Source organism: Zootoca vivipara, chromosome 5 (assembly GCF_965207765.1).
Source record: "Zootoca vivipara chromosome 5, rZooViv2.hap1.1, whole genome shotgun sequence".
In the NCBI taxonomy this organism is placed as follows: Eukaryota; Metazoa; Chordata; class Lepidosauria; order Squamata; family Lacertidae; genus Zootoca; species Zootoca vivipara.
The window spans coordinates 105001-338126 of record NC_142588.1 but is presented as its reverse complement, the minus strand read 5'-3'; the positions used below and the strand labels follow the sequence as shown (position 1 = coordinate 338126).

Here is a 233126-nt window from a genome sequence, read left to right as displayed (position 1 = left end):
CATGCCCAACCTCAGTGCCACACAGATCTCCAGGTAGCCCATATCAGAAGCACTCTGCTGAGAGAGATGGTAGCTGTAACTTGGTGCCATATATTGGGGCAGGATCCGAGTGGAAAGGCAGACCCGAGCACATATTCTGCATGCAGAAGTTCTTAGCTGCCAGCCACAGCATTGCCACATTAAAGGATCTCAAGTAACAAGCTGTAGATAGACCTTTGCCTGAGATCAAGGAGAGCTGCTGCCAGACCACATAAAAAACACACTCATCGATAGATAAATTAGTGGGCATAAGAACTGCTGGATCAGAGAATGTATCCAGAATGAACTATGGATCAGAGTCGGAAGGGACCACGGGGGTCATCTAGTCCAACCCCCTGAAGTGCAAGAATCTTTTCCCCAATGTGCAGCTCAGATGTTTTTGGTCCAGCATACAAGAGCTAAGCCCTAAACGGCCTCGGTCCAGTATACCTGAAGGAGCGTCTCCACCCCCATCGTTCTGCCCGGACACTGAGGTCCAGCGCCGAGGGTCTTCTGGCGGTTCCCTCGCTACGAGAAGCCAAGTTACAGGGAACCAGGCAGAGGGCCTTCTCGGTAGTGGCACCCACCCTGTGGAATGCCCTCCCACCAGAGGTCAAAGAGAACAACAATTACCAGACCTTTAGAAGGCATCTCAAGGCAGCCCTGTTTAGGGAAGCTTTTAATGTTTGATTTCTGTATTTTAATGTTTTGTTGGAAGCCACCCAGAGTGGCTGGGGGAACCCGGCCGGATGGGCGGGGTATTAATAAATTATTATTATTATTATTATTATTATTATTATTATTATTATTATTATTATGGCCCATCGGAAGCTCTAGATTCAGCTCCCTGTGTGCTTGGTAAGAGGAGCAAATTTTGGGGGGGGGGTGTGTGTGGTAATTTTGAATTTATTTGTATGCTGCCCTTGAAATCCATTTGTGGATGAAGGGTGATTTATAAATGTTTAAAATAAATAATTAAAATTGAGCCAGTAATGCATACATCTCAAATGCAGCAAGTTAGGTAAGGGTCAGTTCACAGATTATACAGAGTAACTAGGCCCGAGGCTGAGTACTTGTATAAGCACCAGCTTCCATCCCTAGTAATTAAGCTGTCCCTGGTAGCAAGGCTGAGAAAGGCATCTGAGAGAGAGAGAGAGAGAGAGAGAGAGAGAGAGAGAGAGAGAGAGAGAGAGAGAGAGAGAGGTGTCAAACCACTGCATTAGGAGAACTGAAATGACCTCCCTGGGATGCAATCCTGAGCAGTGTGTTTGGAGGTCCTGGGCTGCCCAGAGGACAAGACATGGTCCAAAGGAAAGCAGAGCAATGCGTTCGGCACAATTTGCTGGAAGGAGAAATACCAGGCGCCATGCAGTTGTCTTAGGGACTCTACTGTGGATTTGTGTGGGGTTTAATCCTTAGCCATTTCTACTCCCACAAAGCTGCAGAGGTTTAGGATCAGAGTTTTTCCTTCTTCTCGATGGGCTACCCTCCCAGGCTGATGAGCTCACTGAGGGTTTGAGACCCATCGACTCAGCCTTTAGTGAGTCACAAACCCTAAACTCTTCTCCCCCCCCCCTGTATTTGTTTATTTTATAGCACTAACAAGAAACTTCATGCTTAACAGGGCAAGATAAGCAAGCAAGTCAGACTGATTGTTGGAGTTCGTTTCAGAGAAGGCCACAAAAACATATCCTAAATTAGAAAGTTGCAGGCATGTATTTCATAAAATGTAAAGGAGCTGTACAAGCTTATGCCATCACCTCCGATCATCTGCTTTCTTTCTTTCTCCCTCCCCTAACTACGCAGAGCGCCCCAAAGCCAAAATCTCCCTTGGCTTAAGTACAGTATAGAAGACAAATTTATTCAAGGGCTTTGTAATTGTCTCTCAAAGTTAAGAACTCGTTGGGATTTCCTTTTCCAGCTCCTAAATCACAGTCATATGTCTTTATAAATTGGATCGGCTTCTTGACATCTTACTAAGAATGGAGTTTCTTGAAATTTGTGTGATAGTCTCGCCAGAGTTATCTCCAAAGAGAGTCAGAGCTGTGGAAACATTTAGCAAAGCTAGCAACTGGAGCAGTCAGTAACTCACTTCACATGTTCCGTGTCCCCATTTGTCATCTACTTTGAAAACAATGAAGGGGAAAGGGTCTACTCATGTTAAAGACTTGCTGCAGAAACTTGATGAAGCAATAGTGTATTTATTTATTTCCAAGCCCCTGAAAAGAAGACCCAGCTCTTCAGGAATTATTTTCCTTAGCAACAAAAGCTATATTCAGGATCTCCATTCAGGGAAGGGGGAAGGAGGTCACAAGTTTATGAGTTTAGAGCATCGGTAGGCAACCTAAGGCCCGGGGGCCGGATGCAGCCCAATCGCCTTCTCAATCCAGCCTGGGAATCAGCGTGTTTTTACATGAGTAGAATGTGTGCTTTTCTTTAAAATGCATATCTGATTTATTTGTGGGGCGTAGGAATTCTTTCTTTCTTTTTTGGAAAGTATAGTCTGCCCCCCCCCACAAGGTCTGAGGGACAGTGGACCGGTGCCCTGCTGAAAAAGTTTGCTGACCCCTGGTTTAGAGACCCCCTGTCAGACCCCCTGTCAGTACCCCAAGTCTCTGTGGCCAACTCATGGCTTCTACACAACAATGAATTATTATTAGAAACCAGTTAAGTGGGTCTATGTACTACAGTAGTTATGACCTTCATTTGGTTTGCACAAGCCATGCAGCCTCAATTTCTTTGTCAATAAAAAGGGGGAGAAGGCAAGACATCGTCTGCCCAAGCACTAAGCGAATGACGGATCCTCCTTCCTCTGGCAAGTGAATGAAGTGAGGATTTCAAGTTTTCCTGTACTTGTGACCTGAATGATGGAAATAATCAATCAATATTTTCAGCCAACTGAAGATCTTCTGGCAATGCTCAGTTTGGTATCATCCACGCTTACCTTTTACCTCGCACTTTACAGGCTCAGGTCCATGCTTTCTGGGTCTGGGTCTGAGCACTTTCTCCAGAAAAACCTGCTCTTTAATGCTGAATTGGAACAAACAGCAATTTGGGTTTTTCATGGGTTGTTTAGAGTGATAAATAACAGGTTTTTGTGAAGAAAGTGAGGGCTCTGACACAGGTTGGAAAAGTGTGGACCTGTGCCCACCGGGGGAGGGGGGAATTAGTGTGGATGAGTCTTACAAGTTCACCCAATGCAGTCAGAAATGAGCACCGATGGAGCTTTGCTGACATCTCTCTAATCTGGTTAGGGACGTGAACCAGGTTTCCCCAACCAATTGAAACATCCCAACCTTTGCCAGCTCACTATTGCTTGCTGATAAAAAAAAAAGTTTATCATTATTCTATACTGTGTGTATAATGGCTCAACAAGATGCCTGCATTTTTTGGCTCTCCTTGGGGGTGCAGCCACCTGGACTGTTGTTCTGAGCTCCTGTGCTTCAGAATTCACAACCATGCTATTGGTCAGGGAAGAAGTGCTAGAGATCTATTGGGATGGGGGATTTGTTTATTTATTAATTTCATAGAATTTGTACGCTGCTTGATTGTAAAAAGAAACTCTCTCAAAGCAGTTTACAAAAAAAGAAGAATTAACAACAGTAATTTAAGACTTTTGAAAAGTTTAAATAACACTACACTAAAAGCAGATTAAAACAACTGATTAGACAACTGATTAGACAACTGGGCCAAAGCAAACAAGATGAATTTTAACAAGGAGAAATGTAAGGTACTACACTTGGGCAAAAAAAAATGAAAGGCACAAATACAGGATGGGAGACACCTGGCTTGAGAGCAGTACATGTGAAAAGGATCTAGGAGTCCTGGTAGACCACAAACTTGACATGAGTCAGCAGTGTGATGCAGCAGCTAAAAAAGCCAATGCAATTCTGGGCTGCATCAATAGGAGTATAGCATCTAGATCAAGGGAAGTAATAGTGCCACTGTATTCTGCTCTGGTCAGACCTCACCTGGAGTACTGTGTCCAGTTCTGGGCACCACAGTTCAAGAAGGATACTGACAAGCTGGAACGTGTCCAGAGGAGGGCTACCAAAATGGTCAAAGGCCTGGAAACGATGCCTTATGAGGAACGGCTTAGGGAGCTGGGTATGTTTAGCCTGGAGAAGAGAAGGTTAAGGGGTGATATGATAGCCATGTTCAAATATATCAAAGGATGTCATATGGAGGAGGGAGAAAGATTGTTTTCTGCTGCTCCAGAGAAGCGGACACGGAGCAATGGATCCAAACTACAAGAAAGAAGATTCCACCTAAACATTAGGAAGAACTTCCTGACAGTAAGAGCTGTTCGACAGTGGAATTTGCTACCAAGGAGTGTGGTGGAGTCTCCTTCTTTGGAGGTCTTTAAGCAGAGGCTTGACAGCCATATGTCAAGAATGCTTTGATGGTGTTTCCTGCTTGGCAGGGGGTTGGACTGGATGACCCTTGTGGTCTCTTCCAACTCTATGATTCTATGATAAAACCCGCACCAGCAAACCACATTATGGCTTGTTTTCCCTTGTAAATGTCAGAGTATGTTTGCCATGGTGTTTTGAAAACTCTGAGGGCAGAACATGTGAAATGACTTACAGTAACTTGTCCCACCCAAGGTCAACAACAATTTGAAATCATTGGTATTTAATTATTTGGAACTTAAAGTAAGACTTTAATTTCCCTTTGAAAAAAGAGTAAGCACCCCCCTCAGTTTCTATAAAACCACATGAAAGGGGGAGAATATGGGTGGGGAGGAACGCCCCCCACTAAGATTAAAAACTGCAACTGGGATGACAGTCATGGAATTATTTTGGCCATGTTCTGAAAAGGAAATCTCGTAAGAACCTAAGAATGGCCTGGCTGGATCCGACCAACAGCCATATAATCCACTCATCTGCTTCCACGGTGGGAAGCCCAAGGATGCTGGTTATTCACACAACTTTGCCTGAAGCCATCAGCCCTCCTCTGCCACAGGGAAAAAACATTCATGTGTTGCCTCCAGGATTTACAACCTTCTCGTTGTTCTTTTTTTATAATAATTTTTATTAATTTTATAAACAAAAAAATAACAAAAACATACAAAAATAACAGAGAAGTAAGAAAAGAAAAAAGACCAAAAAAAGGGATCCAAATATAAATCCACATTTCTTTAACATTGTATATAGGGACCTCCTCGTGTTCCATCCATCTGTGCTTCATTTCATTTTTATCTTTAGCAATTTCTTATACATTTTTATATAAATTTCATATTGTTTCAAACCTTTCATCCCTCCAACTACTTCACATATTCTCTAAATCTACAGCTTCTATAGAATTCTAAATCTAATCTTAATATACAATTTTAGCATATTTTTTCAAATATATTTTTAAACCTTTCCAATCTTCTCCAGTCGCATCTTCTCCCCGGTCACGGATTCTCCCGGTCATCTCAGCCATCTCCATATACTCCCATCATCTTCATTTGCCATTCGTCGACTGTTGGTAGTTCATGAGACTTCCAGTTCTTGGCTAGTAGTACTCTTGCCGCTGTTGTGGCATACATAAAGAAATTTACATTTCTCTTAAAGTTTGCTTGGGGAGAGGATTTGGGTACCAAGGTTGAAGAGCAGGACCAGGACCGTTTGTGGTGTAGTCCTGCTTTGAAAACCATTGCGATTCCTCCATTGACAGGCCACCCGCCAGTCAAAATTCAAGAGGCCTTCCTTGCTGTAACCACTGATTGGCGGTTATAGCAAGCTGCTTTCAGTCCATCCGCAGACATGAATTGGATTCAAAGCACAGCAGCAGGTGGGCATCTGAATCCACAAGGCCAAGCAGGGCTCCCTGACGGTGCTGACACAGAACCTCCTTGGCTACGCTAAGGAATTCCCAGAGGGAAACTCGGCAGGGCTTGCAGGGTCCTGCCTGCCAACGAATTCAAATTAAGCTCCAAATTGCGTTTGTTGTCGCTCTTAATTAAATTTATTAGTCACTTTCTTGCCATGGCAACTCAAAGCAACTTACCGTTTCTTTAACAAAATGAAAAACACATTAAAACAAGCGTCCCACCCGGGCGAAAAGACCATAGGTAGTTAAAAGCCCAAGGCCATATGAAAAAGGTCTGTTTTTGCCTGGCACCTGAAGATATGTAAGGATGGTCAGCCAGGCGGGCCTCCCTGGGGAGAACATTCCATGGATGGGGAGCCACCACTGAAAAGGTCTTGTTCCCCAGGCCTCCCGTGGAAGGAGCACATGAAGGAGGGCCTCAGATGGTGATCACAGTAAATTCATATGCAAATCCTTAAGGTAATGGGGTCCTGAGCCATGCAAGAATGTAGAATATAATAATTTATTATTTATACCCCGCCCATCTGGCTGGGTTTCCCCAGCCACTCTGGGCGGCTTACAACAGAAAAAATGAAATAAAACAATTAAACATTAAAAGCCTCCCTAAACAGGGCTGCCTTCAGATGTCTTCTAAAAATCTGGTAGCTGTTTTTCTCTTTGACATCTGATGGGAGGGCGTTCCACAGGACAGGCGCCACCACCGAGAAGGCCCTCTGCCTGGCTCCTTGCAACTTGGCTTCTCGCAACGAGGGAACCGTCAGAAGACCAGCACTTTTAATTGGGCCTGGAAACAAATTCATAGCCACTGCAGGTGGGCCATAGGTACAGGCACCTACCCATTGGTGGACAAGCAGCATGTGCCGGATCACCGACACACACACTGTTTTTGGTGCTGAAAGGGGGTGGGGAGGGAGCAGAACAGGGCAGAATGGACTTGCGCACGTCCCGTTTATGCGCATGGCTGCTGGGAACGGAACCCCCGTGTAAGCAGGAATTCCCCTGTATATGAACCCGTGTCACGGTCCGGTCGGCGGGCGTCAGGACCAGAGGCAAGATGGAGGTGCAGAAGCAGGAACAGGTGCAGGGCTGAGGGTCCAGTAGCAGGCAGTCGCAGGGTCAAGGAGCAAGGCAGAGATGAAGGTCCAAGGAGCAAGAAGCAAGGCGAAAGCTCAAGGAACGAGAAGCAAGGCGAAGACTCAAGGAACAAGAAGCAAGGCGAAGGTCCAAGGGTCGAGGAGCAAGACGAAGGCAAAGCAAGGGTCCAAGGGTCGAGGATCCAGGCGTCGGCAAGGCAAGGGTCCAAGGAACAAGGAGCAAGGCGAAGGCTCAAGGAACAAGAAGCAAGGCAAAGGTCCAAGGGTCGAGGATTCAGGCGTCGGCAAGGCAAGGGTCCACGGAGCAAGAATCAAGATGTCAGCAAGGCAAGGTTCCACGGAGCAAGAATCAAGACGTCAGCAAGGCAAGGGTCCAAGGAGCAAGAATCAAGATGTCGGCAAGGCAAGGGTCCACGGAGCAAGGATCAAGACGTCGGCAAGGCAAGGGTCCACGGAGCAAGGATCAAGACGTCGGCAAGGCAAGGGTCCACGGAGCAAGGATCAAGACGTCGGCAAGGCAAGGGTCCACGGAGCAAGGATCAAGAGGCCAGATGCAACCAGGCAGGGAAAGCGTTGCTGTGGCAAAGAGCTGAAGGGAAATGCTGAGCTTTTATCCCTCCCAGCTCCTGCCACCAGGTGCAGTGAGATCTCAAGTGGCCTCACCTGAGAGACTACTCCTTGCCTCTCCAGCACAAGCTGAGGTCTCCACCTGTGTGGCCACGCCTTGCTTCTCCAGCACAAGCTGAAGCATGCCCCAGTCCTGCAAAGCACTACAGGCCTGACTCCTGCCCATACTCCTGACAACCCGCTTTGGAAATACATAGAGAAGATCGAGTCCTGCTTCCAAGGGGGCGTGCATTGTTTGCAAATGCAAATAATGCGATCGACCTCAGTGGAAACAAATGCCCCATTTCAAATGGGAAAGAATGTGTAAATTATTTAATTAAGCGAATGTTTATACTTGCTTTTCTATTACAAACAATAAAACATGGCCTACCGTAAAATAATGCAATATAGAATACAGACAATAAAATTACGTGATGAAATTACGTAATCAACAATCTGAATAAATCATAGAATGATGATCCCCGAGACCCACTGAGATCCCCTCTTGATGGTACCTCTTACGTATTTGATTCAAAGGGTGAGGACATGAAGAGAGGCATTCTTGGAGGCCACGCTCGATTATTAAATAAGGCCCTGTCTGGGTACACTCACCAAAGTGCATCTTTCAGGAATCTTTTAAATTACTGCCAGTCTGGGTTGCCTTTCAGTACTCAGCTTAAATTAGCAAAGTGCAGACATTACAATAAGGTTTTAACTGAACAAACCAGTCAAAAACTGTTGTTGTTGTTGTTGTTGGTGGTCTCTATCCATGTTTTCTTGTTCCTTTCCCCAGTCCCCCAAGGCTGGGGTTGGGAAATCTGACTCTAAATAAACAAGCAATTGTCACGCCTTCGTCCACATGTTTCAAGGCCGCTTACTCTAGAGTAATCTTTCGGGCTTTCTGGACTTTTAATCTACACCTTTTGTTGTAGTGGGGGGAGGGCAGAATCACAAATGCAAATGCTTTCCATTTCTTGACTGTGGTGATTAAAAATGACAATGCCTAGAAAATATTGTCAATTTTCTTTCCAGGGAATAGACTGAATAATTTACCAGTCAATGCACTTGAAGAATATCAGTTTTGGAAGTTTTCCACTTTACTTAAACATGGAATACTTTCAGAGTTAATAGGAGACACTTTCACAGAAAAGAAAAATGATAAGGCATGATTGGTTCAGACAAGGGAGAATCCCTCTCCCCAGATACCATGAATAACAATTTAAAGGCATTTAGTTGAAGGCAGCTAATGATTTCAAATTATAACAGAATTGCTGCAGTGTTTTATAGATCAACATGGAAATAAAATCCCTCCATATTTGCCATCCGGTATGTTTTTCTTTCTTTCTCTCCACCGTCAGCAAAATAAAATAAAGTAAGTAAAAACAGAGTTTTAAATCATGCCTGAACATGCTGCTAAATTTGATGCATCTCCAGAGAAAAGTGGGTAAATAAATACACCATTTTCTATCATCTCAGAGTATTTAACACTAACCTAACTCTCCAATAACTAGCAGAATATTATAGTCTTAATTCTCATTTTCTGGTTAGTTTAAGCCTCTCTAGGGAACCGTATTGGCTGCTTGTAGTCTCCCCCCTCCCCTTGAATCAGCAGTATCAGGAAAGACTTATTATGTTACTAAAACATATAATGTTAATTTTTTTAAAAAAAAGTAAAAAAGGACAAAATCTAGAAACTAGGAAGGGATGGAAAAGGGAAGTAGCATAAAAAGAAAAGCATATATAAAGACAGAGGGAGCTAAGCCGTTTTCAATAGGGGCAGTCTGAAATAACCATGGTTTCTTCTTTGAGTCGTGAGAATAGCTATTTTCTTGTTTAAAAGCTTAAAGAGCTATTAAGATGGGCAAATCACTGGTAAAACAGCTGGAAATGTAAATAGCAATTTAAACAGTCCATTGCCCCTCAATCCAAATGTGGAATGCGCGGATCTACTTCAAAAAAGTCCCTCTGGTTTTATTATATTGTCAATGGTAAGAGGATTGAGTTGGGTACCCTTTTCTCAGTGGACTTGAATGGAGACGGTGTGCTTTATTTAGCAAATCCACAATTTTTATTTTTTCTTTGCAAGTGAGCAGACGGATCTCTAATTTCCACGCCATTCTCCCCTAGAGACCCTCCTTCAATCGCGCCATTCTTTCATTATGTGGAACTAATGAAGTGCTCTGCAGCCTTTAGCTCTCCAAAGAATCCATTGCTCCAGGAATATAGTACTTAAATAAAACATGTTTCGTTGGCCGACTTCAAAACAATATTCTTATAAAGGAAAAGGAAAGGGAGAGAAGGGACGAGGTGCAGAAGAGGCCCAAAATCATTGGATGCAAATGAATGGATCTTAGTGGATGCTATATAGAAATACACTTTTTTAAAAAAGATAAAACAGCTCTCTCTTGTGGCCCTTTTCCAGACTCAAAATAAGCACAGAGTCTCAAAAATATCAATTTTGCAAAACATATTGGCTCCCGATTATTTACGTCAATAAGCCACAAGTTAAAGGACTGCAGGTGAAGATCAAATGGCCGTTTATTTAGTGGTTTGCCGGAAAGCTTTTTAAAGGTATATTAACAATAATAGCTGGCACTTCATATAATGCCTTTTATCTTTCATACAAATGCTTTCTTTTATTTCACAAGTGACCATATTATTCATGGTTGCACGAAGGCCCCCTCTTGCCCACTTTCCCATCGATAGATCTCCCTAGTAATACAGAACTACTTGTTCCTACTTATCACTCCAGACCTGATGGGAAATTGCGTCACTAGTTTTTGGTTTTTAACAAATTCTGAACACCTGATGGAAGATGTTTGTCAACCTCTAAACCCCTCCCATTTTTTCTCGTTCACTCCAAGAAGCAATCAGCTCTCTTCCCATCCTCAATCTGAAATGTACTTTTAGTGTATTTTCCTTTCTTCCTATTCCTGCATTATCCTGCTCAATTTTAAATAATCGTTTCACATGATGAGTTCTTACATAAGACAAGCTCCAATGGTGGGAATCAAGCTCTAAACTTGGATCAGGCTAGGAATTGGGATTGGGGCTGGGGGTTGTAAATCTTTCAATTTTAATTAGCCATCATCTTCTCTTATGTTGCTTATCTTTCTTTATTTGGTGCTCAGTTCTAATTTGCAGCAGATTGCATCTTGGCTTTAGCAAGTGAAATAATGCTATCATCTTGATTACTGTAGTGCTGGCAACAAGATGTCACTTGGCTCCATCTCAGTAAAAAAAATAGAACAAACTGTAATGTCTGTCTTTGTGAAACAACTGGTATTTTTGGAAACTGTTGTAACTGTGTTATTTTCAGCTAAATAATTTTTAGAGCATACCCTTTCTTTTTCTAAAAATCCCTGCTATTCTGCCAAATCTGCTTCTTTGGAGAAAAAAAAGTATATAAATACCTCTACACAGATGAAAGACAAATGATGTTTTAAGGGGTGTCATCACTGAATTTTCAAGATCTTCTTTTGCTGGAGATATAGCAGCACAAACCTAATTAGCCACTGCTGTACCATGATAGACGCATATGTTTTGAACAATGTCAAAGCAACAAAGGCCTTGGAATTGGGAAGGCTGGTTCAACCTATATATATACTGTATATATATATAGCCTAGGTCACTTGTCATAATCTGTATTTTGAACACTCAATGACTCAGTCTAACATCTTGTTGTTTGAATTGTGTTGCTGGATTTTACAGAAACTACCTTCATGGTACAGGGTAAATTAGTAGGAAAGATGGAGGGCACAAGGAGAAGGGGACGACACAGGACAAGATGGTTGGACAGTGTTCTCAAAGCTACCAACATGAGTCTGACCAAACTGCGGGAGGCATGGAAGACAGGAGGGCCTGGCGTGCTCTGGTCCATGGGGTCATGAAGAGTCGGACACGATTAAACAACTAAACAACAACAATAGTCCTTTTACTACAACAAAGGCTATCCTGATTTCAGAACCAGTTGCAAAAAGAAAACCATATACATAAGATCCCACCATGGCTTGGTAAAGTGTGTGATGGATGTGTATACTATACATGTATTGGAAATGGTCAGGATTTAGACTTGCCTCGGAAAGAAATGGATACTCTTAGCCATATTCTTGGCCCTGCCTATAGAATTATAACTAACATTTAACTGATAGAAAGTAAACACTTCAAAATATGAATTTATTCACATCTAAGAACAGGCTGGCCGCTTCTTTAGAACACAAACCGGTAAGTCACGGGATACAAACCAGCAAGCACAGGCTCCATTGCAAGTAGTCCCATTGCAAAGCTCTGATTCTGGTTGATGTGTTTTGTGTAGGAGGCTTCCCACTGTTTCATACCCATGACTTTGCCTTCATCTACTGCAGCTGGAGAGTCAACACCTCCTGCAGTTAAGACACTTGCCAGCCCAACACTGGTCTAACCTCCAAAGGAAGTAAATAGGCAATTGTGAGGATTATATGCAAAATTATCTATTCTCAGTTCTCTCGTTTGGTCATGCTAGAGTGTGCCCTTATCAGCTTACTTCATCAACATCTGGAGGGGACAGTGTGCCCTAGCAGGGACACATAGAGACCTCTCCAAAAAAGGATGGAGCAGAGCTGGTGACTCCTCTCCATCCACATTAGGATGGTGTCAGATAAGTATGTCCAATGACAATAGGAGTAGGGCAAATCCATTGACATGACAAATGGGGTAACAACAATAACCATTTATTATTTATACCCCACCCATCTGGCTGGGTTTCCCCAGCCACTCTGGGCGGCTTCCAACGAAGGTTAAAAAATACATTAAAACATCAGTCATTAAAAACTTCCCTAAAGAGAGCTCAGTGAGAGAGGGTCTGCTTTTCATCTCCAGATAGGACCGGGAGATACTCCCTGCCTGACACCCTGGAGAGACACTGCCAGTCAGTATAGACGATGCTGAGCTAGATGGACCAATGGACCGATTTAAAACGGTCATGAGGACTAGAATCTTACTTCAATTTTTAAAGGAAAGGACCGTGCCTCAGCAGCAGAGCACCCACTTCATATTCAGGTTTCAGGTTCAGTCCTCAGCATCTTCAGGTAGGGATGGCAACTGTCCCCTGCCTGTAGTTTCCAAATCACATCCAAAGGTAGCTCCACATAGCATGCACTGCAGTAGTCCAAGTGGGAGATAACCAGAACATGGACCACTCTGCAAGACAGGGCGCAGGGAGGTAGGGTCTCTGCAAGACAGGGCGCAGGGAGGTAGGTAGACAGCTGCCCTGGACACAGAACTGACCTGTGCCTCCATGACTCCCAGGCTGTGCACCTGGTCCTTGAGATGCGCAGTTACCCCTACAGGACTGGGGAGTCCTCCACACCTGTGTCCCCAAGAAACAGTAATTCTGTAGTAAGGACAGCTGCCATATTTTCTCCAGAAAAGGGGGAAGAGGATCCACATTAGCCAGAGCACAGTGGGATGCTCTGCCAGGGAGGCACACTGAGTGTTCAACTGCTGCTGCCCACCCATCTTGCCCAACTCCTAAGGGGTACAGCTCCTATCCAGCGAAGCCCATAATACCTTAGGAGAGAGATTGGGGAGGCCGTTTAGTTCTCCTTTCCCTCAATATTTGATAGTATCAACCCATTGCTGGAGTTAAATGGACCTCTCTGAAGGACATGCTGGAAATAAAAATTGGATGTGGCTGCAAAACCGTTTTGGCCTAACAGGAAAAATAGATGCTCGTCGCATATGTATTCCAAAAACATACTCTCATTAAAAAAGTTATTGGTGTACATTGGCCTCTACCACATTAATATAAGTTCATCATTAGGCAATGCAGTGCTATTTTCCTCGAAAAAGGGGTGCCGGAACTCACCGTGAATGCCTCTTGTTCTCTCATAATGGCTGGAACTAAGTTCCGGTGACTTCCGGCTGAAAAAGAGCCCCGAGGCAAATTATTAATGTAGCATTATTCTTAGGAGAACTCTTTGTGGCAGAGAAAAGATGGCTGTCACGTTGGTCAATGGGGGCAGATATCTTCCACCCCTTAAAATAAATAAAAAAGAGCCTGGAATTGATCACACTTTTCCAAAATTACAGAAGGAACACTTCCAGAAAGAGGCACCACATAAAGAAACAAAAAACACTAATCTCATCTACCATCCAACATAAAGTTATTCAGATTATTCCTACTCCCAAGTGATTGATTCAGATTTGGCTGGTGCATTTACTGAACAACCCAAAAGTAAGCGCACACAGAAAGAGTGTCTAAGTTGGGCCAAAGCCAAGATCCTACTAGTGTCTGTGTGTGCAGGGGCATTACTTTTCAAACAGCAAGGAGTGAATTCAAGCATTCACTCATATGGATGAAAGTAAAGGGAAATATAATTGGTCCAGAGCCAAATCTGCTTCCTGGACTTAGTGACCTCAGTGACTGATAATCAGAGCTGCTTCTCATGTCTATAACCCACAAACACCTCTGCATTGCTCCACTCTCCTTCTGTTTCTTGATCATACAATACCGTTACGGTAGAACATTATTCTACTTCAGTAGAATCGTAGAGTTGGAAGAGATTACGAGGATCATCTACTAGTCCAACCACCTGCAATGCAGGAATCTTTTGCACAACCTGGGGCTCAAACCCACGACCCTGAGATTAAGAGCCCCATGCTCTACCAATTATGAATTTAACTCTTAGATTGTAATATCTATCATGTTTATTAGCTGGTTTTCATACACAAACGAGTGCCCCAAAGCAACATAAAGCATAGAAGACATCAAAACCCCATAGGAAAGAATCCTCCTCACCACACTGAGAAGAGAGCCCACACACGCAAAAAACAAATCCAGTTGTTAAACTTGAGAGCCATAGCTGAGTAGTAGAACCAATGTTTTTGCAACCACAAAGTTCCAAGTTCAATGCCTGGAACCTCCAGTTTAATAGTCCGGTAGGAGGTTTCTTCTTCTTCTTTGGCGATCACTTGTAGCCGAGTAAGATTGTCTTCCAACAAATTAAGTTGTTGGAATTTGTGGAAATGGCTCAATTAACAGATAATTTAAAGGGAAAATCTAAACAGTCATTTACGGAAAAGTGGGAAAAATTCAGAAAACGATAATAACGACGGAATCTTCATGGCAGTCTTGGAATGATTGGTTTATAACAAAGAATTAGACAAATTGGTATGAACGGCTTTATTATGTACAAAAGAAATAACAAGAATATGATGAGGAATGTTAGTACATGAGTAACTCAAAGGAGACACACGGCAGAAGGTGACGGGAAGTCAACAGTATTGATGTAATTAGTTATATATGAGATGGATTGATGTTATGGTTTGTTTTTACTTTTCTTTAATTTCTTCGTATAGTAAGAGGCAAGAACTTGTTAAATTAACAACGTATAACGGTTTTGGATAGTAACCGTGATGGAATAATTGTACAATATCATTACCTTTCAATAAAGAAATGCTTATGGGGGAAAAAAAGATTGTCTTCCATGAACATGGTTTTAACAATGGGTCCATAAGTGACTGTGGAGGCCAATTGTGGATCCACACCTCCTTCCACAGCGGGGACATTGGTTTCCAGGCGAGAGTTGATCACGGTGTGGATTTGCCAAATGTGCCTTTCTCTTAGCACTTTTCTCCCTTGCATGTTTCTTCAAAGCCCATGACACCTTTGGTAAAGGCTGTTCTCCAATTGGAGCGCTCGCAGTTGTCCCAGTGTTTCCCAGTTTTCAGTGTTTATACTACTTTTTAAAGATTTGCCTTGAGACAGTCTTTAAACCTCTTTTGTTGACCGCCAGCATTACGCTTTCCATTTTTAAGTTCGGAATAGAGTAGTTGCTTTGGAAGATGATCATTAGGCATCTACACAACATGACCAGTCCAACGAAGTTGATGTTGAAGTATCATTGCTTCAACACTGGTGATCTTTGCTTCTTCCAGTACACTGAAATTAGTTCGCCTGTCTTCCCAAGTGATGTGTAAAAATTTTTGGAGACACCGTTGATGGAATCTTTTGAGCAGTTGGAGATGGCGTTTATAAGTGGTCCATGTTTCACAAGCATATAGTAAGGTTGGTAGTACAATAGCATTTTGGTTTCCCTGTGAATGTCCCAGTCCTCAAACACTCTGCACTTCAATCGGGAGAAAGCTGCACTCGCAGAGCTCAGGTGATGCTGGATTTCAGCATCAATGTTGGCCCTTGTGGAAAGGTAACTGCCTAGGTAGGAGAAGTGATCAACATTTTCCAACATTACACCACTGAGTTGGATTTGTGGCACTGCAGAAGGGTTATTTTGTACTTGTTGGTGCAGCACTTTGGTTTTTTGGATGCTGAGTGATGGCACAAGCTTTTCGTAAGGTTCTGTAAAGATATTTAGGATGGTTTGGAGGTCATCCTCTGAGCGTGCGCACACTACGTTGTCATCAGCATACTAAAGCTCTATGATGGAAGTTACGGTAACCTTACTTTTTGCTTTCAGCCTGTTCAGATTGAAAAGCTATCCATCTGTTCGATATATGATTTCTATTCCGGTGGGGATTTTCCCGTCGACAATGGCAATGAAAATAATGAATAGAGTTGGGGCAATAATATAACCCTGTTTAACATCTGATCCCACTGTGAATGGTTCACTTTGAGAGCCATTGTTATCTGCGATTGTTGCTGTCATATTATCATGGAGGAGCTGAATGATGTTTACAAATTTATCTGGGCAGCCAATTTTCAGAAAGACAGTCCATAGGGCATTACGATTTACAGTGTCGAAAGTCTTAGTCAGGTCAATAAACGCCATATACAGGGGTTGGTTTTGCTCTCTGCATTTTTCTTGAAGCTGTCGAGCGGTGAAAATCATGTCCACTGTCCCCCTAGGCGGCCAAAAACCATTTTGGGATTGAGGAAGGTAGCAGGCAGTAGCGATAGGAAAGACGAGTACAGAAGACTTTGAACTATATTTCAGCATCTTAGCTCTTTCCGTGATCATAGCTGACAGGCACCAATGGTATCATATGGTATCTTAGCTCTTTCCGTGATCATAGCTGACAGGCATCAATGCTGATTATGATCCAGTATTAATGTATCTCATAATTTTTGTGTGTTTTTCTTTTTAAAATACTTTTTTTTTGTTTTTACACATATTTTCCAGCATATCATCCTTTTAAACATCATTTCAAAATTGTTGGCTATCACAGCCTAATCCTTCCTTCAACCTCAACGGATGGTTTTCTAAAATCCTTTCTAATTATGCATTTTGTTACTACACTTATTGCTATAAATTCAAATCTTAATACCTATTCTTAATTCTTTCCACAATAATTTATATATTACAAAACGTATTTCAACCCTACAAGCGATGTCAATTGGTTACAGTTGCTTTCCAAATACGTCGAAAGCTTCTTCCATTCCTTTAGGAAAGTCTGCTGGTTCTGAATTTTCCCGGTTAATCTCGCCATCTCAGCATAGCTCATCGATTTCTCTTGCCACTCTTCTTTAGTTGTCATTTCTTCTTGCTTCCATCTTCGGGCTAAAAATATCCTTGCTGCTGTTATCACATATAAAAACTTTTTAAAAATCATTCATATGAATTTCTGTACCCACAATACCCAATAGAAGGGCTTCTGGTTTTTTAACAAATGTATATTTCATTTTTTTCAATTCATTTTAAATCATTTCCCAGAAGTCCTTCACTTTCTTACCTTCCCACCACATATGGTAAAAAGTACCCTCCTTTTCTTTACATTCCCAACATTTGTTATCTGTTTTGTCGATTTTAGCTAACTTCGCTGGTGTGGAGGGATATTAAGTGGGCTGGAACCTGGGAGATCAGGGTTCAAATCACCAATCAGTCATGAAGTTCATTGTGTGGCCTCGCACCAGTTGCTTTCCCTCAGTATAATCTATCTCACGGTGGGGTTTTTTAAGGATAACATATGGAAAGGGAGACCCATGAATGCCACCTCCAGGGAGATCCCTAGAGGAGAATTAAAATGGATATAAATTACATACCGATAAATAATAATAATAACAATAATAATAATAAGTGGTCTATCTCTAGCCCGACTTCCCCCTGATTTTGAATCAGGGAATGTGTGTGTAGGTTTGAAATAATTGGGAAATAGGGGGGACCTAAAAATCAACCCAGGTGGCGCTGTGGGTTAAACCACAGAGTCTAGGGCTTGCTGATCAGAAGGTCGGCGGTTCGAATCCCTGCAACGGGGTGAGCTCCCGTTGCTCGGTCCCTGCTCCTGCCCACCTAGCAGTTCGAAAGCACGTCAAAGTGCAAGTAGATAAATAGGAACCGCTATAGCGGGAAGGTAAATGGCGTTTCCGTGTGCTGCTCTGGTTCGCTAGAAGCAGCTTTGTCATGCTGGCCACATGACCTGGAAGCTGTCTGCGGACAAAACGCCGGCTCCCTCGGCCTATAGAGCGAGATGAGCGCCGCAACCCCAGAGTCGGACACGACTGGACCTGATGGTCAGGGGCCCCTTTACCCTTTACCTTTTAAAAATCAAAGGAAAAATGGATCTTGTACACAATCAAGATATTCAGGCCTACAAATATTGGACTTTACATGTAGGTCTTTGCAAATTCAAAGAAACATAGGTGGGACCTCTACAACATAGGAATAGTTGGGGATTGGCTAAGGGCAGTGGGGCAGGCGGCTGATTGGCCAGAAAACAGGAGAATTCCTCCAGTACGCTCTAAGTTCAAACAGAAGTATAAAATGGGTATAGGGCAGAAAAGAGTGAAGGGTAGGGGGTGCTAAAAAAAAAAAAAAGACTTGAGGTGCTATCGGGCAGGTCCGTGCCTCAGCAGCAATGCCCTCACTGACCACAGTCTACATGATTCCCTAATTCTAGAAGGAGGTGGCCAGCATTTTTCTTGCTTCCCGAGGTGGTGGAGCATTACAGTTTTGTCACTTTTAAAAAAAGAACAACATCCACTAAAATTAGCATATCAGAAGCAGTTCTGTTACTAGACCTCCGCTTAGTTATCCGCCTCCTCTTTCATTTATTTCAAGGCCCTTAACATGTAGGGATGAACCTACATGTATTCTGTGGCAAAAGGATAACATCTTAAGGCCTGCATTCCCACCCACCCACCCCCCAAAAAACCCTGCAATGTGAGTGTGGGCATAGCCATATCATTGCAAATGATTTTGCATCTTTGTGTTATGGATCTAGCTCAGGCATCCCCAAACTGCGGCCCTCCAGATGTTTTGGCCTACAACTCCCATGATCCCTAGCTAACAGGACCAGTGGTCAGGGATGATGGGAATTGTAGTCCCAAAACATCTGGAGGGCCGAAGTTTGGGGGTGCCTGATCTAGCTCTTTGAGACTGTACAAATCTGCTTCTCAACCCTTTAACTGGTTGCTGCAATGTTGGAACTGACATCCTGCAGCAGTTAGGCTATTCCCGGGCAGCTTTTCTTAAGTGGTGCCTAGATTTAGTTTCCAGCTCTGAATCCCCATTATTTTTCTTTAGTGTGAAAATTGTGCATTCCTCCAGGTTGCTTTCTTTAAAAGACCAATAATGAGAGGGAAAAGCAAATGCCTGCCAAAAAAAGAGAGATTCGTGCCCTCTTCTTTTCTGTTTTAAAATTTCTCATCACAGTGGTTACTTGAGTTGAAATGCAAAGTGTAAGTGCTATTTTTTATATTAAAAATCCAAGCAGTTGAAACCAAGAAAGGGGACATAGAAAATAGTCTCAAAAAAGACTAGTTAGTGTTCTCTCCAGTCCCATGCAATTCCTAACATTGTAACACTGTCAGCCTGGTCCTAAACCTGTCTTTAAAACTGTAATTTGAATCCATTGGTTCAGGTTCTCACCTTTGGAGCAGCAGAAAACAAGCTTGCTCCATCTTCCATGTGCCAGTCCTTCAGATATGTGAATATGGGTCTCATATCTCTTCTCAGTCTCCTCTTTTCCAGGCTAAACATACCCAGCTCCTTCAACCATTCCTCATAAGGCTTTCCAGACCCTTGATCATCTTGGTCGCCCTCCTCAGCACCCATTCCAGCTTATCAACATCCTTCCTAATTTTTGGTGCCCAGAACTTGACACAGGACTCCAGGTGTGGTCTGACCAAGGCAGAATAGAGTGGGAATATCTATATCTATATCTATATCTATATCTATCTATATCTATCTATCTATGTTAAAAGGGCATGTGGATGCGTTTCCACTTTTCACCAAAACTGCTTGACCGATTGAGGTGAAATTTTGACACAACACCACATGCGAATGTCCGAAGGCTATAGGACAGTTTGCCAAGACAGATGTCACACCTCTGCCAGGGGAAAAAAAAACCCCAAAACCCCTGTTACAGAACACACCACCCAGCCAAAAGTGCATGCTGGGAAAAGAACCAGGTTGCAAACCAGCGCCCTCTAGTGGTGGCTACACTGGTACTACACCTATAGAACCTTCCCTCTCAACAGCACCTCACCTGCTGTTTACATACTAGGCTGAAGCCTTTACAGACTAGGCCAAATGGAGGTACTGACTCGCCTGGGTGGGGGTTGGCGGGGCAGGGGATGGGATAGATCAAGACATGGTGGGACCATTCACAGGGATGAGCCAGGGGGTGGGGGAAGAGGGGACATGATACGTCATGGGTCAGGACAGGGTGGGGGGAATCACAGGGATTAGCCACAGCAATGCATGGCAGGGCCAGCTAGTTACTTATATAACTTCCCTTGATCTGGACACTAGATCTGCAGCCTAGAAGGGCATTAGCTTTTTTTCTTTTTTGCTGCTGCGTCGCACTGTTGACTCATGTTAAGCTTGTAGTCTACTAAGACCTATACTGTACTTTTGTTGATCCAACCTGGGGCTGCATTATTGCTGCAACACACACACCAAGGGTCACACTCCATATATAGCAGCTTCATAGTGATGCAGCAGCTGGCCAGTCATTCCTCTATTAGGCAATTTTCTGGCAACTCCTTCCTTGCAACATTGGCTTTCCGTCACCATTATGCTCTGCTTGTACATTTGTAAATAAAGCAAGCTTTTTAAAAGCTCTGTGTCTCCGGTGCTTTTTCATTCAAAGAAACCAAACTCAGGATTTGCTTATGACCATAGCTGTCAACTTCCAGATTGGAAAATAAGGGATCAGCATCAGCGCGGCACCGGAAGTCGCTTCTGGGCATGTCCAGACATGTGCAGAAGTGATTTCCGGTTCTGGCTCTGATTTCCGGTGCCCAGACATGGGCAGAGCGGCACCGGAAATCGGTTCTGCGCATGTCCAGACATGCGCAGAAGCAACTTCCGGTGCTGGGCTGCCTGTGTCCGCTTATCTGGCCACCAGAAATCACTTCTGTGCATGCCCGGGCAAGCGCAGAGGCGATTTCCGGCAGCACTCGGCAAGTGAGCGAGCAGCCAGCCGGGAGCTGGGGCATTTGTTTTCTGAAAGGTTGTTTTCTGCTGCTCCAGAGAAGCGGACACGGAGCAATGGATTCAAGCTACAAGAAAGAAGATTCCACCTAAACATTAGGAAGAAGTTCCTGACAGTTAGAGCTGTTCGACAGTGGAATTTGCTGCCAAGAAGTGTGGTGGAGTCTCCTTCTTTGGAGGTCTTTAAGCAGAGGCTTGACAGCCATCTGTCAAGAATGCTTTGATGGTGTTTCCTGCTTGGCAGGGGGTTGGACTGGATGGCCCTTGTGGTCTCTTCCAACTCTATGATTCTATGATTTACGGGGTTGACAGCTATGGCTGATGACTCCACTCTTCAGCCAAAAAGGCTCACCTAAGATCAATAACCACAAGGCAAGTGCATGCCTGCAGGCTTACAACCTAAAAGGCACGACACAAAAGGAAAAAGAGGTGAGGAGGGAAGAACAAACTCAGGCACAAGTTCTTAAAGTTGTAAAGTTTTTGAACTTGAATGGAAAGAGCTGGGGGAGGGGAAGAGCCAAATGCAGCCGGTTTATCAGCAGAGCTGATGCAGTGACCCTACATATGGGATCTCCCGTTAGGGAAAAAGAAACTCCAGCAGCTTTTGAGGGGCTCCCAGTGTCGGAAGGTCATGGCAGTTTGGCTGGGATAGTCAGTCTCAGGCTTGAAAGGTATTGTGTTGGAGACCCTCGGTAGTAAGGGAGAGGGCAAGGAGTGATGGAGGGCAAAGGAGGAACCCCAAAATCATGGCAGCAAGAAAAAGAGGGGAGAGGAACTCTTCCATGGTGGCTGTTCACTTCCCCACACTCCTTCCCAAAAGACACATGTCCAACTTTAGGAGTCTGATATTTGGGAAATTATAGGGTAGTTAACGTTAGAAAGCTAGTGGGAGGTACTTAGTCGTTTCTTGACAATTGCTATATTCAGCTCTTTCAAATATGTTGTTGTTGTTTAGTCGTTTAGTCGTGTCCGACTCTTCGTGACCCCATGGACCATAGCACGCCAGGCACTCCTGTCTTCCATTGCCTCCCGCAGTTTGGTCAAACTCATGTTCGTAGCTTCGAGAACACTGTCCAACCATCTTGTCCTCTGTCGTCCCCTTCTCCTAGTGCCCTCCATCTTTCCCAACATCAGGGTCTTTTCCAAGGATTCTTCTCTTCTCATGAGGTGGCCAAAGTATTGGAGCCTGAGCTTCACGATCTGTCCTTCCAGGGAGCACTCAGAGCTGATTTCCTTCAGAATGGATAGGTTTGATCTTCTTGCAGTCCATGGGACTCTCAAGAGTCTCCTCCAGCACCATAATTCAAAAGCATCAATTCTTCGGCGATCAGCCTTCTTTATGGTCCAGCTCTCACTTCCATACATCACTACTGGGAAAACCATAGCTTTAACTATACGGACCTTTGTAAACAAGTTCATGTCTCTGCTTTTTAAGATGCTGTCTAGGTTTGTCATTGCTTTTCTCCCAAGAAGCAGGCGTCATCTGCATATCTGAGGTTGTTGATATTTCTTCCGGTAATCTTAATTCCGGTTTGGGATTCATCCAGTCCAGCCTTTCACATGATGAATTCTGCATATAAGTTAAATAAGCAGGGAGACAATATACAACCTTGTCGTACTCCTTTCCCAATTTTGAACCAATCAGTTGTTCCATATCCAGTTCTAACTGTAGCTTCAAAAATATACCTCTCTTCAAAGCCTCAGGATTGTGAAGTTATTATCAGTTGGCGTTGTGGCTGCTCAGGCGCAGCATGCCTTCTTACTTCCCTGCTTTGGTTCCTGGTGGCTTAAGAAAAAGACTATGGCAAAGTTAAATTGCTCTAAAATATTGGGGGCAGATTTTTGTTGAGCCGTCACAGACTGGTGTGTATATAATGTCTGTTATGTGTTTGCGGGAGTAGGTTGTATACCTGAGCCTCCTTCTAATCCCTGGATCCAGCACGGATCCTCAATTCCTGGAACAGCCAGGCTAGCTTCTTGGTGAGGTAATGGCCCTCCAGGTATGGGCCATTAAGGAAACAAAGGAAGTGGCTCTGTGCCAGGTAGTAGTCTAATTCGCTGGTAGTTAGAAAGACAAAGGCCAAAGTTGGGAATGTGTGTACGAGCTAGAAGCTGTCATGCTCCAGGTTGCAGGCTGAGCAGCTGGGAGAGACAGAGTCATGCCTGATTTCTGTTGGAATCCAAGGCTGGGGCTATGGGAGAAACAGACTCTTATGGGGTGTTAAATCTAGGAACCTCTCCGCCATAGGGTCAGGTTGTTGTTGTTGTTTAGTCGTTTAGTCGTGTCCGACTCTTCGTGACCCCATGGACCAGAGCACGCCAGGCACTCCTGTCTTCCACTGCCTCCCGCAGTTTGGTCAAACTCATGTTCGTAGCTTCGAGAACACTGTCCAACCATCTTGTCCTCTGTCGTCCCCTTCTCCTAGTGCCCTCCATCTTTCCCAACATCAAGGTCTTTTCCAAGGATTCTTCTCTTCTCATGAGGTGACCAAAGTATTGGAGCCTCAGCTTCACGATCTGTCCTTCCAGTGAGCACTCAGGGCTGATTTCCTTCAGAATGGATCGGTTTGATCTTCTTGCAGTCCATGGGACTCTCAAGAGTCTCCTCCAGCACCATAATTCAAATTATATATGTGTAAAAGCACCATAATTCAAATTATATATGTGTAATTCAAATTATATATGTGTAAAATGTCCCTCTTTTAGAAGGAAACACGAGCCCTGCGTAAGCACCCTGGAATCTCGCATCACTCAGAGATTGGGGTGGCGTGCAGCACTTCCGATCTTATGTCTACTTCACTGGTTACCTATTTGTTTCTGGGCTCAATCTAAAGTGCTGGTACTGACCTATAAAGCCCTCAAAGGCCTCTTGCTCCTATACAGAACCACCCAGATTCTGAGATCAGCTTCAGATAGTGACATTGCAAGGTTTCCAGTGGATAAGCACAAGGAATGGGACGTTTTCAGTGGTGGCGGCACAGCGTTCGGATACTCTTCCATCTGCATTTGGCCCCCTCTCTAAATTGGCTTCAGATGGCAATTTAAAATCTATTCATTTTGGCAGGCTTTTAACAAATGATTACTTTTGCCACTGCCTCATTTCTTTAACTGCTTGTTACACATTGTTATTTGAATGGTTTGCTTTTAATGTGATTGGTTGTTTTTAATAGGAGGATTTTCGTATCCAGAATGCTTGCCATAGCTGTCTGTTAAATGGTAGTTCAGCATGTCCCATCTTTTAAAGAATGAAATTTCTGCTTAAAATGTATTGAAGTTCACTAGATGGAGCTCTAAGGTACCAGGTAAGCTTCCCCAGGGACATTTGCAGAGAGAAAGCTCAGCAAGAAAAACTCACAACTTCTTCATGCCTTTCTGCACAAATGTACAGGAGAGCAGAGAAAAGGAAAGCCTTAAAGAAATAACAAGATCCAGAGAGAGGTGCAGACATTTGAGAAGTCCTTTCCTTGTGCCTTCTCCGTTTGTAAACCTGAGGGCAGCGGCTCTCTTAACACTGATTTTTATAAGACACTCTGAGAGCCTTTGGGGCTAAAGGGGGCAGTATAAAATGGCATATGGAAACAAACAAATAAACTGAATGAACACAATAGATGAAGAATAAGAATTCAAAACTAATTCCTAATAATAATAATAACAACAACAATAATAATAAATTTAAAATTATATATCACAGATTGGATTTCTATATTTTTATAATTAAGAATTAACAAGGACTTTAAAAATACCAGATCATTTCCTCTTCTTCTGAAATGTCCATATGTCGGAGCTGCTATTGCACCATGTATAATGTGTTGGAATGGAATTTAACTCTTTTATCTGCAATTAGTGTTTGACATGTTATAATTTATTTTGTCTCTTTTCTCACTCCTAACTGTTTCAGATGGAAATCTACTACTGTAGGATGTATTTTGCATAAAGGAACTAATATAAAAAGCAGGTTGATGAATCTTCTATCTATGGCTTCTTAATTCAATACTCAATACTAAGCTTTTAGAAACACTGGTTATATAGTTATACGGAAGAAAGCTTGGCAGCGCAGGAGCTTGCCTTCCTACGCTTCTCATAACATATAAGAAAAACGAACTAAAGAAAGCCTTTAAGGAAGGAACAGGATTCTTTTTCTACTGTTGGGAAATTCACACGTAGCCCACTTTGACATGATTATTATCTGCACTTAACAAGAAGCAACCCTCTGAATCTCTGTTGTTGTTTTTTTAAAGAGCTATTTTATCAATAGTTGAGTAATCTAGCGAATTCGATATGTCCTTGCTAAAATCATCATCATCAACAACAACAACGTTGTCACTTGACATTGCAGGAAATTAAAATACCCAAGAAAAGGGAGGGGAGTCCTTTTAGCTCTGTTCAAACGTTATGGAAATCTAGTGGCTGGTATTAATGGTAATGACCTGAAGGGAGTGGAAAAGGCAGAACTAAGGGTTAGATGAGCCTGAAGGGAAAGGGGGGGGGGGAAAGGCGTATACAAAAAGTTTTCTTTTAGTCTGTGCCCAAGAAAGGGGGGGGGAATCCCTCTTAGTGGTTGTCAAGGAGATCTGCTGTTGGGTTTGCTGGACTGTGGGGCTTCAAAGATTCCTGCCTTTAGCTTGAGGGGAGCAATTTCTTTGCAAATCAGGCAGTCAAACCCTTGAAGAGAACAGAAGGCTGAGCAGCTCTGAAAATGTTGAAGGCTTGCAATCCCAGGCACATTTCCTAGGAAGGGAGTCCCAGTGACCACAGCAAACACGCCTAGGCCAGGCTATAAGGCTCACTGAAATATGTCAGCTGTGCACCTGAGGAGGGAAGGGGGAAACAGATGGGGGGTCAAACTTTTCACCTTGGGAAGCAAGAAAAATAATAACGGCAGTTGCTGGAGATGGCAGTCACTCTCTGCCTACACAAGGGACCTTTAAGGCTGTGCACCTAAGCCAGCTTCCAAGTTCGGTTAGGGTGGTGGCACAGCCAAGTGTCCACAGCCACCCAGAGATTATGACCTTGAAACATTGTCACCAAGTCCCACCTGATTTACAGAAGCCGTCCCAGTTTCTGATTTGATCCCGGAATGTCCCGCTTTTCTTTAGGATGTCCCCGTTTTCATTGGAGAAACGTTGGGAGTGTGTGCATGTTTTTCTTTCTGCCTTTATTGGCATTCTGGTACTGCTTCTGCCACTGCTAACAACAACAACAACTTTATTGCTCCAGCCACTCTGGGTGGCTATTATTATTTATTAAATTTGTTAGTTGATTTCTCTTGCCTGAGGCAACCCAAAGCAAGTTACAACCAACTAGGTGATCTCTGCACCAAGGACACATGGCAGTTATCAGGCGGCTGTGCAAAAGGCATGGGGGGCGGGGGGCGGAGAGCAGGTCTAGCTGACCAGTTGGCAAACCCCATTCATGCACATTATTCTAATGCAACCTCTGCAAACAGAGGTAAGGGAGGCAACCACTCTTACCCTCTGACTTGCAGGTCAAGGGGCAAAAATGAAGAGCAGGGTCTGCCAGTTAAGGGAGTTTTCTTGGGAAGGAGAGCATGAGTGTTAACTGCTGACACTAATAATTTTAATGGGTGGTTTGCATTTTATTTTTTAAAATATTTATTAAAGATTTCTTGAATTACAAAGGTGTGTGCTGTGTCACTCCTAGTTTAACATGTATCATTTTTGCAAATCAGTTTCATTTTGCATTTTAAAGAGAAAAAGGGGTAGGGAAACTTCGTTTTCATTTCCCTTCTTGTTTGTATACCGCCTTTCTGTATCGCTGTGGCGCAAGGAGGTTGACAAACGGAAGCAGCAACAGAATGATCGACAAAGACGCCGCACCCGATAACAACCCGACCCCAGACGAACAAGTCACAACCAACACGTGACTTCACTTCACACGAGCAACTCCCATCGAATAAAGCAGCATCGAACAGAGCAATAAGCGCGCGACAGAAATAACTCCCGAGACACCAGCAGATAACGCTGAAGCAGAAATCCGCTCGCAGAAATGGCAACGAATATAACCCATTAAAAATAACAGCAACATCGCAATGCATTAGGGAAAGGAAAAAACATGTTCCAAAAGAGCCAACTGAGCAACAAGGTCACCTAACTTTTCATCAGGGCGTTATCAGAAAAAACATTTTCCTCTCCAGGCTTTCAGTGGGGGGGGGGAAGGGGTGCCAAAAAAAGAAGAAGGTCGCAGGACCCCCTTGGGATGCTAAGCCTGGCCTCTCGCCTCTCTGCCCTCCCAGGCGCTGCGCGGAGTTGGATATCCTGAGCCGGCGCCCCTCCCCTTCCCCCCCCCCGCGCGCTGCCCCCTCCCGGAGCCGGCCGGGCGATTGGCCTCGCTGCCCGTCCGTCCCGCCCACCGCGCGGTCCCCCCGCGAATCAGCGGGGGGCTGTGGGCGCGTCCGTCCCTGCGGCTGCGAGTCGGCCAGCAGCGCCTGGGCAAAGGCGCGCCGGGTCGCATCCTTGCCATGGGGACTGTTGGCTTGGCGTGGCACTTGTGCTTGGCGCTCGCCTTCCTGCACCCGCCGCGCAGGTTCGCCGCCGGCAACGGGGTCCCAGGTAAGGGCGGACAGACAGAGGATCCTTCTTCTCCTTCTTCTCCTCCTCCTCCCCTCCCTCTCTCCTTCCCCTCTTTCTCGCTCTCCTTCGGCGCACCGAGTCCTTTCGGAGGGGCTCAGGTTGGAGGTGGGGAGAGAGGCGGCGGCGGCGGCGGCGGAGGGAAAGCGGCTTCTCCAAGAGGGAGAAGTTGCATTTGGGGTTTTTTTTTTGCTTTCGGTGGCGGACTTTTTAAAAAAAGCTTTGTTCCGCGCCTCTCAGACTCCCAGCTCCTCTTAAAAGTTGTTTTCCCCTGAAGTGGGGAAGATGCAAAGCGACCAGTTCGTGGTGTCCGGGGTCAACCTGTCTAGACAGAGAAGTGAGCCAGTTGCCATATAGCAGCAGCGCAAAAAAGGTTAATTATAGGATTGCTTAACTTCACCTTGGGTTTCCTCTCCCTTCCCAGCCAGTCTCCTGCTCCAGCCAAATTTTCACAGGATCCTTCTATTGTGGCTTAGAATATTGTGCCTGACCCTTCTTTGACTTGGGTTCTTTGTATGGGGTTCAATATAATGTGGCAAGTATTTTAAAGCTATAGGGTTTCTTCTCTGCCCCTCCGTAGATTTCCAAATAGCCTGAACCTGCAGCTGTAGGTGTTAACACACAAGAAAAATATATTCCTTCTCTCTCAGCAGAAATTTAGAGCGTTGTGGTGGTTCTGTTGATGTTTTGTGAGATTTTAACTGGAGATGTAATATGTGGGGACCAGCTGTCTCCATCCCTTGCCTTACAAGTCAAGGGTGCTCCTAGAACAGCAGTTTGCGAACTGTGTCTTGCTACTGCGCTGGGAGAAATGACTTAATTAAATAATTAAATGCTGCTGTGAGCATCCAGATACTCATGGAGGATGCTGTCCAGTGTCTCTCTGCATGATTCACTGCTCTGGCCTTGCCTCTTTTCAGCCAACTTCTGTGGGGGGTGGGTAGGTAGGTAGGTAGGTGATTCTGCCCCTCTGAATCATACAGGGAGCTGAGTATTCAATCGCTTCTGATCCAGAGAGATGCTGTAGAATTCCCTGACCTTGGAGGTGGCTCAGCCGGGATAGTGATCCTGCACACAGAAACGCACAGGAGTTTTACTTATTTTTTAAATGTTCTGCTGTCAGAAGTATCAGGAAGATTAAGGCAGACCTAGGAATCTCGTTGCATTAATCTTTCCCTGCAAGCCAACATTGTCCCTTAAAAATCGTGAGGGGTCAGGGATTAAAAATATAATGCCTAAGCAGCCTAGCAGGAGCTGTGCAGCAGAGGAAGTTTCCCCGTTGGATCTGCCCTTTCCATTTGACTCATTGGCATTCACACGCCTGACTCTCAGGCATCCTCGGTTTGCTGTGAAATGTCCCCTTTGGGCTCAACACAGTTTGAGTTTTTTGACGGCATTAGAAAGGAGCCCAGCTGTCACTTCTGTTGAGCTTGATGGGAGAGCGGCTTGCCCCTTTTAATGAGTCAAAAGTATGAACTTAGGCATTTGAAACAAAAGCGCCACCTCCTGCTTTATCCTCTGCCTGATTGAATACATAGTGGCATGTGTATGTGATCTGAACTGTGCCCTGAAAAATTTGCTGAAACCCCCAACTTTTAAAAAAAAACAAAAACCCACAGCTAGTTCTGAACTGCATGAGGAGTTGAAATAAATCAAAAGAAAGAAACCAATTAAGCCACTATTCTCTCTCTCTCTCTCTCTCTCTCTTTCAGTCGTGGAGAGCAAACTTCTTTCTCTTTCTGCGCTTTGTTAGAAGCAAGGTCCCTTCCGCGCTGGTGTGCATATCTGTGTTTTAAGAATTTTACTTCTTAGAAGGTTCGCCCGAAATAACAGTTCCTCTCTCTGCTTTTTATTCCTATCCCCTTGCAAAGTTCTCTGATGTGTGGTTGGCCACAATATCTGATTATTCCTGCTGCCTCTTAGCAGCCCCCTCCTCTGTGACTTTGAAGAATCCTCGTTTTATCGCTGGAGATGCCTGAGTGAGCATTTCTGAAACAATTAGCGTTAGGATTTCAAGCTAACAATCAAAGTCTTTTTCACTTTGGTGCACCTTTTCTTAGGATCTGTTAATCTAATTGGCATGAAACAAACTGCACATGGATGGTAGAGGAGTCTTTTTTTTTTTGCTCTCCCCGTGGGCCCCCCCCCCCGGCCACCTATATTATAAATTTAAAACTTCACATTTATTGGCTCATGATTTTGGGCAGTTAATTGTTAGCCATATCATTATTACTGGTGGAGGCTATGCAGCCAATAAGATAAAGAGCCCCAGATGGGCCTCTGGCATTAAATTATGAGGAAATCCATTTAAAGGCTCTTCTCGCTATAAGGCAGAGTTGCCTGATTGACATTTAGACAGTAATCAATAGCCTTGGGCCACTTTCTTCCGTGAGCGCCAAGGTCTCCCAAGGCCTGGTTCTCAACGACAAAGTTCTTCCAAAGGGACAGTTGATTCCCAGTGCCTCCCCCCTTATGCAGGGATTGCTGGTTCTCTTGACAATATCTCTCCGCGACCCCTTGCCTGAATTAATGCTGTAAAACAGCATGGATTGTGGATTGATGGCTTTCTGCTTACTCCTTTTTCTCTTTCCTCCATTAATTTTCTCAGCAGCAGCATCGGTACAGCATTTTGTATCCCTTAAAAAAAAAGTAGTTGGGGGACACACACATCCATTGTATACCGTTAGTTGTGGAAAATGTTCAGAAGGGCTGCTCACTTGAAAGGCGGTTGGCCCCTTCGGAAACAGGCTTTTACACCTGACCCTTTTAAGGCTACAATGCTATGCACACTTACTCCAGAGTAAGTTTCATGGATCTCCGTGGGGCCTGCTTCTGAGTACAGTAGTTGTATATCTGATTGGACTACATCCTACTGAGAGTAGACGGATTGAAATCAAGGAGCTCACATTAGTTTCGTTCCTTGCTTATTTGGTAGTACAGTGGTACCTCGGTTTATGAACACAATTGGTTCCGGAAGTCTGTTCATAAACTGAAGCGTTCATAAACTGAAGCGAACTTTCCCATTGAAAGTAATGGAAAGTGGATTAATCCGTTCCAGACAGTCCGCGGAGTACTTAAACTGAAGCGTTCATAAGCTGAAGCAAACTTTCCCATTGAAAGTAATGGAAAGTGGATTAATCCGTTCCAGACGGGTCCGCGGAGTACTTAAACGGAAATGTTCATAAACTGAAGCATGGGTGTAATTGGTTCCGGAAGTCTGTTCATAAACTGAAGCGTTCATAAACTGAAGCGAACTTTCCCATTGAAAGTAATGGAAAATGAATTAATCCGTTCCAGATGGGTCCGCGGCGTTCATAAACCGAAAATTCATAAACCGAGGTGTTCATAAACCGAGGTTCCACTGTATGAGCAATCATTGCATCTCTTCATAGAGGGCAGGCTATTCAACTGGATTAAACGTCACTTTGTGGCATGTTTCACAGGCTCATGCAATCACTCACAAACTATACAAAGTATCAGTGTGGTGATAATATGAACCATATAAACAACCAAAACCACACCACACTGGCTGGAAAATGTAACAAGGAATTTACTCAAAAGCTAATCTAAAAGGATGAACTCCTGGTCATTCAACCAAGCCAAATAATTAACAAAGCCATATATAGGCCAGAGTCATAGAATAAATGCACTGTGCAAAATAAATGTTTACGCAACTGAACCATTAAGCAATAGGCTAGATATTCAATAAAAAAAATTCCTTCAGTAGCACCTTAAAGACCAACTAAGTTTTTATTTTGGCATGAGCTTTCGTGTGCATGCACACTTCATCAGATATTCAACAAAGTCCTGATGCCAATCACTTGCCTGCAGTATTCACCTGTTAGAAAGGCTGGCCCTACCATTGGATAAGAGCAAGATGGCTGCTTCAGGTGACAGGTGCCCTAAGCTAGCCTATTGGTGCGATTTCTGCTTGCATCTATTTTAAAGGGACACAACCGCTAAAAGACGCTGCAGCCACATGTCTCGCTTGGTGGAGTTGCGTGCATTTTGTACTGCACTTGGTTATGCATTCTTCATTGCCAAAAATAATGCAAGAAGTGGCCCCCAGTTTCATGTGATGAATGTGGGTAGAGTTAGTGTGTTTCTAAGGCAGAAGCCTAGTTTGGATTTGGGTTTTCGTTCTCTTTTAGTGGAAGGCAACTAGTCAAATATTGCCCAACTATTTCATGGAAAGCCAGGTTATCTTTTAAAAAATCAGTTCACGAGGGCTAAGTTTTCTTTTGCCTAGCTCTCCCTTTCTAGATAGAGGCATTTGCATTTTTGTTTGTGGTGTATATATTGCAGCGGTGACATCTAAATAATTCTGGGTTTGCCTTTGGTGACGCTTGGGGCAAACTCAGTCGAACGGCTTTTCCAAGTGGAATCTCTCAAAAGTTTTTATGAAATCCCTTGTTTTTCCTTTTTGATACGTTCTGTCATGCAGATGCTGATGAATGCACAGAAGGGACAGACGACTGTCACATCGATGCAATTTGTCAAAACACGCCCAAGTCATACAAATGCATTTGCAAACCAGGTTATAAAGGAGAAGGAAAGCAATGTGAAGGTAAGGTTAGCTGCTCTCTTATTTATGTCAAACGTATCCCAACCCCAACCCCATTTTATTTACTCTGCTGGTGCTTCTGTAAATAGTGGAATTCCTGAAACAATTAATGCAGATTTACATCTGCTTATCCTCAGATTGTGGTGTTTATTAGAAAGAAGCTCCTGCTGCTTCTGTTAATTGTCCTGTATCTAAACTGCAGCATCCTACACTCTGAAGTTACTTCTGGGAAACCAAAGGTGGCTTTTGTTTAAAAGTAGTATGTGTATACTGAGACATGCACACACCAACGTTCCGCATGTATCATGTGGCTAATTTTCCTTGCCATATGCTTGCTTCCTTTTGAGGCTTAGTTGAACCTCTCAGAAATAGTGCCCAGCTAATGGTCTACTACTTCATTGATAGGCTTTTAATCTGTGAGATTAGAGAGGGGATATACACTGAAATAATGAGCGAATGTTTTGTGATACTTCTTCTTCTTTTTTGCACTCTACGAAATCGAGGGACAGAATGGGTGCATACTTCAGCTTCTTAAGAAACACACTTTATTTTCTTGAAGAAAAACAAATACCAGAGTCACTTTCTAGCTTTTATGGCTAGGGAGTTAGGCTAGCACCGTGCCTTCTACAGTTTCAGAACCAGAGAGGTGTCTGCCGTACTTCTTACCTCCCCCATGGCTAGCAGAACTACAACAGATTTGCAAAATAAAATATATTCTGCAGAGTTGCTTAACGTGTGTTATTTGTATGGTCACAACTTTATTTTTTTTTACTGCAGAATGCACACAGCTTTGCTGATAGAGTAGGATAAAGTAAAATAGTTTTGTTTTAATTAACTTCTAGGAAAGCTTTAATTAACACTAGGAAAACTAGTGTTAATATAATACTGACTACACTAGATTATCTTCTTGCTGTATTGAAAGCCAGTGCAGTAATGCTGTGTCTCACATCCGTTTAACTTGCTCATTCAGTTTTATGTGTTTGCCAATTTTATTTTATTTTTATTTAATTAAAAGGGGGGCAGATGTCCAGGGAAAGCGACTTTGGCAATCCCACCTGCTGTTGCACCCAATGTGCTTTGAATCATACACTGTTTTGGCTTTAGGTGCGATCCCTGGATCTTACCCCTACGTAAGTTGAGGGCTTTTTGCATAGGAGAATGCCCAACAGCAGTGTTGGCCATTTTCATTTTTCTGAAGCAAAGTCAAAACGACCCACTCTTGATCAGGACAAAAAGACATTCTATTTTTGGAAGAAGAAGAAAAGGCTCATTAAAATTAAAGGTGGGGATCAGAAAAATTGTGCTCTTAATAGAATTTACTTCTGGAAGCAATTGTTTTGCATTGCTTCACTGTCCTGCCTGTTTTCTCTGCCTCAGCCTGTTTTGTCTCCTTCCTAGGGCCCTCCATGCAGTGTGGAAAGTTGCAGGTGCTTCTTTTGCCTGCATAAGCAGCAGTGTACAAAATTGGAATAGGTGAGGGGTCCTCTAGAGCAGATCTTGGGTTGGATTCTGAGACACGTCTGCTATTTAAAAAATATATATGCAAGAGTTGGATTAAAGTATATCCTCAAAATTTCATCCTTGTGATCGTTAACTGAAACCAAGAGTAAGTGGGCTATTGGGATAAAACAGGCATATTTTGTCCTTGGTGAAAATATTAATCCACCATTTGTACTGCAAATCAGTAGTAAGTAGGTTTATTTGTTTAGACACAACAAAATTACGATTAAACAAATGACAAGTACACCTTCCTTTCTCAATTAGCTATACACTACGTTAGTTTCAAAATATTTCGCCCATACAGACACTACCACAAAAGAAGCCAGCTTTTTTATTATATTACCATCTAAATTACCAAGAAGCAATCAGGTGTCCTGATTTTACTAGTAGCTGTTTCAGTAATATCTGAACACATGAAAAAAAAAATAACCTTGACACCTGCTTACGACATGATAGATACTATTGATCAGATTTTTATCACCTTCTTATAAATAGGAACAGTAACACCGATGTCCCACTCTTATGGAATTTTTAGATAAGCAGGGAGAATCATGAGCCAGTGTAGATTCGAGCATGTCTGAACTGACATACGGTGTGGGTAGCAGGTGGAAAGTGTCAGATTCACACCTGGCCCTCTTTTCAGTAATATTGTTTAAGAAGCACAGGTGAAAAAATAATTTATTCTTAGCAGCTTGGAAATTCCTCATAAAATCCAAAAGTGGTAAGAAATTAGACAGCTGGAATATTCTAAGGGTGCCACCAGACTCGGTATTTTTCAAGAGGGATTCAACTTCACCAGAACTCTTAGGTTTGTACCAAAATGAATTAAAGCACTTTGTTGCCCTGGCAAAAGAAATCAATGTTTAAAAAAATCTACAGTTTTTTTGTGATTTGGAAAGCGATGAGGAGATGCATTGAAAAGTATGGAATGAACGGACAATGAATGGGAAGATGCGTAAACGTCCTGCAAGCAATTAAAGGCGATTGCTCATTGTCATATAACTGCCTCGTAAACAATTCAGGATGTATGCTCAGTGAAGACCAGGCAAAGTCTAACCACTGAATAAGCTTTGTGCAAGCAAACTAGGATGAACGCTGTATAAACAAGCCACCTGGAGAAGCCCTCCACTTGCTGCCCCGAGAGGCAGTTGGTATAGTTCAAGCTTCAGCTGGGGCATAACGGAATAGGCTTCCTTCAAGCTGATCTGGAGCAGGATGCTAATGGAGAATTTTGTCCTCTCCAAACATTGGTTTTAGAGAAATCAAAAATGTAAAGTGAAACGATCATGCATGTATCATGCAGGTTTGCTCAGGGAGCTTACATTGGCTGTGGTTTTCTGTTACTGTAAGTGTACACTCCGTACTGCAAAATGCATAGTCTTCCTAAGTATGTAGTTCAGGGGTCAGCAACCTAAGGCCCATGGACTGGAAGCGGCCCGTGGAGGTCGTTTGACTGGCCCACCAGCTGCCCCTGAACTGAGCTGCCCACTCGTGCACTGTGCTAAAGCGGTGCAGTGCGGGGACTCGCTTCTGCAGCGCCGAAAATCACATCTGCACATACACAGGCAGCAAAAATTGCAGGCGTGCGCGCGATCCGGCCCATGGAGGGATCTCCGCGGGACCGATCTGGCCCAGGCAACATAAACCTGGCTGACCCCTGATGTAGTTTCTATCCTGTAGATTACTTTACAGAGCAGCGGCACCAACTTGACCTCGAGTGGTCAGCTGCCTTCCCCCAGCCAAGCACCCCACCTCCCCAATGCCTGCTACCACTGCAGTAGTTTTTGGGGGGTGGCCCCCGATGGGTCTGCTGTCCTTGCCGTCGAAGGAAGTCGGCTCTGCTGACTCGTGTGATCCTGCTGGGCTGCTGCATGACAAGCCACATGGAGGGAGCGGGTGGGCAGGCAGGGAGGCAGGGGGTGGACCTGTACATGCTGTACCCCCTTTGCTCCTCCTGGAGACAGACTGGAAACAAAGGGTGGCACCTAGCTAAGGGGGAGGGCAGCAGAACGAGGGAGGGAGGCAGGAAGGAGGGTGGGCAAGGAAGAAAATATTGAAGGGGTCTCTGCCCCTCTACAGTTTGCCCCTATGTTACAGAGTACTCCTATGTTGCAGTGTATATTAAGGAAGACGTTTGTTCTAGTAAAGGTTTGGCTTAATTCTCGCTCCATCCTTGCCCCCCTCCCACCCCAAATGTAGGCTAAAAACAATTCTTTCTAGTTTTCAAAAACCGATTAAGCCTTGAAAATGAGACTGTGTATTATTTCCAAAACTCGTTTTAGTATCTCCTTTCAAAATTATGGCTATTTGTGGAAGAAAGAAGAATACATGGGATATTTTTCCTGTTGGATTCAGTGAATTACAATAACAAAAGAGCAAATCTGTACAATTCAGTTGTTTATACGTAGTTTATTGATGCTGCCAAGAGACTGCATGGCCTCTGGTCTTCATCCAATAGTTACAGAAGTCCAGAAAGATTTGTTTTGATTATTTGTAAGAAAGGAGAGCAGTGAGGTTTAACGGAGGGATGGGGACCCTTTGCCTGACGGTTTAGAAACCTGCAAAGGCAAAACACCTGCCCTTATTACATGTGCCCACAGCAAGGCTTAATGGGGGAGTGGGGAGAGTCTTCGTCCATCGGTTTAGCTGCCTGCTTGGCGAAGTGATAACTCCCTCATCTGCAGCAAGGTTTAATGGAGAGGTAGGGAGACCCCCCCCCCTCACCCAGCCTGCAAGGGGGAGAGGAGCTTAGCACCCCGCTTCATTGAATCTTGCTTCAGAGGTTTTCAGGTATGGAGTTGGATCAGCATATATTTTGGTAGATCCGTGAAGATTTCGGTCGAGCTGGCAATATTGGAAGAGATTGAGGGCACCAGCTGTCTTTCAGTTCCTCTGGAGGCCTTGTGTGGCCTTCAGCCTCCCCAGTTCATTCTGCCGAGCTGTTAGGAGCTGTCAGTCTGGGAGAATCTTTGACCTTATATGCTGCAGCTGCTATAAATTGAGAGAAGGCTGGCTGGAGAAGGAAGGATGAGGAACCTACAGGCTCTGAAGAAATAACTGGGACCTGCCCTGGGATATATTTCTGAATGGAGAGAGAACTAACAGTGCATCATCTTCAAAAAGACGATCAAAGGCAGACGAACTGCAGCTGCTGGAATTACTTTTTGGAGTTCCTTGCTGGCTAGGACAAGTGCAAGCCAAGGTCTGGGTCTGGCACTGCGGGGCAATGTTTTCAGTCGGCAACGGGGGAAGTGCTTAGCCTGCTTTCTTTCACCCCTGATCCCACAAAAACCCCAAACAATGATACCATATGGTTTCAGGTGTTTGCCTGTTTCCTCTTTGGGCTTAACAGTAGCCAGTAGTCTTGAAAGTCTGCACTGCATGACCTGTAGACCATAGTGCAAAATGGACCATCACCAGGTAAGTTGTGCGCTTAAGGGGCAAGATTAGCGAAAGCTGGTGGAGGACAGTGTTTGAGAGGTACCAGTTGTGGCAGCATGCGTTTGATGAGGCAGGAAGGAGAGATAACTTTTAGGATGATGCAGCCACACTTGCACCAATGTAAGTGAGAATGGGTTGGGCTTTACACTGGTGCAAGAGCCATTGGATTTTCCTGTTGGTTCTTTTCTTCCTCCTATGGGGAAACCGCCGCAGATAGAGGTGCAAAGAACGCTTTGTGTGTTTGTAAACCTGGTTATTGTTGGTGTTACAGTGGTACCTTGGTTTACAACCATAATCCATTCCAGAGGTCAGGTTGTTTACAAACCAAAACAGGTTACAACCCAAGGCACGCTTTCGCCAATAGGGCCTCCCCCCAATAAGGGTTATAATAAAGAAATGGGTTGTAATCCCCCAAAAAGGGACACACACTTCCGGGTTTGACGTGGTTGTAATCCAAAACGGTTGTAATCCAAAACAGTTGCAAACCAAGGTACCACTGTAGTTGTGATTATAGGCACATGTTGAGATGTGCACTGGGAATTCCCTATGGAGAGGGGAAGGAATATGTTTCTGATCTCTCGGCTTCAGAGAAGGAGCGCGTTGTGCTGGCTCCGAGTAGGCCATATGGTTTGACAGTAAGTTTTGCTGTTGTCATTTGAGTGGTGGTTATGATGAGAGTTTCAGCAGTTATTGTACAACCATATTTGGATTTCACCGAGTCTGAAAACCATGTAGACAAATTTAAAGAGGACAGCAGATGTTAGGGCTATCTGCTCTTTGGTATTTTCTCATTAGTAGCTTGTTAGGCATTCCCAGCCAATATTCTTCTTGGGGATGAAATCTTGTTACCTTTTGCATTTGACTGCTATGATGGTAATTTTTCACAATTTTGGTAAGGTGGACAGAACAGGCTGTGGGGGAGATAATGGACTTTGCCCCCTGGCCAGACTCCTGTTCTCCCACCCCTCACCACAGCTAGTTCTGTTTATTGAGTTTCCTACTGCTTCAATTCTGAATTCAATGTTTTTGGCAAATTTAGTGTTCAGCCGCACCAGAACCTAAATCGATAATCTTAAGATTTGTTCAAGATCTTTGTATCTTTATTTATAGGTGCTTCATAAATTACTATATCAGACTGTGTACGAGTTCCCTTCCCAAGCACCTTTTACACAGATTTATCTGCCTGTTGGCAAACACTAATATCAAGGGTGCCACACGACACTGCCTTGTAAATACGACACGTGGCTTTTCTTTGCTTGTAAATGCAGTTAGTGCATCTATAAATGTCTTTCCCCTCAGAGGCTGAAACTGTATTGAAATGTTTAGCACAATATAAGATCAGTCTATTAAAAAGATTAAAGACCTGAGGATTGCTTGCTTGAATAATTTTTTGGGGAACTTCATATTCTCCAAATCCACTGAAAATGTTTGATCAAGTGCCCTTGTACAACATTTTTGTGGTCATTATTTCTGTCTTGACAAGACATATTTTTTTTAATGTCTACTTCTCCGTGTTTAAGAATCTTGGAACTTCTGTTCTTTGGGAGCCTGCTACCCTCTCTCACAGAGAACAAAGGTAGAATATTTATGCAGTCTTGCTTACCCACCCACCTCACCCCAGTGTCTTCAAAGGAATGAATTCTACACTCTGGGAAAACCTATTTAAGGCAATAGCTACATGAGGCTGTGTCCCCAGCGTTGAGCAGTGGGCTGGCTGGCCACATCAAAAGATTCCTTGCATCTCAAAACTACCCATATTTTAGAAGTTGATTTCTGTTTAATGGTAGACCTGGCTGCAATCCATGCTTATTTAATGCATACCTTCATTTCTGTCCCAACATACCTTGGCTTACTCAAAATAAGAGGGCTCTGTGAGGATTTAAAGTAAGAGATTACCCTGCAGAAATCTTATGTATGAAATGGAATTTGCATGACTAATTTTAAACTTTCATGCGGGATGGCATTTAGCATCGGCTAGTGAATAGGTAAGAGAAGTTGAGCAAACTTGAACACATTCTATATCTGAAATCTTGATTTTTAATAGCCTTCCAGGGATTTTGTTGCACGTGTGTGTGAGATGTATCAGCTTTGTGTTAATTAGATGACTCCAACACGTTACAGAAGACAATTCAGAAATTTCAGCTAGTGAAGATGTACATAACACCAATCCTAGCCCAACTGCACTGGCTGCCAATCAGTTTTTGGGCCCAATTCAAAGAATTATACAGCTCAGAACTGCAATACCTCATGGACTGCCTCTCCACAACCAGGACGCTGCAACAATTATCTGAAGCCCTTCTTCATGTGCACCCTCCCTGAGAGGTCCGGAGGGGGGCAACATGAGAACAGAGCTTTTCTGCGGTGGCTCCCTGTTTGTGGAATGTTCTCCCCACCTTTGTTGCATATATTTAGGTGCCAGGCAAAAACATTTTGTATGTAGCTGGGTTCACACATGTCTGTAAGCCATTGTTTTGTTTTCAAATAATTTTTATTAAGGGTTTTCTTGGTTTACAAGGATATGTGCAGTGTCTCTCTTAGCATTTTTACATATCAGTTTCATTTGTTGAGACATTGGTGAGGAGAGGGGAAGGAAAGTAGATGGGGGAGGGTGGGGTGGGTGGGTGGGGGTTCTGTCAGCGTCGCTCGTGCAGGTTCTCTACTGTTCACTTGTTTTCTTTTGATGGTGAGAGATGTTGGGGTTGGTCTAGGATATGGTTGTTCCTTTGTGGTTGGCTGTGGTAGTCTTTGTTTTGTGTGTGAGTGGGGTGGGTGAGTGTTTTGGGTCAGGTTAACCATATTGATTCGTATGCTGTCATAGAATCATAGAATCAGAGTTGGAAGAGACCACAAGGGCCATCCAGTCCAACCCCCTGCCAAGCAGGAAACACCATCAAAGCATTCCTGACAGATGGCTGTCAAGCCTCTGCTTAAAGACCTCCAAAGAAGGAGACTCCACCACACTCCTTGGCAGCAAATTCCACTGCCGAACAGCTCTTACTGTCATAGAATCATAGAATCAGAGTTGATTCTATGGTGGATAGAGTTGATTCTATGGTGCTGTTGGTGGATTTTTGTCATTGTCTTGTTGGGCTGTGTATGTGATAAAGGGGAACCATACTGGGTCTGTAAGCCATTGTTAATGTGAACAAGGTTTATAAACCAATAGCAAACAATCTCTGTCAAATCAAAAAATAACTTTTGATTATGTTAAAGCATGTGCAGCCCAATCCTACTGTGAAGGCCAGATCTCCCATCTCCCCTCCCTGCTCTCTGCCCAAAGGCATCTTCCACCCAAAGGTCCTCATACGAACCCTCTAGGAAGCTCAGTGTTTTTGCATCATTCCACATAGAATGTCTGGGAGAGAAGGGTTTAAAAGTCTCTTCCAGAACTTCCTTTAAAAATCTCTTCCAGAACCTGTGCCATACATTTCAATCAGTGTGCATGTGGGAAAACTGATGCAGTCTGAATCTTATGTGATTGCAAACCCTTTGTTTCTTCTCTGTCCCCCTATGGGAGTCACCCTATAAAAATAGCGCAGGTTTTTTTTTTTTGGGGGGGGGACTTATTTGCAGATAAGTGTGCATAGGATTTCAGCATTAATTTGAAGAGAAATGATATTCTCAAGTGTGTTCCTGCAATCCTTTTGATGAAGGCAGCAATGCTCTGAAATACCAGTTGCTGGAAACCCCAGGAGGGGCGAGTGCTGCTCTAGCGCTCGAATCCTGCTTGCTGGTTTCCCATTGACATCTGGTTGGTCACTGTGGCTACAGGATTCTGGTCTAGATGGGCCATTGGCCGGACCTAGCAGGCTCTTCTTGCCTTCTTAAAATGTACGTGGAGGAGCAAGGAGAGAAGGTCACAAGGCAAGCTGGCAGGACTGGGCGAAGACTAAAATTGCGGCCAGGAGGATGGTTTACCAAACCACAGACGAAAATTGCATGGCAGTATTGATTTCTGCTTAATGCTGTATTTTAAGACACAGACACTTTAGAACCGTTTTGTAAGTTGTGGTTATACCTCCGAAAGCACAAAAGAATTCATTCGGCGTGCCATTCCAAGTAGGTACTTAAATGCCTTTAAGCCAGAACTTCTGTAAATGAATCATACTGTCTGACTGAGCAGGATTGTTCCATATGGCTTTCTGGTTTGTTTCCCATTTTCCATCTAAAAACTATGAAGATGCAAAATAGTATGACTGGCCCAAAGCTTCTTTTCTGCTGCCCATTGTGTTCTGTTGTGGATCCTGAGTGATGTTTAAAGGGTGCATATATAGGTGTATAACCTTCCTGGAGGGAGAATTTTCTCTCTGCAAAACAAGCCTTCAACAGATTTGCAGTAGTCCACCTTGTCCCCGTTTCCTGATGATGAATTGCTGAAATAAATACCCCAACATCTTTGCGGTTGCAACAGTGGCTGCAGGTTCTCAGGGCCGTCTTAAGCATATCTGGCACTATGGTGCAAAGATCCCTCCGTCCCCCCCCCCCAGTTTCCCAGAGTTGTCAACCTTTTTAGGGGGGAGGGACCACAAAGTTGTTGACCTTTTTTAGGAAAGGTTCCCCAGAGTTGTTGACCTGAACTTGGGAATTCTACAATGTTTCACTACAGGGAATGAGTCAAGAGTTCAGCTTGGTCTCCAGAAAAGAGCATGGATTGAGTCGCAGGGGCAGCAGCCAAAGCAGCTCTTTCTGCTCCTGGGTGGGGGGGAGGAGAGTCTTTGCAAACACTTTGGAGTTCCCTTCTGCCCACCAGGAAGCCGCCGCATTGAAAAGGGAGAGGCGGGGTCCTCGCCGGGAGCTTTGACAGGGAGCTGCTGGGAGAGGCTCCAGCTTCCCCGTCGAAACCGTTCCCTCCCGCGCTCCTGCCATGCACAGGAGGCTTGGGAGGTAACCTGTGTGGGAATGTTAGGGATGTGGATTAGGATATATTATTAGATAGATCCTATCCAAGCTTGTGTTAGCAAGCTTCCAATATCAGCAGAGTGACATTCATTCCCCTTTTGTGCGCAGCAAAACGTGAGCGTTAGGTTTGTTAGAACCTCTGCAACAATATTATACTTCCTGGCAAATCCCCCTTTTTCCTCTTAAAAGAAATACACGACACAATAGTATTAAAATAAGATAGAGTTTACTCACATGACATCCTGAGTTAACAGCATCATCTCAGAAAGGCAGGCTTACGTAGAAAAGTTACAAATATGTACATCTGGAGTCTTCTCAGTAAAGTGAGGCTCCATCTGGTCTCTCTCTTGGCAGCAGGCCAAGAGGGAGAACCATCCTAACTGTCGATTCTCTGGAGATGTGTTCCCATTGAAGGAGAAATGACTAAGAGAGAGAATGGCTGCTGGCTAAGGGCTTTTGCCTGCCAGCTAATCCATCTCATCTGCATATCTGGAGGAACAGGAACTGAACTTAGTCAGGTGTCCCTCCAGGTGAGTTCCTCTTAGTGGACACTCTAGGAACTGTTGTGACTTGTCTGCCCCAGTGTTCCATCCCACAACCTGCACGCCCAGGCATGCAGGGAAAGGGGAGGCTGCCGGCAAAGGGTAGCGCTGGGGCAGCGCTGGGGAGAGGGTAGGGCTGGGGCGCAATGTGCCACTAAGCTGTATGGGAAAGAAGGCTTGCAGGTTCTGCAACTTTTGGAATAATATTGCAATAGCTCTCGTTAGGCTTCCTATTGTAGTGGTGTCTTTTCTAAGAGAAGTTCTTTCAGTGACACATCACATGCTCTTCCTTTGTGATTTCAGCTGACGTATTTGATCTAAATTGGCTTTGCCCATCCTGGTGCCCTCAGGATGCTTTAGATTAGAGCAGGGGTCAGCAACCTTTTTCAGCCGTTGGCCGGTCCACCGTCCCTCAGACCATGTGGTGGGCCAGACTATATTTTGGGGGGAAATATGAACTAATTCCTGTGCCCCACAAATAACCCAGAGATGCATTTTAAATAAAAGGACACATTCTACTCATGTAAAAACACGCTGATTCCTGGACCGTCCGCAGGCTGGACTGAGAAGCTGATTGGGCCGCATCCAGTCCACAGGCCTTAGGTTGCCTACCCCTGGATTAGAGCATGCTGGTGGGGGCTAATGAGAGTTTCTTCAAAGGGCATCCAGTTGGGGAAGGCTGATTTGTTTGATGCCATGGATACAGTAGGAATTCTCACTTGGATGGAACCTTCATCTTGGGCTAAAAATATACTTTGCGTATTGATAAGCTTTTTTCTCTTGCTGGAAATTTTGTTTCTATCGAAATTTCCTAGACTTCCTTTAGATGTTATTATGTAGCTGGTTTGAGTTACTTCTTCCTGTATAAGGTCAGCAATTTTTAACTATGGACTGATGATGGACTTAGGACACCTTTTGACACAAGCTGCGCTTGTTGTTGTTGTGTTTCAGCGGCAGTGGGTACCAACTGGCTAGTGCCAATGACAACAATCCATGGAATTGCTTCTAATCTCTGGAATGGGAGATGAATGTGAATGTGCATAAATGACTTCACTTAAAAAAACACAGAAGCTCAGATAGCGCACCTGATCCTTGAAGTGAAAGGCAAGATTGAGGACTATTACACTCACAGATCCGATGTTTCAATGTGTGAATGTATGCACCCCCCATTGCAAACCTGGGTTCACGCTGCAGCTGGATCTGTCTGTTCAAGAATAGCACATGTGTTTTCAGCTATAATGACATAACCAGCTATATTTGCTTGTATGTATTGATGACCCCCATGCCTTGATGATGCATGTAAAATCTTAAATGGGGTGGGTTTTTGATGGTAGGATTCCTGGCATTTTTAGCCACTGGATCTAGGCCATTCTGCAGTCTGGGAACTTCCGCATTGTTTCGTTTCACACGCACACCCTCTAGGCTAAGAAACGGGTGTGTTTCTCTGTTTGGGTTCGGCACTGTTGGGCAGTTGCTGATGTCCCAAGCAACTCGGGGTGATCTATCAATTTGGGTGATATACTTTTTTTTAAAAAAATCCACAGGAACATCTGCCAGCATTTCTCTTAATACTGTACAGCAATTTTTGTATGCAGTTTTGACTAATATGCATATTTTTCAATGTTAAGCATTTGTGTATACAGTATAAGCATGTGGAATTATGGAACACAGATTTATTTATTTTTTACATTTAAGAGTGCTATATTTCTAGAACGTAAAAAAGCTAGGATTTCCTAAATTTCATTGCTTTGCCTTGACTTTTCTTGTAGTCCATCACTTTTTTTCATATTTTACGATCATCACATGGGAGAACCCTTGTCCAGTCTGTTTCTGGCTCAATGTGCTACTTGCCTCTGAAACTTCTTTTAATTTTCCACTGTGATACAGCAGAAAAGGCATGCTGCATTTCAGGTTAAATTCTAAGCTTGGCACTGAAAAGCAGCCTTTTCTCTCTTCAGAGTGTAGTAGAAACTATGAAAAGAAACATTTGGTTCTTTTGCAAATGCAGGCACCCACAGTACTGCTATTTTAAATGCCTGTTTAAAACACATCATTTGACCCAGGTTTTCCATGAGGGATGATCCAGTTATGTTGTTACATTGATCTGGCCTACTGGCTTGCAGTGCGCTTTGCATCTGTTTTATGAACGTGATTTCATGTTGTTCTCTGCCGTATGAAGTTTTTTGCTTAATGTTGGCAGCATAGTTCCTCCCCTTCACATTAATACATGAATGGTTTCCTTTGTTTTTATTAAGATCGGGGGGGGGGGGCACCTGTAAATGCAGTGTTTAAGAACCAGTGCAATAAAGTATACCAAATGTGGAATAGCTTTATCACTTCATAAAGCTAATGCCATTTTGCTTTGCTCTTAAGCTAATAATTTACATGAGGTAATAAAACTGCAGGTATAGATTTCAGGGGAGCAAGACCCAAGTACAATTAAGGGGCTGATAATAGGTCTCTTTTGTATGATTACATCAAATTGATGTTCTTTAGAACATCTAGTTTACAAATATGCTAGTCTTCAGTGAACATTAAACGCAACCCTGTTATTAACAGGGAAACAAAAACTTGTTTGAAACATGTGTCTTCTGTTCTGAATTAGTCCCTGACATATCCTCCCCTCCTATTATAGTACTGGAGGTGGGAGAGAACTTTAAGTGCCTCGACCCATTTAACCTTAATTGCTTTGTTTTTAATAGAGGCTTACTAACTAAAAGAACCAAATTATTGCTTGAATTAGGCTGTTCTAATCTTAATTAAAAGCTTTCCTTTATAATCGGAAACAGCCTACAATTTTTTTTAAAAAAAAACAAACAAACAACCAGTAAGCCTTTCTTAAATGGGTTGTTTGAAAGCTCAAATACCTTTTAGATAATAATTTAGTCTCCATACAGCTACTCATTACCGTAGATGTATTCCAGTTAATTAAAAATTTAAAAAGCCTTCTCTATGTGGTTTTGTCCTACTTTTCAGTCTATAGAATTGCTTGTTTATTTAGAGGGGCTGTGAGCAACAGATTCTGAAAATGGTTCGTAGTTTAGGCACTTAAAGGTTCCTCAATCACCACATGAAGCATTCAGCTCTGTGCTTAAAAAAAAATTGTCCAAGACTATTTGATTAGTTACAAATAAAATTTAATTAAAAATGAATGTGAATCTTGTGAATTCACAGGATTTCCATAGAAGTTTTTACCAAGAGATCTTTGCCTCAGCCCCAAATTCCAGGTTTTTTGAAAAGCAGACAAGATGTTTTTGTTTTCACAAGCTTTTCGATAGCCTCCAGATAATTTCTTTCATGTAATATTGCCTCTTGATTAGTTATTGATTTGGTAATATATTGGGCTTGTTTTGTATGAATCTGGTTTCCAGGGAATGTATTGGAATCTCTCTAACTGTGGTCAACCCTGTAAGGCAGGGCCAGTATTAACATCGCCATATTTCAGATGTGCAGTGTCTTGAGTGCGAAAGGAATGAGATAGTTGTCTTGGGTCGTCTCAGGTCCATAGCTGCCAAGTTATCCCTTTTTTTAAGGGATTTTCCCTTATGCTGAATAGGCTTCCTCGCGAGAAAAGGGAAAACTTGGCAGCTATGCTCAGGTCATTTAGGGCAGTAGTTCCAAAACTCCCCACCACCACCACCATTTGAAAACTGACGAGGGTCTTTGTGGACCACTTAAAAAAATAATTCTGCCTGTAGCAAGTGTAAATGAGTGTTCGAGATGCTGCATGATTTTTTATCATATTTTTGCTGCTTCTTTTATTTCTTATATATTTAGTGTATTGTGATTCGAATTCTCTAGAATTATAATGCAATAAATCATAATCCGTAAGAAATAAAAGAAGCAATGAAATACAATTAAAAAATCAAAATGAATGAATACAGGCAGCGACTGTTTTAGTATGTGTGTGACTGCACACTTGGGCATCACGCCAAATCCAGAAGTGACCTGAAAATGTCACAAACGTCACAAATGGGGCAGGGGTGGAATGGGGCGTTTGCAGGTTTTTTCAATTTTGTTGCAAATATACACAATTTCACTTAAATGCACGGTGCCTTGGAACAGTGTTTCCCAACCAGTGTGCCTCCAGATGTTTTGGGACTACAACTCCCATCATTCCTGACCACTGGTCTTGCTAGCTAGGGATGATGGGAGTTGTAGTCCCAAAACATCTGGAGGCACACTGGTTGGGAAACACTGCCTTAGAACATAACCCCCATGTAAATCAGGAGTTTCCTGTATGTAACGCAATGGATTGTTGCATCTCCCATCTTCAACCACAAATCTACAGCTATGCTGACCAGTGGTGGCCCATGGACCTCAGTTTGAGGACCCCTGACCTAGGGAAATCATGCCAAGGCTTAGCCTTCGCAGCGTAGCCACTTACAGTTCATTAGCATAACATGTTATAGTTATTTAAGAGACTAGGCTCAGTGTGTCTGCACTGGCTGGAGGGAACATAGAATACAAGCAAAAATCTCAACTTCATGCAGTGAACTCAGTGATCTTTACTTTGTTCTTTGGGGCGTAAAGGACCCCTGAAAGTTAATTCCAGTCGCAAACGACTGGGGTTGCAGCGCTCATCTCGCTTTACAGCAAACGTTTGTCTGCAGGCAGTTTTTCCGGGTCATGTGGCCAGCATGACTAAGCCGTTTCTGGTGAAACCAGAGCTGCGCACAGAAATGCCGTTTACCTTCCTGCCTATTTATCTACTTGCACTTTGACGTGCTGTCGAACCGCTAGGTTGGCAGGAGCTGGGACCGAGCAACGGGAGCTCACCCCGTCGCGGGGATTCAAACCGCCAACCTTCTGATCGGCAAGCCCTAGGCTCTGTGGTTTAGACCACAGCGCCACCCGCGTCCCTTCTTTTGGGCTTAATGCCACATAAAAGTATGTCTGGGTTATGTCAGTGTATTTTTGTGAGGGAGAAAGTTTTGGTCTTTAAAAACACTTCAGTAGCACCTTAAAGACCAACTAAGTTTTTATTTTGGTATGAGCTTTCGTGTGCATGCACACTTCTTCAGATACCACACTATCTGAAGAAGTGTGCATGCACACGAAAGCTCATACCAAAATAAAAACTTAGTTGGTCTTTAAGGTGCTACTGAAGGAATTTTTTTTTATTTTGCTTCGACTCAGACCAACACGGCTCCCTACCTGTATTTAAAAACACTGACATCTTTGAAATAAGCATGTAATGATCTGTTAAAGTTATCTATATATATAAAAATGTAAAAGGTCCATGTTTGTATGTCATGACCTTTCTCCAAAACCGCTTGACCAGTTGAGTTCAAATTTGGACACAACGTTCCAGTGCAACATGCGAGTGTTTGCATAAACTTAGATTACATAGATGTGACATCTGTCACAGGTAAAAACAAGAATTTGTGGGGGGGGATAGCTTGCCTCCAGTGGACGGCAAAGGAACAGACTCCCATTTCTGTAGTGCTGCCACAATCCACCCACCCACCCCCTCCGCCTACCTCACCAGACCGGCTCCTCCCCCCCCACCGACGCCACCTCCATAGCCAGGCCGGACCTGGAGATCCAGGCCGGACCTTCAGGCCCATGCCAGATCCCAAAACCACCTCAGCCGCCTCCAACGACAACACGAGAGGCAGGCAGGCCGAATCCTGCTGCTAAGGACGCCCAAGCCACCTCTACACCCAGGCCGGGGACTCCAGATCCAGACCGGGCCTTGAGAATCAGCCCGACCCTCCAGACCCAGGCCATGCCCCGAAGCCACCTCCGCCATGTGGAAAACGGGAGACCCTCCCAAAAATAACCTGCAGGTACCCCCCTGCAGATGGAGGTCAGACTATGCTGGCATGCTGTCATTCTGGTTTTTCCTAATTATGATGCATATGAACATGCATTTAGCTGCTCTCGCATGGGCATAGAACACTTCTGCACTTCTTCCATTCTTCCAATAAACCTCTATCCCAGGTATCTTAAACTTATTTAGACCCAAGCTTTTTGACCCAAGGATCCATTTGGGCTTTTCTTCAGCTGGAACTCACCGGAAATCAGTTCTGGCACCTCTCAGGTGGGCGCCATTGGTGTTTATGGTGAGTTCTGGAACCTCTTTTTCTAGAAAAATAGCACTGCATTTGGGGATCCATTTCATAATCATTTATCATATATTTGCATGGTGGTGGTGCTCCTGTTGCAACCCAGCTTGGATCAGGCCACAACCCATTAGTGGGTCCAGACCCACCAGCTGAAGACCACTGCTGTTTCTAGATGGCAAAGATTCATAGACTCATAGAATTGTAGAGTTGGAAGGGACCACAAGAGTCATCTAGTTCAACCCCCAGCAATGCAGGAATCTTTTTGCTGAACTTGGGGCTTGAACCCACAACCCTGAGATTAAGAGTCTCACACTTTATTGACTTGGGTCCAAGCTGAACCCACTTTAGGTAAAGGTAAAGGGACCCCTGACCATTAAGTCCAGTCGCAGATGACTCTGGGGTTATGGCGCTCATCTCACTTTACTGGCCGAAGGAGCCAGCATTGGTCTGCAGACAGTTTTTCTGGGTCATGTGGCCAGCATGACTAAGCCACTTCTGGCAAAACCAGAGCAGCGCACAGAAACGCTGTTTACCTTCCCGCCAGAGCAGTACCTATTTATCTACTTGCACCTTGAGGTGCTTTCGAACTGCTAGGTTGGCAGGAGCAGGGACCGAGCAATGGGAGTTCACCCCATTGCGGGGATTTGAACCATCAACCTTTTGATCGGCAAGCCCAAGAGGCTCAGTGGTTTAGACCACAGCACCACCCACACCCCACTTTAATGTGTTACAAATTGCAGCTATTCAGTAACAAGTATAAGCATTTCTGTGTACAGTATTTATTTTTAAAAGGAAACTGGTACAGTCTTTCCGAGAAGGCAGAGCAGAACATGCTTATTCCCGAATAAAGAAATACTGAGTACTTCACATAGGAAAAAGCTTTCAGCCATTACAGCGTGATAATGGGAGGTCAGGCACAATGTGCTTTGTTCTGTTGGATTATTTCATTTAATTTCATTTATTTCGTGAGAATGTAGTATGCCATTTCCTAGCGCTCAAAATAGCTTACATCAGAGAGAAACTTTAAGAATATTAAAATCAGAGTTATTATCAACAATAAAAACTAAGATAACAATTCTTCCAGTAGCACCTTAGTTTGTCATTGGTATGAGCTTTCGTGTGCATGCACACTTCGTCAGATACTTCTTCAGTTCATACACTTCAAAAGTTACCTAGCAAAATTCCTAAGTGGCCGATCCAGAAGCAGCTGGAAAAGACTGAGCTTCTAGGCAATTCTGAAACCAAATAAGGAGGAAGTGCAACTTGGTCCTTGTTGTGAGAGTACAGAGTGGCACCATTATTCAAGTGTCCCTCTTTTAATCTGTGAAATGCTGGAATTGAGGAAGTCCTTTAAAAACCCTCTGGCCTAGGAAGCTTGATAAGAGGCGATGCAACTGCATTAGAATATTACCGGTAAGTGTTCATTGCAAAAGCAATTGTGTATAATCCTCTATAGGAGTATGGTTTGTTTTTATTTTATGTTAGGATTTTTTAGGGGGTGTGGTGCATAAAGGCCTTCCCTTGCAAGAGAATATGAGATAGCTTTGCTCTAATGCTGATAATAGGAATACTGGCTAAGAAGAACAGCAGTAGTTTAATCCCCTCTGAAGCAGCAGTGCAAACAGTATAGAGACAAAGTACTTAGCTGCACAAGTTAATGACAGTGTAAACTACTGGTTTGGGAAGTCAAATGCAAATGAACATGGCAGTACAAAGAACATTGCCGAGTAAGGGGGGAAAGCTGTAGCTAGGAATGATGTACTGTACAGTTATTGGTGAACATTCATTTCCCTTTTGCAGCTCCTCTGTTGAATTCTACCCTACAGGGATGCAGGGGGAGAAGAATGTTTTGGTGCAACTACTAACCCATCCCTTCAAGCTTGGTCTATTTCAGGTTTTCTGTTGAATGAACATGAACATTGAAGCAGAGCTTTGCTGTTAGAAACACTGAAGCATGAAGCTCTGCTTGGAATTTGAGGTTACTTCAGTTTTTTTTTTTTGTAAGAAAATAAGTGTGTAAATCAGTATGGTCGAAGTAATGGATAGGAAAATTGGTTTTCAATCAGAAAAATCCAAGTTGGAAACGGAATTGTTAGATTCGAAAACTAAGAATCTTTCCAAGATGTATAAGTTACTGTTGGAGTGGCACACGAAAGATGAACAAGTGAAATCTGTGATGATTGACTGGGCGAAGGATGTGGGGCATAATATCATGTTGGAAGATTGGGAGAGGTTGTGGAAAAAGTCTATTAAGTTTACAGCATGTAATGTATTGAAAGAAAATGTGATGAAAATGATATATAGGTGGTATTTAACACACCCGTTAAATTAGCAAAAATTTATCATATACATGATAATAAATGCTGGAAATGTAAAGCAGTGGAGGGAACCTTTTACCATATGTGGTGGACTTGCCCCATAGTAAAAGACTTCTGGGAAAAGGTTTATAATGAGTTTTTTAAAAAGTGTTGAAAAACACATTTATTAAGAAACCAGAAGCTTTCTTATTGGGTATAGTCAGAAAAGAAATCTCCAAAGAAGATGTTACTTTCTTTTTGTATGTCACAACAGCAGCAAGAATATTGATAGCTAAGAAATGGAAAACACAAGAGGTACCAACTGTGGGAGAATGGCAAATGAAAATGATGGACTATATGGAACTGGCTGATCTGACTGGGAGACTATGGGACCAGGGAGAAGAGACGGTGGAAGAAGATTGGAAGAAGTTTAAAGTTTATTTAAAGAAATATATTAAAATTTGTTAGTTTGAATGGATTTGGAAGTGGATAGTTGCTGTAGAGTTAGAAAATAGTTTAAAAATTTATAAGGAAAGATAAAGTAAAATGATAAAAATAATGTAGCTAGGGATAGTATGTTTAAGAATATATATATTGTGAGTTAAAGGCATGATATAGAAATTGCTGAAGACAATTGAAAATGAACCGCAGAAAGGGAGGACTCGAGGAAGTCACCTTAAAATGTGAAGAAAAGCTTCAGATTGAGAAAGGTATAGATTTTGTATGAATGTTGTATGTGTGTTTTTCTTTTGTTGATGTTGATGTTGTCGTTTTTGTTTTGTTTTATTGTATTTCATTGTAAAATGAATTTTAAAAATTGGAGAGAGAAAAAGATAATTGTTTTCCGCAAAGCAAAGGCTAGCTCTAGATGAAGAAAGGGGAAGGAATAGCTTAATCCACCCCTTAACTGGAAATGCACGTTTGATTTCATGCATTTTTTCTTTGGCACCCAACTTGTGGACACTTCCTCCTCAGCAGCTGTCAATCTCTACTTCCTTCCTGCTTCTCCCACCAGGGTTTGGGCATATAATGTTGTTTGGTTTTTTGATGTTGTAAACTATGATTCTATGTACAGTAATACCTCGGGTTATGAACACGATCCGTTCCGGGTCGCAGTTCGTAACCCGAAAAGTTCATAACCCGAAAAAGTCCCGAACCGCCATTTTGCGCATGCGCAAAGCGCTAGTGCCGCTTCTGCGCGCACGCGGCGGAAATACTTCCGGGTTTGTGCAGTTCATAACCCGAGTTGTTCATAACCCGAGGTGTTTGTAACCCGAGGTACGACTGTACAGTGGTGCCTCGCTAGACGAATTTAATTCACTCCATGGGTCTATTCTTCTAACAGAAAATTCGTCTAGCGAATCCCATAGGAATGCATTGAATTTTTTGAATTATTTTTTTTTTGCCCATAGGAACGCATTAATTGAATTTCAATGCATTCCTATGGGAAACCGCGATTCGCTAGATGAATTTTTCGTAGAACGAATTCATCTAGCGAGGCAACCTCCACTAGAAAAATCCTTTCTTTAAGCGAAAATTTCGTCTTACAGGGCGTTCGTTAAGCGAGGCACCACTGTATATGGATTTTTAGGTGCTCTTTCTTTTTAAATGTTATAATGATTTTATGTTACTTTATTGTTGTAAGCCAGGGGGTTGCCAAAATGGGGCTGTGGGCGCATGTGTGCCCACAGAAACGTTTCCAGGGGCACACAGGGTCCCCTCCCCTTCCTCCACTAATGTTTGGCTTGAGAACCACATCCTATTGTAGCCAATGTAATAGGTTTCAATGTGCCCTGGTGTGTGTGGCTCCCACAACAGCCCTTCCATTTGCAAATCATGCACCTGTTGGCCCCCCAGAGTTGGCAGCCTCTGTTGTAAACCATCTCAAGGGCTTCTGCACTTAGAGACTGAGTTGATCTCCATGTTAGGTTAAAGGATTACCCACATTGTCCTTGATTGTACTCCCTTGCTTTCTCTAACCTAACTTCCGGTAACCTAAGTAGTAGTAGTAGTAGTAGTTGTTGTTGTTGTTGTTGAGTGTTTGTCATTAACTCCTGTGGGGAAAGTTTAAGTGTTGAGCTTGGAGTAAGACACAATCTGCCCTCCATAACTGATGCTGAATGGTCCAGCCCTCTTTTACCGATATCCCTCGGGATCTCCCTCAAAAATGACCTTTGCTCATCAACAGAGTTGGGCATCTTGTTTGATTTTTCTTATTGTATAAATTTATATCCTGTGTTTCAGGAAAATTTATATCCTGTGTTTCTGGAAAACATTTAATATTGGGGAGTTGGGCTTGGAATTTTTTATTTTTTATTTAGGTATAGGGAGGCAGTAGATCTTTTTTATCTTTTTTTCTATTTTTTTTCTATTCTTTTAGTTATTTTTCCTCTGTTCTTTTTTCTCTTTTTCTTTTTTATATAACTTTGTTTTGTAAGGGTTATGAGTACTGTATTATTCTTCCTTTTTGATATATTCCTTTTTATTATCTTTCTATAAATGTGTTTGGATTTTAGTGTTCAACATGTTAAAAATCTTCACTAGAATTGTTTTTTAAAAAGAAATTGTTTTCCTTTCTGTTTCTTACTCGTTTGCTGTTGATTTTAATTATCCATATATGTTTGCTCTTAACTGTTTTTATGCATAATTTTTATACCTCTTGTGTAAACTGTTTATTACAATCAAGTGGAATATAAATTTGGTCAGTGAATTAATTAAATATCTTGCTGGTCACACATGTGGGAAGAATGTGGAGAGAAAGCAGGAAAAGCAACCAATGTTCTGAGGCACCTTAAAAACTATGAAATTAACCGTCCCATAAGCTACCATGGCTTACCTGCTTCCTTAGTTTTGAAAAATTCAAATGCCATTTAGTCACGAATCTTTCTAAGGAATTTACGAAATAAAATTAGCAAAACTTTTAAAAGAATTGTGCATAGGATAATCATAAATAGAAAAAAATAAAACCAGTAAAATAATTAAAAATAGGTTTATTTGAGGCTGGTCTCCTCAGCTGGCAGCTGTGTTTGTAAACACAAACTCACACAAGGAAAGAATGGGCCAAAGGGCCTTGAAATGCACAGCTTGTGTTGCATTAAATAACCTTTCAGAACTACAGAAATAATAATAATAATAATCACAAAAATGAGTTCACAAAAGGTTAGTACACAAAGCAAAACAGTCCTTATTTAGAAATGTGCCTGGCCTTTCGACAGGGTCATGTTTACCTCCTAGGACATTTATGCCTCCTTTTCTAACACAACCTCTGCAAGAAGTAACTGGCTTTACTGTCCACTTCATAAGAAAGCCTGGCATGTTGGGGCTTACAGAGACCCCTCCTGTTCTGATGCAAACTGGATTAAATTGAAGTACAGTATAAAGCACAGCAATGTCTTCTTTTATTTCACCCCTGATGCAGTGCAACTTTTGTGCCGGTTCAGATTGCCCCAACACGGCTTGCTATACCAGCCTTCTCCAGTGGATCCCTAAGGAAGCTTCCAAAAGCAAGTCCCAACCATTTTTGGTGCCGTAAGATTCTGTTATGCCAGGCATGTCCAACAAGTCAATTGTGATCTACCGGTCAATTGTGGGGGTGTCTTTGATCAATCGCGGTATCAAGTCTTTGTGCTCCATTATTCTACCTTCCGCTAAAGAAAGCTTCCTTAGGCCTTTAAACTTTGGTCAATCCTCCCCTTAAAAAAAAAAAAAAGCTTAGCGCCACTCCTGGCATTGACAATGGGTAGATCACAGCCGGTCTTTTTATACTGTGAGTAAATCACAGTCTCTTGGTAGTTGGATGTGGGTGTTTTATGCTTTGCCTCTCTGTCTGGACCATTGATGGACAGTTTGTAAAATTCTGAGCAGTGACCATTTGCAAATGATGGCAACACAGTATCGCAGTGTTGCCATGCTAATTAGCAGAATCTTCTTCTTCTTCTTCTTCTTCTTCTTCTTCTTCTTCTTCTTCTTCTCTTCTTCTTCTTCTTCTTCTTCTTCTTCTTCTTCTTCTTCTTCTTCTTCTTCTTCTTCTTCTTCTTCTTCCTCCTCCTCCTCCTCCTCCTCCTCCTCCTCCTCCTCCTCCTCCTCCTTTTATCAAAGCAATTCAAGCCCTGGGAAGCTGTTGCACTTGTGCCTTTTCCGCTTGCCCTAATGAAGGCCAGGTTTCCCTTCTTCGACTCTCCCATTCCCATTGCTCACCCTTGACCTTGTCTATAGAAACAGTCCTTAGGCCTTTAAACTTTTTACAGTTTCCTCAGGCACTAGCATCTTGAAAGCATCACGACAACTGGAAGGCAATAAAAACAAAGGGGCATGTGGCGGGTCTCTAATTGATTTCTTTATAATAATAATGAAAAAAAATCATGTCTGTTGCAAGGCCACAGCGTTTAGAGGCATAATGCATTCATCTTAAGAAAGGCCATTTTTGATATATAGGCCTCTTTCTGTAGCACTGGAAGGAAGGGGAACCAATGGGTTTCTTTGTTCCATGGGAAATCAAATTAACCTTGATATCGAGCAAGTACCTTGTTTATGTCTGAGGGGGGAGGGAATTTGGCGTTTAATACATCAATAAATAAGAGGAAATGATAAACTCTCTTTGTCAAGTTGAGAGTGACTGCTTAGCCTGCCAGAATATACTGACTGCTATAGAGGTTCAGGAAATTTAAATATACTCAGGGATGCCTGTTTTTTTTATTGCCTGTACATATTTGGTTTATCTTTGTAGTTAAGGAAAAATCTGCTTAAAATCCTCAGTCAGGTAATTGATATGAGAGGCAGTAGAGTCTCTTCTGTAAGAAAATTAAGTTCTGGTCACCCCATCTCAACAAAGGATGATTATAGATCTGGGGAAAGTATTAAAAAACGGTCAACTCCATAATCCACAGTTGGACAATACCGTTAATTGTTTTCGAGGTCTCTAGAACTCTTAACTGGGAAGGTGTTACCCAGAGTAGGGAGTGAGGGGATGTGGGAAGGTACAAAAAAAATAGGCAGATTGCAACCTGAGCAAGTCTCTCCCAGGTGCCAGAGGTAACAGAGTTACACACCTAGGATTGCTGAATAAAGAAGCAATGGCTGCTCCTCATTTCTGGGAAATTAAAGGTCCCAAACTTTAAATGAAACACACACGTTTTGGGGTTAGGTAGAGAGCAGAAATGGAGAGAAATGGCAGTCTTTAATTTGGCAAAACCAGTCTTTAAAGCCACAAATGATCTTGCGATTCAAATACCCTTTGAAGTGTTTGGATTACCTTCATCCTGGGGGGAAAAGACCATTTAGGCTGCAATTCACAAGCTTTGGTGGGATTTGATGATCATTATTGGCTGTGCTGACTCTGACTGTCCCTGACCTTCCCGTCCTCAGGTCCTCTAGCACTCAGGAGAAGGAGAAAAGATGGGTTTCTTACTTTGTGTATTGTTACAGAAGGCCAGGAAATGTCCCGGTAATGTTTTTCCAACTTTGCTTGTATCACACGATGCAAATGCAAACACCTATGTCTTCACAAGTAGCAAAGGACATAATGTTCAAGCATCTCTGTGTTCTGAATTTATTTCTGAAATGTGGACATAAGACCTCAGTGATACTGATTTACGCTTGCAGAATTACGGCACTAAAAGTTGGCAAATGGAGAGGAGTCTTCTGTTATACAGCTTTGGCGCTAACACTTTATCCCAAATAGTGTTCTTATTAAATAGGGGTCAAGTTTTTAATGGTTTAATCATTTGATTAATTAACCAAAGGTTTAGCAGATAGATGGGAGCCTGGCTTGATCAGTGAGTGCAAATTTGAGGCCTCACTTGTTTTCTCACCAACCCCACTATCATTGTTTATTTTTTTTAGAATAAACACTGAAAACTCAAATTGTTAGTTGATTCTGCAAATATTCTTCCGTTACACCATAAATTAATTTCATCAGCAACTATGAAGAACAGATTATCCCCACCAGTAGATTTTAATAGACCTTAAAAAAAGAAAAAGAAATCAGGATGAGATCTTATGCCTTGTTTGTAAACTGAGGCTCTTGAGTTCTTTCATCATTCCATTGTTAAATGCCAGTAATTTTCATTTAACTCTGAAGCCAGAGAAATTTAACTTAAATAAAACCTTTCCAAAGAAATAGATCTAGTCTAGTGGCTCGATCTAAATACCATTATGTGGAAGTCCTTTCAGCATTTGCTGAACAGTTTACCAGGATTGTGCCCCAATACTGATGCTCCCCAAACAATACAGCTCTGTTATATCGTTTCTGGACTATTACTGTAACATCTGCTTGTTAAATGATGAATTATTACGCACTTCCAGTATCTCAAAAGCTATTGATGGTTTTTTGCCTGTACTGATGGTCCCATTGTACATATTGCTATTTAAATTTAACCCATTAATCATTGAATTAGTTTAAGCATCTCACTCGGTTAAAATTATGTCATTGGCTCTATGGTTGCAACATTCTCAGCAACTGCAGCATAATACATATATAAAAGAATGGAAAGTTGACAATTTGCAGAGTTTCTTCCCATTCCTGAAATACCCATGAACTGTGAGCAGGTAGAGGAAAGTCACACTTCACACAGTTACCCACTTCACAACTAAATATGAATGAACCACTTCCAAGCCAGGTATCGCTTTACATATAGATGTGTTTTATTTATGAAACATCTAGTGCTGAGAACATTGCAGTCAGTTAATGCACTCTTTTATTGTCAGAGGAGAGCCAAACATATGTTAGTTAACCGTCATATAGCTCAGTTTAGGAATACTTTGAAAACATTTAAATTGTACATTTAATTGCTTACATGGTTCTGAAGATTGTTGTATTGTAACAGCATAAAATATGAGCTGCAAAGTGCTTGTTTAAATCTCAAACATAAATGCATTGATTGCCTTAGGCAATCCCTTAGCCCTGACACCTAATTTGCAATTTGGGGATAATAATACTGACCTACTTTACATGGCTGTAATAAGACTTACAGAGTTAAACACACTATGTACATTTGAAATATGTAAATCATAGCCACAACGATCTTATTATGAGTAAATAAGCTGTTAGCTATAGTCTGTTAATTCCAAGTTGGCAAAGTTTAGCTGAAGAAATAAATGCATTGATTAAAACATTTTGATTTAATAAAAAGTGCTATAATTAGGCAGCAGATATTAAAAACAAATTTGTTTGCTTTTAATACACACAATCTCACACAAGGCAGAATGCCTCTTAGAAAATCGTATTCATTTTGACTCATGCATGCATTATCTTAAAGACAGAAAAATGTGCTTTCTCCCCTCGGAATCATTTTTTATTATGTATGCATAACAAATCAATCAGTTAAAATGATTTATCAACTAAAATGTATGGGACAGAATGATAGCCCTAATTATTATTGTTTTAAAGAAAACACAACATTCTGATGTGTTCTGAGATAAGCATTACAAAAATGTAGATTATGAATTGCCACATGTTGATAGAACATTTCCAAATCTTTAAGCAACCTCACTTTATTTCCTCTCCAATACTTCTTTACTGATACAACATGTAGTTCAAGTTGTGCTCTTTCAACATGATACGGGCGTCTCTATTCCCTTCAGATGTCTGAATAAATATTTCCATGTAGGCAACTACTGATGTATCAGCAATGAAAACATTACATTTTGAGCCATTTTAGTATCCAAACTGTGCTGTATATGATTTCCCCGAGTGCTACGTTTTGCAATTGGATAGCTGATTTAGATGAAAAGATGTTTTAAGATTTATGCAGGCAGACAGCTTCCTGATGGCTGTATTTCTACAGAGGTTCAAGAACATAAATTATTGAAAGTCAATTGCAATTTATGCTTCCCAAATTAGTTCCAGATCCAATTGTAAAAAAGGCATACTATGAAAGAAAAACATATATTCTGTCCAAATACAGCTCAGGTTTGAAGGTCTGTCATCAGGCAAGCTTAGATACAATTCTTAGGGTAGGGGTGTCTAGACTGTTGTTTAAAGTTATTGTTCCTTATTCTTATGTATGATTTCCTTGTAACCATAAAGCATCCTTTATGTGCATAAAGTTCAAAAACACATCAATTTATACTTCTCCAGCCCATATCTCTAAGCGGCATGGGATAATGGAATGACATGTTATAACGGCTGTATCTTGGTATGTTCCATTGTAGCCTTATTAGCTGATAAGGGTTCTTAAGTTGTGCCCAGGCAGGGTCAGAGACAGTCATCAAGACACCGGGGGGGGGGGGTTGAATCCAGAGAAAGAATTTAATTTCTTAAATTTAAGAGACTCTTGGTGATCAAGCTTCACGACAAGAGTAAAGAAACACAAATTTGCAAGCATTCTTATACACTTCTTGGGCTCCTTCCCCCTCCTCTGTAAATGTGCGCACACAAGGGGGTCACAAGTACATATAAGGAAGATCCGTGTCCGGTCCTGTGCATAAACACATGCTGACTCATGCTACCCCAGTAGCATCTTCCAGCAGCCTTGAGTAAGACTATGTGTCAAGCATAGCAGCTTCCAGCGTCAAGCTCATCCACTAATAAGTCCCTCTCTGTGTTCCAGACAAGGCCAGCTCTTAGCCTTGATAGCAAGCTGTCTCACTGTTACATTACACTTTGGCACACAGAGAGGCAAAGAGGAAAGCATTTTAAGCAAGACATCCCAGGGATATGGGGGGGGGGGGCTAAGCCATACAGTCAGAATTCATACAATGCAAACAATGCAAACTATAGGATCAGATCAGATCCAGCTCAATAATAGAATTAGCAATTCTCTCTCCACACCATCTTGATTCCCCTCTTACCCACCTAATTTCTTTTAGGAGTTTCGGCTTCTACAGTCAACATCTTCAGGGTTTTTTGTTCTGTTTTTTTGTTTGGAAATTATTTGCACAGTAATTTTTCAAAGAACATACAATGAAAATACAACTCTTCCCCCCACCCGCTCCATTTCCTGGGGCTCTGTATATTTCCTCTTGCTGCCCTTTGTGCTTAAAACTTCCACCCAAAGTACCTACTGTATGGGGTGCTCTTCCTTCGGAACCTTACTCAAAACCTGACTCTTCTATGACGCCTGTATCAAAACATAATAAATTCTCATCCTAATGAGTAAGGAAGCCAGGCAGGGCAACCCAAGTGGAATTGTGGAACCACCTCTGCATACAAAGCCCTGTTACTTGCCCGTTGGTTTTGCCGCATTGTTCCATGCTGAAACACCTGTTATGTCCACATTCGGCTCATCTCCATGGACTAGGAATGGGTTGGCTTACAACCCCAACAGATCTGTAGCCAGCTTTTCTCCGCCCCTGGCGGTGGCATTTACTGTGCTTCAGCAGCAGACCGTTGAGGTGGCAGATGCCTACAGACGGGAATGTTCACTGAATCCTAACCTACTTGACCATCAAGGATCATTGAGTTAGCTTGGCACCTTCTGTGTGTGTATATAACTGCATTTATTTATTTCCCACTTGCGTCTCCTTTCCCTTTGTTTTGTCATTTACCTACTGACATTTAGTTAAGGTCAGCCATCTTTCTTTATTTTTGGTTACTTTGTAAAGTCCCATGTTACTTGGCTGGTTCTAGAGGAAGAAAATAAAAAACAATGGCTGCATGACTTTTGCAAATAAATAGCTAAACACACACACACAGCCATCAAGGTACATTTTAGAAAACCTGAGGAGCTTGTTATCTAAAATGTAAACCATGGTTTTCAAGGAAGTGTTCCCGCTCTTTTTCAAGTACAGTGGAACCTCGGTTTATGAACACCTCGGATTACGAATTTTCGGTTTACGAATGCCACAGACCCATCTGGAACAGATTAATTCACTTTTCATTACTTTCAATGGGAAAGTTCGCTTCAGTTTATGAACAGACTTCTGGAACCAATTGTGTTCATAAACCAAGGTACCACTGTAGCCAAATGAAGATAGCATTTCTCATTAGATTTGCATTACAGGAATGACTTTATTGCACTCTTGTTATTGGAAATTATAATGTGAGAGGTAACCTAATATTGTAAATCATTTTATTTTCCCCTGCATAAAAGGATGCTAGGCATTCACTGCCCCCTCCCTCGTTTTTCTTTTTTCTAATCAGAATTGTGGGTTTTTCTCCTCTACTTTCAGACATTGATGAGTGTGAAAATGACTTCTACAATGGAGGCTGTGTACACGAATGCATCAACATTCCTGGCAACTACAGATGCACATGTTATGATGGGTTCATGTTGGCTCATGATGGACACAACTGCCTTGGTAAGTTTATTGTGAAAGCAAAATTGCTTGGTCAGCGCCTCACCTGTTCAACGGGATTCAGTATACAGTACAGACAAAACCAGCAATTATGTCGCTATAAGGCTGGGAAAGAGATCAAGATAATTTAATGGCTGACCTTCAGAGGAGACCCATTTACTGCATACTGAAACATCTTCCTCATCTTCTGAAGAAGTGTGCATGCACACGAAAGCTCATACCAAAATAAAAACTTAGTTGGTCTTTAAGGTGCTACTGAAGGAATTTTTTTATTTTACATCTTCCTCATGTCATTCTGCTTGCAAGGTACTTCACGCACAGAGGTGGTGACCTGCTTTATATGAATGGTATTTATTGAAATGGAATGTTTTGATAAAACAGAATATTACCGAATGGTAATTTAGAGTATTTTGGCAACTACTCCTGTTGGGCATGCCTGCTGTCTACCTTCTGTGGTATCTGCTTTTGTATAGTCCTGCAGAGAGCAGCTCATCGCTCCACTTAAAAGTCATGCAAATGTTTTAGCCATCAACAACCTTGATTGTGCAGTTGTTGGATAATATATGCAAAGGACAGCTATCTAGTTCTACCTGGAAATTGCCCTCCTCTTTCCCTGACTGCTAGATATTTTCTGTAATGATGCCTTCAATTACCAAAAGGTTTTGGTTTTTAAAATAGGATGGCACAGAACATTGGCTTGGATCCAAAAATATTTCTGTGCAACTCGAAGGTGCTTCCATTTGTCTGAGGGTGTGTATCTCTCGCTGATTCCTTCACACTCTGTCGCCAAAGATGTCAAACTGCACTCAGTGTGACTGGAGGCAAAGAAGGGATTTCTTGAGTAGATTTTGTATAATTCTTTTAGTTTTGCATTATCTGCTTTGTTTACATTTTAAGCAAATATTTGTTTAGAGGAACTGCAGAACTCATCCATGTCCAACTTATGATGGGAGCTTTTAAATTTCATTTATCATAGAAGCAAGTACAACTATTAAGCAAGTAGAACTGTTCTTTTAAAAAGTGTTAGAGTTTATGTCATTTCCCTGAAACATATAGAATTGTAAGCAAAAAGCGGGAAAAGGTGGTTCAGCAACCTTCAGTATTATCAAGTTGCTGTTTATTTAGGAGAGAGAAAAATCCTGTTCCTAGTCATTTTCCACGTGTTCAGTGATCTCAATCTTTGCAGGTTTTATCTACAATGGTAAAAGTAAAGAGTGATTTTCTACAGCTCCGTTGAAATGTGTGCATCTAATTATTAATGTTATGAATGGACGCATATATATTCTACAAAATGTTATCAGTGTCCTTAAAAGCCACATACATTGAAATATTAATGAACATGATTGAAAAGCTGATGAGCTCAATATTTTTTAATGTGGGTTTCAGTCAGATATATTAAATTTATTAGTCATGGTTAGAGATGTGTAAAAGCCACTTCCTGGGCTCATCCATACTTCTTTGGTTTCTTTCTCTTTGGTTTGCCTGTGTAGGAATCTCTATTTACCGTATCTTTGAAATGTTGCTGCCTAGAGACTGCAAACCTTAGTTGAACTATGAACACTACCTGAGGTCTGGGGAGAATATGCGCAATCCCAAAAGAATGTGCATAATATGGCTGAGAGCTTCACATTTCCCTTGGCCTCTTGGAAATTATTGGAGTTGAGCAGAGAATGTAGAAAATGTCGCTGAAATATTCACATGCCCCATGGCCTGTTGAAGAGTATGTATAGAAAACTATACAAAATTCCCTCTTTATGGACATTTTTATGAGGCCCGAAAAATATGCACAATGTATGGACAAGCACATAAACCGCTTAGCTCACATTACCTCCATATACATGGGCTGCAAGTGAAATTGACAACCTTCCCCACCCCAAGTCACCCCCTTTTTACCGTAGAGGGAAATTGAAAAGGAATTTAAATCCTATTGTCAGTTTCATTAAAGGATGGAGGAGCTTAGATTTCCTGGAGATCTTGGCCAACTGCTACTACGTTTCACTGCTACTATTTACAGTCTTTCCCTGGGAGTTAGATAAGAAATCATTGCCTGCTGTCTCAAAACTGGAGGAAAAGCTTCAGAAAAGCTTCCCCTGTTTGTTAGGTTGGAAACCATCTCATGACAATGTGGGCAGAGAAGGGACTATTGAGTCCATTGTGCTTGGACCTCCCAATTCTGTTCAGTTCTCCTTCATCCCAGTGCTGATTCTATCCCTGCAAACCCTCTTTGACTCGAAATATCTGCCTGCTTTCTTGTGAAAGCCAATGAAATGAAACAATAAATACCAGAATGCATATATTCTATACAGTGGTACCTCGGGTTACAGACGCTTTAGGTTACAGACACTTCAGGTTACAGACTCCGCTAACCCAGACATAGTACCTCGGGTTAAGAACTTTGCTTCAGGATGAGAACAGAAATTGCGTGGTGGCGGCGCAGCGGCAGTGGGAGGCCCCATTAGCTAAAGTGGTACCTCAGTGGTACCAACAGTTTCAGGTTAAGAATGGACCTCCAGAATGAATTAAGTTATTAACCCGAGGTACCACTGTACCTCTTTCTTTAAAAGAGTTCTGTTCACTATGCCCCCAGGTGATTCAAGACTTCACTTATTATTTTATTCCCTTACTAGCTGGCCCTGCCACGCGTTGCTGTGGGTTATTTGTGTGATTTCCCCTCCCCTGTGCCAATCCATGAGGTATCCCTGTGATTCCCCCACTCCTCCCCTCACCCCCGGCTTATCCCTGTGATTCCCCCCTCATCCCCCTCCCTCATCCATGTGAATCCCCCAACTCTGTCCTGATCCATGACCTATTATGCCCCTCTTCTCCCCACCCCCAGCTTATCCCTGTGATTTCCCCCTAACCCCCCTTACCCCTGTGATTTCCCTCCTCTCCTCCATCCAACCCCCCCCCCCGAGTTATCCCTGTGACCCGTTCATTTTGCACACAATCATTCCCCCAATGCGGGTGTTATGTAAAATTTTGCCCTGTCCCAACCCTGACTCCCCTACCCACGTGTGTTATGTGAAATAACATTTATTCTACCCAAAGGCACAGCCCTGTAAAAGGCCCATATTCAGTTGATTCTATGCTGCAGCCTATTCGGCCCCCCACCCCCCAGGCAGGCCCCTAAATCCACTCAGTCTAGTTCTGACCCATTACCTATCCCTGCCCCCTATTTGGCCCCCCCACCCCCGGCAGGCCCCTACCTCCACTTGGCAATGTTGGACCTTGTTGCTGCAAAAGGCCTGTTTTCAGTTGGTTTGGCCTTGTTGCTGCAAAAGGCCTGTTTTCAGTTGCTTGCTGTGGAATTTTGTGATGTCATTTGGTGGCGCGGCTTTCGAGGCAGCATCTATTGGATGCTGCTGGAGTCTTCAGAGCTTCTGCTGGTGATGTCTAATTTGGGTGCCACTTTTTGTGTTTAATCATTATTTTAGGTATGAAAGGTTTGCTTTTTTGAAAAAAAAAATATGCCAGATCCCTCACTGATGGGCATGGAACGTTGTAGCCAAATTTGTTACATTACACTTCAGCGGTTACGGAGAAAGGCTGTGACCTCTGCGGACACAATGCCTATATATATATCACAAATGTTACGTCTCACACTACTAAATTGCGATCCCACTCTCACAATTTTATTTCCCATACATTAAAATCTTCTTCTTTTTTCTTCTTCTTCTTTGGTGATCACTCGTAGCCGAGTAATAATAATAATAATGATGATAATAATAATAAAATTTTATTTATACCCCACCCTCCCATGCCAAGGTCGGGCTCAGAGCGGCTAACACCAAATATAAAACAACTAGTTAAAATACAACTCAACAACAAGACTAAATACATTAAAATTAAAATTATGGATTGTCTTCCATAAACACGGTTTTAACAATGAGTCCGTAAGTGACTGTGGAGGGCAATTCTGGATCCACACGTCCTTCCACAGTGAGGACATTGGTTTCCAGGCGGGAGCTGATCACGGTGTGGATTTGCCAAGCGTGCCTTCCTCTTAGCACGTTTCTCCCTTGCGTCCTGAGATTTGAGTGTCTTCAAAGCCCATGACACCTTTGGTAAAAGCTGTTCTCCAACTGGAGCACTCGCAGGCCAGTGTTTCCCAGTTGTCAGTGTTTAGGCTACATTTTTTTTAGATTTGCCTTCAGACAGTCTTTAAACCTCTTTTGTTGACCACCAGCATCACACTTTCCATTTTTAAGTTCGGAATAGAGTAGTTGCTTTGGAAGACGATCATCAGGCATCCGCACAACATGACCAGTCCAACGAAGTTGATGTTGAAGAATCATCGCTTCAACACTGGTGATCTTTGCTTTTTCCAGTACACTGATATTGGTTCGCCTGTCTTCCCAAGTGATATGTAAAACTTTTCGGAGACACCATTAAAATCATACGCACTTGAAAGCCACCAGATTGTTATATTCCCGGGATCGCTCTCTCAGAGGCTTTCCTCCATGGAGCCCAGATTGTCTTTCTAAGGTTTTGTCACAGTGGCCGGAGTGGACTACTTCAGAGTAACGACGCTACGCAGCTCTGCATTTTATTCTTTTATTGGTGCTGCGTATTTACAGTGCTCAAGTCATTGCTATTTACACGGAGCGATGTTGTCAGTCGGTTTCAGAACCTCCTAATGGCTTTTGGCGCGTCTTTCTCCAACACAAAAGCTTTGGCAGACCCATCCTCTTGCCCCTCCTCTTCCTGCGTAATTCTGGAGTTGGGGGGATGGGTCTTCCCCCCTTACTTGCCCCTTCCTGTCCCACCTGGGACCCTGGCTCCTCTACCTTGCCTGAGCCTCGGACACGACTTCCTGCTTCCCCACTGGAATCGGAACTCTCCCTGCTTTCCCCTTTGCTCGGGGACGGGCTTGAACTCAGGAGGGGAGGGACTTCGCGATATCCCCTGTCCCTCACATCCACCCCCCTCCCAAGCTCTCCTTCACCCCTCCCCAGGCCCCCCCCATGTGTCGGTGACGACTGGAAGCCTAAAAACTCGGTGCTCTCCGAGCCCGTTGGTGTGAACACCTCCCCCCAGTCCTGCGAGCCCCCCCCTTCCGCCTGGGAGGACGGGAATCCCAAAAAGTCCGTGGCGTCAGAGCTGGTGGGGGTAAAAATGTTTTGCCAAGCTGCTCCTTCCTCTGACTGGGTGGATCTTGGCGACACCCATACCTCATCCTCTGGTTCCTCAAACTCCGCTTCCCAGCGCCATGGTGAGCTGTTCTCCCGTGCCTCCTCCTCCTCCCCCTCCCTTTCCATGTGCCAGGGCTTGGGTCTGTGGGGAAAGAGGGCGTGAAATTCTTCCACCAAGAATTCCTCCTGTATCTGAGTGGCGGGAACCCATTCATTCTGGGACGGTGGAGCATCCTCCCATGCCATGAGGTACTCCAGGCCCCCCACCCCCCACCTTGAATCCAGGATGGCCGTGGCCTCATTGAGTTGCTCCCTGCTTTCCCTCTCCCCCCCTCCCTCGGGGGTTTGTTCGCTGTCTCTGAGCCTGCTGCTTTCCCTGTACGGCGACAGCAGCGATCTATGAAACACTGGATGCACCCTCATGTCCTCTGGCAGTGCCAGCCTGTATGCCACCGGGTTGACCTGTTGCGTGACCGTGAAGGGGCCCAGCCATTTGGGTGCCAGCTTTTTGCACCTCCCTCTGGTGGGAAGGCCCTCCGAGGACAACCACACCTTGTCCCCCACCCTGATGACCTCCCCTTGTCGCCTGTGGCGATCTGCCCCCTTTTTGTACGCTTCCTTGGCCCTCTCCAAGTGTTCTCTGAGCTGCTGGTGCACCGTCTCCAGTTCCTCTGCCCAATCCTCAGCCTGTGGGCCCTCCTCCTCCTCCTCCCTCTCCCTCTCTGGGAAAGATCTGAGGTCGCGCCCGTAATTGGCCTTAAAGGGCGACACCCCTGTGGAGACGTGCACTGCATTGTTGTAGGCAAATTCTGCTAGTGGCAAGCGATCCACCCAGTCCGTTTGCCGCTGGCTGACGTAGCATCTCAGGTACTGCTGCAGAATGGCGTTGACCCTCTCCGCTTGTCCGTTGGTCTGCGGGTGTCTAGCCGTCGACAAGCTGACCTCCACCTGCAGGAGGTTCATGAGCCGCCGCCAGAACCTGGAAACAAATTGGCGGCCACGATCCGAAATAACCCTTAAAGGTAATCCATGCAGTCTGAAAATGTGATCAACAAACAGTTTGGCTGTCTCTTCTGCCGAGACTGCCCTGGCACACGGTATAAAGTGACACATTTTGGACATGAGGTCCACCACCACCAACACTGCAGTCTTACCCCTGGACGAAGGCAGATCTGTGATGAAGTCCATGGACACCACTTCCCACGGCCTGTGTGGTGTGGCTAAGGGCTCCAGCAACCCTGGTGGCGCTGCTCTGACCACCTTCGCCCGCTGGCAGGTGGTACAGCCCCTTACATAGTCTCGAACATCTTCCCTCACCCCTGGCCACCAGAAGTGTCTCATGACTAGGTGAGTGGTCTTGTCCCTTCCAAAATGCCCCGCTGTAGGGTTGTCGTGCATCTGCTTGAGGACCGTACGTCGAAGCTGGGTGGTGGGTAGGTACAGCGCACCCTTGTAGAAAAGCAGCCCTCTGCGTTCTGCAAAGTCTTTTGCCTGCTCCCTCCCCCCTCTCAGTTCTCTGAAGATGCGGTTGGCAAATTCATCCGCTGCCGTCAGTGCTGTGAGTTCTGCCTCGCTCACCACTGCTGCTCCGCAGGACCATGCCGACGGGGGGAAAATGTGCCTTGGGGCTGGTGGCGCCTCCTCCTCCATGTACTCTGGCTTGCGGGAGAGGGCATCCGCCCTGACATTCTGCTCTCCTGGGATGTAGTGTATGGAGAAGTTGAAGTTCGAGAAGAACTCCGCCCACCGTATCTGCCGCTGGTTGAGCACCCTGGCAGTTCTCCAGAACTCCAGGTTCTTGTGGTCTGTGCACACCTGGATGGGGTGCTTGGCGCCCACCAGGAAGTGTCTCCAGTGCTGGAACGCCGCGTGGATCGCAAGAAGTTCCCGATCAAAAACTGTGTAGTTTCGCTCGGGCTGGGTCAACTTCCTGGAGAAGAAGGCACAGGGTCTCCACTCTCTGTTGGCGTCCAGTTGCAACAAAATGGCGCCCACAGCCTTATCAGAAGCATCTGTTTCAATGCGTAGGGGCGCGTCCTGAACCACGTGGAACAGGTTCTGGTCTGAGGCGAACACCCTCTTGAGGCTTTCGAACGCTGCTTGCGCCTCTGGTGTCCACCTGAACTTCTGCTTGCCTCTCAGGCAGTCAGTGATGGGAGCCGTAACTCGAGAGAAGTTCTTGATGAACTTCCTGTAGAAGTTGGCAAAGCCTAGTAGGCGTTGGGCATCTTTGCGCGTCCTGGGGCTGTGCCAGTCCAGGATGGTCTGCACCTTGTCCTTGTCCATTGCCAGCCCCTTGTCTGACAGCTTGTAGCCCAGGAAGTCCACCTCCTTGGTGTGAAACTTGCACTTCTCCAGCTTCACATACAGGTGGTTCTCCTTCAGGCGCTGTAACACCTCCCTGACGTCCTTCACGTGCTGCACTGGGTCGTTGGAGTAAATAAGGATGTCATCCAGAAAGACCAAGCATTTCCTGAAGAGTAGGGACCCCAGGACGTGGTGCATGAAGGCCTGGAAGCATGCTGAGCCCCCTTGCAACCCGAAGGGCATCACCAGATATTCAAAAGAGCCCAGAGGCGTGAACATCGTGGTTTTCCACTCATCGCCTTCCCGGATCCTGATCAAGTTGTACGCCCCCCTCAGGTCTAGCTTGGTGAAAATCTTGCCTCTGCGTGCCGCTGTCAGGAGATCATCCACTCTGGGCATGGGGAAAGCCACTGGCTCTGTCACCGAATTCAGCCGTCTAAAATCCACCACCAGACGGCGCTGTTGCGTGTCTTTCTTGTCCACCCAGAAGACCGGGCTGCCCCCTGCTGCCTTGCTTTCTCTGATGAACCCCCGCTTGAGGTTCTTGTCGATAAAAGCGCGCAGATCCTCCAGTTCCTGGTCTGACATGGCGTACAGCTTGGCTGGGGGTATAGTTGCCCCAGGCACCAGGTTGATCTGGCAGTCAAAAGGCCTGTGTGGGGGCAGGTGGTCGGACTCCGCTTCACTGAAGACCTCCTGCAGGTCCCAGTATGGTTTGGGTATCGCCTCACCCCCTTTGACGTGCATGGTGGCCACCGTGGCTATCGGAGGCCCCTCCCCTGGTTGGTGCTGCATGCAATGTTCCAGGCAAAAGTCCGATCCAAAAGTGATGCATCTCTGATGCCAACTTATGGAGGGGTCGTGGCGCGCCAGCCAGCTCATGCCCAAAACGATTGGGGGGTCTGAGATGGTGGTGACGTTGAATGCCAGTGTCTCTGAGTGCCTTCCAACCGTCATTCTCATGGGGGGGGTTTGATGAGTGATGGCCCCTCCCAGCAGCTCTCTGCCGTCAATGGTTGCCACGTGCAGAGGAAAATCCAGCTGCAGAAGCTGGATCTGGTGCTCTTCTGCAAAGTTTCTCGAGAAGAAGTTGGCTGAGGCACCACTGTCAATTAGGGCGAGGACCGTCAATGGATAGCCATTTGGGAGCGTGAGCGTCACTTCTAGAACCACTCCTGCTCTGGGAGGGGTGGGCTGGCTCTGCTCCTCTCTGTGCGGGTGGGTGGGCTGGGGCTGTTGTCTGCTGACTGTGCCTGGCTGCCGCCCCTTGTCTCCTGCAGCCAGGCTTTCCCGTTTCCCTGCTGTGGTGCTGCGTCAGTGGGGGAGGGCACAACCGTTCCCGCCTTTCCTTGCCACTCCCTGCGATGTGGGCAGTCTCTGACGAGATGCTGGGGGGAGTTGCAGAGAAAGCAATTCCCACCCCTTCCCTCCTTGCGTCTTGGCGCCGCTGGGGTTTGAAAAGCCCGCGCGCGCGCGCTATCAATCTGCATGGGTTCCTGGTCCTGACTGGCCCCAGGCGTGGCTTGAAAGGGTTGTTGAGGGAGTGGCTTCTCCTGCGACCGTGGGAACCAAGCCCGCTTTGCGCGCGTTGCTTGCTTGTCGCTCCATCTGGATTCCTGCCTCACCCCCACCGCCAGAGCCGCTTTGCTCAGTTGATCCATATTACTGGGCTTTGGACCTCTCGAGAGCTCATCCTTCACCTCCTCATGCAACCCCAAGTAAAACGCCGCTTGCATTGGGGCAGACTCCAGATCCCACCCCAATCTGTGCACCAGCATGGTGAATTTCGCCCAATACGCGCGAACTGTCATATTTCCTTGGCGTAAATTATGAAGTTCCTCCTTAGTCTGGTCCATATGACTATCGGACGAATACATCGTTTTCAAACCTTCTAGAAATAGTTTGACATTCTTCATGCAAGGATTCCTTGTTGCAATTAACGGTCTTAGCCACTCCCTGGCCGCCCCTGTAAGGTGCTCCACAATAAACGCTACTCTGTGCTCATCATCAGGGAACTCATCGTGGTGCAGCTCAAGAGCATACACAATCTCAGTCTCAAAGCCCTGAAACTCCTTCGGGTCTCCATTGAACTTGCTTACTAGGGTCCCGGCTCTCCTTCCTGGCAGCACTTGGACTTGGGGTGCCCCTCCCGCCTTGTTTTTCTCTGCATCCAGCTTGTTTTGGAGGTCTACCGCCACCGCCCTTAAATGCTGCTCTTTTTCCTGGAGCTCTCTCACCTGTTCCGCAAGTTGTAGCCGGTCGTCCTGGACCTTCTTAGTCTCCTCTTTAGCTGCCTTCAATTCTCCCTGCGCCTGCAGCGACAGCTGTTGCAGTTCTAGCTGGGCTTGCTCAGCGATCTGCCGCCACTTCTCCGCCTCTGACACGCTCATCCCGGCAACTCCAAAGTAGCCCAAAAATGATTAGGAGGTTGCTGTCACAGTGGCCGGAGTGGACTACTTCAGAGTAACGACGCTACGCAGCTCTGCATTTTATTCTTTTATTGGTGCTGCGTATTTACAGTGCTCAAGTCATTGCTATTTACACGGAGCGATGTTGTCAGTCGGTTTCAGAACCTCCTAATGGCTTTTGGCGCGTCTTTCTCCAACACAAAAGCTTTGGCAGACCCATCCTCTTGCCCCTCCTCTTCCTGCGTAATTCTGGAGTTGGGGGGATGGGTCTTCCCCCCTTACTTGCCCCTTCCTGTCCCACCTGGGACCCTGGCTCCTCTACCTTGCCTGAGCCTCGGACACGACTTCCTGCTTCCCCACTGGAATCGGAACTCTCCCTGCTTTCCCCTTTGCTCGGGGACGGGCTTGAACTCAGGAGGGGAGGGACTTCGCGATATCCCCTGTCCCTCACAGGTTTCTTTTACCACCACCTGCTGATGTAGGTAGTACCAGGACTGTCCTTCGTGGTATTACCCAGTTACCTTTATGCATTAGATTTGGAGTGAGACACAGATCATGAAACCACAGATCATGAAACATAAAACATTCATTTAGTTTGTGAACATGACAACTGGGACAAGCAGTAATTATAGAACTGTAAAACTGTAGAGTTGGAAGGGATTCTCAGGGTCATCTTGTTCAACCCCCTGCTATGCAGGAATCTCAACTAGATCATCCCTGACTGATGACCATCCAACCTCTGCTTAAAATCCTCCAAGGAAGGAAGGAGAGGCCACAATCTCTCAATGGAAATGCAGTATTATTCAGACAGTTCCCTCTCTGTGAGAAGTGAAGTTACAGGGATGCAGGCAAAGGGCCTTCTCAGTAGTGGTGCCCGGCCTGTGGAACGCCCTCCCATCAAATGTCAAGGAATATCTGACTTTTTGAAGACATCTGAAGGCAGCCCTGTATCTGGAAGTTTTTAATGTAACGTTTTATTATGCTTTTATGTTTTTTGGAAGCTGCCCAGAGTGGCTGGGGAAACCCAGTCAGATAGGGCGGGTATTATTATTATTATTATTATTATTATTATTATTATTATTAATTATATGTTTTTTAAAGATATGGATCTCCACATGCATGTGTTGGTGAGTCCCGGGTTTTGGAAAGATTGAAGACTGCTGTTTTAAACCATAGTTCATAAGACATTTGAAATGTTTTCTCCATTTTAAGAAGCGGAGTATGGGTTAGAGGAGATGAGATTGATGGGTCATTTACCCCCTCCTTTCCTATTTAAATATTTTTTCTTTGTACTCTAAATGAGCAAGCTTTCTTTCTGCCCTTTTTGGTTGAGATTCCTTGGCTACACATTTATATTGGAAGAGTTCCAAGTCTGTCCTTAGAGGAACTCAACTCATTTTCTATTTGACATTTTTATTGAGGAATTTCTGAAATATAACAAGAAATGACACAGTGGGGAATTTAAACTATGGTGAGATTCTCATCTGGTTAAATATAATTGCTCTCTGCATTGTAATCACTTGAAATTGCAGTAGTTCTTCATGAAGATTATTATTTTAAGTTCAGTTCAGTGGACACAAGATTAATATTTAGCCTCATGAAACACGGGTTTCTTTAAGACTTCATTTGAAACCAGTGGTGAAATTAACTTTCTGTTCCTGGGCATGAGGGAAATACTTTGTTTTCTTACAAGCTAGTAGCATGTTTGTCCAGATGTTCTCTTTTGTTTGATTTTCTTTTTCATTGACTTATTGATTAATTGATTTTCCCTCCTTCCTCTCACACTTTGGGGAGTGTGTGAATGTGTGTGTGTGTGTGTGTTTGCGTACGTGCATGCTGACATTTCCCATCATTCCTTTTCACTGGTGAGGTCAAATATCAGCTGAGCATTGGGGACTTCAGTGCAAAATATGTTAAGCCTTCTTATTTTACATGTAAATGGAAAGACTAAAAATGCCTTCATAAAATTAGCAAGATCCGTTGGAGTAGGAAAAAAAAAAGCTCTTCAATACTGGCTTCTCGGATTTATTTTCCGGGTGTAATCATTTGATGTAGGTTTAATTGATGTCCTTGGGCGGCACAAGCGAACATGTATAGGATTGGACTACATGGCTGCAGTCTTGTGCATATTTGTTAGGGAGGAAGCTCCATTGAATAACCATGCATAGGACCAGGGTATTATTTCCAAATCAGCAGTTCCTATCAGTCCTTAATATGATTTTTTTTTAATTCTCTGCTTATAAAGAGCAAGAGTATTCTGTTGCTGCATTGTTGCCACTGCAGTATAAGAATTGATTGATGCAAACGTTATCATTATTTATTCAGCACTATCGATGTGCATAGTGTGGTACAGCATGAAAAAGGCCAATGATCTTAGTCTAAAACAGTCTTTTCCAACCTGACACCACCCATATATTTTGGACCACAACTGCCATCATTCTTGGCTATTGGCCATGCTAACTAGGGATGATGGGAGTTCTGTTGGGAGCTGTAATGTTAAGACATCTGAAGACTGCCAGATTGGGGAAGGCTAATCTGCAGGAACCATAAGATTTGTGGGAGGTTTAGATTGCTAAGTATGCTGAAAACCATTGGTTTTAACAGGTAGGGTAGGATCCACTGTCTTGTCAGAGCCTGAGGAATTGCAACAGCAGCACTACGACCATACAAATATATGGTTAAACAAAAAAAAACTAAGAAACTTTAGTACAGTGGTACCTCGGGTTAAGAACTTAATTCGTTATGGAGGTTCGTTCTTAACCTGAAACTGTTCACCGCCACGCCGCTGCCATGCGCTTTCTGTTCTCATCCTGAAGCAAAGTTCTTAACCCGAGGTATTATTTCTGGGTTAGTGGAGTCTGTAACCTGAAGCGTCTGTAACACGAGGTACCACTGTATTCTTTTAGCAGCACATCAACTGCTGGCAACTTTGTCTTCATTATTGTAGTTTATGTGTACTTCACATCTGTACATGGGAAGGTTATTTGCTGCTTCAAAACCTTTCACAAAATAGGCTTTACCTGACCTCTGGCACTTTTAAAGTGAAGCCTTGCAATAATTTCCCAAACATCAATTGAGAGAAGATTTACAGTTTTGTAGGAAATCATTTCATAAACTACCAGATGTGAAATGTCAACAAGTTGTAGCATTAATTGATTTAACATTGCATAATCACTGCTGTGATTAAAGAGAGCAAAGCTTTTTTTTCCCTTCCATTTTGATTTTTTTTAGCTTTGTTTTTCGTCTTTCTTCGGACAGCTGTGTGCAACGTGTGGGTCATAAGAACCCCAAATGAATGTTTCTGTTGCTGGTGTTTGTTTGTCTTTTTATTATCCAACAGCTCAACTTGGGTCCCCCCCCCTGTGTTAAAACACGGAATGTTGTTAACAAAAACCAAACAACTTTGGGAAAGATTTGTGTGTTGTATAAACATAAAATATTTGTAAGAGGAAATGAAAAAAGAGGCCTCTTGCTTAATTCTCCTTCTGTACAATGCTTTGTTTCAGATTCATTAAACCTGATTGATGAGAATCCCACATTACAACCTAGGTGTGGGTGACTAGACTCATGGTTGCCTCAGCTGTAAAGCAGGTTTAAATTTCAAAATATGGACGACAAACATACCTAAACACTGATGTGTGCATCCCTGGACATTGGAGTGTGGTTGGGACTCCCAGGATAATGTTTGAGGAAGTTTGGAGGTGTGCCCTTGTCACTGACATTTTACCCTTTGGCCATGCTTCCCTGTTGATTTTATTTCAGAAAATGTCCGGGAGTGTTCCTGAAAGTCTGAAATACCCAATCTTTAAGCAAGTTATTAGCAAATGACATTTTGAGATGTTTGAGGGAATCCCAACAGTCATTAAACATCAGATACCGTGTTTCTCATAAAATAAGACACCGTCTTATATTTATTTTACTCAAGAAAATAAGCCTATGGCTTATTTTCGGGGGTGTCTTATTTTTAAAAAATTGCCTGCTCTTCCTGCTGCGGCTCGGCGCCTGGAACTGGCTGCTGCTGCGCTGCTGGGCGCTTTGTTGGCGCTTCACCAGGGCACGCTGCTGGGTCACGCCGAGTCGGGGTTCCAAGGGTGCGCACTGCGGCTCTTGCCGGGTCCCGCCGCCGGGTCGGGGCTCACCGCGGCGCGTGCTGAAGCTCTTGCCGCATCCCGCCGCCAGGTTGGAACTTGGCAAAGCGCGTGCTGCTGCCTTTGCCGGCTCCCGCTCCGTTGGGGCTGGGCAAAGCGCGCACTGCTGCCCTTGCTGGGTCCCGCTGGGTTGGGACTTTTGGCGCGGCGCAAGCTGTGGGTCGCGCAGGGTCCTGCTGGGTCAGGGCTCAGCACGGGGCATGATGCAGCTTCTGCCGGCTCCCGCTCCGTCTGAGCTCCACGTGGCGCATCCGCTTCCAGCAAGGACAGGCATCTTCCTTTTCCTGTTCCTTACAGAAGCGCCATCCGGACCTCCTCCCAGCACGGTATAGTACCAGTTCCCCAGCATGTCTTATTTTGGGGGGATGCCTTATATTTTTATTGCCTTGAGAAAATCATGCCATGGCTTATTTTATAGGCACGTCTTATTTTGTGAGAAACACGGTAGTGGTGGTGGGGGCTAGATAAGCGGTATGCTGCGCACCAGAAGCCTCTAAATCAGAGCATGGGGAGGCTGACCAATGGCCCTCCAAGTGTGGCTGGAGTCCAGCTCCCATCACCCTTGGTCATTGGCTATGCCAGCAAGAACTGGAGTCTAACAAGATCTGGAAAGCCACTGCTTCCCCATCCCTGCTCTCTCTGTTTGCTTAGATTAAAAATAAAACCGCAGGTTCACACCTCATCCCACTTTGTTAAAGGCTCCCATGCAGGCTGTGCCCTTGCGAGTGTGTTTCTCTTCCCAGTCTCGAGAGCCCACCCAGCTAGAAGCGGACGTCTAGCAGCCCATGCTGCCATCTGATTTCCCAAACTCTCTTCCTAACAGGACTTCCAAGAGTAGACAGGTGAACCAGCTGGGCCTCCTCAGGTGAGGCAAGACAATGTCAGCTGAATGGTCTCCGATTATAAACAGGAATGATTCCCCTGCTCCCTCCTGTTTCAGTGACTTCAAAAATAGTAGTCCTAATGGTGGCTTGATGAGATACCTTTTAATTAGATATTTCCTTAAGGCAATAACTAAAACCTGTCACACCCTGTCATAACTAAGTAAAGGAATGAGACGGAAGTAACTGAAACGGAGTTAAGCATTTTACCACCTACTCTAGAACCTGAAGCACAACAACGGATTTTTAACAAAATAAAAAAATTCATTCCAGTAGCATCTTAGAGATCAACTAAGTTTGTCATTGGTAAGAGGTTTCGTTCGTGTGCATGCAACTGAAATCTAAGGAAAGCTCTGCATTCACTATTGTGTTTCAGCCTGTCACATCTTTATATTTAGTTGAAGTAATAAGTTGCCTTCTACCTCAAAGATCAGGTGTTCTCTCTCAGAAGCAGTTCTAGTCCTCAGAGGAAGGAAGGAAGGAAGGAAGGAAGGAAGGAAGGAAGGAAGGAAGGGAGGGAGGGAGGGAGGGAGGGAGGGAGGGAGGGAGGGAGGGAGGGAGGGAGGGAGGAGTATTTAGGGAGCAGGAGACTTTCATTCACCTCCCAGCAGTGGTGTTGAGGGACTGAGCAAAATTGCTAGGGATATGTGGGCAAGCCATGGAGAACTTTAAGGATATGAACATGAATTAGGCTTTACAACTTTTAAAAGTAATCTTTTAAACTTGGCACTTGCTCAGAAAACCACCAGAAGTTCTAGAGGTCATTTGGGGACAATCGGCCATTATTAACTACTTTAAGCCTGTAAACAAGTCCTTCTCCACTGTTTGATACCACATTGTCTCATTTACTATTTTCTAAATAATATTACTCAGTTGAAACTAAAAGGAAATAAGTGGCTAATGTAAAATAAGGGCTTTATCCAGAAGTACTAGACCCAACACTGCAAGCGGTAGTTGTTCTAAAAGTCAAAATATTACCTTGCTGAAACAGAAGACAAATCTTGGCTTCCTTGCCTTGATCCAGAGAGTGGCCAAACATAAATAAAAACAGGTTTCTGTGTATGTAGCCTTGGCTGGGTGGGGAACTAGAAACCAAAACACCAACACATCTGGAGGGCACCAGTTTGGGGAAGCATGCTGCAGAGCAAGGGTGCAACTCAGAACATAAGCAGAGCCCTTCTGCATCAGGTGAAAGACCCATTCATTCTCCAAAGGGGCAAAACACATGCCTATAGAAAGCCGGCAAAGACCTGAGCGCAACAGTGCTGACCCCTCTAGTTTATATAATAATAATAATAATAATAATAATAATAATAATAATAATAATAATAATATATTTATACCCCGCCCATCTAGCCGGGTTCCCCCAGCCACTCTGGGCGGCTTCCAACAAAATATTAAAATACAGAAATCCATCAAACATTAAAAGCTTCCCTAAACAGGGCTGCCTCGAGATGCTTTCTAAAGGTCTGATTAATCAACTTGATTAAGTTTTATTTAACTTTTTATTTTTATGGTTGAGTTGTGGCAAACATTGTTATAAGAAGTTGGATGTAATTCAAGTGGATGCTAGGCAGACAGACTGAACAGCTTTTACAGTCTGCAAAATGGCAGAAACAAGGTTTTTCATTCCTTAGGGCGGTGTCAATATCTGTAAAAAGATGCTTCCATTTATGTATTGATTTTTAAAGTGCTTCAGCAATACCTATGCCTTTTTAGCCAGTGTCTGAATGATCCAGAAAACAATTTGCTTCCTCAAATAGCCACACTAAGTGAACTTAAATTGCCTAAATTTGAAAGGCTTGGGGTTAGGACTGTGAAGAGAGATGAGTACCCAATTACATTATGGTGACGCTGACAGATAATTTCAGGCTAGTAAATTCAATGCACTTTACATTGGATAAGCAATTGGCTACAGTTTTTAACATACCATGGAATTTTGCTTTCCAAAGGATATTCCAGGTTGTGTAAGTGAAATACATCGTGCTGAGAGCAGCTCATGGATGGTCAAATCCACCCCAGGTTTAAGCATTGTTTGACAAAAAGAAGACACTTAATTAACACCTAGTTTAAAGGCCACCCCAATGAAGTTAATCAAAATCTAGAGGTCAGCATTGGGTTTGAGATTTAATTGGTTTTTAAAAAAATCATCTTAAAACACAGAAAAATTTAATTATCAGTTTAGGCTTTCCTCCTGTGTTAGGATTGTCCATGCATAGTTATGCATTTGTACTACAAACCTGGACTTTTTCAGTACTGTAAATGTGGCACTTTGGGGACAAGGAAGGGAATGTGTTAGTGGACAATGGCTCTTTGTGGTATCTTCTCCATCCTGCCATCCACTTACTGGCCAAACACAGAAGTCATGCAAATAGATTTTTAATAGAAGAGCCGGTATGGCTCTGGGGACATCATCTTCATGCCCAGCTTGTAAATACCAAGTTCTATCCCGTTTGCAGAGGGACCCAGGTGGTGCTGTGGGTTAAACCACTGAGCCTAGGGCTTGCTGATCAGAAGGTCAGCGGTTCGAATCCCTGTGACGGGGTGAGCTCCCGTTGCTCGGTCCCAGCTACTGCCAACCTAGCAGTTCAAAAGCACGTCAAAATGCAAGTAGATAAATAGGAACCGCTACAGCGGGAAGGTAAACGGCGTTTCCGTGTGCTGCTCTGGTTTGCCAGAAGTGGCTTTGTCATGCTGGCCACATGACCCGGAAGCTGTATGCCGGCTCCCTCGGCCAATAATGCAAGATGAGCGCGCAACCCCAGAGTCGGTCACGACTGGACCTAATGGTCAGGGGTCCCTTTACCTTTACCTATCCCGTTTGCAGTGCTGAAAGCACAGTGAAGGACTAGGTGGGATTGTGGTCTAATCCAATAACACATTTTTAATCTGTGAGACAAGTCATTGCTATTTCCATTTTACAGATTGTAGCAGCACTGTAGTTCTGAGTTAAAGCTGGAAGATGTCTGGGAGAAAGGGAAGGTCCTGAATTTCAAAAGAACAATTACTTTATGTATTACTTGAAGATGCCTATCAAATTTGTCCTCCTCAGGCCTTACCCACCAACCCTAAGTCTGTTTATCTTACAAAAGAATCTCTCAAACCTTCTGCTCAAGACCTGGTGAATTTTTGGTTCTCTAAGATCAGAAGATTAATCGGGGCTCCTCCCTAAGCAGCCGTGTTTTGATCTGATTCTACCTTTGTATTGAAGAACAACAACCAAAAAGGCTGCATGATTTCCCACTTGGGATGTAGTATGAAACTGTTGTTTGACAAACAACAATGTTTTGCATTATGACATGGAAGAGAAGGTTGGTTGGAGGCCCTTGGGCACAGCACTTGTTCTCACTCACTTTATCAAACCAAGGTTGTTATATCTGAATTGGGCAAGAATGATGATATGCTGGGTTCTGACTCTCGACATACTCTTTCTCCATGTGTGCTAACACCCCTTATCAAAATACCTTTCTTTAGATGTTGACGAATGTCTGGATAACAATGGTGGCTGCCAGCAGATCTGTGTCAATACTATGGGAAGCTATGAATGCCAGTGCAAAGAAGGCTTTTTCCTAAGCGATAACCAGCACACCTGTATTCACCGCTCCAATGGTAAGTTTCCAGTCAGTGATCCAGGCAACAGTTCCGCAAGTTATAATTCAGCCATGGTTGTACAGTGGAACCTCTGTTTATGAACACCTCGGTTTACGAATTTTCGGTTTACGAACGCCGCGGACCCATCTGGAACGGATTAATTGACTTTCCATTACTTTCAATTGGAAGGTTCGCTTCAGTTTATGAATGCTTCAGTTTAAGTACTCCGCGGACCGTATGGAACAGATTAATCCACTTTCCATTACTTTCTATGGGAAAGTTCGCTTCAGTTTATGAACAGACTTCCAGAACCAATTGTGTTCATAAACCGAGGTACCACTGTACATCATTCTTTTGGGATGTTATATGTTTGGTATCTTTCATGACATTTCCCTTTAAAAAATATTCTTAGGGACCTTTTTGCAGTAGTGAGGTGTCCACATTTATATACAGTACACATGCAGGGCCTGTCTAGGATGGTGCTGTGTTAAGAGGTGGATAGGTCTGTTTTCCACAAGAAAGTATAACAGAAACTGCCAACCTCTTTGTATGATCTGATCAAGTTGCCTTGTCATGAAAGTGAAGCTTTTTGCAATTAATTGCAGGAACCCAACTGAGAGAAAGGCATGCAAAATAGCATGTGGAGAACATATTGTCTGTGTGCTGTTAGTTTCTTACCCTATATCATAGCACCATGTTGATTTCTGACAATATATTGCGTTGATTTTATTTTACCACTCTTAAGAGAGAGAGAGAGTTTATCATACCACCATGGAAACTGGAGGGAAAAAGGAATATGTTGTGTTTAGTGTGTTGTTGGTGGAGTAGTTGTTTAGTTTCCTATCACAGGAGTTTCATGATGCCTTTAAGACAGATTAACTAGATACAATATGATTCTATGAAGATTTCAAATGTCTTAGGGACCTTAGGCCTTAGGCTATACTCCATAGCCCTTCCCTGTTGGTCTAGGCCAGCTTCACATCTGGCCTATCTAATGTCCATTGAAACTGTATGCTTGGCATTGAATTTGGATTGTAAGTATGACATCCAAGAGGCCCTTTCCCTATATTCTAATAGGATGACTCCACAGGGAGGGGAACTTGGCAGGGGTGGGGGGGGAGTTGACTGGTCAGTATGCAGAAAATTCTTAATTTAATAGCATCTAGCATTTCAGAGCATCTTTGGTATGGAGTTCTCCATGCATCGGATGTGAGCAGCATCTAAGCACAGAGAAATACATATGGGGAATCATGGTTCCCCGGCGCAGTTCCCCACACATTTGAAGGCAGCATCTCCCCTTCATGATTTAGCTGTGTGTTGTACCAAACATCAGTGGAATACCATGTAGAATGTGACACAGCTTCACTTATCTTCAGGATTAAACTGAAGATAAATGCATGAAATTACTATGCAAGAACTGGTTTATGTTATATAGGAAAACTGGATTTGTGGACCTAGTGGATGCAGAAAACATAGAAACATTTGAATGTGGGAGGTCCAGGTAACCAAGATTTCTTTCTGCCTGCAGGCCTTTGAAAGGTACCAATTAGCAAATAGCAAAATGATGGCTAGGAAATAATAAGGGCTGGTAAAACTGCATACAACTTGCCTTCAGAGAAAATATATGCTGAGTATAATAATAATTCAGAGTGAGGTCATGATTATGATAAAATGGGATGTTGACGATAAACACTATGACCGCTGTAAATTTCTGCTGGACTTGCAAATAGTGTAATTGTACATCATAAAAACTGGATTGGAGTATTCTGTTGATTGTACCCCTTATTATAGTTGCCAATCATCATACTGATTGACAACTTCCTGGTAAACAATCTCTCCAGTTTATATTTTGGGCACTGTATATTTACCTAAATGACATACAATTACGCTGTGAATATTTGAAAACTATTATAAAGAGTGGATGAGATCTGTGCTTTGGACTTCCTATTCATCAAACTGAGGTTTTATTATTTTTAATGACATTTAATAAACCCAGAGAAAGCTAAGTAGAAACATGGGTGACCAAAAGCCTAAGCGCTTATTTCTTGTCACCATTGCCAGCTGAATGGCCCTTCACCTGGCTCTGATACCTCCCAAGCCTTCTGCCATCTGCTCTAAGATTGCCTCCCTTCTCACCAGTGTCTCCACAGAGATTGGGATGCTGTTGAGCAGGCACCCCCAAACTGCGGCCCTCCAGATGTTTTGGCCTACAACTCCCATGATCCCTAGCTAACAGGACCAGTGGTCGGGGAAGATGGGAATTGTAGTCCAAAACATCTGGAGGGCCGAAGTTTGGGGATGCCTGCTGTTGAGGTTTGTGTGGACATGTTTTGTGGCCAAAGTCAATCTCCTATTCCAGTGGTTGACTTGGGTATCAACAGAGCAGTCATCAGTATCTTTCAGTAGATCCCTAAGAGCTTTCTGGAACTTAGCTGAATCTCTTGTTAATAACTGATCTGTCCTTACAGATAGACTGCAAAAATCTGGACCTTCTCTAGTTAATTATTTATCCCTGGGGAAAATACCAGAGCCCTACAATTTTTATGGCAGTCAGGAAGTCCTGGATTAGGACTCCAGTTAGGGAGGCTAGATAGGAAAAGAGTTGGTAGGGTAACAACTAGCTACTTTAATTGATTTCAAATCTCCAGGGTCTAATGAGCTGCACCCAATGATACTAAAGGAGGTTGCAGATATAAGATCTGAGCCACTGTATATTACATTTGATAATTCTTGGAGAACAGGTGAGGTCCCTGCAGACTGGAGAGCAAATGTTATCTCCATTTTCACAGATGTCTTCTGAAAGTGTATAGTTCTTTATCTCTTTGACATCTGATGAAAGGTTGTTCTACAGGGAGGGCGCCACTGCCAAGAAGGCCCTCTCCCTGCTTCCCTGTAACTTCACTTCTCTCCCGGGGGGGGGGGGAGGGTGCCGCCAGAAGACCCTTGGAGGTGGGACCTCAGTGTGTGGGCTGAACAAGAGGGGTGGAAATGCTCCTTCAGGTATTTTGGTCCGAGGCCATTTCAGGCTTTAGAGGTCAGCACCAACACTTGGAATTGTGCTCGGAAACATACTTAGAAACGGGGGGAAAGACCCAGGTAACTACTGACTGGTCAGGTTGACGTCAATACCAGGAACAGATAATTAAAGGGTCGGTCTATGAGCACTTGGATGCTGTGATTACTAAGACCCAGGATTAGTATCTCCAAAACAAGTCATGCTAGATGAAACAAATCTCATTTCTTTTTTCCGGGAAAGTTACAGTCTTAGTGGATCTGGGGAATGCTGTGGTTCTAGTGTATTTTGATTTCAGTAAGACTTTTGACGAAGGCCCTCATAATATTAACAATTGGAGAGCTAGGCTGGAACTAACAAAATGAATTTCAATAGGGTTCTACACTTAGGCAGGAAGAACCAGCTGCACAAATATAAGATGGTGGACACCTGGCTTGCCAGTAGTACATGTGAAAAGGATCTAGGGTTCTTAGTATACCACAGTCTTGACATGAGTCAACAGCGTGATGCAGCAGCAAAAAAGCTAATGCTATTCTAGGTTGCATCAGCAGGAGTAGAGTGTCCTAATCAAGGGACGTTATAGTCCCACTCTATTCTGCTTTAGTTAGACCACACCTGGAGTCCTATGTCCAGTTCTGAGCACCACAATTTAAGAAGGATATTGAAAAACTGGAACATATGTGGATGAACAAGGGTCTGGAAATCATCCTTATGAGGAACGGTTGAGAAGAGTGGGAAAGTTTAGGATGCTTTATTGAAGATTCCTGCTTTGCAGGGGGTTGGACTAGAACTCTACAGTTCTATAATTTTGTGATGTAGGTGTTTGTTCAAAGGAACCTCCCCCAACCTGGATTGGATTATAATTCCCACCCCATCCTAGCTGGGGCTGGTGGGAATTGTAGTTACATCTGGAGGGCACCAGACTGGGGAAGATTGATTTAAAATATTTATATAGTGTCTTCCAATATAAACATTCATATAAACATTTAAAACCACAAAATATAACTAAAACAATGTGATTTCTAATCCATGGGTTGCACAAAGTCCTCCAAGAGTCGGTTTCTAGAAGACTATGTCTGAGCTTACCTCAATATGCTTGGCTGGGGATAGTTTTTGGTACAGTACCAGAATATCTAGTCTATCTCTGGAATGTGGAGGATGGTACCTAATTTTATCTAATAAATTTGGGGGTTACTTATTTATCATGAATTGTTCACATTTTTGTCCTGAGTACTAGTAGGAAAATACCCAATAGAACAGGAAATAGTAGATTGGAGTCTTAATGAAAACCACTTGCTGAGTACTGTGATAAAATAATTATCACAATTTATTAAGGTGGACGATGAAGGATTCCTTCGTGGCTCTTATAGCTTCCTTAATTTTGGTTTTCACCATTGGTTGAGCCTTCTAGCTGAGCTGCTATATTGTTGCTTTTGATAACTCCAAAGGATTTTGGAGAGATTTGACCCTCTTGACTTGCCCTTTCAGCTTACTTGTTTTATCAGTCTCTTCATTTCCGAGGAACTTCTTTCCACTGTTGAAGTTTCTACTTTTGAAGTCAAATTGTTAATGGCACAAATGAGGACTCAGAGCAGGTCCCCTTTGTTAATAAAAATGATGTGGGTTTTTTTTAGACATTGAGTTTTTGAGCAAAGAGGAATAAATAAATGTAGAGCCCCAAGTGAATTAGGGCTAAAACACTTGGATATAGCAGACTGGTCTTCTAAACAACATGATAAACAGTTTCTGGATTTTTAAAAGTGGATTTGACATTCTACTTCTACAGGATATTAGGCAATCTGAAGCCATGGTGCTTAATTGCTTAAGGTGCCACATTCTGGCAGCCACTCTCTGTAGTAAGAGAGTCCCATGGAAGGCTTAGCATGTTTTATTTCAACAAATGTTAACACAATTATAACGCCTATGATTCCTTGTAAGCCTGCTAAAGCTGCTGTACTTACTGATCTGATGACACACTTTAAAACACACCCAAAGGACAACCCCCCAAGAAGCCTGGGAACTGTAGCTTGTTAAGGGTGTTGGCAATTGTGGGTCTGCAGTGGATTAACTACAGTTCCCAGAATTTGGGGAGGGAGCATGTAGTTTGAATATGCTTTAAAGGTCTGGGATGTATGCAGAGAATGTTTGCATGCCATGTCATTCTAAAAAAATCAATTGTAAACAATACTTGGACAATATTAGACACACAAAAAATGCAATCTTCATGTCCTGCGGCAGCCCTAATTTTTGCAGGAGGTTAAAATGCATGTATAGGAGTCAGTTTATATGCCCAGAACTACTGGATTTTGGAGTTTGATACCGGTACTTAGGTTGGTTGGAACATTTATTGGTTCCCCAAAGATTCCAAATGCAATTATGTGGGGCTGCATTTAGCTAAATGTGGAGAGATTTGCAAATAGCAAAGGGTACTGCTGATGGAGATATAGAGCATGAGGAATATACTCCCCCTCCCAATCTATATACATATACCAAATAATTTTTTTAAAAAAAATGGGATTAAGGGGTTTTCTCAGGACAGTTGAGAACACTTGCTCTGCAAGTGTGGGGGTGCAAAAATGGGGCCAAGGAGGGTCAGTTGGAGTGAGTGAGAAATGTCTCTACTTTCACCTGAGCAGTGTTGGAGGACATGAAAGGAAGGATCCCTGCTAAAGAATAAAAAAGCCACAGGAATAGATTTTATATCGCCATCATTTTTGAAATTTATTGTTAGCTTGGGGGCTCCTCTGCTGGCTGCATATACGTATTACGTATTCAACAGCATCGTAACTGAGACTCAGAATACAGTGAAACCTCGGTTTATGAACACCTCGGTTTACGAATTTTCGGTTTACGAACGCCGCGGACCCATCTGGAACGGATTAATTCACTTTCCATTACTTTCAATGGGAAAGTTCGCTTCAGTTTATGAATGCTTCAGTTTATGAACAGACTTCCGGAACCAATTACACCCATGCTTTGGGTTAAGTACGCTTCAGGTTGAGTACTCCTCGGACCCGTCTGGAACGGATTAATCCACTTTCCATTACTTTCAATGGGAAAGTTCGCTTCAGTTTATGAACGCTTCAGTTTAAGTACTCCGAGGACCGTCTGGAACAGATTAATCCACTTTCCATTACTTTCAGTGGGAAAGTTCGCTTCAGTTTATGAATGCTTCAGTTTATGAACAGACTTCCGGAACCAATTGTGTTCATAAACTAAGGTACCACTATACGGTGGGAATGAGGCCCCATATTTAAAAGGGTTCTAAAACTGATCCAGCAAACTTATCACCCAGACAGCTTGTTCTATGTAATTGGCAAGCTTTCTGCAGAAACAAACAAACAAACAAACAAAAACAACCTTCATAATAAGCTAATTGGCTGGTTAGAAGAGGCAGCCATTTCATCAGATGAACCTGCTGTGTTTAGCTAGAGTAGATTCACCATGAATTATTCTCTGGTTGTAAACCATTTGATTGACAAATAAGCAATAATTTCTTTAAAATAAGCAAATATGGGGTTGCTTTGTGTGCAGCATACATTGACTTAAGGACAGTTTTTGGTTTGGTTTTCCATATAAAACTTTGGAGGAAATTGCCCTCATCAACTATAGGCACCACTCCTTTTTCTAAGTAAAGGTTTACAGTGGTACCTCAGTTTACGAACTTAATCCGCTCCGGAAGTCCGTTCTTAAACTAAAGCCATTCTTAAACTGAGGTGCACTTTCCCTAATGAGGCCTCCCATCGGCGGTGCCCCTCCACCGTTCAGCTTCCGTTCTTAGACCAAGGTAAAGTTCGCTGACCGCAATACTACTTGCGGTTTTGTGGAGTTCGTAAACCGAATCATTCGTAAACAGGGCTGTTCTTAAACTGAGGTACCACTGTATGTAATAATAGCTACCTGAAGGTAAAATGTACCATAGAAGGCTATCGTTCAGACTCTGTGCCTTCCACTAAAGGGGCTAAAAGCAGGATTTCTTTGGGCTGCTGTCCTGTTCCATTTGTATATAAATGACATGGCTGAGTTTTTATCGTCTCCAATTAACCATGTCCCCAAGTTGGCTGCAAAAAGTATTTTTTTTAATCATTGGCTGCAGATGATGCTGTATTTCTATCCCAGACAAAATTTGGTTTGAAAAGATTGTGACAAAAGCAAGGTAATTGTGTTTCCGAAACAATACAGACTTCCAAAATGGTATTTTGATGGAACAGCTCACCAGACATATGAGAGTTCTTAAATGTTTGAGCATAGCTTTTCAATTCTTTACAAACATGGTCAGCTGAACAAGATGTGGTAGATAAACCTATAAGGAATATTAAAATTTAATGTGTATCTTTCCATAATTTCATACCTGCTGTGCTCGAAGTTTCTAAAGCCAAACCTTTAGCTCAACTATTTTGTGGAATTTTTTGGTTTGATGCCAGTTTAAGTCTACTGGAAGCTGTCCAGTCTAAATTCCTTAGACAAGTTTTCTCCATACCAGGATGTGTTATGAAGGCTACTCTTCAATTGGAAGCCTGTTTTCCCTTCATTTTCACACAAGTCTAGATCAGGAAATTTAACTATTGGCTCTGGTTGAATATAACCCTACAGGCTTGCTTTCTTTAGTTCTTGATCTGCACAAAAGACGTTGAATGAAAGCCATTAATTTAAGGTTATGCTTTCTTGACTTTTCACCACAACATTTACCTAGTTTAATCCTAGACATAGTTTCCTGGGAATAAGCTCTATTGAATTCAGTTGGGCTTGTTTCTTGATGGCATATGTTCGACCTTTCAAATCCATTGAGCTTTGACAAAAGGTGGCACACATCCTTTAGCTTTCGCGGTAACTGGAATTGCAAAGGGACTTGCAGAGTGTCACCACTTAAAACAGCTAGCTTGAAGCAGAGGCCCCCATCAAAAGAGAGAGATATCCAGCCTCTGCTTGGATCTTGCTGTTACAAACAGCAGTCAAACTTGAAGGCCTCGTCTTTACTTCATTCACTTGTCGGAGCAAGGGGAGTCCCTAAGTTACCATGATGCTGTAGCAGCTTGACATAATTGCTGCTGTTGTTGTTTAGTCGTTTAGTCGTGTCCGACTCTTCGTGACCCCATGGACCATAGCACACCAGGCACTCCTGTCTTGCACTGCCTCCCGCAGTTTGGTCAAACTCATGTTCGTAGCTTCGAGAACACTGTCCAACCATCTCGTCCTCTGTCGTCCCCTTCTCCTAGTGCCCTCCATCTTTCCCAGCATCAGGGTCTTTTCCAGGGAGTCTTCTCTTCTCATGAGGTGGCCAAAGTATTGGAGCCTCAGCTTCAGGATCTGTCCTTCCAGTGAGCACTCAGGGCTGATTTCCTTAAGAATGGATAGGTTTGATCTTCTTGCAGTCCATGGGACTCTCAAGAGTCTCCTCCAGCACCACAAATCATAATTCATAATTGCTGCTAGTATGGAAAAAGTCCCAAATCTGTGCTCAACCCTGTCCCCGCTCCTCTGTACCCCTGCACGTAAGAATTAACGCTTTTCTTTTGGATCTCTAAGCCTTTGGGGGTGTTGCAGCTTCTCCTACAAAATGAAAATATCCATTTGTGTGTAACAGAGATTCAGAATCATAGAATTGTAGAGTTGGAAGGGACCCTGGGGGGCATCTAGTCCAACCCCCTGCAACTCAGGAATCTCAACTAGATCATATATGACAGAGCAGTTACAGTAAATATGGGTACAAAAACAAATGTAAATCCAGAGGCCGTGCCCTGTAATAACTTAAAAGTAGGGTTATTATTGGGAAATAAGATCACTTGGAATTTCAGGAAGAGAATATTTTTCTTTTTTTAAAAAAACAACAACCCCCAAACCCTCAGAGTAGGTAGTCCCAGATGTTTAGAAATATCGTATTTTCCCCTTTATAATGGAGTGTGGTACGTATTAGCTTTTATTTTGGGATTTGGTACTTACCTGTTTGAGTTACAGAGTTCTAAGAATTGGGAGTCAATTTCCAAACTGTTTCCAGATGCTAGAAGGCAAATATCTAATCTTCATTGCCCCAAGTGTCTGAAATAACAAAACGTCTGAAATAACAAAAGCTGTAATAGGGCTTTGGCACCAGCATCTCTTAATAAACTCCCCACTAAATATCCCTGCAAACTAATAGGAAGAAGACTGTCAGGATTGAGGAAAGGAAAATCAACCCACCAAGTGATATTTTCCCCATTTCTGAAAGGTTCCTTGAAATCCTATAGCACTATAGCTAGGGAATAATAGAGTTGCTGGGGAGAATTTTGTTATTTTAAGGAGATTTTCAGTCCTTGGATTTACTGGTTTAAATTTACCGTGCCTAACCTACAGATTGAGTGTACTTGTTCAAAATGATTCCTAAATTCAGAGGTTGAATTTTGAAAAAAATAGTTTGATGCTTGGGAAGCTAGATTTAAAGATCATAGTCCAAAACTCAGCTGCCAGTGAGCCTGCCTTTTCATCCTGCTGGAAAAGCTTCTTGAAACATGCATTCAATTGTTTCTGAAAAATACACATCGTAGCACCTGTTGTACCTCAACAGTGATATTTTCTGCAGAACACAGGCAGCCACACTGGAAACCCTGACCCAAGATGGAGTGGGCTTCTGATATTTTAGGAATTGCAAGGAGCAACTTCACCGCAGAATGCAGCCCAAGGCAGCTTGACATTTCTAGGGCAGTTCATGAGTGGAAGGATCCTTGGGCCTGATCCTTGATCCTTCACAAAAGGTAAAGGTACCCCTGACAGTTAAGTCCAGTCGCAGACGACTCTGGGGTTGCGGCGCTCATCTCACTTTACTGGCTGAGGGAGCTGGCATTTGTCCGCAGACCGTTTTTCCATGTCATGTGGCCATCATGACTAAGCCGCTTCTGGCGAAACCAGAGCAGCGCGCGGAAACGCTGTTTGCCTTCAGGGTTACCTAATAAAACTGACGAGCGAAAGGAAATCCTTTTTCAAGAAGTGCATATTTAAATGCCACAGGATCTGGTCATTGTTATTACCTTAAATGGCTTTTTAAAACAGATAGTCAAATTCATGGGGGATGAGTCTGACAACAGCTATAAGCCCTGGGAACTAAATGGAGCCTCCATATTTAGAAGGAGCAGACATTTGAGACTCAGGTGCAGAGGCCAAGGAATGTGGCAGGCAATTTTTTCTTTTTAAATTCTAATTCACGTAAAGCGTTTTTCTTTAAATGAAAGGTAATATTAACATTTCCGGTAAACACATGCTCTGCCTCCTCCCCACGATTGAGGTGGCCTGGGGCCGCGTGACATCAGCATGCCACCATGGAACTTGGGGGGCGAGACCCTTTCATTGGAAAATTTGGGGGGCAGCCTCAAAGTGCAAAATGCAGTACAGTCATACCTCGGTTTAAGTACGCTTCGGTTTGAGTACTTTCAGTTTAAGTACTCTGGGGACCTGTCTGGAATGGATTAATCCACTTTCCATTACTTTCAGTGGGAAAGTTTGCTTCAGGTTAAGTACGCTTCAGGTTAAGTACAGACTTCTGGATCCAATTGTGTACTTAAACCGAGGTACCACTGTATATACAGTAATTAAATCAGTGTTGCAAATAAATTATACATTAAAATTATTACTGTGTCATATACAAATAGTTTATTTAATTAGGTTTCTTGGGAGAAAAGAACACCCGGGTTTAAAGCTGAATATTTTTCACCTGATGTTTGTCACCAGCTGGCTTCTAAATGCTGCTTTCCAAACTTTTATGTCCCTTCTTTCAAAATAACCATGAGCAGGCATTATACAGGAAATATTGATACTGTTCCAGTCTTAAGTGACTTGAGCATGAAGCCCCCTTCCCCTAGAATTTTACATATTTTCCCCTTGTTTGAAAACAGTTTTCCAGTGTATTTTCGCACCCATGCGTAGAGCTTTCTATTCTCGTCAGTGTTGCCAGTCAGTCTGTAGTTGAGCTGCAGACTGTTCAACTATTTTTATTTTAACACAGGTGTGGAGAGATATTTTTTTTATGACTTCCCTTCTCTCTCTCGCTGGCAAGCAGTCTGCCTGTCATGTTGCTGGTCACAGTTTTAAACAGCACTTCATTTCATAAGACACTTCTTAATATCTTTAGCATCATGAATTCCGACACATCTTTCTTCCAGCTCCTCCACAAGAAGTACTTTACAGTGAAATCTTGCAAAAGTACCATAATGTCCATATCATTCATCTACCTCCATTTTTAACTCTCTAAGGAGAAAAAAAAAGCCCCCAGTCATTTCTTCGAGATCCGTGGTTTTCAGACTTTCTACCTCCATATCAATCTTTCTTCCAACGAAATTCTCTGCAGAACCCTTGCATGTTGTAAAGGATTCTGGTCAGATTCTCTGGCAGACTTTAATTTCCTACACTCGCCATAGGCTTAGTAAATTGAGATCGTTCCCCAGAAGACACCCAACACTTCCCCAAGTTTGCACATTCTATTTTTTTTTAAAACATACTTTTTATTAATTTTACAGAATACAAAAAAAACAAAAAAAACGGTACATACATAAACACCTTTTCCACCTCCTTCCTACCCACTCACATGGGTCCTCCCCTGCCACAGAAGTATCCCATGTATGTGAACAGTCAGAGATGGTCCATTTTATGCTTGGATTTCTGTCCTCCTCCCCCTCCCCTGACCCCAAAGCCCCCCCCTGCCACCAGGGAGCTCCAGCAAACCAGGGCAGTACGTAGGAGGCCATCCATCCAACCATCTATTGTCATACCAAAAAAAAAAGAAAAATAGAAATAGGAAAAAAGAAAAAAAAAGAAAAGGCAAAAAAAGAGAAAAAAACAATACAAAACAGAAAAAATTTTCTTACATTCATGATTGTAAAGCCATATTTTGTGGGCTTCCCCTCCCACCCCTTCCCCGGTTTTCATCCCTTTTTTATCATCTGCAACAGTTTCTTACTTTAAAAAAAATACACCTTTGTATCTTATACAACTTATAAATCAATTGTTAACATTTTCATCTAATATTCAAATCACTGAAAAATCAAACTCCCATTTTATCTTCCCGTGCCTAATTTTTTCTCCCTCTATAAGCCTCCATATTTTCACATTTTCCAAAATCTATTCACTTTTAAAACTATAACTATTCTCAATTTAACCTTACATCCCCGATTACCAGCTCCACCCCCCCAATCCAGCAAATTCCATAATCAGCAGACCAGTTATAAACCTATTAATCCATCCATATAATCACAACATCACTTTCCCTTCACCCCACCCCCTGTTTACAGTCTTTTGCCATCCAGGCCACCATACAGGACCCCTGAATTTCTTCTCTTCTCTGCATATTTTTTCCTTCTTCCCTGTGGGCGTTCTGGAGTTCCAATAATACCAATCGTGCCCCCCTCAAAAGCGGGGCACTCCATCCAACTTTTTGTAGAGTAAAGTCATCATTTTTTTCGTGGTGTGCTTCATTTTGTGTTGAATCATCACAGTCCTCATCTTCATCTTTTCCTTCCAAATCACAGTCATCATCATTGTCATTCTCGCATTCATCTTTTTCAGTGTCAAAAGCTTCATCCCCTAAAAAATCATATTCTGCCATCACCATCTGAAATTTTTGCTGTAACTCTTGCCGTCGTGTCTCCTCTTGACATAGCTCTATTCTTGTTTCCCACATTAAGGTCAAAACAGACCGCTGGAACTCAGGGGAACACTTTTTTGTTGACATAATTCAATCCTGCCAAGGTCAAAACTTGTCACGTGGGGTGGAATATGATCACAGTTTATTTTCTCGACTCCATTTTAACAAGCTGGCTGCATTCTTCAAGTCTTATTAACAATAAAGTTCGAACTCACATTTCACAAACATTTAAACCAAAAAAAGAAGTTCCACAAAGTCCAGAAATACAAAGTGAAGTAAAAATTGACTCATAAATCCTGATCAACTCACTGGGTTGTCTGGGCTGCCGGTTCCCGAGGAAAAGAAAGATTTTTCTCAGTCTTTACCTCTTGCTGCAGGGCAGTCATAAACCACAGTCTCTCTCCCCTTTTCACCCTGCATCAAAGGGGAGATTCTCTTTGATGCCTTTGAGGGATCCTTTTGAATTGCAAATCTTCTGTTTATGGCTTCGGGTTTCTATTTACTGTCTCTTTTGTTGCCGTGGGGGGGGGTGGCTTCCTCTTTTCTCCCCTCTCTCCCAGATCCAAATTGTTTTATAATCCAAATCGTGAGGTTACTTACAGTCTTTTCCAATCGTTTTATTTTCGGAAGAATCCAGCGCTCTCCGCCTTCGGCTTGAAGCTTCTCCCTGCTAGAATAACGTTGCCGCTCAAAATGGCCCCCGCGACTTCTACCGTCCTCGCTCCGGAGCTCTTATTAGAGCTAACCGAAGAGTTGGGGAGTCCGGATTGGGGCTGTGCCGAGCAAATTGCCCCCGGGACGCCCTTCCCGAGGTTCTAAGGGGCGCAGCGTCGCTCTCGCTGCCCTCCCCACTCCTAGCAGGGACGGGCCGTCTCGGAGACGAGACGAAACCCCGCCGATCGGCGCTGGCGCTGAACCCGGAAGCCCCAAGTTAGCACATTCTAGAAGATGATCCACCAGGACCATTTCTGAGGAACCCCAGTGACCTTTCAGGGTGCCCTGTGATACCTAATCACAATTTAGAAGTCACCGTTCCATATTTTATTTAGTGAATTATCCCACTCAAGATTGGGGATTTCATTGGCAGGAGATGGAAGGGTCCATGTCTCATGTATCCTGATTTCCTTCAGCTGTAAGAGGTTCATCTTTGTTGACAAACTTTGATGAGAAGTTTAAAATATTTCCTGTGTACTGAATAACCTTTCAAGTAGAGTATTTGGGCTTAAATATCCAATATATTTTTGTCAGGTTTTCTGACAGAGTCTAAAACTCAAATTCTTCTAAACAATTTAAGTGTGATATGCCTCAAGCTACTATGTCCCAGAGTACACAAAAGTATAGTTTTATGCCTACACATTAAACCCACGAACTAATGTATTTTGACTCCTTGAATTTCCCCTATAGGCAGAGATATGTCAGATCATTTAACCAAATTAAGTGTGTTAGACAGAACTGGTGGCAAAACCCCAAAGTCAAATGGTTTTAATGCTACAATAATGGCATTTGCTTCAAAGCTAATTTCAAAATAATTTATGTGAAGACTGAGATATGTGAGTAAGTCTTAATATTACAAAATGTAGACCAGGGGTCAGCAACCTTTTTCAGCCATGGGCCGGTCCACCGTCCTTCAGACGATGTGGTGGACCGGACTATATTTGGGGTGGGTGGGTGAATGAATTCCTATGCCCCACAAAAAACCCAGAGATGCATTTTAAATAAAAGCACACATTCTACTCATGTAAAAACATGCTGATTTCCAGACCGTTCGCGGGCCGGATTGAGAAGGCGATTGGGCCACATCCGGCCCCCGGGCCTTAGTTTGCCTACCCCTGATGTAGACAGTCATCAGAAACTCCAAGTCAGGCCCAACCTAACTCTTATAAGGTAGGAGACCCCACCTCTGCTATTCTTCAAGGCATTAAATATGGGCAAGAACATATTATGAAATAATCAGCTATTATGTCCTACCATGATTCCACAAAATAAAATAATTTTTTTTCTTCCAGTAGCACCTTAGAGACCAGCTAAGTTTGTCATTGGTCAATGACAAACAGAAGGTGTCCAGACTTCTGTTTCAGTCTGTATCCGAAGAAGTGTGCATGCACACGAAAGCTCACACCAATGACAAACTTAGTCTCTAAGGTGCTACTGGAAGAAAAAAAAATTTTTTTTTGTTTTGTTTCGACTACGGCAGACCAACGGCTACCTACCTGTAACATGATTCCACAGTTACTGTATAATTTTTCAACATGCTGTGGGTGGTATTCCACGCTAATTCTACTCAGAGTTGAGCCATAGGAGTTTTAATGAACATGATTAACTTAGGTTTGTTAATTTCAGTGGCTCTGTTCTGAGCAGGACTTAGTTGAATACAGTCCTGTGTGTCCCTTTCTTATACAGGGCAGATTGGCCCTGGTGGTCAGAAGAAATTGGTATGATTTCTCTTTCCATTTTGACAACCATTTCTTCTTCACGGTAAGAAAAAGCAGGCATACCCCACTGGGCCAGTTATACCAGTGAGCAAACGAAGCATGGGTTTGGGGCCTCAACAGTTTTGAAGGTTAAGGGGTGATATGATAACCATGTTCAAATATATAAAAGGATGTCATATAGAGGAGGGAGAAAGGTTGTTTTCTGCTGCTCCAGAGAAGCGGACACGGAGCAACGGATTCAAACTACAAGAAAGAAAATTCCACCTAAACATTAGGAAGAACTTCCTGACAGTAAGAGCTGTTCGGCAGTGGAATTTGCTGCCAAGGAGTGTGGTGGAGTCTCCTTCTTTGGAGGTCTTTAAGCAGAGGCTAGACAGCCATCTGTCAGGAATGCTTTGATGGTGTTTCCTGCTTGGCAGGGGGTTGGACTGGATGGCCCTTGTGGTCTCTTCCAACTCTATGATTCTATGATTCTATGAAGGAAAACAAGGAAAACAGGTATGGGTCAAAGGCCCAGATAAAGGCACTTGAGGCAAGTATTATAGTAGGGAAGGTTACATTCCAAAGGTTGCAATTGAAGCACCAAAGAGCCAAAAGCCAAGGATGTCGACCACAATGGGCAGGTGAGCAGGCACCTGGGCTCCACAAGGTAAAAGGGCAGGCACCTGCTTTGGGTTCTTAGCTGCTCAGACTGCATAACCAAATTAAAGGCAGCTGCTATATTAGACCACCATGACCCCTAAAGGTAAAGGTAAAGGGACCCCTGACCATCAGGTCCAGTCGTGACCGACTCTGGAGTTGCAGCGCTCATCTCGCTCTATTGGCCAAGGGAGCCGGTGTATAGCTTCCAGGTCATGTGGCCAGCATGACAAAGCCGCTTCTGGCAATCCAGAGCAGCACATGGAAACGCCGTTTACCTTCCCGCTGTAGCGGTTCCTATTTATCTACTTGCACTTTGAGGTGCTTTCGAACTGCTAGGTTGGCAGGAGCTGGGACCAAGCAACGGGAGCTCACCCTGTCACAGGGATTTGAACCGCCAACCTTCTGATCAGCAAGCCCTAGGCTCTGTGGTTTAATCCACAGTGCCACCATGACCCCTACTGCCCCCTTAATTACTTAATCCAGCTGGGGTGCAGAGCTGCAGTACACCTTCCAACTTTTACAGGGTGGTGCTGTGAAGGATCAAGGTGCTGTGTGTTAAACCACTGTGCCGCTTGGGCTTGTCGATCGAAAGGTTGGCAGTTCGAATCCCCGCAACGGGGTGAGCTCCCATTGCTCGGTCCCAGCTCCTGCCAACCTAGAAGTTCGAAAGCACATCAAAGTGCAAGTAGATAAATAGGTACCACTCCGGTGGGAAGGTAAAGGCCGTTTCCTTGCACTACTCTGGTTTCGGTGTTCCGTTGCACCAGAAGCAGCTTAGGCATGCTGGCCACATGACCCAGAAAAACTATGGACAAACGCTGGCTCCCTCAGCCAGTAAAGTGAGTGCCGCAACCCCAGAGTTGTCCGTGACTGGATTTATCTGTCAGGGGTCCTTTACCTTTACCTTTACCTTTACCAGCATATATCCCTGAAATAAAATAAAAACTTATTGGGTGCATATTTTTTAATGAAACATCGAACATGGTGTACACTTTAAGAACAAATGCTTCATCTTTATATTTCATGTCTACTTTCTAGGGCTTCTAGTTCATTTTGCTTTAATGTTTGCTTCCTAATAGTTTGCACCTGGTAAAATCTCAGTATGTACAATACGATGTATTATAGGAGTGCTGTTCTGTAACTAAATTGAGAACTTGGCAGTTTTCCCATCCTTCAGGTAAAAAGGGGGCGTGGGATAATAATGGCTCTTCTTGATCCACCTCAGACTGTGAAGTATTAAACAAGCCATGACTAAGAAAACACATTTCCTCTCCTCTTCATTTCTTTGCGAGTGCTCATTTTTCTCAGAGGTCCACACGAGGAGAAAGGGAGTTACTCATTTGAACAGGCATTTGTTTGGAAGTTGAGACCAGGAAAAGCAACTAAAAGCCAAGGCTGGAAGCAATCATAAAAGTGCGTCCTGCAACTTAGCACTGAACAGCACATTGCACACAAATGGGGGTAACTAAACCCCACTGGGCATTTCTTGCTATGGGATTCTATCCCACTCTTCTGCCAGGAAGTTCTGGCCAACATACATGAGCCCATGCATGTTATCTTTTAAACAAACCCTGCAAGGTGAGTTAGGCTGAGAGAGAGAGATTGGTGCAAGTGGCTCTCTCTCATTCAACACTCTTTCCAGCTTTTTGCCTGGGCCCCTCCAGATGTTTTGAACTCCCACAGCCAAACAGACTGGGGCTGAAGGGAGCTGTAGTTCAAAACATCCGAAGGGCACCATGTTGAGAAAGGCTGCTCTAGCCTTTGCCCCACATAGGCTCTAACCACTATGCTGCATCTTCACACTGAGTCTTGTCTTATACCGGTACTATATTGAAAGCTGAACTTTTATTTAACTACTTGCGTAAAATATGTTTGTTCTTGCCCAGTCATCTTCCATAGCTGAGATTTAATTAAGATTTTGGAATTCCTTTACTTAACTGTGCGAAAACAAATACTTTCCCAGCTAATATATACAGTGGTACCTCGGGTTACAGACGCTTCAGGTTACAGACGCTTCAGGTTACAGACTCGGCTAACCCAGAAATAGTACCTCGGGTTCAGAACTTTGCTTCAGGATGAGAACAGAAATCGTGCTCCGGTGGTAGCAGGAGGCCCCATTAGCTAAAGTGGTACCTCAGGTTAAGAACAGTTTCAGGTTAAGAATGGACCTCCAGAACGAATTAAGTTCTTTACCCAAGGTACCACTGTATGTTCCTTGCTCTGCAAACCAGATGTTTTTACCCATACAGTGGAACCTCGGTTTATGAACACCTCGGTTTATGAATTTTCGGTTTATGAACGCCGCGGACCCATCTGGAATGGATTAATTCACTTTCCATTACTTTTAATGGGAAAGTTCGCTTCAGTTTATGAACGCTTCAGTTTATGAACAGACTTCCAGAACCAATTACACCCATGCTTCGGGTTAAGTACGCTTCAGGTTGAGTACTCCGCGGACCCGTCTGGAACGGATTAATCCACTTTCCATTACTTTCAATGGGAAAGTTCGCTTCAGTTTATGAACGCTTCAGTTTATGAACAGACTTCCGGAACCAATTACACCCATGTTTCAGTTTATGAACGCTTCAGTTTAAGTACTCTGCGGACCCGTCTGGAACGGATTAATCCACTTTCCATTACTTTCAATGGAAAAGTTCACTTCAGTTTATGAACGGTTACTCCGCGGACCGTCTGGAACGGATTAATCCACTTTCCATTACTTTCAATGGAAAAGTTCACTTCAGTTTATGAACGCTTCAGTTTATGAACAGACTTCCGGAACCAATTGTGTTCATAAACCGAGGTACCACTGTATATACTATAGGAGTGTTTTGGTACATGTCAGCTTTCCTTTATATTTGTTTGCTACTTTTAGACCTCTCCATTTAAAACATGCTCAAGGTGGCTTTCTGTGTGTGCATTTGTCACTACACTGAGGAAGGGAAAGGGGATCCCACTGAGGGGCATAGCCATGATTGGTACATACCAGGACAAGCGGACGAGGGGAAAGGGGAGGTTGGGGACCTAGGAGGTCTCCCAGGGACACCAGAGGACACCAAAGGGCCAGCTTCCACTTCCCAGGAACCAGGGCAAGTGGACGCATCACCAGAACCAGAGGTGCTGCCTCCGTCTCTGCGGACTCAGGTTAATACGCCATCTTCTGATCCAGAAGCCCTTCTCCATAATCCTTAATGCGTGAGAACTTTCTGTAGTTAGTCAGTGATGTGAGGAATGTTCAGTGATTTCTTTTCGTTTATTCTGCATATGTTCCAGGGTTCAGTTGTGGCATTGAAAAGAAACAGCTGAGCCAGGGAAGAGCCCTCGCGCAGATTTAATCCCGCCTATGGGAACACCCAAATTATTTTAATTCGTAGACATTCTTAGGAAAATTTCTTACATTAACACAAGTCCCTAGAGGTTCAAATAATCAGGAAATTCAAGATAACTGTGGTTCAGAAGTATTTGCTTCAATTTCTGTGTTCTGGATAGCGAGTGATAAACTTAACTTTTGACATAATATAACACAGGAGACTTGCAGTCTCCTCCACCTCTGCTTCCCTAACCCTTCCCATGAGCAGGGTCTACTTGTACAGCCGTGCAAGCTGGCAACATATTTGGGGGCTTATATGGGTGCAACCTAGGTAAAGGTGAGGGTAAAGGACCCTCGGACGGTTAAGTCCAGTCAAAGGCGACTATGGGGCCCGGCACTTATCACGCTTTTCAGGCCGAGGGAGACGGCGTTTGTTTTCAGACAGCTTTCCGGGTCACGTGACCAGCATGACTAAACTGCTTCTGGTGCAACGGGACACTGATGGAAGCCAGAGCGCACACAGAAACGCCGTTTACCTTCCCATTGCAGTGGTACCTATTTATCTACGTACTTGCACTGGTGTGCTTTCGAACTGCTAGGTTGGCAGAAGCTGGAGCAGAGCAACGGGAGCTCACCCCTTCACGGGGATTCGAACCACTGACCTTCCAATCAGCAAGCCTAAGAGACTCAGTGGTTTAGACCACAGTGCCACCTACTCCCCTGTGCAACCTAGATGCTGGGGCCATGATTGATGTTGGGAAAGTATAGTCCATTGTTGTTGTTGTTGTTGTTGTTTATTATACCCTGTCCATGTGGCTGGGGTGCCCCAGCCACTCTGCGCGGCTTCCAACATATATCAAAACATAATAAAACATCAAACAATAAAACTTCCCAATACAGGGCTGCCTTCAGATGCCTTCTGAAATTTGTATAGCTATTTATCTTCTTGACATCTGATGGGATCTGATTTAGTCATCCTTACAAAATGTCAGCATACCATGGGATTTTAGATGGCACTTTAAAAAAATTCCTTCCAGCAGCACCTTAGAGACCAACTAAGTTTGTCATGGGGTCACGAAGAGTCGGACTCGACTAAACAACTAAACAACAACAGGTTTGTCATTGGTATGAGCTTTCATGTGCATGCACACCTCTACAGATACACTCATCTAGTGCAAAACATCTTGTCGAGTGGTTTCCAATGCTTTTGCCATAAATCAACACGTGCCGATTTAGGTATGTGATAGTTCCGCTTCAGTCACAATAAATGGTTTCATCATTTCAGCCAGGCATCCCCAAACTTCGGCCCTCCAGATGTTTTGGACTACAATTCCCATCATCCCTGACCACTGGTCCTGTTAGCTAGGGATCATGGGAGTTGTAGGCCAAAACATCTACAGGAGGGCTGTAGTTTGGGGATGTCTGATTTCAGCAAAGATGTTGCTAATTGGATTTCTGTCTTTGAAAAGTTGGGTGCTACTGATTCCTTCATTCATTTGGCTGACAAGTTCCTCTGATCATCATGTATCTTGATGGTGTTTCCCATGCTTGGACACGTTAGCTTAGAAGTCTTTTGCTGGTTGGCTAGTAGACTTTGTAGCTGATAAGTTATTGCTGTGTCTCATCTATGCACTACGATCCTTCCGATAAGGATCTTGCATAAATAAACATTTTTTTGCTGTAAGATCCCAGAATTCTTTGCAGTAACTACGGTCCTAAGTGATACAGGGTAGCATTTGACATAAATTGGCATAAAAACCTTCTACAAACTCAGAAGCAAGTGAGTCATATATGTAGAGGGGGACATGATTGACTGGGAAGTCTATATCAGGAAGTAGCTATCCTGGAAATTCTTTAGATCAAGTGACCTCAGTAGTAGTTTTGAAGCCTAGGAAGGAGACTTCAAGGAGCAACGGACAACCTGTGAGTAGGAATCCTACTGAGAGCCTGGGGAGTTTTAGGGTCTGTGTAGACTACAGGTGAAGTATTGTGTTGAATTATACTTTTCAGAAGACCCTCAAAGAGCTTAGTGCAAAAAGATAGCTACAGTTTTTAAAGCTTTGTAGCTGTTTTCCAACTCACGTAATAAATGCTTAGGCACGGCATGTTTGGCTACCTTTATCTAAGCTCTTTCAACGAATATTTTTGAGCCTACAGAGGCATAACATACAGAGAGCACAATTTTCTAGAACTGAATTACATTATGAACCGCAGTGGAAGCAGTTTGAATGCACACTTGGTGCGCTCTGAAGTATTTGTTTTCAGAGGAGTGAAGGTGTCTTCAAATCACTTCCACAACTCTTAAAATGTTTCATCTGTGTTTATTTCTACATGATCTACATAAGATATGTAACAAATTTTCTTTATGGAATTTCTCCATATGACACAATCTCAGTACTGTATACAATCTCAGGAAGATTGAAGCTTGAGTGACAGGAGAAGATTCTGAAAGAAAAGTCTGCCACCTCCTGGCCAACAGAAAATGGAAAAACAGACAGAACATAAATGATTCCTAATTGATGGGGATTTAGTTCCACCCCTTTTTGAAAATCATATTTATTTCATAAAATTTATTCATCTCTTGATTGTAAAACAACAACAACAACAACCTCAAAGTGGTTTACAAAAAAGGTAAAACGATAAAATCAAGAAAAGTTTACAACTCTACTTAAAAACATACAAAAAATTACACTACTAAAACAGATTTAAATTGCCTCCACCTTCTAAGCATCTGGGTAGGCTTATCTAAACAAGAATGTTTTAGCAGGTGCCAGAAAAAGTGCAGCGAAGGTGTCTGCTCAATCTCAATAGGCAGGGAGTTCCAAAGTTCCACTACCAAACAGTTATCAGAAGGAAGATACACAGTTCAGTTTCAAAATCCCCACCATACTTGTTAGTGACTTAATCATTAACGCCACTGAAATATTAGTGATTAAGGTAATTAATTAATATAATTCATGTTACCTAAAGAAGGTTAAAAGTATTTGGAGACCTGATCTGATCATTACAAAAGTTTGAAAAAATAGGTGGAATACATGTATTGGGGGGGGGAGGCATTGGAAAAAGGCAGTGGTTAATGATAATTTCTTGCAGAAATTTGGCAAGAGTTGGAGTTTCATTGAACTGTCAATCAAATTTTACAAAAAACTGCTGTTCTTAGGCAATGGATGGCCTTGATAAGCCTTTGTTGTTCATAGGAACATGGCAATGTTAAAATGATGGAGTGCTTGAGGTTTATGAAAATGATGAAATCCTATGGATTTCACAGTTCACAGTTTATAAATGCACCTCTGGAACTAATACATGGATCAGAATGTAATTATTATTCAGATTCCACACTTAATCCATTTTTTGTGATAGAGTTCTTGGCTCGGATAATAATTTTTAAGCATACTGGGGTACATGGGTGCAGAGGCGTAGCGTGGGGGGCCATGGCCCTGGGTGCAATTTTGGCTCCTTCATCGGAGCCTTGGCTGTGGCGCTTGTGCCTGGTGCAGCTCCACTCCTGGGTCAGGCCTGACCCGGGGGAGGAGAGCAGGCGCACCTTGCGCCCAGATGCAGCAACTCTGCTGCTGGGTCGGGTCTGACCCAATGGCGGAGAGCAGCTCTCCTCGGCCGAGGCGAAGTGCACCTGGCCCCAGCCGCTTCACCTCTGCCTCCAGGTCAGGCCTGGAGGAGAGTGGGTGGCAGCTGTACCGCCCATCTCCCACCCTGAACTGGCATGCGGAGGGTGCCCTCTGCGCCCCAGCCCACTCGGGCATACTCTGCATGCCTGTCCCGAGCAGCGGGGGCATACGCTCTGTCACTGCATGTGCGAAGAAACATAATGCTGCCATAAATGAGTAAAATTCTCTCTTTTTGTCCTTAGGTTGGTTCACAAAAGAAATCCATTGCCCCATTCATCATGGATACTTTCTAGTCTTATTTAAATGCTGTTATGCCTGGCTAGGGGGGACCCAGGTGGCACTGTGGGTTAAACCACTGAGCCTAGGGCTTGCTGACCACAAGGTCGGCGGTTCGAATCCCTGTGACGGGGTGAGCTCCCATTGCTCGGTCCCTGCTCCTGCCAACCTAGCAGTTCGAAAGCACCTCAAAGTGCAAGTAGATAAATAGGAACCGCTACAGCGGGAAGGTAAACGGCATTTCCGTGTGCTGCTCTGGTTTGCCAGAAGCGGCTTTGTCATGCTGGCCACATGGCCTGGAAGCTGTACGCCGGCTCCCTCGGCCAATAATGCGAGATGAGCGCGCAACCCCAGAGTCGGTCACGACTGGACCTAATGGCCAGGGGTCCCTTTACCTTTTTATGCCTGGCTAGAACAGTTTGAATATTATTAACATCTTTTATGTACAGAATTAGGCACTTGAGAAATTATCTCTTTTGATTTATCCCCCTTTTGACTACATTTTGCATATTTATTTCCCCACATTAAGATAAACCACACCTGTCTGCAACCAGTCCTCTTTCCTTCAGGTATTTTCTGTTTCCAACTAAAGGCACTCATGGTTGGCTTTAAAAGAGGATTGGAAATATCCAGGTAGGATAAGCCCATCAGTGGCTCCTGGCCACAGTGGCTCTGCTCTGTCTCCATAGTCAGAGGTGGTAGTGCTTTTGAATCCCAGTTGCTGGGAGCCACAGGAGGAGAGAGTGCTCTTGCCCCCAGAGCCTACTTGTGGGTTTCCCATGGGGACATCTGGCTGGCCACCGTGAGAAGAGGATGCTGGACTACATGGGCCATTGGCCTGACCTGGCAGACTTTTCTTAGGTTCTCACGTTCTTTCTAATATGTGTTGAATTAGACTTTGGCTTTGATAGTTCTCACTCATGATTCAAAAATGTGCCACTGTGTTTTAAAGGAAGGGTAGGGTTTTTATCATAAAGTATTATTATTATTGTTTTTTTTAAAAAATATATTTTTATTAATTTTCCAATTAAAACCAATTATATCACATTCGTTATTTCAAATTATACACATATATATCAATCAAACCGAATATTATGCCAAATCATCTAAAAAAATTTTTTTTGGGTTCCCATGCTTCAAGAAATTGGGGATTCCTCGCAACCGTCCACTGCCGTCTTTTTTCTAAAGTTCAAATCGTCTCTCCAAGTTCATAATAATCCGAATCTTTCCCTTATAATCACATAGATGTTTTCCACTTTCAACCGATTGTTTCCCAGCTGCTGAGATAAATATCAAACAAGGTTTCACAAATGTTCTTTCTCCTGTGTGGGTTAATCAGTCCAGCCTCCCCATAAATCTTCTTGGTCTGGAGCTCCCTGTTGCGTCAACACGAAGCAGCGCCATCTTAAAAAAACTCAAAACACTTTCGTTTTCTCTCATAACCGGGTAGATTAACGATCTTTATAAAATTTACAGCTTTTCCAGGCAGAAGACCCAAACATCAAACCATAGACTCTTGGTAAATTAATGGATCTCCTTGCCCTATAGCTGAACTTAGCTTCAGGTCGCTGCTCCAATTCAAAGTGCGTCACAGCTCATAAATCCTCCGAACGCGTCCAGGACTCCTTCCGTCCAACTAGAGGGGGGCTTTTCTCGTTGGCAACTCCACATCTTTAAAAAATATGCTCAGTAACAACAGTTTATAAAGTTCAACTCACACAGTCTTTTGCTTCTCTTTCACTCCAAACAAACCAGGACATCGCGTCTGGGAAGGTACGAAGTAACTCATATGAAGAAAAATAAAAAAGGACTCACTTCCCTTATCGCTCCGTCCCCATCAATCCTTCTTTCAGATGAAATACAGCCTTTGACTCCTCTCCCTCAGCAGCATAAATTTCTCAGCAGTAAACAGCGCTTCTTCCCCTCCTTCTGAAGTATGTCCATAGATTTAAGCCTAATTATCTTCTTTAACCATGGAAATCCCCGCCATGCAGATTAGCGTCCGGGAGTCCTGGCCCTCGTAAGTGCTCAGCCCAAGCTCCCCCCACTCCAAAAACAGTCGGAGTGGGTCTGGGGGCATCGCGGGCCAGCGGCCCCTCTCCGTAACCCCCGGAGAGGGTAGGGGGTTGCCATTTACTCCCCTAGCAACCGCCAAATTCCTTACGAAGGTCAGAGAGATGGAAAACAGGTCCGCCATTCCTGCCGGCGGAAACCGGAACCATAAAGTATTATTATTATTGTAATGCGTGATAACACACATATTTAGGGCTGCCGTCCTGTCCTTGCTGGGTCCCAGCTTGCAGGGGACCTTCCAGATAATCTAGCCTACCATGGGCAAACATCAGCAACGTCCAAGCAGGGCCGGCTCTAGGTAGAGTCCCGGTGGTGCGGGGTGTTAGGGCGCCGGGCCGGTAGGCGGGGCGCTGCGCGGCGAAGCCATGCTGCGCGCTGCGAGGGCAGGGGCGCCGGAACGATCTCCGCCCCTCAGCGCCAGGGCGCCCGACCTGCTCGAGACTGCCCTGCATCCAAGACCACCCTAAGGTCCAATTCCAGGCAACTAGTGGTTCCAGCAAGTGCTCAGGAAAGAGGCAAATCAAGGGCCAGGTAATCAAGCAAGCAAGCTGAGACAAAAGACAAGTCAAGGGGCATCCAACTTTTAAGTGAGCAGAAGGCCAGAATTGCGTATAAGACACAGTAGCAAGGCATTAGAATAATAGAATCCTAGAGTTGGAAGAGACCACAAGGGCCATCCAGTCCAACCCCCCCGCCAAGCAGGAAACACCATCAAAACATTCTTGACATATGCCTGTCAAGCCTTTGCTTAAAGACCTCCGAAGAAGGAGACTCCACCACACTCCTTGGCAGCAAATTCCACTGTCGAACAGCTCTTACTGTCAGGAAGTTCTTCCTAATGTTTAGGTGGAATCTTCTTTCTTGTAGTTTGAATCCATTGCTCCGTGTCCGCTTCTCTGGAGCAGCAGAAAACAAACTTTCACCCACCTCTATATGACATCCTTTTATATATTTGAACATGGCTATCATATCACCCCTTAACCTTCTCTTCTCCAGGCTAAACTGTTCCTCATAAGGCATCGTTTCCAGGCCTTTGACCATTTTGGTTGCCCTCTTCTGGACACGTTCCAGCTTGTCTCTATCCTTCTTGAACTGTGGTGCCCAGAACTGGACACAGTACTCCAGGTGAGGTCTGACCAGAGCAGAACACAGTGGTACTATTACTTCCCTTGATCTAGACGCTATACTCCTATTGATGCAGCTCCTATTGATGCAGCCCAACATTGTTACAGCAGCTTTCCCAGCTTTGCATTTTAAGCCAGAGCTGTCAGAACCACACCTGGGCCCACCTGCAGCCTCTTAGGAGTTTCTTCAGAGACTCCTCCTTGTGAAGAGTGCCCTGCTCCCTCATTACTCCTTAGGAGTCCTCTTCCACAATGAAGGTCTCAGTTTGCCTCTTGAGGGGTTCTGTCACTTGGGGGTTGCTCGTCCTCTGCTTACCTCTCTGGATCCTTGCCAGTCTCCTCTTCAGCTGTTGTTCTCCGCTGTTTCTGGGGGCTCAAGATCACCCCTGACCAGATCCTCATTGGAAGAGGAATCATCTGGAAGGACAGGCATGTGCTGTTTGCAGGCAAGATGGAAGCATACAGTAAGTCCTAAGCTCTTCCTATGCATGAGTTGAGTTGGAAATATAACGAGTTTGATGACAGATTGAAAGACCTGTTTAATTGCAAATTCAGCATGAATCTAAGGGGAAGGTATTCAAGAATGATACTGTCTGCAGAGAAAACCCCTAAATTGCAGGTAGGATTAGTACAGGTCTATATGAACTGTCAGAGGTTAAAAGTGACATTGACAAGTCCTGAAGCAGCAACAAGGCTAGTTGGGCTGGGGGCAACTTAGGGCTACCTAACTTGAAAATTCTTGCCTAATGGAGTAAATGGGAGGGACAGTCCATAAATGCATGAGGATTTGACACAGATTAGAAAACAGACTTATTTGCTGATCTCTACTCATATATCGTTCCCATTCAGATTAAAAGACCTGACCAGCATAGTTTTTTTTCCAGGGTGTGGTGTTTTAAATGTCAAATGACCTTTCATTTGTTGCATTTATTACAAATACTGGCTCTAATAATGTCCTTGGTTCTCTGCCGGAAGCAAATTTTACCTTCGATTTCCAATTTATAGGTAATTTTAACTGAATATACATTATCTTTCGCCCTATAGTTTTGCTTTTTTACAGTTCTATCCTGGTACCATCCATGCCAGGTACCAGAATTTTGTACAATGGTGATAATGAAATTGTACAAAGGTGATATGTTGTGAATAGAGGGATAAATAAGTGTTTTCTGTAATAAGTGAATTAAACACAGACCACGGGGAGTCTTGATTTAGGAAGGCCTATTTATTTTACACTTTGGAAAGGCATAGAACTATCACTTATTATGTGATGAATATTTCACCACAGCAGCTGGCTCTGAGCAAAGTGATGCTATTTTCTTTTTATGCTGCTAAACCTTCCCAGTGAATCACTGTGCTGCAACTGGGAACCAAAGGACTAAAACCTCTGCTTGAAAAAAGGAGCAACATGGCCTGTAATCATTATCACAGCTGGGCATAGGTCAAATACTTATTCATTATTAAGCTAGGTAAAACAATGATCAAAAGCCTTCGGAATACCAGGAGCTGGGGGGAAATAGCAGTGGGCAGGGGGGCATAGAATATCTTTCCTGGTTCTTGTTGGAACCAGAATACTGGGCTATTTGGTCTGATGCAGCAGTTTTACTTTTGTTCTTTTGTGTTCCTTTTTGGTTTAGCAATGTCTCACTAGTGACTAGAAAGTTCATCTTCAGAGAGTCGTACCTCACACGAGTCTCCTTTTCTCTAAGGAATAGAAATTTACTGAACTGAATTTTTGTTCTGTCCATATTCCTTTAACCAGATTTCTAGTATTGTTGGAACACAAGGTGGAGGCCGTTGTCTTCTGCTTGCAGTGAATTGGCAAGCTTATAACATATAATTTTTTGGGTGCTATTGCAGATACCAAAGAGGTGTAACTCATTGAGGGCCATTTTGTATTAAGCTATCCCAGTTTGGGATTTCTGTCGCTCCTGGAATTTTCTAATATTCCTGAAGACCCTTCTTGAAAGTTTTCCTGTCAGAACTACTGTACCTTCCTGGCATACAGTTGCAGGGACGGATCTCAGTAATCTTTTGTAATATGGTGCCCTGTGCGAGAGTAAATATTTGGGCCCCCCAAATGGATCATCTCAATTGTGGGGCCCCTCAGCTGGGCACACTGCCCTAAATCTGGTGCTGGCAGCTATACCTACCAAAATGTTATTAAACATTCAGTTCTGAAGGCCTTTGAAACCAGCCCCTCCAAATTGGGAAAACTAGCGTGCTGCCATTGTTACGAAGAGATTCCAAATAAGGCCCCCAGTTTTGTTTTCATATGCAGAATTTTAGTCTACCATGGGATTACAATCATTCATCTATATGTGTGTACTTCTGGTGCTTCCTTTTCAGTTTCGACCCATGGGTTTATCAGCCCTATGCCAAACCACATTGTGGACCAAATGGGAAGCCTAAATAAAAAGGTAAAGGTAAAGGGACCCCTGACCATTAGGTCCAGTCATGACCGACTCTGGGGTTGCGCGCTCAACTCGCATTATTGGCCGAGGGAGCCAGCGTATAGCTTCCAGGTCATGTGGCCAGCATGATAAAGCCGTTTCTGGTGAACCAGAGCAGCACATGGAAACACCGTTTACCTTCCCGCTGTACCGTTTACCTTCCCGCTGTAGCGGTTCCTATTTATCTACTTGCATTTTGACGTGCTTTCGAACTTGGCAGGTTGGCAGGAGCAACGGGAGCTCACCCCGTCACAGGGATTCAAACCGCTGACCTTCTGATCAGCAAGCCCTAGGCTCAGTGGTTTAACCCACAGCGCCACCTGGTTGTGTTAGAAAAGGAGGCATAAATGTCCTAGGAGGTAAATATGACCCTGTCGAAAGGCCAGGCACATTTCTAAATAAGGACTGTTTTGCTTTGTGTACTAACCTTTTGTGAACTCATTTTTGTGGTTATTATTATTATTATTATTATTTCTGGTGAACCAGAGCAGCACATGGAAACACCGTTTACCTTCCCGCTGTAGCGGTTCCTATTTATCTACTTGCATTTTCTAAATGGGGAGACCTAAATTGGCCAGTGGGATGGAAAGAGTCTGCCTGCCTTCAGCTCTAGCCCAGATTGTATCCTAGAACTTAATGGCAGCCAGTGAGTGTGAAGGCATATCATGCTTTGTATTTCTTGATCACATCCGAGTGTGATGGAATCTTGGGAACGGCTTTTGTATTGATGAGGAATGCTAGAGTTGCTTCCACTTTTCTTTCATTTGAAAGTTTATTTCATCACAAACCCGCGCTCTTCCCCAAAGAGCTCAAATAAAGCATGGTGGGTAATTGGAAAATTGGCTCCTTAGTGAATTGCACTTTTTCTTGTTCCGCTGAAAGCAAATGAACACCCAGCCAGAAAAGTATTAGCACTTGCCAGCAGTTCGCCTACCACTTTCCTTTTCCTTTTTACAAAAGGTGAGAAAAGAAACACAGTTCAGTGACAGGAAGCAACATCAAATACATGTCAAAGTAAACAGTGAACATAATTAGAAATATAATATAAAACACATTTCCTTTTCTTCAAATACACTAGTTAATACTTTACAGAGTCCTGATTCTTTGTGGACTTTGTTAAAGAAAAGAAATCTCTTGGAGCAAATAACTTTCAGCTGGACAGGGAAGTCTAAATTTTCTCCTTCATTTTTCAAAGGTGTCGCTGCTGGAAGAATGGCAGGTATATCTAAAAAGTCTTATTGATTTATATACTGAAATCTTGGTTTAGGAGAGAGTGAAAATAGTAGTTATTTCTAGAAAATGGATTATTCAAATAAGTGAGCATCCTAATCAATTTAATTAAGAAACTGATTTAGGCCAATCAGGAGAACATATAGTACAGTACAACCCTGCAGGTGTGTACTTATTTACTTCCAAGTAAATGTATATAGGATTACAGCCTTAAAATAGTTTAAAAGCTTAATAGTTTAATTCAGCTTTAAGAGGTTTATGCGTAGCATTTCAGTCACCCTGAACTTTTTTTGGATGTGTCCAATATTCATAACTCACTTTGCTTAACATTACTGACACCCAATATATTATTATAACACTAGTGTATTTCAGCCCGTTCAATAAGTGGATGAGAGAGAGAGAGAGAGAGAGAGAGAGAAGTGAGCGGGGCTTCTCCGGGACGCGCTGCCTGCGTGAGCGAAGGGGAAAAGAATCAGCCGTGAGAGGGGCGAAGGGGAAAAGCAGCAGCCGTGAGAGGGGAAAGTTGCGGCTGCGTTCCCCTCCAGTGACTGCCTGAGGTGGTTTGCTGTGGCGGCGGGCGGGCGGTTTGTGTGTGTGTGTGCGAGAGAGAGAGAGAGAGAGAGAAAGAGAAAGAAAGAGAGAGAAGCGCACGGGTCTATCTCGCAGCCTCCTCCTCCTCGCACTGCTGCTTAGAAGCGAGTGGTTGGCGGCCACAGGTAGGTAAACGGTAGGCAGAGGGGTTGGGGCGGGGGGAGAGCGCGTGTGTGCGTTCCAAGTCTCTGGTCCAATCCCTGTGTCCGTGGGGCACATGCGCAGTAGCGCGGAAACGGGACACAGGGAATCTGGACGCAGAGACACAGGGACTTTATTATATAGGATTATCGGCTCTTAACATTATTACATTGGCTCCCAGTACGTTTCCGAGCACAATTCAAAGTGTTGGTACTGACCTTTAAAGCCCTAAACAGCCTCAGTCCAGTATACCTGAAGGAGAGTCTCCACCCCCATCGTCCAACCTGGACCCTGAGTCCAGCTCTGGGGGCCTTCTGGCAGTTCCCTCACTGCGAGATGTGAGGTTACAGGAAACCAGGCACAGGGCCTTCTTAGCAGTGGTGGAATGCTATGTGATTTTTAAAAGACACCTGAAGGCTTTAAGGGAATTTTTTAGTGTTTGATGTTATATTGTGTTTTTACTAGAGTGGCTGGGGCAGATGAGTGGCATGTAAATTAATCATCATCAACTTCAACATATATGCATCATTAGACCAAAGCGAGTAACAATCCTCTCCTTTTTTGTCATGTTCAGGTACAATGTATAGTCTTAATGGAATGACATAGGTGGTCTCAGATAAGATACGAGTTGACCGCACACCCTGTTATAAAACCACTATGTGTGATTTTTTATGGAATTTGCCACCATGGCTTGAAAGAAGACCAGAGCCCAGTGAGCATAAAGAATAAATTATTTCTTGCTCCCATAGAGGTCGGAGTTGAAAGTGTTGCCAGGCCAATGGAGGGAAGCTTCCACTCCAGCTGCCTGGATTGAAATTAGACTGGATAAATAGAGGAATACAGTTCCCAGGACTGCCAGCTCCTTAACCTTCACTATTGTCAATATTTGCTCAGGATTTTATGAACGTGACTTTTTCAATGTCTCCTATTGTATTACATTGCAAGCACGATACACTGTTCATGTTGAAATTGAGATACTGCTATCTTGAATTTGAGATTGTTGTTGTTTAGTCGTTTAGTCATGTCCGACTCTTCGTGACCCCATGGACCAGAGCACGCCAGGCACTCCTGTCTTCCACTGCCTCCCGCAGTTTGGTCAGACTCGTGTTCGTAGCTCGAGAACACTGTCCAACCATCTCATCTTCTGTCGTCCCCTTCTCCTTGTGCCCTCAATCTTTCCCAACACCAGGGTCTTTTCCAGGGAGTCTTCTCTTCTCATGAGGTGGCCAAAGTTTGGAGCCTCAGCTTCAGGCTCTGTCCTTCCAGTGAGCACTCAGGGTTGATTTCCTTAAGAATGGATAGGTTTGATCTTCTTGCAGTCCATGGGACTCTCAAGAGCAGGCATCCCCAAACTGCGGCCCTCCAGATGTTTTTGCCGACAACTCCCATGATCCCTAGCTAACAGGACCAATGGTCAGGGAAGATGGGAATTGTAGTCCAAAACATCTGGAGGGCCGAAGTTTGGGGGTGTCTGCTCAAGAGTCTCCTCCAGCACTATAGTTCAAAAGCATCAATTCCGGTGATCAGCCTTCTTTATGGTCCAGCTCTCACTTCCATACATCACTACTGGGAAAACCATAGCTTTCACTATACGGACCTTTGTTGGCAAGGTGATGTGTCTGCTTTGTAAGATGCTGTCTAGGTTTGTCATTGCTTTTCTCCCAAGAACCAGGCGTCTTTTAATTTCGTGACTGCTGTCACCATCTGCAGTGATCATGGAACCCAAGAAAGTAAAATCTCTCACTGCCTCCATTTCTTCCCCTTCTATTTGCCAGGAGGTGATGGGACCAGTGGCCATGGTCTTAGTTTTTTTTTGATGTTGAGCTTCAGACCATATTTTGCACTCTCCTCTTTCACCCTCATTAAAGGATTCTTTAATTCCTCCTCACTTTCTGCCATCAAGATTGTGTCATCAGCATATCTGAGGTTGATATTTCTTCCGGCAATCTTAATTCCGTTTTGGGATTCATCCAGTCCAGCCTTTCGCATGATGAATTCTGCATATAAGTTAAATAAGCAGGGAGACAATATACAGCCTTTCCCAATGTTGAACCAATCAGTTATTCCATATCCAGTTCTAACTGTAGCTTCTTGTCCCACATAGAGATTATTCAGGAGACAGATGAGGTGATCAGGCACTCCCATTTCTTTAAGAACTTGCCATAGTTTGCAGTGGTCGACACAGTCAAATGCTTTTGCGTAGTCAGTGAAGCAGAAGTAAATGAAATCGAGATACTGTGCCTTTTTATGCACAGTTTAGGTGTGCAATCAAATGTTGCAAAATAGGGCTTTCAAAAAATGAAGTTTTGTAATATTATTCAAAGCATTTCCTCCTTTCCCATTGGTGTCAGCATATAGTAAAAAGTAGCCGGGGCTTTCTTTTTAAAATAAGCTGCGAGGCCCTGGGGGACTCGCAACCCAACTTCAAAAACCCACATTCTTAAACCACTCCTTATGGCTGACTGGAAGCCCCTGGAGGTCTGAGCTAGTCTGTGGTCTTGGCAAGGCTTTCTCCTGGCCCACCAGGTCTGATGCAAGCACAGGTAGTTCAATGCATAAATAACTCTCATTTTAATGGAAAAGATTTATGTAGTCATAAAGAAAGCGTCTCCCACTAAGCTAGTCTAAGCTACCAGCACAAGCACAGTGACTCAGTGTTGGAGTCAGTTGGGTCTTTGGGAAAAAATATCCTGTCATGTAAACAATGGAGATATTCGGAATAATAATATCCTTCTTGTACTCTGTTTACCTAAATAGGTATTTAATGTCATTACTCTTATCAGCAACACTCATTTGGTTTCCTTGAAATTCCTCAGATATTTTGTACGAGAAGGAACTTCCAATTTCACTTCAAATGTTCCTTTTTTATTGAGGGGTTTTCACCCTGTTCTTCTATATGAGATAACAAAGGCTACCTAAAAAAAATTCATTGTTATAATGTAAACCTGAAAAATATACATCATATTATATATTTAATTACAAAGAAACTTTCTAGATTGGCTGCACAATGAAAATAGAACAGCAACAATAGAATAAAAGTTGCGTACAATCCCCACCCCACCCCCAAAGAAATAATAGAAACAAAAGCAGCAGATAACAGAGCAGCACTGTACAGTGGGGTGCCTCGCAAGACGAATTTAATTCGTTCTGTGAGTCAATTTGTTTTGTGAAAAATTCGTCTTGCGAATCCCCTAGGAATGCATTGAATTTTTTTAAATTATTTTTTGCCCATAGGAACGCATTAATTGAATTTCAATGCATTCCTATGGAAAACTGATTCGCTAAACGAATTTTTCACAAAACGAATTAGTCTTGCAAGGCAACCTCTGATCGCAAAAACCATTCGTCTAGCGAAAAATTCGTCTAGCAGGGCATTTGTCTAGCGAGGTACCACTGTAACTAGTTGCTAGAAATAAAACTCTCCAAGCTATATTCACCAGGTACCCTGGCTTTAAATTATGAAGGGCTTAAAATGTAAATGCATACTGAAACACATAAATACATCTGCAGTGAACACTTATCAACAAATCTATTTTAAATGATTTCATTCATTTGTTTTATTTTTATTTATTAAATTTGTATACCACCCTTCATCCATAGATCTCAGGGTGGTTCGTAACAGGAAAATGCAATATGAGAATACAAAATGCATGATAAAAACAAAAACAAAAATGCACACAAGTGCCTCCACACAACAACACCTTCTCTCCCCACCTCCTCCCACAAACACATTTAAAAGAGGTTAATTGGCAACCGTATGTCTGTTAAAACAAATGAGTCCTAATCATAGCTGCCAAGTTTTCCCTTTTCTCACGAGGAAGCCTATTCAGCATAAGGGAAAATCCCTTAAAATAAGGGATAACTTGGCAGCTATGGTCCTAATTGCCCTGAAAAAGATGGGCAGTGGTGGATCCTGCTGGATGTCCTGTGTCACGGCATTCCAGAGTCCAGGCACCACTAGGGGTAAGGCCATCACAAGGACTCCCCTCCAGGACACCTGGTGGAAATGGAGCCAGGCCCCTGAAGCTTAGCTTCATTTTTGGGCAGATTTGTATGGGAGAAGGAGCTTCTTAAGGTCTTTAGAAAAAAATCTAGTGAGTATTTTGGAACAGGTGAACAATTAAGTATTTGTTGAAACAATTTTGACCTCCCCTAGTATCAGTCAGGAAATGGGTCTCCTTCAGAAGCCCAGCATGAAGGCACGAGAGCACAAAGTGTGCTGGGACCTGAGGAATTCACCTATTTGATCACCATATTTGATCTTCGCGTTTTGAATATGAAGATCTGAAGGGGACTTCTGAATCTAAAGCAGAGCACACTTCATAGAATTGTAGAGTTGGAAGGCACCCAGAGAGTCCTCTGGTCCCACCCCCTGCAATGCAGGAATCTCAGCTCAAGCATCCATGGCAGATGGTCATCCAACCTCTGCTTAAAAACCACCAAGGAAGGAGAGTCCACCACCTCCCAAGGGAGTCCATTCCACTGTTGAACAGCTCTTACTGTCAGAAAGTTCTTCCTGATGTTTTAGTCAGACATATGCTTGCAGTTTGGGAGCCTGATAAAGCAGGGTTTCTGATATAAGGGAGGCTTCTAAGTGCAACTCAGTTAAACATCTTTAGAAACCGCCTTCAGACCTCCACACTCCACATGGAAAAGTAGGGGTGGAGTGGGGACTGTATGTGTATCCCTGCCACCTACCGTATTTTTCAGACCACAACACACACTTTCCCCCTCCTAAAACAGAAGGGGAAAAGTCACTGCGTGTTATGGAGCGAATGCCAGAGCCAGAGCCCTACAAGAGCCAGAACCCCGCAAGAGCCAGAGCCGCACACAGCAGGAAATCGTATAGCTGCCAAGTTCTCCCTTTTTAAAAGAGAAATTCCCTTATGCTGAATAGGCTTCCTCGCGAGAAAAGGGAAAACTTGGCAGCTATGAAACCGGCTCTCAGGCTGCTTCCGTGACAGCAAGCGAGGTGAGAGGAGAGACGGAAGCGAGCCCCTTCCGCCCCTCCTCCCAGCTTCCATCCTTCCTTCCTTTCCCCCTCTCTCTTTCTCTCTCTCTCTCACCCCTTCCTTCCCTTATTCCTCCCTGCCTCCCTCCCTCCCTCTCATCACCCCTTCCTTCCTTGTCTCTCTTTCTCTCTCTCACCCCCTCCTTCCCTCCCTCCCTCTTCCAACTTGAATAAAATATGGGGGGGCAGGTAAGCCCCACCTCACATACCGTATCAGCCTCTCCCCGCCTCCGCCACATTCAGGGAGAAGCGGGGGGCAGTGGAGGGATGCTGCTCATTCTTCCCCGCCAACCCCCGCTGCCTCCTTCGCTCCCCCTCCATCGCCCCCCCTCCCAGCCTTTTAGAGGAGGGAAACAAGGGAATTTTTTTTTCTTGTTTTCCTCCTCAAAAATCTAGGTGCGTGTTATGGTCTGAAAAAATATGGTAAATACTTTGTCCCCTCACACTTTCAGGCTGAACCCTGAGTAGGCATACTGTTTTCTAGCAAACAGGAGTGCAGCAGAAGTGGCAATCTCGTGTACTGTTTTTTGTAAAATTAAAGAGAATCCTAATGGTTACTACTGGGATGAATGAAACCTCTTTGTTTCCTGTCAAGGGATAGATTTTGTTTATTATTATTTTTTAAGAGAGACCTTACAGGCCATTAGTTCATTGCACAGGATTTCCTGTAATACCATTCCGTGTAAATATGATAATTCAGTCTGTGTTATTAACTAGCCAAGTACTTGTGTGTCAAAACCACCCTGTTAAATTAGCAGCTGTGCCAGAATGATTTGCTTTGACTTGAAACCTGCAGCCCTGAACAGGAGATACCCTACGCAGTTTGCTGCCACATTAATCCTATAAATAGTAAGTTTCATTTATAGACTATTAAAACATCTCGCATGACAGAGGGCACAATGTGGTTCTTTCTTCTGAAAAGCTAATGAGCTAAAAGCAAAAATTACATGAAGAAAAATCTTCTATTAGGAAGTGTTAATATAGATGCAAATCCTATGGATAGGTTGGGAGGGTCGGAGGGATTTGCTGTTATGACATTAAGCGCAGCCAAGTGCAGGCAATTGTGGGTTGTGAGGGAGGCAGAGGCCAGGCCTTTCAAATGCTCCTTGCTCTCTTGCTGCAGTGGAAGAAAGGGTGGGGTGCAATACTAGCCAGGGGTCTGGATCTCGACCTGCCCAATTTAGAGGAGTTACCTAAATTGTAAAATCAGATTGGTTGTACAATGGCCCAGATTAAGTATACATTCAGGTAATCGGTACCTTTGGCCATAATTCAGTTGTTGTTGTTGTTGTTGTTGTTGTTACTCTTACTATTATTGTTGTTTCATTTATATATTGGCTTTCTTCCTAATTGGTCCCAGAGCAGTAAGCAACGTAATAAAAAATACAGTAGTTGTACATACTAATTTAAAAGTATTTTAAGGAACAGTACAACTAACATAATAGCAGTATACAGTGGCACACTAATAGCACTTTTAAGGACCTGGGCAGAAATTGTAACACACAACCATGTTTTAGTAGACATTTGAAAATTAACTATATGGGGGATGAGCGGACTTTCAGGGAGGGAATTCCACAGATGGGGTGTTGCCACCCAGAAAGACACAGTACTATATGTTTTAATAGTTATTAGATAGATTGCTAGATTAAATTCTATCAATGTTTAATTGCTTTTTAATTATTTATTCTTGTATGTTTTTATGTTATCTGTAAGTGGTCTTGAGTGCCTGTCAGGGGAAAAGGTGGGGTATAAACCAACCAACAGTAATGATCTCAAGTCATCACATCATGGGCCATACATGAAGTGATTAGAATGTAGTTGTAAACAAGCGCCAAGATTTCTAATATTTTCAGCTCCATTCAAAACAAACATATACACATTACCATGCTATTTTCTTAGCAATTGTGATTTATCACATCAACCTCTTTTCCTTTGCGATTGGGTCTCCCAAGTGAATTTGCAGTTGGCAGTGGTCTCTCCATCAGTTTCAGCCCATACTTTAATTGCACAGCATCCTTCATTTTGAAGGACGTTCTTTGGTCAGGCTGTTCTCGGCATCACTCTGAAAAAGTGTGAATGCATGGGTGGGTTGGAGTCAGGTGTAGGTCATCAACAAAGCAATAACTCACCTGAGGACAGTGAAGTTAACTCTTTATTCAAGGAAACAATCGCCACTCTGGCCTAGTGGACTCAGCAACTCTTTCTAGGAGGTCTTGTCCCAATGATGCGGTTGCGAGGACTGAAGGTCCCTGCCTTCACACAGTGCCTACTAAGACTCCTTCCTACCCATGCAGTCTCATGCTGCATCTGTGCACAACCACCCTCTGCTCTGGCCATTTCATTTCTCTCCGTGTTCTAGGAGACCAGGGGGAGGGGAGGCTCCCTGGAATCGATTCTTCAGGAGCCTGTCTCCCCCTGCCTCTTGGCCACCCTCCCCTCCACCCTCTGCTTCATTCTCAGAGTCGGAGTCTGAACTGCTCTGCCACAGCCTCTTCCTGCTCACTAAACCCTGTCACTGACACTTCCTCTTCCCAGCCTGCTCCTTCTCCCTCTGACCACTCATCATTTTCTCACTACCAACCCCCTGGCTTAGAGCCTACTTCCTCTGGGAGTTCCCTAGGGGCGTCCCTTGGTTGTTGCCTCCCACCACTCATCTGGCATTTAGCCAGTTCATGACAGGATGTGCATGTGTGGCTGTGGATGTGTGTCCCCCGGAACAAAGCAAGGAGCTGTGAACGACTTATGCTAAATATCATGGAATATTTTCCAGCATTGAGAATAATGTCATGTGCTTACCTCCCACAGAGAATGCAGGAAACCCCATTGCTAGATATTTGCACTGACCCAAGTAAAAACTTCAAAACTTTATATGAAAAGTCAGGAATTGGAAAAAGTTGTAGGCAGTAATGACCTAACACCTGCAATTATATTCTCTAATTTCTGTCATTCTGTTTGAGTAAATATTTTTTGTTGTTTATTCTGAGGTTCCCTTTCATTAAAAGGCCAACTTCCCCACTGCTCTTTACAAAAATATTTAGAGACACGTACGGTAAGTGTATTCTGTGATTATTTCCTCTAGGGCTTCTAGGCAATGCTTCCTTGAACCACAATTGCTCTTGGTCGTATCGCAATGAATTGCCAAATTTCCACCCTTTTCATACTCTTTTCATACTCTTCATACTCTTCTTGGTTACAGAGTATGTAACCAAGTATGCTGTACCAGAGTATGTACAGAGTATGTTACAGTTTTTGTAAATTATCCTTAGCCACCCTGTTCAGATTTCAGTTCACACGCACCACTGGCTACAGTTTTTGAGTGTATAATTTTACAAACTCAGCTTCTTGATAAGACTTCCTTTAAATCCCATCTCAGTATCCGTTTCTCAGTGGTCTTCTCAAGATGGTTTAGTCCAGCCTTTCCCAACCATGTTTTCCTTCTCCCCCCCTGTCCCCCCTCTCTCTTCCTCCCTCCTGTGTAGCCGGGCTCTTCCATGCTGCCAGAGCCCTGGCCCTCTCTCCCCACTGCCTGACTGGTCTCCTCAGCGTCCTCGCTGCCATCGCTGCTTGGGGAGGAGCTGCTTCTGATGAGCGCGGGAGGTTCTCTATACTCTCTTCCCCTTACAATGGGCTTCCCCAGAGCGGCTGGGGAAACCCAGCCAGATGGGTGGGGTATAAATAATAAAGTAGTAGTAGTAGTAGTAGTAGTAGTAGTAGTAGTAGTAGTATCTCCTTGAATGCGTGGATCTGCTGCTCTTCTTGCATCATTTGGCCCTTGGTTGATCTGAACAAGGTTCTGAAAACAGCTACTCCAAAGAATTTCAGCCATTTTATAAAGGGTCATTGGGTCTGGGATATGCTTCCTGCCAAGTCTCATTGCGAGGGAAGTTACGTGCCATTCCAATTTTGCTGACTTCTGGCACCCAAAATGTTGGAACCTTAATCTTCGTTTTCTCGGCAGAACAAATAAGCACACATGTAAGGCTGGTTCTTCCAAATCAGTAAACGTAGACAGCCTAAAATAAGCACTCTGCTTTCTTCTTTGGCTGGACTAATATAATAATTGTTGAACAAAATTCCTGGCATAGTAGTATAAATATTTGTGGATATGGATTACCAGCAAATAGGATTTAAAAGTAAATGCATCCCTCTTTGGATACATTGCAGAATGTATTGCACTGCAGAAACTGAGGTTTAAGAGCCGCAGATCCAGTCTTACACCGAGTTTTTTCATGCACTGCACAGCAAGAAACTTGAATTTGAAACAGGAGTGTGTACACCAGGCATCCCCAAACTTCGGCCCTCCAGATGTTTTGGACTACAATTCCCATCTTCCCCGACCACTGGTCCTGTTAGCTAGGGATCATGGGAGTTGTAGGCCAAAACATCTGGAGGGCCGCAGTTTGGGGATGCCTGGTGTACACTCAGCAGGGTGGCACTTTAAGTCCACTTCACATTTTGAGGCATATACTTAATACACTTCAGTTGTGTATGCCTTTAAAAAGTAAATGGTGAATAGAGGTCCTTAGTCAGGAATTCTGAGGTTCACTACTATTTTATATATCATGCCATAAACAGAATTAACTTATTGGCGCTCATCGCTCCCACCCTAATCTGTCCCCTGCTGGGATATTATAATTTATTAGGGCTAGGGTAGTTCCATTTCCTCTCTCTTCCTACCCTCCTTTACCCTTTTCTTCAACTTCCACTCGATAACATGGTATTGTCCTTCAAATGGATGAACTCAGATGATCTATTCAAATTCTGGTTCATTTTCACTCTTTTTTTTTGTCCCCAAGGCAGAAAGGAAAATTATAAATAGAAAGCAATGGAGAAATCCCAAGATTTTAGCATAGCTGTAATTAGGAAGTAGCATGTCCTCTCCCAAGGGTGACTGCATGCTTTCGGCATTCACATATGTTCTTTTGGTAAACCTTATAACAGACATTTAAAACAGATTCAGCTGGACAGTAGGTGTTGCACACCAGTATTTCAGTTTAACTGTGCGTAATGTGTTTAGCGCTTGGAAACAGTAGTATTCTAATCTGGAAAACAATTTCAAATCCACCCTTGGATGTGACTTGATTGTAAGTATGAAGGAGTCAGATTAAATAGTCAGAAATAAAAATAACTGTGGTTTTCTTCTCTCTCACACCGACACCTGCTGTTTGCCCACCAGGTCCTTTCCAGCTTGTATAGGCCAGTGCAGTTGCCCTTTGCAAACTTTAGCACTGGGTTGCAAGATTACATAATCAATCCCAATAGTTGCTTGGGCAGGTAACATTTTGAGGGGTGAAGTTAAGCAATAAATCCCATTGTTGACAGGGTGTGTTGGGTCTGACGTTAGCCCTGCTGCTGTTCATATGGTGGAGGAGCTGGTATAATCTGGTAGAAAGATTTGGCCCCTGTTTATCTTTCCATGTGGAGCTTTCACAAACTCTTAAGTTAAACTGTGCTTGTTTGAGCTGGTGGATAGTAGAATAATAGCACATTGGCATTGCTTCACGTGCATTGTCTTGCTGCAATCTTTTTGACAACCCTGCAAAGTAGGTCAGTATTTTTATCACCTTTCTGCAGATAAAAGGGGCTGATGCTTACCTAACATCACCTTGTGAGTTTATGGCAGTTTTAAAGTCTGAAGCTTCCTGATGCTTAGCTCTGTTTCTTTGACACTATGCTCAATTAGATCAACTGACATATTTCCCATCGTATGCCCTTGCATATGTTGGACTATAAATCAGAATTGTAATTATATATCCCGAACCGAGCCACCCACCCGGCGAGTCCCTGCACACTGCGCTAAACCAGCATAGGGACTCGCTTCTGCGGTGCCAGAAATCGTGTCTGCGCATGCTCAGACACTGAGAATTGTGTCTGTGCAGATGCGGACGCCGGAAATCGCAGCTGCACACACTCATGCGCACGTACCCATGGAGGGATCTCCACTGGAGTGAACCGGCCCAGGCGAGGTAAACCTTGCCGACCCCTGTCTTAAAGAGTTCCTGCAATAAGCAATGTTACGATAAAGCACTAACTGTTCACTACCATAGTGAGATTTACTGGCTCGCCAAAAGGGTGGCCAAAATTTAATAATAATGAGTAATTAATTTGTGGTTAAGGCACCTGGTGTGTAAAGTCTGAAAAGGGGAAATCCCACGAAGGAATCAACATATGCAAGGATCTTTGCCATTTCATCCCTAACCTTGTGATTCCCAGAACATTTCAGTTCTAACTACTGTACTAAGTTTCTTTGAAATGTTCATGAAAATAACACAAGTGCAGTTGCGTGTCTTCTGTTGTAAATCTCTTTTCTTAATTTGTTCTGTATAAAATGCTCTTTTAAAAATCCCACATCTTCATTTAAACCAAAGATTTGTCCTTCCACAAGCATGGTGTACCTGCTTGTGCCGAGTTGTTACTGATTGTGCAACTAGCATCATGCCTTTGATATGAGTGTTTTATTTAAAGTGTCCTGGGTTTTAAAAAAAATGTAATTGGAGCAGATGTTGCTCTGGATTTTCTCTCTCTTTCAGGCACTCTGAAGTTTTACTTGGTTCCCCCCCCCCTTTTTTTTCTGCCTCCTGGACAGGTACATGAAAGGGAAATCCTTGTATAGTCAAATGTTTGTTTTACTGTCTAAGGCTGACAAAGGGCCCTTAGCCTGGGCTGATTTTCTTCTTGAAGAGCTGTAATTATTCATGGGAAGAGAGGGGAGGGAGCCTTTGTCACTAATAGGCTTCTGGGTGCTTCTTGAAATGGGCTTTTATTATTCCTTTCAACATACTTTTCTACTGAGGAGGTTAAAAAAGAAACCCTCCTTCTCTGCTGTTGAGCGATAAAAGGTAATTGTCCTTTCTTGAGAGCTCTGATGCTGCTTGGTTCCTTATGTGTTTTAAAGGAGGATGCCGGGGGGGGGGGGGCAGGGGGGAGAGATGTTCTCGGTGGAATTGCCATGACAACAGTCCTTTAGAAATAAACATTCTGGCATTGTTATTCCAGACACACAAATGTGAGGGGTGGGGGGAGAGCAGCTTTCTTTTAAGCACAAACAGATTGTGCCCCTTTAAAATGCACTTGTGAACTTTGCTTTTCTCAAGATTTACATACCGGTTTAGGGCAGAAAAGATTCCAGCATCTTTTACATTCTGTGTACCTCCCGTTATGATACTAAGTGAAGAAATTGTGGGGAGAGGGGTGGGGAGAGGCAGCTGTGGTTAAAAAAAGTCATAAACATATCCTTACCTAAAAGAACAACAAAACACACCTTGGTAGATATCTGAGAACTGACTACTGCAACCAGCAGTAAAACTAACAGTCATGAGGCAAAATGGACAGGACATCCAGACATCCAGTTATGCACAATTATTTGGGAGTAAGTTCAGCCGAACTCCGTATGACTTGCTTCTTGGCAAACATGCCCAGGTCTGGACATTAGCTTTCAGGAGCGCTACATAAAAAAAACCTCCAAATAGACTTAGGTTGCAAATTAAGCACCTGTGTCTATACTGCATGTACTGTACTTTCATCTCCCAGTGGTAGAGAATGTGATTTGCATGCAAAAGGTCCCAGGTCCAGTACAAGACAGCAAGGATTAGAAGCTGATCTGCTCTGTATAAATCAGTTTCCTGGGTTCCTAGCAAGGACTGACGGTACAGGATCCACCATTTTCAGCAATGTGGTTCCCACCCCCTTTTAGAGGTTTCTGAGGACTTGCAAACATTCTCATGTACTTACTAACATTGCCCTAAGTCACACTTATTCCTGTAGCCAAGTGGTCAGCAGGGCCGGCTCTAGGGGGTAGGCTGCGGGAAGAAACGGGGTGGGGCGGGGGCGCCGGAGCGATCCGCACACCACGGCGCCAGGGTGCCCGGCCCGCTTAAGACGGCCCTGGTGGTCAGCACACTTTGGGAGCACATTTTGAAATTTGAGAAAGTGCTGGTGGTGATGGTCACAAAATGAGCGCCACGGAAGGGTGTGGCATCACAAAATTAGAGAGACAGCCACTCCTGTTAATCTTACGTTTATCATAGGGAGTGAAGTGTGTCCTTCTGGTCCCAGTTATGGAGATCCGCACACACACCCCAACACCCTGATGCTTTGCTGTCTAATGACAGCAGAGAGCATTCCTCCATATGAAGAAAAATGTCCTGCGGAACACGAGTCACATTCCACACAAATCACCTAGAAGGTACCTGTACATTTTGCCGCATAGTGTTCTTTCTAGGAGGGCTAGAAACTTACTTTTTAAAATAAAGAAACAGGAAGAGTCTGGAGTACCTGCTCAGGGGCACCTCTAGACCTGGGCACCATGGCATCCATCTACGGGCACCTGGTTGGGGACTCCCTGATGTAGCCAAAACTAATTGGCTTTATAGCATTATGACATCACCCACACACTGACCCCTGATTAAGTGGGAATGTCCATGTAACTAATCCAAGAAGGAGGAGGAAGCAGCAGGTAAGAAAAACAATGGAGACAAACAGACCCAGAAAAAGATGAATATTTGGACAATATGAATATAAAATTCTGAAGGACAGAATTTTCATCTCACCAAACTGCTGAGCAGCAAAACACTGGGTGTTTTTCTTCTTCTTGGCATCTCGGGAACATAATTTGTTTCTCTGATGTCAGTGGCAAGATTCAGCAAATAAGATTCTTTCCTCATTTCCGGCATCTTACAGTTTAAACCCCCCAGGCTTAATTTTGCTCCAGTTATTCCATAAACAGTTCTCATTATAGGTGATTCACATCAGTCCCGTCTTCCTAGCACAACTAGGAATGGGAACATATACAGAATTGATGGACAGACTTCGAGAAGAAAAGGACAAGAGTGACTTTGAAAAAGAGTGGGAACCATTTATAATATATTTGCAGAAACAGAGGAAGACTATTGACTTGATGGCGGGATTTAAATAAGCACTCACATCCTTTTTAACAAAGAACATTTAAAATAACAAAGAAATGATATAGTGGACTTTTAAGAAACAGCAGTATGTAATAAGGGGGAAACCAAACCAGAAGTGGAAGCTGAGGAGGGAGGGAAGGGAAGAGGTGATGCAATATAAATGTTATTGATATGAGATGTATGTAATGATAGAAAAAGAAAAGTGAATAAAAATTTAATTAAAAAAAGGAATGGGAGCGTATAGGCTCTATATAGTACTGCACACCTGGTTATCTTTTATGTCCCACTGTCTAGTCTGATTTTGCATGTTTCAAGCAGTAACTTGTAAAAGCCGAAACGAGCTCCCCTCAGCACAAGGGGTATTTCTGCAATAAATGTGTATAGAATTTGTTGTCATCTGGATTGTTTTCAGAATTTGTGCATTTTCTTTTTCTTTCTCTTTCTCCAGAGGGTATGAACTGTATGAACAAAGACCACGGGTGCGCACATATCTGCCGAGAGACACCCAAAGGTGGGGTTGCCTGTGAATGTAGGCCTGGCTTTGAACTAGCCAAAAACCAGAAGGACTGCAAATGTAGGTAGATGCAGACTAAATCTTAACTACCCAACATGCCTTAATTGCTGCTGTTTTATAAAAAATTGAAAAATTCATTTCATTTCATTGACCTGTTGGTTTGGGTTTAAGTATTTCCTGCCCATCTTGTAATCAGAGGCAGCATGTACGGAATTATTCAATGCATTTAACAGGCTTGCTGTACGGCCACATGTTGATTCGATGGGTATCCATTTCTTAACTCTCTGGTGTTAAATAGAACTGATAAATATTGGAGGAAGTTGTTTGAGACTGCCATTTGAGGGTTCTTGTTTTTAGTAAAAATGAAGTAGGAATGGATGGACACTCTTAGGGAAATTCTGTGGATCAGTCTGTCTAATCACCCGGCTCCCCTTTGAATATTGGTGCAGGAGTTATGCAGACCCCATAAGAAATTTAGCTAAAAACATTTGGTTATCTGACCCTAGTTGACCCACTTTGCTACTTTTTTCAGTCACCAGGTTCCACAGTGCAGCCCAAAGGCTTTGCAAAGGTTTTGCATCCCCCCATGTATGCATATTGTATTCAAGTTTGGGTGGCATAACTGGAGCTGTGGTTGATAGACCCAACATGGAACTCACAGGCATATAGTGCAGAGTTTTCCAAACTGTGTGCTGTGACACGGTAGTTTGTTGGCTGCAGTGTGTAGGTGTGTCCCCATTCATTTTGTTATTACAGCTTATGTATATTTCCATGTTTCTTATAAGGGATTAGTTTAAACTCCAGTTTGCTAGTAAAACTGAATTACTGTGTCACCAACATGGAAATTTTGGAAAGCTCTGATATAGTGGATTGAATAGGGCAGGCATGTCAAACATGCGGCCCTCCAGATGTTTTGGCCTACAACTCCCATGATCCCTAGCTAGCAGGACCAGTGGTTGGGGAAGATGGGAATTGTAGTCCAAAATATCTGGAGGGCCGCATGTTTGACATGCCTGGAATAGGGTGAGCCCTGAGAAACATGCACCATGGTGTGATTTATTGCCCTGGAACTGGAGCATATATGTGATGGACATGAAGAATTTTTCTATCAGTTGACTGTATTAGGATTCCAGATCCTGTCCTTAGCAGGTCTGTTTCTTAAAGAGTTTTGAGGCGGGTAGGCAACACAAACATAGTTTCCCCCCACTGCAGTGATGAGAAAACCTGCAAAGAGTCTGGCATTTCTGCATTACTGTAGATCTAGAATCGTAGAATTGTAGAGTTGGAGGGACCCCAAAGGTCACCTAGTAGAACCCCCTGCAATGCAGGAAACTCAACTAGATCACACATAGCAGGTGGCCATCCAACCTCTACTTGAAAACCTCCAAGGAAAGAGACTCCACCACCTCTCTTGGGAGTCTGTTGTTCCACTGTTGAACAACTCTTACAGTCAGAAAGTTCTTCCTGATGTTTAGTTGGAATCTCCTTTCTTGTAGCTTAAATCCATTGGTTTGGGTCCTAGCCTCCAGAGCAGTAGAAAACAAGCTTGTTTCATCTTCCATGTGGCAGTCCTTTAAATATTTGAAGATGTCTACCATATCTCCTCTAAGTCTCCTCCAGGCTAAACATACCAAATTCCCTGAACTGTTCCTCATAAGGCTTGGTTTCCAGACCTGTGATCATCTTGGTTGCCCTCTTCTGTATACATTCCAGCTTGTCAATATCCTTCTTAAATTGTGGTACCCAGAACTTGACACAGGACTCCGGGTGTGGTCTGAACAAGGCAGAATAGATCAGCACTATTACTTCCCTTGATTGAGAAACTATACTTCTGATTCAGCCTATCATAGCCTCACCTTCCCCCCCCCCCCGCTGCATCACGGGGTTGACTCATGTTAAGCTTGTGCCCTCCTAAGTATCTAGTATATTCACATGTACTACTGGCAAGCCAGGTGTTCCCCATCTTATATTTGTGCATCTGGTTATTCCTGCCTACATGCAGAACCTTACATTTGTCCCTATTGGAATTCATGTTGTTAGTTTGGGCCCATTTCTGTCTTCTGTGACATTAGCTAACCTTGCCAGTTTGGTGTCGTCTGCAAATTTGCTGAGCATCTCACCAGTACCTTCATCCAAGTCGTTTATAAAGACGTTTAACAACAGTGGGCCCAGGACTGAACCCCGTGGCATCCCACTTGTCACTTTTTTTACAGGCCAACAAAGAACCATTAGTGAACATTCTGGGTTCAGTCAGTCAACCAGCTACAAATCCACCTAACAGTTAATCTCATCCAGCCCACATTTTACCAGCTTCTCTGCAAGAATATCATTGGGGCCTAGGTCAAAAGCCTTACTGAAATCAAGATACACTACGTCCACAGACTTCCCTTTATCCACCAAGACTTTATCGAAAAAAGAAATGAGATTTGTCTGGCATCACTTGTTTTGGAGAAACCCATGCTGAATCTTAGTAATCACAGCATCCTTTCCTAAGTTCTAGGACCTTACCTGGTATTGACGTCAAGCAGACCAGTTGGTAGTTACCTGGATCATCATCTTTCCCCCTTTTTGAAGATGGGGGAAACATTTGCCCGCCTCCAGTCTGCAAAGACCTCATCTGTTCTTCAATAATTCTCAAAGTGTATAAACAAAGCCTCTGATATTACATCTGCAAGCTCCTTTAGTACCCTTGGGTGCAGCTGACCCTTTGGGATTTGAATTCCTCTAAAGTAGCTAGGTGTTCCCTTACCACCTCTTCTCCTATCATGGGCTTCACTTCCCTCCTTGCATCATTTATTCTGTTATCCCTAGGTTGGGCACTGCTTTCCTTTTGGGTGAAGACAGAAGCAAAATAGGTGTTGAGGCATTTCCCCCCCCCCCCCCGTCTTCTGCACGCAAGGGACCTACTACTTGCTTGTTCTTCCTCTTGCTTCAAACATTACCAAAGAAACCTTTTTTATTTTTATTTTTAACCTCTCTTGTAAACCTAAGCTTTGGCCTGCCTGGCCTTCTCCTTGCAACTGTTGGCTACTCATGTATACTCTTCCTTTGCGATTTTGCCTTTCTTCTGTTTCTTCTACATGCAGCCACACCGGTTTCTTTAGGTTCTTCCCACTTCTCTTTCTTCTTGGGATTGTCCTCTTTTGTGCCTTCAATATAGGAGTTGGAGCGAATAGACTAATGCAAATGCATGAAGATGCCTTATAATGATGTACAAGTATGTGGCCTGGCAGATATACCGAGAGGTGGAGACTTGCCTAAGGCCATAGCCAGATAAGGATTTGAACCTTGGTTTCCCACAGCTAAATCCAATGGTCCAATATACAACAGGGGCCCAGTATTACCAACCTCTGCAGCCACTTGAGAATCTTTCAATGTGGAGTAAAGGTATTGTTGGGCTACCATGTGGCTGGACCCAACATTTGGCTGCCTCCTATGAATATAACAAGTGCAACACATTAGGTTTGTAAGCAGCTCCCGTTTGACTCCCCCTCCTCTGAATCTCTTGGGATGGAGGCACAGATAGGAGATCCAGTGGCTTGAGTTTTGGATATTATTCTGAACACCTGACTTCAAGTTCTCACTTACCGTAGCTGTAGTTAAGTAGATGGTCTCTGTGAAAATCATAATCTCTAAGCCTAATCTATTTCAAAAATGGGATAGCAGAGAGGGCAGCGGACACTGTCAAACCTTGATTTTAAATCAGGATTTGGGAAGCCTGTCCATTTTGAATTATCTTAGATTTAGGCCATCAAACCTCTGGTCAAAAATGGATCAGGACTGGGCCCTTAGAGGCCGCTGCTTCCTGACAAACCAAGTTCCTATGTTTCCCAGCATCTTGAAACACACGACGCATAGATGGCAAAGGTGTGGGGTTTGGGTCCGTGCTGTGGCCATCACTGGGAAAGGTGCTGCCCTAGCCAGCTCCTTCCATCTAATAAGCAGTGTGTGCACACCAAACCCTGAGAATATGTTACAGCACAATGGCCACATTTCACTGAATGCACATTCCTATGGAAGCTGACAAACCTAAAACAATATTGCTAATGTCCAAAAATGCACTGGTAACTACACATGATAGTTAGCATTCAGTAGTTTGTATCCAACCATAAGTAGATGGGGAAATAAGCATTTTCAGACACTCAAACCCATCAAAGATTGTCAACTGCCTCATGTACATGTTGCCCTTACTCCCTCTAACATCACTTAGGAAGTATGTGATGACAAATTTGGAGCCAAAATATTGCCACTGAGAAACAAGTGGGTATCAACATCCTTGGGAGACCTCAAGGTTTGCAGAAGTACAAAACATAAAAAGCCTAAGCAATAAAAATGTCTCAAAGCCATCCAGCAGCTAGAACCATAAACAGGAGCCCTCCTGTTCCAATGCTGAGCAGCATTTTGTTGAAGGTCCTACTTATTTGCCAAATTTTAGACATTCACAGCAAAAGCTAGATGGACTGATAGATTTTCAATAAACTGTATTCATATTGATAAAAGTAAGCAAAACAAACACATATGTTAACTGTGAATTTGAGTGCGGAAAGCCATGCATTATGTATAACAATTAAGGCTGTGATTTTTCTAAGCCATTTTAAGTGTCAGAAATGCTTTGTATATGGTGCTCAGTTTTCTACATCACATTTTCTGAGCAAACCTCACAAAATCCCTTTCAAATGGTATTATTTTCCCACCACCACAGACGTGTGTGGGTTTGAGGCAGAGAATAAAGACACCTAGGGAGTTCATGGCAAGATAAGATTTGAAGCAGCTTACACCTGAAAACTCTGCTTCGTCATTTTCTCCAGCTTATGTGTGTCATGGTAGCAAAGAGGCGTAGCGTACAAAGGCAGCACATTCTGTTGCCACAGGCCATGAATTCTGGCAAGCACAAGAAACTCTCCTCTCAGATCATCACTTTGGTGTTGCAGGAAAAGTTGTAAATGCACAACCTTTGCCCACTCAAATTTGCTAAATAACCATAGGTGGGGGCATCAAACCATAAAAAGAAGAGGTCTGGTAGTGGTAAAGTTAACTGCCTTAGTTAGTTAGTTAGTTAGTTAGTTAGTTAGTTAGTTAGTTAGTTAGTTAGTTGCAGTGGTGCCTCACAAGACAAATTTAATTTGTTCCGCGAGTCAATTCGTTTTGCGAAAAATTCGTCTTGCGAATCACGGTTTCCCATAGGAGTGCATTGAAATTTCTTTTTTTGCCCATAGGAACGCATTAATTAAATTTCAATGCATTCCTATGGGAAACCACGATTCGCAAGATGAATTTTTCGCAAAACGAATTCGTCTTGCGAGTCACCATCAGATCACAAGATGCATTCGTCTTGCGAAAAATTCGTCTTGCAGGGCATTCGTCTTGCGAGGTAAAACTGTAGTTAGTTAGTTAGTTAGTTAGTTAGTTAGTTAGTTAGTTAGTTAGTTAACACTGCCTCATTTGTTTTTAAAAGCTTTCATATTCTGGAGAACTAAAAATAGAAACAAATTTCAAATCGGCGCTATTTTTCTACTGTCCTCTAAAGCACTGGATTCTGAAGCTATAGGTTAGTCACTGCTGGAAAAGAGTGACGCCTTACCCAGGACGGGAAAATCTCTCTCCCCCTCCCCCGGTGCAGTACTGAAAATTATTAATGGAAATGAATAATGGAAAAGGATGATGGCCTTGGAGTAACAGTAGCCCAGTGCAGATGATCAGAGTGTCTAACAGGGGCGGGGGGTGGATCCCTCCCTGCACACATCCTTTCTGCATTCAGGGCCCTTTCTGCAAGGGACCTACATGCTTGTGTTCCAGACGTGCAGCCTGTAACCTGGAACATTAATGGGCATGGACCATATGTTCAGAATCTGCATGAGTTGGGGCTTTTGCACATAGAAACTTTGAACATGTGGAGGTTTGGCATGGCAAGGGATGGACTGGTGGGCACAGTCCTGATCTGCTTATTCCCACTTGTGCATGCAACACACTTTGACCATCTGCACAGGGCTACCGGCTGCTTAGAATGTCGCTGCTTACCGAGGGTAGGAGATTTTGGAAATAGCTATTTTGTTGTCATGTGTATTGCTTTTTTTTTTATTAAAAAAACACAACAACTTGAACTTATTTAATGTGCCTAGAACTCCTCAAAACTAATTGGTTTCACTGTTGTTTTATTCATACATATATATATACACACACATTTTTTGGGGAATAACTAGTAACCTGTAACTATGGAAATGGAGGCTGCCAACACACCTGTGATGACACAGATACGGGACCTGTGTGCGGTTGTCATCAAAAGTATGCCCTACACTCGGATGGCCGAACATGTATTGGTAAGTACCCTTCCTCTGAATTGTACAAATATGTGTGTGGAATTGAAAGACTGCTTAAAAGAGTGGGCCATAAACTCCTGATCTTATCTAATAAGTTTAAATTTGTAAAAGTGATAGAAGACAGCATTGGAAAGCTATAATACATTTGTTGGTTAAGGACTTATCACTTTTTAATAGCTTGATATGTGTGCATTTGTACACAAACCCATATATGTATATTCTTCTGTGGTATTTTGTATGCTACTGGGCGTTGGGAAAAAGCAGCTGCAATCTCTTACACTGGCTGTTCACATAGAGGAAAAAGGAACCAGAGGTATATCTGGACTGTTCTGCTATCCACAGTATTACATTTTGCTCCTTTTAAAAATTCAGGAGTGTAAATGATGCTCATTGTGATAGAAGTTTTTAGTAATGCTTTCACTGGTAGAAAGTGATAGCTAAAGTGATTCTTTTATGTTTAAAATACCTGTTCAAACATGCAATGACCTAGTCGTATTACAGCCATCTAACCAGAATTCATCACCTGAATCCATTTGTGTGGATGATTCCCCACGTCGAATTGAGACTTTTTTTCTAATCATATCTGCTCATTGGAAAAAATGGAGCAGAACCTGTTATTAATTAGATTCTTTTAAAAAAATCTGTTTTATGCACATTGAGCATGCAATTATTTCAGCCAGTTTGTAGTGTATTCATGGTAAAATTAATGCAATAGCTGCTGACTGTTCTGAACTCCATCCTGGAACCTGAGCACTAATGAATACAGCCAGGGCATCTGGGCAATGTGAGAAAGGGAGTTCAAACTTCAAAAAGAAGTGACTTGGTGAGGACCAGACACATGACAGATTGTGAATAGAGTGGAAGAAGAGCTAGAAATATATGGAAGGAATGTTTTTTGTCATGGTGTTGTCACTTGGACAATTTTGCACCACCATGGGAAGCAGAATATAGTCTTTTGAGATGTTCTTTTATACATGTTTTATTGTGCTTATAAGCACAGAATCAAAGAATTTACGTTTTAAATTTCTTTTTTTAAATATGGTGCATTTGTGGGGGAGAATTGCAATTGTTTCAATTCAATAAGAAGCTGCTTTAACACTTTCGCTAGATTTTACACCAAAATCTAGAAGCCCTTTAAATTTAAAAATTCATGGAACATAATTCTAGTCACAGTCACACTTTAACATCCCACTGATTTTAGTGGAGGCAATATGTGCTCAACTTTCTGACTGAAATCTGAGATTTACAGTTTTGGCACGATCATGCTGTATGGTGCTTAAGTTTTTGTGGGATGGGTTGTATTTTTCTGTTTTTTGTCTGTTTCAAAGCAGAGAAATATAACAATCTGAAGCATTCTCAAAGGGCATAATCCAACAAAAGGTAAGATCTCTAAGTGCTGTTAATTTCAGTGGGAGCATCAAGCATGGGTTTAAATAGCCCCTATTCAAAGTAAAAGATTTTGTCTTAATTGTGCCCATATAATTTAAAAGCATTTTTCTTTGGATGGATTTTGCCCATAAGTTACAATTAGTTGTGGCTGGATTTGATTTGGCATTTCCAGAATTATGTCAGATAAGTTGTAAAAGTATTTGTCTTTAATTGCAAGACTTAACCATTGTGAAAATTAGACAGCTCAAGAGAAATTCCTAGTAAAATCTGACTCTAAAACATTAAAGAAGCCCTATTCTCAGTGATCCACATCTAATTGTACAAAGTGAACCAAATTTAGATAAATATTTCCGAACAAATTCAGGACAAATATTTCCAATATAGCTTAATCAGCAGTCAATAATTTACTCTTTAAAGCCAAAATATTTATTCCTTAATTAAAGGTGTGTGAATGTCTGTGGTGAATCTAACATATATTGACATCTGTTGATAACGGTATAATTCCATCAATCTTATATGTGTATTGAAGTCTTTTGAGCTGATGAAATTAAATGTCTTTTTAACATGCTTTGATTATGGACACCCTAAAGTCTTGATCCTGGGAAGGAAACCATTCAGTCAGCCCTCAGTGCTAAGCCTATGCTCCTTACAATCAGCTCTCTGGATGAAAATAACAGATTTGTCTTAAAGATTTAGCCCCTTGTGCATTTATTAAATGCAGTCTAATTGTGATTACAATATAGCTGTTACAATATTCACTGCATGCATCTTATTCTTGGGTTTCTTCTATTCTTATTTTTGAAAGCACCATTAAAAGCTTAGAGAGCCATTATAGGGTTGGAAATCTCGGTACAGTTTTTATTGAGAGAAGTGATAATGCGTAGATCATGCTCTGATTTCAGGGCGATGCTTATTTGGTCTGGCATATAGAAAAACTGTTGAACTGTTGGAAACTGTACTTTCCCCCCTCCCTTTCTGCAAAGTTATTGTATAATATGACTTTATATTACATTTTCTGTTCCTGTAATTTAAGTCGCATATTGCTGCTTTTGTTGGGTCCTCCACCCTCCTCTTTCTTCTGAGTAGTCCTTTCTCTTAGATATTTTTTAAACTTTTGTTTTGTTTCCATTTTTTATTCCTGCTTTCTGGTGATGGTTCCTGATTGCCTGTCTTGTCTGATACCTGATGTTCATTAAATTATTGGAAAAAAATTAAATGAAAAATGAAAAAACCTCAAACCAAAGCCTCTATTGCAGCCTGATCCCATCTAGAACTTGGTTTCTTCTTAGAACAATATCTTGTTACCCAGCCATTTAGTGTTACCACAGATAAAACCTGCCAGCTGCCTCCACTACTTCTGATTCCTTCTCCTATCTACCTACAGTTTGCGGACTTCAGTGGTGTCTGTAACTTGGACATCCCTGCAAGTATGCAAATGTCTGCAATGGCACATAAGTACCCTTTCATCTAACCCGTTTTTTGTCTCTGTTTTCTTGACTTATCCTCTCATTTTATGTCTGCTGCATGTGAAAAGTCCCCACTTGTGTTTCGTATTTTTCTTTTTTAAATGCAATTCTCCATCCCATATAAATTATTTTAATCGCTTAGCCTCTGCTCCCTGTATTGCTTCCCCCCTCCCCCCCTTTGTATGAGACCTTTCATTCACCTCATCATCTGTTCCCATCCTTGCAAACAGATTGTTTAGGTATATTTCTAAGTATTGCATAACTTAGCTTCTCATAATGCTGGATAGGAGCTTTCCATATAAAGGACATCAGAACCTACCTGCCGGATGTCCTGTGCTAACAATGCCCCCCCCCGCCCCCCGCTTAACTGCATGCTTCTAAAAATTACTAGACTATTCTTGCGACATCTTTTTTCTAGCAGTGAATGTTTAGCTAGTCATGTTCCATAGACAAGCAGGCAACCAGCACTGCCCAACTTAATTGTTTTGTTTTGTTTTTATATTTGTGTTTGTTTATACAGGTTTTTTTAAAAAAATTGCATGCAGTTTTTGTTTTTGATACACTGTGTCAACATGCACAAAGCTGTCATGTTCCCATGCCCACCCATCACCGGATTCTTTTAGCTCTGTTCTGTGTTCAGTATCCTTGTTGCCAGCTGTGAAAAGCTGCCACCTACCTCTCTGCCTGCACCTCCTCCTTCGATTGTCTTTTCTCCTTTTCTTTTTTTAACAAATGTGTTGAACTTGGAACCTTATCATTTAAATTTCTTCATTAACACCGATCTGGGGCACCTTCTCTTTTGTGTTTGTGTTATGACTAGCGTGAGGCCAGCTTAATATGTGTTCGCTGGCTAATTACTTTGTTTTTCATAATCATTTTCTTCTGCCCCCCACCCCCTCCTCCACTCCCTCCTTCCCTCCAGCATACTTTTATTTATTTCTGGGATTTCAAATGGAATTAACTCTCTAAATGGGGTTTTAGTGCTTTCATGCTTCTTGGCTTTGGTTGCACCAGGCTAAGAAACTTTCTTCAGCAGTGGAAAATTGGGCTTTTCATTAACCAACTGCTCCATGTTTGTCCCTTACTTGTGTTTTAGAGAAGGATGAGGCTGCAATTGAGAGTTCTGAGTTCAATTCCACGTCAGTAGCTGATGTGGACAAGCGGGTGAAACGGCGGCTACTTATGGGTAACACTTTTCTTCCACTTCCTTTGATGTGCTCTCAACTTTTGTCTCTTGTGTGTATGGGGGTGTGGGGGTGTGTTTCGAGTATTTCTGTTTTTAATTTGCTCATCTGTTTGCTGAGGTCACAATTCGTTTTAGAATCCTGATCTTTCATCGAAAAGTTCATTTCCCATTTTAAATCTATTCTCTCTCCACCCAAACCCCCTCTAATTCTGTAGCTTTAATGCTGAAAAACTTTGGTGCAAAGAAGAGAATCTTTGCCACTAACCTTATTTACCTTTTGCAAATCTGATTTTCACATGTGGTTTTTGTGTTTCTTTGAGTACCAATCGACCCAACTGGGTCACGTAAGCTTCATCATTTAGCGTTGCCATTTATACCCTTGCTTGAAATAATTTGATGTCCTCAGGGTTTGGAATTGTTGGAAGTATTTTTCCCCTCCCCCATTATGGAGCCCTTGGGCACTTTTCTTTCAATTTTTTTTTTAAAACCACATACATTTAAAAAAGAGAAGATGCATTTGGCAGGGTTATTGATCATTTGAAACTGATACCTGTGTAGGCAAGTAGCTCTGTGCTACCTGCCAAGGTGCTGCTTCTTCCCAGGTGAAGCTGAATCAAAGGTTTTCATGCCTCTCCCTTGGCCAATCTCACATGGATGGAAACAGTGGTCCAGAGTAGGGTGAATGTGTTGCTGGCCTCGTGTTTCTTCGCTCCAAAACACACAATATCAGAAATGAACAGTTTTGTTATAATATAAACCCATTATGTTGCTATTTAATGAGGTGATTGGTTAATGAACACCTTCAAGAATTGATTGTTACTTATTGAATTTGTATTCTGCCTTTCAGTCAAAAGGCTCTCAATTGATGATTGCTCCTGCGATTCGTTGTACAAATAAAAAGGGATATTCCTCTTTGTGTGAATTTGTGTGAAAGTGTGAATTGTGTATACAATCTATATGTCATTTCAGCCTTTTCTAGGTTTAGCAAGAGGCTCACCACACTCTTGCTTCTGTCAAACATGTATTTGCAACTGAATCTGGATTGTTGATTGCAGCCACAGATTTTTTTTGCAGGGGGATTCTCTCCCCCCCCCCCGAAGTCTTACAACAGTGTGTTGCTGGTTTTAGTTACAATTTCACACATTTTCTGAGGAGCTCAACAAAAACTGTATTCTGCATTTCATTTCATTACTTTACCTGTAGCGTCATAATAAATAAATAAAATGTCCAGTAGCACCTTAAAGGTAAAGGGACCCCTGACCATTAGGTCCAGTCGTGACCCACTCTGGGGTTGCGGCACTTATCTCGCATTATTGGCTGAGGGAACTGGCGTACAGCTTCCGGGTCACGTGGCCAGCGTGACTAAGCCGCTTCTGGCGAACCAGAGCAGCACACGGAAACGCTGTTTACCTTCCCGCTGTAGCGGTTCCTATTTATCTACTTGCACTTTGACGTGCTTTCGAACTGCTAGGTGGGCAGGAGCTGGGACTGAACAATGGGAGCTCACCCCGTCGCAGGGATTCGAACCTTCTGATCAGGAAGCCCTAGGCTCTATGGTTTAACCCACAGCATCACCTGTCTCTAAGTACCCTTATACCCTTATAGTCTTAAAAGAGGCCCCGTGGAATGTGTACTCTGTATCCATGGGGCCTCTTTTAAAGGACTCACCCTGTATATAGTGGGAGGGTGGGGTGGGGTAACAACTTCTCTTTCAAGTCTATTTCTGAAATTCTTTTGTAATAAGACAGCTGCTTTGAGATCCTGTATTGAATGTCCTGGGAGACTGAAGAGAAGGAGAACTTCTTGAAAAAGAAGTTGCTGAATTACAACTTGTTACTAAACTGAAAACTATGGAGAGACCTGGTCTGAATAGAGATATTGGATTCTTGTCTCATTACATATGCTAAAGCTATTTTGGGTCATCTGCATACTATCTCTTGGTTTTTCCTGTAGGACTAATTGCAGTCGTTAACAGGTTTACCATGCCGATTGAGTCAATCACCCATCTCCTACTTCCCACCTGAGAAAAACCCCACCCTACCATCCCACTATATATAAGGGTCTGGTGACTTCTGTTTCAGTGTATCTGAAGAAGTGTGCATGCACACGAAAGATTATCCCTAGAAGAAAGTTAGTTGGTCTCTAAGGTGCTACTGGACAATTTTTTAATGTTTTTATTTATTTTGACTGCGTCAGATCAACACAGCTACCTACCTGGTTGTAGAGTCATAGAATTTGAAGCAGGCGAGGGTGACACAGAATTATTATTATTTGTATCTTCATCTTACAAACTTCAAGCATTTGAAGTTGATAGGAAAAGGTTAAAAAAAAAGCCTCCTTTCAGTTGTTTGGCAGCTACTGAATGGCCTTTCTGAATATTCTTTGTGAGACAGAGAAATAGTTGCAAGTAAATTGCAAGATTGCGAAATATTCCCCCCCCCATATATATATATATATTTAGAGCCAGTGTACACACACTTTACACAGAGTGAAATGGTAGAATTGTGAACTGTACCAGAATTCTATCACCTCATAATACATTGATTTCCTAACTATGGTTAGCAGTTGAAATACAAATGTCTGATTGCAAGTCCAGCAACCTAAATACATATCATCTGTCTGAAAGGTAGGCTGGTCCCTAGTTATGTGAAATATTTGATAAAACAGGTGTTTTCCCCTGTCTTAGCAGGACCATGCCCCTATTATTATTATTATTATTATTATTATTATTATTATTATTATTATTGCAAATTAAGCCTCTTACCAACATGATGAAATCCACTGATTCTTTCTACATAGATGTTTCATTTTAATAAGGATGAGGAATTTGTAGAAAGGCATACAGATGAAGAAATATTTACCGTATGTCTATTAATCATTCAAGGTGGGAGTTAAGCTGGCAACAAGCTTAGATGGTTAGGAATGCATAGCATATATCATCTTCAGAGGGGAGGGCTAGTGGCTTCAGTTTTTTAAGTTCTCAGTGCAAAAATTTCAATTCAATTAATGCTGAGGAATTGCGAAGAGGCAACAGAGGAGAGGATACGACATTTGTTCTAGACACTCATGTTCATTTATTTATTATTACAGGGTTCTCCTCTTCCCTGTTTCATCCTCACAACAAATAGATACAACAGTTGCCTTTTACAGTGTAATCCTATGAATGTTTATTTAAAAGTCCCGTTGCATTTAATGTAATTCGTGCCCTTGTAAATGTGTATATAGGATTGCAACCTTACGATGAACTCAGATCAAAACATCGCTTTATTAAAATGATAAATAAATAAGACTAAGAAACGGATTCCAATGCTTAACGCCTTTTCAGCATATCCCGTAATTATATGACTTCTGCACATGGGTTGACAATAAAAACTGCTGCAGATTTTGAATATCTTCCAGAAGGCAACCATTTTTAAAGGGACTTTAGAACTCTGTCCAAATAACAGGTTGTCTCCTGAGCCCCATAATGCTTTGAAATAAATGGCACAGTTGACACACACAATAATAGTGAATAATGCAATCCATAAAAATATGAATCAGGTCAGTAGCTCATTTAGCCCAGCATCTTCTTCTCACAGTGGCCAACCCAGGTGCCCATTCAAAACCTGCAAGCAAGACTCCAGAGCCCAACAGCGCTCTCCCTTCCTGCCTCTGTAGTTCAACTGTGTGCTGTGTGAAGAACTGTTTTCTCTTGCCTGTCCTGAATCCGCCCCACAATCAGCTTCCCTGGACATCTACAACATCCATTTTCATTGGTTGTTCATTTTCATTGGACATCCATCTTGATTTTCCCAGTCCGCTTTCTCCATGCTGTGCATAATTGGATACACGTCTTATTCGCATCTTCTTTAAATAAAAAGCCTTTACAGTACAGTGGTGCCTCGCTTAACGAATGCCCTGCTTAACGTAATTTCCGCTTAACGAAAGGTTTTTCGAGTGGAGATTGCCTCGCTAGACAAATTTGTTTTATGAAAAATTCATCTAGCGAATCGCGTTTTCCCATAGGAATGCATTGAAATTCAATTAATGCGTTCCTATGGGCAAAAAAACATTTAAAAAAATTCAATGCATTCCTATGGGATTTGCTAGATGAATTTTTTGTTATAAGAAAAGACCCGTGGAATGAATTAAATTCGTCTAGCGAGGCACCACTGTAGAGCTTTTCCACAGCTGCAACTACTGAAGTAGTTAGCCCAAAGAAACCTTAACAATCCTCCTTGCTATCTTTTTCAGAAGACTCTTTCTTACTATTTTAGGGACATTTTTAGGTGAATACCAGTTTATGACGAGGTAAATCTGAGGGCTTGCCTGCTTCTAAAAATGTGTGTAAGAGTGCATCACTACAGGTGACCAGGAATGACTTTTGTGGTTTTCATTACTCCACTCCTGGCCATGAAGAAAACCCATCCTTCCTTGTCCTGCCACATTGCTTTATCACTCCTCCCTGATCATTCATTAGGGAAGTAGATGGCAAATATATTTGCACAGTCCTAAAGCATTATTCATACTGATGGTGTCATTTCAAAGAGGTCAAGACAATGTTTTCCCCATACAGTGGTGCCTCGCTAGACGAATTTTATTAGTTCCACGGGTCTTTTCTTATAACGAAAAATTCGTCTAGCGAATCTCATAGGAATGCATTGAATTTTTTTTAATTTTTTTGCCAATAGGAACGCATTAATTGAATTTCAATGCATTCCTATGGGAAACCGCGATTTGCTAGACGAATTTTTCATAAAACGAATTTGTCTAGCGAGGCAACCTCTGCTCGAAAAATCCTTTTGTTAAGCAGAAATTTCATTAAGCAGGGCATTCGTTAAGCGAGGCACCACTGTATTTGGTTTTGTTCTTTTTTCTCTTGCAAATATAGTGAGTGGGAATTTTATTTATATATTGTTATTTTCTCCAAAACATACTTATATTAATAAACTTATATTTATTTTACAATAACTCACAAAGTAGCAAATATGTACATCTTTTGAAATACATGAACACTTGGAATAAAAATCTCATGCTTTATATTTAAATCTAAAGCCATGGGAGGAAAGGAACGAAGACAATCTGGTGTGAGATGCCCATGTAGCAGACGTTGCCCCCAGTTCTGGTCACCACACAGAGGCAGCTTAAAGTCCAGAATAGTTTACTGCTATAGAAGATAAGGCTTCAGTAAACAGCTCCAGACATTGATACAGTGGAACCTCGGTTTATGAACACCTCGGTTTACGAATTTTCAGTTTATGAACGCCGCGGACCCATCTGGAACGGATTAATTCACTTTCCATTACTTTCAGTGGGAAAGTTCGCTTCAGTTTATGAACAGACTTCCGGAACCAATTACACCCATGCTTCGGGTTAAGTACGCTTCAGGTTGAGTACTCCGCAGACCCGTCTGGAACGGATTAATCCACTTTCCATTACTTTCAATGGGAAAGTTCGCTTCAGTTTATGAACAGACTTCCGGAACCAATTGTGTTCATAAACCGAGGTACCACTGTATATACATGCAACTTGTAGACTTTGCAGATACAGATTTATGGATTTATGGACAACTTAAAATCAGGCTGCATTTTAAATTTTAATACTGTATTTTAATCTGTATTTTAATCAATTGCTTTTTATGTTTTATTGTAATTTTACTGGTGTGAGCCGCCCTGAGCCTGGTTTTGACTGGGGAGGGCGGAGTATAAATAAAAAGTTATTATTATTATAGATACAGATATATACAAGTACAGAGTATTTCTTACTCCAGCAATTCAAGACTTCAGATTACTTCTCAAAATTGGCCCCAACACTCGAAAGGCCCTGGACCCACTGAGCTGATATGTATTAATCGCTTATAATTATATAGATAGCACTGTGCTACTTTTGTAGCAACTGGCTTGGCTGACCATTCACCTGCTGGCTTATCTCATACATGTAGTGATTTACAATCATGGAGGAAATTAAACCCTTCCTCCATGTCCAGTTACGCCAACACTGGCACGTCTACTACACAACGACATTTGACACCAGGTAGATCAAATTCAAAAGAAGAACCAGGAGCACAGGAGTGTGTTCCCAATTCGCTTTGTGAGGGTAGCAGTATATTCGAAAATGGCGCCCATGACACTCACTCCGCTCACTCTCGGAGCTCTTAAAAAGAGCTTACCAGGGGGCAGAGGAGTCACTTTGGGTGGAGCCAAGCTCTCATGCCCCCAGAAAGCTCAATCTGTGTTTCTTCTGGGGGTCCGTGTTGCTCTCGCGGCTTGAGGATTCCTCACCGATCAGCGCTGGTGGTAGACCAGAAGTCCTGTTGTTGTTCTTTGGTCGTATAGTCATGTCCGGCTTTTCGTGACCCCATGGACCAGAGCATGCCAGGCACTCCTGTCTTCTTCTGCCTCCCGCAGTTTGGTCAAACTCATGTTGGTAGCTTTGAGAACACTGTCCAACCATCTCGTCCTCTGTTGTCCCGTCAGCTGGGGCCAGGTGACACCTGGCTTGAGAGCGGTACATGTGAAAAGGATCTAGGAGTCTTGGTAGACCACAAACTTGACATGAGTCAACAGTGTGATGCAGCAACTAAAAAAGCCAATGCAATTCTGGGCTGCATCAATAGGAGTATAGCATCTAAATAAAGAGAAGTAATAGTACCACTGTATTCTGCTCTGGTCAGACATCACCTGGAGTACTGTGTCCAGTTCTGGGCACCACAGTTCAGGAAGGATACTGAAAAGCTGGAACGTGCCCAGAGGTGGGCAACCAAAATAGTCAAAGGCCTGGAAATGATGCCTTATGAGGAACGGCTTAGGGAGCTGGGTATGTTTAGCCTGGAAAAGAGAAGGTTAAGGGGTGATGTGAAAGCCATGTTCAAATATATAAAAGGATGTCATATAGAGGAGGGAGAAAGGTTGTTTTCTGCCGCTCCAGAGAAGCGGACATGGAGCAATGGATTCAAACTACAAGAAAGAAGATTCCACCTAAACATTAGGAAGAACTTCCGGACAGTAAGAGCTGTTAGACAGTGGAATTTGCTGCCAAGGAGTGTGGTGGAGTCTCCTTCTTTGGAGGTCTTTAATCAGAGGCTCGACAGCCATATGTCAGGAATGCTTTGATGGTGTTTCCTGCTTGGCAGGGGGTTGGACTGGATGGCCCTTGTGGTCTCTTCCAACTCTATGATTCTATGATTCCTTGTGCCCTCAATCTTTCCCAACATCAGTGTCTTTTCCAGGGGGTCTTCTCTTCTCATGAGGTGGCCAAGAGCTGCCCTAAGTCAACATAACTACCCAAAGCAGCAGCACACCCTTGCCCCCGACCCCAGCTAGTGGTGAAGGGCAAGGGTCCGAAGGGCGTGTTGTTTAGTGCCAACTCACAAGCACCTTGTCAGCATCACCAGGCTGTGAAAACTGAAACACCAATAGCTTGGTGAGGCTTTCGAAGCCTCACTTCGGACTGTATCAGTCATGGCATCTAGCTTGCTATGAAGGCGTGCCCAATAAGCAACTCACAGAGGGTCCCTGGGGTTCCCTAGGCTTCATTGACCAATACAAGTGTCAGCACCCTATGGACTACCCTAAAGAGTTCTGCAAGGCCTCCCTTGTTGCTTTTGCCACCACAGTAGGAACAATTATGTCTTGTAGCCAATGTTCAGTCATCTTCACAGTGAGACTTCTACTGTCTGTGCTGTAGCCGTCACCTGGCCTGTTTCATCACATATAGCTCCCCATTATACCTGGGAGTGATCCAGTGTCAGAGAGGGTGCTCAGGAGTGATAATTTCTCCTGCCCTCTGCTTCTTCCATTTCCATAGGGAGATGAGGGCTTCAGCATCCACCTGTTCTAGCCACCGGAAATTCTCCAGGGTGTTCAGCAAACCATTGGAATCCATAAATCTATGGTCATTGGGAGAGTAGGGATGCAGGTGGCACTGTGGGTTAAACCACAGAGCCTAGGGCTTGCCAATCAGAAGGTTGGTGGTTCGAATCCCTGCCATGGAGTGAGCTCCCGTTGCTTGGTCCCTGCTCCTGCCCACCTAGCAGTTCGAAAGTGCAAGTAGATAAATAGGTACCGCTCCAGCTGGAAGGTAAACGGCGTTTCCATGTGCTGCTCTGGTTCACCACATGAAAGGAAGCTGTACACCGGCTCCCTCGGCCAATAAAGCGAGATGAGCGCTGCAACCCCAGAGTTAGTCATGACTGGACCTAATGGTCAGGGGTCCCTTTACCTTTACTATGGGAGAAGTTGGTACTGCTAGCCCAGGAAGTGTTCTGATCATGACGATGGAGTCACAGAAACCCCCTTATTTCCAGACCGTCAACTGGGGCAAAAAACAAATTGAGGATATGACCTGCCCTTTGGGTTGGCCTGGTAGTCACTTGAGACAGCTCCATGGTTGTCACAGAGGCCATGAAAACCTGAGCCAGACCAAACACAGCAGCTTCAGCGTGGACATCAAAAGCCCCCAGGACAATAATCCAGAGACCACCTCTACCAGCTCAGTCAACAAGGTGGTTGATAGACCAGTAGCACTTCCAGTCTTTCTCTTTAGCCTGACACCAGACACAGGCCCTCAGATGATGAGGTCTCCTGATGACCAGAATAGAAGATCTGAGGACTATGCACAGTCCTCAGTCTTGGGTCCCAACTCCCATCATCCCTAGCTAGCAGAACCAGTGGTCAGGAATGATGGGAATTGTAGTCCAATACTGCTGGGGACACATCTTGGAGAAACACTGGACTATGTCAACACACAGTTGACCTTCCAATCTTTGCAGATTCTGCCCTGAGTACATAGGCAAGCAAGGCTGGGTAAGGTTCACTCCTCCCAGCAAGCCCACTCAGGTATTGGTGATGAACACTAGGTCAGCTCCTTCATCCACTATCAAGTTGTGGATGAGCAAGATATTATTATGAACCAACTTGGCTTTCACTAACAGATCAGTCAAACTGGATGGTGTTATGGTTGTAGAGCAACCAGGAGCTTGATGCTGCAGGGTGAAAAAGAAGAGGGAACCATGTATAAGCATCTCTTATTATGGAATTCTCTCTCCCCCCCCCCAGGGCCATACCTACCTCAACCCATGATTGCTGGGATAGAAGAGACACCCCCATTTCTTCCCAACCCCACACTTCCCAGACACATAGCAATGATACAAATTCATTATCACACAGCCATCTATGAAGTACCAATATGTCTTTTACTAATGATAAGCCAAACTATGGGTTAGTTCCCAGTAGGAATAGAGGAAGAGCAGAGCGGCTATGGTTTTTCTTCCTCTATACCAGCATACACACATTCACATTCAAACCACAGTTCATCTTAACGGTGGTTTAAAGTGGTGTGTGAACGCGGCCAGTGGCTGATTTCTTTACATCACTCTGAATATTGAAGAAGGATTGCAACTCCTTTCAAATATTCATCCCTTAATTCTAAATGTGTGGAGATGGGGTGAAATAGTCAAACTTGGCATTTGTATGCTGCTTCAGAGCATTCAAAGGATTGCACAGTTTGAACGTTAGCAAAGGGAGAGGCAAGGGAGAGGTGGGGGAGGAAAGGTTGAGCAGTGGCAACAGCAGAATAAAATGCACTGAGGCATGTAACATGGCGCTACTTGAGCCTGGAGTTAGAAATGGGGGGGAGACATTTCAAAACTAATAATATTGGTGATTCATTTCACTCCAGTTAGGCAATAACTAAAGGTTCGAGGAAGGGGTTAGTTTTGAGGAGAGATTGGAAGAAAATGAGAGAGGGCAAAAAGTACAGATTCTTCCCTACTTGCCTTTTGAATTTAATGATGATAGGGGAGAAGCTCAAGTATCTCGAAGCCGATGTTCATGCTTTGGCCATTATAAAATGACAGCATTCTCTGATAAATGTGAATTTTCTTCCAAATTAAATAGGGCCTTGTTGTTAAAAGTTAAAATGTGTCGCTTGAGCTTAACATGTAGTTTGCCCACAAATATCGATGGTGCCAGACTTCTAAGAATGATAAAAGAAGAAATTTTGGCAGCTTCATTGCTATATGAACCTTTTGCCCAGTTTTGCTGGATGCTTTGTGGTTTTGTTCCATTATTGGTTCATGTCTGGTTTCAAACTGCCAAAGCAAGCATTCGGGAGGCTGCTTTTCACTGGTTTCTGAAAACCATAAAATCACCTCAAATTCTCATGGTTGTTAGATCAAAACCACAGAAGATGGATCCAGATTCAGCGTTTTCAAGCCCTACACATTTGGAAGACATTCCAGCTGGCTACTTCTGCAAAACTGAGACCTGGCTATAGCTTTCTCATAGCCTTGAGATTTCCCATAATGAACGCAAGAAGAGTCCTCCTGGATCAAGGTCAATGGCCCATCTACTCCAGCCTCCTGTTCTCCCAGACGCCTGTGGGGAGCCCACAAGTAGGACCTCTGTAGAACAACACTGTTCCTGCTTCTGATTGATAGGAACCAGTATTCAGAAGCAAACTGCCTCCTACAACCATTGTAGCTACCATAGTAGCCACTGACAGCCTTATCCCCCATGAGTTTGTCTAATCTTTTAAAGCCATCCTAGTTGATAGCTGTTTCGATCTGTGGTAGAGGCAAATTCCATAGTTTAACTAGGCACCGTGGAAATAAGTACTTTCTTCTGCCTGTCCTGATTGTTCCAACACTCAACTTTGTTAGAGGACTCTGGGTTCTAGTGTTATGCAAGAGGGGGGGGGAGAGACACTTGTTCCACACCTTGTGATAGAGGTGCACATCTTAGGCACCTCTGTCATGTACCCCCTTTTTATCTAAAGTAAAAATACGCCAAAGTTGTAACCCTTCCGTATAGAGGAACTGCTCCACCCCTTAATCATTTTGCTTGTGCTTTTCTAAACCCTTTCGAACTCTGCCCTTTTGGAGGTTCATTCAGCAGAACTCCTACTGTTCTCACGTCATAGATTGGTATAATAGCATGATGAAATTGGCAGTTCTATTTTCAATCCCATTCCTAACGATCCCAGACATAATTTGCCTTTTTTGCTGCTGGTACTGCTGCTGCTGCTGCTAGCACGTTCATGACGCTATCACTGCGGGTTCAGATCTCACTAGCATGTATGGGGAATTAAGAGTTTTTGGGCCCAGGTGTGCATAGCTTTACACTTGCTTACATTGATTTTCATTTGCTGTTTTACTGCCTGTTCTCTCAGTTTGGACCGATTCTCCTGGTATGCCTCATAATCCCTTTTTGTTTTAACCACTCTGAACAATTCAGTATCATCCGCGAACTTGGCTACCTCGCTGCTCACCCTTCACTCTAGATCCTAGCCAATGTTGTGCCCTTCAGATGCTATAGGATACAACTCCCACCTGTCCCTACCAGCATGGACAATGGTCAAGGGTTGTGGGAGTTGTAGTCCAACAACATCTGGAGAGCATTGCATACCTGCCAAATTGCTATCAGAGAAATAAGGGACCGGACCGGAAATAGCAGACCGGCAGTAGCGCTGCCGCCATTTTGGAACTGGGCGGAGCATGCTCAGAAGTGACTTTTGATGCTGCTTTGCCCAGTTCCAAAATGGCCGCTGTGCCAGAAGTCGCACTGCAGGCATTTTGGAACTGGGCAGAGCAGCATCAAAAGTCGCTTCTGAGCATGCTCCGACCAGTTCCAAAATGGCCGCTGCACCAGAATAAACCAGGGAAAAACAAAAAAAATTGGTTTTTTCAACTAGGAACAGCTGGAAAAATGGGGATTTCCCGGGGAAAACGGGAGACTTTGCAGCTATGGAGCACTGTGTTGACTACACCAACATTTATCATTAATGAACAATTTGTGTGTGGAACAACTCAGCCTCTCATCATTGTTTATCTTTTTATTATTTTTGTAAACCGCTTTGGGTGTTAATTTTATTTACAATCAACCGCTGTGTAAATTTTACAAAATAAAAACAAATATATATAAATGTATGCTTTTCCTGCAAATAGCCTCCGCAAAGGGCCTTACAGAATAGAATAGCCAAACTAGTATAGACACCCTATAAAACAGCCTCGTAAAAACAATTTGAAATACAATGCACAGTTGCAGTACATTAAGCAACATTAAAAACCCTCAGTAGAGACCAGCAAAGATAAAATGAAGAACAATCCCACTTTCAAAACTCCAGAACAGCACCAGCAATTAAAAGCAGATTGAAATAGATAAATATTTAAAGGCCATGTGAAAGGGACTAAAGAGGTGGCCTAAATCACACCCATGGGGGGGGGGGAGTTCTACAAAGTAGCCACAAGATTACTACTATTTTCTCATTTTGTATCTAGTTCCCAAATTAAAACCTGGATTTCAAATGCTTCTAAAGGTATGGAAGTCTTTGGGTTAGGAGCAGCTTGCACCACAGCATCTAAGTGCAGCATACCAACCAAACATTGCATTTTGCAAGGCTTTCAACAACTCTTGCCTTGTAGAGTCCGGCAAAGGCAGCAAGAGTTTCCCACACTTCATATTCCCCCCCCCCCACTCACCCACTCAGCTTTATTCCCTTTCCCATGCTTTCTTTTCAAGTCAAGGCTTTATTGACCTGCAACTGCGGACAGTATCTCTGATTTCTTCCCATATTGTCAGCATTTATTAAAGGCATAAATCCCTCTTCTTTAACACAAGAGGGACATTTTGTGAAATTGTTAAAATAAGAGGAGCTTCGTGGAGGCCCTTCTCTTTCTTAATCAGAATTACTTTTACTTAAACACTAGCTCACTAGCTGTTACCCTGCAGGTCTACTTATATATCCTGCTAGGGGATCAGGGGGATATTATTGCATCTACTCATTTTCACTGGCTGTCACACAGCAATCTGTAACATCGCTGCTTAAGTCATGTTTGACTGATACAGGTGAATTGTCATAAAAGGCTTTTCATAAACCATAGGTAATCTATGAGTGTGAGATTTACTGCTGGGTTGCAGTGCTATGCCAAATCCATAGCTTTTTGTGTGTTTTATAATGTAGCCATTTGACATTTCTAATCATTCTGTAATAATACTCCCAATAAATTGCTTTAGAAACTTTTCTTAATTCCCTGATTTTTGTATACCTGTTTTTTCTTAGAATTTATTCAGGATTATGTTTGCAATAGCTGCTCATGGAAGACATCCCAGGAAATTTTATTGCATAGTCACACATCAGAATTAAACATCAAAATAGACTTATTTGCAAGGGTAAGGAAGACCTACCGAATAAATACAGTATGGGATTCAGCCTAAGTTAAACCCTTTTAGCGGCCCACTGATTAAGAACATGTTTAACACCCTCTCATTGAACTTCTTGGCGCTTAAAACAATGCTTAAACTTTGACTAGATCTGCTTTCTCAAGATAATAAGGAGTAGGTTGGTGTCCATATTTCAGCCATGCAGGCAAAAGCAAAGGTGTCCCGTTCTCTTTTAAAATTAGTGAATTCTCTACATGCACATCCTAGTTCTATACTTTTACACTTTTGAGCTCTTGCATGTGTACTGAATCTGCTAAATCGGGGGTTTTTTTGGTGAGGGCGTGGCGGTAACTTATACTCATGTCAGAAGTATAAAGTGGATCACAAAGGTCATGAATGGCAAAGAGGTTCAGTTTTGTATAAGATGCTATAAAGGTAAAGGCCCCTGACCATTAGGTCCAGTCACGGACGACTCTGAGGTTACGCACTCATCTCACTCTATAAGCCGAGGGAGCCGGTGTTTGTCCGCAGACAGCTTCCGGGTCACGTGGCCAGCATGACAAAGCTGCTTCTGGCAAACCAGAGCAGCGCACGGAAACGCCGTTTACCTTCCCGCCGGAGTGGTCCCTATTTATCTACTTGCACTTTTGATGTGCTTTCGAACTGCTAGGTGGGCAGGAGCTGGGACCGAGCAACGGGAGCTCACCCCGTTGCAGAGATTCGAACCGCCGACCTTCTGATCAGCAAGCCCTAGACTCTGTGGTTTAATATAGTGCAAATTAATGAACTGAGCACTATGTGGTTCTTCATGATAAAGCAGTTGGCTAGGAACAGGCCTGCTCAAAGAGCTTCAGCTTTAAAGAGGAATTCTAGGATTTCTCTCCTCCCACTTTCTAAAAAGTCGATACTCGTGCTGTTGAAACTCTATTTAATTTCAAAAAGTGATTTGCATGGGGTCTTACTGTTCAAGAAAAACAGGCTCCAAACCCTGTTATATTCTTCTCTGTATTGCTATATACTACTTCTTGTTATATCCTAACCTGGATTGTCTCATCAGATACCTGCCAAATAGGTATCTTTATCTCAGGGTCATGGATCCGAGTCCCACGTTTGGCAAAAGGTTTCTGCATTGCAGGCGGTTAGACTTAGATGACCATCGGGATCCCTTCCAATTTGGCAGTTCAATGAAACATATTGAGTTTGAGCGATATGAATGCCATAACCATTTCAATTCTATGTAAATACAATGGAATGGAATGGAATATACAAAAGACAAGAGGGCAACGCTGATCTGGAACCCCCATGTGGGGGTTTGGCAGGGAAAACATGTCAGATGGGGAAAGCGTTAATAACCTCTACTGATGATCTCTACATTTCTCCTCCAGATTGCCTCTCCTGAAGCTGCTTCACCGTAGAAGTGATTGTTAGAGTTTTATGCAATATGTTGGGTCATAATGTAATTCAAGTCTAACACATCTTGCAGATAATGTAAAAAATCCAATGATCTTTTATAAACACAAGTGAGCTGTTGAGAATGGCTTTCTGGAAAGCCTTGGAATGATGAACTGCAGTCAGTCACCTTCCAGGTTGAAATTTCTTCTGCCACACATGGGAGAAACTTAGAAATGCCTTCCACAGAAGGTAGCATTCAACTAAGTTTCACTCAGAGCAACTTATTGAAATGAATGGACATGCAGTAACTTAGCCATGTTTATTCATTTCAGTGATGTACTCTGAGTAAAACTCAGTCTCAAAGTTGCTAGCAGAATATTGGCATTTATGGCTCTTATACGGGCGGAAGTAAACATGGTACCACATCCTTTGCTAATTTCTTCCTGTAGCATTCAGATTCCTATGGCGAAATGTGTGTCAGAACATCAAAATGTGTGTCAGAACATCACTGTGCTGAGTTTCCCTGCCCCAACCCCTTGGCTGCCACTTTTGGCAAAAGGGAAACTTGAAGCACATCACATCTCATGAATTGTTTTGTAGGGTTAAAAAAGGTAATGGACCCCTGACAGTTAAGTCCAGTCGCAGATGACTCTAGGGTTGCAGCGCTCATCTCGCTTTACAGGCCAAGGGAGCCGACGTTTGTCCACAGACAATTTTTCCGGGTCATGTGGCCAGCATGACTAAGCTGCTTCTGATGAACCAGAGCAGAGCGTCCCTACGTGTAGGGTTAATAGGTGTTAATAGGGAAGAAAGGAAGAGGTGATGGGGTATAATGTCTCATTAAGGACCAAGAAACAGCTACTAGATAAAAACACAGTTCAGCCCAGTGAGTAAAATCAACACAGTTACTGCTCTTGTTTACTGATTATATAATTTATTTTTACTGCTGCTTATTTACTTCACAAACACTATACACTTGCATGTATTCTGCCATTATTATTGTATTGTATTGTAACAAAGTTGCACTTTTCATGGAATGAGACCTAATACCCATTCCTCATTATTGCAAAAGTTATAAAAAAAAAGTTTGCAGCTTTCCCTTTCCTGTGTTTGCCCAACCACCATTTGACATCCTACAAGCACTGGGAAATTTCAATGACACAGCTTGGAATGGGTTCATTGACCTCAATTATGCCCCCCCCCACCCACTCCAAACTCCTTTCAATTTGCAAAAAGCTTTAAGTGGACAAAACCCAGATGCCTTTTGCTTGTAGTTCAGTAAGAACAGATTGGGCATGTAGATTCCTGTCAAAGTGATGTATGTAGTTCATTTTCCATTAACTCTTTCTGTGAATGAAAGGATTTGAGATTTTAAATTTCAAGTCCAGTGCTGTGCTGTGCTTTGCTTTTCTGTGGCTCCATCCCCCCAATAGTGTATCAAGAGCAATCTCCCCCACCCCCCAATGAATATTGAAAAGCCATCTCTGGATAATGGATGATGAGCCATTAAAATATCAGCTCTGCAGAAATCGCAGGGTCTTGGCTCCACATAATATGTTTGGGGTGGGGTATGACTGCTTGAGTCAGTTTTAAAATGCAATATGTTGTTAGCTGAAGCAGTAGCCTTTCCAAATCTGCATTTAAAAATCTGCCCTATTGTCTAAAGCAATATAGTGCTGATTACAATACAGAATACTCTCTCTTTTTCCCTCATTCTATACGTCTATTGGAAGTAAAAGTAAAGGGAGCCCTGACCATTAGGTCCAGTCGTGACCGACTCTGGGCTTGCGCGCTCATCTTGCATTATTGGCCGAGGGAGCCGGCATACAGCTTCCGGGTCACGTGGCCAGCATGACTAAGCCGCTTCTGGCGAACCGGAGCAGCACACGGAAACGCTGTTTACTTTCCCGCTGATAACCTATTTATCTACTTGCACTTTGACGTGCTTTCGAACTGCTAGGTTGGCAGGAGCTGGGACCGAGCAACGGGAGCTCACCCCGTCGTGGGGATTCGAACCGCCGACCTTCTGATCGGCAAGCCCTAGGCTCTGTGGTTTAACCCACAGCGCCAACTGCGTCCCTCTATTGGAAGTAAAGCCCATTAATTTCAGTGGGCCTTTCCAGTAAGAAAACAGTTCTTGCCGTTCTTACCCATCAAATTCCCTGGGACTTATTTTCAAGTCAACATGTATACAGTTTGCAGTTGAAGTTCAAGACAGTCATAAGGCCCTTCTGATAAACATAAGAGGCATATTGATGTTGCATGCTTAAGGATAGATTGCTTACATGCTTTGTGACATTATGCAGGACACTTAGAGGACTACAATGTCTTGTGTTATTCTCTCTCTCTCTCCTTCCCTCCCTTCTCCTTCTCTCTCTTTCTCCGTCTTTCTTTCATTTCTCAGAAACATGTGCTGTCAATAATGGAGGCTGTGACCGCACTTGCAAGGATACAGCAACAGGAGTCCGCTGCAGCTGTCCGGTTGGATTCAACCTACAACCTGATGGGAAAACATGCAAAGGTCAGCTTCTGTTTGCTTTTCAATGCATCATTTCCCTTTAGCAGTTTCAGTACCAGAGGTTAAATGTACAGATATGTAATTAACACACACACCTGAAGGATCTTAACCATGGGTAGGCAGACTAAGGCCCGGGGGCCGGATTCGGCCCAATCGCCTTCTAAATCCAGCCCGTGGATGGTCTGGGAATCAGTGTGTTTTTGCATGAGTAGAATGTGTGCTTTTATTTAAAATGCATCTCTGGGTTATTTGTGGGCATAGGAATTCGTTCATTCCCACCACCCCGAAAAAATATAGTCTGGCCCCCCACAAGGTCTGAGGGACAGCCCCCTGGTGTAAAAGTTTGCTGACCCCTGATCTTAACACTGCAATAAGCAATCACAACTTGACTGTATAGTTTCCCCTGCTATCTCTGGTTATTTTTGTTACAAACTGGTTTTTTGTGTTGTGTCCCTGATGTTCTTCTAAATTATCTATTATGTCCTTTGGATAATTACGTTGGTGGGTGAAGAATTACAATAGAAATCTCCCTATATTTTAATTTTAATGTTTCCGAAACCTAGTGAGGTTTTTTTTTTTCTGATGAAGGAGAAATGATTTGAAGGTATAGATCCCAACTTGGGAAACTATGTATTTGTGCGAGTTATGTAAAGTCTTAAAAAATAAAGACATTCAGAAAGTATTAATGGCCAGTTTGAAACAATAAAAAGTTGAGGCCAAAGCAAAGATTCTTGGAGAACTGTATGACAAGTAACAATATGCGTGTGTATTTAAGTGTACACAGATATTCATAAACTACTGTGATAGACAGTGGCTCACCAGGGTGTTCGATGGAAGTCTTTCCCAAACTTGCTAACTAGAGATTATTCTACTAACACCACAAAGGGGTCACATATAATGAATGAAGGACTTATATGATCATTTATAAATTGATGTACAGGTGATTGGCTCCTGTGCTTCATTGAATTTGTGGTTTTTTAAAATTAATAATAATATTGTTTTTGCATTTTGCATTTTTCTATTTACACATCATACTTTACCATCCTACATAATTTCTGTGGAGACTTCCTAACCTGACCTTCTATGGCATTCTTGATAAACCTAGCATTGCTGTTTATCAGTTTATTAGTCCACCCTACTTTTCCCATTCTAATCCCTCATTGTATTTAACTGTTGTTCATAAGATTATCCCTACTTGTAGATTGATTTTAGTATAATTTTTTTATATATTCTCCAAAACTGTCCCATTTGTCTTTTTTTTCATCTGGATTCCTTATTTTCGCTGTCATATTTGCAAGTTCTACGAGTTCTGTCAATTTCTACAGCCATTGTTCTTTGGTGGGGGTTTATCTTTATTTCCAACTTCTAGTACACACTATTCTGGCTGCTAAAGAAATAAGTTGCATAAAGAAATAAGCTGTGTGTCTTCCTAGGGATCTCATCACCAATTATTACTAATAGAAAGGCTTCAGGTTTTTTTTGGAAATGTGATTTTAAGAATTCTTTTGAGCTCAGTATTTTGGGGCATGTTTACACTGCCACCACATATGTCATAGCTGCCAAGCTTTCCCTTTTCTCGCGAGGAAGCCTATTCAGCATAATGAAAAATCCCTTTAAAAAAGGGATAACTTGGCAGCTATGACATATGTAGGAAAGATCCCTCAACCTCTGAACATTTCCAACACAATTTGGACCCTCTTTTGTACATTTTAACAAGTTTACTGGGAATTAAGTACCACCTGTAAAACTTTTTTTTGTATTTTTTCCTTTATCAAATAGCAAGCCAAAAAGTTCATAGTTCCCCCCCAAAGTTTCTCTCAAACCAAAAAGTTGGTGTTCTGTCCAAAAGCTTTAGCCCAGTGTGTCATTATGGCCTTGACCCTTTTGTCTTTGGTCTCCCATTCTATTAATTTTTTTATAAAGTTGGGGTATATTTTTTGTTGTTTCCCAATATCATTTCCCCATATTCTGATCCAAAAATCCTTTATCTTATCTGAAAAAATCCTTTAATTGAAAATATTGAAACCAATCTGAGACCTAGTTTTGTACATCTTCTCATTTTTTTTTTTAGTCCTCTAGTACCCTCTCTAAGCTCAAGGAGATCCTTGTATGTACCCCAGTTCTTATTTATGTTTACATTCTTAGCTGCCACTGCCTCGATGGGGTATATCCACCAGGGGCCCTTTCTTTCTAGGAGGTTTTTATATCTTGCCCAAATGCTGTATAGGTTCTTTCTTATCACGTGGTTGTGGAATCCCTTGTGCACTTTAGTTTTGTCATAATATAGGTAAGTGTGCTATCCATACACCAAATCAAATCCTTCTAAGTCCAGAGTATTTACGTTTTTCAGCTCCACCCAATCAATCTTTCATCCAACACAAGCAAGCCGCCTCATAGTACATTTTCAGGTCTTTGTGATATTATAATTTGTTGAAGGCCACCCAGAGTGGCTGGGGCAACCCCCCGCAAAACCCTACTTCTAAAGGTTGGAGGACTGGATCAGAATGGCATGTTTAGTAGGGCGTAGACTGAGGCAAAGGATTTAAATCCTAATCAGTTCCCCAGACTTGGCATTTTATACTAGCTGACCCGGCCACGCATTGCTGTGGGGGTTTTTTTGGGGGGGGGGAGTATTGATGTCATTTGTGTTTTGAATGGTAATGGTTGAATAACTTGTTTTTGGTTAGTGTTTTGATGTAATATGCTTTTCCGGATGTATTCTGGATACAACTTTGTCCTTGGATTTGTTGTTTTAATTATTTTTGTTTTCTTATGATTGTTTGCTGTGCCTTGTTTCCCAGGAAAGGGGGGGGGATGTGTCCGTCCCCCCCTGGACTATGTGTTTTTTCCTCCCCCCCATTGTTGTGTCTCATCCCTGTGATTACTCCCACCCTGTGGCTCCCCCCACCCTACATCAACCCATGACCTATTTGGGCCCCTCCTCCCTCCACCCAGGGCTCCACTTGGGATAGTATTTAAAGTAGAGTAGAGGCCTAGTTTGTAGGCTGTAGAGCTGAGGCCTAGTCTGTACGCTGTAAAGTAGAGCTGAGGCCTAGTCTGTAAAGTAAAATGGCACTACGCATATAAAAGAGCAAGGTATAAACAGAACTGGGGGGATTCCACGGTTTGCAGAAGGACAAAATACATTTAGGGGGGAAACATAAGAAGGTAACTTTCCCCTGCCCTCCTCTGAAAGCCCAGACAATGAAGATTGGACATGCTCAGTGGTAGCAGAATTCTTACCTCCTGGGGAGGGGGAAAGGAATGTAACTTCCTAGAGGATGGCCTGGCTGATTGGCACTCTCCGCACCACAACATTTTGTTGCAGATTGAGAGTAATGTTCAACACAGTGTCATGACTGCCATGTGCTTCTGAATAAATATGCATAGGAAGAGGTTGAGCTTGATGTTTTATCTTTGGTGGTGGCAGGGTGAAATAAGGCAAGCTTGGGTGTTCAGGGCCTACTGCTGTTCTTTAGTAAGCAATGGGCTTTCAAGGGGAAATGAAGGAGGAGGCACTAAACTGCATTTTGAAGTAATGCGTAACTATATATTTATTTTGGTCAATGACCAGTAGAGAAATTGAAGCACAATGCACATCAACATCTAAATGGGAGACCCCGTATGACCAAAAGGTGCAGAACCTAAAATTAACTGCCAGAACATAGAGCAAGTAACATTTCTGATTGGGGTTGTCTTGAGCACTTTGGACAAAACAACAAATATTGGCGAAATATTGGAAGGGCAGATTGTGAACAATCGTCTTTTCAGAAACGTTACAGGACGCCAGAACAATAACACCCAACTTTGGCTGCAAGGATCGTGCAACCCAAAAAGGTAAGCAAGGAGAACTCCATGCCTCTAAGTATGACTGTTATAAATTTATCCCATATACATAAGACCCTGGCAGCATGTGGCTGAACAACCTTTCCTTTCTCAACAGCTACAGCTGTGTTTCAAACACAAGGAACAGAGGTTAAGCATACACTGCAAAAAGAGAGACTGCATGCAAGTAAGCTTTCACTACAAACCAGTGAAAGCAAGTGAAACCCCTGCTGTCTTTCGTCGCAAGCCCAAGACACTGCACTGCTGCCGACTAATCCCTTTTACCATAGGAATGGATTTTTCTGAAAATCTCAGTGTTAATCTTACCTGCACTGGGTTGTTTTTTCTTTTTTCCTAACTCCGGTCTTGCGCTTGCACCTCAACAAGAAATGAATTGTTTTTACTGGTTCTGCTAAAAACATGCAACAATTCTTGGATTATTGTACACGTTATCTCCCGCTTGGACTACTGCAATGCGCTCTACGTGGGGCTACCTTTGAAGGTGACCCGGAAACTACAACTAACCCAGAATGCGGCAGCTAGACTGGTGACTGGGAGCGGCCGCCGAGACCACGTAACACCAGTCCTGAAAGACCTACATTGGCTCCCAGTACGTTTCCGAGCACAATTCAAAGTGTTGGTGCTGACCTTTAAAGCCCTAAACGGCCTCGGTCCAGTATACCTGAAGGAGCGTCTCCACCCTCATTGTTCTGCCCGGACACTGAGGTCCAGCGCCGAGGGTCTTCTGGCGGTTCCCTCGCTACGAGAAGCCTAGTTGCAGGGAACCAGGCAGAGGGCCTTCTCGGTAGTGGCACCCACCCTGTGGAACGCCCTCCCACCAGAGGTCAAAGAGAACAACAATTACCAGACCTTTAGAAGGCATCTCAAGGCAGCCCTGTTGAGGGAAGCTTTTAATGTTTGATTTCTGTATTTTAAAGTTTTGTTGGAAGCCGCCCAGAGTGGCTGGGGGAACCCGGCTAGATGGGCGGGGTATAAATAATAAATTATTATTATATTATTATTATACATATTCATACACATCTACACATCGGGGTTCCCAACGTAACCGGCACATAACAGATGCAACAATGAACATAACTGCAAATTCCTGAAAACAGAGAGGGGAAGGGAAGAAGCTCCGTCAGTCAATGCAGTCATTTCAGTTCCTTGTTAACCTGTAGCAGCGCCCACTCTTTTGACACTTGTACTTCCAGCTTAGTGGGCTGGAATCCAAAAATTCTTGGCTTCTGTGCAATTTCCTTGCCAGGTGCTGGCTTCATTCTTAATCTGCCCTGACCGAAATATATAGAGTCTAATCAGTTGAGCATTTAATCACATTAGACACAACATGTATAACTGACAGAGCAGGAGATTTGAGATAAGCTGATTTAAGAGTGGAAATTCATAAGCTCTGAACACAGTGAGCTTGTAGTGCCGGTAGCAGCCACAGGGAATTCAGAGCTAGGTTTCCTCGGGCATTAATTTGGGCAAAGGAGGGAGGTAGAATTGGTATCAATTATCCTTATTGTTCTAAATAAGATGATTACGTTGTTTGAATAAATGTGATGTTTATTAACTTGGTTCTCTTTATTCCTGGCTGCTTAGAATGTCCTGCAGTCATGTTCTGAAACTACGTTTTTTCTCCCTTTTATGGGCTAAATCTAGACTCATTTTCTTAGGACCAGCCTTAGATTGCCAGGTGGAGGGGCAGGGGGTGCTTCTCTCCCTGGCATATGCCCTGGGCAGAAAAAGAAATTAGAACTTTGTACCTTGAAGTTGCCAAAGAATATTTGAAGTTACAGGTAGGTAGCCGTGTTGGTCTGAGTCGAAGCAAAATAAAAATATTCCTTCAGTAGCACCTTAAAGACCAACTAAGTTTTTATTTTGGTATGAGCTTTCGTGTGCATGCACACTTCTTCAGATACACTATTTGAGTTATGAAGCTTCCTTTCATCAGAGCAATATATAGTTGAGTTTTATAAGAATAAGTGCTTGTGTAATTTTTTTCCTTTTAGCCCATCGTACGCACGTTTTGTCTAAAACAAAACAAATCAGTTGATCTCACCTATACTTGTTTAGATGTCTCAGCTACCCTTTGTGCAACAACGGATCTGAAAAGCTAGCACATTTTGTTCTCCTCGACTAAGAGCCCTTCTTAACTTTCTCATGGGGGTGTTGCCCTCGGATTGCTTGACTGGATGCTCTTCTAAGCAAACATTTCTTGTTCTTTCTGTCTCGTTGTCATGGCAACCTAGCTGTGTAACACACTGCCTACTTCCTTGAAACAAATCGCCCACAGTGGAAATACTGTACCATTTGTGTTTTCAAATACCTGAGAATGCACTTACTGTTTGTGTGTGCCTGAATGAGAGACAGAATATCTGTTATTTCCCAAGGAATCCCACAGAAACATACAGTGGTACCTCGACATCCGAATGCCTCGACTTCCGAAGGTTTCGACTTAGGAAGTCGGCAAACCCGGAAGTATTTTCGCCCAAGAACGCACGCGGTCCGTGCATGTGCAGAAGCTCAAAATCGCGCTTCGCACATGCGCAAAATGGACGCTTCAACAACCGAAGGTTTCGACTTTCGAAGAGCGCCACGGAACGGATCGCCTTCGTAAGTCGAGGTACCACTGCAACTATGTCTATAAATCTAAGGGCTGTATCCAGCTAAACCATATACCAAGGAGTCCCACTGAAATCAAGGGACTTACTAAGTTAGTCATGAAGTCCATTGATTTCAGTGGGTCTACTCTGAGTGGCTTGGTTGGGTCCAACCCATCCTCTCCCCAATGCTGGCCATGTAGCTGGGAGCATGGCTGCGGCGGACCAGGGCCTGCTGGTTTGTATAGGCTGCTCCCCATGAGTTGGAGTCCTGAGCACTCATGTTTGGCAGGCTGCCCCAATGCTGGCATGCTGCCCAGTGTGAGGTGAGCAAGCGAATGTGGCTGTGCTCTCCTGCCGCTCTTAATCGTGCCTCCTGAATAGCCAAATGGGCTTATGTCCTTGCTTCATCATCTTGCACTTAGTCATTTGTGTTCTTTTAATTGTTAGTTTGATGGTTTTATATTTTTTTTAATCTGCTTTGAGAGACTCCTTTTGGAGTGGATAAATAAGTAAATAACGTCTAGTGGCAATTGAAGCCGTGGAGGGGTCTCTGCCCACCGACTGGGCTACAAAGACTCAAAACTAATAATAAACAAAACTAAGCAGTAACAGAAAGGAAAGCTTGTTTAAAATGTATGTCTCAGGTTGCTGGTAGAATACAACTACACACTTCAGTTGTGCTGTCACAAAGGAAGTGCACTTGTGCATTGTCAACAGTTGTGCCCCTGTAAGCTGTGGTGCGTGGAAGAGGAGAGCAGCGGCTGATCTTAAGGGAAGAGGAGACTCATGGCCAAGGAGAGGGTCCCTCAAGTAATTCGGCCTCAAGCAGCTTAGTGCAGGGGTCAGCAAACTTTTTCAGCAGGGGGCCGGTCCACTGTCCCTCAGACCTTGTGGGGGGCCAGAGTCGCCGGACTATATTTTGAAAAAAAAATATGAACGAATTCCTATGCCCCATAAATAACCCAGAGTTGCATTTTAAATAAAAGGACACATTCTACTCATGTGAAAACACCAGGCAGGCCCCACAAATAACCCAGAGATGCATTTTAAATAAAAGGACACATTCTACTCGTGTAAAAACATGCTGATTCCCGGACCATCCACGGGCCGGATTTAGAAGGCGATTGGGCCGCATCCGGCCCCCGGGCCTTAGTTTGGGAACCCCTGGCTTAGTGCTTTGAAGTACAGTACCTTGAATTGTGCTCAGATGCAGACCGACAGCCGGTGCAGCTGATACAATAAAGGACTTGCATGAGCCAACACTTTGCCCCAGTCAAGACTTTAGCAGCAGCAGCAGCAGCATTCTGCAGTCATTGAGGTTTCCAACTGGTTTTATCAAGGAGCTCCACATTGAATGTGTTACAGTCGCTCAGTCAAGATGCAATGAATGTATGTAGGACCACGGCCAGGTACCAGGATTGAGTGCAGCTAATCTGGGGTGGGTCCCAGGTAAGGAAGGCACAAGTCTGATAGTTAACTCTTTATTGGCAAGAGAAACACAGCAGCTTTCATGGTGCTCCAGATACCCACAATTGTAGCCTCTAGACAGGTCTGGGTCATATGGACAGCTGCTGCAGCAACAGTGGGACCCCTCCCCTTTTCTGCTTTATATGCCCTCCTATGACAGGTTGCGCGCCCACAGCCTGAGACTTCTCCTGCACGGAAGTCATTGCTGCTCTTCCCTTTTCAAGCCCCTCCTGGTTCTAGGAGACAGTAGGGTGAGGGATGGTGGGGGATCTACTGACCTATCCCTTGCCTGAGCCATCCATTCTTCGTGCCCCACATCCTGCATGCCGCCTTCTGCCTCGGACTGCCCTGACTCTCCCTCCTTCCCTGGCTCCTGGCTTGCAAGTGGTTTCACACCCCATAAATCACTGGTCCCCTCTCCTGGGTCACTTCCCTGGTCACCTGCCTTCACCACAAACTTTTCGGAGCCTTTCCATTCCCTGATATCAGTACACCAGCCGGAAATGGGCAAGAGCCACTTGTTAAAATGAACAGCAATTTTGGGGATACCTGAACTGTCTGCAGGATTTGAACCACGTTGTTTGTGGTATGGGAAAGAGACATTTTACAATTTTATAGTGTGCCTTTTACAATTATATTTTTGGATACAATACTACAAAAAAAGCTAATAATATTTAGAAAACGAGATATGACAGCTCAGTATTTTTGCACCTTTTTCTCGCAGTTACATCATGCAATTATCATGCCATAAATACAGTTGTATTCTCTTTAGTTTCATAGCACCGAACTAGCAAATTAATTTTTAAAAAGCACCAATTTCTCATACATTTTAAGAGAATTTTCAACTTTTCAACATTTTATATCTAATCTCTGTATGAGATGCACTTTGCATTCACTCCTTTTGTCTTGTATGAATCTAATAACCCTCTAACAATCTAATATAATGGTGTATTATACATCTAACAATGATGTAAGATATAATAAATGTTTGTTTTACAAGGTGATTGATCTTTTGGCAGCCTTGAAGGCCTTTTAAAAAATTGATTAGCTGGTGGATAATGGTAAGAGTGGATATGCCCTAGAGGGAAATAGTTGACACCCAAATCCATGTGTGACAGATTACCATTTCTATTTCAAAGTAGACTTATATGTGAGAAGGGAGAAAGTGACACGGCAGAAATTTGTTCAAACCTGCCTCAGCCTTTCTGTGCTCAGATAGCATTTGCACACAGATGAGTGCTTTACAGGAGTCATTTTATGTAAGATACAGGCTGGGAAACTTTATTCAGCCTATTTGCAAAGTTTGTTAATTAAGGAAATAGTTTACTTGATTACATTGGGGGGGGGGGAATCCCATAAGCTGTCTTTGATTTCTTATTAGGAAAAGATTTCAAGAAAAAATATATTAAGGAGGAAGCTGATGTGCAAGATGCTATTCCACATAGGCAAACAAAGAGAATCAATGGACTTTAAACTATTGGTCCTTGCTTATCAATCCCACTTGATTCAAAAGCAAGTGTACATTCCCAACAAATTATTGTGCAAAATTATTTTGGTACCCTTTGCACATGTCTATTATTGTTGTTACTATTAATTTCATTTATGAATCACTTGCTATGAAGCATCTCAAAGCAATTTCACAATACAGTGAAAAGATATGATTCTAGATTCAGGTAGGTAGCCGTGTTGGTCTGATGCAGTCAGAATTTTTTTAAAAAATTGTCCAGTAGCACCTTAGAGACCAATTAAGTTTGTTCTGGGTGTCACGAAAGCTTATACCCATAACAAACTTAGTTGGTCTCTAAGGTGTTACTGGACATTTTTTAGTGAAAAGATATATAAAACAATTGCTTACAATGAAAACAATTACTTACACACACAAAAATTCAAATCTAATACTACCGATTTTGATTTTTTAAAAAATCTCTGCTTAAAAGGGTTGTTGAAAGTGGAAAATCTTCATGATGCTGAAAAGACAATAGAGATGGTGCTTGTCTGATATATGGTGGGGAAAGCAGTGTAGTGCTTTCGACACCAGCATCTTGAACTTGGCAATGTCTCTGAATGAAGGAAGTTCTAAGTTTTACAGTGATTTTATCAACTGTGTGCTTTTTGTAATCTTTATATGCACTACTTAGAAACTTTGACAATTAAGCAGTATAAAAATAATGAGACTTTCTACCTGCATCACTTAAGACTCCAGCTGAAGCCACTGATTCCAGGGAGCCTGAGCTGGGACACCCACTTTACTGGTGGACATTAAGCACAATTTATAATGGCATTCAAAGGCAAAACGAACTACAAATCCTCAATATCTACACCAGTGTAATATGGCCACTTTCTCGCCTCCCTACACCCCCATGTTATGGGTAATTTGACACAGATTATTGTTGTCATTTTGTATTTTTGAGATCCCTTAGGGTGGTAACTTAAAACAAGCCATGGGGTTGTTTAGCACTCTTTGTGCCTTCCTCATTAGTTGGCATGCTCTGCTGTTTGGTATTATGCTGTGTAGTGCCAGCAAATCGACAACATCAGTTGGAGGATACGGGAAAATTTACATTTGCACAAGGGACGCTTTCACAAGATCATCATAAGAAAATATTGAAGAAAAGGGTTACCTAATAGAGAGGTTTCTAACTTAAGAATGGCTATATGAATAGATTCTGTGTTAGGGGATTGAATCATTCTTTTTTCTTTCTTCTCAATGCTGCTCCTTGAGTTGAGGAAGTTTACTATGAATTTTTTTTGGAAATTCCTGACTAAAACAGCTTGGGGAATCTGGGTTCAGAGTCTAACTAGTTCATTCTGCTTTTTAAAAAAATCTTATGTGATGCATTTCACACTTCTAATCTGAACAAAAATCTGAATTAAAAAAACCACACAGATTATTCCACATTCTTTTTTTAAAAAAAAATCCAGATAGACTCTGGATGAATAGAGAACAGATAGACAGACAAATCACTTTCAAAAATCTATACTAGGTGTAGCAGGACCTTTCCTATGGAAGAAAAGAATGTACCCTTCTCAAAAGGGAAAAAAATATTCATTAGAGAGAACCTCAGATGAAGCAGTAGCAACACTTACGCAGTCACTGGCAAGTTTTGAGGCAAGAAGCAAGTAGAATGATGGAAAGCCATTAGGACAGTGCTGGCGAACCTATAACACGTGTGTCAGATGTGACACGCAGAGCCCTCACTGCTGGCAGGCGCCCCATCGGCCCATTCACGCTGTTGTTGTTTCCCCCCCCCCAATTTGTTCTCCCACTCTTCCTACAGCTTGTCTCCGCTGTTAAAACCAGGATCCTTTGTTGTTGTTGTTGTTGCTGCTGCTGCTGGTAGCCAGAGATTGGTTTTTTAACCCTTTCTGTGCTGGTTTTTCTGGCGCTTTGGCAGACTATGATTGGGTGTAACAGCGTTCTTTTTTTACCTGTTCTGTGCTGGTTTTTTGGGCGCTTTGGTAGACTATGTCGGTGCTGCGTGTTAGTTCCAGCGAAGGTATTATTCGTCATTTATTTCTGTTCTCTTCCCCCCCCCAAAAAAAGCACAGCAGCTTTGGGGCACCCCCCCCAAAAAAAGCAAAGCAACTTTTGCACCCCCAATAAAACCCTCCAAAACTTTGGTCAGCAGCTCCCCCAAAAAAGCTCAACAACTTTGTGATAAATAAGGGGTTTGGGGTTTGGTTTGGTTAAATAATTAGTTTTTGGTTTATTAAATACAGTTATATATTACAATTATACATTTTTGTTATTTAAACTATGAATATCATGAAATTATGCTTTTTTTCTCGAAGTGACACACCACCCCAGTTATGCTCGTTTTTTTGGCGAATTTTGACACACCAAGCTCAAAAGGTTGCCCATCACTGCATTAGGATGAGAAAATAGTCAGCTAGTTTATTTCTCTTGCTTCCTTTATTCTTTCCCACCCACCTCCAACAGCAATGGCAAAAGCCCCAAGACGCTGCTGTAGAGGAGGTGTGTAAAATAGCATTGTTGTTGTTGTTGTTGTTGTTGTTAATCCCACTTAATCCATCATCAGTAAATGCTTAAATGGTGTGATGTTTCTGTAATAATTTGAGATGAATCTTGCAAACTGTTTCTTTTTTCAGTTTCAGGGCTTCACAACGTAATTCTGCCTAACCTGCAATTTAGGCAGCCGTGCCTGGCTATCAGTTTAGTCTCCGATACAAGGAATATCTCTCAGTCCCCTGTGATTAGGCACCTCCACCGCTCTCACCTAAACTGTGAAACAGACAACTGGCTCTTTAACCATACACACACACACATATAAACTGCAACAGAGGCTTCAATAGAGTTTTCTCTGCTTGGTTCCTTGTAGAACCAAACTGAGGAGTAAGGTTTAGCACTCCTCAACTGCATGCCCTCCCCTGCTTTCTGTGTGATGGGACAGACTGTTGCTGCCAGCCATCATTGGTTATCACTCCTATACTGACAAAGCACTCTTTAACCCCCAGCTCCGTGGCACAGTGCTTTGGTAGAACTCTCCTCTTATATAGTTGCATGTGGCTTGTTGAGAATCACTCCCCTTTCAGCTGCTTTTACCCCCATAGAGGAAAAATTGTGAGTTGTGATATCTTGTCCTGAGAGGTAGTAAAAACAGCCTGGAGTGATTTTCCATGGGGGAAAGTTAAAGAAGCCCCTATTATACCCCTGGCAATGCTGAACTTCCACTTCAAATCACCATTTCCGTGACTCCATGTTATAAAAAACAAAACATTTCCCTTAAAAAAAATTGTGGAAGTACACATAAAATTTACTTCTATCCTTAGTTGTCAGGGCTGTAAATTAAGCGTGCATCTATTTGAACAAAAGACTGAAAAGGCACCACTTTAATGTGAGTAATGATCCTGAAAAACCCATAATGTATAAAGTCCTCCTTAACATTTCTTTGCAGACTTGGAACACTTTATAGGACTTGTGCATGAATCTGCATGCACACCAAGCACACATACACAAGTCTGATGCAAACCAGGTCCTCCCGGACATTTGAGAACCCGTGTCATCAATTACACTGAGCAAATCTTCCTGGCATGGCATTAAAACCGGGGGGGGGGGGGGACTGTCACTTCCTTCTTGTCAATGTGCAGCCATGCAACTTATCTTAAGACACCTAGGTTTTATGTTCGCCTGGTTAAAGCTTCTGAAACAATAGAGTATTATCTGAGGCATAAGCCTAGCCCTGAATTTCAGAACCCCCCTTTTTTGCTGCCAACATTCCTCTAACTTTGCAATGCACACATTTTCAAAACATTGTTATGCATATAACAAAATGTTTTCCAAAGTTAATGTATGTCGAACTGTTCACCTTCCCCTGTTAAACTTCCCTGTCCTCCTTGCTATCAGCCTGTTGCCTTTGTCTCCTCATCACCCTCATCTTAAGAGCTTTATGATTGTTATTTACATGGCGTTATTTACTTATGTATGCTTGTCAGGCAATATTCTTGTAACTTCATATAGTCACAAGGGGAACAAAAAGATCTCAGCTCGTATATATGAATGAAATAAGGAACTGGTTCACACATTCATGTGAATCACACTTCAATGAATACTTGAAATGAGAATTTATGGTTGTAAGGGCAGGTATGTTGAAAACAATGACTTAGTAAACCTTATATTTTGACTATGATAAAACTGGATTCCAAACTACACAAAGATAAATGAGGTCCAGATTCTTTCATGCTGTGGGATCATTCATTTTCGCATGTCTCATAACAAGACTTTTATTTATAGCTATGGAAAGAAAAATAATGGGGGCCATTGACTTGGTTAGAGGTGATACACTTGGATCCTGTTCCTTTTCAAGTGAAATGCAGCAAGAGTCTGCCCTCCATAGAGTGAAATAATTTTTACATGCCTTGTCAGTCTCGCTACAGCCATGGAAAGAAATACAGTGCAAACTGAGACATAGTGTTATTTATATTGCTCAGAATGTTTTTGCAGTTAACAACTTCCACCTTCCCCCTGTTCTAAACGCCTTAGTTTCACATAGCCCCATTTACAATTTTGATCCAAGCTTTTCAGTTGCTGTCTAATTAGTAATTCCTTTCATGGAACATTGTCAGTTTATACCAATGAATATAATAAAATCATAAATTGCTAGAGTTGGAAGGGACCATCTAGTTCAGGCATGCCCAACTTGCGGCCCTCCAGATGTTTTGGACTACAATTCCCACCATCCCTGACCACTTGTCCTGTTAGCTAGGGATCATGGGAGTTGTAGGTCAAAACATCTGGAGGGCTGCAAGTTGGGCATGCCTGATCTAGTTCAACCCCCTGCAATGTAGGAATCTTAACTAAAGTATCCATGACAAATGGCCATCCAACCTGTTTTAAAAACAAACTTCCAAGGAAGGAGAGTCTACCAGCTCCCGAGGGAGTCCATTCCACTGTCAGACAGCTCTTACTATCAGAAGGTTCTGCCTGGTGTTTAGTTAGAATCTCATTTCTTGTAACTTAATTTCTCATTCATTTCATTGTACACAGGTTGTACAATGACAGTAAAGGTATTATTAGCTTGAATCCATTAGTTCAAGTCCTAGCCTTCAGAGCAGGAGAAAACAAGCTTGACCTGCACTGTTTCTCCTAAGTTAGCCTGCTGCCCTCAGGTGCAGTGGAAGGTTGTGCCACCAACATGTTATTGGAACAAAAGTCCAAACGTTGTCCCATCCCAGCCAACAAAACGAGATACAGCGGGTGGAAAGGTAAAAGAAGAGTTTATTCTGGCTGAAGTCCATAGTCCTCTTATGGATCACTCCAGAAGAAACCAAGCCCCAGACAAAGTAGGTCCAAAGCATTTATACTCTTGTAGCAAACACACAGACACATGATCTTCTGTGTCACTGTTGGCTAGGAAAGCATGTGATCAAGGCATGCTTGAATCGGGTTCTTCTACTTGGCTTCAAGACAGGTATTCACTGACCCTTATCTCGAGTTCTGCGACTTGCTGTTGCAACTGTGGACATGTCTTGCATAGTCATGGAGACAGCTTGCAGTTTAGCTGTGGGGATATGTTTCTGCAGACTTGGCACTTAGCAGGCTGAAGTCAGCTGTGCCTAGGGCTTCAGGGTTGTTAGCCTGATGGGCAAGGGATGTGGCCAAAGTTCTCATCAAGCCAAGCAGAAAATAGCCTGCCCTGTGATTTGGGCCACTTGTCCTGAGATTTGATCCTATCCCTTGAAACTCAGAACAGGTTAAAACCTTAACCTTAAAAGGGTAAACCTGCGGATGCAAATTAACATTCAGATACACATTTGCTTGTGCACATGGAAATCAACTGCTCCAAAACTACATCAATCTACCCCATTGGATTTTTGACAAGAGTGTTTCATTTGTAAAAATGTGCATCATTGCATTTGACAGCACACAAATGACCATGACCAAGAATCGACCTTTTTACTGCTTTTCATTTTTGCCTTATTACATGCATTATCCATTTGATTACCCATAGTGGGGCTACACAGAGAATGCAGGACTGTAAAGAAGATGCAACAGAATCCACCCCTTCATAATTAAAAATTGAATCCAGACCAGTTACAGCTAGTTCTCCCGAGCCATTTGCCTTAAGATCTTGGAGACATCTAAAATGTTAGATTAATCACGTGATTCTATGGGCTATAGACTTTGCCAGACCCGGTTAACGTAGCCACAGTAGTACATGCTCTGGTGACTTCTAATTTAGACTACTGCAAAATAAAAAAATTCCTTCCAGTAGCACCTTAGAGACCAACTAAGTTTGTTATTGGTATGAGCTTTCGTGTGCATGCACACTTCTTCAGATACCTTCAGATACCTTCTTCAGAGGTATCTTAGTTGGTCTCTAAGGTGCTACTGTAAGGAATTTTTTATTTTGTTTTGACTACCTAGACCAACCTACCTGTAATTAGACTACTGCAGCATGCTGTTTGTGGAGCCGCCTTCGAAGATAGTTTGGAAGCTATTGCTGGTGCAGAACATGGCAGCCAGATTAGTGAAGGCTCTGCACTGGCTTCCCATTTCCTACTGGGCCCAATTCAAGGGGTACTTCTTAGTGTATAAAGGGGCACCTTTCCCATTATCTGCTGACTTGATCCAGAGGAGAGGCCCTGCTTGTAATTCCATCAATAACAATAATTCATAATGTGACAGCTCAGAAGAAGGATTTTTCTGTTAGGTGCAGAACTCATTCCCTTTGGAGACACAGTTGTCCCACGCATTAATTAATTTTCGGCGTCAGCTTAAGACATAACTTTTCCTTCAGGCATTTGGGGAAGGCTGAAGTGAAAATTGGTCTCTTCTACTGCTGGGTTGCTGTTTTTTTATATTGGTCCTATGGTTTTATGTAATAGTGTATGTTTTATATTTCAGTATATTTTTTAATTGAATTCTCTTTTGTACTGACTGCCCTGGAACCTTTGGGTTGAAGAGCAGGTTACAGTGGTGCCTCGCTAGACGAATTTAATTCATTCCACGGGTCTTTTCTTATAACGAAAAATTCGTCTAGCGAATCCCATAGGAATGCATTGAATTTTTTTTGCCCATAGGAACGCATTAATTGAATTTCAATGCATTCCTATGGGAAACCGCGATTTGCTAGACGAATTTTTCATGAAACGAATTCGTCTAGCGAGGCAACCTCCGCTCGAAAAATCCTTTCGTTAAGCGGAAATTTCGTTAAGCAGGGCATTCGTTAAGCGAGGCACCACTGTATAAGTGGAATAAAATGAATAAATATTTGTGGTACTAGGTTTTCTTGTTTTCATTTATTTGTTTTGAAAAATATCCTGACACAGAAGTCATTTGGACCTTCAGAACAGCTCACCACACAAATTTAAACCAGCTGTGATATAAACAATGTGACTACAACATACATGACACAGAAAAGTAGCTAAAACCCAGGAAAGAAATCCAGGGCGGTGGTACTGTAAGAGGTCAACTTGCAAAACAATCAAATAAAAATGCACACGTCACCAAACATAGAGTAAAACAGTACAAACACCTTATCAAACAAATTGCAATCCCAAGCAAATAATTAGACAGGTGGTTGTTGTTTAGTCGTGTCCGACTCTTCGTGACCCCATGGACCAGAGCACGCCAGGCACTCCTGTCTTGCACTGCCTCCCGCAGTTTGGTCAAACTCATGTTCGTAGCTTCGAGAACACTGTCCAACCATCTTGTCCTCTGTCGTCCCCTTCTCCTAGTGCTCTCCATCTTTCCCAACATCAGGGTCTTTTCCAAGGATTCTTCTCTTCTCATGAAGTGGCCAAAGTATTGGAGCCCCAGCTTCAGGATCTGTCCTTCCAGTGAGCACTCAGGGCTGATTTCCTTAAGAATGGATAGGTTTGATCTTCTTGCAGTCAATGGGACTCTCAAGAGTTTCCTCCAGCACCACTATTCAAAAGCATCCATTCTTCGGTGATAGCCTTCTTTATGTTCCAGCTCTCACTTCCATACACCACTACTGGGGAAATTAGATAGGTAAGGCCATGTAAAATCAGGTCAGTCAGCATCTTTTAGAAAAATGATGCCTATGTAATGTCCGTAGCAGAACAGCCCTTTCTAGGGAGCAAATTCCAAAGTGTGTGTCACCGATGATGAAGGGCATTCCCCTTTTGCAAGGCAGCCTAACCTCAACCAATCTTCTGATAACGCCATGGTTGCTGTTTCAGTCCCTGTATGAGACAGCTGCAAATTCCTGCATTGCATGGAGCTGGACTAAATGATCCTCATCATCCCTCCCAACTCTACAATTTTATGATTCTGTGAAGCCTAACTTCAACCAAAACTGGTACAGCAGATCACCAGTTGTTAACTTCGTTGTGCAGAGGAGTCCATAAAGGAGAAGGTGATTTCTATGTTTACATAGGTTTACAGTGGCATAGACCAATAAAGGAGGGGGAAATTCAGATACTTCGGTGGTTTTGACAACGCAAGTTTTATTTTTTATAACATTTCTAAAATTACTTTATAACGTTTTGTTTTACTAATGTCTAAACAATTATCCTGAAGAAATATTGAACTGCTCGTATTTGCAATTACAAATGCTCAACTAGACTGTTTATAATATACCTGGAATTGTGTGCTAAACATTTTGAAACTGATGCAATCTCCTCCATATCTTCCTGGATATTTTATAAATTAAAAAGTGACACCAACAAGAAGTGTTGTGTGACTAGGTTGCATGCTTATTGAGCTAGTGCAGCTGTGGCAAACATAGCCACTTTGGAACTTTATGCTTGGACCTTACTTTACAAATAGTTCTCTTTATAGACAATGCCTATTTGCACTCTAAGCTCTGTATAAACATTTCTTGCACCTTATTTCCTTCATATGATAAGAAAAAACACCTCTGTTTCCAGCTGTAAAAGGGAGATCAGAAGAATTGCACAAATATTAATGTATTGTTGGCATCATAGCACTGAGAGATAGGGCAGTTGCTGAATGCTGTCAGTAAAGGAACAAAATAAAAAAAAAATCCTTCCAGTAGCACCTTAGAGACCAACTAAGTTTGTTACAGTCATACCTCAGGTTGCAAACGTGATCTGTGCGGGAGGCACAATCACAATCCGCAGCGCTGTGTCTGCGCATGCGTGTGGCGCGATTCGGCGCTTCTGCACATGTGTGGCGTGTTGAGCCAGAAACAGAGGTGTGGTCTTGGGCATATTGAGATTGAAATGACAAAGAAGACTAGGGCCTCCGAGTTAAGTTTGTTCAGGTAGAGAGAAAGGTAAAGAAAAGTAATTAAATCATTTGAATTTTTTAAGATTCTATCTTCACAGATGCTACAAGTATACATTAATTGAATTTTTAAAATCATTGTGGAACATTTGGCAGGCACTGAATTAATGAACTTACAGAGTGGAATATGATTGCTGAACAGCAATTTAGTTTTTCTGCAGCTGTTTCCCTCAATATTTCCCCCCTCATTTTGCCATAGTTACTGGTATGTTGGTGAAGAAGTTCACACAACTAATTTCATAGTCAATTAATACTCTTTAAAACTTTCCACCTACTTCATCCTGGTAGCATTGTGGCCAAGTATAGTGCCAGTGAAAAATCAAGTTCAGATTTTTGTGGGAACAGGCAAAATAATACTTTTCTACCTCCCCCCACCCCCCAGGAAGAAGTTATATTACTGATTTTTGGTTCAATTTCTTTCTCTCTTGCTTCTAACAGATATAGATGAATGTCTGGTAAACAATGGTGGCTGTGACCACTTCTGTCGAAATACTGTGGGCAGCTTTGAATGCAGCTGCCAGAAGGGATATAAGCTACTAACAGATGAACGAACCTGCCAAGGTAATGCTCCTTTTATCAAAGCTTGTTTTTGTTTTTAAATTAGTGATGTGATTAAGCTTAAATCAATCAGTGCTAGAAATTCAAGCCCATAAGATTTATATGGCTATCTAGCATAGACACAAATATATTTTGTAGAGAAATTGCTATAATTCAATATCATAATTATTTGCATAATAAATGCATTTCCAGGTAGGATGTTAAACCCAACTCCAGTTGAGGATAAGAAAAAGGTGATTTACAGGTAGAACCAGCAAAGTGTTCCAGTAGTTTAAAGCAACAAGAACGCCTGAACCGAAGTCTTGAATTTGTTCAGTGTATCTTCTAACCAGCTCTAGCCTAACTGGGTCTTCATGTACAGGCTAAATATTTGCCTAACACTCAGTTTAAGACCCATGCCTGAGTTGTTTAAACTTAGGGAAATTATGTGCTCTCAATAAGCAAGGTGCCCCATGACAAGGTGCCCCATGATATTCTTGTAAAGAAGCTGGTAAAATGCAGGCTAGACAATGCTACCATTCAGTGGATTTGTAACTGGCTGACTGACCGAACCCAAAGGGTGCTCATCAATGGCTCCTCTTCATCCTGGAGAGAAGTGACTAGTGGGGTGCCACAGGGTTCTGTCTTGGACCCAGTCTTATTCAACATCTTCATCAATGACTTGGATGATGGGCTTGAGGGCATCCTGAGCAAGTTTGCAGATGACACCAAATTGGGAGGGGTGGCTAATACCCCAGAGGACAGGATCACACTTCAAAATGACCTTAACAGATTAGACAACTGGGCCAAAGGAAACAAGATGAATTTTAACAAGGAGAAATGTAAAGTACTACACTTGGGCAAAAAAAATGAAAGGCACAAATACAGGATGGGTGACACCTTGCTTGAGAGCAGTACATGTGAAAAGGATCTTGGAGTCCTGGTAGACCACAAACTTGACATGAGTCAACAGTGTGATGCAGCAGCTAAAAAAGCCAATGCAATTCTGGGCTGCATCAATAGGAGTATAGCGTCTAGATCTAGGGAAGTAATAGTACCACTGTATTCTGCTCTGGTCAGACCTCACCTGGAGTACTGTGTCCAGTTCTGGGCACCACAGTTCAAGAAGGATACTGACAAGCTGGAACGTGTCCAGAGGAGGGCAACCAAAATGGTCAAAAGCCTGGAAACAATGCCTTATGAGGAACGGCTTAGGGAGCTGGGTATGTTTAGCCTGGAGAAGAGAAGGTTAAGGGGTGATATGATAGCCATGTTCAAATATATAAAAGGATGTCATATAGAAGAGGGTGAAAGGTTGTTTTCTGCTGCTCCAGAGAAGCGGACACGGAGCAATGGATTCAAACTACAAGAAAGAAAATTCCACCTAAACATTAAGAAGAACTTCCTGACAGTAAGAGCTGTTCGGCAGTGGAATTTGCTGCCAAGAAGTGTGGTGGAGTCTTTGGGGGTCTTTAAGCAAAGGCTTGACAGCCATATGACAAGAATGCTTTGATGGTGTTTCCTGCTTAGCAGGGGGTTGGACTGGATGGCCCTTGTGGTCTCTTCCAACTCTATGATTCTATGATTCTAAATGTCTGTATCTATTTCAAATTTGGGAAGTAAGACATGGTGATTAGTTTGCTGAGGTACCACTGAGCAACCTGTTGACCGGATTCTCAGCTTTTAGGTTTTCACTTTCAGTTAATATCTGGCATTCTTGGATAAGGTTTGCAAATCTTGCTGTGCAGTCCTTGATCCATGCGGACACCGAGGTTTTTGGTAGTATCTCAGCAAAGCTAATTGGAAAATGCAACCTATTTATTCAAGATGGTTCTCACGTGACTCCCCACTTAGGCGGGGGTTACATTCTGGGGTCCCACACAACTCAATGTGAGTTGCTAGTGCGCAAGAGGAGGGAAGCCTTGCATGGTTCTCCCACTCCTCATTTCATCTCTACAACAACCCTGTGTAGGGTTGAACTATAGTGACTAGTCCTTTGAGCTTCATGGTCAAGAAAGGTATTGGAACCTAGGTCTCACGGGTCCTAATCCATCACTCTGCACAAGAATGAGATCCTGTGAACTGAGCTCAAGATGTATTTACTAGATAAGGTAAAGGGACCCCTGACCATTAGGTTCAGTCATGACCGACTCTCGGGTTGCGCGCTCATCTCGCATTATTGGCCAAGGGAGCCGGCGTATAGCTTCCAGGTCATGTGGCCAGCATGACAAAGCCGCTTCTGGCAAACCAGAGCAGCACATGGAAACGCCGTTTACCTTCCCGCTGTAGCGGTTCCTATTTATCTACTTGCATTTTGACATGCTTTCGAACTGCTAGGTTGGCAGGAGCTGGGACCAAGCAACGGGAGCTCACCCCGTCACAGGGATTTGAACCGCCGACCTTCTGATCAGCAAGCCCTAGGCTCAGTGGTTTAACCACAGCGCCACCTGGGTCCCTTATTTACTATATACCACCAAGCTATTTTCATATGAGTTGGGGCTTTAGAAATACTCTTATAAATAAAGAAATGAGTGTCCCCATGTGAGAGGGTAAAAGCCCAGCCAAGAAGCAGCTTGACCTAGCAATACACAATACCCTGCAGAAAGCATAGATCTGACAGCCCATACACTTAAAGAACCACTCCCAAAAGTTGTGGGCTATTCATGAGCAGAGTGAACTTTGAGATGGAACTTCAAGAAATCTTGTGGAAAACCTTGTTTCCACCCCGAATTTTATCTCACTTTGGTCTGTTTCTATGCTTCAGTTGACATGAGATGATTTTCACAGCCATTGCAAGAACAAAGATGCACAGGTTCATTTGATGCGGAAAAGTTTTTAAAAAGTTATATGCTTTTTGAACATCCCACAAAGGGGAAATTTATATTTCAGAGAGCAAAGAAGGAAATGCGCAAAGAAAAATGTGCTTGTTGTGTGTCTTTTAGGGGGTTAATTTCAACGCATCGAGAACACAGTCACTGTTTTACTTTTTTCTGATTATTGCAGTAACTATAGAAGGCTTTTATTTAATGAATGCTTCTGAGCACTTTGAATATTTGCAGACTGGGTGAAGCGTTAAATGGGGAGGGGGGTATTTTGAAGCATTGAACAATTCCTCCTCTCCCCATTCTTTGTAGAATGTGTGAGAAAGCCCTTAGAAAATGAAAAGAAACAAGCTGAGCATAGGCTGGCACAAACAGCACCACCTGAGTGGGCAGAAACAGCACTGGGGATTCAGTTTGGCAGATAAGAGCAAGTTGGGAGGCTTGGCAATTGTCTGTAAGAATAACTTCAGCGCTGATGTTGCACAATAAGGCGACAGGGTCTTCAGTTCAGGGTAACAGAACACCATGTTTAAGCCAGACACCACCTCTCAGCCTAACCACTGAGCCTAGGGCTTGCCGATCGGAAGGTCGGCGGTTCGAATCCCCGCGACGGGGTGAGCTCGGTTGTTCGGTCCCAGCTCCTGCCAACCTAGCAGTTCGAAAGCACGTCAAAGTGCAAGTAGATAAATAGGTACCGCTACAGCGGGTAAGTAAGCGGCGTTTCCGTGCACTGCTCTGGTTTCGCCAGAAGCGGCTTAGTCATGCTGGCCACATGACCCGGAAAAACTGTCTGCGGACAAACGTCGGCTCCTTCGGCCAGTAAAGCAAGATGAACGCCGCAACCCCAGAGTCGTCTGCAACTGGGCTGAACTGTCAAGGGTCCTTTACCTTTACCTTTTTTTATGAGAATAAAAGAGCTAAGGTGGGGGAACATGTATTTTTTAAAAAAGAGATGAAAGATAGAATGACAGTGACTTCAGTAAAAAAAAATTATACTTGAGAAGCCATTATATGAAAAAGCACCCACATGGGAAATAATATTTACCTGAAATATTGTCGGTCAAAAAAATTACATGTTTTGAAGACTTGCCATGTGACTTGTCTAAGAATAGCGGAGAGTAGTTGAACCACTGAGGCCATCGCCCCGAGGCTTCAAATGGCAGCCTGACAGGAAGCACAAATACCACAGCGAGAGGTTCATAGCATCTCTTTTGTGTTCAGCCTGGGGAACCTCAACCTTTAACAACAGAAGCCACAAAAAGCTGCAGAAAACGCAGACATATTGGTTCGTAGTGGTACAGCATAGAAATGAATTGCAAGTATTTTCCTGTTTCATGCCTGAGGTACTTCGAGCTTCCAGACCAATAGCAGCTATATTGTTAATAGCGCCTGACTCACACAAACAGGTGGTTTCTTGGATAATTTAGCTCCTGTCTGGTGTTTTTAAAGGTAATTGGTGAACTCAAGCAGTCAACATGACTGCTGCTGGTGGTGCTGAATGACAGAAGGCTAATGGAGATCAAGGAATCAACAAAGTGTGAATCACCTGTATTTTGTTTCTTTCCTTACTGACATAATGTCATTGGTGTCTCTTGTTTTAAATGGAAGGAACAAGAGTGCTTTGAGGTTACTGGCCATGTCAGTTTATAAATCTCCTCCAGGCCTCCCCCCTGTGTTAACTAGTGGCCAAGACATTTTAAAAGTGCTGTTGAGAGACTTGTGGCAGGTTATTTTTGGTGTTTTAATCCTCCCACAGTCTGTTTCAGAAACATTGAATTACATCCTTGTTGAGAGATGAGGTAGCTGTTCCATATTGTTTATGTATTTTTGCATCTGTTTTTATCCAGTTCACAGCTTCTGTTTATTTTAATTCTGCTTTATTTGGTAGCTAAAGAATTGCTTAAATTTGTGGAACTCTGATTTACATGTTTGGGAAAAGTAGGTGGCACAGTTTCACTTGAGATTGTTCTTCTCCAGAATGCAGGCAAAGGGCTATTCAGGCAGTCAGATATAGGCTGGAAATGTATGGAAAGACACAGAGCCTGCTCAAGGAAAACTAACATGTCAGGGAGTAGGATTTCAGTCAAATCTCCTTTGAGGTATTTATGTTTTTTAGAAAAAATCAAAGGCCACCTAGAAAACATTTAAAGATTTTGCAGTCGGCCAAAGCATGAAAAAGACAACTTTTAAGTCTCACCTTTTGCATGCATGGGGAGGAAGAATTGACAATTGAGCTGAAGCAAAGAATAGCCTCCACACATCAAAAGAAAAAGGTTAAGAACATGAGCAGAGCCCTGACTGATCTGGCCAAAGGCCCATCTACGGTAGTCCAGCATCCTGTTCTCACAGGAGCCACCCAGATGGCCATTTTGGCATTTGCATAGTCTCCAACTTGCCCTGAAAATGCTAGGACCTTCATGAAAACCCTTAAGCCATCATGGCCTCTCACTTTGTCATGCAGAGTCCCAAATTCCCAGATGCAAGCCTTCCCTCCCCCTCCTTGTAAAAAAACCACACCAAATCTTTCCCCACCTTTTCATTCATTGCTCCTTCCATCTCCTGGCCAGGGAAAGAGAGACGCAGCAACTACTTCAGGCTCCCATTTGCACAGATTTACCAGCTGCTCGGCAACACTGCACACAATGGGGAGGGTCTGCTCTGCCTCCAAACCTCTTAGGTCCTGGCCCAATTTGTTTGCATTGCTGCCTCACCTTTCCTTGCCAGTTTCATTTGGGAACCTCAAGTGTCACTGAGGTGTGTCGTGGGCATTTCCTCTTGGGGTCCTGCTTTGAAAAAGATGCAGAGAGATCTGATCCTGCAGCCTGTCCCTCTCTGTGGCTTAAAATGAAACAGACTAGATTCCCGGAGTGTAGGGGCATTTGGGGAGTTGGGGAGTTGGGGAGGGGTCTTCCAGAGCAAAAACGCCTCCCTCCAAAGCCCTTTCCTGCCTGGGTTCTCACTTAGATGGGAAAAAGACACTTATTTCTCCCCTGAGCTGAATTGGCGGCGCCTTCTGAAATCTGACGAGTCTCCCCATTTTGTGCATTTGGGTGAAGGAAAGTCCCAGAGTAGCTAGGGGAGGGGATGCCTGGAGGGGGCGGGGTGCAGCTGATTCATCCAGGAATCACTCCAGCAGCAACATGCTGCAGTTCCTTTGTTGTTGTCGTCATTTAGTTGCGTCTGACTCTTTGTGACCCCATGGACCAGAGCACGCCAGGCACTCCTGTCTTCCACTGCCTCCCGCAGTTGGTAGCTTTGAGAACACTGTCCAACCATCTCGTTCTCTGTCGTCCCCTTCTCCTTGTGCCCTCCATCTTTCCGAGCATCAGGGTCTTTTCCAGGGAGTCTCCTCTTCTCATGAGGTGGCCAAAGTATTGTAGCCTCAGCTTCAGGATCTGTCCTTCCAGTGAGCACTCGGGGCTGATTTCCTTCAGAATGGATAGGTTTGATCTTCTTGCAGTCCATGGGACTCTCAAGAGTCTCCTCCAGCACCATAATTCAAAAGCATCAATTCTTCGGCGATCAGCCTTCTTTATGGTCCAGCTCTCACTTCCATACATCACTACTGGGAAAACCATAGCTTTACACATTCCTAATTTACTTGGAAGTTTGGAACACTAAAAAAAGGAAGTTTGTATATCTCTGAACCATAGGAGCCAACTCCTAGAGGCCAAGGTCCCTTTGCAACACCCCCAATAAAATATTTAAAGGGGCCAGCTCCCCCCCCCCCAGTTGATGGGAATTGCCGTTCGAATGCTGTGTGTGTGTGCCATGTCATGTCATGTCATGTGATCAACTATGTGATTGGCATCCCTGCCCTGAACTCAATAGTGTATATGTCCCTGGACCCCAAAATAAACATTGGGACACCCCGTATCATTCATACACCTGCACAATCACAATAGTAATGGTTGTTCAAAGTTATCATGCTTCTAAAATACAGTCATACCTTGGTTTAAGTACACTTCGGTTTGAGTACTTTCAGTTTAAGTACTCCACGAACCCGTCTGGAATGGATTAATCCACTTTCCATTACTTTCAATGAGAAAGTTCGCTTCAGGTTAAGTACGCTGCAGTTTAAGTACTCTGCGGACCATCTGGAACAGATTAATCCACTTTACATTACAGTGGTACCTCGATTTATGAACACAATTGGTTCCGGAAGTCTGTTCATAAACTGAAGCATTCATAAACTGAAGCGAACTTTCCAATTGAAAGTAATGGAAAGTGGATTAATCCGTTCCAATCGGGTCCGCGGAGTACTCAACCTGAAGCGTACTTAACCCGAAGCATGGGTGTAATTGGTTCTGGAAGTCTGTTCATAAACTGAAGCGTTCATAAACTGAAGCAAACTTTCCCATTGAAAGTAATGGAAAGTGAATTAATCCGTTCCAGATGGGTCCACGGAGTACTCAACCTGAAGCGTACTTAACCCGAAGCATGGGTGTAATTGGTTCTGGAAGTCTGTTCATAAACTGAAGCGTTCATAAACTGAAGCGAACTTTCCCATTGAAAGTAATGGAAAGTGAATTAATCCGTTCCAGATGGGTCCGCGGCGTTCATAAACCGAAAATTCATAAACCTAGGTGTTCAAAAACCGAGGTTCCACTGTACTTTCAATGGGAAAGTTCGCTTCAGGTTAAGTACACTTCAGGTTAAGTACATACTTCCGGAACCAATTGTGTACTTAAACCGAGTTACCACTGTACTCATAAGTGCATTATGTCATTCCATAGTCTTCACACACACACACACACACAGTTAGTTGCATTTATTGATTTGGGGTTTTCTTTCCCCCTCAGCCTTCCCTAAATACAATACATAAATTTGAATATTTCTGTGCTTTAAAAAAACTGCAGTTTCGTGTGTTTCCTCTAATAACTTTTGTACTTGACCAGAAGGAAATGCTTAAGCAGTGATACTGATTCAGAATAGAATGTCCCTATTTTCATTTTGGGAATGTTGAGGGCTCTACATTTGTCAGAATACCGTCTCCAACAGTGGAGACAAAACATAGCCTTTGCAGCTTGTAGCCATTGATGACCATATCCTCTGCAAATTTGTTTAATCCTTTTTTAAAAAAACCATCTTGTTTTTACGTAAGAACCAGAGAGCTAGTGAACCTGGCTCTTTAAAACAGAATATCGTTTGTCTCCTTTCACTATTTCACCCAGCTGTAAATGAAACTATTTTGAGACCTTCTTATGCAAAAGGAATGGAGATTGGACATGGGTTGGGTTATAAACTTGAAATTCAGCAGGAAGATTTACTGAGCTTTCCTCTTTCATTTGTAGATGGAAATGTGGTGAGCAATATTAGACAGATGCAATCCTTGGAGGCCGAGCCAGAGGCCATCCAAAGGCCACCCCAAGGAAAGTTACTCAGGCTGCTTTCACATAAAAAGATTTTATCTCCAAACACAAAAAGATTTTAAAATAACATATTGCCCCAAGCCCACACAAACCCCATATTTGAACTGGTGTCCTCGTGGTCAGGTCTGAAGTCTCTCCTCTCGAGAAGGGTGTGAGGGTGACTTCAAGGTCCAGTCTGTCTCCCAGAGAGGGAAGGGAACACCACAAACAGTGGAGTCCAGTGAGGGTTTGGAAAGCCTCTGGAAGGTGGGACACCGACAATTCCTCCATTTGCACTTCATCCCTGCCTCTATGTGCTTCATATTCATGGCAGAAGATACCAAGAGCTCAAGCAGTTTAAAAATACCCAGATTTCCAGTCTCATCTCATCCATTTCAGCTGATATAAGTGTGAAGGGAGATGCTAGCATTCAATATAGTAAAGGTTCTGGGGACTCATTAGGCATGCACTGTTATTGCTTCTTTGGGGGAGGGCTTTCCCATCACCAGCGGCGTAGCTAGCCGCCTGGCTGCCCGGGGCAGCAAACCCGAAGGCACCCTGCCAGGGGGGCGGGGTGTCCATCGCGCGTCATGGCGCATGCGCACCCAGGAGGCATCTGACGCAGCGATGCAGCAAACCCCGCGAGCAAGCCGCGGAGTGAGGTAGTCCCACTTGCATCGGGGCTTCTCCTCGATGGCAGCGGCCGCGTCGGGCAGCAGCAGCGGCTGTCGGAGGCATAGCTGCCAAATCTCCCGTATTCCCCGGGAAATCCCCGTTTTTCCAGCTGTTCCTAGCTGAAAAAATGGATTTTTTTTTCTTTTTTCCCGGTTTATTCTGTTGCGGTGGCCATTTTGGAACTGGGCGGAGCATGCTCAGAAGCGACTTTTGATGCTGCTCTGCCCAGTTCCAAAATGGCTGCAGTGCGACTTCTGGCGCAGCGGCCATTTTGGAACTGGGCAAAGCAGCATCAAAAGTCCTTCTGAGTATGCTCCGCCCAGTTCCAAAATGGCGGCAGCGCTACTTCCGGTCTGCTACTTCCAGCCCGGTCCCTTATTTCTCCGACAGCAACTTGGCAGGTATGGTCGGAGGTGGCCAGCCCCGTCCAGCCTGCTGCCCCATTACTACGCCACTGCCCATCACCACTGCTATGGAGATGATCTTTGGCAATTTTACCTGGCGGGGGAACACTTAAAGGAACTGCTTCTCTGATCGCTATGCAAGAGTGCCGTGCTTATCGTTCAGAGCAAAGTCACAAATAAGCCCATTGTCTTGGGGCCCCTGCAGGCATCCAGCCAAACTGGGCTTCTCAGTGCCACACCAACTTAGCTCCCAGATGTCCATTGCCCACACTTCAGGTTCTTGGCAGGATGTGCAAGAGGAAGAAACTGCTGCAGCCTCAAAAGAACGAGGAGGAGCAATTTGCAAGGGGGGTGTTCGGAGCAATAGGCCCTTATCTTACCTATTGCTAGCTCTCCTCCTTTTGAAAACCACAACTGAAGTCAGCTTTTATTCTTGGTCCCAGCTCTCAAAACTGTAGATCCAGAGGGTCAGGTCAAGTGCTACCCTCATACAGTGTTACCAATACCGTCCCTTTGTTTTCTCCACAAGGGAAACCATTCACTTCTATGGGCGATAGTAAATGTTTCTTATTTAGACACTCATTCATTTGTCTCTGTCTCTGAAGAAGGAAGAGACAACAGAATGTTATGTGGAACAGGAGATCCAACAGGCAGGAAGGTTAGTTGTGGTCCACTGGTTGAGACTTGGTGGGTACTGAACACATTGTTATAATTCCCTTTATTAAAATATTTCAGAGCTGTTTGTCATAATCTATTATACAAAGGAGTCTTAAGAGAAACAAAGACATTTCCTATTTTAAATAGACCCTGATTTGTTTTGCTGACAGTATGAAGTTCAGCTTTTCAACTTTATGTTTTGAGGCAGCAGAAACTGTACTAATAAAAAGTACAATTTTTTTATCGTTTTTTGTTGTTTTTAAGGATCAATACATCAGTAACAGTCTCTATACCAAAAGCTAAGCAATGAGCCAAAAAGTCCTGGGGGAAACTGAATAATAAAAAGACTTTGTATTTATTTCCCTTTCTGGGGATCATTTGGATTATCTCCAGTGTACTATGTCCAACAAACACAAATGAAAATATGGATGCAAACCAAAATGCTCTACTTGACCTTACTTAAGTATTTTTCAGATTGGATGTTTCCAACAAACAATGTCATACAGACAATCTGAGAACAAATTTACAGAGCTACAAAATAATCATTAGCTGGATTCAAAGCAAAGTGAACATAACATTTAAAAAAATATTATCGCTCCACCTCTTTGAATAAATTCCAAAAATGCTTTTTAATTTTGCCTGGTATGCTGCCTCCCAAACCATGGATTGTATAGCAGGATATACAGCCTTTGAATACACACTTCCTCCGCATCTGTCAGTTTTTGCCCAGCTCCAGATCAGGTTTGGATATCTGATGGTGGACCTCCTTGCAACAAACCAGAATTTGCTGCTTCCAAGATATGTCACAAAGTACCACATGGAGGTACCACAAGGATGTCATTGTGGCCCAATGGGCTACTGTATGTCTTTCCTCCTGCTCCTCTCCTGGGATGAGTTCTCTGGAACCTGTGTTCAGATGGTCCTGCTGGCACCCTACTGGCCTCATTGGCCATGGTTTTCAAAGCTCCTCCAGCTTTCAGTGGAGAAGCCATGGGTGCCACCCGTTGTCTAGTTTGGCATCCCAACCCCAAGTAGCTGCATCTGCAGCCTGACATTTGAATGGTGCTGTCTCCAGAGGTGGTTGCTAGGATCCCAGCCTCTTGTTGCTCAACAGCCAAGGGAGCACATGGTCTGTCATTTCCAAGTCTTGTAGGTCTAAAGGGGTATCAAGTCCTGTCTTTCCTTCACAGGTCTCAGCTAGATAAAAGAGAGAGATTCAAAAGTAACAACAGGCTGGCAAGCCACTGTGAGTCACTTGGAAGGACTTGTGAATGTCACCTCACCTTCCCACAACTGCCTCTTCCATTATGCTAGCACCTCCCCATCAAGACCTGACTCCACAATGTGAGAGAAGAGGGGACCAAAGACAAACTAGGTTTATTTCTCCCTCACTGCAATTTTCCCCTGAGCAGGCAAGAATCAGACAAGGAACAAGCGTCAGCTCTTTTCTCCGCCTCAAGCGTATCTCAACAGCATCAATCAAAGAGAAGGCTGCCATATTTTGTGAATCTGAGGTGGAAATTGTGTCATGTGGCAGGGAGGTGAGGAAATCAGAAGGAAACACTCAGAGGTATAGTGTCAGCTTCTCTACCACACCCACAGTTTTTGCAGTGGACTAGGTCTTGGCCACCTCATGAGAAGAGAAGACTCTCTGGAAAAGACCCTGATGTTGGGAAAGATGGAGGGCACAAGGAGAAGGGGACGACAGAGGATGAGATGGTTGGACAGTGTTCTCGAAGCTATCAACATAAGTTTGACCAAACTGCGGGAGGCAGTGAAAGACAGAAGTGCTTGGCGTGCTCTGGTCCATGGGGTCACAAAGAGTCGGACACGACTAAACGACTAAATAACAACAGGTCTTCTCCAGCTCTTCACCTCTGATTATTTCCTTAAGGACTCCTGTTGCTCTAACATTAGTTCCAGCCTGCAGATGGTGGCCATCCCTTCCCACACCAATGCCAAGCCAAATTGGACTTGAACCCAGGCTGATCTCCAAGGAGCAACTTACCCAAACCCCAGTCTTCATGCTTGGCTGGGTCAGAAGAGCCCTCCTTCCTTTAGGAAGCTGTCAAACTTGACAAAAAGAGAATGCCCACCTAAGACATCTGAGGCTATAGAGGTTCCCACCCCCCACAAATTATGTATGTTCCAAATGAATTTTCACCTCAAGTTCCAGGTGCAGCTCTCTCCTCACCGACTGATTCCCATGAAGGTATGCCCAAAGATTCTTGAAGCAAAAAAAAAAGACCTCCTTTTCTTTTGAATGATTACAGCCTGATTGGTTGCAGGGCCAATTTGGTAACCTTCCCGAAGAATCCAGCTGCCAGGAAGTCCATGCATCTCTGACAGCGAGACTTCTGATTCAGATCTTTAGACTAGAGCAGGCATCCCCAAACTGCGGCCCTCCAGATGTTTTGGCCTACAATTCCCATGATCCCTAGCTGACAGGACCAGTGGTCAGGGATGATGGGAACTGTAGTCTGGACTAGAGACTGCTCTTAGGCTTTCCATCCCTGTCTGCCCCCTCAGTTCCCCTTGATTGGACTCTCCTATGGGGCTTACCTATGGGACTGTCCTGGAGCTTACCATCCTCTGTCTGGCACCCCCTCAATATTATCAGGGCTGGTGCGAACTAGGCAGCTGCCTAGGGCGACAAAATGGAGGGGGCGCTGGCCAGCCTGCCCGCCGCCCGCCGACCCCCGGTGCTGCCTGCCTCCTCTGCGCCTGTCACTGTTGAGCGGCTTCAGCCGCTATCCCAAGACACACGCGTGCCTCCGGAGAGCGGCCTGAAGCCGCTCAGCAGCTGACAGGCGCAGTGGAGGCAGCCCCAGACTCACGCTCCCCGCATGAAGCTCCAGTGGCGCGTGGGAAGCGTGGCCTGGGGCCACCTTGCCGAGCCTCTCAGCTGGTTTTTTATTTTATTTTTATTTTTATTTTTTGTTTTTTGTTTTTTCTACTTTTTATTTTTTTCTATTTTTTATTTTTTCAATTTTTTATTTTTTTCTATTCTTTATTTTTATTTTTTTATTTTATTTTATTAGTTTTTATTAATTGGGGGGGGGGCGCCAGAAGGTGATCTCGCCTAGGGCGCAAAAAACCCTAGCACCGGCCCTGAATTATATTCTACAAAGACGGTTAGATGTGCTTGTAGGCTTCGGGTTCACAGTATGTGGACTTGCTCTGGGTTTCATTCCGTAGAAAAACTCTGGCTCTAGGGCTGGGATTCTGTCAACAGACTCCTCATGCTTTCTCGCTCTGTGCTTCCTAAAGCATGCGGGTTCATTTCCTCTCTTTCCCAGTGAATAAGTCTGCTTCCTTCAGCCCCAGTAATAACTGGACTAAATAAACTCAGATGGCAAGCTGGTTTTACCAATCCTTAATTACTGATCCTTTCCAGAACCTTGTTATTGTTCTCATTAGTTATTCTTGATGAAGCCCTTGGCTAAACGATGTTAGCAGTCAGTAGGAAATGAATAATTAGCAGAATAAATAGCAGTCATGGTCATTATTTTGTTAAAGCAGAAAATTAAACAATTCTGGTCACATCATTGAAAAGCAATCTAGCTGCTTAAAAAAAAAATTAAGATGTGTTTTTGTAATTTCAGATAGTTTTGTCAGTCTGTCGTTTTGGCCATATAGACAAGCCAGGATAGTACACTGGGCAGAGTTTTAGACTAAGGCCACAATCGTGACCTCTGGCAGGCCTCTGTGGGGTTTGGTGCAGCAGCAGGGGCCACCAAATCTGGGGCCCTGCTACTTGTGCCAACCAAGGGAGAAGAGAGGCAGGAAATGTCTGTGTGAAGCTGAGAACCAGCTGCCAAATCAAGCTGCTCTAAGGGAAATGATGGGCTGGTCCTACAGGTGTTCTAGGCTTGTAATTGGATTCTCTCTAAATGATGTTCAAGAGCGTTGAATTGTTCTCCCACATCATTTCCTTTTTAAAAATGGGGTCTAGATGTGTATGCTCTTGGTTTCAGCTAATTGGTAATGGTATTTAGAGGCTTCTGTAAGCAACAACAAAATGACCCTAAATCAAAGTTTTCTGGTATGCAACTTGCTTCTTGAATTCGGTTTTGGCCACTGCAGCTGCCCACGCTTCACACTATTTCAGCCCTCCGAGAAATCAAGGTTGGATTTAATGGCTATGGAGATGTATGACAAAGAAATCAGAATGGAGCAATTCATTTGTCTTGCACAAATACACAAAGCCTTAAAGATTTTCTCCTCTGTTTTGGTATGTCTGTTCTTGAAAATGCATAGGATGGGAAAGGGTGTTGAGGTCACATTTTAACTTGGCAGAGTATGGATCGTCCAATCCTATCCTATTCAGAATAGGGCAAGGGAAGCATCTCTTCAAGAGCTTGCGATGGTGGCGCCCGCCCTGTGGAACGCCCTCCCATCAGATGTCAAAGGAAAAAACAGCTACCAGATTTTTAGTAGACATCTGAAGGCAGCCCTATTTAGGGAGGCTTTTAATGTTTAATAGATTATTTTATTTCATTTTTCTGTTGGAAGCCGCCCAGAGTGGCTGGGGAAACCCAGCCAGATGGGCGGGGTATAAATTATTATTATTATTATTATTATTATTATTATTATTATTATTATTATTATTATTATTATTCTCTGGCACCACAGGGCACCAAGTGTTTGCCTGCATTATGCACATACATCAAAAATCCCCCCTTTTCCCCCTTCACATGTTTAGGGAAACCATTTTTGGCCTGAGGGCCACTTTCTCTTCCAGGCAGTCTCCAGGGGACCACATTCCAATGCAGAGTGGCCCTCAGGCCAAAAAGGGGTTGGGGAAAGGCAAAAGTGGGCAAAGCAATGAAAGTGAATTTTACATTCCCACTGTTGGCTGTGTTATACACACACTTGCATATCCTTCTTGGATAAAGGCTCTTGCTTGCTTGGATGGGCGACAGCAGTCTAGGGCATATGGTAGCCAAGTAGAACCACAAAAGGGGTGTGAAGCAAGCTAGTGAGAGTTGTGACCTGGTGAGAGTTTGTGGCCTTGGGGGAGTCCCAAGGACCGAATAGAGAAGTCTGCAGGGCCAAATTTGACCCAAAGGTCTGAGGCTTCCCACCTCTGCACTAATAGCTCTTTCGCTGTAGATTGAACTGAATTAAAAGACACATCCTGTCAAAGGAACAAATGCCTCATCTCTTTACGGCTGTCCATTAGAATTTCATTTATTGTGAGAAAATAATATATTCTATGTTTTTTAAATTAAAAAAAGCTTGATTATGTAAGAAACTTTTATTAAAAAGTTTTTTTTAACAAATGAAGTACAAGTAATGGATGCAGAAATTAACTGGCCTGCCAAAAAAAAATGTACATATGTTATTTCTCTTTTTTAGAATCTACCAGGCCCAGCAATTTGTTGGTTTTTATTTTGTCTATTAGGCCTAGAACAGGCATCCCCAAACTTCGGCCCTCCAGATGTTTTAGCCTACAACTCCCATGATCCCTAGCTAACAGGACCAGTGGTCGGGGAAGATGGGAATTGTAGTCCAAAACATCTGGAGGGCCGAAGTTTGGGGACGCCTGGCCTAGAACTACCACTGGTTATGGGGGCAAGTGCCTAACTCCTTGTGCTACTATAGCAGCTTACACGCTGAGGAAACTGCTAGTCCATTTTCTGTTGCTCTGCACGGCACTGCAAATGGGTAGAGGGTCTTATTGCAGCAATTGATCCAGCAGGGGTTAGTGATACAAGGAACCAGCTAGTTAGTTAGTCTCTGGCTGTGTAAATCTGCTGCCAAAATAGTGCATGACAGCTGACTTTAGGCACCAACCTGCCTCAATTGTATGCAAAGTGAGTATTTCTGTATTATGCATTTTTGTGTTTTTATATCATAAACCTCCCTGTGATCCTCGGGTGAAGGGCAGTATAGAAATTTAACAATTGCTGGGAAAGCCCTAGGTCTATTTGTTTGACGGTAATCTCCATTGAACTCAGTCGAACTTTTTCAAGTAGAGGTATACAGGATTGCTGCGTTAAATGAAGAAAAGGAGAAGGGATGTGAAAAGATGGCATCAAGTCTGGGAATAAGGAGAAAGTTTCCAGCTTTTTGTTGTTTTATGGGTTTAATTAAGGTACAGTGGCAGCTGTAGTTGTCTGGGGCGGGGGGGCATCACAGACTAAAGAGAACCCACCTAGTAAGGAGGCAGACTAGCCAGGTTCGCCACAAGTCGTCATAGTTGTTTTCATGTTGTTGTTGTTGTTTAGTCGTTTAGTCGTGTCCGACTCTTCGTGACCCCATGGACCAGAGCACGCCAGGCCCTCCTGTCTTGCACTGCCTCCCACAGTTTGGTCAAACTCATGTTCGTAGCTTCGAGAACACTGTCCAACCATCTTGTCCTCTGTCGTCCCCTTCTCCTAGTGCCCTCAATCTTTCCCAACATCAGGGTCTTTTCCAAGGATTCTTCTCTTCTCATGAGGTGGCCAAAGTATTGGAGCCTCAGCTTCACGATCTGTCCTTCCAGGGAGCACTCAGGGCTGATTTCCTTAAGAATGGATAGGTTTGATCTTCTTGCAGTCCATGGGACTCTCAAGAGTCTCCTCCAGCACCACAATTCAAAAGCATCAATTCTTCGGCGATCAGCCTTCTTTATGGTCCAGCTCTCACTTCCATACATCACTACTGGGAAAACCATAGCTTTAACTATACGGACCTTTGTCGGCAAGGTGATGTCTCTGCTTTTTAAGATGCTGTCTAGGTTTGTCATTGCTTTTCTCCCAAGAAGCAGGCGTCTTTTAATTTCGTGACTGCTGTCACCATCTGCAGTGATCAAGGAGCCATCTGCAGTGATCAAGAACATGTTTTCATGTTACTGGTTTCCAAAGGTGTTTGAGATTAGCAGTTTGCCAAAGAGGAGGGGTGGAGGGTATAGCACTGGGCACAGAAATGTCTACTTTGGCCCTGCTGGGGACTTATTGATGTATCTGCAGCCACAACAGTTTGTGATAACTGATAAGGCAACCCAAAAGTCTAGATTGACATTTGCTCACACTGTGTTTGTCTCAATCCGCACAGTGGCATTTGCTTAACAGAGTAAGCTGTGAATCACAATTGGCGTGCAAGGTGCTAAACGGAGAGGCTAATACTGGCAGGAACAGAAAGCCTTTCACTTTGGAGACAGCGGTGGGACTCCAGACAAGTTTTGGGACTGGCCAAAAATCATTACTGTCTGACGGCTGCTTTGTGGCCTGAGCTCTCAGCCCACAAGCAGGAAAGTGTCCACATCACCAAAACCACCAGCATAATTAGTGTTGCTGCAATTGGAAATTTTGGGAAGTTTCAGTAAAAGAGGTTCAAGGTCATGATGGGCATGAAAAATGAATTCTACCCTCTAGTTCATGGCTATGGCCCAGCCACATAGAGAAATGTGCAAAAGCTGCCTCTGCGCTTGCAATATATACTTTCCTTTCTGTTGTGTAGAGAACCTCTACCACCCAGCCATCTGATGTAACACCCTCCTCTTTGACAAAAGGTTCAGAATTGCATTTCAGAATTTGGCATGGTCATAACCCATCACTAGTTTTCAGTAGTCTTAAGTGTAGTAGGAATTGAGGACGTGATCCAACCCCATAGGTACAGGCTGGGAGGCTTGTCACCGTGTCATCACCGTTAAGAGACCAGAAGTGGGGAAGCACAGCGCTTAGGGCAGGGGTGTCAAACTCAAATTCATCGGGGGCCGCATCAGCAGTTTGGTCACCCTCAAAGGGCCGGTTGTATCTGTAGGACTATGTGTCCACTCTTTATTATCATAAATTATTGTCACTGCATTCAATTATTACTGTTTTTTGTAATAATGTAAGTAATAACTAGCTGTGAAAGCAGAAACATAGTCAGAATAATGGCAAGTAGATATTCAAATGTACAATTATTGTACAATTTATTGAAAAATGATTTTTGGTAACTGCACTGGGTGGTGGAGGCTCGCTAGGGTTTCATGCAGGACCTTTGCAGAGCTACTAGTACCTGGAGATGCTGGGGTCCTTCTGCATGCAGGACAGATGTTCTGCCAGTGAGCCACCACCCTTCACCAAAGGGACTGGCTGAGGTTGACTCACTGAAGCTGCTCTCCTGGTTCCAGGGTTTAAGGGCCAGAAGTATAAAGCAGCATCCTATGTTTCTGAGGAGAGGGAGAGGGAGAGGGAGAGGGAGAGGGAGAGGGAGAGGGAGAGGGAGAGGGAGAGGGAGAGGGAGAGGGAGAGGGAGAGGGAGAGGGAAGGAAGGAAGGAAGGAAGGAAGGAAGGAAGGAAGGAAGGAAGGAAGGAAGGAAGGACGGAAGGAAAGAGGGAGTGGGAGGGAGAGAGGAAGGAAGGAAGGAAAAAGGGGAGAGAAAGAAGAGTAGGAAATAAGGAAGAGAATAAAGAAGGAAAGAAAAAGAAAGAGGGAGAGAAGACGGAAAGGGAGAAAGAAGGAAGGAAGTAGAGGGAAAGAAAGAATAAGAATGAGGGAGAGGAAGAAAGTTGGGAAGGACGGAAGGAAGAAAGGAAGGAAAGAGGTGAGAGAAAGAAGAGTAGGAAAGAAGGAATAAAGAAGGAAAGAAAAAGAAAGAGGGAGAGAAGACAGAGATAAAGAAGGAAGGAAGGAGAGGGAAAGAAAGAATAAGAACGAGAGAGAGGAAGAAAGAAAGGGAAGGGGGGTCGCCGCCTTGATTCAGCGCCAGAAAAGAGCGCGAAGGGACCCAGGGGCAAAAAGCATTTCCCCGGCCCCAGCTGTTTGTCGGCGCTTTGTTGGCGCGGCGCTTCAGCAGCAAGTTCCCACTGCTGGGTCCCGCTGGCTGGGGCGCTCGGCGGGCCACATGACGAGGTCTGGCGGGCCGGATTTGGCCCCCGGGCCTTGTGTTTGACACCCGTGGCTTAGGGTGTTTGCTTGTAGCCACAGATGCTCCAAAGTGCTTTGTGAAAGCTAGCATGGGGTGTGATGGGCAGCGCTTTCCCCCCCCCAACCCCAATAGGCTCATTCTAAGCTCTGAACTGACTCCTTTCAGAACCTGCACACACCCCGGTCAGAAGTAATACCTCTCTTAGATGTGCTTTTGTCATAGACTGGATAATACCATTTAATAACAGTTAGGGTCTCCAGCCATGCCCATGGTGGCGGTGTGGTCTAAACCACAGAGCCTAGGGCTTGCCAATCAGAAGGTCAGCGGTTCAAAACCCCGCGCGACGGGGTGAGCTCCCGTTGCTCAGTCCCTGCTCCTGCCAACCTAGCAGTTCGAAAGCACGTCAAAGTGCAAGTAGATAAATAGGTACCACTCCGGCGGGAAGCTAAATGGCGTTTCTGTGCACTGCTCTGATAAGATAAGATATAAGATAATATAAGATATCTTTATTGTCATTGTCCCCTTGCGGGAACAACGAAATTACTCGGTTGCTACATCCACTCAGATAAAGCATTCCGCATAATCCAAAATTACAAAACCTAATTAAAAACAGTAAATATAATACAAATAACAAGTAAAATAAGATGACTTCAAAGTCCAGGCTTTCCATTTAAGGCCAAAATCGCTCTAGAGAAGAAACTGTTCCTGAGACGGCTCGTTCTTGCCTGCATAGTTCTATATCTCCGTCCCGATGGCAGGAGCTGAAACAAATGGTGACCAGGGTGCGTTGGATTTCTTGATAGGTCTAGTGCTTTTCTATGGTACCTGGTGGTATAGATTTGTTCTAAGGTGGAGAGTGGGCAGCCAATAATTCTCTCTGCTGTTTTAATAATTCTACACAGCCCTGCTCTGTCCTGAGAAGTACAGCTTCTGTACCACACACATAAACCGTACGTGAGCACGCTCTGTATGGCACAGTGATAGAAGGCAAGCAGCAGCTTTTGTGGAAGATGGTTTTTCCTTAAAATTCTCAAAAAATACAGTCTCTGCTGCGCCTTCTTCACAAGCCCCCTTGTATTAACACAGGAGGACAGATCCTCCTGTAACTCAATGCCTAGAAATCTAAACGTTGTTACCCTCTCCACACAAATTCCGTCAATCAAGAGTGGCTGGACCTCGTTCTTCTGTCTCCTAAAGTCCACCACAAGCTCCTTTGTTTTCTTTGTATTTATGAGCAAGTTATTGACTCTGCACCACTCTGTCAGCCGCTCCACCTCATCTCTATACTCAGTTTCACCCTCCTTATCAGAGATGAGCCCGATCATGGTTGTGTCATCTGCAAATTTGACAACCCTATTTCTAGGGTGGGTGGGCAACGACACAATCATAGGTATAAAGAGTATAAAGGAGCGGACTAAGCACACATCCTTGCGGTGTTCCTGTGTTAGTCCTAAGCATGTTAGACATATAAGGGCCCAACCGGACCCTCTGGGAGCAATCTGAAAGAAAGTCCAGTATCCACCCACAGAGTGATAAGGGGAGCCCCAGATTTCCCAATTTAGTTATCAGACGTCACGGTAGAATGGTATTGAATGCCGAGCTGAAATCTACAAAAAGCAGTCTGGCGTAGCTCCCCCGCTGCTCCAAATGTGCAAGAACAGCTTGGAGGGCAATCGCCACGGCATCCTCTGTTGATCTTTTTGTTTTGTAGGCAAATTGGTTCACCAGAGTTCACCAGACTAAGCCTCTGGTTCACCAGAAGAGGCTTAGTCATGCTGGCCACATGACCTGGAAGCTGTCTGCAGACAAACGCCAGTTCCCTCGGCCTATAGAGCGAGATAAGCGCCGCAGCCCCAGAGTCATCCGCGACTGGACCTAACAGTTGGGGTACCTTTACCTTTAAAGGTAAAGGGACCCCTGACCATTAGGTCCAGTTGTGACCGACTCTGGAGTTGCGGCGCTCATCTCGCTTTATTGGCCTAGGGAGCTGGCGTACAGCTTCCAGGTCATGTGGCCAGCATGACAAAGCCGCTTCTGGCAAACCAGAGCAGTGCACGGAAATGCCATTTACCTTCCCTATTTATCTACTTGCACTTTGATGTGCTTTCGAACTGCTAGGTTGGCAGGAGCTGGGACCAAGCAATGGGAGCTCACTCCGTCACAGGGATTTGAACCGCCAACCTTCTGATCGGCAAGTCCTAGGCTCTGTGGTTTAACCCACAGTGCCACCCGCATCCCACCTTTACCTTTACCTTTAGGGTCTCCAGCCATGCCTATGGTGGTGTGTGGTTGCTGCTTGCCAAACTGGAGGCAAAGGTTCCAATAAGATCTAACAGGTTCACTTAGTCAAAGATCCTGGACATAGGCCACAAATGTTGTCTTAAAGCCACACTTGTCATTTACCACCATAGACTGACTACCTCTTATGCCATACAACACGTTTGTTCAAATTCTTTTTGCCCAGGATTAGCAGATTGCACAAATAAACGTTCAGTAGCTGCCGAGCATCCATTTCTAGTAACTTTGGTGAAGTCAAATACACCAGCAGTCCTTGCATACCAGGAGCATGATAACTTGAGCCCTGTTGTTTGCAGAACTTAAGCACGGTAAACGAGGAGAGAGGGGAGCCTAGCGGCATTATAAACTGACAATCAAATTCCCGACTAAATCAAAGAACTGCTTGAAATCAGCAGTTGACTGAGAGCGTGTATCTGAAGAGGGCTGGAAGAGAGAGTCCAGTGTCCTCCCCTTCCCACACAAGAAGCTTCCTTTTCTGCAGAACAAGTGGCTGAAATAGTTTTCTCTTTTCTATGGCCAGTGCTGAATTTCACAATGGACTGTGATTCTGCACAGGGGAGATTCCCCGGTGTTCTGCATTTTCTGCATAGCCTTACCTGGGGCCCTCCAGGCTGCTGTTCTGTCGCGAGGGTATTCTGCAAGATGTTCTTGACACAGTATTAGTGCACTAGTGGTAGATTTCATCAGCTTTATTGGTTGCTCTGCGATTCTTCCGTCATGCTGCTACATGTTTTGCTCCCTGGAGGGGCTATTGCACAATAAAAGCAGGACAGAACCCCCCCCCCCAGAACTTACTATGTATTTAAAATTACGGGATTTTAGCAGGACATTACAGGATATTCACTGACTGGAAATGCAGTTGTGTGATCATGAATGCACCATAAAAAGGAGTCGCCCCAGGAGACATAATATAAGCCAAAGCATTTTGGTGTAAAGCTAATAGCTAATGTTATTTGCATGCTTCTTTTGATGCCCTCATTAATTGTAACTTCATATCATCGGATGTAAACTAGTATTAGACAAATTTACTAGACAAGTACATATACGTGGATGTAATCCAGGTACTAGAAACACACTGGCTTACAAAGAGACACATCGCTGGAACACAGAAGTACATTTGATTGATGGATCCTTTTCCTTGTCTCTCTCATTTCCTTCACACTCATATGCCAGGACCAAAGAGTTCAGAGCTACTAAGTAGACCAGTTACTTTAGAAAGGATTTCCATTCTCCGAAACTCAGTGATCTTTAGATATATGTATTATGGATGTATAGATCTAGCTGGACAATTATATTATTCAGGAACTACTGATTTTGTGCTGCTCTCTGAGAAGTCCCACCATCCAAACATGCTCTGGGCAGTCTAAAAAACGACAAGAGTTTGGACAGAACTAGAATTATCCTAATAAGCCGACAGTCACCCTGGAGCCCAGCTGCAGCCGCCTTCCTGTGCAACAACCGTTCTGCTAGCAGGGCCCTCCTTCTTGGCATAGCATAACAGCTGAATCCAACAGGTGCTTTGTGCTTGCAAAAGATGTTCTCCGTGATGGTTAAAGCTTGTACACCATTGCCTGCATGACACTTTGCACAATGTCAACTCTAATAGCTCCCATGCAGACATTATACACATCAGTATCAATGGAAGCTATAATCTAATTTTTAAAATCTCTGAGACTTCTGTGCATCAGAGTCATCACTATGTAGCATGATTCCACGGTCATTCATGTAAATTCTTACAGTTCCTTTTTTTGTAGATTACGTTGAGGCTTTTTTGCTTTTTAAAAAAAGTGACTAATAAGTGCAATAAATAATAATGACTAATTAATAATAATGCTTAGAACCCCGAAAACACTGGTTTTCTGTAAAGGTATATACACTAATTAAAATTTTCATTTTAGAGTGTGTGACATGCAGTCAATGTTATGATTTTGCTCATGTAATAAGTATAGCAATGATGCTATTGATATTTTTGTAGGTGTAGAATGTCTGTCAGAAAATCCTAGCTTATAAAGGGCATATTAATTCTCAAAACTGTTTGGGATTTGTTAGTAATAATACTGTAATAATAATAATAATTTATTATTTATACCCCGCCCATCTGGCTGGGTTTCCCCAGCCACTCTGGGCGGCTTCCAACAGAAAAATGAAATAAAACCTGCGCCTCCATGGACAGCTGTGAGTCCAAAATGACTCCCAGGCTGCGCACCTGGTCCTTCAGGGGCACAGTTACCCCATTCAAGACCAGGGAGTCCTCCACACCTGCCCGCCTCCTGTCCCCCACAAACAGTACTTCTGTATTGTCAGGATTCAACCTCAATCTGTTAGCCGCCATCCATCGTCCAACCGCCTCCAGCATAAATCTCTAAGCAGTGTACAATTTTTTAAAAAACAACCACATATTCAAACAAAATCTAAAACCAATAAAATACACAAAAGCATATCAAACTGAGTAAACCAGAAATTCAGAACGTGGATGTAAGAGAGAGGGCTTGCAGAGAGCAGCCCACTCTGCTTACTTCCACCAGATGGGAGAGCAGCAGCAAGTCTGGGAGTTCAAATCAGGAACAGGAAGGGTTAAGACGGGTCCAGGGCTCTGCAGAGTCCTGGTGGCTCAGCTCCAGGTTGGTAGCAGGGAAGCAGGGGAGGAGCTAGCTTCAGCAGGGGCTGGAAAGGAGGGAGGAGAGAGAACGGCACCTCAGGAGCCTGGTTTGGGACCACGGAGGACCCATAGAGCAAGGAGGAGGGGCGTTTGGAGTCTTAAAAGGGGGGTCAGAGCCCACGAGACGCCATTGTGGGCTTCTGCCCCATGCAGAGCAGACATGATTTGAGACATCTCACCACTGTATATAGCATGCACAATAAAACTATGAAAATCCAGAGGATGTGTGGAGTGCTTACTCGGGAGTAGCCAACACCCCATCTGTGACAGCAAGCCCACAAACTTTTGATGGCTACCCCGAGGGAAGAGGGCTGCAAATGGAGCAGCCGGCATGAAGTTGGCAGCATCTAAAGCAGAAGAGAGAGATGCCGAGGGAGGATTGGCATGAGTTGCCAGCACCCTGCAACTATGGAACGGCTCAAGCACCAGGTAGGCACCCGGGCACAGGGGAAGCCAAGCTTAGTGAACCGAGCAGCTCTGAACACAGCCAAGCCGGGGGAGCGGAGGCTGGACAAGCAGAGAGGACACTCGGGACGGGCCAGCACTTCGTAGGGCGACCCTCAGCACAAGCTGGCTCTAAGACTGAGAGGCATGGTGGCGTGGAAGTGCAGGAGGCGGAGAGGCGAGTCCGGGCAGAGGGGACAGACGGAGGGGAAAGGCAGCGGCCACAAGTTCCCATACAGTCCCGGGGAGGCAGCTGCAGCACAGCACAGCCCCCTCCAGCCAGATGTGATGCAGAGGGACAAAGCCCGCGCGCGGGTACTTTTAAACGCTGACGCGGGAAAACAGAGGAAAGAGAAAGGCGGGAGATGCCTTTACAATGCACCCAGCCACTGGGTGGAACACTGCCCCCAGAGGAAGGAATGGCGAGAGCAGGCAGGCACAGACACAAGCTTGGATGCCAGATCAGGAGGGGAGGGGCCAGGCAGAGCACCAACAACTGAGCCCTCCTGTAACACCCCACAGCACGACAAAGAGATGGAAGTGAGTCTGCAGCTGCCAAGAGGCCAGACCCAGGAGACAGTCGGGCTTCTCCGCAGGGGCAGCAGCGACGATTTCCTATCGGTGCACTTGGCTAAGCAGGATCAGATTCCCATTTTCCCAAGGGAGCTGCCCATGAGCGTCTTGACCGTAGGCGGCCGGGAATTGCAGGAGGGTGAGGTCACGCAACAGACCCCCTCTCGGAAGATGACAGTGAACAAGCACGCAGAAGTGCTAGCTTTGGACTTAATGGACAATGACCCTGTGGGCAGCCAGCGCCGGGGAGATCTCACCTTTGGAGATGCAGACGGCAAGGAGCACTGCAGGAAAGAAGGAGAATCCTCAGGATCGCACCACATCAGCTCCCCAGGCGGATGGAACGACGCAGAGGCGGGGATGCAGGAAGAGAAACTGAGCCAACTCACCAAAGAGGACACTTTGACCCAGAACATACGGAGGGACTTGAGGGAGAAAAAGGGGGCAGGGGAAGGGCTTGCAGAGAAAGAGGGGTTACTCTTTAGCAATGATGCCCGGTATATGCCCCAGGACTCCCTCAGAGGGAAGATTCTCAAGCAATATCATGACAACCCCACGGAGGGGCATGCAGTACATGTCTTCACGAGGCTCACACCCAGTAAGGCCAGTCTTGGGCGAAACCCCAGAGCCTTCCCAGAGCAGGGGGAGGGGGAGATTGGGGGACCACCTATTGAGGCATGGGGTGAGAGGAGGGAGACAGTACACCAACAACTGGATGGAGACGTGGCAAGGGGCAATGAGGCTTACAAGGAGGGGGCAGACCATCACAGGGGACTGGAGAAGGTCTTCCACGGAGGGGACAGGGTCTGGCTGTGGTCAGAAGGCCTTCCCATGGGGGGAAGGGGGAAGAAGCTGGCACCCAGAAGGCTGGGGCCCTTCAAGGTTCTGACACAGATCAACCCTGTCACCTTCAGGGGGGAAGCACCTACAGCGAGAAAGGTCCATCCCGTGGGTCACAGGTCTTTGCTCTCACACTTTAGGGAAAGCCCAAGGTTCAGAGGACGTGACACACATCCAACACAAGACGCTGACAGGAGGGAGGGGGAGGAAATCACACAAAAGACACTAGACAGAAGGGTGGAGGGAGAAGGCAGCCAAGAGGTTCCAGAAAGAAAGGAAGAGGAGGAGGTCTACAGTGCCACAGCGAGCCCGGGCTCCCGGTGGGGGGAGGGGGGGTTAAAATGTCTGATGGCCAGGCAGGGCACTCCTGCTTCCCAAAACGCGGAGGCAACCACGCACACCATGCAAGGGGAGGACCGCACACTGGAACTGCACGCTCCTTTCTCCCACAGACCCAAACCACCACACGTCAGTAGCACAGGGAACACAGAGGGGGAGGGCGATCCCAGGTGGGGAGCAGGGGAGACGCAGACCCAAGGAGCCCTCCGGGAATCGGAAGCAATTTTCCAGAGGGAGGAGGAGGATGACAACGGAAGGAACTACACGGACCAGCCACCCAGCACCGACGGGGAACAGGATTTTACACACACTACAGAGGAGGAAGACCTGTCAGGCTTCCAGCCCTCTTTACAGACATCAGACCAGGCAAACCAGGCCTCAGGAAGGGGGGGGGGAGCCTGGAGGGGGGGTGGATGTAAGAGAGAGGGCTTGCAGAGAGCAGCCCACTCTGCTTACTTCCACCAGATGGGAGAGCAGCAGCAAGTCTGGGAGTTCAAATCAGGAACAGGAAGGGTTAAGACGGGTCCAGGGCTCTGCAGAGTCCTGGTGGCTCAGCTCCAGGTTGGTAGCAGGGAAGCAGGGGAGGAGCTAGCTTCAGCAGGGGCTGGAAAGGAGGGAGGAGAGAGAACGGCACCTCAGGAGCCTGGTTTGGGACCACGGAGGACCCATAGAGCAAGGAGGAGGGGCGTTTGGAGTCTTAAAAGGGGGGTCAGAGCCCACGAGACGCCATTGTGGGCTTCTGCCCCATGCAGAGCAGACATGATTTGAGACATCTCACCACTGTATATAGCATGCACAATAAAACTATGAAAATCCAGAGGATGTGTGGAGTGCTTACTCGGGAGTAGCCAACACCCCATCTGTGACAGTGGGTGAAACACATTGAAAAGCACAATTTATAATACCAGCGTCCTGAATGCATATGGACCATGGTATTGCCTTAGTGAGGACTATTGCAAAGCTGACAGAAATTCAGTTGGTTCTCCTTCTGAAACCCACAAATGCAAACTCTGCCTGAAATACGTACATTTCACTCCTGATACACTGAAATTCAGTGGTGACACCCTGTGGGCATTATGGGCATTGCAGCAGGAAGACGTTTCAACTTTGTAATTAACTAAAGACTGTTTCATGTGAGCTTTTTCTCACCTGGAAACCATACCTGGGAATGCAAAGGCAAAACATGCACTATTGGTTGGCATGTGGGAGGCATGTGCAAGCTTTTCCTGTAGGCAGCAAAAAACTGTGTTGCGTGTCTTGTCCTCGACTTTTATTGATCCTTATGGATAGGTTATTGAGGTATGTTGATTATTTTGAACTTAAATGCACAATTTCTCACATCATTTCCCCCTTCTGTTCCAAATCAAGATATAGATGAATGCTCCTTCGAAAGGACCTGCGACCATACCTGTATCAACTACCCTGGGAGTTTTGAATGCTTGTGTCATAAAGGCTACACATTGTATGGAATGACGCACTGCGGAGGTTTGGAGAGTTTGATTCTTTTTTCATTCTTTCCTTAGTGACATAAGACTTTAGAATTGCAGAGTTAAGAGGGATAATAGAATCATAAGAGTTGTAGAGTTGGAAGGGACCCTGAGTATCAACTCCCTGCTTTGTAGTACAGTCGTACCTTGGATTCTGAACGCCCTGGAACTCGTATGTTTTGGCTCCCGAATGCCACAAACCCGGAAGTGATTGTTCCAGTTTGCGAACCTCCTTTTGGAACCCGAATGTCCGATGGGGCTTCTGACTGGCTGCAGGAGCTTTCTCCTGCAAGTTGGATAGCCATCTGCTATGGATGCTTTAGTTGAGATTCCTGAATTGCAGGGGGTTGGACTAGATGACCCTTGGGGGTCCCTTCCAACTTTACAATTCTGGGATTTTATGACCGGGAAACCACCTGGACCTGGCACCTGCCCATTCTTTATCCGCTTGACAATGCTTCTCCTTTATTCCATCTTCAGTGTCTCAGCAAGGTAATCTGCCTGATCTAAGGAGAGCAGGCCAAAACTAGGTGCCCAACAGTGCCTGCAGCTTTGATACAAAGCAGAATATAAGTTCTGGAACTAGAGATTCAGATCTGTGGGCATGGTGTAATTCTTGTCTTGATTGCCCTTAATTATAGGGACGTAGCTCCTAGTCTGTGGTTGACTTAGAGCAGGCATCCCCAAACTGCGGCCCTCCAGATGTTTTGGCCTACAACTCCCATGATCCCTAGCTAACAGGACCAGTGGTCGGGGAAGATGGGAATTGTAGTCCAAAACATCTGGAGGGCCGAAGTTTGGGGATGCCTGACTTAGAGAGTAGGCCAACAGCTGGCTGGGCTTCTCTCCTCTTTCCCATTAGCACTGCTTTAAGTAGGCCAGGGTGCAGTGTGCCTTAGAGGCAAAGGGCAAATTCAAATCACACATGCAGCTGTCATGGGCTGGCTGGACGCAGAGGAGTGGTGGGAGGCATCAGCCGGGGAACCCCCAGGGGAAGAAGGCTCAGAACCCAGGGACTGGTGGTGGGAAGATGATGATGAGTGGTCAGAGGGAGCAGACTGGGAGGAGTAGGTGTCAGAAAAGCAGAAGAGGCAACAGGGTTTAGTGGGCAGGAAGAGTCTGTGGCAGAGAGTAGTGCAGAATCAGAGGCCGGAGAGGAGTGGGGCCAATAGGCAGAGATGAAGCCGACTGCTGAAGAATCCAGGGAAACTCCTTGTCCTGCTGTGACCATCTCCCTTCTTTCCTGGTCTGAGGTATGAAGTGGTCAGAGCAGAGATAGACAAGGCGTCAGAGACTCAGGCTGGATCTAGAAACATCAAAAAAGTGTTTCAGGAAAACATGTTGTAAAACCTCAAAGTGGGAAATCACGTTGGCGATGGATGGAACTCCATAGCGCCATCTGGTGTCACAGTGTTTTAACACATATGCAGTTCTGGGGGTCCGTGTACAACCCGAAAAGTTTGCAAAAGAGGCACGCGTGTGGCGCGATAGAGCGAATCTGCGCAAGTGCGCGCAATGGAACCCAGAAGTATACACTTCCAGGTTTGCCACGTTTGCAACCTGAAAGTTACGTTACCCAAAGGTAACCTAACCTGAGGTACCACTGTAAAACGCTTTTTCTTTACTAACATAGCTGAGTCCTCAGCTTGCTTGGGAAGGAGGGTCATTGGGGCAAGACCTACTGGGAAGAGTTTCTGTGCTCACTAGGCCTGAGCTGTTTTGTTTCCTTGAACAGAGAGTTAACTTCACTGACACTTTGCAAATTATTGTTGCCCTGCTTCCAACACCTGCCCTGACAGCTCTTTGGACAATATTAAACTACAGTTTAAACCTTTAATTAAAGCTGTCTTCTACTAGCAGCCAGGGTTTAGAATACCTTTCTGACAGTAAGAGCTGTTTGACTGTAGGATGGATCCCTTAAGGAGGTGGTGGGCTCTCCTTCCTTGGAGGTTTTTAAGCAGAGGTTGGATGGCCATCTGTCGGGGATTGTTTTAGTTGAGATTCCTGCATTGCAGGAGGTTGGACTAGTTTACCCTGGGGGCTCCTTCCAACTGTACAGTTCTATGGTACTAGGATTCCTTGAGGCAGGGCCGGCTCTAGGTAGACCCCCGGTGGTGCAGGGCGGTCGCGAGCTGCGCCCGCCCGCTGGCCGGCTGGTCCACCGGTTCGACACGCAGCTGCGCCCACGGCAACCGCACTGTGCCTGCCCACCTGCCGCGCAGCAGCACCGCCCACCCACCCACCGTGCTGGGAAACGGGGCAGGGGGGGCGCCGGAGGGATCCGTCGCTCCACGGCACCAGGGGCGCTTAAGACGGCCCTGCCTTGAGGTGTAAGCTGTTGCAAGCAGAGTTTTGACCTTCCCTTCAAGGTCTGTTTCTTGACTAGTCTTCGTTTTCTTTCTATGCAATGTCACGGCCCCACATTAAGGCCTTACCAGTCTCTGATTCTGCCAGCAGAAAAGCCATAGAACACTCATTCAGTTCTACAAGCGTCCTCGCCATTTGTGAGGGAAAATGTGGTCATTCAGCAGAGAAGTGTCTAGGTGTCAGGTTTTGAATTTTGCAAGGATTGGAGGGAGACAAAAAAAAAATAGGCATGGCCCACAATTACTATTGCACCAACTCTGGAGTCCACAACAAGGATGAACATGGAATCAGGAAAATAATAATCTAACCTAAAGCAGTTCTGGTGGACAGACAACAGGAAGGAATAGTCACACCCGATGGTATTTACTTACAGTGCAACACTAATTCATTTAAATGTACTTTCAGATATTGATGAATGCAGTATCAGCAATGGGAGCTGTGACTATGGATGCCTTAATACAATGGGAAGTTACGAATGTGTATGTCCATCGGGGAAGAAGTTGCACTGGAATAAAAAGGATTGTATTGGTAGGTAACATTTTGGAACAGGGCGCCTTCCTCTTTTTTTCACTTCTTTCACTGACGAGCAGCCTTTTGATATATTAAATATATAAAATTGCATGGCAGAAAACTCCAAGGGCAACAGATGTAATAGGAAACCCAGTCCTTGCAATTTTGTAATTTTAGATAACACAATTTGAGAAAGCTATTTCTGAGGAGTATACTACAGTGGAACCCCGGTTTATGAACACCTCGGTTTACGAACTTTCAGTTTACGAATGCCGCAGACCCACCTGGAACGGATTAATTCACTTTCCATTACTTTCAATGGGAAAGTTCGCTTCAGTTTATGAACGCTTCAGTTTATGAACAGACTTCCGGAACCAATTACACCCATGCTTCGGGTTAAGTACGCTTCAGGTTCATAGCTTCCAAGTTTCCCCTTTTCTCACGAGGAAGCCTATTCAGCATAAGGGAATTTCCCTTAAAAAAGGGGAGAACTTGGCAGCTATGTTCAGGCTGAGTACTCCGCGGACCCGTCTGGAACGGATTAATCCACTTTCCATTACTTTCAATGGGAAAGTTCGCTTCTGTTTATGAACACTTCAGTTTAAGTACTCCGCAGACCGTCTGGAACAGAATAATCCACTTTCCATTACTTTCAATGGGAAAGTTCGCTTCAGTTTATGAACGCTTCAGTTTATGAACAGACTTCTGGAACCAATTGTGTTCATAAACCGAGGTACCACTGTACATGTTTTGTTATGTGCTAATGGCGTGTGAAGACAGGCTGTGGCAGATTGAGTGGAAGAGTCCAGCAAGAGCTACCTCTCCTTGAACTTCTCTCCTTTTTTCCTCGGCTTGGTTGGCTTCACAGCATGGCCCAGCCCAGAGCATCCTGCTTGGGAGCCTCTTGCCCATTGGTTTGAGGGCAATCTCGCTCAAAAACAAAGCTCAACAACTTTCTGCTCCCCTCCCCCCCCCGATTGTCCAGATTTTCACTTCTATTTTAGGGTTTTGTTTTCTTAATTTTGGATTCAAAAAAACAAGGGTCATTTTATATGTGGAAAAATATGGTAATTTTAGTTCTCTGTCTGTACAATATTCTCCAAGCCTAGACAGTTGTCTTTTTAGAACTAACTGTGTAAAACAAGAACCATATTGTCTATATATAAAAGAACAGAAGTCTTAGGACAGGCATAGGCAAGCTTGGCTCTCCAGATGTTTTGGAACTACAACTCCCATCATCCCTGACCACTGGCCCTGTTAGCTAGGGATCATGGGAGTTGTAGTTCCAAAACATCTGGAGAGCCAACTTTGCCTATGCCTGTCTTAGGAGGTCCAGTTGTAGAGATTCAGCCTTAGAATTATAGCTGTGAGAAAAAGGTTGAAGAGCATGGGAATTAGAATGCATTTTTGTTTAACTTCTTGTTTTATTGGAAATGTATTTGTCAAAAGAGCCTGAGAGTCCTACTCTGATTTTAGCAGCAGTATTGCTAGAAAGCTCATGGAGTAGATGCAAAAGATGTTTATACTGGCCCACAAAAGCCACATAAAGATGTTTTAGGGTCCTTAATACTTTGTTGGGTAAGACTTGGTTTAGTAGCCGTTTAAGAGTTTGTGTCAAACTTGAAACCAATTGCAGAGTTGAAAGGGATAATGAAGACAATCACAAGTTTAAATACTTTTAATATCCTGTATCAGTTTGTGTCTATTTAATTCAATTGTCTGAGGATACAGGTGACAGCTTCTGGTCGGTTCTCAAAAATGCATATCACCTTTTAAAATAATGCACACATGTGTTAAGATTTGAAATGGAAATTTGTTATACCATTTTGTATCCAGAGTTGATTGGCTTCCACATAAATTTTTGTATTTATGAGGTGGTTTTATGGAGGAGGAGATCATCCTTGCCCTCAAGCGAAGGCCTGAGGCTTACATGCTCCCTCTGCTTAGCCACTCCAGTCTGAAAAACGAATGAGCTTAACTGGAGAATCCTGCAGAGTGCAAACATTATCTGAACCAGTGATTTCCTGTTTCTTCTTCCTCAGAGATGGTGAAATGCCTTCCAAATGCCAAGCCAGCTCCAAAGGCCCAGTTGGTCTGCAGCAAATTGGGAGGGATTGAAAGCTGTTTCTTATCATGTCCATCCAATACCCTTTTTCTCCCAGGTTGGTACTGAAGAGCATATTAGTTTTCTTAAATTCCTTTCCTGGCTTTATTCAGGTCCAAAAATTGTGTGTGTATGTGTGTGTGTGTGTGTGTGTGTGTGTGTGTGTGTGTGTGTGTGTGTGTATATATATATATATATATATATATATATATATATATATATATATATATATATATGCTGCAGGAAGGTCTTTTTAGATTAGTATTTATTTGCTTGGGAAAACAACAGATAAGTCCTGCCCCGCATAATTGATCACAAGACACTATTTGAATGGTAAAGGTAAAGGTAAAGGGACCCCTGACCATTAGGTCCAGTCGTGACTGACTCTGGGGTTGCGCACTCATCTCGCGTTATTGGCCGAGGGAGCCGGCATACAGCTTCCGGGTCATGTGGCCAGCATGACAAAGCCGCTTCTGGCAAACCAGAGCAGCACATGGAAACGCCGTTTACCTTCCCGCTGTAGGGGTTCCTATTTATCTACTTGCATTTTGACGTGCTTTCGAACTGCTAGGTTGGCAGGAGCTGGGACCAAGCAACGGGAGCTCACCCCGTCCGTCACAGGGATTCGAACCGCCAACCTTCCGATCAGCAAGCCCTAGGCTCAGTGGTTTAACCCACAGCGCCACCTGGGTCCCTGGTAATGCCTATCAATAAATAAATAAAAGTTCTGAGCAATGGACAAAAGTTTGGCCTTAACTCAGAGGAATAAATGAAAGATATGCCTTCCATCAGTATATTTTGTGGTGTGTTCTTCTTTTCTTTTGCTCAGACACAGAGAATAGTTATTCAGTAAGCTGTGGAGTGCCAGGGCAGCAAGGCAAGTCGCTTCAGAAACGCAATAGCACTCTTCCTAGCTGTGCAGGTAAGTATTGCTCTGTAGAATTTGGTGATAGATGTACTGTAACTCCCAAACACCCATTAGCCTCGGTCCTGTATACCTGAAGGAGCGTCTCCACCCCCACCATTCAGATCTAGTACCGAGGGCCTTCTGGCGGTTCCCTCATTGCAAGAAGTGAGGTTACAGGGAACCAGACAGAGGGCCTTCTCGGTAGTGGCACCCGTCCTGTGGAACGCCCTCCCAGCAGATGTCAAGGCAATAAGTAACTATTTTACTTTTAGAAGACAACTGAAGGCAGCCCTGTTTAGGGAAGTTTTTAATGTTTAATGCTGTACTGTTTTAATATTCGGTTGGAAGCCGCCCAGAGTGGCTGGGGAAACCCAGCCAGATGGGCGGGGTATAAATAATAAATTATTATTATTATTACATATTATTATATCTTCTTCCATTATGTATACAGAAAGGATGGGGACCGCTGGCTTGAAAAGTTGCTCAGCCTCCAGAATTCCCCTTCTGGCTCCCAGCACAACCTTTGACTCCAGCCCTCCTCACCCTTGTTTGGCTGGATTTCCCCATGTGATCTGAGACAGAGGGAAAGGGCTGTTTATCGCCATCACCATTTTATTTGTATGCTGCCTTTCCATAGTTAAAGCGATGCTCAAGGCAGCTTGCAACATGGAAAGATTCACATAATTACAACGGTAGTCATAAGCTATAAACAGAACATCGGAAGGTACACAAGCAAATTGCACAATTTCCACATAAATCATAAGATCCGAAAATATAGATAACAAAAAATTAGTAACAGCAACAAACTCCGCTAAGCAAGTTTGTAGCTGGAGTCAAGAGTTTTGTAGCTGGAGTCACGGCCCACCCAAGCCAGGTGGGGAAATTATTATTATTATTTATTGAATTAATATACCCCCCTATACCCGGAGGTCTCGGGGCAGCTCACAGAATAAAATCAAAATATATATAAAAAAATAAAACCACAAAATACACAATCAAAATAAAAACAGCAACCCAATAACCCCCCCCCCCAAAAAAACCCCACCTTTTAAAAGGACATAAAAGGCCCGCAAGGAAGGAAACTGGTCTTCCAGGAGTCACAGCCAATATTATTATTATATTATATTATTATTATTTATTTATGTGTCTACCATCCTTCATTCTCAGATCTCAGGGCAGTTCACAACATCAATTTACAATATAAAAACCACAAAATACATAGTGAAAATAAGAACGACAACAAACCAATAATCCCTCCTCCCCAGGTTTCTTTGCAGTCTTCCATATTGTGATTTATTCTGATATTTCAGAAGAGGTGGAGCATTTTTCAGCTGCTGGGCTTCTTTTAGGACCCTCTTCCATTTTCCCATCCCCTGCATCTCATTGTACTCCAGCTAGGAATTATTCTTCATGCAGAAAAGTAGTCTCTAACTCCCTTATCTGCGGTATGAAACCTGTGAAGTAATTCAAGACAGTTTATACCTCGTTTAATCTGCAAAAAAAAAAAAAATTAAAAAATCCAGGCCTGTCTTTAGGTATCTTTAAAAATACAGCCCGACTGAAAACTTTTAATTTTATTTCTCTAGACATGTTAGCGCCACCCATCAAGCAGAAAGCTCGTTTTAAAATCAAGGATGCAAAATGTCACTTAAGACCTCGCAGCAAAGAAAAAATGAAAGATGTTGGAAATCAGCAGGCTGTTATAGGTATGTGGGGTACGTGAGCAGAAAATTCCTTGCTGGATTTTCTCTATTCGGCAAATAAATAAGAGGATGGGCAGTAACTTTTGAGCTCAGCTTTTCACCTTTTGGATGTGATTGGTGATTTACTATGTCAAGTGCTTGTTTTGTTGGAGGGCCTTTCTAAATAAATGTCATTGCTGGGGGGGGGGCTGTAATTAGGCCTGAGCAATGCAGTGGCGGAGAAAGGGGAGTGTGGTGGGTGCGGGCGCCCTGAGGGGGGGTGACAAAATGACAAAAATATGAGTTTTTAAAAATAAAAAATTGGGCTCATGAAACTTTTTAGTTCAGTCAGCAAATGTAACGAACCATGGCTGGCACTGGGCGCCACACTGTGGGAGCCGGCACTTACCGTGGGGCCTTACCAAGCGTCTCTCCTGGGGGTGACGTGGTGGCTTGGGCGCCTGCATGAAACGGGAGCATGGGGCTTGCGCCTGCCCTCCGCCTCTCCCTCAGCTGCCCTACAGCTGAGGGGGAGGCAGCAGAGAGACTCCACGCAGCGCCCCCCGCCCCCATGGACAGCTTGCCCCACCGCACCGGGCACCCAAGCGGCTAGCTACGCGGCTGGGGCAATGTATTGATACATCGTCCAGGACCTGTATTGCTGGGGCAGACCGCAATGGCAGCTTCATCTGGCGGGATATCGCGAGTGAAACCAACTGAATCCCTCTGCTCCCAGCGCCTCTTTCCATATTGGGCCACTGGTAGCAGAGAAGCTCAGGAACAGTGGCTCTGCAGAAGGAGGAGCAAGCTGCATTGCCAGGCTGAGCTCTATTTTAGTAGTAGGCGTAAAGCTTCTTTTGGGGCATTCACTGAATAAGTGGAAGTTTCAGATACCTGAGGTTTTGATAATCAAGATTCTGCTGCACAGGTGTTACGGATGCAACTGCAGCCATGCTAGCCTGCCCCTTGATTTCTTTTCCATGTTGCTTCTCTTATGCAAAGGAGGCCAGTTCCCTTGTACAGACAACTGCCAGGTAACTTTTGTGAACCTCAAGTGCGATTCCTCTAAGAAGAAACGCCGAGGCCGGAAATCGCCATCCAAGGAAGTGTCCCACATCACAGCTGAGTTTGAAATGGAGATGAAGTCAGAAGAAGTCTCAGGTTTGTGAAAGACCATCTGCGCATAGCTGCCAAGTACCCCGTTTTCCCCGGGAAACCCCCGTTTTCCCCGTATCACTTCGTCTCCCATTTTTCTCCGTTATTTTCTCCTGCCGGCGGCCATTTTTTCTTTCCGATTTGCCCTTCTATGGGCACCAAAAATGGCCGCCGCCGGCTTCAAAAGTCGCATCTACGCATGTCCGGAAGTGCATAGACGCGACTTCCAGTGTCGGCGGCGGCAATTTTTGGTGCCCATAGATTGGCGGAGCGACACCGGAAGTTGCGTTGACGCACTTCCTGACATGCGTACAAGCGACTTTCGAAGCCGTCGGCGGCCATTTTTGGTGCCCATAGATTGGCGGAGCGACACCGGAAGTTACGTCGACACAACTTCCGGTGTCACACGGCTGCCGGTCCCGTATTCTGCAGTCCGGGACTTGGAAGGTAAGCATCTGCGTTTAGCATATGTTGGATTTTTTAATAATTGCCTGCCTGCTTCGTGCATGAGCAACAACAAAAAAGAATTACTTCTGTGGCAGATTCACTCTAAACTTGCAATGTTATTATTATGATTATGACTATTATTTATAGTATACTGTGTGACATGTTTTTTTTTTACAAACATTTTGCACCCTCTGTGGGAGCTCTTACTAGTAAAGGATGAACTATCTTGGTTCTAGGGTGGAGATTTGCCCCAAGCCAGTGTGGTGTAGTGGTTAGGAGCAGTGGACTCGTAATCTGGTGAACCGGGTTCGAATCCCTGCTCCTCCACATGCAGCTGCTGGGTGACCTTGGGCTAGTCACACTTTTTTGAAGTCTCTCAGCCTCACTCACCTCACGGAGTGTTTGTTGTGGAGGAGGAAGGGAAAGGAGATGGTTAGCTGCTTTGAGACTCCTTAGGGTAGTGATAAAGTGGGATATCAAATCCAAACTCCTATTCTTCTTCATTATTCCCCTTTCCATTTTCCCTTAATCATGGATGGAAACCTTTGACTTATAGGGAACAAAGGGGTCTGCTGTTGGACATGGGTGAGGGAGCAGGACTAAACCTGGTCCCTGCCCCCAGTGAACCCACCCCCACCCCACCCCCACGGGGAATAAAGCCTCCTCCTAAATGTATAATAGCTCCATCCTTGCTCCTTGGTCACACTAGACTAGACGGTGCTTTTTTTGTGGCAAGATTTACATACTCTAAATAAAAATGCCACTCTTGTGTTCCTTTATGATTGCTGCTGTGGTTGTAACTTATTGATGCTGCAGTGACAGATTCTTTCTTTATTTGTACTATTACCCACTCCTAAATCTTACCTCTCAGAGCAGCATTCAGCATAAGATATTAAAGAAATGAATGCAATAGCACAGCAACAAATTGCCCAGGGCGATTAATAGTCCAATAATAAATAAGTATGAATGGGCAAAGCGCCAGCTTTAAATCCTGGACATTTTTTAAATTAAACAGCACCAAAGGGAGGCTAAAAGACCATGCTAGGCGAGCCTCTTTAAGAAGGAAGTTCCACAAACCAGACGTCAGAGTTGAAAAGGCCCCATCTCTTGTCTCACTCACTCACACACACCCTCTTATTTCCATAGCTGCCAAGTACCCCATTTTCCCCGGGAAACCCCCGTTTTTACTTACCTTTTCCCAGTGGTCCCCCGTATCACTTCGTCTCCCGTTTTTCTCCGTTATTTTCTCCTGCCGGTGGCCATTTTTTTTCTTTCCGATTTGCCCTTCTATGGGCACCAAAAATGCCGCCGCCGGCTTCAAAAGTCGCATCTACACATGTCCGGAAGTGCATAGACGCGACTTCCGGTGTCGTCGTTGGCCATTTTTGGTGCCCATAGATGGGCAGAGCGACACCGGAAGTTGCGTTGACACACTTCCTGACATGCGTACAAGCGACTTTCGAAGCGGGCTGCGGCCATTTTTGGTGCCCATAGAAGGGCAAAGCGACACCGGAAGTTACGTCGACACAACCTCCGGTGTCACACGGCTGCCGGTCCCAGATTCTGCAGTCCGGGACTTGGAAGGTAAGCTTATTTCAGGTCAGCATAGTTACCAGGCCTGTGACATCATTGCAGGAAAAGGTATAAGAAATCGTTTTATCTCATCATCTGGCAGTTGAGCCTCATTCACACATGGAGCACCCCACAGAACTTGTCACATAATATAACAGGACGGACAAAACTCAGCCTTGTCAAACATTTCTGGGAGTGGTTCCCCTTATGATGTTTCTTTTATTTCCTTATCAGGATAATCCAACCATTGCTGCTGCAGAGACATCTAACATACTTTAATTATTGTGTCTATTTATTTCTCCCAAGTCATACTAGGGTGCCTGTGTCTGTTCTAAATCTGGATTTGGTTTCCTTACCGTTTCTCCACTTAGACACCTGTAATGTCGACTGTTTGAGGAAAAGGATGGAGCAGAAGCTACAGTCGGCAATCAAAACCTTGAGGAAATCTATTAACAAACAGCAATTTTACATTCAGTTTTCTGGGACAGAGTATGAAGTGGCTCAGAGAGCAGCTAAAGTTGTTACTGAAGGACATGACGCCTGCAGTACAGGACAAGTGCAGCAGGACGGGAAATGCGGTAAGACCCAAGTGAAATACTACAAGCCCAAGCACAGAAACTTACTCTGTTACAACCTTTGAAGGTATAGAGGCTGGAAGCTAGGAGAAAAGAATGCCTGGCGTAGGGGTCCGAGCTCTGGACTAGCAGGCAGAACTGGATAGAGGGTTGGAGAGGCTTTGCGGTTTACCAGAAAGGAGCACATTGCAAACTCAGTATTGAAATGCTTCGCCCTTTGTTGCTGTTGTTTAGTTGTTTAGTCGTGTCCGACTCTTCGTGACCCCATGGACCATAGCACGCCAGGCACTCCTGTCTTGCACTGCCTCCCGCAGTTTGGTCAAACTCATGTTCGTAGTTTCGAGAACACTGTCCAACCATCTCATCCTCTGTCGTCCCCTTCTCCTAGTGCCCTCAGTCTTTCCCAACATCAGGGTCTTTTCCAAGGATTCTTCTCTTCTCATGAGGTGGCCAAAGTATTGGAGCCTCAGCTTCACGATCTGTCCTTCCAGGGAGCACTCAGGGCTGATTTCCTTAAGAATGGATAGGTTTGATCTTCTTGCAGTCCATGGGACTCTCAAGAGTCTCCTCCAGCACCATAATTCAAAAGCATCAATTCTTCGGTGATCAGCCTTCTTTATGGTCCAGCTCTCACTTCCATACATCACTACTGGGAAAACCATAGCTTTAACTATACGGACCTTTGTCGGCAAGGTGATGTCTCTGCTTTTTAAGATGCTATCTAGGTTTGTCATTGCTTTTCTCCCAAGAAGCAGGCGTCTTTTAATTTCGTGACTGCTGTCACCATCTGCAGTGATCAAGGAGCCCAGGAAAGTAAAATCTCTCACTGCCTCCATTTCTTCCCCTTCTATTTGCCAGGAGGTGATAGGACCAGTGGCCATGGTCTTAGTTTTTTTGATGTTGAGCTTCAGACCATATTTTGCGCTCTCCTCTTTCACCCTCATTAAAAGGTTCTTTAATTCCTCCTCACTTTCTGCCATCAAGGTTGTGTCATCTGCATATCTGAGGTTGTTGATATTTCTTCCAGCAATCTTAATTCCGGTTTGGGATTCATCTAGTCCAGCCTTTCACATGATGAATTCTGCATATAAGTTAAATAAGCAGGGAGACAATATACAACCTTGTCGTACTCCTTTCCCAATTTTGAACCAATCAGTTGTTCCATATCCAGTTCTAACTGTAGCTTCTTGTCCCACATAGAGATTTCTCAGGAGACAGATGAGGTGATCAGGCACTCCCATTTCTTTAAGAACTTGCCATAGTTTGCTGTGGTCAACACAGTCAAAGGCTTTTGCATAGCCAATGAAGCAGAAGTAGATGTTTTTCTGGAACTCTCTAGCTTTCTCCATAACCCAGTGCATGTTTGCTATTTGGTCTCTGGTTCCTCTGCCCCTTCGAAATCCAGCTTGCACTTCTGGGAGTTCTCGGTCCACATACTGCCTAAGCCTGCCTTGTAGAATTTTAAGCATAACCTTGTTAGCGTGTGAAATGAGCGCAATTGTGTGGTAGTTGGAGCATTCTTTGGCACTGCCCTTCGCCTACCATATTGCAATTTAAGAACGAAGGTTCAGAGCTTACTTGTAATGTTAGTTGTGACTGTTAGTTTGTGACTGTGCAAAATCGTAAGAGTTTGGCCTAGAGACGGCAGTGTCTTGTTGGCCTCCCTAGAAGTGCTGTGAAGACAAATCATAATATCATAATACTATAATAAAGGCGCTTAATATAGATTCCGTTTTTATTTTCCCAGTTACCTGCAGCACAGGCACCTATTATAGTGGAGAACGTAATCAGTGCATTCCCTGCTCACCAGGAACGTACCAAGACACAGAAGGTCAGCTTTCCTGTGAACCTTGCCCAAGCAATGATGGACAGGGAGTAGCAGGTGCACGAAATGTGTCAGAATGTGGAGGCAAGTTTACTTTGATTCTACATGTTGCATGCAGGAGTTGGGTATCGAGGCGGAGAACAGGGAGAGAAGGGAATCTGTGGTGCGCCCCCTTGTCAGCGTTTCATTACAGCTTGCCTGCTTCTGGCAGACAGCAGCAGGTCAGAAGATTCTGGGATGTGTTCTTGGATAGCCTTGCCTAGTTCTCATTTCACTGGTGCGGCAAAGCTGTGTCTGAGCTGCATCCCTGAAGGCTACTCCATACAAACCAATTCTTTCCATGTAGAAAATAACCTGATGTTCAAAATGGGTGTGGGAAAAGTTTCTGGGACTTCCCAGAAACATCTCTCATAATCAAGAATATGATGACATCAAAAGGCCTGTGAAACTGCCACTTCCCTCTAAGCGTGGGGAGCAATTACAGCAGGCATGTCAAACCTGCAGCCCTCCAGATGTTTTGGACTACAATTCCCATCTTCCCCAACCACTGGTCCTGCTAGCTAGGGATCATGGGAGTTGTAGGCCAAAACATCTGGAGGGCCGCAGGTTTGACATGCCTGAATTACAGTGTTGTGTGCACAAAAAAGCTTGGGAATCAGGATATTTTGTCATTAATCTGGAATAGATTAATTGTAAACCCACTTTGACCTGATACGAACTGGGCCCAGAAGGTGGGTCTTCCTTTCTCTCTGTTTATGAGGCATTTATTTATTGAGGGTGTTACTACAGACCTATTTTAGTGGCAGCATCTATTGTTATACATATATAAAATGTTGAGAGGACCCAGTAACATTGGACTTTTTTTGTCCTATTCATTCTGCACCTTGAACTTTGTATCCTAAATTCCCATTCATGAGATCAGTTCATTTGCATCTTCAATAGATGTTTGGAGGGTGGCAACGCGAGAACAGGCCTTTTCCATGCTGGCCTCCTCTTTGTGCAATGCCTGCCTGGTGCCAATTTTGTCATCTTTCTGGCACTAGGTGAATAGGTTTTTATTCTCCTGGAATGTGGGCACCATTGCCGATTAGGCTTTTGGTAGCTACTGGTTTTAGATTACTATTTCTTTTGAGGAACACTTTTATTATTACATATTTGTAGTGTTTTATTGATTTAGTTCAGGGGTGGCCAACTCCCAAGAGACTGCGATCTACTCACAGAGTTAAAAAGAGGCAGTGATCTACCCCATTTTGGGGGGTTCAAGTTGTTGAGCTTTTTTTAGGGAGGAAAGCCTGTTTTTAGGGGTTCAGGTCAAAGTTGTTGATCTTTTTAGGGGAGTCAAAGTTGTTGAGCTTCTTTGAGGGGAGCCAGTGATCTACCAGTGATCTACCACAGATGTCCAGTGATCTATTGGTAGATCATGATCTACCTGTTGAATGTGCCTGATTTAGTTTATGTATTTTGTATTTTTTAATTATAAATTGCTTTAGGACACTTCTGAATGTGTGAAGTGACATATAAATATAATTAAAACAAACTCATGTTGGGCATGTTTAAATTCTATTAATGTAAGTAGGGAAACAGGAGTGCCAACTGGAATAAAATTTTGGGGGGTAAGCCCCTCCCCGCATAATGGATCACAAGACACACACTCCATTTGAATGGCAATGCCCATCAACTTTGGGGAGTCCTGGCCCCCTCAAATATTTTATAGGAGGGCAAAGGGACCTTGGCCCTAGGAGTTGGCTCCCGTGGTGAGAAACAATTAAGCATGTGCAAAACGGTCACAATGAAATCAATAGCATCCTGCAGCTGCAATGGTATGTATGCACGTTTACCTAGGAATGAGTCCCACTGGAATCAATAGGACTCACTTTTGAGCATGTCTGAGGAATCTTTGGCTTTCCAGGTGCCGTTGGAGCACAACTTCCATCATCTTTGACCACTGGCTGTTCTGGCCAGGGTTGATGGGACTAGAGTCCAACAACATCTGGAGGGGTAAACATTCCTCAGCCCTGCTTTAAAGGATATGTGCATAGAGTCAGGGTGAAAAGAGCTTAACCTCGTTTAGATCCTTCCTGTTTCAATAGCTGCAGAGCCCACACATTCACAGACTGATGGCCAAAGGGACTGTTCACTTAATAAATTTAAGTAAGCAGAGAGTGACTGGCGTTGCTGATCTCTCATCTAAGACCTTCAACTAATCCCTTAATCCTAAAGGACCACTTCCAGTTTGCATCAACGAAAGAGCAGGCAAAACTTTCATTTCTAAATGTTTCTGATAAAAATAATAATAATTTTGCATTTCCGTAGAGAGGTAATAACGCAGTAGAACTTCTCAATTTCTAGGGCAGTGTTCTCCTGGATATTTTTCTTCTGACGGCTTTAAACCTTGTAGACTATGTCCCCTGGGCACATATCAGTCTGAACCAGGAAGGACACTCTGTTTTCCATGTGGCGGGGGACTGGTGACAAAATACGAAGGCGCAATGTCGTTTCAGGACTGTGAAACAAAAGGTATGTTTTAAAGTTGACATAGGCAGCTGGGTTTCCGGGAGCTCAGTCTGTCCCTCTTGAGCTTTTCATCCTAAATATAGCCATCCCCCCCCCAGCATTTATCTTCCATTCATGCCCAGGATTTGGTCAAAATGCTTTTTAGTTCCTCTTTCCCATTGTAAACACAAACAGATGTTATTTGAGAGTTTTGCCCTAATGCCACCTAGCATTTTTCTTTCACACTACCATTTTTAATTTATTTTCCTCCATCTAATCCAGGCATCTCCAAACTTCGGCCCTCCAGATGTTTTGGCCCACAACTCCCATGATCCCTAGCTAACAGGACCAATGGTCAGGGATGATGGGAATTGTAGTCCAAAACATCTGGAGGGCCGAAGTTTGGAGATGCCTGATCTAATCCCTCTCAAAATCTAACATAGTAAAGTACATATAAAATGTTACTCCTGTCACTATATATATATAATATTTATTATTTTTAAAAAATCCTCTGTGTAACCTTTTGTGGTGAATGAACCTGCTGCCTTCATCACTTATCATCCGCAGGCACCAATCATTCCTGGTAAAATCTCTATTTCCTCTGTAACAGCCAGGTTAACCTGTAGGCTATAAGACAAGATTTTATTTTCAAGTAGAAGGAAACTTATTTACAACAATAAATTAGCAGGCTGGATATTAAAAGTAAACTTAGGCATTGTTCCGTGCCTGCTTACAAGTTCTTTGAGGCAGTATCTACCCTCCTAAGCTAGTTTACTTCCCTAAGCAATGCTGTTATCTAGTTGCCCTTATCTTAACTCCCTCCACAGCAACTCTATAAAAGCAGCATCCAAATAAAATGGGTCAACAGAAGTAAAAAGACTAAAACTTTTAGTTCAGGTGGATTCATAAGAAATGCAAGGAGTCTGGCAAAAATGGCACCTGCAGGACCACTTGCCTTGTGTCCAGATGCCATTTTGGTTTGTTCCTCCCTGCGCTCACTGCCAGCAGCTAACCAGGAAAGTCTTCTTGCAAATGATGCTGTCACTTAAGGTGCTCCATGGCATGCAGGGGAAACTCAGATGGTTCTGCTATTTTTGACAAGACCCCTCTGCTCCTTATATGCAGCATGCAAAGGGTAAAGGTAAAGGGACCCCTGACCATTAGGTCCAGTTGTGACCGACTCTGGGGTTGCGCGCTCATCTCGCATTATTGGCCGAGGGAGCCGGCGTACAGCTTCCAGGTCATGTGGCCAGCATGACAAAGCCACTTCTGGCAAACCAGAGCAGCACACGGAAACGCCGTTTACCTTCCCGCTGTAGCGGTTCCTATTTATCTACTTGTACTTTGAGGTGCTTTCGAACTGCTAGGTTGGCAGGAGCTGGGACCAAGCAACGGGAGCTCACCCCGTCACAGGGATTCGAACCGCTGACCTTCTGATCAGCAAGCCCTAGGCTCAGTGGTTTAACCCACAGCGCCACCTGGGTCCCCCATGTAGCATGTAGTCATACCCTAACATGTCTAGTGCATCATCCATTCTTTGTGTTTTCACCTGTAATATAGTGAAAAAAATATAACATGCCTTTATACTACACAGTTCATTGTTCTCCTGGCCACTACTACAACTCTACAACCCACAGATGTATCAGGTGTCCTGTTGGAACCTATCAGCCTGAATTTGGTCAGAACTACTGCATCACCTGCCCTGGAAATACTAGCACTGATTTTGATGGCTCTACCAATGTTACACACTGCAAAAGTAAGTCATTTTTCCTTGTGACCACCTGCAGTCTATAAACTGCCAGTGTTTAAGCCTGGTCATATAGTCACAGTCCATCTGGAAGATTTTTGTTTTGTTTTTTACAGTGTGGTGACAAACTAATCACACATAATTTAGGAAACCTCAAAGTCTACTTTTTTTTGGAACAGCCCCTACATGACAGTGGCAAAACACAGAATTTAAACAGATCACTAGATTCAACCAATCTACATGTCTGGTCAGAAATTAACTTTATTGCAAGGCACTGAGGAATGGCCTCCAACCCCTCTCAAGGCAGCTTCACTCCACATCCCTTTGATGGCAGTCTGAAGGACCCAATTTAACCTGATGGGTGCCTCTTGTGGACCCCTAGTCTGAAGCCTGGAGTGTTTAAAACTGATTCATTGCAGTCCTCTTTGTGCACACATGTGCGTTGCCTATCTATATATCTATATCTGGACACAGAGAGATAAAGGCTTTCAGAAGATGTCATAGGCAGATTTGTACTTTTGAGATCCAGATCACGAAGTCACTCAGATAAGTTGTTGTTGTTGTTGCTGCTGCTGCTGTTGTTGTTGTTGTTGTTGTTCACAATAATCTATGAGGCACTTCTTGATATGCAAAGTGAGTTACGATCTTCGTCCTTTTCATTCTCAGAGCAAGCTTATGAGGTAGGTCATGAAAATTCCCATTTTAGAAATAGGGAATTGAAAAACGAATTTGACAGCTCACAGAGTCCATAGCTCAGTTTCTTATCATTCCTTTCCCCATAGATTGGCAATGTGGTGGGCAACTCGGAGACTACACTGGCTACATTGAGTCTCCCAACTACCCTGGAGATTACCCAGCAAATGTTGAATGTATTTGGAATATAAGCCCACCCCCAAAGAGGCGGATTCTCATTGTGGTCCCTGAGATATTTCTTCCTATTGAAGACGAGTGTGGTGATGTTTTAGTAATGAGGAAAAGTGGTAAGTTGTTCTGCTGTCCTAGAAAAGGCATTAAAACACATACAGTCGTACCTTGGTTTTTGAATAGCTTAGTTCTCAAACGTTTTGGCTCCCGAACGCCTCAAACTCAGAAGTGAGTGTTCTGGTTTGTGAACTATTTTTGGAAGCTGAACTTCCAACAGGGCTTCCGTGACTTCCGATTGGCTGCAGGAGCCTCCTGCAGCCAATCAGAAGCCGCGCTTTGGTTTCCAAACGTTTTTGAAGTTGAACGGATTCCGTTCGACTTCCGAGGTACGACTGTAGTGAGAATGTACATTCATAACTAAGCCAGAAGTGAACTGAACCTATTTCAGTGCTGCATGGTGGCTACTTGAAACTTGGTTGCCCTGACTACGTGGAGAGTTGGCGCTAATATTTGCTCTTTAAACTCAGTAAATTCTACAGGCAGGAGTGTGCAGTCAAGAATGTTATTTAAACTACGTCCTCTTACACAGTTATATTTTAAAATGGCGGCTGCTCCTGATTTCTATTCCAGCTGAGTATTCCCTGGAACTGTTTCTTGCCACATTACCACCATGAGAACTTTTCCGATTGAACGATCGGTTACAAATTTCCCTGCGCAATTCATAGCATTCAGCCATGCACTAAGCATAGCATTACCACTGCCCAACCCCAGCTCCAAATGGATCCCCAGACAGATGCATGTAAAATTGTCTGTCTGTCAGTTGATCAATTAGCATGCATATTTGCGAGGGGACAAATGTGCTTGGGACCTGACCATCTGTTACCCCAGTTCTATATGGGGTTGAGCATATTCATTATTGGTGTTATTTGGTTTTATATGTACCAGTCCCTTTGGCCTGCCATCAGTTCTACAGCCTTTATCAGCTTCAGGGTGGCAGGCTGTGGGTTAGAGAGCTGATCTCTAATTGGGGAAGGGCCTTAGCTCTGTGAGAGTGAACGTGTCTATATGCAGACAGTCCAAGGTTCAGTCTTCAACACATCCAGCCAAAATGATCTCAAGGAGGCTGCTTCTCTCAGTGAGAGAGGGAGAGCGGGTTCCTGGTAATAACAACCAAGCTGTGTCAAAGAATAAAGAGGTGGCCTGGATTCGAACCTCCTTAGTGAGAGAAGGGAGGCAAGATCCAGGCGAAGGTTTTGTTAAATGGGGAGAAAAGAAAAAGAAAAAATTAGAGGGGGGTTGGCAGAGGGGGTGCTGGATGGAAGAAGATGGGCTGGAGTGGGTGAGAGATAGAATGGGTTGAGACGTAGTGCAAATAAGGGATTGATAAAACGGTTTGGAATTGGACTGTATACAGGAGTTGGTTTGGGATTTCCAGGGGCTGGTCACCGGGCGGAGGAGGGGGGATTTTAGAATAGTGGTTAAGTGAGATGTTAGAATGTTAATTGTATAAGTTAGAATAATTTTAGTGAACAATTAAGAGGCTAAAGGGAATAATTAGAGCAATAAGAAATTTGCTATGTGGTATAAATAATTTTTTATATAAGGTATTATTATAAGAATTAAATGGAGATGTTTGTAATTGGTTAATTATGAAAAATTGCCAAATAGAGGTTATAATTAGACTCGGAAAGGGAGGAGTGAGGAAGTCAAAGTTATGATAGAGTTATGAATATTAGATTGGTTCTTTTTTATGTCCTTTTTCTTTGTTTAATTTTCTTTTGTTTATTTTTTTCTGTTTTGTTTTTTGCCTTTTTGCAATTTTTTCTTTTCTTTTTTCTTTCTTTTTTGGTGTTCGTTTACGATATGATGTAAGACGGTGGTGTGAATGGAAATTTTAACTGGAAAATGTCAATAAATATAATTTAAAAACAAAAACAAAATCATCTCAAGGAGGAGAGCTGGGAGAGACCTCGGAGCTGCTCCCAGTTGGAGCAGTTGGTAATGGTAGGAAGACCCAAAGGGCTCAGATGGTACAAGGCAGATTCATGTGTTCCTCTCCTGAAAATTGTACCGTTTGGAATGCCTGGTGTTTAACCCTTTCCCAAAAAAAATCTGTTATATGTTTGTTGTTCTTTTGCAGCTTCACCCACATCTATTACTACATATGAAACTTGCCAGACCTATGAAAGACCAATAGCATTCACCTCCAGGTCACGGAAGTTGTGGATTCAGTTCAAATCAAATGAAGGAAACAGTGGCAAAGGATTCCAAGTCCCCTATGTAACATATGATGGTGAGACTTCTGCCCTTTCTCTTCTCTGCAATACATGTAGGAAAGTAGTACAGAGGATAAAAATTAATCTCATACTTTGGGGGGGCTTTCCTCTGCTGTTTAAACATATTGCTGGCCAAACAATTTTTTCATTTCTTTCTGCTATGTTCCAGTATTTTTCAGCAATTGTATTTATTTTTATTTGCTTGTTTGTTTTTTATTATAATTATCTTCCATGCTGCTATATACATAATCATTTCATTTAATAAAGGTATATCTTCTTCCAGCAACTGAAAAACTTTTAGGAACTCCTTGCCAAAGAAGACCCAACTAGCCCCATCTTTGATTATTATTTTTATGGCACACAAATACATTTTTAGCTAGACATGCCTTTGGCTTACAAGCTGATTTGTAAATATGTGGTATTTTTTGTTTTTATTGATGTTTACCTGTCTTGGTTTTTTAAACCTTGTATTGTATTGTACTTTAGAATAATAAAATTGTAAGAGTCTCATGCTGAATGAACTATCCCAGCCACTTAAATTGTCATTAGCCACCTTGAGCAGCATTTGGTGGAGAGGCAGAATATAAAATTAACAAACAAACAATAAATGATCTGTATAAATCTCATTGGTCCTTTTTTTCATATAACACTGAACCACTGTTTATTATTATGGGATTGAATTTCAGGTTCATATACTCCTCTTTTTCCTTTGGCACTGCTACAAAGATGAGACAGAAAGCTAATCAGAGTTTCCCATTATGTTTGAAGTAGGAGAATTCTGATTAAACTATGGTTTGTTAACAAGCCAGATCATAAACAATGGTTTGATCCTGGCTTGGTTGAACAAGCCCAGCTTTACCTGGTTTCCCTGATTTGGACATGATGAGGAAAGTGAAAGCATCCAACCTCCTCCTTGTGACTGTGACAGAACTGGTTTGCAAAATAGGCTTCAATATAAACTTCATTTAAACATAACACTAACTAAATTTAATCCCCAAAAAGGAAAACAGAGAGGCTTGCACAAAAGAGGAGATTTTGACCTAGAACTTTGATTTTCTGAGTTGGCCCACAACCTTGCATACACATTTTTTCTCTTCCCCCAACCTCCTTATGTTCTCATCAAACTTGACAGAGTTATGTGAGTATATAAAAAGGTTGGCCTATTATTTCCCTTATCCACCAGCTAATATGCCTTGCCTCATGTACAACGTGTTTAGGTTGAGTTGAACCAAATAAGGAGGCTTCATCAGGAGATGCAATTTAGTTCAGGATAATAAGATAGTCTGATTCGTATATAAAAAGCTTCTGTGAGCTTGAGTTGAGCGCTGCTCACTAGTCCCTGGACCCTAGAGACTTTCTATCAGGTGATCTGGTAGTATAAAGTTGCTAACTTGTTCTTCCTGCTGCTTGCTTTTTAGAGGATTATCAACAGTTAATTGAAGACATTGTTAGAGATGGACGTCTATATGCATCAGAAAATCATCAAGAAATTTTAAAAGTTAGTAACCTTTTTTTAAATTGCAATGTCCAACCTGCTATTTTTCTTTCATGGTTTAGCTGTAATGCTGTGGATAAGTGATGAAAAGGGACCCCTGACCATTAGGTCCAGTCGTGACCGACTCTGGGGTTGCAGCGCTCATCTTGCTTTATTGGCCGAGGGAGCTGGCGTACAGCTTCCGGGTCATGTGGCCAGCATGACTGAGCCGCTTCTGGTGAACCAGAGCAGCACACGGAAACGCCGTTTACCTTCCCGCTGTAGCGGTCCCTATTTATCTACTTGCACTTTGACGTGCTTTCAAACTGCTAGGTTGGCAGGATTTGGGACCGAGCAATGGGAGCTCACCCCGTCGCGGGGATTCGAACCGCTGACCTTCTGATCGGCAAGCCCTAGGCTTTGTGGTTTAGACCACAGCACCACCCGCGTCCCTGGATAAGTGGTTACAGTGCTCCTAAAAAGCAGGATCTTGAAGCCAGAAGCTCTTCCTAAAGGGGAAATACAAAATGGAAATTTGCTCAGCAGAGGGCGCCATGCAAAATACAGTATACATTTGCTTTCTCTTTCTTTTTCTCTGTCCGCTCTGCTTGCTATCTCTCTCTGTTGTCTCCCACAGGACAAGAAACTGATCAAAGCGCTTTTTGATGTATTGGCACATCCACAAAACTATTTCAAGTACACAGCACAAGAATCAAAGGAGATGTTTCCAAGATCATTTATAAAGCTACTGCGATCAAAAGTTTCCAGATTTCTACGACCATACAAATAGATTCCTAGTGCTTTTCAAAAGAAAAAATTCTTCTGTTGCGTTCCTGTCAAATATTGTATTGTCTTCAACAGTAGGAACATTTTTGCTATTTTGAAGACTCCTTGGCAGTCTTTATCTTAAATTGTATATTGAAGAATAACTATAATGTTTTATAATCTCCAATATTTTGAATGGTTTTTTTTTTACTTCAAAGAAGAAATCATTTTGGATTCCAGAATGCACCCAGTTGAAGATCCAAATTTATTCCTGCACTAGTTTATCCTTGAAAAGCATTTGTTTTAGAGAATGTATCTCTACACCTTTACTAGAAGAGAAAAATGATTTCTTCTAAGCAAGGAAGGAACCTGGTCAAAGAAACTACCTGCAAAGAAGAGTTACGATATAAAGGAGTGTGTAGTATAAACTAATACTTGGATTTTGAATTGCACTTGAACTTTATATGTGAGATTTTATGGGGGAAATCAAAATTTCATTGTTTCCCATTGGTGGTTGTGAAGACGTTGTTCTAGGTATAAACCAAAAAGTACAAAGAAAGGTGGGGATAAAATTGGTGAGTTTAATGGATTAGGCAAGATCTAATTCCATATTCTAATATTTTGTTGGCCCGGTCATAATATTTCAAAAGTCTACTAGTGTCTAATCCTGCAGATACAATTGTGGAATTGTAGATAATTTGGTTTCACCAATGATTTTTACAATAGGATGGAAAAGACTCGGAGGGGGGGAGGGATAGCCAGTTTTCTTGCCCTTAATCTAAATAGGTACACTATTTCTGTCTGAGGTTACTTTAGGATTGCTATCTGAAGGTCATGTAAATACTGTTCACATCATAGAATTGTATCCAGCTAGGTCATACTCTGAATTGACCTATTGAAAACAATGACTTTGACTAACTCAAAACCATTCCTTTCCGTGGGTATAGTCTGAGCTTGACTTAGTTTGATATAACCCCAGTCTCTCCCCACCCACACCGTGGGTCACAATCCAGAGATCTTCTTGTACATGGTGGCAGCCCTGGCGGTGAGGAAGGCTGTGGGAATGGGATCTCTGCCAGTGTAGTTGCCACTTTCACCTTCCATGATCAGAAGTGATTCAGTTGCAGGATTTGGGCCTGGTTACCAGATTGTAGCTTTGCTGTTGATCCACATCTTGTAAGCTTCCCAAACTTGAAATAATATTGACATCTTATGATAAGAGACTTTGATGTAGTCAGGGCAGAAAATGCTGGTTTGGGGGCGAACCTATAAAATAGGTAGAAGTTGTTACTTTGTTGTTTCCAATATGCTGAATCCATCGATTGCTGGCTCATAAACCTTGGTCCGTTTTATCTTAATTCAGTGTGGCCAGCCTGCTATTTTCCTATGTATGCGTTACTTGATTATGACCGCTTTAGAGAGCAGGATCCCAGCAGTACACCTCTTACCAATGTTTGTATTGACAAGTGTTTCAAAAGAAATATTACAGACTGCACTGCATTTTTTTAAAAAAATGATTTATCCACATAAATGTATCATAAACATGGAAAAGCAAAGAAAAAACCTACTTGCAACTTCCTTTTTCATCACCCAAATTGCAATGTTTAATGGATAGAAACAATCCTTTTGCATCACTTAGTCCTGTCCCCAATTCTTGCAATGTTGTGCCTACCACCTGTCAGATTATTGAAACAGTCGTGGTCAGTGGGGAAAGATGGTGCCATAGTCTCCCAGCAACGGCATCACAGCAGTGGAGTGGCAAAACAGTGGGCCATTGGTGCTGTGCAGGAGCATTGCGTTGGCTCCGTTGGTGCACAAGCACCGCACTGACTCTTAACTCTTCCCACCTGCCACCTTTGATTGAGAGGTTTTCGCCTTTCTCCCAGTGGACACCCTGTGCTTGCTAGGCATTACATACAGCTGCTTGCCACAACTTGTGCAGAAATGGCATTGAGTAGGATCAAAACATAAGGGGCGGGGTGGAGGCAGGGCCTGTTGCCTCTCATCACAGGTTGTCAGTGGGACCCAGCTCTACTGGTCAGCTCCCATGGTGTTCCCCAGCCAAGCAAGCTGGGATGGTGTGTCAGGCTTAAGATCGGAAGTCTTCGGGGCTAACAGATCCCCACCCAGCGCCACGTCAACCGCACTTACCTCATGAGTCAATAGAAACCTGTGGCCTGGCTTTACCAACACACGAGTCCCGAGTGTTGCATCCCTGCTCTGCTTGGCCTCAGAGGCTTCCACAGCGCGTCTGCCATGTGACTGGATCCAACATGCCCTGCCAACCCCCCTTTGCTGGATCAGGCTGGGGGATATTCCTTGGAGAGGGTTGACACCTCCTCCTGATGGTGACAGGCAGGGTCCCTCTCCAAGGAAAGGGGGCCACCCCACTCACCAGACTGACCCTGCCTGCTGAGAGGGCTGGTTGGGTCCACCTTGCTGTCTTAGGAGGCTTGTCATATGGGTTTCTTTTCTTTTGGTCCAGTATATTGCCTCAGGTTTGAGAGTGTGGTTTTTCATGTGTTTACCTTCCTCTGTCCTGGATGGTGTGCAGTTTGTGTGTATCTATATCTGTCTTCTGAGTTTTCCCGATCTTTTCTTTGTGCTTTTCTCCCTCCGTTTTCTTCTCCTTAGAGCCACAGCTACTTACTTAGTGCTCAAATCTACTCCCCTCTTCTATGGGCTGGATTAGGAAAGATTGCAGGCCTCCAGAAGCTACTTCCCTTGTTCAAATGTTGTTGTGGAATAGTTTAAACCAGGCATCCCCAAACTGCGGCCCTCCAGATGTTTTGGCCTACAACTCCCATGATCCCTAGCTAACAGGACCAGTGGTCAGGGATGATGGGAATTGTAGTCCAAAACATCTGGAGGGCCGAAGTTTGGGGATGCCTGGTTTAAACACTTGATGCCTGTTGGTATCTAATTTTCCATATTTCTGATTCTCCACCTCCCACAGCAAAGCTTTTGAATGGTTTAATGAGCATTTCTGTTCAGGGTGCATGCACAAAGATGATCAGAGACGGGGTTTGTTTTGGTTATGGCATTTCCACATTGGAATGCTTGCATGCTCCCAGTCTGATTTTTTGTCCGATTTTTTCGTGTTGGATAAAGTTTTTTAAAAAAAGAAATTGCCAGAGTATTTCATTGTGCTGTTTTAACTGCTATTTTCTGGTTCTGCCCACTTTTATTGCTGGTTGCTGCTGTTCATGTGTTTATCTTGTTTTACTATTGAACTTTTTATTGTATAGATTTATTTCCTTGTTGACAGCCCCCTCCCCCGAGACTCCTGCTGAAGGCGGCTTATACATTTCCTAAATAAACAAAAACAACCAAGTAATCCTTCTTTCAACACTTATTCTGTATCTGAAGTCTTCATCCATGCACTTGGCAGTCTGAAACAGGCGACAAGCATTGTGCATGCCTCCCAGATATACATAAATATTGGAAAGTTATGTGGGTAAACTACCTCTCCCATTATATGATATAGCTGCTAGCCTGTTGTGAATAATATGATTTCTTCTCCTTTATGTTCAACATTGCACCGGAGTCTGTAATATATTGCTTTTGAAAGATTGCTTAAAAAGAAACGAGATTGGCAAACGTCATTGTGTCTCAGGCTTGTACCTGGAAGCAAATACAGTCAAGGAACAATACATAACAACATAACGTTTATTGCCCAAGGGCTGTAATGCAGCACTTAATACATTTGTAGTCAGGGCATCAAAAGTATATAGAATCAACACAAAGAAATAAACCTTTACTTCTACCTGTTTTCAATGTATACTTCTCTCATGTCTTGACTAATGTCAAAGGAATCAGATGAATAGCTGTTTCTTGTCTGACTAAGAACATTAAGTTTCAAATAGTAGTAAGAAGACCATGGATAACTTGGGGGATATGAAAAGACCTTTGGGTTTTAATTTGTTGCAGTCCTTGTTGCTAACATGTGTTTCCAGTTGGCTTTTATATACATAGCCTTAATCCTCAGCTCTGTTGTCCTGATGTCTCACATCTTTCTTTTTTCCTTTTCGGATGCAAATGAAATGGCCAAGTCTTTGGCCCAATCCATCCATTCCCATGGCACACTGGAGGGAGCAGGCTGCTGGGCTACCCATGTCTGGCACTGTGCAAATGACTTCTTATGTGAGCTGGATGGGAGCACTTTGTGCACCTCAGTTGGCAGCATGTCTGGATCTGCCCTTCCTGACTTACAGGTGGCTCCTTTTTACATGATGAACATAGCTCCCTACCTTTGCTTCACTTCCACCGACCTGCCACCTACCATTTTGCGGGGGGGAACTTGAGTGCCACAATTCCCTAATCTCTATCCCATCCCTCCAGTTACCAAGACAGCTCAATAGTTTTGAAAAGGAAATGTGCAATAAATAAAGTTGTTTAAATGCTATCTCAAATTTACCAATTTAGACAGCCTGTTGCCATTTACATTTTCGAAAACAACAACAAACCCAAACAGTGAAGTAGCATATCAGCTCAGGGATCCATCATAACAAAACAGTTTAGCAGAGTTTTGATTTGATTTTTAAAACGTTCCATTGATTCACCACCTGTCCTTTAATAATGAATTCATAAAATTTAATTACATGGGTACATTATAAAGCTTTAATACAGGTGCCTTTTGGAGATACAGTACTGATATACATGTGAGAGATTACACCACAAAAACCAGCACTTCCTCGTTACAAGGGAAAGCCATCTTACTCTTTTATAATTCTCAGGCTCACTGATTAAAATTTGCCCTCATGAATGAAAATTCATGCCAGTAACCGTGTATGAACCAGGACATTGCATTGTCATATAATTCAGAAATCATGGTATGGGAGAAAAATGGGACCTGTTCACACAGCTGTTAATAATAGTAAAAATAAGAATAATTCGTTTGTTAGCTATCTACACAAGCATCTCAAGGCAGTGTACAATTTTAAAAAATAGTAAAAAATAGCAATGCAGGTGTGTTTCAAAAAACAATACAAAGTAGACAATTGTGCCCTCCCCACCCTGCTAGAAGAACTTCACTGATGTTAGGATGCAGAAAGAAGTTTCTGGTTCACACCTTTACCCTCTTATGTTATTTTCACAAAAGTTCTTGCTCGATATAACTTTGACGTTATCACAAATACATGCAGTCCTGGAAATAGTTATATTGTATAAATGAAATAGCAGGTGGACATACGCACGCACAGACACAGCATTTTTACAAATGACAACTTGCAGATAAAAATGGTAGCTTATACCTAAATAGAAAATATACCTGAATCTTATTTAAAGAGCAAGCTCTTACTGTGTTTATAGTTTCACTGATTTGTAGAGAACAATTAGAAATTAATTTGTGGAGACCTCATAAAATATCCCTAACAAGTTGGTTCCTGAATTTGCAAATATTGGATTACAATGCAGCTATGCTAAGCACTTGAAAGTCCCATTGTTTATTGTGGATTAGGGACATATGTAGCTCTCACGTTTAAAACAATAGGACAAAGCATTCATTTTTGCTTGAATCGTGCCCATTTTTTCAAAAAAAAAAAACTTGTAGCGCTTAATTTTTCAGCTTCGCCTTCCCTCCACTCTGCACTTATTATTATCTTTTTAAAATATTGTTATTATTTATTAGATTTGTATACCCCCCTTCAGGCAATGATAACAGGGCAGTTGACAACACAAAAATACAAAATGAGAACACAAAATACAGTACATAATAAACCAAAAGCAATAACCCCCTTCCCACAAACACATTTCAAAGACCATAGAATGTTAATGAGTGTAAGGCCACGTTACAGAGAAATGTTTTCATCTGGCTCCTAAAATAATGCAGCGAAGGCAGTCCTCCCTGGGGAGAGCATCTCACAGACGGGGAGCCACTGCAGAAAAGGCCCCGTTCTTGTGTCACCACCTTCTGGACCTCTCATGAAGGAGGCAAACAAAGAAGGGTTAAGTCAACTACTCCTTGTTTTGTTTTTTGTCTTCTCATACTTATCAAGTCCTGCTATCGGGAAACGGTTAATTGATTAGCATACTTGGAAGCTGGAAGACAGTTGATACCCATACTCTCAGATTTTTATGCACACTAAAAATTGTGGGTTTGTGCACAGAACTCTCTATGAAATAACATTTTAAGTCATTTTTAAATACTGTATGCTTTCATCCTACATGTTCATCCTGAATATTTTTGCTCCTGTCAGTATTTCAGAACAAATCCAGCTGTTATTTCAGAAGCTAACACCTGCCCTCACGCTTTTAATGCAGCCATGGAAATCATTGCCATAAATACTGGTGGTAGATACAATTCTAAATGAGAACTTTCAGGATAGTTTTTCTCTTAATCTATATAATTGACTTTCACCCTAATTTCTGCAAAAATTGTGCATCGAATTTTTCCCTCGCCAAAATTCCTATACCACTATAATCAGACGTTTGTGACAGGTTCTCTTCTGCAATATTGTATTGTCAACACCCAGTTTTTAAAGTTTTCCTGTCATGCATCTAAAGCCATGTTACCTTGTGACACTGCATGTGAATTCAGTTGAAATCTAGGTGAATATTTTTAGGAATGGCCCCATGCATCCCATGTTATGTTCGACCGCAAAAAAAATAGGAAGGATTAAGTAAGGATATTGTGCAGTGCAGATTGTGCAGTGCAGATTGTCTGTTCTTTGGAGCAGGGACCTGTTTTGTGTGCTCATGCTACGGATGGATGTTGTCTCAGGAAAATATAGTTCCGAAGCAGATTGACAAAAGGATTTTCAAACACCCCCATAAGCAATCTATTCAGCACCTACACCTTAAAGATTAAGGGCCACCTTGCACTTCACAAGAACGCCCCCCCCCAATGGAGTGGGAAGTGTGGTTGCACACAGATATTCTATACATACTGACGATGTAAGTTTGTGTCCGTCATATTCCCATTTCAGAATGTACACAGTGCGCACACGATATACACACCCCAACATGGTAACACATCAATAACCCAAAAGCACACACCCAAACGCTAATCGATGATATATCATTTTAAAAATAAGTGAATAATTCATTTTATGATCTCGCTATAATCTGAATTCAGTTTTTTCCTGAAAAGAATGGTGAAATCTAGCTTTAAAAACTTTATTTCATGAGGAATTGCCTTTTGAAATGCATGCATTGAGTGTATTTCAATGCACCTTTGCTTAACCATTCATCTCCACAAGCCACATTTCCTCAGATGAGTCATCTTCATTTCTCCCTCATCTGTATGTGGGGCAAAACCAGAGTCAGTCCCAGGAGTAGACTGCACAAACAACACAACGTGCAATTTTCTCTCTCTTAATGTCCCTATCGCCATATCTGTCTTTTTCATGCCAATGTGAGATTAGCACAGGTTTGTGACTCAGGAAAGATAAGCAGCTCACGGATGTTCTCTTCTCCTCACCCCCTCCAGACTTGCCATTTCCTAGTTACAGCGGTATTTCTCACAGTTTCTAGGCTTGCACACTCTCCCCCATGTTAAACCCCTTAAAGTGAACTCGGTGCTGTCTACAAAAAACACAGAAATGTGTTTTTTTTCCACAGCAGACGTTCAGAAGCAGGGCCTGCTCTGGGGTCCCATGTATGTGCAGCGGTTTGATCTGTGGCCCCACCATATAAACAAGAGTCTTGTGCAAATCAAACCTCAGAAGTAAACACTTAAGCATGTTTTTAAAAGTAATCCATTCTAAGCACTTGAAAAGAAAAATAAGATTTTCAACCTACACCAGAAGTAGAACCCTAATTCTTATTGCAATAAAAACCCTCTTCTAAATTAGACTGAAAGGAATATTGTTTGGGTTGTAGCTGTCCTTTAAGTAGATGCACAGGAAGACAAAACTATTCAGCAAAACCATGTTCATCTTGAGTACCTACACTTCACAATTGCTCTTTCCTTTATTTATTCTGCTTGTACCATTCTACTTTTAAATCCTTGATGCCATGTAATATATAAACAATTATATCGTGTACATACAGAGATACCTTTTAGGTATTCTAATTAGTTTAGATATTTACAATTGTCAACACAAATGCCAGAGCTATTCCAAATACCTTCATGAGATATTTTACCACATTGTATTTCAAGTGTCAGGGCTACAATCAAGAAATAACTTTATTTAAGACTTGTATTTCTCATTCATTGACTAACTTAGCACTCTTTGAAACATATCTGGAGATGTTGGTACCACAAGGATTTGCATATTAGGAAACCATTATCCATGAAACATGCATATATATATATATAGACTGCACATATTTTAAATTTTTTTCTACTTTAGTGATGTAAATAGTGTTTCATATACAGTATTGTACTTTACACCGAGGAATAAATTTTAGGACATTGGATATATATGCTTCATTGTGATAAGACATTGAATATTACTCCTCTCTATATTGGTGGGAGAAAAGTTCTGTATGTGTGGGACGGCTTCCTGGTGGATGAAGAGGCAGGAAAGTATTTTTTAACATTACATTGAATGCGTGTATCCCTGGAGCAGAGTGGGCCAGAGTAGCTTTGGGTGGCGACTTGGGTGGCTAGGTCCCAGATCAGCTCCAGCTAAACACGGTGGCTGCAGACTTGTTGGTTTAAACTTGGGCACATCGAGGAAGCGCGATAGGATTGTGCATATATTTGAAAGGCAGAAATAAGATGGTTCCTTTCCTAACGTTAAAGATGAAATGATTAGGGAGTTTGGGGTGGGGTTTTTTGAGGGGTTGGGAAGGATGTGGTCAGGTTGGCTTAAAACTGAACGGATTGCACACAAATCCATTTTTGGTCCCTCTTCAAGTACAAGGAGTGAGTGTTCAAAGAGATGAACCGATCTGGAGTGAATACTATCATATGTGGCTACATGGGGGAATGCAAAACAGGTCATGCAATAACATAAATTTCACCTGCACCATTCCAGAAATTAGTTCCTCTTGTCAGAGAAAACACAATAACTCTGATTTGTGTACAATAGTAACAGTTCTTACCAGACAAAACTTCTGTGAGCATTCAGTAGCAATCTCTACGAAATGTGACTTGTAAAGGCCAAAGGCCGGTTAGGTTACCCATTTCTGTTCTTTGTAAATATTTCTTTTAATTATGCAAATTTTGTGAAATGGAATCAACTAGGCTGACATGGAAATCGACACAATCAATTCTTTGGTTTGCTCCCCCACAACACTCTCTTGAGGGAGATATAGCCCAGGCAACTATATCTGCTAAGACATCTGCAAAAAAAAATTGCCCATTCCATTGTACTGAAAGGGAGCAAGGGGGGAAACATGGGTTGGGTAGCAGTAGAAAAGCTAAGTGGGGGCACCATTCAGGAGCTTCCTAGTTCATATCACATTAAATGTAGCTAAATGTTAACATTACATTTTCTTATGCTGTTGACTTTACGTGATCCACCTATGATGAGGCAAGGTAAGGTTGCTAAATTTGCCTTAAAAATAGTGGGTTTTATATGTATTTAAAGCTGGCAAATGAAATGTCTCTGAAACAGTGTTGGGCCCATGGGCTGGAGGGTTTTTCCTCTGGGAAGTCCAGTGCCCTCTTGGCAACTGTTCTTTGGTGCCATCACATCAATTATGAGTAGATGTGTGGGATGCTGTAGAGAAGGCTGATAAGGGGAACTCAGCTAAATGCTTTGGAAGAACAGAAGGTTAAGGCTAATTTCAGCTATTAAGATCGGGTGAGGAAGTAAGGCAGGAAGAAAAAGAATGAAACATCAGGAAAGATCTGCACAGAACGATTGCAGTGGGAATAGAGCTGTCTGGCTGGTTCCCAAATCTTCACTCATGACAAAAGTACTGTTGTACCTACCTGAAAGGTAGATTAGTTTGCCTAGTACAGTATAGCATTAATGGGGCCCCACTCTGGCACGGCCTGCAACACCTCTTTCCTCCTCTGTCTCCACGGTTGGCTTTCAGTTAATGATTTGTTTCAGAAAATAAGTTAACATTATTCTGAGTTTCAGTTCCGAACTGTTCATGATTGGCAGGTATGCAAAACTGAAGAGGGTACCAGCCTATTTCCTGTAAAAGCTGCTCCTGCCTTCGTCCACTAAAGATGCAAGGAAGCTCAACCCAGTGATGCTACACTGGCAAAGCAAAATTTACTGATGCCTTGTCTCAATAAGGTACATTAAGAACTTAACCGTCCAGGGGTCCTTTACCTTACCTTTACATTAAGAACAAGTCCATTACTCCTTACAAAAGGCCTCCAACCAGGACATGCATTTTTCTGGGTTCCTATCAATTACTGGGCATGGGAAAAAATCAGAATTAAAACCTTTGTAGATGCTGCTGATACTTCAAAGCTTTATTTTCAGTATAAATTATGTAGGCATTGCTGTTTTCCACAGGTACTGTATCATGGTGGATTAGAAGAACTATAGTGAATAAATGTATAAAGTTTGGTACTTTAGAATATTATTTCTTTGAATGGTCTGAGCTTTACCAACATTTTAACTGCACCGCCCAAAACTGTCATTGAAACGGTTCTTGTACATGTACCTCATTAACTCGACATCCCTCTTCACGTCTGTATATGTGGTTCCTATGTCAGAGCTCAAAAGGAAGCATGTAATGATTTTTGTTGTTAAATCGCTTTCATAATAAATCTAAAATTAGATAAAAGGTCTTTGGCATTCTTCATTCTGCTATGCAGGTGGTCTGGATAGCCCCCTATTATTAACTCTCATTGTCAGATGAGCACCACTAAGAGGCCGTGGGAAAGCGGACAAAATTTTGAATAGTGGGCATTTAATAAAACCGAGCTCAATTCCTTCATCTAAGTCATGTAGAAAGAGGTTGAACAACATTGGGCCCAGGACAGAACCCTGCAGCACCCCACAGGTCACTTTTTTTTTACAAGATAATGAGGAACCGTTAATGAGTACTCTTTGGGTTCGCTCATCCAGCCAGCTACAAATCCACCAAACAGTGGAAGTGTGTGTGTGTTTCTATTGCTCCTGAGCTGGCCTACCCCTCAGTCTTTTCTTACATATTTTGTTCCCTCTGTTAATCTTTTCTTTCTCCTTAAAGAATGGGGGCTTGCAAAAGAGCAACGGACTTCCTGAAGCCCTCCTTGCTATTGGGTTCAGTCCCCCCATGCTATGCACTGCACACTCTCAACATGCTCAATGCTCAATATTTCATCTTGGAGAAGGGCTCCTCTTGTCCTCTGTCCCTGCCCTGCACATTCAGAAGAGACACAGAGAGAATTTCAGCTGGGTATCAGGAAGAGGAGAGCCCGTTCGTGAGCCGGTTGAGAAAACTACTACACAATGTAACAACCCCTGTTGGTTTGGGTCACAAAACTCCTCCATCTCCTAGTCTGGTCTTTCAGATTAACCAGAGCAGTCATAGGCCTGGACTGAGTCTGAGCTAGACTATTGAGAAGCCCTCTGGGAAACCTTCACGGGTTGCCATTTGATTCTGCAGACAATACAAAATATTCTGGCACAGGGAACTGAGCAGACCGTCCTGCCAAGGGCAGAGCATGCTGAACACAACTGTTCAACTGGCTCGGATTCTGCTCTGACTCCACTGAGTCACCTGGCTAAAGGAGCAACTTGCACAGAGTTTTGTTGTGGAATTTAAATATATGTGTGTGTGTAAGGCAAAACTATAATTTTACCAGAGAACTGGCAACATCTGAACATTTAGTAGGGAAAGGGGAGGAAAAACATTTTCTAAACTTTATAAGATAGTAACAGGAAAAAATGATCACATTTTAGAGATCCAATAAAATGGAATAAAATGGAATAAATAAAATGGAATATTTTCAAATGAACATTCCTGAAGGAACAAAATAAAAAAAATCCTTCCAGCAGCACCTTAAAGACCAACTAAGCTTTTTATTTTGGTATGAGCTTTCATGTGCACGCACACTTCTTCAGATACACTGAAACAGAAGTCCCCAGGCGCTTA

The 233126-nt window shown here is 43.4% G+C and overlaps 1 protein-coding gene across 2 annotated transcripts; it reads left to right on the top strand.

Moving 5' to 3' along the window:
- The first annotated feature begins 27300 nt into the window (after positions 1-27300).
- Positions 27301-222740, top strand: SCUBE1 (signal peptide, CUB domain and EGF like domain containing 1). 2 transcript variants are annotated; one of them, XM_060275195.2, is made up of 23 exons: positions 27301-27477; positions 31940-32062; positions 60920-61048; positions 79396-79530; positions 124390-124515; positions 130656-130772; positions 134724-134813; positions 151749-151865; positions 170937-171059; positions 198308-198424; positions 201199-201321; positions 203346-203465; positions 204237-204329; positions 205901-206020; positions 206999-207157; positions 209542-209748; positions 211493-211654; positions 213920-214087; positions 215658-215819; positions 216593-216790; positions 218815-218967; positions 220369-220448; positions 221062-222740. In XM_060275195.2, the coding sequence occupies exons 1-23, from the start codon at positions 27387-27389 to the stop codon at positions 221212-221214; spliced, it is 3066 nt and encodes a 1021-aa protein (XP_060131178.2). In that variant the 5' UTR covers positions 27301-27386; the 3' UTR covers positions 221215-222740. The 2 variants fall into 2 exon arrangements, with proteins under 2 accessions (XP_060131178.2, XP_034993703.3); XM_035137812.3 differs by lacking the exon at positions 134724-134813 and having other exon boundaries at positions 27309-27477.
- Positions 222741-233126: the final 10386 nt, after the last annotated feature.

Coding starts and splice junctions, on each gene's coding strand:
- SCUBE1 (XM_060275195.2), top strand. CDS start 27,387: ATGGGGACTGTTGGCTTGGCGTGGCACTTGTGCTTGGCGCTCGCCTTC. Junction 124,516..130,655: donor AAACCAGAAGGACTGCAAAT/GTAGGTAGATGC, acceptor GGGAATAACTAG/TAACCTGTAACTATGGAAAT. Junction 209,749..211,492: donor GCAGCAGGACGGGAAATGCG/GTAAGACCCAAG, acceptor TTATTTTCCCAG/TTACCTGCAGCACAGGCACC.